General features: G+C 37.8%; 1 protein-coding gene across 1 annotated transcript; it reads right to left on the reverse strand.

The window, feature by feature from the left end:
• Positions 1-70857: 70857 nt before the first annotated feature.
• Positions 70858-228384, reverse strand: LOC149206853 (uncharacterized). The gene is made up of 8 exons (XM_089395604.1): positions 228188-228384; positions 227907-228083; positions 185263-185405; positions 166499-166572; positions 165870-166384; positions 108945-109022; positions 108646-108708; positions 70858-71313 (listed from the first exon to the last, which is right to left on the reverse strand). Exons 2-8 carry the CDS (start codon positions 227949-227951, stop codon positions 71260-71262), a joined length of 972 nt encoding a protein of 323 aa, XP_089251730.1. The 5' UTR covers positions 227952-228083; positions 228188-228384; the 3' UTR covers positions 70858-71259.
• Positions 228385-288358: the final 59974 nt, after the last annotated feature.

Below are 288358 nucleotides of genomic sequence, written 5' to 3' on the forward strand. Positions count from 1 at the left end.
GACCTAGCCACTTGGCCCCATGGCAGAGACAAACTCGGACCTTGGAGAGTTCTCTTTCAAAGACATGGTTATAGTTCAGCCTCCAGACCAAGAATCTTTCTTCACAAATTTGGCCTCCAACTCCACCTTCCATCCCCCTGGAGGAAACTTTGAAAACAGAGAAACCGGCCACACCCAGCAGAAGGAACAACCTCAGATAAACAGAGAAACAAAGAAATGGAAAAATAAAGAAACACTCTTAACAAATGGAACGACCTCAGCTAACGCCTCTTCCATAAACACAAACACAATAAGGAATCGGGAGCAATAGCAAGAAAGGCAAACAAAAACAAAGAATAATTGCAACCCCATATCCAAGCAAATCCTAGAACTGGAAATCTAGGACTCGGGAGTTGCGGTCTACAGAGAATACAAGCAAGAACATGAAGTAATATGTAAATTTATGGGCATCTGGCTCACTGAAAAAACCTTAAACTAGTGGATACAAAGCAAATGGACACCCAATGGGGGAGATAAGACTTCGGCTGGGTTCCAAAGGATTCTTCACAGTAATGTTTGACCTCCTAGAAGATAGAGACAAAAAATTTGGAGGTCCTTATTTCTTCAACTCAGCAGGCCTATACATGAGATTCTGGAAGGGCAATTTCACACCAGAAAAGGAGGACTTCACAAGAGTTCTAGTCTCAGTGCGCCTCTATTCCCTACCAACTGATTACTGGGCTCCTTCGGTTTTAAAGGGCATATGAGACCAGCTGGGGGAGTATATTAAAATGTCTGAAGGAACTAGAAATGGACATTACATCTCCTATGCCAGAATATGTGTGTACATATATGTCTCTAGAGCCCTTCTAGACGCAATCAAATTAATTTTCAAGGATGAAGTTTGGTTACAAAACATAGACTATGAACACATCCCCTTTAGGTGCAGGAAGTGCCATGAGCACCGTCACCTCTTAAGAGATTTTCCTCTAAACAAAGCCCCTCAAATCTCTGACCATGTAAAAAAAAAAGATAACGAAGGATACATCCGAGTCAACTCTAGGAACAAGAACAACAGGAAAAAGACTATCCCCAAAAAGCATCAGCATAATGAGGCAAGTCAAAACCCTTTCGATGCCTTGAACATCACACAAGAACAATCGGATCCAAACTATCCGACAGGAGATGAAGCAGGAGAAGAGGAGCATATTCAAGCAGATAACGAACTAGACGACAGGGATGCAGATAATAGTAATAGAGAAAATGAGCACTCACAAGAGGACACTGAAATGGAACAAATCAAAAAATTAGGAAAAACCAGAGGAGAGCGCCATAGAAGAAGCATTGGAGGGGGTTGACCTTGCAACCATCGCAGAGGAATGGAAGTTAAATGGTATAAAGGCTATACCAGAACACCAACTACAAAAAATTGAAGGATCTTACCTCCTTCAAGAAGATCTAAAACTCAAGGCACTCCACCCCTCACAGGAAAGCAACGTATCAAAAGGCATGTTAGCAAACATTCTAGTAGGAGGACTCAACCTCAAAGGTCCAAGTCAAAAAAGAGGCTGAAAGACCACCAGTCAGCTCCTCCAAGAACTGGGAGCCAAGCTCATCAATGAAGGAAAGGTAAAATCTCTGGCCCTAAACCCCTCTCCTTACTTATGAATTGCATTTCTTGGAATATAAGAGGACTAAACAGTCCTGGGAAGAAATGCATCCTGAAAAACATAATCATGTCTAACAATCTTGATATCCTCCTAATTCAAGAAACCAAACTTGAGTCGGTTCACCCTTCTCTTCCTTCAAAACACCTGCTTCAAGCCTTACAGCTTCTTAGCCAATTCAACTATAGGTTCTGCGGGAGGGATCATGACATTATGGAAAAACTCGAAGTTCAACCTCATCTCCTCTTTGGCAACTCATCATTCCATTACCATTGTCCTGAGAATCATTGGTACCAAGGATAGTATCTGCATAATCAATGTCTATGCCCCCCACAAGTTCATTGATCTAATAAATATGATTCAATGCATCTCCAACCTGCTTGACCCCATACATCTCCCTTTCAAAATCATACCAGGTGATTTCAACAAGATTACTAATCTGGCAGAGAAAAGGGGAGGCATACGAAAGCTAGATAAGGACTCAAAGGCTTTCCTTTCAACCATAGAAAGGATCAACCTCATCGACATCCCCACCGGCAATGGAATTTTCAATTGGAACAACTGAAGAGGGTGGGAATGACAAAATGCCTCTCGGCTAGACGGTTTCCTCCTATTGGAAGAAACTTATCTAACCTCTTGGGAAATGGAGGCTCATATCCTCCTACAAGCAATTTCATATCACTGGCCTATCTATCTAAACATATAAATATCCATTGGTCCTAAAAACAAGCCTTTTAGATTCGAGGCCTTCTGGTTGGATCACCCAGACTTCCTGGACAGAATGAAGCAATGGTGGACCAACCCTCCCACCAGATCCAACAACAAAATGTACACCTTCCAACAAAAACTAAAATATCTCAAAGAGGAGATAGAAAAGGCGGAAGAGAGAATCATTCAGAAACTACAACAAAGTTGGGAGGAAAGGGCTATCCAGGAAGAGAATTTATGGCAACAAAAATCCAGAATCAACTGGCTAAAATGTGGGGAAAAGAACACTACGTTTTTCCACAAATCTATGATACAACACAGAAGGAACAACAAAATTTTGGCTTTGAAGAATCGAGAGGGGCATCTCATTCACTCTCTAGAGGAGATGGAAGCAGAGCTCACTCATTACTTCAACTCTCTTCTCAAGGAGCCAAGGAATGACCAGGATCAGGATATCAAAAAAATCACTAAACACATTCCCAATATCCTTACAAAAGAGAATAATAAAATTCTCTTAATAAAAGTCTCCCTCCAGGAAGTGGAGGATGTTGTCACGGGTATGCCCAACGGTAAATCCCCTAGTCCAAACAGTTTTACCATAGAACTCTACAAATCATGTTGGCCTATCCTTAAAAATGAGGTCCATGCCCTTGTTGAAGAATCCCGCATTCAAAAGTCTGTCCTAAAATCCCTCAACTCCACGTTCCTCACTCTGATTCCTAAGGGAAACTCAGTTGACTCCCCGGACAAGTTTCAGCCCATTTCCCTCTACAATGTCATTTATAAAATTGTCTCCAAAGTCCTATCTAATCGTCTGAAATATATCTTGCCTATCCTTATCTCTCATCATCAATCAAGATACATGGAAGGCAGGCAAATTATGGATAGCATCATCCTCTCTCACGAACTTATCCACTCTCTCAACGCACAAAAGAAACCAGGCATGATGATTCAATTAGACATGTCTAAAGCCTTCGACAAGATAAGTTGGGAGTATATGAGACAAGTTCTGGCTACTTTTGGGTTCCACAAAGAGAGTATCAAATTTATCATGGCAATGGTGTCTGTTGTGTTCTTCTCCATTCTCTTGAATGGCTCCCCCACACCACCCTTCCATCCCTCCAGAGGAATTCGGCAGGGGGACCCAATCTCTTCTTTTCTCTTTGGCATCGTGGTTGAAGGTCGTAGCCGCTCTATATATGTTGCCTTGCAAGCCAACAAGTTATTTGGTCTCCATCCTCATGCCTCTTCTCCTCCCTCCACGCACCAACAATTCGTGGATGACACCCTACTCATGGGGCTCCCGACTATCAGAGAAGCTTCCTCTTTCAAGACCATTATGTCTGAATTTTCTGTTGCCTCTAGCACCTCCATCAATCCTGAGAAATCTAAGTTGTTCTTCTTTAACACCCCTCTGCCTATCCACAGGAACATTTCTAGACTCCTTGACTTCCCCATCAGCTCTCTCCCCTCCAATTATCTAGGGGTCCCCTTGATAGACAGGCCACTAGCTCAGGCTACTTGGGAAGCTCTGATCAACAAACTAGAGAAAAGGTTAGCCAATTGGACCTTTAGATCACTCAATCTGGCTGGCCATCTTGTCCTTGTGAAATATGTCTTACAGGCGATCCCGCTCTACCTTTACTCGACTCTGGCAGCCCCAAAAGTGATCTCCAACAAGATCAGAAACATGCAAAGGAACTTCTTGTGGAGAGGCACAGAGAAAAAGTAGAAATGGGCTCTTGTTGCCTGGGAAAAAATATGTAGGCCTAAAAAATATGGTGGCCTTGGTCTTAGGGATATTGACCTCCTAGGGAAGGCTCTGGGATCAAAAACTCTATGGAGATGGATTGCAAACCCCAACTCCCCTTGGGGAACCCTATGGAAGGCTAAGTACACTCCTACCCTCTTGCAGGAGCAAATCATAAGGCTTAACGATATCATCAAAGGTTCGGTTATCTGGAACCAAGCATGGGAGAATAAGGTTATTATCCAAAAACATAGTTTTTGGGAGATTGGAAATGGAGACAAGGCACTCTTCTGGGAAGATGCCTGGCAACAAAGGTCTGAACTTGATCAAGATCAATATCAACAAATCAAGACCGAAATGAAAAACAGAGGCAGAACCAGAGTCTGCCATTATTGGAAACCAAGCGCAGTTGGGGACAACTGGAGAGAATGGTTGGATCAAGAGGACTGGGCTCCCCACATCAATCTTCAGGTTTGGTCTATTCTCTCAACTGAACTTCAAAAAAGACAAATCCTTCATGACACCTCAGAGGACAAAATCCGATGGGGAAAAAACACTATTGGTCATTTCAATTTAAAAGAAGCATACAGATATATTGCAAAGCATGATCAAATTCAACTAGACCCTAAATGGAGATCTATCTGGGACAGAAAACATTGGCCAAAAATTTCTATTTTCCTATGGCTTGTCCTGCATAGGAAGATTCTAACTTGGGATAATCTAAGGAAAAAAGTATTTATTGGTCCCTCCAGATGCCAACTCTGTCAGCAAGAGGAAGAAACTTTAAACCATCTACTAAACGAATGTCTCTACGCATCCAAACTTTTGGATTGGGTTTTCTTGGTCTTCAACAGTTTAGATCGGGATCCCTCATCTATACTTCTCACCATCTCGAACTAGAGAACTTCCTTCTCCTCCAATCCTTTGGTTAATCGAGCATGGAACATAATCCCAGGTTTGGTCTGCTGGGCTGTATGGAAGGAATGCAACGCTAAAATTTTCTGAGGCATCTCAACTCTGGAGGAAATCACATTATCTAAGATCAAGAGCGTTATTCGGGAGATTGTGGCTTCATCCCCCTTTCAGATTACCAATGGATGTAACAGTAACTCCAATGAGAGAATTTTGTCTATGCTAGACCCCTCCATACTAGCATCCCTGTTGTCCCTTCTTCATCCAGGGTTGATAAACAAAAGGACACTTGGAGGCCGCCGTAGCTATGAACCACTAAGCTTAACTACAATGGAGTGGCTAAAGGTAACCTAGGCCTGGTTGGTTTTGGAGGTGTCTTCAGGAACGCAAAAGGTGAAATTTGATGGGTCTATGAGGGTAACATCGGTTTAGCTACTAACAACATCACTGAACTACATGCTCTGGAACATGGCATCTCCATCGCGAAGAGACTAGAGCTCATCCGTCTAATCGTTGAAGGGGACTCCACTCTGGCCACTCAGATCTGTAAAAAGCTCCAACAGGGTATTGAGGTGGCCAAAGTCTCGGATAACTGGCACCTAAACAAAATTATGCAGAGAATCAAACACAAAATAGACAGCATGGAAGGTCTACACTTCCAGGCCATCAAAAGAAATGACAACAAGCTTGCAGACAAGTTAGCCAATTAAGGGACGGGACCCTTCAGCTAAACTCCAGGTCATGACATGATTTATACAATAGCGATCTCTGTCAGCACTGCGCAGCCATTAATGACAAGTACAACCAAACTACCAAACAATAATTGTTCGTGTACCCTGTGTCACAACATGGATGATTCTAAGCATTGGGAGAAGGATGGTTCTGTGGCGCACACGCCTAGACCCGTCCTCGGATCAATACATGTGCTGGACATTCCTACCACAACCCCTCTCTTCCACGAGGTCGCCTCCATTAAATCCCATTAGCTCTATAAGGCTCCTTCTCCACCTCCTTACCCCTGTACTTTGCACGCTTCCCCTTCCATCCCATCCCCTCTGCTCCATGCCCCCCAAGGTCCTCCTGCCTCTATTTATTTCCCCCTCACGCCTCTCCTTCCCGTCATTCCCTCTGCTCTCTGCCCGCACCCACCCGCCCCCCCCCCGCGGGTATTTCCTTTGTTCTCTAGTTGTTCTGGCTCTCCTGTCCCTTTATCTACCTCATGGCCTCAAAACACTGCTCCAGCCCGACCTCCAGTCAGGGGTGCGGGCATGGTAGAGTTCCCTCCCGTTGGAAATCTCTGGGTCCACCCCCCTCTACTCACGCTTAGACCTCAGCGAGGCGTGCAGCTCTGGACTTCGCGGTAGCAGTCAACCCGAAAACCCAAGAGTGTATCGCCAAACTTGAAGCTCAAGCCAATTTTCTTCACAGAGTAGTATCTTCGAAGGATATAGATGCAAACTTCGCATGGATCCCTAACCAGATTTCACCAGAGTGTGAGAGAACCTTTATGAATGCACCATTGAAACATGGTGGCATATAAAACTATTATGGGTCTCGCCATGCAGGAGCAGGAGGATCATTCTAAGGCACTCGAAACCAAAATAGATAGTCTCATAGAAACTTTTGTGATCTATGTTGAGGCGGTCCACCATTGACACTTCATTACAAGGGACTCTCCGCAGTACATCATCATCAGGAAGAAATCCACAAAAAAATTCCACTTGGCTACTGAAGGGTCACCAAGCATTAAGAAATAAATCATTGGAGCCTCCTCAAGCCATCTGAACGCTACTGCATCGCAGGAGGGGAGTACTCATGAAACTCCCATCAACTTAGATGACGACCCCATCACCACCAATCCATAATGAATTATGTTATTTATCTTTTGTCTCTTCTCCCTCGCGATTGTCTAACTGCAGTAGACCTCGTAGTCTTGGAAATAAAGAACCTCAGCTTTGTCTATTTAGAAGTGATTAAGTCTTTACTTCTTCTTTTTGAGTCTGTTGTAAAAACGGTTCCTGAGTGGTTCCTAGAAATTCACCATTGTAACTACCTTAGTATTCAGAACCCAATTTTGGCAAAGTCGCATTGTAGAGGGAGAAAATCAAAATCTAGAACAAATAGTTTAGTTGGTCTCTATGTCGGACTCTCTCACCCACACAACCCGACACATGTAATTACTCTCTTTTTTCAGTAATATATTCTATATTATTCACACAAAAAAACTTACCAGCTCCACACCCTTTACCTTAGTGCTTCATGATGATCCAAAATAGTAATATATTGAGCAAATTCCAGAAGAAGTAAAATATTTTTTTAAGCTACTTTCTAGAAACAAGTCGATGTCTGCGTGATAATAGGATGATATTTTTCTAAAAACTTACTTCATCCAATCCTCCACAAAGTCATAGTACTTTTTGTGAATGCCTAGTGGATAATACATTTGTGACATGAACAAATTTGTAATGTATTCATTATGTATTTCCCTCTCATAGTTATCTAGAATCATACCAGAGTAAGTCATATGACAAGTTATATCCCTCTGAAATTCATGCACATAACAACATGAAGTTAAATCATTGATAGAGTCAGACACATCATTAGGATAACCAAGTATATTTTCAAAATTAAAAGGACCAAATCGTGAAGATACCCAAAACGGGAATGAAAAAGCTATTGAAACAATATAAAAATAAACTAGGAGTCGTCAGGTGAAAATATTAAAACAAATATATTGTAAAATAAACCAAATGTGTGTTCTTATGTCCCTAATCACAACCAAGTCACATATTTAACCATTTATCATTTACCAGGAAATGAAATCTTCACACTTCAATTCCCGAAAATGGCACCAAAATAATGTTGGTTCTCGAATTGTTCCGGTGATAAAGAACAATTTAAGAAAATATTCATTGAGGATAAAAATCCTCTCACTTTAGGATGGATACTAGCCCTCTCCACCCATAGGGGTATTCCATGTATTCAATATAAATAGATTTTCTATAGTAGCAAATACATGTAGTCAGAATAGAGATAATGAAAGGTGAAGATTTAATAACAGAGGGGAGACCATAAAACATTGAAAATAAGGTTGGAGAATCAAGAACTACCATCATAAGTGCCTTTATTTCTACCACACAGATACTCACAAGTTAGTGAATGAAATAAATAAGAAGAAAACACATTATAACACATTAGATACTAAGTAATAACATGTATTTTCCTTAGCAATCTAATAAGAGGAGAACACATAGTAATACTCTAAACACTAGGTAATAACATTTATTAGCCTCAATATTTAATAAAAGGAAAACATACTACCAAGTAATAGCCTTGTATTTTCCTTAATACCTAATAAGAGGAAAACAAATAGAAACAATCCAAATATTAATTAACAGTGTGCATTGACCTTAGTACCCAATAAAAGGAAAACACATTAAGTCACGTGAGCAAACCTATGGCATGCATGAAAACCATAAATAGACCATGAAACATAATGGTTTACAATAAATGCAGATCTTTATAACATGGATTATTTAAGAAACAAAATATTTATGGTTAATCAGTGATATTATATACCATTTCTCATATAAAAATTCCAAAATAAATCGTTTCTCAAAACCCTAAATCATCATATTATTATGATATTCAATATTTAAAAACTACAATCTTCAAGAAACATGAGTGATAGTATATATCAAACTCGTAAAAAGTTTAGAGAGGTAAATTCTTAAAACATAATTTATGAAAGGGTGAAAGCATGGAGTTGGGTTACACTTTTTGGCGAAAGAGGGAGTGTTTGGGTGGAAAAATCAATGGCTCGATCGAGCTCCTTGGGCGCTAAAAAGGTAGCTCGATCGAGGGTTAAAAACTAACCCTTGATCGAGCTAGAACACTTGATTGAGTTATAGTGCTCGATTGAGCTTTAAGGCTTGATCAAGCCTTTTTTCTTATATATACCGCTCTCACGGTTTAAGTGCACCATTTGCACAAACCGTGGGAGCTTGATCAAGCAATGGAGCGTTAAATCAATCTTCCCAACCACCCCGCCAACATCGCATAGGCTCAAATGAAGGTAGGTACTCTATCCTTGGTCTTTCTTATTTAATTTTTCTTGCAAAATGTAACAAAAAAAACCATGTTCAAAAACCATGAAAACTAATTAATAAAAAAAAAATAGTCATACAAAAACTATGAAAACCACAAAAAAACCCTTGAAAATTTTTTAGAAAATCACAAAACCAACCAAAAAAAACACTCCTCAAAACAACTTAGAAAACCATAAAAAAAACCTTCAAAACAACCTAAAAAGCACTTTGAAACCCAAAAAAAAAAAAAAAACTATAATTTAAGTTTTAAATTTGTTTCTTACTTGCAATGTTTTGTGTATTAAATGCATATTTTCTTATTTTGAATGGTAATTTAAACGATTTTTTTCTAATTATTTTAAGTTTTAAAATTTTTCTTTAGGAATTTTGTGAAATAATTTTTCATTTTTTTTTAATTTTTTGCTATTTAAAATGCATTTTAAATTTCTAACAAATTTGACCAAAAATATACCCCAAAAAACTCCAAAACATAAAACTATAACCAATAAATAAGTAAATTAGGAACTTGAGATTGACATGATGAATATGGTTGCTCATAGTGAACCTCTATTTATAAAATAAGAAATTTTACTTTATTTTATTATTTTAAATTATATTTTTAATAATAAATATAGTACGATTATAGTTTTAAAAATAAAATATTAATCTTTAAAGTTAAAAAAGAAAATTTTGTTATTAAATATATATAACTAAAATCTATATAACATCGTGTCACCAAATATATATAATTATAATATTTTATATAACATATATATAACTATATAACATAACATGTAATAATATATTTAACTATAACATCACATAGCTATATATTATAATTGTATATAAAAAATATATAACTATTTAACATAACACATAATTATAGTATATTACAAAAAAAAAAAAAAAAAAAAATATATATATATATATATATATATATATATCATGTTACAACATAATCATAACTATAGTTCATAACATAGAACTTTATAATTATTTAACATGTATGACATAAAATTATTTAGCATAATACACGCACATATATAATATAACATAACTATAATTATTTCATAACTATATAATTATGTAAATATAATTATATATTTAACTAGATTATAAAGTTATAACATATCAAATAGCTAGATATATTATACTCGTATATATATTATTTATAACATAACATATATATATATAGCATAACATGTAATATAACTATAACTACAACTCATATATATATATATATATATATATATATATAACATTACATAGCTATATATTATAGTTCTATATATATAGTTATAGTATTTATAACATAACATAGTTCTATAACTATTTAACATAACATGAAATTATATAATATAACACATATATATAATATAACATGTAATTATAACTTGATAGTTCATAACATAAAATTTATATAACTAAATATATAATTTAACTAGTATACTATAACATTATATAATTATATATTATAGTCTTATATATATATATATATATATATATAGCATGAAATAATTCTATAACTATTTATCATAATATAAAGCTATTTGACATAACACACACACATATATATATAGTGTAACATGTACATTGTGCATAACTATAACATTTAACATAGCATAATTAGTTAAAACATTATATATATATATATATATATATATATATATATATTCATTTTTCAACAATGCATCATTGATAGATACATTAAATCCATCATGAAAAGTGTATTTGGTCTAGTAAATAAAAGTATTTAGACTCAAGTTTCTAATTCGTACCATATTGTTTCATTATGTAGTGTGTTGTACAAGAAACATTTTCTTCATGTGCTTGGACCTAGTACATATCAATATCAAAGTCAAACATTAAGAATGTAAAGTCTATTGTAGTATTTGGTTGGCATGAAATTTTATTAGTTTTGTAAATAGGTTTATTTCAATTTTTTACATATATATTTACATATTTATGTGCTACGAATAAAATTCGTTATTTAGAAACAAGAAAAAGTGTGAGGGTAAATTTGATCACTTCTTTTGACAGTGTTTACATGGAACTCAGTGTACTTTGGTTGATAAATTATCAAAAAATGGACTCTAAAGTTTAGGACTTCAAGCTAGATTATTTTGCTTGAGTTTAAAAATGGTTTTTTTGTCAACTTTTTTTTCTCGGATTAGTCTATAGGTATTATATGTAATATGTTGAGGCATCATATATACACACCCCAACTTCAGGCCATCGTAGAGTGAGAGGTTTTGTTATACGTGGTTGGGCTCGTGATAGATCACATAGCCCACTGAGATTTCTTGTTCCCATTGTAGAGATCGTCTCTAACGCCAGTCGGAGTATCAGAGGCAATGTTTATGTCTCTGTTGATGACCATGCTACATCCAGTGGACCTTCTTCACCCATTTCAGGTACACCTCCTGCATTTTTAAATCGTCTTTAAACTTTATGTGTTTATGCCTTGAAATTGTCTTTAATTTTTAAATTGTCTTCAACTAATGTGTTTGAATTGAATGTATATGTTATTACGCTTCCAGATTGTTAATTATAGATATATGTTAAATTATGCTTATGATTTACAAGTCCTGAGCAAGATGGAGTTGAGGATCAGAGTGCAGCATCAATCCCTTCGTGGGATGATGCTACAATTCATATCACATTAGAGGATGTTACAACCCATCATGCACAGATCACAGCAGAGATAAAGAATATCCTTGCCAATTCATCGACTTGTCTTGCATTTTATTTGATGTTGGATAGCATGACTAGGTTGATCAAGACATACCAGAGGTCGGGCCCACATAGCCACATATTACAGTTCATACATAAGGTTAGGAGGCATGATGTTAGAGGCCTAAATTCTTAGGAGGTGGTGAAAGAGGCCACCAAGGACATTGATTTTTGGGGGGAGTTGTTCAACATCCCTCTGAATCTCCCTCTTAAACATAAAGGTCTGATCCCACTGAAATTTTTAGCAATGTTCATGCAACCCCTTTCATGTATGATAGATTCATTGGAGCTTGGGGGAAGTTCCCCAACCATGACTAGGTTTCCATTTATTTTGCCAAACATTTATATGCAAAGTTTGTGTTACATATGAGGTCAGACTACATTGATATCAGATCTCATTTTTATGGTACCGGCATGGGACATACCTATGAGGGTGAGGGGGCTCATAAGGATCTTGGGCATGTACCACCACCTCTGATATTCTTGCCACTACTGTCTCAGAGTTTGGTATTACTTGGAGAGTTATAGGAGTTATCGCAGCTCGGTGGACTGAGATGTGGGAGACTATTGCAGACAACATGCAGTCATCATTGGATAATGTGCATGTTGCATTACATGGAGAGATTAGGAGACCACCACCATTGCCTCGTGACCCACTAGTTCCCTTATATGATGATGAATTTCTTGTGAGTTTGCCCTTTGATGAGCTTTTGACACATACATGTATATATCGTGATGCCATTTTTTGAGACTTGGAGGGTGCATGGCCCGCGTGACACAAACCAAGTACATATATATACGAAACTTTTAACTCTCAATGTCAAATTATGCATAACTATTTATATTAAAATTTCTAGTTCGCATTAGATTGCATAATTTCTATTAATAAATTCATGATAACATGTAGACACATCCCAACTACATGGATGAGCTTACGAGGTCATCTAAGGGGGCAGTTGATCAGCCAAGGCATCCTTGACCAAAGCACATTTCCATGGATTCTCCTCCACCTCCACCTCCACATTATATGTTCACTAATGTGGAGGAGAGAGTGTGTACAACCACATGGAAAAATATTTGAGGTAAACATATTTATTCCTAATATTTCAACGTTTTCTTTTTTGAAGTTGCATAAATATGTTAATTAATTTGTAAACTAATTATAGTTTGTCATTTCCATTGTGTACACATGACCATATGCAGTGATGCAGGAGCATCCAAGTGAAGACGCGACAGCTGGGAAATGTTTTTATTCTATTTTATTTTGCTAGACAAAGAGGAAAACATTTTGAGTTTCTGTTTCATTTTAGTTTCATTTTGTTTCATTTAAAATGAAGGCTGACTCAGCCATTGTTAGTTTTTAAAGTAGGCAAACAGATCAAGATAGGATTAGTTAGGAACTTGTTTCAAGAAATTGTTAAGCAACTGAAAGTAACTGAGGAACAGTTACTCAACTATAAAGAAACTGCTAATAATGTATTGAAAAGAAAAAATCAGAGAGGATGGAAGGGCTGCCATCCAAAGAGGAGAGAGAGCCCAGAAGTTGTAATTCACAATTATTTGAATTTCTACAATATCAAACAATTCAAAATATGTCATTAAGGAAGTAGATTATTTTTTATTATATTCCCTGTGCATAGAAGTTTCAGGTATCATAACAAAAGCAAGATAGTGAAACCATTTATTCAAAATATTTGGATAAGCATCGACAAGCATTTGTAGCGGGAAGCATTTCAAAACTGAAACCTAACAGAGGTGCACCAGCACATAGATTTCTTTTCTCAACAAAACAAAACCCAGGTACTATTATATTCCACATTTAAAAGCATTTCATGTACATTGTGTTTTCATTTTTCATTCAACAAAATTCATTGTACAAATTCTATAACTTGGAAATCATGGAGGGTTCCAAACCCACGCAAACCAACAAAACTACAGTCCACGGGATAGGCCCAAATCAAGCAGCGAGGGCATGAACACCTCGGAGACCACATACAGACACAAAGTAACCGAAACCCCAAGGGCATAACCGAAGACAGACAAGAGTAAGCGACAGAGCAAGTATTGACAGAACAAGAAACAAAGCAATCAAGAAACCACTACAACCACGAAAAGACCCTACCCGGGTTTTTCCCTAAGCCCGCGAATAGTCCCAGGTCGAAGCTGTGGAGCAGCGTTCCCCTGGAAGGGCCTACACACCATCACAAAGCAGGGCAGTGGTCAATTTGAGCCACGAAAACCAAAAACAACAATGAATAGCCAACAAGAAGAGGAACGAGGGTTTTTACTTGGAGGAGGATCGATTTCATGACGGAGGACGAGAGCCAAGACCCGCAACAGAGGGTTTCCACTAGCAAAAGAGCCATGGACGTGTTCTGCCTACTCACCAAGGAGCCAGAGCGTTAGAACCTCAAAAACAAGGGGTGAAATTGAAATTGGAAGGAGAAGCTTACCTGCGAGCGAGTTTGCTGAACCGTTCCATGTAGCAACTAGATAGGAACCTGAATTTGCAGAGCCGAACCATCACCAAACCCAACATCAACATACAAATCACCACAAATAGAGTAGAGATGAGCTTGAAGCAAATAACAGAGACAAAAATACACTTGCGAGAGGAAGAAGAATTGAAACCCTTCAAAAAACAGAGCAATGAGTCACTACAGAGAACAAGCAGAGGCACAGTATCGACAGACCACAGAGAACGAGTAGAGGCACAACACCAGCAAACCACAGAGAACCAGTAAAGCACAACAAACCACCATACGGGACAAACAATTCACGATACTTACCAACCATTGCAAGAACTAGGCAAAGGCACAGAGCACCCACAGAGCCAAACCACAGCAAAAGAAAAATGAGTTCCAAACACCCTAGCTGAAAGTGATAATCCAAGGTTGCAAGCCCGAGGCTAGCATAGAGCAGAGGACAACATACAATAAAACCCATTAAAGTCGCATACCAAAAACCTTTCCACCAAACTTAACTCGGAACCGAAAGAATTAAACGGTCACAGCCACGTGTCCCTCCTCGGGATCGCCACCAATTTTTGGTATCAAAGCAAATTGTTCCTTTCTCTCAGTAAAGATGGAGGTAGGAAGAAGGGGTCGAGGAAGAGCCATCAAAAGAGTAGCAGATGAAGGGTTACGAGAAGAAATTAGGAATTTAACTGCACGTTTGGCAGTAGTGGAAGCAGGAAGGCGTAGAGATCCGAAAGGTGGGGATGACAGTGAGGAGGAAAACATAGCCACGACGGATGGGTCAGATGACGAAGGACCAGAAATTAAGCTATTGAGGTCAATTTTTTTGGCTAGCAACAAGCCAATACCAGAGCTCTCTAATTATGATGGTAGTTCGTCCACATAGGCATTGTTAGACTGGATAAGTGAACTAGATAAATATTTTGAGTATGAAGAAATCAGCGAGGACAAGAGGATCAGGTTTGCTGTCACCAAATTGAAGGGACATGCAGCACTATGGTGGGACAATGTACAGGCAGAAAGGAGGAGATTAAATAAACCATTGATTAAAAAATGGGACAGGATGGTTGCTAGAATGAAGAGCAAGTTTCTGCCTAAAGATTATCAAATTGCCTTTTATAGACAAGTACAGAACCTGAAGCAGAGAATGATGACCGTGAAGGAGTATACTGAAGAATTTTATAAAGTTAACCTGAGAGCTGGTTATGTCGATGATAGCCCTGAGAAAACAGTGAGGTTTGTAAATGGTCTACGGATGGAGATCCTAGACGAAATTAGTATTCTTTCCCCTAAGACCATATAGGAAGCTTATCGGAGTGCTTTGAAGGCGGAGGAAAATATTGCTAGGAAACAAAATGCCAGAAGAGGACGTGGTTCTAGTAGAGGTCGGGGACAGACCTTTGCCAGAGGTAGGACTGCCAACAGCAATGAAGATGGCAGTAGTTCGACTACTTCGGGAAAGAGTGAAAGGGAAGGTAACACCAGAGAAGGAAGGTCATACCAGCGAGGAAGAGGTAATGGCAGAGGCAGAGGAAATTCTTATCAGTGTTACAAGTGTCACAAGTGGGGACAGGTCCTTTGAATGTTCTGAAAATGAACAAACTAGGCAGAGGGGGGCATATGTCACTCAGCCCGATGAAGCGGAGGCACCACCGTAGGAGGTGGAAAATATGCCAGAAACCAGGGAAGCCTTGGTGTTGAACAAGGTATTATTAAAACCAGCTAAGGAAGTAGTTAATCAGAGACAGAGGAAAGCATTGTTCTGGACTGTGTGCAAGTTGCATGGGAAATGTTGCAAATTAATTATAGACAGTGGAAGTACCGATAATCTAGTAGCTACTGAAATGGTGGGAAAATTGGGTTTGAAGAAGTTGAAGCACCCATCTCCATATAGGATGTCTTGGCTACAGAAAGGTCACCAACTGTTGGTCGATGAGTAGTGTGACGTAGAGTTTCCTATTGGCAAGTACAAGGACAAGGTGATTTGTGATATCATGCCTATGGACGTGTGCCATATTCTGTTGGACAGACCATGGCAGCATGATAGGAAGGTCGTCCATGACAGGGCAACAAATTGTTACAGGTTTGTTAAAGATGGGATAAAGCATACCCTAGTGCCCATGAAGGAAGAGGATGTTGTAGAAACCAGTGGGACAAAAGAACTAGTGTTAGGCGGAAAAGAGTTTTTGTGACGGATGGAGGATGATCAGGTGAAGTATGCAGTTGTGCGAAGGCCAAAACCAGTATTCATCCATACTGAAGTCACTGACTTACCTAAAGAGATACAGGACATGCTGCAAGAGTTTAGTGATATTGTGGTAGACAATCTACGGACAAATTACCACCGAAGTGGAGCATTAGTCACCATATTGATTTTATTCCAGGAGCCAGTTTGCCAAACAAGGCTGCCTACCGGATGAGTCCAAAGGATAATGAAGAAATCTGAAAGTAGGTGCAGGAGTTGTTGGATAAAGGACTAATTCAGGAGAGTTTAAGCCCTTGTGCAGTTCCGACTGTTTTAACTCCTAAGAAAGGAGGTGAGTGGTGAATGTGCATGGATTCTCGGGCCATTAACAAGATTACTATCAGGTATAGGTTCCCTTTACCTCGAATGGATGATATGATGGATTGTTTGAGTGGAGCAGCGTATTTTTCAAAGATAGACCTGAAAAGCAGCTACCACCAAATCAGAATTCGAGAATGTGACGAGTGGAAGACAGCTTTCAAGACTAATGAAGGCTTGTACGAATGGCTGGTTATGCCATTTGGATTGAGCAATGCCCCCAGCACGTTCATGCGGTTGATGAACGAGATGTTGAAGGAATTCATTGGAAAATTTGTGATCGTATATCTGGATGATATACTTATATTGAGCAAGGCGGAGGAAGAGCATTTTCGACACATGAGGTATGTATTGGAAAAATTGCAGCAGAATAAATTACTGATAAATTTGAAGAAATGTTCTTTTTTCAAGAAAGAGTTAATTTATTTGGGATTTTTGATTTCCAAGAATGAAATAAAAATGGATATGGGAAAGGTTGCAGCCATAGTTAGCTGGACGTCTCCCAAAAGTTTGTTTGAGGTACGAAGTTTTCACGGGTTGGCAAGTTTTTATCGGAAATTTATTAAAAATTTCAGTGGGATTTGTGCACCCATGGTGGACACCATTAAGAAGGAAAATCAGCCTTTCCATTAGACAGAAATGGTAGCGAAGAGTTTTCAGCTGCTCAAAAGGGAAATTACTGAAAATCTGATTTTGAGATTACCAGACTTTAACAAACTTTTTCAAGTTCGTTGTGATGCCAGTGGAACAGCATTGGTGTAGTACTTAGCCAAGAGGACAAGCCAATAGCATATTTCAATGAGAAACTAAATGAAAGTAGGCAGAAGTACACGTCTTATGACAAGGAATTTTATGCAGTGGTTCAAGCGCTAAAGCATTGGAGACATTATCTGTTGGCCAATGAATTTGTCTTATTTTCAGACAACTCTGCGTTGCAGTACATTATGCAATAGCATAAGTTGAACCATAAACATGTGAAGTGGGTGGAGTACCTACAAAGTTTTACATTTGTGTTGAAACACATCAGCGGTCAAGCCAACAAAGTGGCAGATGCATTAAGCATGAGGAATTTGATCCTACAAGAAAGTACGATACAAGTATTAGGATTCGAACATCTTAAGGACTTGTATCAGGCAGATGCAGATTTTAAGGAAGCTTATGAAGCTTGCCAAAATCCATTGTTGAGAGATAACAGTTCATGGTTGGCCTATAATATGCAGGAAAGGTTGTTGTTCAAAGGAGGGCAGTTATGTATTCCAGAATGTTCTATGAGAGAGAACTTAATCCAGGAAAAGCATAATGGAGGTTTAGTCGGGCATTTTGGCATAGACAAGACCTTGGATCAGTTGAGCCATTTTTACTATTGGCCGAAGATGCGTAGAGATATACAAAGGTTCGTGACTAGATGCAAAGTGTGTCAGATTGCAAAGGGACACAGCCAGAACATAGGGTTGTATACGCCCTTACCTATTCCGAATAGACCATGGGACTCAGTCAGTTTAGAATTTGTCTTAGGTCTGCCAAAGACACAACGGGGATTCGATTCCATCAAGGTTGTGGTGGATCATTTCACCAAAATGGAACATTTCATTCCATGCAGGAAAACCAGTGACACCACACATGTAGCACATTTGTTCTTTATCGAGATAGTCAGATTACATGGCTAGTCTATTGTTTCGGACTGAGACGTTAAGTTTACAGGACATTTTTGGCGAACCTTATGGAAAAAATTAGACACCAAACTAAACTTCAGCTCAGCTTATCATCCGTAGACCGATGGTCAAACCAAAGTGGTGAACCAAAGTCTAGGAAATTTATTGAGGAGTTTGGTTGGAGAAAATTCTCGACAATGGGATTGTGTGCTTGCACAAGCAAAATTTGCTTATAACGATTCACCCAACCGAAGCACAGGCAGTAGTCCTTTCTAGATCCTATACGGAATGCACCCACGTGGAGTACATGAGTTACGGGATTTGGGATAGTTGGAGCGTAGGAGTGTTGATGGTGAAGATTTCGCAAAGGCAATCAGCGATCTTCATGAATAGGTGAAATTAAAATTACAAGACAACAGCCAAAGATACAAGCAAAAGGAAGATTTGAAAAGGCGAGAGGTACAATTCAACGTAGGAGACCTGGTATTAGCACACCTATGCAAGGAGAGGTTTCCTAAAGGTGAATACAACAAGTTGAAATGGAAAAAAATTGGGCCTTGCAGGATTCTTCGGAAGTTTTCTGCGAATGCTTATGAATTGCAGTTACCCCCAGGTATTGGAATTTCACCCATTTTCAATGTGGCAGATCTGTACCCCTACATTGCGGCAGATGAGGAAGACAGTTCGGAAAGACGAACACGGGACACCCAAAAAGAGAATGATTCATGGATTAAACAAATGCCCCCAGCAAAGCCTCTAGAGATCGAACAGATCCTAGATACCCAGGTGGCCAAATGGACTCGAAGGAAGGAATATTTGCAGTACCTAGTCAAGTGGAAGGGTCATCCTATTGAAAATAGTTCTTGGTTAGATGCTGGCCAGATCCAAAGCGCCGAGTACTCTATTGAAGAGCTCATGGATAGGAGCCATGAGTTTAATTTACCCCGGGAGCCTGATGCAGGAGCATTCGAGTGAAGAGGCAACAGCTGGGAAATGTTTTTATTCTAATTTATTTTGCTGGATAGAGAGGAAAACATTTTGAGTTTCTGTTTCATTTTAGTTTCATTTAAAATTAAGGCTGACTCAGCCATTGTTAGTTTTTAAATTAGGCAAACAGATCAAGATAGGATTAGTTAGGAACTTGTTTGAAGAAACTATTAAGCAACTGAAAAGTAACTGAGGAACAGTTCCTCAACTGTAAAGAAACTGCTAATAATGTATTGAAAAGAAAAAATCAGAGAGGATGGAAGGGCTGCCATCCAGAGAGGATAGAGAGCCTAGAAGTTGTAATTCACGATTATTTGAATTTCTATAATAGAAAACAATTCAAAATCTGTGATTAAGGAAGTAGATTATTTTTTATTATATTCCCTATGCATAGAAGTTTCAAGCATCATAACGAAAGCAAGACAGTGAAACCATTTATTCAAAAGATCTGAATAAGCATCGACAAGCATTTGTAACAGGAAGCATTTCAAAACCGAAACCGAACAGAGGTACACCATCACATAGATCTCTTTTCTCAACAAAACAAAACCCAGGTACTATTATATTCCACATTTAAAATCATTTCCTGTACATTGTATTTTCATTTTTCATTCCAAAAAATTCACTGTACAAATTCTATAACCTAGAAATTCCAAACCCACGCAAACCAACAAAATTACAGTCCACAGGCTAGGCCCAAATCAAATAGCGAGGGCATGAAAACCTCAGAGACCACATACAGACACAAAGTAACTGAAACCCCAAGGGCATAACCGAATATAGACAAGAGTAAGCGACAGAGCAAGTATCGACAGAACAAGAAACAAAGCAAGAAAGAAACCGCTACAGCCACGGAAAGACCCTGCCCGGGTTTTTCCCTAAGCCAGCAAACAGTCCCTAGGTCGAAGTTGTGGAGTAGCGTTCCCTTGGAAGCGCTTACACACCACCACAGAGCAAGGCAGTGGTCAGTTTGAGCCACAAAAACCAAAAACAACAGTGAATAGCCAACTGGAAGAGGAACGAGGGTTTTTACCTAGAGGAGGATCGATTTCGTGACGGAGGATGAGAGTCGAGACCCGCAACAGAGGGTTTCCACCAGCAGAAGAGCCATGGACGTGTTCTACCTACTCACCAAGGAGCCAGAGCGTTAGAACCTCAAAAACAAAGGGTGAAATTGAAATTGGAAGGAGAAGCTTACCTGCGAGCAAGTTTGTCAAACCGTTCCGTGCAGCAGCTAGATAGGAACCTGAATTTGCAGAGCCAAACCGTCACCAAAACCAAAATCAACATACAAATCACCACAAACAGAGCAGAGACGAGCTTGAAGCAAATAACAGAGACAAATAGACTTGCGAGAGGAAGAAGACCTGAAACCCTCCAAAAACCAGAATAGTGAGTCGCTACGGAGAAGGAGTAGAGGCACAACATCGACAGACCACAGAGAACGAGCAGAGGCACAACACCAAAAAACCACAGGGAACCAGAAAAGCACAACAAACCACCATACATGACAAACAATGCATGATACTTACCAACCATCGCAAGAACCAGGCGAAGGCACAGAGCCAAACCACAGCAAAAGAGAAATGAGTTCCAAACACCCTCAGCGAAAGTGATAATCCAAGGTTGCAAGCCCGAGGCCAGCACAGATCAGAGGATGGCATACAATAAAACCCATTAAAGTCGCATACCAAAAAACCTACCACCAAACTTAACTCGGAACCGAAAGAATTAAATGGTCACAGCCACGTGTCCCTCCTCGGGATCGCCACCATGCAGAGTGTTGTTGATGCCACTATTTTGTGGAGACATGGGTGGGATGCTAGGTTTAGAGGCACTAATTATGCATGGCCATCAATTCAGGCCCCAATCATCGAGCCATAAGCAGGGGATCACCAAACCTAGATTCATGATCATACCCCCATCCTATAGGACTTGCATTTGCACTCGACTGAGGTTAGTAGATTCATGTATATATGTAATTAAAAATGTGGTTCAAAATGATTTATTTCCATATTGTTTATTTTGTACAAATAATGATCTAATTAGCTTGAATTTGAATGTATTATATTGCAGTACCATCTTATGGACACTTACCTTGCGTGACATAACTCACATAGGAGTTTTGGTGGTACTTAGAGTGTCATAGTTTGTATATTTTCGGGCTCATTTTATATGGCATATTCACATGTGTGATACAGACTTTGTATATTTTCACACTTGGACAATTTATGGATGTACATCATGGACATTATTTTAGTTTATGGGTGCTTATTATTTCATTTTATGGATGTTCATGTGATATTTGTAATTTGCATAGAATTTCATATGGATATTTTATTGATACATATATTCACTATTTCAGTTTATAGATTTGTATTAATATTATTTATGGATGCTCATTAATTTTTTAAGTTTAAATGGATCTATTAAAATTATTTCACTAATTTAATAATTTTTCTATATACTATAACTTTTATTAGTAAAATATATGTTCAATTTTGATTTCCAGATTCATAGACTAAGAAAATAAGTACAATCTTAGCTATGATGCAAGTCACTTTGATATTAAAAGTGAACTAAAATATATCATGTATCAATTTAATATTGAACATGGAAATAATTTGTTTTGACCCACCCATATACCATTGCATGGACAACTTGTTTAAGTATTTCAATCAATTTCTTATCTCAAGGTTCAATTACAAAACAAAAATATGATTGAAATAAGTTTTATTCAATTTTAATATTAAAATATGTCATGTAAACAACAAATAGGTTTTATTCAACATTATTTATTTTGAGATTATCTACAAGAGCTTAGTCATAACATGATATAAGTCAATCATATTGAAATTTAATATAAAGGTCAAACAACAATATATGGCAACATTTCTATAATTTTATATAATGGTATCAACTTTCCTAAATTTACAAGTAGTTATCCAAGTATTTCAATCAATTCCTTATGATGGAAATTTAAGTTTTATTCAATTTTTAAAAACTCAAATATGATGGGAATTTCTCTTCTTCCCTCTCTCCCCCTTCCATCTATATCTCTATCTCCCTCTGTCTCTCCTTCTTCATATCTATATATCACCCAGCAAACATACACATTATTTCTCCATATATATCTATATCTTCCCCCCTCTCCCTCTTCCTCTCTTTCTTTCTTCCCCTTCTCTCCCTTTGTCTCCCCTTCTATCTCTGTTCCCCTTCTCTCCCTCTGTCTCCCCTTCTATCTCTCTTCCCTCCTAATATCCTCTCTCTCTCTCTCTCCACCTCCCTTGTCACTCCCTCTCTCTCTCTCCACCTCCCTTGTCACTCCCTCTCTCTCTCTCCACCTCCCTTGTCACTCTCTCTCTCTCTCCATATCCCTTTCCACTCCCTCTCTCTCTCTCTCCACCTTTCTCTCTATATATGTCTTTCTTCTTACCTCTCTCTCTCTCCCCCTCCAACTCCATCTCTCTCTCTCTCCCTCCTTCTCAAGTCCTCTCTTTCTTCATTTCTCTCCCACCTCCCTCTCTGTCTCCCCCACGTCTCTCTCTAGCTTTGTCCTACAACTTTGTTCACTATCTCCCTCCCTCTCTCATTCTCTCTCCCCCTTCTCTTCATCTAGAGTCCTTATTTGTCTTTCTATTTCAACCCCAAACTTGCATGCTCTCTCTTGAACTTCTTCCTTCCCTATCTTTTCCTCCAACTCCATCTCTTGGGTTCCATCTCTTTCTTGAAGACTCTCTGCTCCTCTCCCTCTCTCCATCTTTGTGTCTCACTCTCTCTCTCTCTTACCCTTCTCTCCCACTCTCTCACTTTATATTTCAAAAAAATTAAAATACTTTGACAATTATATATATATATATATATATATATATATATATATATATATATATGATGTCGTACAACAATTAATTTTATATATATATACATATTTAAAATGCAAGATTTCAAATGTGCGTTGTGCATTCACCTGGAGAAAATGATAATTTTCTATGGAAATATTATCTAAAATTTTCCAAAATATTAATGTTCCAGCTACCTCCATCAAAATTAGGTTAAATAAAATTAGTAACATATATATTGAGTCAGCGTGTATGACCATTTTTGTGTTAATGAATCTTTTGTTGATGTCTTCCAATTGAAACTGTTTAGGTTTTATTTCTTTAAAGGTAGCTTTAGGTTATTATTACTTCAAGTTTTTAAAAAATTTATATATTTTAGTATGTTAGATATATATATAAAAATTAGGTTAAATAAAATTAGTAACATATATATTGAGTCAGCTTGTATGACCATTTTTGTGTTAATGAATCTTGCATTGATGCCTATGGGGTATATCAACCACATTTATTAATATGATTGTGCTAGTATATATTATAATATAAGAAATTTTATATTATATTAATCCAAAATTAATAAATTGAATATTAACATTAAAATATATTAATATTAATTTTTTTTATACTAATATCATTTTATCATTTAATTTAACATAATAGAAATAATATTCTTTTAATATTAATATTAAATTTAATAAGGTTTTTACATGAAATTATAACAAAAATTCTAATAAGATTTGGAATTTTAAAATGAGGTAAAAGTTTAATTTTAGATTATTAAAAAAAAGTATAGAGGCTTGATCGATCATAATAGCTCAATCAAGCTATGTAGCTCGAGCCATAACACTCTGTTAACGACGTAAATGGCTCGATAGAGGGTTTATGAAACCCTCGATTGAGCTATTTAAATTTCAAATTTAGGTGCTCGATGGAGCGCTTTAAGCTAATAGCTCAATCAAGTTGTAGCTCAAGCCATAACGCTCGATTGAGCTTTTATTTATATAGTTGAAAAAAAAGTTACAGCCTGTGTTTGCAAAATGCAATTGATGAAAAATATATTTTTGCATAAAAAAATAAAATTTTATTATGAAAAACTTATCTTTTTGTGTGTAGATTATATATATATATATATATATATATATATATAGATATTAAAAATTACACATTTTAGACTAAGTTATGCTACGTGAACACACACATACCTCTTAAGATGTGTGAAAAATTGCAAGGACAAGCATTTTATTTAATGGAAATTTGACATATTATACGGCGCTAAATATTTTTGCAAAAAATATCATTAGGACAAAAACAAAATTCTCCATAATTTGTCTTTCTACTCTGAATCAAAATTCATAGTGCTTATATGAATTTTGAGGGCTTCAATTCGATAAAAGCGGAAAAACTTGAAATTTCATCGCCACATTTGACCCAAAAGTGTAACCCATCTTCATGTTTTCACCTTAAACAATGTACAAGGTAGTTACTGAGTAAAAAGTAATGAAGCTCATGTCAACGTTAAAATTGCTCATGATTGTAACTCATTATTACAAAAAACTACAATTGTATAGAAGAAAAGAAAATTTGGAATACATAAGAAGCGTTTATAATAACAAAGCAAGATGAATAGAGTTTGTATGGTGGAGATAACATTCTAGGTTGATCTCAATATACTCCATTAAAGTTTGGCTCCACAACGTTTCCTCAGCATGATCTCTATTATTTTGCATAAAACCTTCCCTTACTCCAATCGTTCATAGCCTTTTTATCTTCACGAGAGTTGGTTTTTGAATTCGTTTTTATAACTTCTTGTAATTGAAACCTTAATATTAATATTAATAACATTGATAATTTCTCCTTAAATCCACATAGTTTAATAAAATACATAATCTCTTTATTAAATTGTTTCACTTTCATGCATCATAAATAGAAAATAAAAAATAGTTTTTATAAAAATCACATAATCATTTATAAATAAAATTGCAATAAATATATATTCTTACCTGGTTAATCTCTCCCCAGAGTGTAACTATTTATGTACCTTACATATGATTTTTACTTGTTAATTTACATTGAGAAAATATTTTCAAATAAACTTGTACGTAATAAACCTAAACTATGAAATACACTCACATGTCAGTAAATTTCATTTCTCTAATTTCTTACCATCACTCTTAATGTGACTCAACTAAACTTATTAATAAATAGTTTAAAATGAGATCGAGAGAAAAATTTGTGCATCATTCTAATATAATTTGTATTGTTTTACGTGCATTTAATAAGATTTTAATTAAGCTATATAAAAGTCTAATTTAAAATATTTTCGAGGTCACTGTTGAGATATTTAAGTAAGGAAATATGGAGCTAAATTTAATAATTTCAAAATTAAAGAAATTGTTTTTATGCATGAGACTGAGTAGTTGTGTGTACCTAGAAGAATATGTGCAAATAGTTTGAATTAAATTGTTGTCATTTCACACAAACTTACAATTACATGTAAGAAAAGTGTTTTCTAAAGAACCTTTAAACTTTGGTCTTTAATATTATGAATATAAGTAAAACCTATAACTGATGGTACATTTTTTTATAATATTTTATAAATGTCAATTAATTTCAAATAAATGACTTTTGAAATTAATATTTGGATATGAAATTTTCATCATATTAATACTTTATTTTGACCTGATACAATTTGAGAATTTATTTGCCTTCTATTAAACTAAGTATGAACATAAGATTGGTTAGTAAGAAATGATATGATTTTTATTGTGACTTACTTGGATAGGATTATGTTGTTATGATTTAACATATGTAATACATGTATTACTTAAAGAATATGTGTTAACATAATCATCTTTTACTTAGCCTTATTATAATGCATCTTTTTATACATTCCTCGTTTTGTGGACAATTTTCCCCCTTTTCCTAGAAGCTAACTATAGTTATAATTATGATTGTTAACAATGTTTACTTATATGTATTATTATGATATCTAGTTAGTCGTGTTAATCATTTGATCATAAGCATATATGTGTATATGTTTATCTTTGATGAATAGTATTGAAACAGTTAAATAATAATAATAATACACACTTAAACACATTCCTATAGCATCGCTTATATCATTAATGTTATTCTTAATGGTTGAAGTTTTGTTTTAATTTATTTCACTGATTCGCCTTTTTGTGTGACTAGGGGTCAATTATAAGGAGTTGAATATGAGTTTAGGAGGTGGGGAAAGACTAGTGAAAACACGATAAAGGTTTATGCAAGATAGAATCCACAAAGATAGCCCAGTTTTCGAAGAGAGTCGAATTGGGCTACAACAACGAACATCATCATTCTCAATAACTCTCAATTGTAATTTTCACTTGTTCACAACAATACAATTCCTCATCCAAATACTATTGGAACGAACATAGTATCTCACCATCACATATGCATTTTCGGTATCCACGTCAAGCTCTCACTACACTTTATCCTTCATTGCATTATCTTCCATAAATTTTCCAATGGTACCCCAAAGCTTAAATGTATTATAAGGGACTCTTAATTGGAAAAATGTTGGCAACTTATTTTCATCCTTCACATTACCTTCCATAAATGTTTCCCTAGTATCTTGGCACCCTACCCCTAACTCTATTGTTAGGTTCTCTTAATAATCTTAAAAAATAACTCTTTAATGTATTTTATTGTCCCCATTACATATTAGTGTATAATGTAAGTTTAACGCTTACAACTTGGCATATAGCTCAACTGAAGGGTTCTATTTTGTGTATAAAATACTTTTTACTTCCACTCAATTCCATTACTTTGACTTATTTGTATGTCTTAAATCATTGTCCAAAGACCCTAGGGTACAAATTTGAATCACAAAACTAAAAATAAATCCCTTGAGGGATTGATATCAAATACTTAAAATGGTAATAGAGCACCAAAGAAGTTATGCTTTGCTCTAATTTTGTGTTAAAGCAAGATCCTACATTATAAGTATTAGTTGCATTCAATTAGAATACTACATGAGAGAACATTTTATTGAGAAGATTAGGGTATTCCGAACGAAAATACATAATCAAACCTTAAACAAGCTCCACATTATATATATGCAAACATAATTGGGAAAAAAATATCTTAAAAAAATTAATAAAAAGAAAAGGCAACAAAAGACCTATGTGTCCAACTTAAGAAATGACACCAATATTGTCTATTAAGTTCCCAAAAGAACTCTATTTATTAACCCTCTTCTCTTCATAAATCATTCCACCAAACCAAAAGCTTCCTTTTACTATTGTAAATCACTAAATGCCATCCATCAACTCTTGCAAACACTAAATTCCATCACCCCTAGGAATAGGAAGTTTTATTGACTTTTTCATGATATCACAAAAATGTTAACCCATTATACACAAAGGCCCATAATAGTGAATTATATGTAGAAATAATGAGATATTCCAACCTGCCAAATTTGAATAAAGTTGAAAGTGTAAAATCATTAATGTAAACTAAAACTAGGTTAACCTATTTGGAATCAATGGATTCCCTATATTTGGTTTTAATAACCCTTTCAAATACAAGGTATTTCTTCTAAAATGTAACATAGGATGTTCAAGTAAAGCTTGTTCAAATCACTAACACAAATTATTTTCTCAAAAAACACTCCAAAAAATTCTATGTAAATTTCGTTCATATAACCAATATAAGATGTTTGCTCAAATAATATCCACTTGTTATTTGATGATAAATTTCTACTTCAATTCTAACACCTCAGAGAAGTTAACGCAATTATTTTCTTACCTCGTCCTAGATTTACTTATTTGAATCATTTTAGCATCTTCATTCCCTTGTCATAGAGGTATGTTAGTTATAATAATATAGATAAACAATATGGACTGCATTAAACTAGCCAATTCCAACAATGTTACTTTAGAGAACTTCAAATTTATTCACATCATTTTTCAAAATGCATATATTCAACTCATTTTTAAGGCATATGTTTCCCTTCCAGTATAGGTAGTCAAGCCCCTTTTAGCTCCCTATCCTAATCCAAGGCCATTACCTTGCCTGACATTTACTTCCATTTTGAGAGTGAGTAAAATCTATTACAATTCTTTGTCCATAAACACTAAAAGTGACTAAAAATTATGGCATTACCTATTTGATAAAAGCATATTATGTAAAGACAATACATATTTAACAAAACTTTTATAGAATTCAAGATTGTCCAATAAATGAACGAATTGAAACCTCAAGTGTGATGTTGTTGAAGATTTAGGTGTTTAAAAAATAACCTAATTAATGTTAAGAATGTCTCTACATCACATGTAATTTATATTTATATCACCAATACATTATAGTTCATGTTGAAACATTTCTATAAATGCATGTCTACCTAATAAGCATGATGTTAGGTTTATGAAGGTGGCTTAGTTGAAGTCTTTGTTAGAACCTCTATTCATATAAAATATCCTAAACTATTGACAAGTATTTGAAAATAATACAAAACCTAAATCATGTGTTTTGCAAAATACATTACAACTATGTTTGTTGTAGTTCTTTTCTCTAGTTGACTGACTTTGATATTACCTTAACCCTAGCATATCCTTATGGCACATACATTATTCTTTGAGGACCTAAGGTTGAAGATCCGTTCATTTTAATTTTATTATTAGTGTATGTGATAATAATTATGATGTACCAGTTTGATGTTATTTTCGTTATGATGATGATGGTTGTGATAAACCTTTTTAATGACCATGTGTAATCATGTTGACAAAATTATTATATGTTGTCCTATTTACATATTCTAAGGACTAACTTCTTGCTTACAGTTAGCAATAATTGTTGATGATTATGTCATAATGATAATTCAACATGTGTAATTATGTCAATGATTAACATTATGAGAAAATATTACTAATGATTATTGAGTGTGGTAGGAGTCCACCCAAATGAAACTACATGTGATGATTCAACGACCTCTAGTTTGATTAATTGCATACTATTGAAACTAGAATTTAGAGTTTTAACAGATATTCGGTTATGGTTAATAATGTCGTGATAGTGGTTGTAGCCACAAGTTAGTTGTTTAGCCGAAAAACTCATACATGGGTGATGGGGTTGTATAAGGCAGATGGAACTTCATAGGAACGATGGGGCAATGTCCCTGATTCCACTTGCTAGCACTCCTGTCATTACTTGATCTGGAAGGTGTTGGGATACCTTCGCCTTGAAACTCACGATGACGTGAGGGCAGACCCTAGATTAAGTCACTTATGAGGATTTACTGGGGGGTGCACATCAAGACGAATTCCTTGATTCTCAGAACCATTAGTCTCACCATAAATGGAAACATAAGAGATTGCAATGGTCTTTGTCATCGTGCCCAGCTTTCCCCTCGTATTCATGAATGCCTGAAGGGAAAGTAGCGTGGCACCCTTGGAACTTCAAAATTTTTTTGGAGGGCACAACCAACTTGGAACCCTTGGCATTAGGAAGAAAAGTTGAAACATAATCAAGGGTTGATGATCATGAAATGATTAGAACTAATTCACATAATGTAGTAAGTTGATTTTGGAATTAGAATAATTAAATTGGAAGAAAACCTTAGGAAAAGGGAGAATAAGTAAAAGTATAAAAACAAAACAAACTAAATAATCATGCTCTCCTTGCATTTGGAAAACCTTATATATATAATGTATAATTAAATAACTTCTAAATATATAAGTTGTTCTAATAAAAACTGGGAAAGGGGACTTACAGTTAAATTAGAAACATTAATCCAATGATAATTTACACTCATTAAGAAAAGAGAGTTGCGCATGAAAATAAAGAATATTAATATAAAATTTAAAAAAATGGATTTCATGAGAGAACATCCATGTGGCAAGAACATAACACAAAGATATCCAACCAAGACTTCAACATGAAAAAAATTAGGAGTAGTTGGGGAGAAAAATATGAGACATAATACCACACCTTGGACAAGGCCAATCATTGGGGCCAAAAAATCCAGGAGGACCATTACTCCTCATCCCTTCTTTGAATCATTGCTACCTCGTCCCCTACCTTAGCCACCACCACCACCAGAGCTACCAGCTAGTCATGTTGTCCCACATTGGTTACAAACTCTGAAATGCGAAGTTTGCTTTGGAACAAGAAAAATGTAATAGTTTCCAAAGCAAAGCGATAAAGGCATGCTTAAGTGATGGACAATTAGAGCAATTTGATCTAATGGTTCCAACTACTATAAATGCTTCTGAGAAAACCAATGTTAGAGGTATTCATCTATTACGAATGTAGGTATTAAAAGTTAACCTCACTATATCCTGATGGTTTTCTTTGACTCTTTGGGTTGAACTGGAGAAAATTCATTTGCATGTACTCTACCTTTGCTTGCAAATCTGCCTCAAGATCAAGCATTCTAGTGACCTGATGTGTAGGTTCATCAATGATAACACTTATAGCAGATTCATTGTCTTGATAACGACTACCATAGACTCGGGTTCGTCTTGTTCTAGCTTTCATTTTGTAGCTACACATGGATTTTCCTATTGGTGTGTGTAAATTTCTCTATGAAAACCCTTTAGAATTCCACTATTTTACATAAGGTCCTTTCTGTGATCATGTTGTCTTGTCAATTTATGAACCATGTCGTCTTTTTGATTTAATAACAAAGTTGACTTGTCAATTTCACATTATATGGATGCAAACATGAACATAACACCAATCTCCACTCTAGACTGAACCAAAAATCACCTATGAATTCCCTTGTGATTATTGGTAATTCCCAATAATATCAACATCTAGCTTCTTCCTTGAGACGTGTCGAGACGCTTTCCTTTTCTTCTATAGACCCGCCATAATTTTATTCTCAAATCCTTCTTTTGGATAAGTTCCCTATTCCATAAAGCTGAAAGAGCCTCTTATTCCTTTCAACTCTTCATTGCTAAATCATGGTGAGCATTCTCCCACTGACCCCCACATGGAATCGATGTATTTTCTAGATATCAGTGGATCCATGAACCACCCTATTCTGAAGTCAGACACTCTCTAGGTAGCCCTTTGATTAGGCAAAGATTCTATAAATGGCATGATCCAATGCATTAGAAGTGATGTGTTTATGGGACCCTTTTGCTTCCCTTGGTATTTAGTCTTAAAAAAAATACACCAACACTATGTGCAAGAAGCATATTTTATGAGCTAAAATGTAAGGCTCTGTTGCATAATTCCCTACGGTATAGTTTCCAAAAGTGAGTCAATTCGAGCCTCCCAGTACCCTTTTTTTTGTGGCTATACCTCCTATTCTCGAGTGTCCAGATTCAGCATTCCAATATGCATTAGCAATAGGATTTGTAGTATCATTAGCGAGGCTTAAAAATATTTCTTCTTAGTTGTATGTGGAATTCGGTGGCCGAATGTGTCTTTGGAAATGGCAGTTGAGTACTTCACTTTCAAGTCCTAACTCTTTAAAATCACTTTTTAAATATATATTATATAGTTTGTAGCATCTTATATTAGTTGGCATAAAACTGTAAACACTTAGGAGAAAGTGGGAGATATAAAGGTGAATATAATAGTAAGAAAGATATTGGAGATGAATGTTACACTTACTGTGAGTTGCTTTACCATTAGTAATACACTCTCTATTATTACTTTTTAAATCGTATTATTATATATTATGTTGAGGAGAATTATAAGATTAACATCTAATAAGTAATAGTAGGATGATAAACAAGTCATAATTCTTACACCATAAACTAATATATTGAAATGTTATATATAGATATTGTTGATGTTTTGTATTCGATTGGACATTCGTATCTAATAATATTTTTTCACTTGTTTTTTATAATTAAATTAATTCATATTATATATAGTGTTAATATTGTAAATGTTAATCAATCGAGTGGTGTTAATTTATGAAATTCGTTAATATGGTATTATGTACACTACTAGTTCATTCCATTGTCAAGTATTTAAGAATGTTGTTTCAAACTTATCTGAGTAAGATTATAACATGTTACATGAGTAGAAGAATTGAGGATGTTATAAACATACAACTAAAGTAAATAAGAATCTTTCTAAGAGAGGGACGTACCTAAGAATTTAAACTAATATTTTACTATTATTGGAACTTAATTAATTGTACTAACCTTCCAACGAGGAATTATATTAACAAAACAATTTAATACTATATATGATAGTGCAAAAAACACTACTTTTAATTCATCTTCAACATGAAAGGTGTATGATCACCCTTACTCATGTGAGGGCCTTGTAAACCTTGAATGGGATTAAATATAGAGAAATTATTTATTTTAGATACCTTAATAATATTTTCATTAGAACCATCATCATCTTCCATATTGTAATTTATTTTCATGGACTAATGAAAATTGGTGATTGATTGTGACAGATACCATGGTTAGAAGAGGCACAAGGAGTAGGGATGCTAGAGGGCATAGCATGGTGAAACTGTAACAACCAATTCCTATCACCCCGCCCAGTGATGGAGAACACAATGTAGCGCAGGAACAGAGTCCTACTGGAGAATTTTTTCACTTAATGAGATCATTTTAGCACATGTCAGAGGGATTAATAAACCATTTGAAATGAGAACAAAGAGGACTTTTCGCATCAAATGAAGGGTCCCAAAATATAAGAACGGGTGATATGCATTAGGAAGGTAAATTTTCCAGAGTTTTGAGGGTCCAATGATGGACAAGCCACAAAGGCATGGTTGAAGAACATGGTCATGTGCTTCACCTTGAGGGACCACACCTCAAAGTTGAAGGCCAAGGTGGGTGTATTCCAATTAAAATCAAGTACAATGCATTGGTGGAAAACCTTATTACTTTGGGTGGGGATGGATATCTCGGAGTTAATTTGGGATCTATATGAAGAAAATTTTAAAGAACACTACATGTCATAGGAGTTCATTAAAAAAAGTTGAATGAATTTAATGCAAGCAGGACAATTGATTAGTTCTTGAGTATGATGCTTGTTTCATGGAACTGCTTCACTATGCCCCTCACTTAAATACGTAGACCCTCAAAGTAAATAAATTTGTATATGGATTAAATTTTAACATTCGAGCTAAGGTTAGAATCTTGATGGCTCATACCTTGCATGAGGTAATTAATCATGCCATCATTACTAAAGAAGAGATCTTGAATAGTGGACTAAGTTGGCCAGGGTCAAGAGTGTCTAGTGGAAATAGTTTGGATCACAAGAATTTCAATAACAGGATGATGCATAGCCATCAAAACCAGTGAGAAGGAAAACAAAGAACACCATATTGATATCTATCTTAGTAGCCACAAACTATATCTCAGAAAAATTATCAACCGTCACAGTATCGTCCTACGTAGCAGCATTGTACTGTGCCAAAATAACATCTATCACACCAGTCTGGATCTTACTAACAGGTTTCCAAACCAACCCCTAGTTTAGTTGGTAGTAGGAGCCAAGCTCCTAAAATGGCGTGTAAGACTTGCGGAGGTCCACACTATAAAAGAAATATCCCTTAGAATATAGGTAATTCCAACACATCTCATACACCAATGATAGTGGAGGATCTAGAGAAGGCTCATCACATCCATGCAGCAGTGAACAATCACCAGGTTTAGCACCATTCCATTATTCTTAAGACATTGGATAATATTGATGGCATGAGTTTTGTTATTTTGATAGATCGGAGCTACTGAGTTTTTTATTTCTCTAAAAGCATTGTCAAAAATTAAACATAAAGCAATTTCACAACATGATTTTAAACATGCGTAGTATCAAAAGAAATGTAGGAAAGTTGGTAAAGGATTGTGAGGTGGATTTAGGAGTATGTAAGATTAAGGTATCCTTGTATTCTATAATCCTAGGATCCTATGATGCAGTCATAAGAATATATTGGTTGCAACAACATGAGACGGTTCTAGACTGCAAGGACAAGATATTACATTTCATTGACGATGAAGGGTAGAGGAAATCCTTGATGGGAAGAACTAAGGGGTGTCCCTAAGTTTCATCTCATCGATGCAATTGGTGAAATGCAGAGAAAGGAGATGTCAATTATTTATGGTTGCAACACTAAATGATAAAAGAAACTCTAAAAATATGGATAAGGATCCAATTCTTGTTGAATTTAGGGATGTATCTCTTGAAGAATGGTTTGGGATACCCTAAAAAAGGAATATTGATTTCACCATCAACCTTAAACCAGGCACAGACCTATTGCAAAGGCATCATATCATATGTCAACTCTAGAATTAAAGGATTTTCAAATTCAGTTAAAGGAATTATTGGACTTGAAGTTCATACGACCTAGTATATCTCCATGGGCATCCCTTTAATTTTTGTTATAAAGAAAGACGGGTCTTAGCAATTGTACATTGGTTATTGTCAGCTAAACAAGGTGATGATCAAAATAAATATCCTATGCCAAGGATAGATGACTTCTTCGATTGAACGAGGGGAGCCAATGTGTTTTTAAAGATAGATCTGAGATTAGGATATCACTAGTTAAGAATCAAGGAAGAATATATCCCAAACAAAACCTTTAAGAAAAGATTTGGGAATTTTAAATTTGTAGTACTACCCTATGGACTAACAAATGTCTCGGGTTTTTTTATGAGTTTTATGAATAGAATATTCCAAGAATGTTTAGATAATTGTGTACAAGTCTTTATCGATGACATAATAATCTACTCAAGGACCTCATAGGAGCATGACGAACACTTGAGAGTAGTTTTAAAGTGTCTCGGAGAGAATTAGCAATATGAAAAGCATTTAAAGAGTTCCTTTTACTAATTCAAGATCCACTATATTGGACACGTTATCTCTGGGGAGTGTATTGTAGTAGACTTAGCGAAGATCGAGGTTGTTAGGGTCCAACCCTAACCCCCTTATTTATGTAATAGGGTTGAGTCATAGTTATAGTTAGTTCAAGGGTCAATAAAGCCCATATTAATAATTGTAAGTGGTTGACCCGCATTCAAAGAAAGGGACCACAGTTAGTTGCAAACAGGCCATGGTATTAGGTAGATGGTATTAAGAGAACCATGGTACTGACACATGGTATTGCATGTATGAATCCTGTATAAAGGATAGAGACTCCCCATTGAGGAGCGTAGTGTCTTATTTTGTAATCAATCTCTGCTCTATTGGAGGTTTCCCCCTGGAAGAGGCAAGTGAACATTGCTTTCATCTCTGAATAATAAAATACATGTTGTTATTTCTCATTTGCTCTGTGTTTTGGGTTGTGTTTTTTCGTACATTTGGTATTCTAGCATAGTCTCACAGGTCAAGAGCATAACAAGTGGTATCAGAGCGCTTTCCAGGGCTAGTGGTATCTCCATTTTTAGCAGAAATGTTTTTTTGGCTAGAGATGTGTTCCGACGTCTTTAAACCACGGGATTTGTCATTGAGCGCATAAACCTGCGGATTTGGGGAGGCATGCACACAGGAAATACAAGAGGTGGTCATGCTTGTTGGACTCCCTTGTAACCCTTATGGGTACCCCTTCGAGTAGTAGCGCATTAGGCAGAACCGCGCACGGACTGTCTTCCACGTACCCTCTGGGTATATCGGAAGCCCCCTAGGCTCACCTAAAACCTCGTTGTAGATAAACCATCGGCCGTCTTTCTGCCACAGTACACTGAGAACAACACTCGGGGATATTACTCGCGCATATGATAGGGTAGTTGGCTAGAACGTCTAAGGGTATGGTTGATCCTCCTTAGTTAGTGCCCTAAAAGATTGGGCTGAGTACTACTGTTGGACCCTTATGTATATTGCGATCTGTAGCACCTGACACTCCTTGAGACCATAGTTCCCTTGTCTCTTTGAAGATCACCTATTATCTTCTTTGCCAGATCAAATCTAGCAGTTGGGGTTCTGTTGTCGCTGCAATAATCAGATCCACCAATTCAGGGTCTACCGCCATAGTACCATTCAGATCTAGCAGCTGGGGTTCTGTCACCACCGCAGTCCAACTCACATTCAGCAGTTGAGGGTTTCGCAGACAGATCTGACCATTTGTGAAGGGAGGCTTATGGATCCTATACCCTAGGGTGATTCTCGCAGGACATTGGGCAAGATTAACTTTTATGGAAATTGGCCACTGCAATATTGATAAGCAGGGAGTAAAACTCCTTTCAGAGTTAAAAAAATAAATAAAATAAAATAAAAAATTAAGGCCCTCACGGGGCGCTTATAAGAGACTCAGTCCATAAGAATCAGGACAACGAGATGAGCGAGGTGGTACCATTCTCTTGTTAGCTTCAATTTTCGGGTGGTCCCAAATTTTTTCGAAGTGACAACAAGTGACCCGGATCTGTGTATGGTAGAAACCAGAGCTCAAGCCATGGCCACTAAGAAGATCGAGACCATTGAAAAACAGTTGGATACTTTAACAGAGCATATTCAGAAATTAACAGACACAGTCACAAGGGACAAGTTGGCGTTACAATCGGAGGCATATGGTTTTAATGAAGACCTTAAAGGAGAATCTAGCCATCATCTTCACTTCCATGGAAATCACCAACATTCCCACCCTCGACCACCCAAGTTGGACATGTACAAATTTGATGGCTCTAATCCGGCAATATGGGTAGCACAAATGGACCAATATTTCTCTCTACATAACATCGTAGATGATGAAACTAAACTACGTGTGGGAGGCCTTTACTTGGACCAAGAAAGATGGCAATGGTGGTAGTGGCATCAGAAATGCTATCCAAGGAAAATTACTTGGCAGGCATTCGTAAAATCCATTTGTGACCGCTTTGACCGCAAATCTAATTTTTTGGGTCATCTTACTAAGCTCAGATAGACAGGCACAGTAAATGACTATATTACAACCTTTGAGACATTGGCCTTCTACACAGCAGGTTTAGGATATGAATTCTACTTGGAATGTTTTATAAGTGATCTCAAAGAAGCCATCCAAGACCACGTCCGAATGCACCACCCATCCACATGGATGGAAGCTTGCACAAAGGCTATCGAAGTGGAACGTGCTTTAGCTGCCCAGTCGCCTCGTCCAAATTTCATAGCCAAGGGACACCCCACCCAGGTTCAGGGCACTACCCAAACACTTAAGGCTCAAAAGGTGTCCCCCACAGAAATGGTTGAAAGAAGAAAGCAAGGATTGTGTTACTACTATGATGACAAATACTCCCCGAGGCATAAATGCAAGGAACCCAAATTCTTTCAAATTGATGCTACTGATCACAGTTCATCTGAGGAAGCCCCACCCTTTGAGGGACTAGAGGAGGAAGATGAGGACAACTAGCAGGACAATGAGCTCCCAGCTATGCCAGAAGAACCAAATATCTCGCTCCATGCTTTGGCAGGCATTTCTTCTCCCCAAACTCTCAAAATCAGAGGTTTTATTAAACATCGCCCTATAGTAGTATTGATTGATAGTGGCAGCACGCATAACTTTATCCATCAGAGAGTCGCCGAAGTTTTTCATTGTTTTTTCAGAGCAGTCTCTAATTTCCAGGTCCAGATTGTTGATGGGGGGACAATGAAATGTGAAGGCGGTTGTGAAAATATCAAACTTCATATGGGAGATTACCACCTAAAGACCCACATGTTTTCCATCAACATGGGGGGTTGTGACATTGTCTTGGGTGCTGAATGGCTCCACACACTAGGCCCAATCACAATGGATTTCTAGGAGTTATATATGAGCTTTAAGCAGAATGACCACATGCATACCCTTCGCGGACTCCAGGCAGGTACTCGTACTCCTTCTATCATCAACTCGCATCGAATGGAAAAGTTGTTGAAAAAGGGCCATCATGGAGTTATCACCTAATTTAATTCCATCCAGGCCATCGAGCCCACTACTCTTCATATTCATCCTAAGATGCAACAGGTCTTAAACATCCACCCGCGTGTCTTTGACAAACCTAACGAGCTTCCACCCTTTAGAGGGGAACATGATCATAGCATCATTTTGGTCCTAGGGGCACAAGCACTGAATGTGCGCCCATATAGATACCCTTTCGCCCAAAAGAATGAAATTGAAAAAATCATCAAGGAACTCCTGGAAGTCGGTGTCATTCATCCCAACACCAGTCCTTATTCATCACCTATGGTCATGGTGCTCAAGAAAGATGGGGAATGGCACATGTTTCTAGACTTCAGGGCCCTCAACAAGCTCACGTTCAAAGATAAATTCCCTATCCTGATTGTTGATGATTTGCTGGATGAACTAAATGGTGCTCAATTCTTTACTAAGCTAGATCTTCACTCGGGCTATCACCAAATACACATGAAAGAAGTAGACATTCCCAAGACTGCTTTCCGAACTCATGAAGGCCATTATGAATTCTTGGTCATGCCATTTGGTCTCTGTAATGCCTCATCCACTTTTTAGAGCCTCGTGAATCACATGGTCAAACCATATCTCAAAAAATTTGTCCTCGTTTTCTTTGATGACATTCTCATCTACAGCCTCACCTGGGAAAAACATCTTCAGCATGTAGACCTGCTCTTGCAACTACTCCGGAAGCATAAATTATTTGTCAAATTGTCCAAGTGCTCTTTTGGCATGGAAGAAATCGAGTATTTGGGCCATATTGTGGGGCGTGAAGGTGTCAGAGTGGATCCCAAAAAGATCTAGGAAATGCAGGATTGGCCCCACCCAAAGACCTTGAAGAGTTTGAGAGGATTCTTGGGTCTCACCGGCTACTACCACAAATTTTTCCACAATTATGGTCGCAATGCTAGACCCCTCACTCACCTTCTCAAGAAAAATTCATTCCTCTGGACTGATGAAGCACAAAAGACGTTTATGGCTCTTAAAAAATCCATGTGTTCCACTCCCGTATTGGCACTACTCGACTTCACCAAATCTTTTGTGATTGAATGTGATGCTTTAGGTACGAGTATTGGGGTTGTCTTAATGTAGGAAGGTCGACCCTTGGCTTTCACTAGCCAACAACTAAGTGGGAAACATCTGGGACAATCTACCTATGAGAAGGAGATGATGGCCATATTACATGCAGTGGATACTTGGCAGCCATACTTATTATGGAGGCATTTCCAAATCTGCACAGACCATCAAAGCCTTAAATATTTTTGGAGCAATGGCTATCCTCGCCAAAGTAAAATAAATGGCTAGCCAAAATGTTGGGATATGATTATGAGATAATTTACAAGAAAAGGCATGAAAATGTAGTAGCGGATGCTTTATCATGCAAATTTGAGGAGGACAACACCCTGCTAGCAATCTCTTCCCATTCCAGATTGGATTGAAGAAGCCCACAAGGAATGTTTTCACATCCTTCTCTCTCCCAACTCATTAATAACTTGCGAGCAGATCTTAATTCCACTGTGGGATACTCTTGGAAGGATGAGATTCTTCACTACAAGGATAGAGTAGTGATATCACTGACATCCACCTTCAAAACGTGCATTTTGGCAGAGTTGCACTCATCTCCCACTGCAGGCCATGCAGGCTTTCAAAAGACTTATGCTCGCACTCGTCATTCCTTCTTTTGGACAAGCATGAAAACCGAAATTCTTACTTTTGTAGCTGAATGTGATGTGTGTCAATGCCACAAAGGAGAAACAGTCAAGTCCCCAGGCACTTTACAACCATTTCTCATCCCTGCCTCAATCTGAACGGTTGTTTCTATGGATTTAATTATTGTTATTCCAAAGTTAGGCAACAAGTCAGTCATCATGGTGGTTGTGGACATACTTTATAAGTATGCTCATTTTTGCGCCCTACCCCGCCCATTTACCCCCACTTTGGTGGCTCAATCTTTCATGGACCAGATCTTCAAACTGCATGGCATGCCCACTTCCATTGTGTTTGATCATGACCCGATCTTCACCAGTAACTTTTGGCAAGAAATTTTCAAGCTACAAGGCACCCAACTCCAACTAAGTACTTCCTATCATCCCCAAATTGATGTTCAAACTGAAGCAGTCAACAAATGTTTGGAGACCTACCTCAGGTGCTTCACTTCATAAAAGAAACATCAATGGGTACAGTGGTTACCTCTAGCTGAATTGTGGTATAATACTAACTATCATGCCACCACCAAGATGACTCCATATGAAGTAGTTTATGGTCAACTCCCCCCTTCACCTACTTCTTGTATCCCTGGATCCTCTAAGGTGCAAGCAGTGGATCAACTCTTACAGAACCATGAAACCATGCTAGCCCGTCTCAAAGATAATCTCCATCAAGCTCAGAATTGCATGAGGCAACAAGCAGACCAACATCATTCAGAGCGCACATTTCAAGAAGGGGATCAGGTATTCTTGAGGATGCAACCATACAAGCAAACATCACTCAAAGACAAGGGTCGTCAGAAATTATCTCCAAAATTCTATGGACCTTATCAAATAGTTTAGCGCATTGGAGAAGTAGCCTACAAGCTAGCCTTGCCACCCATTGAAAAAATCCATCCCCTCTTCCATGTATCATGCCTCAAGAAAGTGGTGGGGAACAATTGCAAAATTTAAACCAATCTACCTAAATTGGATGAAGAAGGTTCAATCTGGCTCCAACCTGAACAGGTCCTCGACACGTGAGAACGACATCGGCACGGATGCACGATCAAGGAAGTCCTCATCAAGTGGAACGACACCTCTCCAGAAATGCGACCTGGGAACCAACCACTATTCTTTAGCAGTTTCCGTAACTGTAGCCTTGAGGACAAGGTTGTTTTTATGGGGGAGGGCATGTTAGGGTCCAACCCTGACCCCCTTATTTATGTAATAGGGTCGAGTCATAGTTATAGTTAGTTAAAGAGTCAATAAAGCCCATATTAATAATTGTAAGTGGTTGACCCGCATACAAAGAAAGGGACCACAATTAGTTGCAAACAGGCCATGGTATTAGGTAGATGGTATTAAGAGAACCATGGTACTGACTCATGGTATTGCATGTATGAATCCTATGTAAAGGATAGAGACTCCCCATTGAGGAGCGTCATGTCTTATTTTGTAATCAAGCTCTGCTCTATTGGAGGTTGCCCCCTTGAAGAGGAAAATGAACATTGCTTTCATCTCTAAATAATAAAATACATGTTGTTATTTCTTATTTGTTTTGTGTTATGGGTTGTGATTTTGTCATATATTTGGTTTTATGGCATCTTCTCGCAGGTCAAGAGCATAACAGAGCTCATCATGGAGTGGCCAACACTAACCAATAGTCATGAAATATATATTTCATGGTCAGGGCTAGATATTATCATACATTTGTCGAGGTGTTTTAAAAGATATCAACCCCCATCACCAAACTCCAAAGAAAGAATAAGAAAAAAAATTGGATTAAAAAATGTGAAGAAGCATTCCAGAGGTTAAAAGCATTATTAACAACTGCATCAATCCTAAAGGTACCATATATGAAGCAAAAAAAATTGGTCTGCACCAACGAATCCAAGGAAGGACATAATTGCGTATTGATGCATGAGGGAAGAGTAATAGTGTATGCTTCAAGAAAGATTAGAACCCATGAGGAGAACTACGCAACACATGACTTAGAAATGGAAGTTATTGTATATGCCCTAAAGATTTGGAGACACTAGTTACTAAGAAGGAAGTATGAAATGAAGACTGATCATTATGGACTGCAACACATATTCACCCAAAGATCATTTAAACGCTAGCTAAAGAAGGTGGCTAGAGTTAATAAGTGAATACAATTGTGATATTACTTACATAAAGGGAACAATAAATAGAGTGGAAGATGCTTTAAGTAGGAGGCCTCAAATATTTTAAGTGATCTCCTTAAAGACAAATCTAAGGAAGAAGTTGTTGAATTTATAAATTGAGGATATCTAGTATAAGGAGGTTAGCAAGAGTTTAAGGGAAGAAGAAATTATGATCGCAAAATATGAGAGATAATATCTAGATAGTGATGGACTACCATGATTTCATGGAAGGATATATGTTCCATCAATTGAAAACATATACAATTGATATTTGAGTGAACCACATCGAAAATTACACATGGCACAACTCGGTGTTAATAATATGGATGCAGACTTGGAACCATTATTCTTCTGGAAGGGGATGAAGAAGGATATTTTAAATTTTGTAGCAAGATGTTTAGTGTGTCAATGAGTAAAAGTTGAGTATAGACATCCAATAGAGTTATTGCAACCCCATGATATACCAGAGTATAAATGGGAAGTTATATCAAAGGATTTCATCGTGGGACTACTGATGACTTCAAGGAGAAATGATGTTATATTTGTAGCAGTAGAAACATTGATAAAAAGTGTTCATTTTATACCAGATAAGACTACATATAAGGCTCATGGGATATCTAGAGTTTTCATTGATGAGATTGTGAGATTACATGGAGTGCTAAGGAAGATTATATCAAATAGGGGAGTCGTGTTTACAAGAAGATTTTGGACTAGTTTCCAAGAATCCTTCGGAACCGAGTGAAACTTCAGCATTGCTTATCACCTCAAGATGGATTTCCAAATAGAGAGGACTAATAAAATCCTCGAGGACATGCTATGAGTGTATGTGATGGACCAACAAAAGAGATGAGAATATTTTTTACCATTGGTGGAATTTTCTTACAATAATAGTTATCATAGTTCCATCAAGATCCCGTCATTCAAGTTCCTTTATGGAAGGCCTTGTAGAATGTCATCCCATTAGGATTGACTAGAGGACCAAGTATTAATAGGACTGAAAGTAGTACAAGAGATAGAAGAACAAATCACCATTATTAATGGGAGGTTAAAGAAAGCACAAGATTAGAAAATGAGTTATGTTGATGCTCATCAGACTAATCAAAGTTATGAAGTGGGAAATATGGTGTTTTTTAGAGTAAGGACCCAAAAGAGCTCCATAAAGTTTGGGAAGGGAGTGAAATTCTCCACGATTTGTGGGACCATTAGAGATCATAGAGAAGAATAGAATATAGGGTTGTTTTACTTACATAATTAGCATGTATGCATGATGTATTTCATGTGTCTGTATTATGTAATTAGATTCCAAATCATTCGCATGCTATTAGATTGATTTGTTTGCATGTCTCAAACGAGGGCACATTGATAGCCAAGCTAATTCACATATTGGACCAGAAAACTCTATAGCTTAAGTGGTAATTTGTGGACCAAGTGAAGGTATAGTGAGTGTTGAGAAGTGTAGAAAGAAAGTCTCAATTTGCCTTTTCCATGGTCAAATTGAGAAAATTTGAATTTCCACATCAACGGACAACTTGGAGGCAGTTAACTGAGATGACATGCCTCTTGTCACTCAGTGAGCTCAGTAAATTCAAGTTAGAGGTCTTGGAGTTCAATTAAGAATTTATGATTGCTAATTTGTAGCAATCAAAATCAGTTATTTTTAGTTGCATTCAGTTAAACTAGTTCCAACTATTGATAGAACTAGTTGTGTTGAAAAATGCAGCAAGAAATTCTCAATTTGATTTTGCCTTGATTAATTTGAGAAAAATTGAATTTACACATCAACAGATAACTTGGACGTAGTTAACTTTTGTGACATCGCTTGTGTCACCCAATTTACTCAGTAAAATTGAGTTAGAGGGCTTGGAGTTCAGTTAAGCATGTGTGATTGTTAATTTGTAGCAATCAGGGTTAGTTATTTCAACTTGTTTTCAGTTAAACTAGTTCTAACTATTGGAAAAACTAGTGGAAGGTCAGTTGTGAAATATCTCCATATGCACATCGTGATGGGCAATGACAGAAGATACAGCGCGACCAGTATTGGTACAGTCACCTTTCAGAGGGAGTCGAGCTCCCCTTTCAGACTCAAGGATGTCCTGTGGGCCTAAAGAAAAATCTCATCTTTGTTGCAGTTTTGGAAGACCGTGGTTACGATGTGATCTTCAGCAAAGCGAAATCATTCCTGAGACACATAGCCACGGGACAGGTGAAACAGATTGGGGTTCATGTGAAGAACCTATATAAGCTAGATGTGGAAGATTGTGATACATTAAGCACTAAGGTGGAGAAAGTATATAGTCATGATGTCAATGAACTTTGGCACATAAGACTTGGCCATTTGCATCACGGTGCCTTGAAGATTATGCAGAAAATAACCACTAGCCTCCATAAAGGAGCATGCATGCAAATGATGTACCTTGAGCAAGGAAGTACACAAAATCCACATTATTGGGGAATAAGTCTTGGAAAGGATCCACTCTAATGTCTGTGGACCTTTCTCGACAACCTCCACTTCCAGGCACAAATATTTTGTCATTTTTATTGATGATTTCTCAAGGAAGTGTTGGATCTTCTTCATGTGGAAGATAGATAATACATTATCCAAGTTCGTAGAATTCAAGGCATGGCATGATAAAGAAACTCGGATGAAGGTGAAGACTCTAAGGAACGATAATGGAGGTGATTATGTTTCGAATGAATTCAAAAAAAATTGTGCGAAAGAAGGAATTTGAAGAGCGCTGACAACACCCCACAACCCACAGCATAATGGGGTGGTTGAGAGAAAGAACCATAGCATTGTGGGAGCTACCAGGGCTATGTTGCATGACCAAGGCCTACCTCTTCATTTGTGGGTTGAGCCATGTAACACAGCAATCTACTTGCGGAACTGGAGTCCTCATCAAATTCTTGGTGTGATTACACTGGAAGAGGCCTTCTCGAGGAGAAAGACATATGTGTCACACTGCAAGATTTTTGGAGCCTCCGTTTACTGCCATGTCTCCAAAGAATCAAGGAAGAAGCTTGAGCCAATAGCAGAGTTGGTGTATTTTTGAATTACACAGAAACTCCACACAACTACCATGTGTACTTTCAATCCCTCAGAATGTCATTTGTGTGAAGGGATGTAAAGATTGATGACGAGAAAGCCATGCAACATTCTCTTCAGAGGGAGCTCTAGAGCCCACCAGAAGAGGAGATTTTAGCTCCAAAGGAGGAGCCTTAAGAAGTTGTAGAGCAGCCACAAGTTGAGGAGCGAAGAGTGGAGACATTCACTCAAGTAGAACCATCTAGAGAAGGTAGAAAAAGAACCAGGGAAGCTGATAGACTTTTACAAGATGTGAGGGAGAATGTGGGAGCTCCTTCAAATTTGCACAGGAAAAGGAGTTCACCTAAGAGGTACACTTGCTACTGTTGTGAAGGAAAATCCTCTTTGTGGACAGAGACAATCCCTCTAGCCCAATGAGTGGGTCTGGAAAAAAAACGAAACAATCTACAAGGCACTTTCCTAGACTACAATCAAAATTAAAGAAGAGGAAGGAGACCTACCTCATTCTGATGCTATGATGTATTCCTTTGCTGAAGATCTTGAGTGCTTGCTCCCTCGGGCTCAATCCTCACCACTCATGGCATTTGAATACCTACACAAGAGACCAAGAACAAAACAAAGCATAAAAGTGCAACCAGCATAATTCAAATGTAATCCACTTAACAAATCAAGGAGTCTTAAGATAAATGAAGCATCAACACAAACATTTATGGAAAGTGAACCAGCAATTGTATATATTAAGAAACTGAAAAGGGAAGCATACAACCTATGGCTTGATGTTGAGGCCTTCCTTTGGGTGGATGTCCAAGTCCAAGCAAAGACTCTTCAAGTACTCCTCCAAGCTATAAATGGGTAGCATGTAAGCATAATCTTATCATAGGGATGCAGCGATCAATGACTAAGCATTTGGGAATGGAAGGGGGTGAATTTATAGGAAGGGAGAGGGATTTAGGGATCCACAAAAGATGGAGTAAGGTCCACATCTCAAGGGGAAAACCCATGATGATCAAGAGGCCCAAATGAGAGAGCTCGACCATATCAACAATAACCAATATCCAACTCATTGTTCCCGAAGGTTCTAGTGAGCGAAGCTTCTCCTCCAGTTTGGGAAAACCTGCCAGAAGGAGACCAAAGTGAGTTTTCCTATGAACACCCGTGTTGACAGCACAAGTGTCTAACTGAGAAACTTGTCATCAGCATGGGCAGGCAGTGGAGAAAAATGTGTTGATGCCAGAAATTAGGTTTTAAGGCAACTTTCTCCAAAATGATTTTAGGGTAGCTTTCCTTTGATTCTTCAGGGAGGTTTTGGTATGTATATCATGATGGATATTCTGCACAGTAGTCAATGTTTTGGCACTCCGGGATATGGCACAGGAAGTGAACAGGAGACATGACAAAATATTGTGTAATAGATGCCCCCTAAAGCATGAAGGCAAAATAGGGAGTGATGGCTGAGGTGCTTTACAAGTCAGTGCAAGGATGAGAAAAACACGTCAAGAGACCTGAAAATCAATGATATACATATACATATCTGACATCTATGATGATCACGCCTAACAATATAGGAATAGGCATCTAATGATACATGAATTTGCGGTATGGATGCAACCATCCGAATAAGAGGAATCGTGTGTAAGGATCCTCGGTATGGCCGCAGCCATCCGAATAAGAAGGATCATGAATATAGACCCACGGTATGGTCACAATCATTTGAATAAGAAGGATCATAAATATGGACCCACGGTATGGTCGCATGCATTCGTCTAGCAGAAACATGTATACAATCATGAATGACTCATAACTCCACGCAACCTAGATTCTATCAGACAAAATCCAGGGTTTTGTGTTCCAACTCGACCATATCAATGTACGAATTCTAACATGTGAATAGATGTGTCGAAGTCGAACATGATAGAAAACCACCTGATTATCGGTCAATGATGTAAACCGTTAACAAGCACGAGAGAAACCACCAATAATGACAATGGCTCTCAAGGTACAATCAACACAATCCATGAATGTGAATAATGGAACTGAAGTCGAACACCCATGAAGTCATTCGATCAAAGGTCAATGATGTAAACCTATCGTTGAATGCGAAGAACTTTCCATTGAGGCATGCAAGCTCTAAGGTATTAGAAGGGACTTTCTAGATCATCTTCCCATATAATGAGCTAAAGTCGACAAGAAGTGATTCGTTGAAGGAGGGCCATAATGAATCCCACATCATCAACACGAAACAAAGGATGTAGTGGAGTAAATAAGTAAGATTTAGGACTGTAGCAGAAAATTAGATAGTGTGTAGGCGGTAAAAAACTGTTGCTAGGACTTCTCTTGAACATATCAGAGACACGACTCCAAAGTTCGACAGCATTGGACTCAACATAGGATCAGAAGTCAAGATGATGGAATGGTAAGGATGAGAGGAAAAATGGATTTCCCAAACCGAAGAAGCCAAGTAACGAAGTGAGGATATCCCAAACCCGACACGAATAATAGATCAGTGTCATGTTCAAGAGCAATATGTTGCCTTGACAAGATACAAAAGATGAACACTTTCACTTCCCCCCCCCCGTCTCTGGCGAGTACCCCATATATTTTTTATCACAAGCTTGAAGGGGATAGCATATCTTTCCATATAATTTCACCCTTTCAATGAATCCATCCTAGTAAGTTTTATGAGCCCTAGTAAGGAGGAACTCGGTCTCGTCATAGTGACAAGTCATGCGTCGTTTAATTTTTATGAGTCTGATGGAGGGGAAACTCAAAATCTTTTTCATGTTTAGAGAGTTTGAAAAAGAAGCGGAAAAGAAAACTCCAAAGGTCCCTTTTCATAAATCATCTCTTGAACCCGAAAAGGTAGAAAACAATATCCAAGGGAAGCTCCTAGCCATGTTCGACTAAGGTGGTCCTTTTTTGTGTAGTAGTTTATCTCGGTCCGGAAAAAGGGTTAAGCTTATATTGAGTAGGCGTCATTTCATTTACTTTTACAAGTTCAAAACGAAAAGTACTCAACAATCTTTTCATTTTTCCAGAGTCAGAAAAGAGCTTAAAGATGACTCCTCCTGGAGGAACGAGTGGTATAAAAGAATAGAAACTAGTTGCGGTCACGATGGAACTGCTCAAAACATGTAAGGGTTAAGAGGATGGATAATAAGACCACTCATTATAAATTTTCCTCAGGGAAGGGTAAAACAACCAAGTGAAAGTGTATGATCATTCAAAGAGATGGTGACGATGGAATGAAAAAACCAAGGCTCATCTAGTAAAAATTGGTTGATAAAAATGGCAATCACGAGAGGTAAAGTGTGAATGGTTTCATTTTTATACAAGCTTGAAACATGATAAACTATGCTTGAGTATACTTGAAGATGATTTTATATTTTCACAAGCTTGAAACATGGGAAAAAACTATGCTTGGATTTGGTTCCATTTTTACACAAGCTTGAAAAAAAGATAAACTATGCTTGACATAAGTTTGCATGCCCCCAGCATAATAGCTACTTTTCATTCACCTAAGTAGACTACTGGTTACTAACAGGGGGATGGAAAGAAGGTTTACTTACGAGATCAAGTGAAAGACTCGACTGAGATTTTACGAGATTTGATCCTTTTTCCTGATAAGGAAACTCAACGTTCATTTTTTTCTTTTTCTTTATTTACAAGGAAGACCGTAAAACGTAAAACCAAAATAATTCACTCAGAACACCTTTTAAGAGATTAAGTGGAACAATCAAAGGCTCGAATTGGAAGGGGATTTGCTTCATTTTTTAATGAGCTTGACACAAGAAAATAACCATGCTCATGATACCTTGTTTCATTTTTTAATGAGCTTGACACAAGTAAAAGAACTCATCTCGTGGAGACCTACTTCATTTTTTAACGAGGTTGACATAGTAAAAGAACTATCCTCATGGCCCTTGTTTCATTTCTAACAAGTTTGACACAATACAAGGGACTCTACTCCAAATACCTTGATCATATACGAAAAGATGGCATGGCTTCCAAGAGGTTCTCATTAGATGGGAGAACACCACTCTGGAAGGGATACATGTCCAGGGATCCAAATGAAAAATCGGGCTACAATACCCCCAGTGCATGATGTACTAAATCACTCGCTAGATCATTAGTAGATATGGGCATGGAATAGGTGACCACGTAATTAACCTGTAGCGGGGGTGATATCGATTGCACATAAGAACCATTTAGAGATGATGGTTGATTGGGGGTTGATTCAGGAAAAATGAATGTAAGTTGATCAATGAACACAATGCTTCCTTCATGTAGGAAACACGTCACTCGGAAGAGGGAAGAAACAAGTGCTCCCATGACATAAACATAGTCATGGCCAAGGAGTAGATTAAAATCTAAAGGGCCTTGGACAACCATCACATCTATATAGACAACCTTTCCTCCCAAAGTAATAGGTAACTTAGGAAGGATCCCTAATGGTTGACTGGTTCCTCTATTAAAAGCTAACAGATTCTGGGTGACAAGGACAAGCTGAGGAGAACCTAAAGTTTGCCAAGAAGTTGAGGACAGAATGCTAACAAATGCACCCTCATCCATGACTATACTACGTACGGCCATATTGTAAGCATGTACTGTAATCTGAAAAGGCACATAAGACAAAAGAAGATATCTTACCAGTCAACTCCAGTCAAAAGAAGTGACTAAACTACTCAGAGGGGGTGTCGTAGGAACGTGAGAGCTGCCCTCTTGCGCTATGGGAACAGGAGAATTTCTCTCATGCACCTCGAGAACGGGATGATTTCCCTCCAGTTCATTCTGTTAGCGCTTGAGATTTCACCCTAGGCTGAGGAAGGTAAACCTTCAAGGCAACATCAAACCATTTCACCTCGTAGCTAGCCCTACGAGGTATGAGAAGGCTCTCTCGGGTCAGATTCGGTAGATCTTTCAATATGATAAGCTGACCAATTAAGAATAAAGATTTTAGGCTAGTAAATTGATAAGGGGGTTGATTTAATGATTTTTGGGGTTTTTGGTGGCAATTGGAGGGAGTGCAATTCAGGGTGCGGGGATTGAGCACAGTTTTTGCAGGGGGATCTTTGGGGCAAGGTAGGAACTTGTGCTGATGCCTTTGGCTTGGATGAGTGATCAGGGAAGAAAGAGAGGAGGTTAAAGAGGGCAAACAAGGACTTTGAATCCTCTTTAAACAGTGGAAAACATAGATATTGAACAGAATTAAAAGCTGAGCATGGCATGCATGAATTCAAACTTTATCACTTCATCTTGTTCAATTAGCAGCAAAGAAAGAGAGATGTAACACATAAACAAACTTACAGTAACAATTAGAAGACACACCATCAACACAATGATCCACAAGAATCCACAATGAAGTCTGCAAAACCCTGGCTTTCCTTTCCTTAAATTGCAGAAATAGATGTACAATACACAATAATGTTTCTCCCACAAGAGTCCAACCATGAAAATGAGAAGGAGAGAGCATAATATAGACCATCTAGACCATCTAACTCCTTTCCCCACCTCTAGGGGTCGAGCTCAGCTTCCTAGGAGCAGTTTGAACTAATTCTAAACTAAGAACTAGAAAATAGGCAGCCAAACAACTTGCCTCTATTACTTAGCTAACTCATCCATGCATTAATTTTTCACTTTTTACATCATGGAAGCTTCTAGAAGGGTAAAGAGAGATAAAATCTATCAAATTGCCATGAAAATATTACATTTATCCATCATCTACAAGTAAAAATGGTCAACCATAGTCAAAACAGTGTTTTTTGACAAAAAAGGTCAATTCTGGCAAAGCTGGCTCGAATGGTCGCGCCCCCTGTTCAAATGGTCGCGCCCCTTTGCAGCTACTTTTGAGTGGGTTCCACTGATCCAAATCAGGTGCAAGATGGCTCATTGGAAAGCTTGGTCTGTCTACTTTCCATCCCAAGTGGAATTTCTGAATTTGGAGTTGTTTTTCCCCCTCAAAAACCATTTCTCCCAAGGTCACTTTCTGCAACTCAAAAAGTGGGCAGAAAGTCATTTTTTTTTATGTATTTTGAGCTTTTGGAGGCTCAAATCTCAAAATCAGGCTTCTCCCAAGTATTGGTAATTTTTCTCTTTGCATGCCCTTTCCAAAAATGCCAAGTTTTCAAAATTCCGAGCAATCCTCCAGAATGGTCTCACCCGGGGTGAGACCATTCCACGGCCAAAACCTGTAAATTGCACAAAAAATTCACAAATGACAAAATTTTCTCCAAATTTCTTGAAATTTGGGCTGGGAGTCCCCAATCAAGTACCATGCTCATTCAAAGAGGCTTTGGCCAAAATTTGGAGTGGATCGGGCGTTTTCCTTCGTTTTTGTGTTTTGGCCAACCGTCCTTGGAGCACCTTCGTTCTCGCCGGTATTTTTGACATTTCTCTCAAACCATGACACCTGTGTAAAAAGTGAAAGAGGTTTTTCTTCCTTGGCATGTTGTGGACAAAAACCTCTCTCAGTTTTGCAAAATTCATCTTTTATTGCTCTGAAACATCATTTGAGTGCAACTTGTCCCGATGTGTGAAACAAGGGATTTTGTCGAAATGGAGCGAAATGAAGGGGATAGAGGGCCTCTAAATTCTTGAGGAAATTTTTGGGAGTGGGGAGGGATGTTAGGAAGCAGGAGAAAGTGGAATCTCAGAGATTGAGTGAGGAGAAGGGGTCGAAAAGGACAAAACACAGGCCAAACCTAGAAAATTGCCAGCTTGTAGCTAGAAACTAGGGTTTGTGCAAAAATGAGGAATTTGGCGGATCTAAGGGATGGGAAGTGTTTGATAAGGTACTTTAAGGATAGGGGAAGGTGTATGAACATCTGGAAACAAGTTTTGCCGGTGATTTGACCATCCAAGAGAAATTGCCTTCAAAACCCTAGGAGAGGGAAATGACCTTGCCTGGGCGCAACATGAAGCATGAACAAGGTGTAAAATGACTCATTAGACACTGACATGATAATGACCACCCTACGAATGATGATAGGCTCAGCTGAATGATGACATGGACTGACATTTGGGCAAACCCTAGACCTAATGCCTAGTGACCAAATTTTGCTTGAAGACTCACTGAAATGACAAAATTTGACCTTGACACTTCAAAATCACTTTGTAAGAGCACATTTGATCACTGTAGGAAGGCTGGAAAGACTGACACTAACATTGGCTCCAATGGGGATGGTAGCTCCTTGGAGGTGCCAAGAACCTCAGACCTCTGGGAGAGCAGACCAGTGCTTGCAACCATTGGGCGATGGAGTCATTATTTCGGCACACAACACAAGACTTTGACTCATTTATTGACTGAAACTTGATTCAAACCGACACAATTATGAAACCAACATGACTGAAAACTGACTCACAAATGACTCATGACTGATAAAACAAGACTTTACAAAGCTTTTTGAAGGGCAGCAGTCCATCAAGATTTGAAATCATGATGACAACCACCTTGTTTCTTACAAGACAATATACATCAAACTATATCAAAATGCCAATGCAACCAATCAAGCAGATGCCTTCTTGATTGATTCTTCTGATCAGATCTCATGATCAACAATACAAACCTATCCCTGGGCATCCAAAAACATAGCTGACCGTGATCTCCTTCATCACTGAACACTGCAATAAACACTATCACTGCTGGCTGCAACAAACTAGCTATTGGATCGTGAAAAACATAAAGATTTGCCACTGCCACCTCCTGCTGAAAGATCAAGGTGTCCTTTGTTTCAAATTCTGATCTGCCTTCATCATGTGCTTCAGTAAAAGTATGCTCATGGGCTTCAAAAAATTCTGAACAAGTAGGTGAGCAAATCTCCTCTTGAAATAACATTTCAACACATGAGACATATGAAGAATCTGAAATGGAATCCTATATGATATGATCTTCGGTAGTCAGACAATATGGTGGGTGATCTTCATATGATATGACAGTCGGATTATCATTATCTGTTTGCTGATCTACAAGACAATCATCTTCTTCAACAGAGGAAGAAGTTTCCCCAACACTTTTCTGACTATGTATGCATTGCAAATCTGCTGTAGCTTGGGATGTAACAAGACCTTTCAAAAGCTGATCTATCTCCTCTTCAGACAAAGGAGACAATGCCTTTTGGTTTCTTTTGCTTAAACAATAATTATCTTCATATGACAAGGCATTCAAACTATCATTTATTACTGAGTTATTGAAAGGAGATTCGTCACTTACTTGCACAAAGATCTCACCTTGCTGTTCATGAACATCTGAATCCAAAACTCTGTCTATGATCTCACCAGTAGAGATCTCTTTGATGGGTTGCATGCTGCTGTCTTCTTCTGTGGGTAAATCTGAAACAAGCTCTTCTCTTTCATCAATTACAGCCATATGACCATCTTCAACCTGCTGATCTTGACAAGTATCCTCTAAGATTTCGGTGTGTTGCTGAAATGGATTCTCATACAAAGCCTCCATGATCTCAACATCCATAAAATTATCATCTTCATAATATTTTTCAAGGCTTTCAATAAAACTATAGGCATGCTTGCAACAGTCTTGAACTAAATTCAATGATGGATAAGAGTCCTTATATCTTTCAATGAACATAGCATGAAAATCCTTTAAACAGTAAATACAAGCAGGCGGCAAACTTTCATACCATGATTGGGCTTTACCCTCCAGAGTGGCCAGGAATATCTTCATCAAGCAATCTTCAGGAAAATCCACCTTCAACTTGCGAATATGCATGTGAAATCTAACTAGATGTAAAGCAGCATCCTTCTTACCATCATCATTAAATATAGGCAAATTCTTTGACCAATCTACCTTCGGAATTTTATTTGGAAAACCGGGGATATGATCTCGGCTCAAGGGAGCATATCTTCTTGCAATCCGATCCATCTTGATAATCTCAAAGCTACTGATCTCTCTGCAGTGAAGTCACCATGAAGCATTGATCTCTGGATTTTTCAGTGAAGGAGTCGCCAAGTGAATGATTTCAGCCTTGTCAGTGTCTGATCGTTGTCCACTATCAACAATCAGATCTGAACTCGATACATGTACTGGGGTGAAATGAAAATGAAGTGTTGTATTCACAAGCTCACGGAGATTGACTGAAGCAGCGTTTATCTACTAACGCTGATGTAAAACAAGAGCGTTTTCGAAGGCTTCTGGCGTATCTTCAGGCTCCGTCTAAGACTTATGAAACACACACATCAACACACAAACAAGTTTGTTCTTCCCCAGTATGGTCGCCACTATGTTAGCGCTTGAGATTTCACCCTAGGCTGAGGAAGGTAAACCTTCAAGGCAACATCAAACCATTTCACCTCGTAGCTAGCCCTACGAGGTATGAGAAGGCTCTCTCGGGTCAGATTCGGTAGATCTTTCAATATGATAAGCTGACCAATTAAGAATAAAGATTTTAGGCTAGTAAATTGATAAGGGGGTTGATTTAATGATTTTTGGGGTTTTTGGTGGCAATTGAAGGGAGTGCAATTCAGGGTGCGGGGATTGAGCACAGTTTTTGCAGGGGGATCTTTGGGGCAAGGTAGGAACTTGTGTTGATGCCTTTGGCTTGGATGAGTGATCAGGGAAGAAAGAGAGGAGGTTAAAGAGGGAAAACAAGGACTTTGAATCCTCTTTAAACAGTGGAAAACATAGATATTGAACAGAATTAAAAGCTGAGCATGGCATGCATGAATTCAAACTTTATCACTTCATATTGTTCAATTAGCAGCAAAGAAAGAGAGATGTAACACATAAACAAACTTACAGTAACAATTAGAAGACACACCATCAACACAATGATCCACAAGAATCCACAATGAAGTCTGCAAAACCCTGGCTTTCCTTTCCTTAAATTGCAGAAATAGATGTACAATACACAATAATGTTTCTCCCACAAGAGTCCAACCATGAAAATGAGAAGGAGAGAGCATAATATAGACCATCTAGACCATCTAACTCCTTTCCCCACCTCTAGGGGTCGAGCTCAGCTTCCTAGGAGCAGTTTGAACTAATTCTAAACTAAGAACTAGAAAATAGGCAGCCAAACAACTTGCCTCTATTACTTAGCTAACTCATCCATGCATTAATTTTTCACTTTTTACATCATGGAAGCTTCTAGAAGGGTAAAGAGAGATAAAATCTATCAAATTGCCATGAAAATATTACATTTATCCATCATCTACAAGTAAAAATGGTCAACCATAGTCAAAACAGTGTTTTTTGACAAAAAAGGTCAATTCTGGCAAAGCTGGCTCGAATGGTCGCGCCCCCTGTTCAAATGGTCGCGCCCCTTTGCAGCTACTTTTGAGTGGGTTCCACTGATCCAAATCAGGTGCAAGATGGCTCATTGGAAAGCTTGGTCTGTCTACTTTCCATCCCAAGTGGAATTTCTAAATTTGGAGTTGTTTTGCCCCCTCAAAAACCATTTCTCCCAAGGTCACTTTCTGCAACTCAAAAAGTGGGCAGAAAGTCTTTTTTTTTTATGTATTTTGAGCTTTTGGAGGCTCAAATCTCAAAATCAGGCTTCTCCCAAGTATTGGTAATTTTTCTCTTTGCATTCCCTTTCCAAAAATGCCAAGTTTTCAAAATTCCGAGCAATCCTCCAGAATGGTCTCACCCGGGGTGAGACCATTCCACGGCCAAAACCTGTAAATTGCACAAAAAATTCACAAATGACAAAATTTTCTCCAAATTTCTTGAAATTTGGGCTGGGAGTCCCCAATCAAGTACCATGCTCAGTCAAAGAGGCTTTGGCCAAAATTTGGAGTGGATCGGGCGTTTTCCTTCGTTTTTGTGTTTTGGCCAACCGTCCTTGGAGCACCTTCGTTCTCGCCGGTATTTTTGACATTTCTCTCAAACCATGACACCTGTGTAAAAAGTGAAAGAGGTTTTTCTTCCTTGGCATGTTGTGGACAAAAACCTCTCTCAGTTTTGCAAAATTCATCTTTTATTGCTCTGAAACATCATTTGAGTGCAACTTGTCCCGATGTGTGAAACAAGGGATTTTGTCGAAATGGAGCGAAATGAAGGGGATAGAGGGCTTCTAAATTCTTGGGGAAATTTTTGGGAGTGGGGAGGGATGTTAGGAAGCAGGGGAAAGTGGAATCTCAGAGATTGAGTGAGGAGAAGGGGTCGAAAAGGACAAAACACAGGCCAAACCTAGAAAATTGCCAGCTTGTAGCTAGAAACTAGGGTTTGTGCAAAAATGAGGAATTTGGCGGATATAAGGGATGGGAAGTGTTTGATAAGGTACTTTAAGGATAGGGGAAGGTGTATGAACATCTGGAAACAAGTTTTGCCGGTGATTTGACCATCCAAGAGAAATTGTCTTCAAAACCCTAGGAGAGGGAAATGACCTTGCCTGGGCACAACATGAAGCATGAACAAGGTGTAAAATGACTCATTAGACACTGACATGATAATGACCACCCTACGAATGATGATAGGCTCAGCTGAATGATGACATGGACTGACATTTGGGCAAACCCTAGACCTAATGCCTAGTGACCAAATTTTGCTTGAAGACTCACTGAAATGACAAAATTTGACCTTGACACTTCAAAATCACTTTGTAAGAGCACATTTGATCACTGTAGGAAGGCTGGAAAGACTGACACTAACACATTCGAAACTAAAGAAACAAGAAGAACATGGGTGGTATGAGGTTCACTCTCTACATGAAATGTATGGTTAACTGAAGGTGGAGTCAGGTCTACCATTTTCTCAACCAATGGTTGGTCAAGAACGGACTCACGAGACTCACTTTTAGAAACAGCGGGGTTGACCAAATATGACTTTTGATCAATCATTGCATCAACCAGTGAAGGATCAGGGGAAGGGTTTTGATAGCCAACCGGAAGACGAGTCTGAGGAGTTGTAAGGTTTTCCAAGTCTTTGGAAGCTTCATCCATAAGAGGACAAATGTGAATGGGATGATTACCTTCATAGAACTTACAGGGAAATTTGACTTTTCCATTTTTCCCATGGACCTTATTATTACTAGTTGAAGGTTTATCACCAGCATGATCACTAGAGGCTGATGACAAAGGTTGATGTGAACCTGTGGATCATACTTCTAAGACTTTGGTAATACCAGGACAATTTCTAAGAAGGTGGTCACCCTTACATAACATGTAAGGGAATTTTACTTTTTAGGGTTGATTGGAAGATTTTTCTACATCAGTTGCATCTGTAGCAATGGCTGCTTGGTTGCCCCCTTGGTTATTTTGCTTCTTCTTCTTCATCCTCATCTTCTTCTTCTTAGCTTCCTGGTTACTAGAATCTAGACTTTCACCAGGCGAAGAGGAAGAACGGGGTGAAGAAATAGGTGAATAAGGTGAGGGGTCAACTTTAGGATCAAAATGAGGTTGATGTTGTTCAAGTCGAGGAGAACTCGGTTGAAAAGCAGTTTGGACACTCGAAATCACCAAGGTCGAAAATAACCAAACTAGCGGACCAATGGTCTATCTACTAAGGGACAATGTTGCCATATAGGGAGCACTAGTATTTCCAAAAGAAGGAAAAGTACTAGGATTCCCGTCATAGGGGTTTCCTTAACTGGTAGACTAAGGAAATGTTGCCTTCAGTATCAACCTAAGATCTACTAAGGAGTATTTCCACAAGAAGGATGTTGTTCCACGGTCAATTAATTAATTTTAGAAATTAACAAAACAAAATAAAAGAGGGGTAAGCTAGGCAAGAGGGCTTACCAAATATCCATGAACCGCAATATACACCTTAGCCAAAACCAAGGACTTAGCGTACGGCAGCTAATCTCCCAAAATGTTGTGTTCGGCGTATCATGACTACAAGGCAGTTGACTCAATTACCTATGGCTAAAGGATAGCAACCTAGTAGGGTCTCCCAATATATACGCAATGGTACGGGGAGCACACGTCTGTGTTAGCGTTGTCTAATGCATAACCGTTCGGTGAGAGTGTTCTCATATATTTACCATATTAGAGTTCCTTCGATATACCATAGAGTACTGGATAACCTCTGATATACTTCCGTATTGGAACGAGATTTCAACCTCGGGATAAAATGCAGGCAATTAACGACAACTGTTAGGTTTATAGACGCTGGAACACGTCTCTAGCCTAGACCTCTAAATGTTTGCATTAAGTTCCAAATGCTCCTTAGGTTAATTGAGGTTAATTTTAAGTTTATCTTCAATTATGTTTCATTTCTGGGCTCAAAACGATGTCACATGAATCCCTAAGATGAAACTGTATGAGGAAAGGAAACTTTTCACTTCGATGAATGTTATACTAGCAAGGGAGGAGAGTTCAATCAACCAATGCAGCAAACAAGAGAATGCATCAAAGAACATGTCTCCACTAACTTTCACTTCCGTCTTCCAAACGCAATGCCAAAAGTAAAAATGATTTCCACTTTTCACTATCCTAAATGCAACTTTTTTGAAAGCAAAATGATATTACTTTACAAAGATGCACTTATATGAATTATGCTTTCTTTTCATTTTGAATTATTTGATGCACCTAATACAGTTTTTAGCTTTCATGAAAATAGGTGTTGCATGAAGTCTAATGATCAACCTTGGGAATTGCGCAATCAATTTGAGCAATTTCCTAAATAATATGGACCTCGTTTCTCAAGGAATTACGCAAGGAAATAGGGTCTCAGGCAGAGGCAGAAATTAACTAAGTCTAGGTCAGAGCTTCTAAGTGAACAGAGAGATAGGTTATTCACCTTCAAGTTGTGCTCAGTTGAGCAAAGAAATTGTAATACATCTATATTCATCGGATTAATGCAAGTAGACATAGGGGTTTTTAGCAGATTTCTTTCCCCTGGAAAAATATTGTGTGCGTCTGTGTCATTTCTCATTGCATGTTTGTGACTGATGTTCTAAATTGTGAATTCAATTGTAGAGAGTAATAGAGTATGTTAGTGTCTTGTGATTTTGATTAAACCTTCATGAATAGTTGCAAATCTACACCATAATTTCTACAAGTTGGAGGTTAGTTGTGCAGTGGGACAGAAGTCTAACTCAGTGATCATTCAGTTAATTGATCAATCAGCCTAAAATAGCTAGTGCATGCAAGGAATTTGAGTTCCTCAACTGTGGTGGAGATTCCAAGGTAGCGTAACAAGCAGTTGTGGACTAATTTGAGTGTAAAGGTGTTGCATGCAGTTAGATGATCAATCCTTGGGAATTGCACAATAAATTGGAGGAAAATTCCTAAAAAATAGGGGTTAATTCCTCAGGATTTGCGCAAGGAAACAGGGGCTCAAGCTGAGGCAGAAATTGACTAAGTTTGGATCTGAGCTTCTCATTGAGCAGAGAGATAAGTTATTCACTTGCAGGTTGTGCTCAAAGCAAGCAAGCAATTGTAATACATTATATATTCATCTCATTAATGCAAAGAGGCTTGAGGCCTTTTTCCCAGTTGGGTTCCCCTAGAAAAATATTGTTCATGTGTGGTTTTTCTTATTGCATGTTTGTGAATGTTGTTCTAAATTGTGAATTAAATTCCACATATCAGTAGCGTAGAATTGTCTCTTGATTTTAGACCAAACTTCTTGACAGTTGAAATGCTATCACCAGAATTTTATCACCATTTTCCTTTCATGTTTGCGGGATTTCGAGACGAATTCTATAGTTAAGAGAGGGCGTATGTAGTGCCCTACTCTAGTTGACTGAATTTGATGTTGCCTCAACCCTAATATAAACTTATAGCACATAAATTATTCTTTGAGGACCTCAAGTCAAAGATCTGTTTATTTTACATTTATAATTAGTGGATGTGATAACAATCGTGATGTACCAATTTGATGATGTTTTATTTATGATGATGATGGTTGTGATGAACTTGTTTAATGAATGTGTAATTATGTTGATGAATTCAGTATATGTTGTCTTATTTACATATTCTAAAGGCTAGCTTCTTGCTTACAATTAATAATTTTGTTGGTGATTATTTCATAATGATAATTCAGCATGTGCAATTATATCAATAACTAATATTATGAGAAAATATTACTAATGATTATTGAGTATGCCACAAAACCACCCAGATGCACCTGCATATGAGGAGTCAACAATATATGGTTCGATCGATTACATACTATTGACACTAGAATCTAGAGTTTGAACTGATATTCGATTATGGTTCTTAATGTCGTGATAGTGGTTGTAGGCACAAGCCACTTTCTTAGTCTAACAGCTCACACATGAGCGATGGGGTTTTAAATGACTCATGGAACTTCATGGGAGGGGTGGGAGAGCATCTATGATTCTACCCAGTAGAACTCCCATCGTGACTAAGGTTGGAAGGTGTTAGTATACCTTCGCCTTGAAGCTTACGATGTCGTGAAGGCAAATCCCATATTGGGTCACCTGCGAGGATTTACTAAGGGATGTGCATCAAGGTGGATTCCTTGATACACAACTCCATTAGTCTCACCATAGAGGGTGATACAAGAAATGACAATGGTCTATATCGTCACACCTAGACTTCCCCTCGTAGTCACAGGCACCTGAAGGGCAAGGAGTGTGACACCCTTGGAACTTCAAAAATAATTTCTTGAAGGGCACAACTGACTTAGCACCCTTGACATCAGGAAAAAAAATTGGAAGATAATTAAGAATTGATGATAATATAATGATGAACATTAATTCACATAATGTAGTGATGGATTTTGGAATTAAAATAATTAAATCAAAATAAAACCTTGAAAAAATGGAGAATAGGTAAAAGTACAATAAGTTAATCAAATAAGTAACCATGTCCTCCTCACTTTTGGAATCTTAAATATATAATGTATATTTAAATAACTCTTAAATATATAAATTGTTCTAATAACAAAGGGGAAAGGGGACTTAGAAACAAATTAGAAACATTAATATGATGATAATTTACTCTCATTAAGAAAAGAGAGTTGTGCATAAAATTATAGAATAATAATATAAAATTTGATAAATTAAATTTCATAAGAGAACCTCCATATGGCAAGAGCATAGCACAAAGTTCTCTACCAAGACTTCAACTTGAAAAAAATTAGAGATTAGTTAGAGAACAAAATATATGTTGACTTTAATGAACACAAAATAGGGAGTATAAATTGGGATCAAGGGACAACTAGGAAAAAAATAGGGAAACATGTACAAGTAAAGGGAAAATAACAGTTTTAATAAGGAATCAAGTAAAAAAAATAAATAGTCCTAGTGAGAGATTGACACATGGATAGATGAATAATCAAATTATTGAATTAATGAAAAAGAATTATTTTGCATGAAGTGGCAAGTGCCATTTCTGGAACCTTCTATAAAAGAATAAGCAAGTTATAAGATAAGGAACTCTCTTTACCCTAGTGTTGGATGACTATCCTAATACTATTAAGTATTTAGAGTGACTATTGAATTCTATAGTGAGTTTGGTGGAAATGAAAGCTCTTGGAGTGGGAAACTATTGAGTTGGAGTGCTCTCCTACACTTGTGTTGGAGTGCTAGTGTTTTCTTCTTTCGTACAACCCAATTGCAACTTGGGGCCTGCAAGGAAGAAGAGTACCCAATGAATAGGTTGGGAGGCTAACTGGTGACTTGACAACTTTCAATAGGGATGTTGAAATTTCCACACATGCATGAGGACTACATCAAGGGAGGGAAAGAAATCAAAGGATCCGAGATCGAGGTCCATTCCCTTTGTGCATAGTATCATTGGTTTTAGAAAAAATTCTCCTATATTATTTTGATTGATTGTAATAAAAAAATGATGTATGATTGTGAATTCAATTACTATGGATATATGTATCTTGAACCATTTGTATATTTCTTTATGATTGTTTGTCATTATTCAAGGATGATTTAATTTAAAAAGAAAATCTCTCACTGATTATTATGTGGTAATGACTTGGAATGCATTAGTTATTAGTGTTAATAAAAAAAAAGTGCATGACATCATGTGTGAATAATGTGTGTTATTTATCATGTGCTTTAATCTCTTTTGGGCTAAAAATAATAATAATAGTAATAATAACAAAAATTTTGTACCTAGGATAGGTTCCTACCTTGCAGTGAATAGTTGCAAGGCTTGAAAAAAGTCAATTGCCTAAAAAAATAATTGGCAAATTATTGATACATTCTGTATTCCCTCTATTGTTGAAATACACATATAATGCAAACAAATCTCAATATTGAATGATAATTTTGTTTCCACAAAGATTAAAGAAAGCTCGTACGAGCTCAACAGGGAGGAAAATTTTGAAGATCCATACTTATCGTAAAGTGTGTAAACCTTGATAAAATTTACTAATTCTTAAAATGACTACCATAAAACAATTTACTATATTTTTCTAAAAATATTTAAAATTTTAAAATACATTTTTGTAAAATTATTAAAATTTTAAGCATTTTATATAGTTTTTGGAATTTTTTGGCAAATTTTACAAGTAAACAATGTCCTATAAAATTTGGATTAAAATATAAATAAAATTTGACATTTTTCTTTTTTTTTCATTTTATTTTTTTTTTAGTATGAAAAATTAACCCAAGGGAGAAATTTGGCCCTTAAAATTTTTCAATGAAACAAAGTCAATGGACCTTTACATTTCATATTTAGATGGCCAATCTACTTTCATCTACACCACTATTTGTTCAAGGGTCAACTTTTCTATACTATCAATAAAAAAATGCATCACATCATTCATAAAATAGATTACTTAACATAAGAGGAACTAATTTACCATGGCATGTGTACATATATCTATTAAATGTTTCATGACTATATTTCTACTTGCAGGACGAAAACGTTGGATGCAACTTAATGACCATCCTTTTAATAGAAGTTAATAGTTTTGCATGAAGATACCAATAAAATACCTCATAAACTCATTGTTAACTTCCTACCATCCTTGGGTATTAGGAGCAAGGACAACTTCCTAGTTGTAATTCTCTTTTTATTATCTCAAACTTTTTTATTTTTCTAGATCTAGAATGTCTACCAACTTATGATTTATGTATTTTGTTAGTTTGTTTTTTCTTTGGAATGCAATTTGTCCAACACACAAGCCCATAAGTAGAGATAAGATTGGCAATACCTTGTCATCCCCGATCAACAATTGGCTCACTAGGAGCTCAATCAACAATTGAACTGCAAAGAGCAACCACGTCAGAAGACAGAATTAAATCTAGTTGCAGAGGATATGAAAAAAATCTAGTTGCAGAGGACATGAAACTCACTATTGTTAACTTTACAAACCAGTTGTAGTCCCATTAACCATTAGTTTATCAACTTTTTATATGTATTAATATTCCATGCTTATCAACAATTTAAAAGGTTAATTGATTAGTTTTGAAAAGCTAATGTTGGACACCTAATCCTCAATGGGTTAGTGTAGAAGCCACCTAATCCTCAATGGGTTAGTGTAGAAGCCACCTAGACAAAAAGAATCCAAGAGACCTTGAGATGTGGAACCCAATGGTCAAACTATGTACTATAAATGTATATCTCTTGTTAATAAAAAATGTACTCTCATGTTTTATCCTTCAAATTCTCTTGCTTCCCATGTGTGTTTAATATGGTATCAGAGCAGGCATATTTCTGCCCTGCATAATTACTTTGAGTCATTTGTTTTATGGATTTTATGTGCAGGGCAATTCTGCCATCACTTATGCATTTCATGAATATTTACTCAGCTAAATTCTAGCTGCAACCTCTGTTATTTCTCCAGCCCTATTTTTAGGATTCCTAAAATTAGTTGTAACTCCTTGTATCAGTGTTTTTGCCATAATTATTGTCTGCGCCATATTCCCTCCTTTCCTTTCTGCGCTCTCTGTGCTCTCCGCCATAACCATTGTTTGCCATTTTCTGATATTGTTTGTGCCATTGTCTGCCATATTCCCTCCTAACAGTTGGTGCCGCTGGCCCCTGGCGGTTTCCACAAGGACGCTCTACGTGTATCGTCTAGTATGAAGTGCATGAAGTGTAGGAACTCGTTTGAGGGGTTGCGAAATGAGATATCGGGGATTTCGCAATACATGACATACTTGGTTTGTGGAAGCGCCAAGCTTTTGAGGGACTTTCCCAGCACTTCCACATTATTATCATCACCCCCAGCATTCTCCTCGGCAGTAGCAACCTGCAACAGAGAAATAACCCTAATAACAAAGAACTCAGAATGTTGTTATTTAGATGTGAAAAGTAAAGTTTCTTTTTGTGAAGAAATTACATCTTTGGCCTGTTCATTGGAGAAAATGTCGCCCTCTCTGTTTTGGGTCATCGTTGTCAGTTGATGAACTTCCTCTCACCGCTGCTCAAGACAAGGCATGTGCAAAAACAACTGAATCTCTTCTGTGCAACAGGTATGAAACATCTATAGAGGTTCCTTGGATTGAATACGCTTGGAGCATTGTGGTATCTTGAACGTTGATATATATCACGCTGCTCCCTCCATGTATATATACACTGCTCCATAACGTTGTCCATGTATATATACGTTGCTCCATATATGTATACGCTGCTCCATAACGTTGTCCTGGTATATATCACGCTGCTCCATATATATATATATATATATATATATACACTGCTCCATAACGTTGTCCTGATATATATCACGCTGCTCCATATATATATACGCTGCTCCATAACGTTGTCCTGGTATATATCACGCTTCTCCTGGTATATATAACATTTCTTTCACATGACATTGCAAAGATGGAATATGCCTATGGCACGCTGTGCAAGTGGAGAATATATGTTGATTTTAGTTCCTATGGCGTGCATCTGCAACTTGGACGACATCTACAATAGATAAGCTCAACCGTGTTCTATAACAAAGAGAATCACACAAATTTGGGTCCTCTTGGAAAACAGAGCATTCTCATGGGAAATGCGCATAGTTAGTTGCTAAAACAGCCCTAGATTGATCTATAATTTTTTAAAATACCAAATGCAGTTTCATTGACACTCTATGCACATTTGAAAATTAGTTTTTAATCTGTTTTGAGGGAATCTCTCACAAAGGGACCGTAGATCTCATAGCTTTGTATTAACTAAGTGTTGTCTTGGAAAAAGGAGGTGAACCCACATACAAAAGTCGACTGTAGATTAGACCTGAATCAATATTTTCCATCTCTCCACTGGACAAAAGGGAAATTTCTGCAGATTGTTTCATCTGTTGCACTATTGTGTAGGAGGAGGCTCTCTATAGAATTATTGAAACTTTAGGTTTTGTAAGAAGGTGGTTGTGCATTATTGTTAGCCATTTGTCGAAGGAGAAAAGGTTTCAAGGACTGATATACATGTATATGTACAATGGGCTTATAGTAATTGATTTTATTTTCAGTAAAAGTATTGTCGAAGTCGAGATGTCCATCAAAATAAAGGACTCTTTCTCTGGCGATCTGTAATCCCACAATTGCAGTTGTTCCACATGCTATCATCAATGGTTACAAGAATGTATTAGCAGTCGCCATTTAACTTGACTATTCTTTTCCATTGGCCGAGAAAGTGAAGGAGTATTTGAAGGATCCAAGCAAGTTTGCAGTTGTTGCTGCCCCAGTTTGGCATTGTATTTAAAACTCATTATAGTTCTACATATATATGCATTGATTCCTTGATTCGACTGCTGCATAAGAGTTTGGTGGGCTGTATAAAGGCAATGATTGTTTTGTGGAAAAAAATTTAGTCGGTTGTATTGTCAGAACATAGTGTTGGTCATGAGTAGACTCTTATTTTTATATGGATTGTAATTGGTGCTTGCTAGTTGCACACTGATCATTTGCTGCACATTTATAAAGGATATTGTTGTGTACTGTGAGTGGGTATTACTTTTCTGCGTTGAGTAGTAATTGTGATCAATTTTTAAGGTGTAATTCTGACATTGAAGAAAAATGACCAGAATCAATGAAGTATTAAAGTTCCTCAAAACTCTGATATTGTCTACTAATCATGATACATTAAAAGTCAGCAAAGTTTCTCTCACAGACATTCAGCTCTGTCTACAAAATGCACAAGAGAAAATTGATTTTTTGCAGCTCGAATCTCAGCTATAGCAAGAAGAATTAAAACAAAGGAATCATTTTGAACATGTTTCTGTTAAGAACACTGAGACTGCAACCCATCAAAAGCAAGTCAATAATCTTACTGTTGGTTTAGATTTAGTACCCAATAAAGCAGTAGTTGTACATGCAGATGTAGAAGTTCAGCTTGCACTTCCCAAGCCCATCATTAGACCTTGGGAAGAGCTTGTCCATAACAAGCACAGAACTAGTCTTGGATATGACAAGGACTTGTCCTTTCATATTCCAGACTACTCCAAACCAATCCAATTTCAAAGTGTTGGATTCATTCATGACAGTTCACCTCCAGCTGTTCCAAATTCTACTCCTTTTCCACAGCAACAACAGAAGATTGTGAAATGCCAACATTGTGACCGAGTTGGCCATCTGAAAGATCATTGTTTTGATCTTCATCCATGTAAGCACTACCATAAAACCACCCATTCTTCACACAGATACTTCAGAAACAAACGTCCTGCAAGAACAAAGATTCATCTTGGATGGATTGATTCTTGGCAATGGGCATCAACAGCCAAGAAGATATTTCAATCACATGTCAGAACTTGTTTCAGAGTATTGAACAGTGTTGCAGTTGAGTTTTCTCCATCATCTCACCTTGTATCTGACAGGGAGGGAAATGATGGTCATCTACAAGCTTCAAAGCCGCATCAAGCGAGCCTGAGCCACAACTTGCCACACCAATTTCAGAGTTGTAGCCAGAAACAAAGATGCCCCTAAACATGCCTTCACTTGGTAATCTAGGACACTTCCCCTAGCAGAAGACATCAGCTTCCTGTCGGTTTTGGAAGAATTCCAGAATAGAGTTGAGGACACTTCTTCTAGCAGAAGACTTCATCTTCTTGCCAGATTTGGAAGAGTTCTAGGAATTGCATTAAGCATTCCAGAGTTGTTGGTCATCCTTAAACCATCACAAGTTGAGACTTGCCTTTTTAGGTTGAAGTTCTCCCTTTTATGCGGGTGAGACCTCCCTTTCATGGTTGAAGGTTTCCCTCTTCAAAACAATAGGATCACTTCCTCTAGCAGAAGACTTCAGCTTCTTGCCAGTTTTGGAAGAGTTCCGGGAACTGCACTAAGCGTTGCAGTGTTGTTGGTCATCCTTAAACCACCGCCCTTTATACCAACATTTCAGAGAGCACATTCAGCCTAGTGCTGCCATGCATTTTTGCACATTTTGTATTATAACTCTCTTCTTGAACTCTTACATAACCCTTCGGATTAAGGGGGGGAATGTTGGACACCTCATCCTCAATGGGTTAGTGTGGAAGCCGAATAGACAAAAGGAGTTCAAGAGACCTTGGGATGTGGAACCCAACGGTCAAGCTATGTACTATAAATGTATATCTCTTGTTAATAAAAAATGTACTCTCATGTTTTATCCTTCAGATTCTCTTGCTGCCCATGTGTGTTTAATAGCTAAATTGTGGAAGCCACCTTGATGTTTAAATAAAGCGAGGTCAAGCCTAATTGATGAGAAATGCTCCATAGTTCACCAAGTTTTGAGAATGAAATAACAAGCATGATTGTGTAGAGAAACTTCATTGGAGCTAATGACATTAGAATTGGATACCACCTTAGGAAGTCATAAACATTGAGTGCAAATCTCAAAAAGTAGTACTTTATGATGAACAATTAACTTTACTAATTTAACAAATGCAATAATCTTAAGTGGACTAATCAAACTTATAAAAGATTGGCCATAATAAATAATTCTAATGAAAAACGAGTAATCCCATATGATTAAACTAATAAATAGTTTACAATATCAATCTGATTTAAATCATAATAAATGACTATTATTAAATAATGATACAATGAAATCATTAAACAATCAAGGTACAAACAAAAAAAGAAAAACAAACAAACTGTTATAGACCAACTAAAGGAATAAACAAAAACACCTTTGTAAACCAACTACAAAAAATATATTTTTATTAACAATTACATTTTCAATACTAAAAACTAACCAAACATTATAAATCATAAATTGTTTCATTAACTATCTATTTTTATTATGCATCCAATCATAAAAACAGTTTATTAAACACCTAATGATTGGCTTTTATGGACATTGATATTTCATTTCAATATTCCATTCACATTGTCCATGGGTGGTAGCATAAGTAGTGAAAAACATGTTGGCAAGCCCTTGTGTATCCAAGTGATCGGAAGTTCAATCCCCAAACATATCTCACCAGCTTAACTTTATATATATATATATATAGACACACACATGAGTACATTGTAAACCAATTTACTAAAAAAATAAAAACAAAAAACAAAAAATAAAAAACCAATTTAACAAAAATTATTATACATTAGATATGAAAACAAATTAAACATTATAAATCAATTATCACTCCATTAGCTATTTCTTTCCATAAGACATCCAACCATTGGCTTTTCAAACATTAATAAATCATTTCATCCACGTCTCCATTTATGATCTTCATTAAGTCTCTCACATTCAATAATAAACAGGATTACACAGTACATTGATAGATATACATGCATAGATCTGTGGGACAATGAGTTATCTGTTTGGAGCTGTACATTTAGAAATATATCAGTGTTCCATTCTCTTGGAAAACACAACAAACTTTTATAAACTAATTGATGGAATAAAAACAAACTTTGTAACCTAATTACAAGAAATATTGTATCATTGACATTTACATCTTCAATACTAAAACCAAACAAAACATTATAAATCAATAATGGTTCCATTAACAAAAACATTTCAATAAGCGTCCAACCATTAGTTTTTATGGGCATTGATATTTCATCAGTGTTCTATCCACACCATAATATTTCTTTTCATTATTTCATTTACTATCCACACCATAATATTTCTTTTCATTATTTCATTCACATCTCTTCGAGAGTACATTGTAAACCAATTAATAAAAGCAAAACAAAATTTGTAAACCAATTTAACAAAAATATTCTGTCATTCTAAGTTACATCTTCAATACTAAAAACAAACCAAACATTATAAACTAACAATTGCTCCATTAACAAAAGAATTCCAATAAACATGCAACCATTAGTTTTTACTAATGAGCATTGATATTTCATTAGTATTCCATCGGCACCATCATATCTCTTTTCAATATTTCATTCGCATCTTTTCAACTATTAGTTTTTATGAGCAATGATATTTCATTAGTGTTCCATCGGCACCATAATATTTCTTTTCAATATTTCATTCACATCTTTTCAAAAATACAGTGTAAACCAATTAATAAAAAACAAAACAAACTTTGTAAACCAATTTAACGAGAATAATTATTTCATCGAGTGTTACACCTTCCCTATAAAAACAAATTAAACATTACAGGCCAATTATCGCTCAACAAATTAACCATTATAAACCAATTATCGATCCATGAGCTATCTCGTTTCATGAGAATTCCAATCATTGGCTTTTGTGAACATTAATATTTCATTTCAGTGTTTCATTCACATTTTTGAAGGTTTCATTCACGACTTCATCTATGATTCTTCATTAAAGTCTCCCACATTCAATAACAAACAAAATTACACATATTACGGTGATAGATGTATGCTTATAGATGCAATACGACGAAATACACGTAAATGGCAATACCTGCAAACTCGGACGAAACTAAATCCACAGAGAAAAATATAACAAATAAGGCAAACTAAACGTGCAAATATTTCTTTAACTTACCATCGTAGATAAGATTAGTAATCCCTTCACCTGTGATGAAAAGTATACTGGAAGATGCTTCAATAAACACGTAAGCACAGCTCCTAAATCAAAATGTACAGATTATTAATTAAGCTAAGAATGCGAAAAGTGCAGCAATAAATGCAGTATACGGTGACATATATACGACAATAAGCTGTGTTTGGAGCTGGATTAATGCTCATGTGTTTATTAGAACATCTTCCAATGTGTATATATGTGTGTGTGAAGGGATTACTGATCTCATCCGTGATGGCGAGTGAGTCTTTCCATGTTTTGTTTGGCTTATTCATTATATTATATCCCACTGTACACTGCATTTATTGCCGCACTGCTCCTATCTAATGTTTGCCCACTCAAGCTGCCTTAAAACGAGGGCAATTAAGTTAGAAAGAATGGGTATTTAACAACTGGAACTCCGAAGTGCTGCCAGAAATCCCACAACTATTTGTCTTCCATTTGTCTACTTCATTGAGTTTGAAGCAAAGAGCGCTAATCAATGTCTGATGTACTGGTTTCATCAAAAGTTTCAATCTTGCCGCCAAAAACTATTTGAAATTTTTGCTCACATACATTTGCAAATACAATCCTTTTGATCAGTATCGATGATGCTTGTTGCCCTCTTAATATCAAACGACCATAGCAATTATCAGCACGCCAGCGAGCACAAAGGCCCTGTTAAATGATTAAAGCACAGCATATTTTAGGAGTGATACATAAGCACATCTACTTCCAAGGCTACATAAAGTGCGCTAGGAAGCACTCCAACATTTGCACACTATAAACTTTGTGAGCAATCCACCATGCCTGTATGATATTTATTATTAACCTATTAAATGTTGAAGAGATTTCATGCTCGGCGATGAAAGCTTTTCAGTTTCTTTGTTCTGCAAACAGAGTTCCCTTATTATAATTTTCCAGATTACAAAAACTATGGCAGAAAACCGATCTAAGAGCCCGATTTTTGCATCTAGAATATACAATAAGCAGTGATGCATCTAGGTAGATACCCAAAAAGCATGAAATGCTTTGTCAATCGGGCCACATAAATCATATACAATGTATCATTGGCATTCTCTGATGTATTGCAAAACAGCTACAATGTCAAGCTCCTTTCAGAAAGGATACTTTTAATTTTTCTCATTTTCTCACGATTAGTTTACATATGATTAGGTTGACCTCGTCAGATCTACTAAAAATGATAACGGCCTGTATGTAAAGACATCTCATTTCTACAATGTCAATCGGTATATCATCAGACTTTGCCAAGCAAATGTGTGCCTGCAAACAGAATTAAAGCTAGAAGGCTGCAATAGCATGACATAATTTTGTGAGGAGCATAAAAGTTTACATATGACGATCACTGTGATCTCAATATTAACCCAAATCCAGGCCACAACGAGCCCACGGTAGCACAAAGCATACATAAGCAGCCCAAATACACAACTGCTGCTATCCACGCCTAGAATTTGACAGCAGCGCAAGGAGAATCTTCTTTCTAGGGCCCTGAACACAGCAAAGTATAAAAGATATCAAATATGGAGAAACTGAAATCATAGTATCACCGCCAAAGAAATGAGAATCTTCTTTCTAGGCCCCTGAACATAGCAGAGTATAAAAGATATAAAATATGGAGAAACTGAAATCATAGTATCACCGCCAAAGAAATGAAATTGGACGCCTCAATCTATTTCATTGATAACAATTCCACATGTAACATGCAAAACGGAACTAAAAGAAATGTCACTCAAGCATTCCAATGATTTCTGCAGGTCTGTGATAAAAGTTACAGAAATACAAGAGAAGAAATACAAATAGCAAACTGGAACTTCAACTGAAAGTATAAAATGAAGAGAAACTCCAGAAGAACAATGTAACGAATGAGAAAATTTTGACAAATAAATCAAGCATTGAAGGGAAAGATCCACTAAACTGACAATTGGGAAGGACACGACAAAAGGTATGATAAAAATTGGCCGGCAATTTGGTTGGCACAATGCTCACTATTGCCAATTTGTACCCAGCTAAATATATATATATATATATATACATATATATACATATATATATATATCAAGACGTATTTATGGGAGACATTTTGTTGATATTTCCTAAACGGTATTGCATGTTGCATACAATAATTGACACGCTTGTCATAAAATTACTACTTTACAAGAATCCATAATTTTTGTTGTATGATACTTGGAGACATGTCTTCACTATTTTGGGATGTCTCCTTCTGTCACCATCTACCAAGGGAGATGTAGACGGGTAAGCAACCTTTCAATTTAAACTCGAGAATGCTCTCAACTTTGGAGAAACTGCAAGCAGGCTTGCTTGAGATGGACAACAAGAAACCCCAGGTACTTGATGGCATCTCATGTAAATTTTATAAGCCCATCTAGTATTTTATGGGCCCAGACATGTTGGAAGTCTGTATGACAGTCATGTTGGTGCTCAATAACTCTTATAAAATGTTTCATATAGAATTTCGGCCAAAGCCTTGGCCATTCAAGTTCATTTCCTTTTCTCGCAGATAATACAACTAGAATAAACGGTTTTTAATTAAGGCATATTTTAGATAACATAATAGTCATTTGAGAAGGGATGGAATGGACCACGGGCATCGGGCCAACACAGTATGTTTATTGTGTTGGCTTTAAGAAACCCTATGACCATGTCAAATGACATCTCAAATTTTTGCCAAAGCCTTCACCATTCAAGTTCATTTCCTTTTCCCGCAGATAATCCAACTAGAACAAACTGGTGTTTAATTCAAGGAATATTTTAGATAACATAATAGACGTTTGGGAAGAGATGGAATGTGCCAGGGGCATTAGCCAAGAATGTATGTTTCTTAAGTCTACATTAGAAAACTTGTAATTATGCCAAATGGCATTTTATTCTAGCTTTGTTGCAGTCTTTGGGCTTTGGCTTCTTTTTGTCTAGCGAAAGAAAGCCTTTGGAATTAAATCTGAAAAGGTGGAGTTTTTGTTGGAATCAGTATAGGGCCCCTTTTAACATTTTCAAATATAACATGTAAACATTAAACAGTTAACAACACAATTCAACAATGCACAACATCAAAGACAGTCCACAAGAGATTTTTAGGTGGAAACCCTTACGGGAAAAAAAACCACCGAATGCTTTTAATATAAGTCTTAAATATTACATTAACATGAAGCTCCAACTTCCAAGATTCTCTAGCAACAACTGTAAGGAGGCTCCAACTCCCTAATTTATCAACTCCAATTGAAATCATGCTCTAACACCCTAATTTACCAAAGGAGGCTCAAGCTCCTAGTTTTATCACTCCAACTAAAAGGATGCTCCGAAACCTTGCATAGGTACCAACCTGCCCTAGCACTACCCTGCCACCCTAAAGTGTTCTCAAGCTCCAACCTAAAGGAGACTCCAGTCTTTGCCTTGCACCACCCTGCCGCCATGAAGATAAGATAACTGAATAAAATAAATTCCACTGAACATGTTGCTTAGCCACTTGCATTAAATTACTGCATTACATAACTACTGCTTTAACCACACCACTGCAATGCCCTTGCTTCTCTCATAATATTGTCCTGGTAATACTATTGTCAACACAACACATTATTACTATTGTCAACCAACACACATTGACATTGAACTACCTTTGCAATAATCACTTACTGGTATGTTGTTGACTTCACGTATTTGAAACACCAGCAATAAGCTCATGGATCTTCAAAGCATACCTAAGTGGTTTTGGTCATCAATCATTAGCAAAGACACTATCATACACATCTTGTTGCATCTGTCTCTGAGCCACGACCACTCGACTTCTTCCTAATTTCAATTTGGATCCAAAATAACTATATAGAACCATGTATTGAATTAAACATTCTACAATTTGATTATTTCCAAGCACCATCCAAATGACTTGCCAGATTCTGGCACTAGCCACCTACAATTGCTAAACATGCAACACAATGGCTATATGGTCGAAGAATAAAAGTGAACTGACCTATTATCCACGTAGGAATCGAAGTTGTAACCATAGGCATACATGCAAATGCATGACCAATTGCTCTATTCATTATCCCTTTTCACATGGTGCTTATAAACTATTTTTGCATGGTTGAACTGACTTTATAGGGAGGCTCGGGGCCCAATCCATGATCAATCAATACACAATATCTTAATCGTATCCATGTAACCGTATACCCACATCAACAATCTTTGACATGTCTAAATGTTGAGTATGCCAATGAATTGAAGCACCACCAGAATCACACCATTAAACTGGTGATATATGCAAAAAAGGAACGCACCCACCATACATTCTATTTGAATTGCAGAGCAACGGCTTGATTTTCAAGTGTAATAGTGTGATCTCTAGACTTTTGCCAGATCTAGATCAAACCAAAATCAAAATATTCACGAAATAGGCTTCCTCCTTCACATCTTTAATTACATGGTCGACCTGTGTGTTTATAATGACCAATCTATCAAACCATTCAATCTGTAAAAATCGATTTCAACAAGAATCGAACCCTTTACTATAGATGCCAGACAAGACCACCAAAGTTCTGTTACAAATGACGATCTCCAATAGTTGTTTGACCCCTGTTGCATTTGCCAGCAACGTCGACAAAACTAATCAACAAAATTCAATCCAAGAATACAAATCGCATCAATCATCGAACCATATTTTTCTACCTAGAAAGCCAAGGAATTGTTTGTCAAACTTCGGTCCTCATTTATGAAATAATTTCGGAATTTGGACTTGTATGATTACGCTTCTCTAGAAATCAAACTTCGTTGATGTATTAATTTGCTATGCAGTCAGGGGTTATACTTCCACCAATTCACAATCCGATAACAAACCAGAACTGTAACAATTGAATTGTTATGTAGCCCGAATGACGCTCTTAGACATCCAGTATACCTATGCATCAGAAACTAGTTTATACCACAAACATCCTTCTGGAAATCATTTTTTTAATGCCAAGAACAATCACAAAATCTTTGCACTGCCTTAGAAGAGAGACTCATAATCTCTGCATGCCTCAAATGGTAGATGATAGATTATAATCTATGCGCTGCCTCAAATGATTTTAGATTCGTTTACATGAAATAAAAATGATGTTCAGTCGATGCAATTTGAGGGCATATGTACGCCCCTTGTATACTAGAGTGAGGGGGTCCATAACTCATTTTCAATATTAAACATTCCCCTTTAATAATAAGCATTCCCCTTTTTATGCCCAATTTGGTCAACAAAATGAAATTGTCGGGACCATAATATTTCCAATTTAATTTAAAGACAAATTTGGACCAAAAGAATCATTTAAAATTGGGCACCATGACCAAACTTTGGGGCTCCAACTTTGATAAGACATATCTCCTCAACCGTGAGGAGTTACTTGACGTGCGACCTACCATTGGAATCAACACAAGGAGGAAAATCAAATGATGATGACCATGAGAGCAAAAGCATTGATCTTCCCAATCATTTTCCTCATCAAATACAGGGCTTCTTCTAGCTGTTGTTTGGGTTGACATCAATGACAACGAAATTCCAACAATCTCCCCCTTTGGCATTGATGGCAACACACTTGCTCCCCCTAAAATTGTTGCTCCGCCTTGACTCCATGCTTTTGATCTTCTTCTCTTGATTTCTCTCCCCCACCCCCTAATGAAATATCATCCTCTGTCTTTCTCCCCTCGACTTCTAGGGCTTCTTGTCCATTGGTACTTTCAATAATGCAACTCACTGACGTATATTAAAAGCGTTCAAGTTAAGACATGTTTTCTTTTCTTCGTTGCTTCAAAGAGGATGCGCTCTTACAACTAATTATGACATCAATGACAGCGTTCAACCATCTACCCTTGGCTGATCTTCTCCCTATCATGCTTGTTTAACAAGTTTCATCTGTCAATAAGTGTTACTGAACTTTACCTTTCACAATAATGACAATGAGTCCTGCTACCTGTTGTGATCAAGCCACTGAGAATCTGCCTTTCCCAAACAAATTGCCCGAATATAGAACTTCAAATTTGTAATTGTTGCTACTTAGACTCCCCTTCTTCAATATTCACAGGACTGGGAGTCTCCAAGCTAGATCGCTCAGTACGATCTATGAACCTGCTCTACAGCAGGATCATTCCAAACCCTGACATCTTCCTTTGTACCTATAGATTTATCATGGTCTTGTGACTTCAAAAATCCTAAGAGCATGATTGCTAAGATTTCTTCATTCACATGTTCTTGTTTTTGTTTTCTTCTCAAAACCTTCTTGTACCTCATATCGTAGTTTTCCTTCATGGAAGATTCCATCATGTATCTACAATCACAAGCTATATGTCCATAGTTATGGCATTTGAAGCATTCTATATGATCCCTGAAAGATGAAGCAACTGGCATATATTTTTTGTTAATGAAGCCATTTGGATATCTATCTTGTGATTCTGTGAACTTGCTTCTAAGGTTTTGATAATGATCTTGATAATCATCCCTGACATAAGCTTTGCAATCCCTAGCCTTATGCCCAAAGTTAGTACATGAAAAACAATAACCAGTAAACATATTGGGGTACCTAAATGAAATGGCTTTCCTTGATGTTGTTGATCTTCTTAAGACATTCTTCCTTAGAGGAGGCTTAGTCCTTTGTTGTTCCTTTTCCTTGATAACCTTAGCATAACTTCTTGGAGCAACATTTTCAATCTTCTTATGTCTTTCACCTTGCCTTTGAAAGATTTTGCTTTCAGGCTTCTCTTCAAGCTTGCTTTGTAGAGGCTTGGAACTTGTGCCTTCATTGCATGGATCTTCACTTGCTTCTTTTGGCTTCATCTTCAAGCGAGTAATTTCTTGATCATTCTCATTAATGACATGTTTCTTCCTTTCGACATCTTGCAATTGCTCCTTCTGCCATTCCTTGAGTCTGTTTATTTCATCTAGCGTTGCATCAAGTTCCTTTTGCTTTTGGCTAACTTCTGTCTCATACTTTTGACCAAATTCCTTTAATTGGCTTGTCAAGTTTTTCTCTTTATTTTTTGCTTCCTGCACTTGAAGTCTTAGGAGAGCAACTTTTTCTTCGAGTATACGATTTTCCTTCTCTGTTTTTCTAAGATCACTTGAGGCACTGATCAATTCTCTTTCCATGTCCACTATTGCTTCTTCTTCATCTACTTTATTTGAATCACTCTAAGTCACTGTGATAGGCGAACTTCATTAACGAAGTTCGAAATTCGCCGAACTTCATCCCATGATGAATTTGTTCCATTAAGTTCGGCAAAAAACTCGTCTGGATTTTGGCACTAAATTTTCAAATTGCAGTGTTACTTTCAGCCTCCAGGTTCTGATCCTCAGTAAATATAAGTGTTAAGTGTTCCTAACAGCATTAAAGGAGGGTTCAACCTAGGATATCAAATTTTATTAACAATAAATATCGGAGTGGATGACAATATTGAATTTTATTTTATATATACATTTACATTTTCAAGTTTTTAGTATGTCGAATTTTATCGCCAAAATTTTAACTGTTGAACTTTATTCAAATTTAAAAGTGGTCGAACTCGAACACGAACAAGAACCCAATGACTATGGAATCACTATCATCATCATCATCATCATCTTCATCTTGACCTGCATGCTTCTTTAGATAGAGATTTTGAAGCTTCTCCCAAAGATGTTTACCAGATGAGCGTTGACCTACATTGAATTTCACATAATCTGGCAAGCCACTTAAAATGACACTCATGGCAATTGAATTGTACCTTCTTGATTTATCGGCAAATGTAATTCCAAAAACAATAGAATGGCATACATCATATCCAAGAGCTTCCAAATACACTTCCATTATACCTTTCGAAAATTTAGTGCATGAATCATCAGAGGAATTGGACCAACATGTTTCTCTTCATCAGCAGTAATAGGTCCTAAAATTGGTGCAATACTGAAGAATTCCTTTCATCATTTGGATGTGTGCTTCCATGACTTTACCATCTCTAATCTCCTGAGTGCTCCCTTCGAGCTGTTAGGCCACAACTTGTTGAAAAATCCAAAGTGTGGCAGTTAAACGATTTCTCTTATTATGACATTATCTTATGATGTTTTTCACTATTATTATTTGTTCTTTTGAATTATCTTTTCTTATCATCAAGACTAATGCCAAGCAACAAATAGAAGAGAACACCAGATAATGGCACACTACCAGGGAAAAACCCCACTCTAGGGGAAAACCCGATCGAATTCTTCCTTCAATAGATTCAAGATGAGACGACCAAGACCCTTACAAACTAGACTAGAGACTCCCTCCATCAGTTCAACCTTGTGAGTAGCATTGCATTCTTCACTGTGATAACATAGTCCAGTAGTAGGCTTCATACTTTAGTTATGTATGAGTAGTAGTCATTTGATAACTTGGTCACATAACAAGGTTATGTCTATGTTCAACACTGTAACCAACACTGTAATATATGCTTCAGTCCAGCAATGATCAACACTATAATATACTCTTGTCCTCGGTCCTGTGATGACTGCCCTAAACTCAGATCTCAGTTCTGTAATGATCTGAGTTTTCCTTACTGCAATATACCAAGATTTCATCACTGAGATAGCATCGAACTCCATCATTGCAATCCACACCTAACTATTATAGTACCGAACTTCTATGGTATCACCGAATAGCATCTAATTGTAATAGCACATGACTGCAATAGCATTGAACTTCTATGATATCACTGAACCTGCAATCCACACCTACTTCAGAGATATCACGAATTCCTCTCTACATTTGAACGCAAATTCTCTATCTTGTCTCCACCGAAAAACTTCTCTGAAATCCGCATTTGCATCACAGAAAGATATGCCGAAATTGTCTCTAAAATTCTTGTCCGAACTTGTATTTGAGCGAAGAGCTTAGGCTTGTATATATAGTGGTTTCTTCTTGAAATACTCCGGCATGACATTCATGAACAGTTGTGTCTTCATTTAAGGTTGGACCGCCATGAGTTCTCCTGCACATAGTTGACTTGTTGATGATCTATTTGAAGCCGACAGAAGGAGACTTGATGGAGGAGTCTTTGACCAAACAATAAATTGATTTTGACTCAAATAAACAATCCTAAAGCCTACAATTGATGCTTGACCTATGACAATTGACCCAAGCATGAAACCCATGCTTTAACAAGTCAATTCAATAATAAGAATTATTTTTTCTTTTCTTTTGACAAATATATTACATTTTGACTTCAAGTACAATGAAGATTGAACCTAGTTACATTCTTAAAGATCTATCCAAGGTCTCTTAACAGTTTAGGCACCGGAATGCCATGGACTAGATTCCTGACCAAGGCAATCTATCCGAGTGGGACTAAGATGGACATAAAGCTTTCACCCTCTCTTGGTACCATCAAGCTTACTTACTAACCATCAACTCAAGGATCTAGGCATGTATCAAAGGTAAAAGCTATATGACCAACACCACCCTCCCAACTTCGGGACCTAGACATCAACACAAAGTGTCGACCAGATGTCCTCCCAAGCAATGCTTCACTCACAAAGCCTTAACACTCCTTGATCCAACAGATCAAGGACAACAAATCTCTCCCAATCAAACTGATTGGTAACTAGTGTGCTATCAAAACTTCGAGAGATTTACCTGTACAAACACAACCCAATCATTAGTACACTTTCAAATGTACATAATCAAATACAAGCCTTCGGGGTCTCCCAAACAACTAGATGTTGTTTCTCAAATTATCATAGTAGGATTATTAATCGAATCTTTGACAGAAGATTCCTCTATCATACACTTTCCTTTCCTACTTCTCATGCAGCAACATATCCTTCAAAATGCATTCTCCAATCAAAACTATGATATACCCTCCCTCTCAACTAGGGAGATTTATTCTATCCAGGCTCCCTCTTAATCTCAGGGAGAGCTGTTCTGTATGGGCTCCCTCTTAACCCAGGGAGATCAGCTTTTTCTTGTTGAAGAATCTTTCATGGCTTCCATCCTTCTTATCAAAGTCATTCATATATCATGCTTATCACATCAACTTTACTTACGATCATCTTCATTATCTTGAAGATGATGTACATGCACAACTTAGATAGCAAGTACAACCAAAACTATAGAAGCATGAAGTTAGCCATATCAAAATCTTATAATAATGGAAGCATTAGACTTTACAAACATAATCAGCAAGAGACTATATTTCAACTTCTTGCCCAAGTTTAGTTAAACGTTAAATCACATCAACAGCTCAAAATATTAAACTCATCTAGGGTTTCAATATTCTTTCAACGATATGACAAGTTCTTTCATATAGAAAACCCTAGAAACAATTCAAACAAGTAATGTGTCTAACAACTATCAGAATTCATATGTTAGACTCCTCACTAGGATTTCATACATATCCTAGATTTCATACATGAGCTTCAACAATCAAAACCGATCACAGCTTAATCAACAACATAACTAGCTTCTACTAGGGTTTGATGTACACCCTAGATTTCTCATTTACACAATCTCAACAATCACTATATAGATTCATAGATTTCAGATTGTCATATCACACATACTAGAGAATTTAACTACTACTAGGGTTTCACTGCAAAACCCTATATTTCCCAAACATCATCATCCTAGAATATCAAACTCATACAAGGGCTTAGATTAAACCCTAAGACTTATGACCAACAATAATTAGGTCAACACACATAACTACGAATTCATTATCATGCATAAGCATATCATATGTCAGAGAACATTCATTAGACATATATTGATCTAGACCAAGCTAGAGATTCAACCAATGGACACATACCTAGGGTTTCATTCTTAGGACCTTACATAACAAGGGTTTTGCTTATAGACCCAACAAAACCCTAAATATATAGGGTTCCATAACATAGCAAAACAAACCCTACTATACCAAAAAATCCAAAGGTTTGGAATCTTAGACAGCATTATCCAACCCTAACAAGTTAGGGTTATTATGATCATACCAAAACCCCAAACATGACATCATCAAAAAAACCTTCAAAAAACATTTCCCAATAATCCTAAGCAGGCTACGGTTTTCATACATCATCATTAGCATACCCTTAAGTTAGGGTTTTCCAGAGAACTTATCTAGGGTTCTAAAAGAGAAATCAAGGATGTAAGGAATCACCCTTAAACAAGAATCTTTATGATTCAAATCAGCTAGACATAATGATGTTAGTAATGTAACATAAATTTCAAAAATAGGATGAACGTACCTTTAAGAGAATTTTATAAGGTGTGTAGGCTAAGACATCCCTGGAGATGTTCCTTAACAAACCTTGTAAGGATTCCTTGAAGTGTTTTCCTTGTATTCAGCCATGATCTTTTATACTTGTAATACATACTTTCAAGCAAAATATGTGATATCAAGAACATGATTTAATTTCTTGAGTTAGATATTTTCTATGTAACCATGTTGGATGGAATCCTATGATATCGAAGATAAAGTTATTCACTCTTTCAATCAACATTAGGACTTTTGCTTGAAATCCTAGACTACTTGTAAACCCTAGAAGATAAGGATTAAGATTTTAATATGAGATTTTAGCATGTTATCTAGGGAGTACAATCTTTATCCTAGACTAGCTATAAACAAGGATTATATGAACCATGTAAGATTAGATACTTTCAAAATTTAAAAGCTTGTGTACATACGTACCTTGAGTTTAGAGATGTCACAAGTGCATTTTATTAAATTGGTACATTGGATTCGGACTATCAATTCAGATCCTCAAGGCTTGAATCTCGATAGGACAGACTTTAGATTCCTTTCATAGTCTTCAAATGTTTTAGATCTTGGATTAAACTCATAATAGAGCTCAAAATTTTAGACCAGACTTTATATATGTAATTTGGACTTCAAATTGTTCTTTGTAGCAAGTCCTTAATTGTTCCTCAATGTTTCGTTCTTCAGTCAGTCCTTGCTTCTTTGCTCTACCAGTGATATGATGCTCTTGACATATTTTAATATCATACTATAGTTCTTGAGGAAGCCTTCTTTCATTACTGTTTGTGATTGACCTATAGATGCCCGAACTCTTCTTTGTACGTTTGAACTTGTCCAGTCCTCATTCTGAAGATTATCTAAACTGTTTTCACTGTGGCATATTGGAACCCATCATTGAGACATCTGAACCTTCTCCTTCTTCAAGGTGTCTTTAATATGGTGAATAAAGACTGAACCAGCTCAATGTAATCTTAGTTCTATTAGCTCAGAAATGTCCATTTTGATTTTGATCTAACTGAGATGTTCTTCAAGACAAATGCAAACAGAGCCTTTCACTAAGAATACTTCAAAGATGTATAAGTGGTCTTAAAACTGCCTTTGACCTAGACCATATATAATATTAATAAAAAGAGGAAATTAAAAGAAAAATTGAAAAACAAATATATATAAAAAAAGGAGAAAGAATATATAATATACTAAATCAAATAAATTAAAAAAACAGAAAAACTATATAACAAAAATTTATATATATAAAATTTGCATAATAAAAAAAAGTGTCAAAACCACCTGCCACTTTCCATCAACACAGCCTTCTACCGCACACACACAAAGCCCCTGCATATGCCATCATCATGTTTGGTTGTTGTCAAGCCGCACACTCCCCTCAATTGTACATCCATCCGCCACCAATTACAGTGCAGTTGTTGATCATACAACCGCCTACATCATGCGTATGACCACTGCTATGTGGCAAACAAGGATTGTAATAGAAAACGAAAAGTCCAAACACATCGAAAAATTATGGGTTTGACAGACTACATCCAGTTTGCTTGCATAGGATTTGACTTCCACAGTCGTTCATTGGTTGTGGTATCGTTGAGTCGACGAGTCCCTGTAAAATAATCGCAAACAGGAGCCATATGAATGCCCTTTTGTTTCGATATGTTAAATCAACTAGTGAGCTACATCATTATATCCAATGTTCCACGGGGACGCGACCCCCAGGGTTGGGTGCACGCAGCCCTCGCACCCAGGACAGGGAGTCTACTGGGGGTGTGTTTCCCCATGCACCCTTTTTGGGGATTCATGGGAAGACGCAAGGGGGTGCGTTTCCCCACGCACCCTTTTTGGGGAGTCATGGGAAGACGCAAGGGGGTGTGTTCCCCTGGTGTGGGGGACGAGACTTCCCAAAAGGGGTGCATCTGGGCACCCCCCTCAAAACTTCAGTGTCTAGTATATAGTATATGGTAATATACTAGTATGTTTTGCTTTCAATTTAGATTCTAGAATGATGAATGATGAATTTAATTTTTAAATCAATGTAGATTGTAGAATGATGAATAATGAATGATATGTATCAATGTATTTGAATATTTCATTATTGAATCTCATGGTATGGATGAATAATGAGCACATCATATGAATGATGTATGTATCAAAATGAATGATGAGGATGGATCGATGTATCTCATTATTTAATTCAATTATGAATTTAAATTTTAAGTCTGAATCAAATTTCAATTTTCCATGTATTGGTATACATATTACTATTAGTCTATTTAATATTTATGCTTTCATTATTGAACAATGAATATGAACTTGAATATATATATATATATATATATATATATATATACCATAACACCCCCCTGCACCCCTGAAATTTCCCTAAAATTTGAGGGTACTCCCACACGTCCCCCTGTATGTCTCCCCGCACCAAAGTCTTGGTGGAACATTGGTTAAATCCACAAGTCATGTCCATTCAAGGAGTTTAATAAAAGATAAACTCACCTAAAAGGCAATCAATAAAAAAAAAAAGAAAATTAATATATACGTATATAGATATATTTAAAAGGAGAAAAAAAAAGTTTTAATGAAAAAAAGTAGATATATATATATATATATATATATTAAAAAAGTAAAAATAAACAAAATAAAAAGAGAGATTAAATATAAAAAGTATCTTTTGAAAATAAAACAATACCTATATCAAAAAGCATAAAGCTTAATATTACGAGTGTTGACAAGAAGACAAAATGGAGTCAATCATTGAAGAGAAAAGAATGCAGTCTATAACAGAAGAGAGGAAGATTTTCAGGAACTTCATTGAACTATGCTTCAACACTATTTAGAATTAAGGGACTCTTGCAAGAAAAGGTATCACTATTTCTATCACTCCGGCCGAAGGTAAAATTTGTAAGCCCGGAATTTTCTAACCAGTTGGTGATTCCCAAATCAAATATAATCAAAAAACTACACCTAATGGAACAAAAAACAATATGACATGAACCACTTACAATTAAACATTGGGTATTATACCTTTATATCACAATTCTTTGTTCAATCCCTGTGGAGCGATCGAGGTGACATAATTTTGGGTTCACCCTGGTAGGAATCACTACGGTTGTTCATTTTAAAAACAAAGAAAAAGTTTCTAAAATTTTCATACAAGAAGAAATAAAATAACGCTACAAGACATTACATAGAACCCAGATTCGGTAACACTAGAAGACATAAAAGATATCTCAAAAGTAGTCCTTCAAGAAAGTCAAAAGTCAATGCGAAATCTGTAGAAGGAAGTTCACAAGATTATTGCAAACTAAAATGAAGAAGTTTCTCGCCTCAAGGACCATAGTAAAAAATTAATCACTCAAATTAAGACACTTAAAAGTGATAAGAAATCATTGATAAACAAATTAGAAGAACTTATCACGAAAGAAGTATCGAAGTCTTCAAACGTAATAGTCCAAGTTGAAGAAAAAGAAATGAATATCGATCCAATCAATATCACTACTCAAGAAGATGACAAACTAGTTGAAGTAAAAACATATTCATATGTTGCAATTCAAACAATGAAAATTCCAAGTAAAGATTTTGTAACCAACTCAACAACATCAGAACTTGAAGTAAATCAGGAAATTACCACACGCATGATAAAGGAAACTCAAATCACAAGAACCGCTTATTGACATCCAAATCACAAGAGCAAACATCTCAATCATTTGTGTATCTATATCACTTAGAATAGAAACAACAATCTTATCATTCGAAGAAAATTGATGTCTACACAATCCAGTGTTTATGATAACAAATTATCCTAGATATAAAATAATTGCAATCTTCTCACAAAAGATTAATTTAGGATGGTCAAATCTCCTCTCAGATCGATAGTTTTGTTTCTAACATAGAGGATCCTATCATCTTGTATCATCAAACATGACAACTCGAAACAGATGATACATCTTATATCAGCAATAAGCATTGAGGGTAAATTTCTTTTGAAAAGGAAGGCAATGTTACGAATATAATATATCTAATAATAATAATAATAATAATAATTAATAATTAGTTATTGAAGAGGCATGTCTTAAAGACACGACCATTCATGAAAGGGCACCAACCTAGATATATAAGCAAGCCATCATTTATAACATCAATATCATGTTCTCATTCATACATTATATATATATATATTTGTATCTGCAAGGGACATCTTCATATTCCAAGTGTTATGGAGTAATTAACTTGCAAAGTTGCAAGTACAAACTTTGTTCTTTACCTCCATTCTAAGGGAAACATCCCCATGGAACATTGTTCTTAACTACCTGTTGTAGCGGCTACAACCACCCTCCAAAATTTTGGCCTACACCCAAATTCGGAGCCTCCCTTGAGAGTTTCACTTGATGGTTGCATACACTCGAGTTCACTCCGTGACCTCGTGTGAGCCTTTGCACCCACCTTGTTTGTTCATTCCACCCAAGCTTTTGCATGTTGATGTCAACATCTTGCTTGCGACCATGTTCTGGTCATGCTCAAGGTCTTCGCTTCATGTGTACATGTTATGTTCGCTATGAAATCCTATGTCGCACTCACACACAGAGTCCCATTGATTATTGCGCAAGCGTCGTCACAGTCGAACAATGATCAATCACGAGGGTCGCACTTGTCGCTTACACCGTCGGTCAGTCATGTTGAACACGTGTGTCTAGGTGGTTTGAATCATCTCGCCGTCAAGCCATCAGGTGTGTGTTGTAAGATCACATTTGCATCTCTCACTTGTTCACACACTTAGTCATTTTGCTGAAGTTTTAACGACCAAACTTCCCTCTGACAGCCGGACCATCACCCCACCATCGACTCAATCGACTGTCACCCAGAACAGCACAAAAGCACCAAGCAAGTCTTTTCAAGTTGCGCTCGTTGCAAGCAATTCACTCAACCTTCATGTTGGCCACCCGGAGAGTCGGACCCGGCAGCCACCCCGAGACTGACTCCCCTAAAAATTGCGCAGAGGCTACTTACCTTGCTCGTTCTGTTGATTGAAGAAATTGTGCAGACAAGTCGGAGAGACACCTAGTGCATGTCCCTGTCTCCCTCAGAAAATTGTGCAGTTTTCCCAGTCAGTACTCCCAACAATCGATTGGATGCTCATCCAAAAATTACGCAGTTTTCATGAGCAGGCCTTCTGCTGCCCAGCAGTCCGCTCAGTTCAGAAATTGCGCAGAGATGATCAACAGGCCGACCTCCCAGCCTCAATGCAGTTTCCCTCGCCAGCAGCAGACTGCCAGTTTCCTCCAGGAATTGCGCAGTTTCTACTACCAATCTCCAGCAGCTGACTGCCTATTCCCCTTGGGAATTGCGCAATTTCTGTTGCAGTAACCCAACAGCCAACTGCCAGTTCCCTCCAGGAATTGCGCAATTTTGGCTGCCAGGCTCCTGGCCAGTTCCTCCAAAAACTTGCGCAAGTTCTGCCTGCTAATCCTCCATGTAGCCCGGCCTGTTCCTCTAGAAAATTGCCCAGATTTTGTTGTCAACCCTTGTTGCCCGCTCGTTCCGGAAAATGTACAAATTATGTCTGCCCTTGCCTTCCTACAGCGTGGATTGTCCCTCCCAAAATTTGCGCTATTTTGCCTTCCAGCCGAGCCAGACATCGCGAACAATTACTGTCGACTTGGATTACCCATCTTCATCACCTAGTGACTCTTGCGCAATTTTCATCAACAGTGCCCGGAGCCATCATCCTGCCTCACAACCTTGCTACCTCTCCCGGTCACCTACATCTGAAATGATCATGTGTTATGATAGACTGGGAGGTTTTTGGATTTGATGTCGTCTTGTCATGAGTGACTGCAAGTACAAGTACACCAACAAACATGGCGCGATGACGAATGGGATGAACGAAGGGAGCACATGCTGAAGGACAGGTTCACCAACAGGCGAACAAACAATGCATGTGAAGAAATGTGCTCGTGAACGGATGATCATGCAAAGATGTGTTCGCAGATGGACGAGCAAACATGCAAGATGTGCTCACAGACAGACGAATGGACAAACATGCACCTTTCACGAACAGATGAGTCTGTCAATCCTTTCAGCATACAAACAAGGAGCAACGTGCCAAAGCAACATCAAGCGAACCAACGACCATCGAAGACTCTGCGCACTTTGCCATGCGGGGGTGAAGCGATCACCCAGCAGCACTACAGCTCGACATCCACGAATGTACCAGCACTGTCATGTCGAGTCATGTCATGAGTCATGTTGTCCACATCTCCACTATGGGCCATGTTGTCAAATCAATGTAATGTAACGTGGAAGTCCAAGAGACCCACTTGTTGTACAAAGAGTCATGTAAAGTCGAAAAGTCATGGAAGTCAAACAGTCATGAGGGTAGTCGAACAGCCACAAGGGTCAGTTTCACCCTTGGCTATAAATACCCCCTCATTTGTACATGAAAGGACTTTTCACCTCAACTCCTCCCACATAGCCAAGAGAGTCTGTAATCTTTTCTTTGAGGAGTAAATAGTGGCTCCAACGCCCCGCACACAGGTTAGTGATGTATGGTGTAACGATGTGTCTTGGAACTTTCGCTTAATTCAGAATCTTGCTAACAAGCCAGCACGTTTTCTCACATGTATTGTAACTGTTGTAACACTAATCTTGAACACTTGTAATGCATGTTGCTTTAACCTGTGTTAAACACTTGAACTTATTTCACTTGTTGTAATACATAATCTGTTAATGAAAATGTGTTGTATATGCTGTTAATGTTGTCTCGCCCGTGGTGGCTACCCCCTCGAACAGCAGACAAACCTTTCACATAAAACTTGTTGTAACAACCGTTACACTCGTGCGGACTCATCCATTGAGTGTTGTACGTGTTATCTTACCTTGTGTGTTGTGATTGCCGCATCCGTGTGGATTGCTCCTCCGAAAGTTATGCATGTCGTGTTGTGTTGTGCGTTCCTAGCCAAGTTAGGACTTCATCCCAACCAACTTGGGACTCACTCCCACCCTCTCCCTCTACAGTGAAAGAACCATTGACACAAGTACACTAGCAATCACCAGGCATGCGAACATCACTTCTCGAAGACAAAGCAGACCACTCTCCTGTGCTGACAAGCAAGAGTTGAGGCAAATCCTTAAAACAATGGCAACCGAGCTATCATACCGAATGGGACTCCCAAACCAAACAGTGTGAGGTCAAGTTGGGACTTCATACTGGGGTGATCCCCTAAATGTTGGCAAGTCCAGCACCGTCAACATTTATGGCACTATAAGGAGGGCAGCTAGTTGTATATGGCTGAACATCCTCTCACACTCATTCATCAACCATCTGGTCAAGGCAGTAACTCGCACTCCCTCTCACCTACACGCGACTCTGCAGTTGGTTACTCCTCACCTCCCAGGATTGAACACGAGATTCTGTATCAACACCTTTGCTACGTTCGTCTTATCACTCGCCAGTTTGCGAAAGCAGTCGCACTGATCCCGGGCATACAGCGTCTTCCATACACATCAAGGAAGCCAAAAGCCACTCCCACAGGAGTTGTTGTGTCATCGGTGGAAGAAGCAATCCTTGCCACACTTGAAGATCTGGCAAGGCGAACAAGACACTCTTGTGATCTTGGGATCAAACACTGGTACAGTAGGCAGAGGGGAAGACAGCAGAGGAGGCAGAGGCAGAGACGAACCAACGGACTCAGAGCCAGAACCATCGAATTCTAAAAGAGAAGAGGAGGACAAAGAAGAAGAAGAAATGGCTGACCCAAATCTTGAATGGATGACTCAAGGACCATTGGCTCTCCCAGCTGTTCTGCACAAGATGTTGAAGCGAGCGGAGAGAATGAACATCAAGTTCAACCCTGACAGCACAGTGAAGGCAGAAGATCACTTGGACAACTTCTACCTATAGTTGTAGACCCTTGAGGTACAATATGACGACGTAGCATGTAGATTGTTCCCATGTACCTTGGACGGTTGCGCAACTGCATGGTATCACAGCCTTCCACCAAACTCTATACAAAACTGGGGTGCATTCAAACGCATGTTCCTTGAAAAGTTTGCTGATGACAAGACCCCAGCCATGCTACTCAAAGAATTGGGAAGCCTCAAGATGGAGGGAAAAGAGAAAGTGAAAGATTTCAATCAAAGGTTTACACGCATATTGAACAAGTTCGCAGCAGACACTAAACCTCATGACTCCATCACTGTTGACTACTACACGTCCGCACTGCCAACCAGCATTGTGTAGTTCGTCAAGCGAGTTGTGAAACCAACACTCTTAGAAAACTGTGAAGAGGCTATTGTTGTTGAGAAAGACCTATGCTCAATTGGAGTCATCAAGGATGACGAATCAGCAAAGGACTCCAAGGATGCGAGCAGGAAGTCCCAAGCAATGGCGAGCAAGGGTAGAGACAAGGAAGCAACTGATATTGAGACCCTCACTCGCCTTGTCAAGAACTTGACTACAGAAGTGTCCAAACTCAAACAAAGGAAAATGGACACATTTGCAAACAGCCATCCGCCCAGACAGAGACAGGCAAGCAGCAACCAGTTTGCTTCAAAAATTGTGCAGAAACCTTTGTTCCAGCTGGAACAGTGTGCAAATCTTAAGTTTTGTTCTTTCCATGAAGAACATCACCCCGAGAAATCTTGTTCGAAGTGGAAGCAAGTCACAAGCGCTTTCTGCAGTCATACACTCGATGCGGAAAGCAATATGCAGGAGCAGCCGAAAGACACTGATGATGACAAAGAGGTTGCACCTGATGAGCCATCAAGCTCTAGGAATGTGGTGAACGCGTATCAGTGCTCGCAAACAATGTCAAAGACAAATACCGAGAAGCAACCCTAAAAGCAAACTGACCGTTACAATCTTAGGAGTAAAGGGGCTCCCCCCACACTTGGGGAAATGCAAGAGAAGGTGAGACTGTTGATGAGGAAGGTCGACCCACCGGCCGCCCCAAAGCAGAAAACACAAAACAAGTCCAAGAAGACAATGGTGAACAAGGGTGCATCCATGAGCAGCAAGCTGCAAAACACTCCGTCGGATAACACAAACATTTGTTCTACCCCAGACACCTTGGTAAGCCTACCACCTCCGGACTACAACATTGTTGATGAAATGAAGAAAACTCAAGCAAACATCAGTCTGTTCGAGTTAACTGAGATTCAGAGTCAGCAAGATATCCTGTTGTGCGCATTGGGACAGACAGCAACAGAAAGTGCAGCCTCTACCAACAAGGGAGCAAGCACACCTCCCGGATCACTTTCCACTGCGCTCAATACACTCCGGATGGAAGAAGCTAACTCAAGTTGCCCTCCATTCCTGCTATCTTTTGAAATTTTCAATTGAAATGTTCACAACTGCATGATTGATTCCGGCGCGGCAGCCAACGTCATGCCGCTCTCCATTGCAAAAAATACCAATGCACAATGGAGCAAGACATCCACGTGAATCATCCAACTTGATAGAACATCGGTACCAACCATTGGTGAACTACGAGACGTGATCATCCGACCATCTCATGACGGTCGAGTCCACCAATACTACTACTTAGCAGAGACTAGTCCAGCAAGCTAGACGGATATTTTGCTACAGACTGGTCTCACATGTGGCTTCCGTACAAGGGCAAGTGCAACCAAATCCGAGTGTTATCCGAGAGGTACATGAAGCATAATGTCACTCCCCTTAATGGCGAGAATGAACCGTTGGCCTTCGCAGATCTCATGTTTGGCAACTGCCTCCTTGAAACAGCATTAGGGTGTTATCCTGCACACCACCAGGGATGTAGTTGGGACTCCTTCCTTGCCCAACTGATGGTAATGAAACTTGTATAGTACATTGTACCAGTAGTAGCAGTAGTAGCAGTAGTACTAGCACATCAAATGGTCCATGTACAAACAAGTTGTGGACCATGTATTTTGACGGATCAAAGACACAGGACGACTCAGGAGTTGGGTGTGTCTTGATCGACCCTTACAACAGGAAGCATCTGGTTTCAAGTCGCTTGGAGTTCAAGTGCACAAACAATGTTGTTGAGTATGAAGCACTCGTGTTAGGCTTGCAGAAAGCCATCAGCCTCAACGTGGTTGCACTCAAAGTGGTAGGTGATTCAGAGATAGTGGTACGGTAGGTACGTAACACCATTCACTGTTTATCACCGCATCTCAAAAGTTACCAGCAAGAGGTATGGCGACTAATCTCAAACTTCCAAGCATTTAATATCATTGTTGTACCACGTAGCGTAATGCAGCTTTGAGAATGTCACCGATTAGGGATAGATTTACTATTGAAATTTTGTACAAACCTTCTATCCCAGACAACATAACTAACTTACGCGTGTTTAATGATGATCAACAGATAGCATTTCATGGCCAATGTCGACGTCTTCAAAGATGCAGTGATAGACAATGACGAGCACAAGCACTCTCTGCAAGCTGAAGATGGTAACAAGAAAGGCCACTTTATCACAAAGGGTGTGGCAACATTGGAAAAGCTTTATGACTTGCAAGAACGTTTTCAGGGGCCAAGGAATAGCAAGACCCACAATTCCACCATGAGGCACGAACTAATTAACTTGGGAATAGAACAAGATCTGAAGTTTGTCAATCTTGGTACATGTTGTACACAGCAAGAGCGGTAGGCCTTTATCCGCTTGTTCAAACAATACCAAGATGTGTTCGCATGGACATATGATGATCTGAAAACTTATGACATGCAAATCATCCAACACATCATCCCGATCAAATAAGGGGTCAAGCAATATCAACAGAAGTTGAGGAAAGTACATCCATCGCTTGAACCCCTCATATAGAAAGAGCTTACTAAGCTATTGGATGCACGGATCATCTACAAAGTTCTTCATTCCACATGGGTCTCAAATCTTGTTCTTGTACGTAAGAAGTTCAGGAATGTCGATTTCCGAAACATAAACCGCGCCTCAAACAAAGACAACTACCCCATGCTGTCTATGGACCATATTTTGCAAACAATGTTTGGGGCACAGATGTTTTCCCTTCTTGACAGTTTCTCAGGATACAGTCAGGTTCTGGTAGCAGAACCTGACAGACTCAAAACCACTTTCAGTACCAAATGGGGTACGTTCGCTCACAGATGTATGCCATTTGGGCTGGTAAACGCAGGCGCAACATTTCAGCGCACCATGGACATCGCTTTTTGCAGACTCATCAGACAGAGCGTAGTGGTATACCTCGATGATGTGATTGTGTTCTCAATAAGACAAGAGCACCACATACGCCATTTGAAGAAAAAATTTGAGCGATGCTGGAGATACAGGATTTCCTTGAATCCCGAAAAGAGCGTATTCGCAGTGTTGGGGAACCTCCTCAGACACATTGTTTCCAAAAGCGAGATCAAGGTGGATCAAGACCGGGTCCAGACTATCACACAAATCCCTTACCCAGCTAACAAGAAAGCCATGCAGTGCTTCTTGGGCAAGATAAACTTCCTTCGAAAGTTCATCTCGGATTATGCGCAAATATTTAAGCCCATGCAGTCTTCAGCTGGGGTAAGAGGGAAAAATATGCAGTTCGCCCGCATCAAGCAAGCCATTGCGAAAGCGTCTACACTCTACAACCCAGACTTCAAGAAGGATTTCCTGTTATACACCTTCGCCTTCGACAATTCACTAGCTGCAGTACTCACTCAGAAGGATGACATGAACGATGAATGCCCAATCTCCTTCATGAGCGCAAGCATGCAGGGACCAAAACTCAACTACCCAGTCGTTGACAAGCAAGCTTATGCAGTTTACAAGGCGGTGAAACACTTCAAGCCCTACTTGTTGAAGAACCACTGCATAGTCTTCGTCCCTCACCCAGCAATCTGCACATTGCTTGTACAACAAGAATTGGGTGAACGACGTGCGAACTGGATGACAGGCTTGCAAGAATATGATCTTGAATTCAAGCCAGTTCACACGATCAAAGGACATGGGCTCTGCAGACTTGTAGCTAAAGCAGTACATGCTCCGAAGAGCGAAGAAGAGCCCGTCGACTGGTAGCAGAAGATTGAGATGTATGATATAAGGCGAGCAACACCCACTGAAGACGGAACCTCTTGGTACGCAAATGTGCGCTAGTACCTTGAGCACGGTAGCATACCCTCTCACTTTTCCATTAGACAAAAGAGGGCATTGCACCTAAAATCCTTAGCATATCAGTCGATGCACTGAGTGCTTTACAAAAAGCACAATAATGGAGTTTTTCTCAGTGCCTGGAGGCACATGAATCAGAGAAGATACTTCAAGATCTGCAAGACAGACCCGTCAGAGGTCACTTTGCGGGAAACACCATTGCGCACAAAGTTATGCGAGCCGATTTCTACTCGCCCACATTATTCAAGGATGCACATGCTTATGCCCGCAAGTGCCCGGTCTGTCAGCAATGCACCGGCAAAACACGAAGATCAGCAACCCCACTGCACCCCGTTGCAATGACCGAACCATTCCAACAGTGGGGCCTGGACATCATTGGGGAAATTTTCCCTCATTCGTCAAAGCGACCCGCTACATCCTAACAGCAACTAACTACTTGACGCGGTGGACAAAAGCAGTTCTGCTCAAACAAGTGAATGACCAGGAGGTCATCAGCATCCTCCAATAGAACATCATCTCACACTTCGGCGTTCCAATATCACTTGTTTTTTATACTGCAACTTATTTTTCATCTTTGAAACTCTATGACTTTGCATTACAAAACGGTATTGTGTTAAAGCATTTATTTAACTATTACCCGCAAGGAAACGGTCTAACAGAATCCACGAATAAAAACCTCAACTGTATAATAAAGAAGACCGCTTTCTCTAAGCAGTGTAACTGGCATGCTGCCCTGACAAATGCATTATGGGTTGACCGTGTGACACCCAAGCCTTCTCTAAATAACTCACCGTACTTCCTGGTTTATGGTAAAGAAGCCATCCTTCCACTAAATATCTACTTCCCTGCACTTCATCTTTCCCAAGAATCCCAAGGCAAGCCTTGCCAGCTAGTTCAGTGTAGGATGGATGCTCTCCATAAGCTTCAGGAAGAAAGGATCAAAGCAAAAGAAAAATTCACACTCCACCAGAACCGTATCAAGAGATGGTCTGATAAGAAGTCTACAGGGAAAGCTAACTTCGGTGTTGGTGACTTAGTTCTGAAATGGGATAAGCCCCATGAAGACAAAAGCAAACATACAAAGTTCCAGTCTCTGTGGATTGGTCTGTATACAATCCACGAGAACCTTGGCCCACACACGTATCGTCTGCAATCACTTGATGGGAGGATTGACAACCTTCTTGTCAATGGCCAAGATCTCAAACATTACTTTCAGTGGGCTGGGCCGCGCCCGTCCCATGTACATAGTCTGCTTGCTGCTTGTTGTTTTTCGTCTTGTTTGCTTTGCTTATTATCTTTGTTTTCACCTTGTTTGTGTAACGACGAAAAGTCGTATACGCAACGTAACTATTAAAATACTTCGTAGACAAATACATCCATTATAGGACAATAAATGTAAATTGTATATTATATAAAAAAATTGATGTAGGATGAGTACAAATGACAATGAGCGTCATGTATATATAGCTAGGTAAGTACCCTTTCATGAACAAGCATGTCTCTAAGACATGCCTTTTCATTATTAACTAACCAACCATCAGTTAATTTACTTATTATTTATTATTATATTTATATTATTATGATTATTATTTATTATCTATTTTTATTTATTTTTACATAATTTATGTTCGTAACAATGCCTTCTGCTTCAAAAAGCTTTGTCCTCAAAGCTTGTTTAAGAAAGGCTTGATCTCTTTTCTGCTACAAATATCCTCTGTTTGATATCGTTTTCTGCTACGAATGCCTTCTTGTCTCGGAACAATCATCTTTGTTGATACAAGTTGATATGAGCCTTGGAGTGATATATAAAATTGTCTTACTGAGAATGGATCAGACCATCCTAGATTAACCTTCTGTGGAATCTTCTGATTACTAGAATTTTGTAACAAATTGTTATCAATAGACTGAATTGAGCTCACTTTAGTATTCTTTGTAACATAAGTTTGTTGTTTATGTTCTGAGTGATGCATATTTGTAGATTGATTAAGGTGTCTACTCTTGTGATTCGGATGTAGATAAGGAGTTTTTCTTGTTTGAACTTCCTTTAATGTTTTTATGATAGTTTCTTGATTGCCACCAGGCATTGTTGTTGTTGACTTAACTACTGAATCTTTATTTGGGGTGTCCTCTGTTTGAAAAACAACATCTGAGTACGTTTTTACTTCAATAAAGTTTGAATTTGCCTAAACTACGATATTAGTGGTTTTGATCTTTGTTTCTGCAGTTTGGACTGCTACATTTGGAGATTTTGATCCTTCCTTTGCGACAAGTTCTTTGAACCTATTCGTTAATGACTTATCGTCCTTAAGTTTTTTACTCTGTTTGAGCAAATTTTGATTATGATTTTTGAGACATAAGCATTCCTCAGTCTCTGAGTCAACTTTATTCTGGCCTTCACGCTTCTCGTCTTTTAAACACTTGATTTGTTCTACTAATGTTTGGTTAAGGCTCTTTAAACGTAATTTTTCTTCTTCTTGTTCTAATAAACGCTCCTTGAGTTCCTTCTTTGATGCTTTAGCTTTCTTGACTTGTTCGAAAAGCGTTTCTTGGTGATCTCTTAGGCACGAAATTTCTTTGTCTCTGCTGCAGATGACTTCTTCAAGGTCTTTTTGCTTCTTTGATATAGTTTTTTCGTTATCTTGAAACATCAGACCTGAGATTTTCTTAAGGTCTTCTAATGAAGATTTTATTGATTTTGATTTACTTGTTATGTCTCGAAACATGACCATCTTCCCTTTATAAGGGAACGTCAAAACTTATTTCTTTATGTTTAACATGAATGTACCCAAATCCTTAAACCAGGGTTGACTGAGTATGATGTTAGTGTTTCTATCCATCCTTACAAACATGAAATTGAGATATGTAGTCATAATGACCTATTGTCACTTGTAGATCACTAACTTTATACTCGTTTTGGTCAAAACTATTTTTCTTTACACCAATGCTTAGCTCTGAAATTAATAGTTGATTTGCCAAGTTGACGTTGATATAATTTTTATCACTACTTGGCTTGATGGCGACATTAACTTCTCTTCCTAGGATATTTCCTTTTAATGTAATTACTCTATGATCTACAACTGAAATACCATTATAGGAAAACCTTTCTTCCTTCATCATTTTAGAATTGAACTCCATCAGTTTTTTTCCAATGATTGATCCCATTTGTTTTGTTGTGATTACTTAAGGTATTATATTTAAAGTTCCTTTGGACTTTGTACTTCAAGGCTCCTTTAGAAGTGCCTTTTTAATATATATATATAATTCTTCAGAACTCTTTTAATCCAATTTCCTATTATCCTTAATATTTCAAAATTGTTTTGTATTCTTTTTATATAATTCTACTTACGCTTTTTTTTTTAAAGAATATTTAAATATTGTATCAATCGGCTTCTTTTAAATATCTAATTGTCTTTTAAATTTCATATAACTCTTTAAAATTTAATTCAATTTCACTTTAACATAAACTCTAAACTCTTCACTTATATTTTTTCCTTATGAAACCTTTTATAATAATACCCGCTTTGTACTTTGTACTTATATATGACGTGAACTTTTCTTTAAATACCCCTTTATAATGTAATACTTCTCTTTATATATATTTTATTTATAATATTTTTTCTTTTTCTTTTTGAAAAGTTACAACCATAGTGAAACGTGGCTATTCACCTTTGGCATACATTCTAAAATATATGTGCACTTGTATACTTTTTGATGCAGGAGCATCTAGGCCTAGCCAGCAATGTGATGGTGTGGTCACATGTTGTGGCTAATAGGAGTTTGGAGGAAGAATTGATTATTTAAATCTATTAATTGCAAAGTATGTAAATAGCTAATTGTTGCATAATTCTGAACAGAATTGGGAATAAAATGGCAAGTGATCCTCCCTGCATGGAGATCAAGCCAAGTAGTTTAGTTTGTTCAGATTATGATAGGATTTGATTTCTTAAAATATAGTGAATTCCTTCATTTGTAGAAGGAAACTGTTAGATAGAACATATATGTAATTTCCTTTCTTTTCTGGAGGGGGACTCGAGACAAAGAGAGAACTCGAGGGAATTGTAAGCCTACGAGCATCGTAGGAGGAAAACGCCACTAATTAGAAGTATCAGGCCAAAGAGGAATGTTTTCAGAGAGGAGAGTGAGCAAAGAGCGAGAGAAAGGAATGAATGTAATTCAGGCCATCAAGGGCCGAGAACCGAACTCTGTTTTATTTTGAGATTCTCTTAATAATGGAAACAGTGGTGTGCAAGCGGAGGAACTATGTATTATGGTGATCGACCATCGACCACTATAAGGATCGATGGTGATCCATTGTTTAATGGAATGATCGTTATATATATATATATATATATATATATATGTCGTGTTTAAACCAGAGTATGGCGGAAACTGTGTTTTAACACAGAATCCATTAAAAACAAGCGAAATCAAGTTAAGGAGGAGATAGACGAAGAGCACACAGGATTTGTTGGATCTTATAAATCAACGGTCCAGATTCTATCGCATAGAGCAGAACTGTAGATATCGCATCGGCAAAGTTCATGCACAAGGGGCGGACCTTAGGCCTTTGACAATCGCGATCTGCGATAGTCGATATATCACATCAGCGGAAGTGTGATATCGGATTCGGGCCTTAAACCATTGCGATTGTCGATAGCGATGGATCTGAGCAATCGGCGATCGGAGTAATCGGCATTTCGGAGATCGGAGCCGCGGAAAGGGATGAAGCCAAGAGACGGACCCGACAATAATTGTAAATGTGGGTTTAATGAATTTGAAGTCCGGCCTTGAGGCTTCCAGTCGGGTTTCTCTTTGTATTCCCGTGTACTTATATATTTCCGATGTTATGTGTCTGCGATCATTGCGATAGTGATATCGCAATAAACCAAAGGCGGAGGGGTGATGAGCAGACCCGAGATATATATGATGTCATAATTATAATTTTTGAGATCCGAATAAAGCGTTTCGGCAGGGTTTTTCGTTTGTTTCTGTGTATTGTGATATAATGGTATGGTCCTGGGTTTTTAAAGGTAAAGGACAAAATAACTCTTCCGATAAGCATATGTGGTTCCGGCTTAAAGCAAAAGCATATGAGAATGCTTCCAATAGTACGGAATTGTGGTTATAGCCCAAGGTAATAAAAGTTTTATAAGGGTCAAATAGTCTCGATAAGGCGTGAGGGTGTAGCAGCCATATGGTTGCATCACTTTTGACTCGGTTAATGTTCTCCACATAAAAAGTAAAACTTACCATTCACATAAAGAGATTTTATATTCTTTTTGTTTTTCTTTTACTTTTAAAATACCACGGGCAATTACCATTGGTTTCTAAAACCACGGGCTTGTAAACCATTTAATGAAGAATCAAAATAATATTATCTACTCTTCACGTAAAAAGTATAACTTACCATTCACGTAAAGAGATTTTGTATTCCTTTTTGTTTTTCTTTTAATTTTAAAATACCATGGGCAATTACCACGGGTTTATGTTCACTTATATACTTTTGACTCAGTTAATGTTCTCCACGTAAAAAGTAAAACTTACCATTCACATAAAGAGATTTTGTATTCTTTTTGTTTTTCTTTTACTTTTAAAATACCACGCGCAATTACCATTGGTTTTTTTTTGTTTTTCTTTTACTTTTAAAATACCATGGGCAATTACCACGGGTTTATGTTCACTTATATACTTTTGACTCAGTTAATGTTCTCCACGTAAAAAGTAAAACTTACCATTCCCATAAAGAGATTTTGTATTCTTTTTTTTTTTTCTTTTACTTTCAAAATACCACGGGCAATTACCATTGGTTTCTAATTGTTTTTCTTTTACTTTTAAAATACCATGGGCAATTACCATGAGTTTATGTTCACTTATATACTTTTGACTCGGTTAATGTTCTCCACATAAAAAGTAAAACTTACCATTCAATAAAGAGATTTTGTATTCTTTTTGTTTTTCTTTTACTTTTAAAATACCACAGGCAATTACCATTGGTTTCTAAAACCACGGGCTTGTAACCACTTAATGAAGAATCAAAATAATATCATCTACTCTTCAGGTAAAAAGTATAACTTACCATCCCGTAAAGAGATTTTGTATTCCTTTTGTTTTTCTTTTACTTTTAAAATACCATGGGCAATTACCACGGGCTTCTCCATGTAAAAAGAAAAACTTACCATTCACATAAAGAGATTTTGTAAACCACTTAATGAAGAATCTACTCTTCCTTCTCTTACGTATAGTTTTAAATATATTTGGAAAATTCCCTCCTATCTTTATTATGCACTTTTTATCAATAATGTAGAACCCTTTCCATTTATTTATTTTTTTACTTTTTTTTGTAATCTTTATATATACTTATTTTATTTTTTTCCTTTTTTTTTTTAAATTGATTTTTTTTCTTTATTTCTTTTTAATCTTTGTTTTTTGACTTTTTATTCTCTCCATATATATATATATATATATATTTTATTATTATTATTATTATTGAATGGCCAAATGCTTGATAGCGAAATGGAGAAACTCCAAACTCCAAAGTCTTGTAGCGAAAGGCTTCAACGAAAACGATGTTGATAAATTTCACGGTCAAAGACCTAGATCAGAGAACACGAATCGAAAATGGTATGCCAAAAGTCGTTACTCTGATACCAATGTAACGATTTTTCAGAGAACACGAATCGAAAATGGTATGCCAAAATTCTTTACTCTGATACCAATGTAACGACAAAAAATCGTATACGCAACGTAAATATTAAAATACTTCATAGAGAAATACATCCATTATAGGACAGTAAATGTAAACTGTATATTATATAAAAAATTGATGTAGGATGAGTACAAATGACAATGAGGGTCTTGTATATATAGTCACCTAAGTACCCTTTCACGAACAAGCATCTCTCTAAGAAATGCCTTTTCATTATTAACAAACTAACCATTAGTTAATTTACTTATTATGTATTATTATATTTATATTATTATGATTATTATTTATTATCTATTTTTATTTATTTTTACATAATTTATGTTCATAACATTTTGCTATGCTTACTAGCAAGCTTACTATTTTTGTTTACGTTTGTTTTATTTGCTTGGTATATTACTATTTTTGTTTCAGGAAATAAGTGCTACCAACTACTACGTTCTGGCGTTTGAATAGAGTATGTGGTTGAAATTTGAAGAGACTTGTGACACTACAGCACTTGGCCAGTGTTGTGTCCGTCTTCTCTGTGCTTGGTTATAACCTTCAGCCGATTAAGTCTTAACGGAAAATACAAACCGTCTACAAGGGACGTTTTGGTCCAACCATGAACCTGTGTCCACACTGGGAATCCCCATGCCTATATTCAGCCTTCTGCTCTGTGTGTTCAAGCTCATCCAACTAGTAGAAACGGAAAAGGGGAAAATCTAAACAAACAAACCTATGTCAAAGGTCTTACATGCTTCTCTGAAAGAACAACCTCTTCTACTCTCAATAAGTCGGGATCCCTCTTCCGCTCCAAAAAATAAATAAGTGCCTATGCACAGTCCTCTTGAAAAATACAAAGAGGTGAAGCATGCAACTCCACCGGGGCACTGCTCAGGCTCGCTAGTAGTGGAGCAATGTGTGTGTTCCTACGTGACTCCGTCAGGACACTGTCCAGGCTTGCTGGCAGCGAAGCAACACCAAAGATGAAAACTTATACTCTGAAAATCTTCAACTCGCGAGCTAAATTACCCTTCCCAGATTCGAAACACTGTGACCAAGCTGAAATGTTGATTGTGTTTGACTGAGTTGGCAAAAGGTGAACCACGTATGTCCATGGGGTAAGTGGGGAAGCCAAAGTAACCTGCACAGCGTTTCAATACTCCCCGAAAGACCAAGGCCCTGTGCTATCAATGAACCAAAACAGAGAAGCTGGAGTTCTACCAGTGTGTCACCAAGTGTTGTAGCGGCTACAACCACCCTCCAAAATTTTTGCCTGCACCCAAATTCGGAGCCTCCCTTGAGAGCTTCACTTGATGGTTTCGGGTTCACTCTGTGAGCTCGTGTGAGCCTTCGCACCCACCTTGCTTGTTCATTCCACCCAAGCTTTTGCATGTTGATGTCAATGTCTTGCTTGCGACCATGTTTTGGTCATGCTCAAGATCTTCGCTTCGTGTGTACATGTTATGTTCGCTATGAAATCATCTATCGCACTCACACACGGAGTCCCATTCACTGTTGCGCAACCGTCGTCACGGTCGATCAACGATCAATCATGAGTTTCGCACTTGTCACTTACACCGTCGATCAATCACATTGAACATGTGTGTCTAGGTGGTTTGAGTCGTCTCGTCGTCAAGCCATGAGGGTGTGTGTTGTAAGATCACATTTGCATCTCTCACTCGTTCACGCACAGTCTTTTTGTTGAAATTCTGACGACCAAACTCCCCTCTGACAGCTGGACCATCACCCTGCCTTCGACTCGCTTGACTATCACCCAGAACAACGCAGAAGCACCAAGCAAGTCTTTTCAAGTTGCACTCCTCGCAAGCAATTCACTCAACCTTCATGCTGGCCACCCGGAGAGTCGGACCCGACAACCACCCCAGGATTGACTCCCCTCAAAAATTGCGCAGAGGCTACTGACCTTGCCCGTTCTGCTGACTGAAGAAATTGCACAGACAAGCCGGACAAACACCCAGTGCCCGTCCCTGTCTCCCTCAGAAAATTGCGTAGTTTTCCCAGTCAGTCCTCCCGACAGTCGACCGGCTGCTCATCCAGAAAATTGCGCAGTTTTCATGAGCAGGCCTTTTGTTGCCCAGCAGTCCACTCAGCTCAAAAATTGCACAGAGATGATCAACAGGTCGGCCTCCCAACCTCAGTGTAGTTTCCCTCGCCAGCGGCAGACTGCTAGTTCCCTCCAGGAATTGTGCAGTTTCTGCTGCCAAGCTCCCAGCACCTTACTTCATGTTCCCCTTAGGAATTGCACAGTTTTGGCTGCCAATAACCCAGCAGCCAGCTAGTAGTTCCCTCTAGGAATTGTGCAGTTTTGGCTGCCAGGCTTCGGGCCAATTACTCCAGAAAATTGCGCAAATTTTGTTGTCAAGCCCCTGCTACCTGCTCGTTCCGGAAAATGCGCAGATTTTGTCTGCCTTGCCTTCTTGCATCCTGGATTGTCCCTGCAAAACTTTGCGCAGTTTTGCCTTCCAGCCAAGCCAGACCTCGCGGATAGTCATTGTCGACTTGGATTGCCCATCTTCATCACCTAGTGACTCTTGCGCAGTTTTCATCAGCAGTGCCCGGAGCCATCATCCTGCCTCACAACCTTGCTACCTCTCCCGGTCACCTACATCTGAAATGATCATGTGTTATGGTAGACTAGGAGGTTTTTGAATTTGATGTCGTCTCGTCGTGAGTGACTGCAGGTACAGGTACACCAACAAACATGGCGCGACAACGAATGGGATGAATGAAGGGAGCACATGTAGAAGGACAGGTTCACCAACGGGCGAACGAAAGATGCATGTGAAGAAATGTGCTCGCGAACGGATGATCATGCAAAGATGTGTTCGTGGATAGATGCATGAGCAAACATGCAAGATGTGCTCACGGATGGACGAACGAACGAACAGACGAACATGCACCTTTCGCGAACAGATGAGCCTGTCAAGCCTTCCAACATACAAACAAAGAGCAATGCGCCAAAGCAACATCAAGCGAACCAACGACCATCGAAGACTCCGCGCACTTTGCCATGCAGAGGTGACACTATGACACACCATGAAGACATCTATCACCCAGCAGCACAAATGTACCAACACTGTCATGTCAAGTCATGTCATGAGTCATGTTGTCCACATCTCCACTGTGGGCCATGTTGTCAAATCAATGTAATGTAACGTGGAAGTCCAAGAGACCCACTTGTTGTACAAAAAGTCATGTAAAGTCAGAAGTCATGGAAGTCAAACAGCCATGAGGGTAGTCGAACAGCCACAAGGGTCAGTTTCACCCTTGGCTATAAATACCCCCTCATTTGTACATGCAAGGGACTTTTCACCTCAACTCCTCCCACATAGCCAAGAGAGTCTGTAATCTTTTCTTTGAGGAGTAAGTAGTGGTTCCAACACCCCGCGCAAGGGGTTAGTGATGTATGGTGTAACGATGTGCCTCGGAACTTTTGCTTAATTCAGAACCCTGCTAACAGGCCAACACGTTTTCTCACATGTATTGTAACTATTGTTACACTAATCTTGAACACTTGTAATGCATGTTACTTTAGCCCGTGTTGAACACTTGAACTTATTTCACTTGTAACACATAATCTGTTAATGAAAATGTGTTGTATATGTTGTTAACGTTGTCTCGCCCATGCTGGCTACCCCCCCCCCGTACAGCAGACAAACCTTTCACATAAAACTTCTTGTAACAACCGTTACACTCGTGCGGACTCATCCGCTGAGTGTTGTACGTGTTATCTTACCTTGTGTGTTGTCACTGTCACATCCGTGTCGACTGCTCCTCCGAAAGTTGTGCACGTCCTGTTGTGTTCTGCGTTCCTAGCCGAGTTAGGACTTCATCCCAACCAACTTGGGACTCTCTCCAACCCTCTCCCTCTACAGTGAAAGAACCATTGACACAAGTACACTAGCAATCACCAGGCACACGCACATCACCCCTCGAAGACAAAGCAGACCACTCTCCTGTGCTAACACGCAAAAGTTGAGGCAAATCCTTAAAACAATGGCAGTTGGGCCATCATATCGGATGGGACTCCCACACCAAACAGTGTAAGGTCTAGTTGGGACTTTATACTGCGGTGATCCCCTGAATGTTGGCGGGTCCAGCACCGTCAACACTACCCTACCTACGACAAGGAACTACATGCACTGGTGCAAGCGGTAAAGAAATGCAAGCACTATCTAATGGTAAAGGAGACAGTAATCCACATAGATCACCAGCCACTACAGTACCTACAAGCCTAGAGTAAGCTACAGCAGACTAGGCATTACAAGTGGATGGGGTTTCTACAGCAGTTTCATGTAGGGATCAAGTATAAGAAGGGAAGCACAGGCAAGATGGCCAACAATCACATGGAACTTTCATGCACATGGAGCCATTCAACCATGATGCATACAAAAAAGCATATTCAGAGGATGAGGACTTCAAGGAGGTGTTTTAGCAGTTGTAGATCCAGTGTCATGTGCACGATGGTGATAGCACAGTTGACTACCACCTCCATGATGGGTTACTCTATAGGCTGAATAAATTATGTCTTTCGAAAGGTGAGCGATTGTAACTGATTAGACAGGCTCACACCTCCAAGGTTGTAAGGTGCTTTGGTATAGGCAAAACAGTGGCCAACTTGCAAAATTATGTGTATTGGCCCAAGATGCAAGAACATGTAGCTATCTTCATAAAAGGATGCACGCTTTGTTGTACCAGCAAGCCTTGTAACAGGAAACATGGTCTATATCATCCCTTACCTGTACCTTTTGTGGAAGATTTACCAACAACCAAGGATGTACACAATTACTTCTTCTTGGTAGTTGACAAGCTCTGCAAGATTTGTGTTATGATGCCCTAAAACAAAGACCAACAACAACAAGAGGTAGCAAACTTGTTCTTTGGAAAGATATGGGTGCACTTTAGGATACCAAGGAGCATCGTTTCAAACAAGGACACAAGATTTCTCAGTGCATTTTGGACTACATTGTGGGAGAAGATGGACACAAAGTTGAAGAGGTCTACAACATTCCATCCACAAACAGATGGGCAGGCAAAAGTAGTCAACGGGACTTTGGTGCAACTTTTGAGGGGTTTCAATGAGAAGCATCCGAAGACTTGGGATGAGAATCTAGTATATATACAAAACTCTTATAATAGAGCAGCCCACACTTATATTGGTAAGTACCCATTCAAATCGTGTTTTATATTTGCCACCTTCACCTTTGGATATTGCATATGGGCAGCAAGGAGTAAGCGAGGACATTATAGGGATGCCTTGAGGACTAAAAACTAGTTGAGAAGATCAGGGAGATCCATATACAAGTACATGAGACACGGGAGAAGAAACAGGAAAAATATAAAGGCTAGGCATGATCAGCATGGAACAGAAAAGGCATGAGCCACTATAAAGTGTGACCAAGCCAAACAAACCAAATGTGGGCTACATGACGTTAGGTCAAGCCATTGTAAAGTCTGAGCGAGCCATACAAACCAAATGCGGGCTACAGGACATGAGGTCGAGCCACTATAAAGTGTGAGTAATGTCACTGCATATAGAACAATACCACTGAGAATTACGACGCCACTGTGAACAGTGAGCCATTACAGAATCACGATATTCCTAAATTATTGAGCCATGGGAAATGTACTGGAACAAAGATCGAAACACAAGAAATGCAAGCCTCAATCAATAGAGAAAATATGTGTGAGCCACAGTAACATGGACGTGAGCCACATTTTAACAAGTATGAGCCACTTTATACCGATCTTCCACAGAGACTACCTTACGAACCTCTCACGGAGATTGTCATACGAATCTGAGACAATGCTATATGGATACGATCCATAAAAGGGAAGTGCGCCTTAATTTACGAGGAAAACAACAAATACATACCACCATAACCTTACGCGAGCCACTTCATAAATTAGACAACATACCATTGAAAATAAAGGAAACACAAAACAAAGAATATGAGCCACAGATATTTGCCATGTCATACGAACCGTAGAGGCATACAGCTTTCATTAATCAAATGACAGATATTTATAGCAGTATTGCCATTCGAAAAGGTGTCTCTTGGAGGCAAGCCGACCTAACCCTAAGCCATCAATTTGTGAATCCGACTTGAAGCAAATTGATAATAATAATTTCCTTGATTCAAATTTTCTTTCCCATCATTGATTTATGTCACATTGAATAATGGAGAGAGAAATGCTAGGTACAATTAATAACAATTTCCTTTTATCAAATTGAATTCTTCCTTTGGGGCATAATGGGTTTCTTCTTGGGGCAGTAGGGTTTTCCTTTGGGGAAATTCATCCCAAAGCTACCCAAATTTCAACACATCAGTGTAGGCAACATCTCCCAGGGTCGGTACTATTAGAAAGGCTCTTAGGGTGGGCATTGTTGTTCTTGACTCTGAGGACCATAGCAGTTGTTTCTTCTTTTACTTACAGTCTATTCCCACAATACTTTCAGATTATATTTATTGTCAATTCCCTATAATAAGTAGGGGTTTTCTTCTTTTATTCTAGCTCTAGGTTTTCTCTTCTTTTTACCTTTTGTGGTCTTGGGACAAAACTTTTGAGCTTCCTCTATTGCGTATTTTGGTGAAATGTACTTTCCAGTCCCATTAACATATTTTGGTCTTCAGTGGGCACTATATCCTTTCGTTTCATTTCATACTCTCAAACACCCATTTATAGCACATGGCAACAGAAAACAGGGATGAAGATTCAAATGAACAAAGAGAAGGTCTAAGGCCCTGCCACAATAAAATCTGCCTTTGTATTGACACTTTGATTATCTCACAGAGATTGATAGTTTATTAGCATTTTTATACAATAATGACACAGGTCAATGTAACCCAGTAGTTAATCTTATCTTAAATGATTCTGCTTCCAGGCTTAGCTGGGGCATCATATAATTTTCTGTAATTTTAATACAAATTTCTTTTTTCTTCAAGAGAAAACTAAAAAAAACCGCAAGTAATGATAACTTTCAGCATGTTTTGTCCTTTTTTGAGAGATAGGTATAGCCTACACATGTTTAATTGTCCATTTTATGGCTCTAGTAATGTATATTTACGTGATATGGTGATTTTCATATTGCTATCATTAACTATAGATGAATGGCACCTTAGAAAGGTTTCTTAATTCCTTAATGCATTGTTCTGACGCTGAGTATATGGCTGCTGGCCAGGCTAGCTGTGAGGGCCATTTGGCTTTGCAAGTTGTTGTATGGCCTATTTGATCAGGAGTTGAGACCGACAGTTATTCACTGTGATAATCAGAGTTGCATTAAACTCACGGAGAATCCAGTGTCTCATGATAGGTCAAAACACATTGACATCAAATATCATTTCACCAAGGACTATGTTTAGAAGGGGGCAGTGAAGCTGGACTATATATCAACAGATGAGCAGGTGGCCGATGTTCTCACGAAGTCCTTGCCAAGAGACAAGCATGTCCATTTCAAGGACAAGATGGGTGTGGTGAGAAACACTTTCCTCGGTACGAGGGAGTGTTGATTTTTAAAGTACCCTGGACAAGTGGTTTCCCATGGATTAGTCTCTACCTAAGGAAAAATGTCCAAAATAATACTTTTCGTAAGAGTGAATTTATAAAGTGAAAGTGACTTTACAAGTGGTAAAGTCGATGTTAAATTATAAAGTGAAAAGTGATTTTAAACATAAAATACAATGTGGGAACTTTATTTAATAGGTGAGTTAAAAAATAAAAAGTGAGATTTAAATGCACATTTATTCTCATCCCTTGATCTAAATGAATCTGGGCCATTAGATCTTAGGGTTGCCCAAAAGTCATTTAGGGAAACAAAAGGGAGAAAAGAAACGAGACATTGCACTCATTCTTCATGAACAGATTGGAAGGAGGAGGCCGAGAGCTGAAGAAAAATTCTGGAGGAAAAATTTGTTGCAGCACGCTAAAAAAGTGATTTTTGGGCAAAGTTGGGCACAGAAATCGAGGCATAGAAGACAGCAGAAGGTATAGTATGAACAGCATTGAATGTTGTGAACTGCACGCCATTCCAGAGAAGCTTTTGAGAAAAAAATAGTCTGTACAGCCGTATAGAAATCCATACAGTCCTTACGGAATTCATACTATACAGTCCATATCTGTACAGTACATATTTTCAGCTTCAAGTGGGCATGGAAATTGAGGCAAAGTGGGCATGGTTTTCAAGGAGTTTTGGGCTAAAGAGATAAGTTGTATTTTTCCGTCTTGTTTTGTCTGCAAATGTATTTTTCTTGAACTTGAAAGATAAATAAATTTGAAGAGTTCTCTAACAGGTTTTCTCCGGATAAGATTGAGGGGTTTTGCCTAGGTCTAAGTTGACCAAAAATCTGTGTATTTTTATGTGTATTGCTGGTCTGTTTATGTCCATATTTATTTTCAGCATGTGTGGACAGTCTCATGTGTTTTAATCTGAAAATTTCATTTCCAGAATTCTATATGTTGAATGTCTGTCTATGGGACAAGGCATTTAACTGAATGGGAGTGATAAGGTGAAATTAAAACCGGGTTGGGATTGTAGAAAACTTTTTACTCATCAAATTTCAACATTCTTGCTATGCCAAACACTAGAAACAGTTAGATGATACTATTTGCCACTTCCAAAGGTTCGAGTTAAATTGCTATATCACGGGAACTTCAAACAATTATCTCAAATACAATCGACAAAATTACATGTGTTAATAACAATTTTTACTCTAGTCCATTCATTTCCTTGAGGGATAAATTTGACTGTACCATAGGTATTCCCAATTCCTTGAGATCATCATCACGCATGTGCCTCAAAATAGTCATGTCAACCTGTATCCATATGGAAATAAAAAAGTTAGATTTGCAACTCATATTCCACCTTACACAAAATTATCGTGGACTTAACAACTCTTTTTAATCTACTCTCCTATGACTATGAAAAATAACATCATTTTTCTGTAACTTCCTGGGAAGCAAGCAAAGACAATCAACATCTGATCCAAAGCACAGTAAAATAGCAATGCGATTAGTATCAAAATAGAGTTTGAGTTACAAAAACACATTACTTCTTCTGCTTGAAAAATTATCATATATTTGCTGAGACCCAATGATTGCAATAGACTTGCCACTGTCAATTCCTCACCCTACAAAACATAAGTCTGATCAAGATATTGATGATAGCATACGAATGGAAATAGTAACAAATAAACAGGTGTTTTCCAGGAATGCAAGCTCTAGAAAATACATCAGAAAATCCATCTGTCAAGTGAATGAAATCCAAGAAAAATCAACATATATGTTTCTATTTCCATAAATGTATCAATCAAAGGAGTAAATGAGAAATCCCTGATAGTTCTGAATTACTTACCAAGCATTACCATTTACAGAAAATTCAACAAATGCGATCTATATATTTACATAAAATACTGATAGATTAACCAAAAGAATGGCTGTACTCAACAGTTAATGAAAATCAATATGCTTTGAAATTTTAAGGTAAAATATTGACTTATATTGTATATGAAGCTTAAATTTGTTACACCACAGAAACAGCAAACCAATATTCAGCAATATTCACCTTCAGTTTAGCACCAGGAAGCAACTCTATATTCAGCAATATTCCATTGCTAATAGAGTAGCAACAACAGTTTGTAGTGCAGTAGCAATTGGCAGTGGCAGTGGCAGTGGCAGTGCTAGCGCAGCACAGATGCAACACTTGAGAGGGAGTTATAGTATGGATGCAGTGTTGACAGTGGCAGTGTCAGCAGCAATATAGTTGCAGCAGCAGCGCAATAGTCAGTGGACAACATGTCAGACATCAGTAGCGCAGAAGACGATGCTTCAGAGTCAGAGCAGTATGTAGCAACGTATATTGCTAGAGCACATTCCTTGCTAAGAGGGAGTGTTAATTTGGGGTAGCATCGGATGTGCTCTAGGCCTCCAATTTTGCAGGGAGGCTTGGGTACATGTATTCCAAAGAACCTAGAAAGCGTTTTGGGAAATTCTGCCCAAAGACAATTTTATTAAAATAATTAATATTTTTTAATGGGGCCCCAAGTCTAAACTTAGGGAATTAAAAATATTAATGGGTATTAATCTAATTGTGGGTGTAACTTCTAGAAGAAGACGAGGATCAAGATAAAATGATCTTAGCCATTGATTAGCTTTTAATCTGGGTCGTTGAATGTCAATGAGAAGATTATTTAAGGGAGCTTGAAGGTCATTTGAAAACACACCGAGAGATCAAGAGATCAAATTTCTGAAGTGAGAAGTTCTCAGGAGGAAAATTTGATCGAGGAGATTTCTTGCAGAGTGGCAGTATGTACCTCTGTTCCTTCAAGTTCACAAACTGTTTACCTCTTCTCTATGATAAATGCCTGAGATACATTACCCATATGGAGATCCCACGTGCCACGTCAACACCTTAATCACAATCAACGATTTACCATCGTTACATTTCTTCAAGACTTGCAATATGCAACGGATGTGATATTCCAATAAGTTATGTCATAGTGGTGCAGTCGGGTCCACCATAATATCGCAATCGCAGTTTTTACTATGACATCCATTTATGAATTGCGATATGAAAGTTCTGACACAGCGGATGCGATATTACAATAGGGCGTGTTATAATGGAGCAATCGGGTCCGTAATAATATCGCGATCGGAGGTTTTAACGTGACAAGGCTTTAAACACTTGCGGTATGGCAGATGCGATATTTCTTTAAGATGTATTATAATGGTGCAGCGGGTCCACAATGTTATCTCAATCGACGGTTTGCGGGACTTCGACTGCCACATGGATTAAAACCGGCCTTAACCCCCACAGTTGACCGTGATCTAAGGGTTGACTATGAGATCGACGACTAGGATTGAGTGCGGGACTTCAGCCACGATCAAGGAAGTCTGTACTTTCCTACCCCCGCTCTTCTGATATGTTAACTCCTCTAATACTCTGCAATACTCCTCCGATATGTTAACTCCTCTAATATTTCTCTGGTATTTCATGCGATATTACGGTTAACTCCTCCGTTAACACTGTTTATGCACCTCCGTCGATGTGTTCCTCTTTGCTTCTTTACTCCTCTATTATCGTTGTTCAATTGCTGTTCAAATTGTTTATGCACCTCCGTCGATGTGTTCCTATTTGCTTCTTTACTCCTTTGTTATCATTGTTCAATTGATGTTCAATTGCTGATCAATAGAAGTCAATTGACCTCCTGCATCAATTGTTGTTCAATAGTTGTTCAATCGACCTCCTGCGTCATTTGTTGTTCAATTGATGTTCAATCGACCTCCTACATCATTTGTTGTTCAATTGTTGTTCAATCGACCTCCTGCGTTATTTTTTGTTCAATTTTTGTTCAATCGACCTCCCGCGTCATTATCATATCAAACTTTCATCACTATGAGCATTATGATCAATGGGCAATCATTGTATCAAAGAATTTGCCATCACAAACACTGCTATATTGACACCAATGACAACCTAGAATAACAATCTCCCCCTTTGTCATTGATGGCAATATTCTTCTTCTCTCCCCCTTTGACATCAATGGCAAAGGAGTGTGCAAGGACTCCCCCTGTCATGCAACGTCTTTATGAATCAACTTAATGTGATGCTAAAGAAATAACCCCCATCTTTTGACGAAGATGTTCAAATGCTTCTCGAGGAAGACGTTTTGTGAAAATATCAGTTATCTGCTCCTTAGTATAGATATCTTCCAAGATGATGTTTTGTTCAACTACTTGTTCACGAAGGAAATGATACTTGATTGGTATATGTTTGGTCTTTGAGTGCATCACTGGATTTTTGTTGAGGCTGATAGCACTTGTGTTATCACAATAGATGGTGATTGGTTGATTTGTACCTATGTTGACATCTTTCAGAGCTTCCTTCATCCATAATATTTGAGTACAACAATCTGCGACAGCTATATACTCGGCTTCAGCTGTAGATAGTGATATGGATGTTTGTTTTTTGTTGAGCCAAGATACTAGACAATCTCCCAGGAAGAATGCATTTCCACTAGTACTTTTCCGATCATCGACACTTCCGGCCCAATCAGCATCGGTGTATGCAGTCACAGTAAGAGTTGAGCTCTTAGGGTACCAAAGACCGAAATCAGGAGTTCCTTTCAAGTATCTGAGAATTCTTTTTACAGCCAACAAATGGGATTGTTTAGGAGCTGATTGAAATCTTCCCACCATTCCTACTGCTTGCATAATGTCGGGTCTCGTAGCAGTTAAGTATAGAAGGGCTCCAATTATTGACCTGTAATGAGTTGCATCTACCGGAGGAGAGTCATCATCTTTGCTTAATTTGCAATCTGTGGTCATAGGTGTGCTCATGGGTGCACAGTCTTCCATTCCATATCTTTTAAGCATGTCTTTAAGATATTTGGCTTGAGATATGAACATGCTTGTCGTGGTTTGAGATACTTGTAGTCCAAGAAAGTAAGATAACTCTCCTATCATCGACATCTCGAACTCTTTTGACATATTTTGAGCAAACTCATGGCTCATCTCATCATTATTACTAGCAAAAATCAGATCATCAACATAGACAAGTGTGACTAGTAACTTATCCTCATTCGTCTTTATGTGGAGATTACTTCCTGCCACCCCTTTCTTCAAGCCTTGTTGTTGTAGATAGTGATCCAATCTTGTGTACCAAGCTCTAGGAGCTTGTTTCAACCCATATAATGCCTTTTTCAACTTACAAACAAAGTGTTTTCCTTCTACTAGATTAAACCCTTCTGGTTGCTCCATGTAGACTTCTTCCTTGAGTTCCCCATTCAGAAATGCTGATTTTACGTCCATTTGATAGATTTTAAATCCTTTTGAGCAAGAAAATCACAAGAACATCCTTATAGCTTCCACATGAGCTACTAGTGCAAAAGTTTCTTCAAAGTCAATTCCTTCAATTTCTGAAAAAACTTTACAAACAAGCCTTGCATTATTTTTGATGATTTGTCCATCTTCATTCATTTTGTTTTTGAACACCCACTTGGTTCCAATTATATTTTTATCCTTTGGACGAGGTACTAGCTCCGATGTCTCATTCTTCTCGATTTGAGACATTTCTTCTTCCATGGCTTTTACCCAATGAGGATCCTTGCTTGAGTAAATGTTTCTAGTTCTATCATGGATAGAAGAGCAACATCATTTTTCTTTGGTGTACTTGTCATCCTTCTTCAGGTTTGCATCCCTTCATCTATATTGCCAATAATCTGCTCTTCTGGGTGATGTTTTTGGAGAAACTTCATCTTTGAAGGGGTTTGAGATGGTTCTTTTTCCTTGTGTTTTTCTTGATATTTTTCCTCTTTTTCAAGTTCTTCTTCAATGAGAGGATCAACTTCATGATCTTCAATTTCTTTTTCTGGAAGGTCTTCATCAATCTTCACATCAATGCTTTCCACTATTTTCCGTAGTCGATTATTGTAGCACTTGTAGGCTTTGCTCCTTGTAGAATATCCAAGGAATATCCCTTCGTCAACCCGAGAATCAAATTTTCCTGGTGAGCCATCATTGATTTTTATGAAGCACTTGCTTCCAAAAATCTTGAAGTATTTTACTGAAGCAGGTCTTCCTTTCCATAATTCATAAGGAGTCTTCTCATTATTTGGTCTTAGTTGAGTTCGATTCAAGGTATAAACAGTTGTCCCGACTGCTTCTCTCCAGAATTTTGGCTGCAAGTCAGCTACTATTAACATTGTTCTTGCCATTTCTTGAACTGTTCGGTTTCTTCTTTCAACTACCCCATTTTGCTTGGGTGTTCTGGCAACAGAGAGTTCTCTTTCGATTCCATGTACTTTACAGAAATCATCTTTTGATGTGAATTCTCCCCCTCTATCCATTCTAAGACATTTAATCTTAGAATCATTTTCATTTTCTTTCTCCTTGGAGTGTCGGAGTTCTAGTTGGTCCACATAAATCAGCATGGATGATCTCCAAAGGTTTTGATGTAGAGAACTCCTTGGTCTTGTGGTTGGTTCTAGTTTGTTTTCCATGTTGACATGCACCACATACTCCTTGATTTGGCTTGAATAACTTTGGGATGTCTCGTACTGCATTAATCTTGCTGATATTGATCAAGTTATCGAAACTTGTGTGTCCAAGTCACTTGTGCCACAGCCAACTTTCATCTATTTGACTTAAGTAACATTTATCTTCTTGAATTTTGTTCAGAATGTAGATGTTATCTGATGTTCTAAGTTCTAACTCCTTTCGCCACAAGTTCCCCTGAGGAAGAGTTTCTTATTTCACAATTTTTAGTGCTAAAGACAACATTATGTTCTTGGTCACAGATTTGGCTAACACTCAAGAGATTGTGTTTGAGCCAGTTTACTAGCAAAGCATTTTGAGCCTTTCCTTTTCCATTAATAAGGGTAACAGTTCATTTTCCAGCAATTTTGGCAAATCCACTTCCAAAGGATACATTTCCTTCCTTTTTGTTCAATGAGATAAACTTTCTTTTGTCCCCTGTCATATGTTTGGAGCACCCACTATCCACAAACCAATGATTTTCATCACTGTGAGCACATAGAGCTAGGCCACATTTATCCATGTTGGGATTCCCATTTTTTGCTTTTCTTCTTTTGAGGGGGCAATTTTGTTCATTATGTCCATTATCATTACATAATGAGCAAATTGGATCAAATTTGGCCAAGGGATCAAAAGAGTTGTAGGTCTTGATTTGTCCTTGCCCTATGAGGCCATATGGTTTGTTTGTTTGATCCTTCAATTTTGGTGTTTCATTCTTACGGGCCATGCAATGTTTAGCTTGATGACCAAAATTTTTACAATAAAAACAATCCCCAAAAAAGATAGTTTTGTACCTGTTGTAATAGCCATGATTTGAATCAACATTCTTCCTTGGAGTTACTCTCTCTTCATTCTTTGGATTTGAGATGGGCCTTTGATGAAATAATCTTTCTTCTTTTGGGTTGCTGGAAAGTATGTCGGCATAGCTTTTCGCACTATTCTTAGTACTTGATGATTCTCCTTTAAAACCTATCCCAGATTTATCATGTTGAGGTTTTTGATTATTTAGGATAGAGTCAAGTATTTGAGAGCTTTCCTTGACTTGCTCCAATTCCTTCCTCAGAGATACTATTTCGGCTTCACGTTCTTCACAAATTTCTTCTTTTTCTTTTAGCTTATTTTTCAAGAGGTCTTCCCTTCTTTTTGTTTCCTCGTTTTCTACCTTGAGAGAGATGATTTTATTTCGTAATTTCTTATTTTCTTCAATGGAACTTATTAACAATTCATCTACATTTCCTTCTAGACCTGAATCATCATCATTTGTGAGTACCATGAATAATACTTCTTGGCTTCCAGCATGGTTATTTTCTTCATCTGATTCTTCATTACCTCCTTTGTGGTGAGGGAACTGATTAGTTGATTTCTTTTTTATGACTACAAATTCACCTTCATCAAACTCATCTTGCTTAAAGAATAAATTCTTCTTATTGAACCCTTTCTTTTTGTATACCATCCTTTTAGAATTTTCCTCACCATCACTATCATGCTTATGAGGACATTTTGCAGCATAATGACCTATTCTTCCACACTTGAAACAAATAAGAGGGTACTTACCTTTTAGCTTAGATCCGTTCTTTAGTTTTCGAACAAATTGCACCAATTCGGATTCAACATCAGAGTCATCACTACTGGTATTCCATTCTTTCCCCTTTTCTGATTTTGAGGCCTTGAATGCTGCATCTTTGGAACTTGGGATTCCTTTTCTCATCTCATAAGCAATGAGGATTCCATGAAGTCCATCCATCTTGAGAATATCTAGGTCCTTCATTTCTTCTATAGCACCTACTTTGGAGTCAACTCTGTTTAGGAGAGATCTTAAGACCTTTTGAACAATAGTGCTTTCATCAATGTTTTCTTCAAATCCTTTAAAAGAGTTGACCACTTCAGCTACTCGGAGAAAGTATGATGCAATATCTTCTTCATCATCCATTTTCAGACTTTCAAATTGCCCTCTATGAGTTTGAAGCTTTGCCTTCTTAAATTTGGAGTCCCCATCGTATAAGCTAAATAGCTTATCCCATACTTCTTTGGCCAAGTCACAATTCATGACTTTTGTAAATTCAGAATCAGTGATTCCACTAGTGATGGAATTTGAGGCTTTTGTATTTGCAATGTAAGCTTTCCTTTCGTCTTGATCTGTTGGAAGAGTGGAAGGAGCTGTGTATTCATTTAAAACCGAATGCCAAACTTCAGGTCCAAAGGACATTAAGTAGTAGGACATTCTTTTTTTCCAAAAACCAAAATTTGTGCCATCAAACAAAGGAGGTCTTCCTCACAATTCTTGATTTCTCATTGTGACTAAGAATCCTTCTTCTAGCTGTTAGGCTGATATGAAGAACTTGGCTCTAATACCAATTGTCGGAAATACTGAGAGGGGGGGCAAATCAGTGTTCCTTTTCAATTGTTATTTTTATCTGTTAAATCATTTATATTTAGAACACAAAATGAACAACAGGAATAAATGTTTTTATTAATATAATCTTTAGAATAAATCAAGTACAATGTATATAGGGCTTCAACCAGTTGCCAAGCACCAACTTGGACTTTTTGTGAGGCTCCAACCTCCAGGGCACCAACCCTGTCTTGTCAAGGCACCAACCTTGGATTTAGGAGCACCAACTCCAAGGACACCAATCCTTCTATTGTATATTGTCTAGATATGTTTGGTAGTTATTCTCTGCTCCCAACCCTGCTGGACCTACGACTTACTTCTGTCCTCCTGCTCACCTCTCTCTCTCTCGATCTTCGGCTTCTTTTGTACCTTCATCGTCTGCCAGACCTTTGGTTTCTCGACCTTTCGACTTCTTCTTTTGTTCGCTTGACCTTCCGGCTTCCTCTGTTCCTTCAAGTTCACGAACTGTTACCTCTTCTCTATGATAGATGCCTGAGATACGTTACCCATATGGAGATCCCACGTGCCACATCATCACCTTAATCGCAATCGGCGGTTTACCATCGTTACATTTTTTCAAGACTTGTGATATGCGATGGATGCGACATTCCAATTAATTATGTCATAGTGGTGCAATCGGGTCCACCATAATATCCCAATCACAGTTTTTACTGTGACATCCATTTATGAATTGCGATATGATAGTTCTGACATAAGGCACACTTGGAGACATAATGCTTTGCTGAAGCCCTCATGGAATAAACTTGAAGATCTTTGTTTTGGTTAATACGAAGAGCAGTGGTGGCACCTTCTAAGAAGACAGGATTGTCATTGATGAAGTGATTTGGAGAAGGCATTGTTGAAGATAGACAAGGCTCGTTGAAAAAGATATTGGGAGTCGTGAACAATCATCAAACTTATCCTTACGAATTGAAGCTGAGGGTTGGAGCCCTAGAAGTTGGAGCCTCATAGAGACAAGGTTGGCGCCTTGGAAGATAGTGTTGGAGCCCTAGAGGATAGGAGTCCTCAAGAGACCAGGTTGGAGCCGATATCAGAGATAGGGTTCGTGCTCAAACTAACAAGGTTGGAGCCTTGGGAAGTCCAAGTCGGTGTTTGGCATAATACAGGTTGGAGCCTGGGAGATTGAAGATTGGTGTCTTCATCTAGGGTTGGAGCCCTACACAAATATTGTACTTGATTTATTGAGATTAATAAAAGTATTTATTCTTATTGTTCATTTTGTGTTCTAATTATAAGTGATCTAACTGGTAAAGATAACAATTGAAAATAAATATTGATTCCCCCCCCCCAGTGTTTTCAACACTACTTCTGATCACCACTAATTGGTACCCTCGTGTTATGTGATAATAGCTAGAGTAGTCGACCAGCAAAGAGTTTTTTGAACAATTGTTGACTAATATAAGTTTAATATAAGTTTAAAACAGAAGGGAGGAAAAGGTTAACATAAACTATAAAAAGGGAGTATCATTAAAGTGAAAAAAAGGGTTATATTTTGAAAACAATTAAAAGTTATAAGTTTAATTCAAGGGTTTTTAAAGAGGTATATATATACATAGAGAGAGAGAGAAGTTCCTTAAAAGAAAAAAGGGGAAATTAATATATAAAAAAAAAAAAAACAAATTAAGAAGCGGATATTTGAAGAGAACTATAAAGGTAGCAAAAAGAGAATATATTCGTATATTCTCAAAAAACTCATATAAGAAGAAAAGGAAGAAGTCAAGATGAGTTCCACACAATAATCATTATTTTGGACTAGATGCCCATTTTGTAAAACAGAAATTGGGTATCAGTGGATTCAAAAAAATTGCAATTTATGTTGTCTAACATGTAGGAAATTATTTAGTACAGAAAAAACATCAAGATAATGAACAGATGCAAATGAAAAGATTAAAGAAAGAACTCGCAGAACTACAACAAAAGAACAAAGCATCGGAAAAGAAATATAAAGATCTCAAACATCGGTTTATGAAGAATCAACATGAAGTAATGAAGAAATTTAGCGTCTAAGGGACCATAATAAAAAATTACTTGAGAATGTCAAGAAGTCCAAAGATATAAGAAAAAAATTAGAAGAAGAAAATGAATGTCTCGAGAAGAAATTCAACAGGAATCTATCAGAAAAGGAAGAAGAAAATTTGCACTTAAAAGCCCTTAATCAAATGTTATCAGAACAAATCAAAATTATAAAAGATAAAGAGAAGGATACTAAGAACAAAGTCAACAATTCAAAAAACAACGAACCCTTACGTGTAAGGAATCATAACCAAAACCTCCTTACGCAAATAAAGAAGCTTAAAAGTGACAAGAAGTCACTAAATGACAAGTTAGAACAACTTACTCAAGAAGTATTGAAGTCTCCTGTTGTAACAGTCTAAGTAGAAGACAAAATAACAAATATTGATCAAGTCAATATCACAACTCAAGAATATGAGAGACCAATAGAAGTTAAAACATATTCAAATGTTGCAGTTCAAACAATTGAAATTCCAGCGATGATTCACCGTGACGAACCCGTTGTAATTCCTGCCACCGCTGCACGTCGACATCGTAGTCGTCCATCCCCACAACAAGCTGGTAATAGTCGTTTACCCAACCACAGCTCGAGTAGCCTGCAACCATCGTTGTCCAGTTGGAAACTTCTTTGCCGCCTTTGTGTCGTTGTTTGAACCCAGTTGCCCCGGATTTATCTATTGTGACCAAAATCGATGCTTGCTCTCCGGCATAGGCCGATCCACGGTCGCAATCAACCAATCTCCCCGCGTCATTCACTCTGTTGTCTGATTCTGGTTTTTTTCTTGTCGACCGCATCCCCTTTTTTCCATCTTCTACACTGATAAACATTGCGTCCTTCACCCCCTATGGCATTGCCATCCATTCGTCTCGTTGTTCTCGCCACCTACCACACAATATCCCATAGCCTTTTACGCAAGTCGTTACATTGTGCACATTTTTTACCTAAGTCGAGCCATCATATGACCCAACACATACATACAATCCACACCACTGTCTATTCAAATCCATTCCATTTTGTCGTTGGTATCAGGAAGGTTATATTAAGGAAGTGGATATTAATACAAACTAAAAGAGTGATTATATATGTGTTTTATCAAAATAAGGGGCGTTGATATACAAAGAAAAAAGGTTTCACATCATTTACAAAGAGAAATTACTAAGGGAGATATTATCAATCACTTACCTTATCCTACACAAGTTAATATAAGGTTTACTTGACTCATTTTTATTATAAAAATAAAAAAAGGACCCTATTAAGTATAATGAGTATTAAGTATAAAAAGTATATTTGGAAATCTACAAAAAAAGGGGAAAATTAAATTAAAAGGAAATTATTTATCCGCGATGGGGGTGTACTTCACGAAGGCCACTTGGCAGTTGAATCGCCACAGGAGCCCATCCGGCCTCCACGTGCGCCTTTACCTCACCATGACAAACCGGACCAGAGCTAAATGCCTGTGAGTGGAAACCATGCTTGCATGCTTAGTCAATAAATACAGGACCTACAGCGGTAGCTCATTTAGTTTGTTGTTTCGGGAGATGAATTTGGGTTGCGCAAAAAATAATGGAGTTGAGTCCCAAGATGCCTCCTCGGGGTCAAGACCTTGGGTCAGAAGAGAGGCAGTCGCTTGGGGTTGGTGTGATACTGAGGTCCAAGATTGTCCATGGGACCCTGGAACGTGAATCGTTGGGGTGCCTTTTCGCCTTCCCGCTTGTAATTCCAACTCAAGGGATGAAAAGTTGTTTCCATATACTTCTATTTTTGCTCTCAGAATTGGGCTACCCAGCGGACTTATAATTGGGCTCGCCTTGGTTTACGGGTCTCCTTCTAGTCTATGTCACACGGTTCGAGTTCGAATTCGAGTTTGACAACGATTAAGTTCGATTCGAATTCGAATTTTCCGACCAGGTTCGAATGAGGTTCGGCATTAGGTTCGACTATACATATTTTTCAATATATATATATATGACAAAATAATAGAAAATTCAAAATCGATCCATAAACACATGAATACAAATGCTTATTAGTAAGCATACATGAATAATGTAATCATTCTAACATCTAGTTAAATGTAAACATACACAATAGTAGTTTGCAAAAAGAAATGACATAATTTTCAGTCTTAAAAATTTAAATGAATGTCAAATACTAGCAATTTTTTAAAAAATCACATAACCAAAACATGATCAAAATTTAAACATACACATCATTGTAGGACATCTTCAAATTTCAAAATTTTAAATATCATCAAAGTCATAATATCATCAAAGTCATCAACACATGGAATTCCATCATTTGGCTCATCTAGTGAGTCATCATCAATGCTAATATAATAAGGAAGTCATAAAGACCATTGCCAAATAGTTATAATCCATAAAATGGGAAGAATGGGAAGAAAATGAAATAAACCTTACAATATGCCCTAAGCCATAAAATAAGGTCATAAAACATAGACAAAGTCCACATGAGGAATTTTAGCATGTCGAATTTCACATAGACAACCAGCCAGTTCAAGGGAGAATTTCACTCAATGTTTTACGAAACGGCCGAACCGAAACGGAAACGGCCGTTTCAATCCGTTTCAATGCCCAGTTTATTGACCCGGCCCATGACCCGGTTCGGCTGACCGAGTCAGCTATGACTCGGCCGAGTCAGCCAATGACTCGGCCGAGTCATAGCTGACTCGGTCAACCCGGCCGGGTCCCGTATTGACTCGGCCGAGTCATAGAAAGGACGGCTGGGCAGCGTTTTTAATAAAAAAAAATCAATTTTTTGCTGATTTTTGGTAAAGTTAGTTAGGGTTTGTGGATTCTAAAGGGTTATTGTGATTTGTTTAATGCTTTTGGGGTCCATTTCCCCCTCCCAAACTCTATTTAAGACAGCCAAATGCTCTCATTTCACTCACAGCAGTCTTATGCATTTGAGTGAGAGTCTTCTTTGAGAGTTAGTGAGCAGTTCTTGAGCTTGTTTTGGAGCAACAGTGAGGAGTCTTGGAGGAGCATTGTAGCTGGAATGAGGAGCTTCTTGGGCAGCCATTTGGAGCAGCATTGAGGAGCTGATTTTTGGAGCAAGCTTGAGGAGGCAGTTTGTGCCTGGAGGTTTTTTTTTCCACCCTTACAAATCTGTTTTTGCTTAGTAAATTTTAGTTGCATATCAAGAAAGCTTAGAGAGTGTTTTTTGTCAAATAAATGAACATTGAATCAATTTTTTTTTTTTTTTTCATTTTCAGATTGTTTTCCTAGTCAAAAAATGGCACCTAGAGCAAAAGATCCTGCATGGGCATATGTTGAAATGGTTGATAATCAGATGTGTTGCAAGTTTTGCCATAGGAAAATTAAGGAAGGTCCTGGGGGGATTAATAGGCTGAAACAACACTTGGCAGGGATTAAAGGCAATATTACTGCATGTCAATCTGATCAAATTGGGGAGATTAGAAAGAATTTGTTGGAAAGCTTTGAAAAATTTAAAGAAGAAAAGACTAGGCAAAAAGAGATACAGGCTGAAATTGGGAGGAAGAGGGAGATACAAAGAATGATGGCTGCCAACCCCCACTATGAGTTTGAGGGTTCTTCCTCTATCCCTCAAACTGATGCATCAAACCCTTTCCGTTATGTTCCTCCCTCTTTTGCTTCTGTTCAAGATAAGGGAAAGGGTAGAATGAAGGGTGATGGGACTATCAAAAGTTTTTTCACTCACTCAGGCTCCTCTCCATCAGATGCACATGGTCCTGAAGTTAGTATTAGTAAAGGTCTTGCTCAGCCCACTTTAGATGACCATTGGAAGAAAGAATTGAGGGAGACTGCTTGTGACTACATAGCTAGATGGTGGTATGATGCTGATATCCCCTTTAATGCTGCTCGTTCACCATATTATGAGCCTATGTTTGAGGCCATACATGCTGCTGGAAAAGGCTTCAAAGGCCCTACTATGCAAGAGCTAAGGGGGTTTCGTTTGCAGAAAGAAATTCAATCAATTAATGAGTATTTGCAAGATTTCAAGGAATCATGGGCAAGAACAGGGTGTACCATCATGTCAGATGGATGGACTGATCAAAGAAACCGTACCATCATAAACTTTCTTGCCTTCTGCCCACAGGGAACCATGTTTTTAAAATCAGTTGATGCATCTGATAAGGTAAAAGATGGCCACTTGTTGTTTCAGCTATTGGATGAGGTTATTGAGGGTGTGGGGGTGGCTAATGTTGTTCAAATCATCACAGACAATGCCTCTAACTATGTTCTTGCTGGTAGACTGTTAGAGGAAAAACACAAGACCATCTTTTGGACCCCATGCGCTGCACATTGCATAGACCTCATGCTTGAGGATATTGGAAAATTAGATTGGGTCAGAAACACTGTAGATAATGCCAAAAGCATAACAAAATTTATCTACAATCATACACTGGTTTTGAGTCTCATGAGGAAACACACTGGAGGCAAGGATATCATTAGGCCTGCCATCACTAGATTTGCTACACATTTTTTGACATTGCAATCTATGCTTTCCCAACATAGAAACTTGCAAAAGATGTTTTCCAGTGATGAATGGAATCAAAGCAGTTGGTCTAACAAACCAGAAGGCAGAGAATTGAAAAGGAAAGTCCATGATGAAACTTTTTGGAGAAAGGCAGCAGAGATTGTGAAGCTTGCTGAGCCACTAGTTAAGGTGTTGCGGTTGGTGGATGGGGAAAGGTTGGCTATGGGCTTCATTTATGAGGCTATGGATCAAGCAAAGGAGCAAATAAAGACAGCATACAAGGATAGAGTGGCAAAGTATGGGCCCATTTGGGCAATCATTGATGAAAGATGGAACAATCAACTCCATCGCCCTATACATGCAGCTGGGTATTTTTTGAACCCACGGTATCATTATAAAGCTAAGGAGTCGGGAGCTTTGAGGGGGGAGGTCAGAGATGGACTGGTTGATTGCATTGAGCGCATGGTCCCATCGGAGTCTGATCAGCTGCTGATACATCAGCAGGTCACATCCTTCAGCAATGCAACAGGTACCTTTGGGAAGAACCTAGCAAAGATTGCAAGAGAAGCAGATGAGCCAGGTAAACAAAAATTTCAATTTTCAATTTCTTAATGGTTTTACTTTTTTTATTAAAGTTTGTTAAATCATTTATAATTTGAAAGTTAGATATAATTTGTAATTTTGTTGAGCTTCAGCCTTCATCTAACTCATAATTCATTACACTCCTATGTTTTTTGCAGCACAATGGTGGGAGGCCTTTGGTGGCCAGTGCCCTGAATTGCAAAGGTTTGCAATTCGTATTTTGAGTCAAACTTGCAGTGCATCTGGGTGTGAGCGCAATTGGTCTGTCTTTGAGAGGATTCACACAAAGAAGAGAAACCGTTTGGAGCAAAAACGGTTGAATGATCTAGTTTTTGTCCAATACAACCTTCGGCTCAGACGGAACCAATTGCTGAACAAAAGACCTGATTCAGATCCCATTGTGTTGGAAGACATTGATCCAACATCAGATTGGGTAGTGGAGAGTCATCTACCAGAGTTTGATCCTGATGAGGATCTTGATGAAATTGATGTTGGAGATCCACTGCAGCGTGTTCAGTTGAATGCAGATCCCAATCCACCAGCCTCAGTCTCACAGCCAGCTAGTAGGACTCCAGTTGTAGGTGCTTCCTCTGCTCAGCCACGACAGAAGCGCAGCCGCATTTGTACTCTATCTCAGCTTGCATCTGCTGCACAGCCTAGTGGTACTGGCACCACTTCTACAGTTGCAGTTGGAGACGATGATGATGAGGAGGAGCCATGGGGCCCCTTGTCTGACTCTGATGATGATGATCCAGAGATTGGTCGAGATGATCTTGGCTCCTCTGGCACTAGCTACTAGCCTCCTTGGTTATTTGTATTTTGTTTTGACTCTTGAGTCTTTGATCATGTATGACAGACTACAGTTGACTATGTATTTACTATTGCCATTGGGTACACCGTACCATTTTGATATAATGGATTGGTTCATGAGCCTACTTTGATCATATGTTGTCTTCCATGTATATTATAATGTTGTGTGTTTGGAAACTTGAATGAAAATCTTTAAAATTATGTTTAAAATATTTAAAATTATGTTTTTTTATAAAAAAAATAAATATTTAATGTATTTTTTACAACGACCGAGTCATTGAAATCGAGTCGGCCGAGTCATTACCGAGTCCGAGTCCGAGTCCGAGTCGATCCTCGACCGAGTCCGAGTCCGAGTCCGAGTTGTAAAACATTGATTTCACTACACACCTCTTTCATACTCGCACTAGAGAACTCCTATTAAAAGAATATTTTTCTCTCTTTTAATGCGCACAATAAAAGTATATATTCAAATCTTTTATTTATTAAAAAGATTGTAATTGTACATACCAACTCCATATAAAGCATGAAAAAAATTATACATTTGTTATATCATATCAATATTCAAAAACTCTTATTAAAAATATAATTTTTCTCATTCTTTATATATAACAAAATCAGTCATCTCCTCTATAGTAAAATGATATAAAATAGATTGAATAAAAATCAATGTTTAATAATTTATATATTATCAGTAAAAAATTGTATTTGTAATACCGACTTAGCTTATTCCTAATGATTTGTATTATATGCAACATTATTATGAAACAAAAAAAAAACATGCATCCATCTTTCTCTAGGATCGGATGTTTCCATCTCATTTTTCCAAAATCCATGGACAATTAAAATAACATATATTCAATTGAACCATAGAAAATTCAGTGATTTACATTATTAGTGCTTTCCATGATACATTGTCTTTTTGGTATAATTCCAGTACATATTAAAACGTCATGGAAAATGTCATCTACATTCTTGTCTTATCTTTTTTTCCAGATGAAAAAGCTGTATAGTGTTATATTACGACTGAAAAACAGTTCCAGATTGTACATTCTTGTCTTATCTTTAGCGACTCTTCAAACCGACATGGCGTACCACATTTCTCAAAATTTTCTGGAGGGTGAGCCGCATCACTATATTTCCAGATATTTTGGAAAGATGAACTGAGTAATTACATTTATTGAATTTTCAGGAAGGCGAACTACATTACCTGCACTAAATTTAGCAAATTTTTTTCTAAAACCGTCGAAATTCAAAAAACTCGTTTAAGTTTGCGATTAGGTTCGTTGAGGTTCGATGGAGGTCGATGAGGTTCGAGTTCGACTTGAGGTTCGACTTTCAGGTTCGCCGAACCTGAACGAACTTCAAAAAAATTTTACAGGTTCGCCGAATTTCGAACCTGAAGCTTCAGGTTCGCCGAACCCTGTGACATAGCTTCTAGTCCATGATTTTTACTACAATTGGAGGGTGGGGGTTGTCCTGGGATGCAACACACTTCTCTGGGGGCCTGAAGGCTGGCCTCAACAGAAGGTGAAAAGTCGGTGTGTGGGATCTATGACGCCCAGGGGCAAGTGCCTTTTCATTTGCCACTCTAGGGGGTGGAGGAAGGCACCCTGGGACTGATTCTACACAGACTTTATATGTGTTTTCATGCATGGTATTGGGTTGTTGTTTTACACTCCTCAAAGGTTTCTTTTCTGCAGGTTTGGCTATTGTGTTTCTTACAGGTTTTGTGAATTGATATCTCATGCCTTCCCTCTCCTTTGGCAGTTTCATCTCGTCTATCTCAGTGTACCTTGTCAAAGGGGATGAGCCTGTCCTGGGGGAGGGAACCACATTCGTGTCGGGAAGCTTGAATCGGGCATCAATTCACCCTCGGACACTTCTGATAGCCAAGAGATAGAAGAGGTTGTTGCCATCTCTCCAACTCGCTCCCCAGGCCATGTGGTAGCCCCTGCCACACTAGAGTCCATTGTTGAACAACTGTGAAATGTCTAGTTGAACATGGATATTCTCTGAGAACATTGATATGATGACTGCAATGAGCTGGTGGTGTACATCAACGACATCTAGTACAACTAGAACGAAATACTGGAACAATTGGACAGCCTTTGACACCAACATCGCCACACCAATGAACACCTCCGTAGCCTAGAAGCGAGGGTGGAGCACATTGATTTTCATATGCATGAACATGTCGGCTATTTCACAGCTCCTCCTGTAATACCGCCCACCCCCCCCCTTAATATGTTGCCCTCACTTTTGGTTAACTTTATGTTTTCTTTAAACATGGTAAGGCTAATTAATGTCCCGATCTCAACAAGTCTGGTCGAAATGAGAGAAAGGGGCCTATTAAGATGAATTTTGTACTCGATGTTTTTCTGAAAAATCTAATGAAAGTGCTTTGATTGAAAAAAAAAAGGAAGTTCTTTAAAAAAATTATATATAAAAGGGTTATCTTTCAAAACCCTAATCTCATCTCGAAAAAGGCAATATGGAGTCAAAAACGAATTATAATCAGCAAATGAAAGAAGGAAAGATGAGTCTTATAGCCTAATCAACATTTTGGACTAAATGCCCATTTGTCTAAACAAAATTGGATATACATATATCCAAAAAAATTACAAATTAACTTGTCCAGCGTGTGGAGGATTATTTAGTACCAAAGAACATCAAGGTAATACACGGACACAAACAAAAATATTAGAGAAAGAATTTGCAGAACTTGAACAAAAAAACAATGCATCAGAAAAGAAATATAAAGATCTCGAAGATATGTTTTACAATAAGTCAAAAGAAAAGGACGAGGAAATTTTGTGCCTAAGGAACCATAATCAAAAATTACTTGAACAGATCAAGAAATCCAAGGTTAAGAATCAAAAATTAAAGCAAGAAAATGATAGTTCTAAGAAGAAATTCAACGAGAATCTATCGCAGAAGGAAGAAGAAAAATTGTTTTTAAAAGACCTGAATCAAAGGTTATTGGAACAAATCAAAAATATAATATAAAAAAAGAATACTAAGGACAAAGTCAACGACTCAGAAAATGACGAGTTTTTACGTCCAAGGAATCATAACCAAAACCTCCTTACGCAAATAAAGAAGATTAAAAGTGACAAGAAGTCACTAAATGACAAATTAGAACAACTTCAATAAGAAGTATTGAAGTCTCCAGTCGTTTCAGTCCAAGTTTATGATAAATGAATAAATACCGATCGAGTCAATATCACAACTCAAGAAGAAGAGGAACCTATAGAAGTTAATACCAATTCAGATATTGCAGTTCAAACAATGGAAATTCCAAGTGATGATTCAGTAACCAACTCAACAACAACAGTACTTGAAGTAAATCGAGAAATCACCACAAACAGATTAGGGCAACATCAAACTGCAAGAGATCCATATTGACATCTAAATCACAAGAGAAGACGACTAAGTCAGTCTACATATTTGAACCATTCAAAACGGAAGCAACAGATTTATGTTCCAAGGAATACTGAAGTTTGCAGAATCCAATCCTATGGTAACAATTCACTACAAATTTCCAGTCATCGGAAGATTCCACAGAAGTTTAATTTAGGATGGTTTGATCCCTTCTCAGTGTGACAGTTTTGCTTATCACTTAAAGGATCATATCGTCTTGTATCAACGATGATGAAAGTTATGAGACAAGAAGATATTTGAAACAAGAAAAGAGATCAAGCCCTTTCATCAGTAAGCTTTGAGGACAAAGTTTTTTTAAGGAGGCAATGTTATGAATATAATTCATATAAAAATGATAAATGTAAATATAAATATAATAATAATTAATTAACTAATAGTTAGTTAGTTAGTAATGAAGAGGCATGTCTTAGAGACATGACCATTTATGAAAGGGCACCTGCCTAGGTATCTAAGCAAGCATTCATTGTAATCATTACACACATATTTTATACATTCAACAATTCTTATATACAATTACTATTTGTCCCACACTTAATACTTACATATTTCAACTCTTTTGAATTATTTTGCTGCATATACGAACTGTGTTCGTTACATTCGTATCAGAATATTCCTCTGAGTATACGAACTTTGTTCATTATAGTACCCTCAAATCCACTACTAAAGAAGTCTCCAAGCTACATTGTGGGATTATCTCCAAAAACCCAATCCTTCCAACCCTTGCCCCTTTGAACTCTTCCCACTCCTAAGTTTCCGCAGGTTCTGCCTAGAAAACCCCAGGCATTGCCAAAAATAAGTGAATTCTGCCCACGGGCATGGTCCAACTCCAGCCCAATAAAATGTCACCAAAACTCTAGCTCCAACATAGTAAATCCACCTTCAATTTCCCAGCTCACCCAAATCGCTATAACTGGACCAGATTTTGTTACTCGAAATGCCTCTGCACCCTGGTAGTATGCACCACTGGAAATTATGTTGCAAATATGACTTTATGGAAGCCCTGGAGTGGACTCTTCAAATTCCCAACTAGGGAGACACTCATAGTTCTTTGAAACCAAGGTGGAATTTCGCTTGAAATTCTTGTGCTGAACAACACTTCATCCCTTACACTGAACAACTCCAAGAGAAGTCGAATTCTAAAATGTAATGATCAAAAGATGATCGGAAATGCCTCTGATTTGCCTTTTATACTTATATCCATGTGTATTGCCTTGGTGGCCCCCAATTTCGACTAATTTGCACTCCTTCCCTCAAGGGGTGCATATTGCCTCCCTTTATTGAGCATGGGACCCATTCACCCACTTTTCTCAAGTCAAAAATACTAAAAATTGCCTCCAATGCCAACAATGCAAAATGTACTATACTTAGCAAAATTTATGGAATTGGGAATATCACACATTCAGAGTCTTCTAGATTGCTCTGATAGCATGTTAAATTTATAATACCAACCGAATTTATTTTCTCACGACAACTGAATTTATCCCTACTAATTCATTTATTTACCCAAATAATTGTTGAATCACCAAAAAATAAAATGGCAGGTACTTTTAACTTCTAGAATTAAATATATACAATAGAAATAAACCAAAGATATCAATCAGAGATTGCAAAACAAAAATCACCCACAACAATTCTTCGTCATTTCATTACCTGGAAAATCTAGGTTTTTGGACCCACATAGATACAAGGAAAAATACAAAACCCCAAAACCTATAACACGACCCCCCCCCCCGAATGAATTCGGCCCAAGGTAACTCAGCGTAAAGGAAATTAAACTCCAAATGAAATCACCCTGAAGAACATGACCCAGCCACTTTGCTAGCAACTCGACCTTCGCCCCCCCTGAGTGCCACAGATGCGCACTAGGGAAAACACGACCCTCTAGCAACTCAGCCTCCTCTAGATAATTCAATCTCCCTCCAGCGACTTTGCCCCACAATCTCCTCCTACTCAACCCTCCTAGATTCACACAAACCCACTCGCACTTCTCAAACCCACTCGCACTTCTCCTTCTCTGCGAACTGGTCCACTGAGCCAATCTCACTTACAGAAAATAGATCGCTATCCGTCACGACTCGCTCACACAACATGTGCTCTTTGTGTACCTTCACCTCCTTGCTAGACTTCCTTTATAATCTTCATTGAGTCCAAATCCGCAACCCCAATCCCCCTTTTGGAACTATCTTGGATATCAACGGTTGAGATTATTTCTAAGTCACTTAAACAATTAAATTATCCATCCTTAGAAAATAACTCAATAGTCCACAATAATTAATTTACTTTGATTATTGTACTTTTCCTAAGTTAGACTTAGCAAAGGAGACATAAATCACTATAAGAGGCAAATAATGTCTTCACATTCTAAGACACCAAGCATATGTAGAAAACATTATGAAGCTATCACTCACATCAACAATAGAGGGAAGCGGTAGCATTGGGTTTTAGATGGACTCAAGAGGCATCATGGAGGTGAATCAAATGTTGTTTGTATCAGGTTTGAAGAAGAATCTCCTATTAGTTTCAGACATGGAAGATAGAGGACTTGAGGCTAGCTTCATGGAAGGTGAGGTGGCTGTTGGGCCAAAAGGCACTAATCCCAGTAAGAGGCAAGTAATTGGAAGAAGGGACTGTTGAAGAATCTAGGGCAAAGTAGTAGTGAGATTCTTCATTACTTGATAACAATTTGTGTAGTCTTTTTACTTTTTCTAATTTGTGTAGTCTTTTTACTTTTTCTTGTTAGCTTATTCTTCTTCTTCTTCTTCTTCTTCTTCTTATTAGTGCATATGTGTGTACTTCATCAAACTGCTTCTAAAACATAAAACAAGAACACAAGATGTTGGCTCTCTGCCAGGGCCAAAACCTCTCTACACTTGAGAGGAAAACCCTTTAGTGAATTTCTCTTATTGAAGCTTCTTTTGATCAATGCCAAACCCTAGACCCTAACAATGAGATCCTCCAAGCACAAGTCAAGTCTCCACTCCTTTCTGCAACATATACCTCGGCACTTCGTCCTCCTCCTTCTAACACTTCTTTCTTCTTTTAACTTGCAAGTAAACCTTGTTGCACTTGCTCTAGAGAACAAACCTTTGATGAGAACCCTTCCAAATGATGATTCCTTCACCTTCTTAACCAAATGAGCTTCTTCTTCAAAGTGTAGGTACAGACTGGATGTGATTGTCCAGCAGCCCTAAATTCTCATACATGTGACTGTTTATTTGTTGTTGTAGCCTCTTTCCTTCCTCGCTTGAGTGCCCTTCCTCTTCGCTTGAGGGTCTTTCTTCTACGCTAGAGTAGTAGGCCTTGTAGGCCTAGTTTTAGCCCCAACCGAAGGTAGATAAGTGATTGTGATTTACTGTTGTCCTAACTGCAGGGACAGCTCTCAGATTTCTGCACGTGTGACTATAGCAGCCCTTGGAACAGCGTTCAAGACTTCGATGGTGTACCCTTTCTCTTTGTTGTTTTTGGAGACCTTACTTCGTCTTACTTGCTTTCTCCTTCGCTGATTTCAGAGCTCTTGTTTTACGTTGTATGAGTGGACAACCTCTATAAATAGAGGTTTGTCCCTCCTCTTTAGGTCGACTTAACTGTCTCTTAGGCCAACTTGTCTAGCTGCTTGTAGGCCGACTTGTAGAGTGGACTTCGGATGGTTCTTTTGTGGAGTTATGAGCTTGAAGGAGCTTCTTGATGGTGCCATTGCAAGGAGGAGACTTGTGACTTTGCTTGGAGGTGTTCTCTTGACCATAATACATATACATACAAGGTATAACCTGCCCCTTAATGTCTTCAACGTATTCTTTTGACTATTTGACTCACCTATAGTACTTTAAGTAGTGCTAGACCTATTTCAATGAGCAAGAAACTCATTGACATATATTATAAAAATAATATTTCTTTTCTTGATTAAATACAAATATCAAAAGTACATTTATGAAGACCGATCCTAGTTACATTTCCTTCAACAGGGACAATAATCTCTATTTGTTGAGAAGACAATCAATGAAGGTTCTCGTACATGACGGTGACAACCACAACGAGCTTTAGCACGGGAAGATGAGACATATACACTACAAGGCTCCTCCTATGTCACAGAGAATGGTTACAGGTTTTTCAAACATCAGGGTGAAGCAAGAGGGAGTGTGCAAGGGGTGTGCACATGCAAGCAGGCCAAGGTTGCATTTCCTCACAACAAGACCAGGTCCAACGGTGTTTTGGACTTGGTGCATTCAAACATTTGTGGTCCTATGTCAGTGGAATCAATCATAGGGCCATTCCACCTGGCAACATTCACAGATGATTTTTCCAAAAAGACTTGGATCTACTTCCTGAAGACCAAGGGTGAGGTCTTCGATCGATTTCAGGGATTTAAAGCTCTTATGAAGAACCAAACCGAGAAGAAGATTAAGGTGTTGAGGTCGAACAATGGAGGCGAGTATACCTCCAATCAATTCCAAGATTTTTGCAGGGCAACGGGGATCAAGAAGGAGCTCACAATACCTTATAGCCCTTAGCAGAATCGGGTTGCCGAGAAGAAACATAGGACCATAATGGAGGCGGTGAGGGCAATGATTTCTGACCAGGAATAGCCTATGTTTTTGTGGGCAAAGGTCCGCAATACAGTTGTATATCTACAAAATAATAGTCCTCACAAATTGTTGGAGAATATGACTCTTAAGAGATGTTCAAAAAAGTGAAGCCAAAGGTAAGTCATCTACATATCTTTTGGTAGTCCAGTTTATGTTCACACTCTTATGGAGAAAAGGACTAAGTTGGAGCCCTTGTTAGAAAGGGGCATATTTGTGGGCGACAATGAGATCTCAAAGGCCTACCGAGTTATCATGATTCATTAGTCAAGATCATTAGTCGAGATGTCATATTTGATGATGGCATGACCTTTAGGATGTCTCATGATACGAAACCGACAAGGGTAGAGGACCACCAACAAGAGGTTCTTAAGGTTGAGCATCGACTAACAACACCAACAGTCGAGACATAGCATCTAGGTATGGAGGACAAGTGAGATGTTCCTTCAAGCTCTACCAAGAGCATGTCAGGATGGGCCGAGCAGAACTTGAGGGATGCTGAGGAACATGTTGACACTCCTAGCAGCACCTTCAGACAAAGTCGACCACTGACGAGATTTTCCAATTATATTGCCTTGTTGAGCAACATCAATGAGTCCAAGCCTTCTACTTTTGAGGAGGTTGCAAATGTGCAGGCCTGGAGGGATGCCATGGTGGAGGAGTATAGCTCCATCATAAGGAATAACGTTTGGAACATAGTGGTAAGGCCAGAGGGAAAACTAGTGGTCACTTCTTGAAAAATATATAAGATCAAACATACAGTCTACAGTAGTGTAAAGAAGCATAAAGTGAGGTTCATGTCAAGAGGGTTCTCCCAGCAAAAGTGAGTGGACTACAATGAGACATTCGCACTTGTCACCAAATATACATCCAATAGACCAATCATGTCCATTGATTCAGAGATGAGGTGGAGGATACATCAAATGAATGTGAAGATTGCCTTCCTCAATGGAGTGATTGAGGTGCATAGGAGAGAGTCTCATGTGTGCAGGTTCAAGAAGGTCATTTATGTGTTGAACCAGTGTCCAAGCGCATGGTATGCCAAGACCGATGGATATCTTCCTAGTTTGGGTTTCACCAAGAGTGAAGTGGACTCTAACTTTGATCCAAAGTTATGAAGGGAATGAAAAGACATATGCATTTGTCATTTTTATTAATAAATGGGAAGTGTTGAAACTGTATAAATGCAGCATGAAAACAAACTAGCTCGACCAGTGTACATAGCTTATCTCTGAGAAAAGATGTGACGGCTATGCACCTTTGTCGGACTGTCTTACAATGAGGCTCTGAAGCATTTTTATCATAAAGAAGCAATGAGAAAACCCTAAACATCTAAAACCTATTGAAAAATTCGGTAGCTATGGTCGGTATTTTCATTGGCAATTAATGGAGAAAATTGATATTTTTAACTTTGACAAAGTCGTCCTAAAGTAGATCAAGCTGGCCCCACATATGTGAAAAGTCACCTCTCATGACACATATAAATAGAGGCTTGTTGAAGCTCAGTTGGCATCTCATCTCAACAACAAATTAAATCTGAAATAGCAAGAAGGAGTTCAGACGTGCGAAGGAGTCAAAGGAGGCTTTTTTATCTACGTTGACCAACGTATATTCTTTGTTTGATTTTCGATGACCTGGGCTAGTTTGCATCTGGTTTGACCAAAATTTTGACTGTTGGAAGAGGTCGAAGATTGCAAAGATATGTTGACTTTATTTGGCTAAGGTTTCATCCTTTTGGCTAGTTGACTTGGGTTGGTTGCATGCTTTGACTGAGGCTTTGATCGAAGGTTTGACTAGTTTGTTGACTAGATTTTCAAAGGCAATTTCAGGTCTGAATTTTGACCCCTCTATTCAACTACCTCAAGTCGAAATTCAGCGCCTCTGTGCAAAATTTAAATTTGACCAACATTGACCAGATTCTCTCTCCTTTGACAAGTTTGAATTGGATATTATTGAGGTCATATTTTGGAATCTTGTTGAAATATTTTGATGAACTATTGATGAACAGAAATTCTCTTTCATAAGGAAAGATTGGTTGAGTTTTCCCCTTATGGGTTTTCCTCTGGTTGTGAGCCTAATTTTTGGTGTCTCTTGTTTACTGTTCACGATGATCTATACTGCTCTATTGTAGAAAGTGAATGGTTGAAGTTTTTCATGTGTAACTGCTTAATGGTTGGAATGCTATAAGAAGTCAAAGTGTATCATTGTAATTAGTTATCAATTTTGAAAAACTTTACTAGTCTTGAACGCACTAGAGAGATTTGGTGAAGGGAAAGAGTTGTGAGATCACCTTGAAGAAGCATTGGGAGCATCTAGAAGAGTTTGTGTTTCTTCATCCTTTGATTCTAGTTGGTCATCTTCACTATTTTCACCATGAATTCCTTCATGAAAGCAAAAAACAAGCTTGAAGGAGCTACCAATTATAGGGGATGAAAGGCTAGGATTGACCTAGTACTTGCCAGGAACAAGGTTTTGGGAATTCTTACAAGAAAAGTTACTGAACCAACTGGCCAAGTAGGGAAAGACAAATTTCAGGAAGATGACATCTTAGCAAGAAGTGTCATTATAGAGTTTGTTAGGGATCATTTAATTCCCCATATTGTTGATCATCACACTTCCAAGGGATGATTTCATCATTGGATTGTGTACTATCAACAACATCAATCAATCTATAAGCGTGAGAGGTGAACTTCGCAATATCAAATGACAAAGAATGATATAGTGGCATCTTATTTTGTAACGATATCTCAAATAAGAGATTAGCTCAAGGCCATTGATGAAAAAGTATCTAACAAAGAATTAGTAGTTGTGGCTTTGGGTGGTTTTCTTAGATCTTGGGATCCTTTTGCAGTAAGCATTAGTGCAAGAAAAAATGCACCTTCATTTGATAAGTCGTGGTTGTCTGCACTCAAGAAGAGTTAAGACTCCATTCAAGAGACCTGATTGAAGATCCAAATGAAGAAGTTTTTCCAACTCATTCTAAGATTTAGAATAGAAGACCAAATTTTGGAAAACTTCAAAGGAGTTATGGTTTAAGAACTAATTCAAGACATGCCCCAAGATCTACTCCAAATGGGGAACCTACATGTTGAGTTATGGTATGTTCTATGCTTATAACAGTTTACTTCTTTTTCTTATTATATTCCACAGATTAGCAATCACATGTACATAAATTAAAGTGCAAATAGAACATTAAACGATTGACAGAAAACAAGCCAAGACAAGAGACACAAGATGTGGCAGCTAGCCAGGGACAAACCCCACAATGTGTGGGGAAACCCTTTGATCAAATCTTCTTTTATCTTCAATAATTCAGCAGAGAGAAATAGTACAATAAATCCGATTTATATCAGTAGTAGCAAACCCTAGATCAGCAGCATCAGCATTAGCGGCTTCATCGTCAAACTAGGGCAGACGATATCTCACAAACCGACCATCGAATCGGCTTGATTCCACCACCAAAAGTTGCGGCTTCCAGAGCAGGTTCGGATGAACCTACAGCGCAGTTCAGATGAGGAGATCTTCTGGTCCACACAGGTCAAACTTCACTTCTGCAGTTGCAGCTTCAGTTCAGCAGCTTCCTTCAAACTAGGGCAGTCGATATCTTGCAAACCATCTGTCGAACTGACTTGATTCCACCACCAAAAGTTGCAGCTTTCAGAGGAGGTTCAGATGAACCTACAATGCAGTTCAGATGAGGAGATCTTCTGGTCCATGCAGGTCAAACTTTACTTCTGCAATTACAGCTTCAGTTTCAGCAGCTTCCTTCAAACTAGGGTAGTCGATATCTTGCAAACCGTCCGTCGGATTGACTTGATTCCACCACCAAAAGTTGTGGCTTTAGGAGGAGATTTAGATGAACCTATAGCGCAGTTCAGATGAGGAGATCTTCTAGTCCACGCAGGTCAAACTTTACTTCTGCAGTTGCAGTTTCAGTTTCAGCAGCTTCTGGCTTGACATGTGTGAGAGAGAGACCCTTTTTTTTGCGCAGTAGAGAGAGAGAGATGTGATGAGATAAGTGACTCCAAATGAGGAAAAGTCCTCCTGTATTTATACACAACGTTGGTATTTGAATAGATGTGACTGTTGGGCTTCTGAGCCTACAAGAGTTGTAGGTCGCCTTGATAATAATTCCATAATCAAAAAAATTTCATATCTCCATGAATACTTATCGGAATCGGATGATCTTTATATCAATCCTACACCTCTCGACGAGAGGAATCTAATAAAAGTATTATCAGCCATGAATAAGATAACCGACATGAAATTTTGCCCTAGTTGCCAATCTTAACACTCACTCTCAACTAGGGAGAACTTCATCTACAATCTGTCTATCGGTCGTTACTATTCATCCATCAAATGCACTGCCATGTATAGCCTAACCCTTGCCCTGCTTTGCTCTATTCTCCCTGTTCTGCTTTGTCTTGTTCTGCCCTGTACCGATCTGTACGGCTTTGCTCTGTTAAGCGTTGCTCTACTTTGTTCTATTCTGCTTTGCTTTTGTCCGAATTATGAAGAAGAAGAAATGATCGAGGATGTATCACACTGACTCAAAGTCAGTCTCAGAGTATGTACCACTGGTCCCAGACCAGTCTCAATCAACCCGAAGTTAGTGTCATAGTGAGTACAACTCCACTAGTCCCAGACCAGTATCATCCTCCACTGACTCAAAGTCAGTCTCAGAATGCGTACCACTGGTCCCAGACCAGTCTCAACCGACCCGAAGTCAGCGTCATAGTAAGTACCACTCCTACCACTGGTCCCAGACCAGCATCGCAGTCTCAGAGAGTGTACCACTGGTCCCAGACCAATCTCAACCGACCCGAAGTCAGCGTCATAGTATGTACCACTCTCACTGGTCCCAGACCAGTACTGCACTGACACGAAGTCAGTCTCAGAGTATGTACCACTGGTCCCAGACCAGTCTCAACCAACCCGAAGTCAGTGTCATAGTATGGTACAACTCCTACCACTGGTCCCAGATCAATGGAGGTCATCCTAGCATAGGGAGTACGGTAGATACAACGATGCATCCATCGGTACTACTATGGTCCCTAACTTCATTTCACTGCTCATTGATCAGATGAGAGGTACTTCCCATGAGTCCCAGACTACATGGGTAGGATGCCTCGACAGGAGAACTAATCAATTCTGTCCTCACAGGAGAACACATCAATCTTGCTACAATCGCCATGGAGAACACATCAATCCAAGCCTCATAGGAGAACACATCAATCCTGCTACAATCACCATGGAGAACACATCAATCCAGGCCTCACAGGAGAACACATCATCCTGCTACATAGGAGAGCAAATCATCCTGTTCCACAAGAGAGCGAATCATCTTGTCCCACAAGAGAGCGAATCATCTTGTTCCAGTGCGCACCACCAGGAGAGGGTGAGTCACCCCGTGGTCGTATGTTGCTCCAGTAAGAACCGCAAGCCCTTAGAGCTCCCAGAGCTCAATGTATGCAACATGCAGGACCCTTGTACAAGGGTTTGTTGACGACTCCAAGTCGTTTGGGAAAATCACAGATTAGATCTTTCCTCGGGGCTTTGACAAGGTGTATCGACCCGTACATCATCTTAATACGATGAAGCCTCCTTACTCATCGACTTACCATACCCTAGATGATGTCTATCTGCTGGAGCAATCGATGAATATGGGATTCCTCAATAATCGAATCCCACCTCTGGTTGTCACATAGGATCACGGTGGTATCCAATGTAAATCCAAACAGCTCACTGAAGAGCTTTCGCAACCAGACTACCTCACAGGAGGCCATGCTAGCAACGATATACTCTGCTTCGGCGGTGCTCAAAGCCACTGACTTCTGCTTCTTGCTCATCCAGGATATTGAAGCAGATCCCAAGGTGAAATAACACCCGGAAGTGCTCTTACGATCCACCACATTGCCTGCCCAATCAACATCAGTATATCCAAGTAGTCTCACATCTCCGATAGTGTATCTTAACCCATTAGTAATTATGCCACGAAAATATCTCAGAAGATTCTTGGCATCAATCTAGTGAGGCTCAACCAAATATGAGCTCAAAATGCTAAATGCAAAACATATGTTCAAATGGAGGTTCACCAAGAACATCAACGCGAATGAGTTTTTGAAACTCAAAGGCATTTCCCAAATCTGGTCCGACATCACTACCATATAACTTCTGAAAGTTAAGATCTGAGGTAGTCACAGGCTTGTAGTCCACCATACCAAATCTTTTCAGAATCTTCACCACATATTTTCCTTGAGATAGGAAAATTTCCCTTGACTTCTGCCATACTTCAAGTCCTTGGTTCTTCATTTCAAATTCAGAAGCCAACTCCCTCTTGCACCTGTTAGAAAGAGGTCATCCACGTACAACACCAGTCTGAGAGGCTTGTCATCTCCAACCTTAAGGTAAAGGTTAGGATCGGCTTCACTCCTACTGAATCCCAACTTCATCAAGTAGCTATCGATCCTCTCATACCATGCTCGGGGTGCTTGCTTCAGCCCATAAAGAGCCTTCTTCAACCTGCATACATGAGATTTTCAATCATAAATCTCAAATCCTTCAGGTTGCTCCACATAGACCTCTTCTTTGATCGAACCATGCAAGAACGTGGTCTATCCATTTGATGTAGGTTCCATCCTTGTGAGGCCACAAGGGCTATGATCAAGCGGATGGTTGTATATCTGGCAACAGGTGCAGATATCATAGTCCATACCTTCCTTCTGGGAGAAACCACGAACAACAAAACGAGCCTTATACTTTTCCACACTTCCATCTCCTGCATGCTTTATCTTGTAAAGCCATTTTGAAGTAACAATTGTCTTGTCCGGGGTCTGGGAACTACTTCCCAGACATCATTCTCCATAATAGACTCATATTCTATGGTCATAGCATCCTTCCATACTTGATGCTTGACGACATCTAAGAATGATGAAGGCTCATTTTGTATGATCGTGCTCATGATGGTCAGGTATCCCTGATACCTGTTAGGTTTCTTACTTTGACGGAAGGTTCCTTGGGGTGCAGCATGTCCTTCAGCATCATCAAGTATCCCCCTAAGCCATGAAGGCCTCTTCCTAGAAGAGGAAGGCTCAGGTGGATAAATAGGATCCATGGGTTCCTCCAAATCAGGCATTGTTACATCATCTACCCATAGAGACAGCTTCCACAATCGTATAGTTCTTCCTTTCCGCCACACCATTCTGCTCAAGAGTATGTGGTGTAGTAGTCTCCCTCTTAATGCCAGCCTCAGATATGCCTGAGTGAACCAACTGTAATATATCGAAGGTCTTGCTTTGGCTTGAGGGGAATGGTCCCCTTTTGAGCTTTCCTTCGACACATCCTGGACATACACCTTCTTTCTCTACTCGGAATTCAGGCATCCCTGTCACCATTTGTCTTAAACTAAGTATAGCTTTATAATGAAGGGGGGCAAACCTCCGATGCCAAAGTACGGACTGAAGAGATGTGTCATAAGCCATGAAACCTAGCGGACTTCCATCGACCTAATATAATGAATCAACACTAAACCCAAGAGTAAAGGCATCTCTAATATTATTTTTCCATATACGTACCTTGCCATCGCTGAAGGTTACCTTGTAGCCTTTGTCTTACATTGTCGAGATGGACACCAGGTTCCTTTTGAGGTCAGGTGCATTTAATACATCCTGGAATTTCTATCCTTCTTAAACGGTTGTCCTCTTCCTTGATTCCCAGCTCTCCTCTTACCTTTGCTATTGAATTTCTCATTCCTTTGATTTCCATCAAAGGAATTTTCATCATCGTCCCAGTGTGAGTCCTTCCTATCAGGGCACTCCCTTGCATAGTGACCTACTTTATCGCAGATGTAACATCGTCCTTTTCTTCCATCCTTAGGTCCAGCCTTTCCTTTTGATTTAGTCCCAGAATTATTTCCTTTCTTAGCATGAGAAGAAAAGGCAGCAGGACAACCTTTATGCATGGGCATTTCTTGCTCTTCTACCCTTGTTTCTTCTTGAATGCATCTAGCCATTAATTCCTTGAAACCAAGAATTATATTATTGTTTAGAAGAGTAGTCCTAAACATGTACCATTCAGATGGTAATCCTCCAAGAGTCGTGAGTGCCATTTCTTTGTCAGTAATAGTCTCCCCAATAGATAGGAGATCGTTCTTGATCTCGGTGATTCTTAAGAAGTATGCTTGCATACTCTCATCTTTACCCTTCTTGATTTCCCTCAGCTTATTTCTAAGAAACAAAACTTTATTTGCATCATTAACTTTAAATAAAATCACCAGTCTATCGTAGATTTCCTTGGAGGTGTTTAGGTCAGAGATGTAGACCACCAAGTGCTTGTCAATAGAGTCCCGGATGATCTTCTGTTTTGATTTCTCCGGTTTTCCATTTGTTTCATGCAGCAACGAATGCATTTGATGGAGGCTCAACAATATTGCCTCTTACATGGTCCAGCACTCCTTGATCTTCTAGGGTTAGATCGATAGACATCTTCCATCCGTGATAGTCAGCTTTCTCACGAAGCTTGCCTTCGGCAGAGTGTTGAGGACCCCATAGTTATTTTAGGATAGCCTCACCAATCTTCTCTTCGGTGATTGCTCTTGCTCTTGCTTGGGTTTGTCTTCACCTCAGCTCTGATACCATGTTGAGTTATGGTATGTTCTATGCTTATAACAGTTTACTTCTTTTTCTTATTGTATTCCACAGATTAGCAATCACATGTACATAAAGTAAAGTGCAGATAGAACATTAAACGATCGACAGAAAACAAGCCAAGACAAGAAACACAAGATGTGGCGACTAGCCAGGGACAAACCCCACAATGTGTGGGGAAACCCTTTGATCAAATCTTCTTTTATCTTCAATAATTCAGCAGAGAGAAATAGTACAATAAATCTGATTTATATCAGTAGTAGCAAACCCTAGATCAGAAACATCAGCATTAGCGGCTTCATCGTCAAACTAGGGCAGACGATATATCACAAACCGACCGTCGGATCGGCTTGATTCCACCACCAAAAGTTGTGGCTTCCAGAGCAGGTTCAGATGAACCTACAGCGCAGTTTAGATAAGGAGATCTTCTGGTTCACGCAGGTCAAACTTCACTTCTGCAGTTGCAGCTTCAGTTTCAGCAGCTTCCTTCAAACTAGGGCAGTCGATATCTTGCAAACCATCCGTCAGATTGACTTGAATCCACCACCAAAAGTTGCGGCTTTCAAAGGAGGTTCAGATGAACCTACAATGCAGTTCAAATGAGGATATCTTCTGGTCCACGCAGGTCAAACTTTACTTCTGCAGTTACAGCTTCAGCTTCAGCAGCTTCCTTTAAACTAGGGCAGTCGATATCTTGCAAACCGTCCATCGAATTGACTTGATTCCACCACCAAAAGTTGTGGCTTTCAGAGGAGATTCAGATGAACCTATAGCACAGTTCAGATGAGGAGATCTTCTAGTCCACGCAGGTCAAACTTTACTTCTGTAGTTGCAGTTTCAGTTTGAGCAGCTTCCGGCTTCACATGTGTGAGAGAGAGACCCTTTTTTTTGCACAATAGAGAGAGAGAGATGTGATGAGATGAGTGAGTCCAAATGAGGAAAAGTCCTCCTGTATTTATACACAACGTTGGTGTTTGAATAGATGTGACCATTGGGCTTCTGAACCTACATGAGTTGTAGGTCGGCTTGATAATAATTCCATAATCAAAATAAATTCATATCTCCATGAATACTTATCGGAATCGAATGATCTTTATATCAATCCTACACCTTTCGACGAGAGGAATCTAATAAAAATATTATTGGCCATGAATAAGATGACCCACATGAAGTTTTGCCCTAGTTGCCAATTTTAACACTACATCACATATAGGACCTCCTCCTCCCTCTCAAGATAGAAGAGATAAAAGCAATAGAAGAGATCTAAACAATATTCAATGTTTTCTTTGTCAAGCATATGGTCACTATCAAGATCATTGTTCTCAAGGAAATCAAAGGATGACTATCAAAGGAATGGAGATCGAAAGAGAGAAGGGAAACAACATGCCTTTGTTGCTGACCTTGATGAATCCTCTCATAAGAGGAGGCCTAGAAAGAATGACTCAGATGATGAATACTCATTTTATTCTTCTTTATGATGAAATATGGTTGGTGGACAATGGTGCCTCTAGGCACATGACTAGAAAATGTGACCATCTCTCTGAATTCGTTGAAAAGAAGATTGCTCAAAGGGTTGAACTTGGAGATAATGGCTTATACAAAGTCAAAGGAATTGGGTCATCTTCCTTCCAACTGGATTCAAGAGGTAATGTATCCATTAGCAATATTTTATATGTTCCTGGTTTGCAGAAGAATTTCTTGTCTCTCTCACCTCTTGAAGACAAAAGATATAGAATTGCTTTGGTTGATGGACAAGTTCTAGTATGGAAGAAGGATGCTTCTTTTGAATCTGCCAAGATCATTGGTGTGTGAATCGAAAGCCTATATCGTTCTTTGGACATTCAATTCAAGCTTTGCTACGTAACACCACTGGTCTCTCTAAGCTATAGCACAGAACATACACTCATATTCACTATAAAGCATTGACTATAAGGAAATATTTTGTTGAAGTTGTTGAGAAATGCTACAATAGAGGTAATTTCTCTTAGACTTGATAACTACGTGTGATGTTATTTTATTTTTATTGATTATTAGCTTCTTCTTCTCTTATTATTTTGTTGTTCTTATCATAAAATAGCTACCAAAACATGAAGATCAATAGTACACAAGGACACAAGATGTAGCCTACTAGCCAGGACCAAAACCTCTCCCGTTGAGAGGAAAAGCCACAAAAATCTCTTCTCTTCTTACAAATTCTTCAAATGACGAATTCCAAGACCTCTAGACCAAGACCAAGTCAAACCTTCTAGAGGATGTGCTGCTTCTTACCAAGTCAAATCTCTTCCAATTTTAGAACTTCAACCCCCAGCTTCAGATTTTCATCCCTCACTACAAGTATGAAATTTTTAGGCCATGCAACCACTGCAACTTTCGCACATGTGGGAGAATCTAGGGCTTCTAAGGCTTCCTCCTTCCTTCACTTGGACTACTTCTTCTTCTAGGATTTGTAGGTGACCAAATTGACTTATCTTCTTACAACTTTGACATTTTCTTTGCAACTTGAAAACTTCAGCCTTGATGTTGCACAAACCTTAGCTTTCCTTCACACGTGTGAGAGAGAGTGTGCAAAAACCCAAAAAATCATCTTCCTTCTTCCTTCTAGTCCTTTGCTTGCTTTCTTCTTCTTGTCCTTCATTTTATTGGATGAGTGAATAAGTGAGAAATGGTCTCTTATTTATAGCCCTTCCAAGAGTTTGAATTGCCCTAATTAGGTCAACCTCTCCATTGCCAAGCCGACTTGGTCTTGGAGGGGTATTTTGACACTTTTTAGTAAAAAATAATTCTTTTGACATGTTACAAGACGCCCAATGGGGTCTTTTACATATGACAATGACTCTTTGACTTCTTGACTCAATGACAAAACCTAGAAGCACTCAATGGATGCTTTTACCTAAAATAAATTGACCTTGAGCATGAAACCCATGCTACAAAAAATAATAATAGTAATTTTCTTTTCATTTTACAATATACAGGAATCAAAAGTACAAATGAAGACAGAACCTAGTTACATATTTCAACACTCCCTCTTAACTAGGGAGGTATTCATAATGGTACAAGGGCATTCTCATACTAAAGAGATCTCATAAGAAGGGTCGGATTGGTAAGCCATCTCATACACTATCTTTTCAGATTTTTCATTGCATTTCATCATACCAACCAACATTGTCATATAGCAAGATCAGAGCACAATGTTGGGGAGACAATGACTTATAGACACCATCATCATTGTCTCTCAAGGCACATATCCCATCCGAATGTTCACAAGGTATGTCATTTTCGGACCATTCCTATCTTCGATTAACACATACTCAAGGAATTTCTTCTTCGACTACTCTTACCTATTGGATGCCCTACCTCATCCTCAAAGAGTATCGGAAATCAAATGCTTACCCAATCCTCCATTCTTTCTTCACAATGTGAAGACAAGAATGATGTGTCTATCTCTCCCTCTCAACTAGGGAGGAGATATCAACCAATGCAAGCTTGTTTCTCAAATACAAAAGCTTCTTATTAGGAAGAGATTTCGTCAAAATATCAGCTACCTACTCATCGTTGGAGATATAATGTAGTTGCACCACCCCAACTTGGACCAATTTTTGCATGTAATGATACTTGTTGTCGGTGTTGTCACAATGTATAACTATAGGGTCCATCGGTTCTTCAAATAAATCGGATAACAGCTTCCTTAACCAGACAACTTCTCTACTAACTTCGCATGATGCAATGCATTCAGCTTTTGCACTACTTAACGCAACCAATTCCTACTTTCAACTCATCCATGAGTTCATAGAGGATCCCAAACTAAAACATCCTCTGGTAGTGCTTCTTCCAATTGACTCACTACCTCCCCAATCTGAATCAATATATCCCATAAGTTGGATAGAATTCTTTCCATCATACTTCAAGCAGTAATGTATTGTCCCTCTCAGATATCTCAATATACGCTTGGCTGTTATCCAGTGGTCATGTCTAGGCACCATTTGACACTAACTGAGAATATTCACTACAAAACAAATATTTGGACATGTATTCACAAGATACATCAGAGAGCCAACCAATTGTCTATAACTTGGATCCATAGGGCTTAATTCCGAACTTCCTAGCCTCTTCAATTTTGTGACCATGGGGGTTGTAATCGGTTTGCTATCCATCATGCCAAACCTTTGTAGTGTCTTGATTACATACTTTGCTTGACTTAGATATACTTCGCCAGGTTTTTGTCAAACTTCCAACCTAAAGTAATAGTGCATGAGCCCTAGATCCTTCATATCGAATTATGCTGCCAATTGTTTCTTGCATTCTTGTATACGCATTTCCACACCTGTTATGAGAAGGTCATCCACATGTAGAAGAATGATCATTGGTTCACCCTTCACTACTTTGGTATAGAGATTTGGATCTGCAAAACTCTTTTAAAAACCCATTCTTTGTAGATATGTATCCATCCTTGCACACCAAGCCCTTAGGGCTTGTTTGAGGCAATAAAGTGCCTTCTTTAACCTGCAAACATGAGTTTCTCTATTGTGTACTTCAAATCCCAAGGGTTGTTCAATATATAATTCATCAATGGTGCCATTCAGGAAAGTTATCTTCACATCCATTTGATGGATGTTCCATCCCATAGTTGCTACCAAGGAGACCAAGGATCTTATAGTTATGTATCTTGTTGTACGTGCAAATGTTTCTTCATAATCGATGACTTCTTGTTGAGAGAAACCCCTAGCCAAAAGCCTTGCTTTGTACTTCTCAATGCTTCCATCTACTGCATGCTTAATCTTCAAGAGCCATTTGGAAGTTCTCACTAATTAGTCATTCGGCCTCTGAACGATTTCCCAAACTCCACTTTTCATTATAGATTGCTAATTTTCTTTCATGGCATCTTTTCATTCTTGATGTTTGACAGCTTCTTCAAAAGAGGATAGTTTTGCTTCCATCAATTTTGTTATATAGGCTGCATACGATGAATATATTTTAGGCTTTACATTCCCTAAATGTTCCTTTAGCTGCAACATGTCCTTCTGCTTCTTGAAGAGTTGACGTTAACCAAACGGGTCTCTTACGAGTTTCAGGAATTATGACTCGTTGCACAAGTTCACTGAGACCTTCTTCATGATTAGACATGGTATCTTCATCTTCCCTTGGGCATGTTTCAAATATAAGTAGTTCTTCATCATCAAAATCAATTGGACAAATTTAGACTTCTTGTACGCAATGTTTTCATCAAAAATGACATCTCTACTTCAATTTGGTGACCTCTCTTGATGTAGATCCTATATGCCTTTGACAAGGTACTATAGCCAACAAATATACCCTTCTTGCTTATAGGATCAAATTTCATGCTTTTATCTTTTGGAATGTGAATGTAGATAGGGAAGCCAAATATTTGAAGATGATCTACACTAGGTTTTCTTCTGGTGAACGCCTCTTCAAGAGTCATCTTGTCAAGCATCTTATGAGGACTTCGATTTTAAATATACACTGTTATTTGGGATGCTTCACCCCACAAAAATTGAGCTAAGTCTTGATCATGTAGCATTTCCCTAATGCATTCTTCAATTGTACGATTCTTTCTTTTTGCTACTCCATTCCATTCTGGATTATATGGAACTATTAGCTCCCTCTTAGTTCCAGCCTCCCTACAGAAAGCTATGAGTTCTTTAGATGTGTATACCCCTCCATCGTCAGATCTTAGCACTTTTATCTTCCTTTTTGTAAGATTCTCCACTTCTGCTTTGAATTCTTGAAATTTGTCAAATACTTCATCCTTGGACTTAAGTAAATAAATCCAAGTCTTCCTTGAGTAGTCATCAATGAAAGTCACGTAGTATAGAGAGCCTCAAAGAGATTTTGTAGCCATAGGACCACAAACATCAAAGTGAATGAGATCCAAGATTTCCATAGATCTTGAAGCACTACTTCCAAATGGTTTGTTAACATTTTTACTTAATGCACATCCCTTGCAAATTCCTTCATGCTCTTCCTTTAGCTCATAGATGCCATTTACCATAGTGTTTAAGGATTGTAACATTTTGTGATGAAGGTGACCAAACAAGGTGAACTAGGGCTTGAGAGAGAGGTGTAAGTAATTTGTAGAGCTTTCCCTCACGAATCCCAGTGATTTTTGCATTATTGATGCTAGAACCCTTACTCCATACCATAACCTTTCCATCTACAAAAGCAATTATATCCCCCTTATCTTCTAAACAAGAAATAGAAAGTAATTTTTTCTTCAAATATAGGACATTTAGTATGCGGTTGAGATGTATGATTCCTCCATCTTCCCGTTGAAATGCGGTTGATCCAATTCCTTTGATTGCATAGTTCTTCTTATCTCCAAGCTTGACTAAATGAGAGGATATTTGTTTTGATAAAGTCTTGAGTTGTCCATGTTCGCTAGTCATATTTCTAGAAGCTCCATTGTCAATTACCCATATGTTGTCATCTTCAAAACTACCTGTAAGTGTTGAGAATAATCCTTTGCTCTTTGTAGTGAAGGTCTTAGTCATGTAATTTTGGATAGATAATAAGAGATCCCAAAATGGTTTGATGCCTTGCTTGAGATAGGATGTCATCTTGGAGCACTGCTTCTTCAAGGATGTAGTGATCTTCAACATGTCCTTTATCAACCTTAGCCCCAGTACCATGTTGAGATCGCAATAGGGCTACAATAGAGGTGATTTCTCTTAGACTTGATCATTGTTTGTGAAGTTCTTTTACTTTTATTTATTATTAGCTTCTTATTCTCTTATTATGTTGTTGTTCTTATCATCAAACAGCTACCCAAACATGAAGATCAATAGTACACAAGGGCACAAGATGTAGCCTGCTAGCCAGGGCCAAACCTCTCCCTTTGAGAGGAAAACCCACAAAAATCTCCTCTTCTTATAGATTCTTCAAATGACGAATTCCAAGACCTCTAGACCAAGACCAAGACCCTTCCAAAACCAAGTCAAACCTTCCAGAGGACGAGTTGCTTCTTACCAAGTCAAACCAAGTCAAATCTCTTCCAATTGCAGAACTTCAACACACAGCTTTAGATTTTCGGCCCTCACTACAAGTCTGAAATTTTTGGCCCCTGCAACACCTGCAACTTTCTCACGTGGGAGAACTTAGGGCTTTTAAGGCTTCCTCCTTCCTTCGCTTGGGCTGCTTCTTCATCTAAGACTTGTAGAAGACCAAATTCACTTATCTTCTTCCAACCTTGACCTTTTCATTGCAACTTGAAAACTCTAGCCTTGACACTGCAAAAACCTTAGCTTTCCTTTGCACATGTGAGAGAGAGAAAGTGAAAAAACCAAAAGATTTGTCTTCCTTCTTCCTTCTAGTCCTTCGCCTGCTTTCTTCTTCTTTTCCTTTGCTTGATTGATGAGTGCATACGTGAGTGAGTAAATGAGGTCAAATGGTCTCTTATTTATAGCCCTTCCAAGAGCTTGAATTGCCCTCATTAAGTTGACTTCTCCACTACCAGACCGACTTGGTCTTGGAAGGGTATTTTGACAGTTTTGACTCAAAAATAATTCTTGACATGTTACAAGATGCCCAATGGGGTCTTTTACATATGACAATGACTCTTTGACTTCTTGACTCAATGACAAAACCTAGAAGCACTCAATGGGTGCTTTGACCTAAAATAAATTGAGCTTGAGCATGAAACCCATGCTACAAAAAAGAAAAATAAATTTTTCTTTTCATTTTAAAAATACAAGAATCAAGAGTACATATGAAGATCGAACCTAGTTACATATTTCAACAAAAGTGTGTTTGAAATCAAGGTTGATCATGATGGAGTTTTGAAGGGATGTGCCCTTGGGAAAGATGTGTAAGTAAGATGTACTAGCAGTGATAGTAGATCCAAAGGAATCTTGGATCTTGTGCACTCTGATGTTTGTGGGCCTATGTCTGATAAGACCTTGGGTGGAAACTTGTATTGTGTATGTTTCATTGATGATTATTCTCGCAAAACATGGATTTATCTCTTAAAGACCAGGGATCAAAGTATTTGAAAAGTTCTGTGAATTCAAAGCACAAGTTGAAATTGCTACAAGAAAAAAGAATCAAAACTTTAAGGCCTAATAATGGTGGAGAATATGTATCCAAGGAATTGATTGATTTCCACAGGGCTGCTAGAAGTAAGAGGGAGTTGATAGTTCCCTACTATCCTCAACAAAATGGAACTATCGAAAGGCAGAACATGACTACTATGGAAGTTGCCAAGGCCATGCTTCATGATCAAGAATTGTCTATGTTTCTTTTGGGGGAAGTTGCAGGAACAGTTGTTTATGATCAAAATTGATACCCACATCGAATATTGAACTTCAAGACTCCTGAAGAAGTCTTCATTGCTGAGAGACCAAATGTTGAGCATTTAAGAATTTTTGGTCGTTTTGTTTATGTTCATGTGCCAAAGGAGAAAAGGACAAAAGTGGAAGATTCCAGGAAGAAAGGAATTTTTGTTGGCTACACTGAGAATTCAAAGGCTTTCAAGGTCTATGTACAAGGACAACGTTGTATTAAAACTTGTAGGGATATTATCTTTGATTAAGATTCTAGTTTCTAGAAATCGAAGGGTTCACACTTGGACTCTGATGATGAGATACAAGTGGCTCCGAAGAATGTGGAATCAAAGTATAAAGAAGTTGAACCGTTAGATCAAGATCCTCATGAAGAACCTGATGATCATGAAATTGTTGAATCTCCAAGAGCCACTATACCTAAGACTCAAAAAAACCTGCCTGGATTGAAAGAACATTTAAGGAAGTTGAAGGACATGTTGCACCTCATGGGACCTTTAGGGAAACCAAGAAGCCGAAGAAGTAATTTGGTTACGCAACCATGATGTGCAAGATCATTGAGTCTGAGCCATCCACATATGAAGAAGCAACTGAGGAACAAGTTTGGAAAGATGTTATGACTGAAGAATACTAATCTATACTGAAGAACAATGTTTCGGAAATTGTGCCAAGACCTGAAGGAAAGTCCATTGTGTCTTCAAAATCGATCTACAAAATTAAGCATGTTGTTGATGGAAGTGTTTGAGGAGTGCAAGGCTAGATTTGTGGCTCGTGGATTCTCCCACAAAGAGGGAGAGGACTATGAAAACGTATTTGCTCATGTTGCCAAGTACGCTTCTACTAAATCTATCATTTCTCTTGCTTCTATTACAAGTTGGAAATTACATCAAACAAATGTCAAGACTTTTTCTGAATGGGGTTATTGAAGAGGAAATTTATATTGAGGAACCTCAACGTTTTGAGTTCCATGCTAGAGAAACACATAACTGAAAATTGAAGAAAGCCATGAATGTGCTGAAGCAGGCCCCTTGTGCATGGTACTCCCATATTGATGGTTATTTGTTAAGTTTTGGCTTTAACAAGAGCGATGTTGATCTAAACTTGTATTACAAAGTTGTTGAAAGCGAGCCCTTGATGTTGTTGTTGTATGTAGATGATTTGTTTCTCACAGAGGCTGAAGTACTAATTGTCCAGTGTAAAAGGGAGTTGGTTTCTGAATTTGAAATGAAGGATCTTGGTCTTATGCATTACTATTTGGGATTGGAAATTTGGAAAAATCGTGATGGAATCATTGTTCTTCAAGGCAAATACATTATTTCAATCCTTTACAGATTTGATATGATGGACTGTAAGTCCATCAACGCTACTATGCTGACGAATTTGAAGAAGATCCAGGACTGTGATTCTAATTTGATTGACCCCTCTATGTATCACAAGTTGATTGGCTCGTTAAGCTATCTTGTGAACACTAGACCTAATAGTTGTTATGTTGTGAACACGTTGAGTAAATTCATAGTTGAGCCTCGATATGTGCATTGGGTTCCAGCGAAACATATTCTGAGTTGAAAAGTGTAACTAGGTCCAATCTTCATAATGACATGTAATTGTGATTTTTATAAATGATGAAAAATAAAATCATTATTGGCTTGCTTCATGGGTTTCATGAGCAAGGGATTTTATTTTTAGATGGCTCCCATTGTGGGCCTTTAGGATTTGTCAAAAGAATTAATGTCATGTATTAAGAGCCCTTTCTCGGGGATACTACAAATGTATATGAATCTATAGAAATGTCTAGAAGCCCTCCAAAGACAAGCACAAGTTCTCATCTTCAAGTCGGCCTCAAGATACAATGGAAACTCATGTCGGCTAACCTTAACTGACACACCTCTTGGAGATCACAGGTCAGCTTATTTATATGGATCAACAACTATAAATAGGCGTGTAGAGTATTTGCATTGGAGCAAAAAAGTTCAGACATCTCTCTGAGTTTTTTGGATGCCAATGACAAAGAACAGTTCAGATAACCCTCTGAGATTCGGTGGATAGTTGCAGTGAAGAATTCAGATATCTCCACAGCCAAGGGAATTCGGATCCCTCTGATATTCGAGTAACCAAGCACAATGACATGTTCGGATACCTTTGCAATCTGACAGGGGATTACAGTGATGCGTTCTGATCCCAGTAAAGTACAGTTCAGTGTCATGTAAGAGAAACATAGTTTCAGACAAGGGTATAGAAGTTACAGTTCAGTGAAGAAGCCACAAATTTGGTACTATAATGGAAACCGTTGTTCAATGTCATGAAGGAGTTGCAATTCAGTAACACATTAGAGTGATTCAGTGGAACCTCAATTTAAGGTCTTTGTGATACCTTAAAGGAAGGTTATCAGTGCTATCTCAAGAGAAATAGGTCGATGCTATCATAGAAGTAAGATGACAACAAGGTGGTCTCACAGAAAGGAGATCTCGATATGAAGACAGTGAGAAGATCTCAGTGGTGACAAATGTCTCAATGATAAGAAGGTTGAAGTTGAAGAGGATTCAAGAAGAAAGGTGACTGTCAAGATAACTTGTGTCTTAGTCTTGGAGTGGCTAATAGGTCAAGGGTCTTGGTCTTGGTATTCGTCAATTCGAATCTCTATAAGAAGAATTTGTGTGGGTTTTCCTCTCAAAGAATGAGAGGTTTTGGCCCTAGCTAATAGCCTACATTCTATGTCTCTTGTCTATTTATGTTCATGCATTGGTCACTGTTTGATGAAGAACAACACTAATAATCTAAGATGAAGAAGATCCTAATCTAAAGAATTAAATAGCATTCACTAGCAGTTATTAATTGAAGAGAAATCACCTAATTCATGATGCCCAAGATTTCTCAACATGGTTTCAGAGCTAAGGTGTCAAAGTCAAGAAAAGAGCATGCAATCAAAGAGACACTCAAGGATCGAGTTTCAAGAAAGGCATCAAATATAGTCGAAGGATATCAAAGCGAACATCAAGATCTACATCGAAGTATCAAACCTGAGATTGATGAAGAAGTCTACACCAGCAAAAGTTTTTGATCCTCTAAGCCATCATTAAAAGACCACAAAGACCCTCATCATTTCTAGGAATAAAATCACATCATCTTGGAGAAAAGTCGAAACCCTAGAAGCATTTCTGATCTGCACTCATTCACCATTGAAGAAATCGAAGTATCTTGAAGGCTAGAAGGCATTGTCATTATCTTCAAAAGCTATAAGGCAAGCCCCCTCTCATTGAAGCAAGGATCCCCTCCTCATCCTTGAAGAAAATTATCCAACAAGCATCAAGTCATCTTCACCGATCATCAACAAAGAAATCAAGTTGAAGATTTCATCTTCACTTAACAAGTATCTTTATTCTATAATCTAAATATGGTAAAATGACTTTGTTTTGCAAGGAGATCTATAAGTTGTTTGGGTCATCAAACTTCCTTGCATGGAAAAAGGAGGATATACGTAGTCCTCGAAGAGAGTGAAGTCATTGATCATATCAATAGAAAAGTCTCCTTTGAATACATGGAAAGGGATCAAAGGGCTCAAGGGATCCTTATGAAATCAGTCAAAGGTCCCCACATATAGCAAAACTGGAGACATCAAAGAGATATATATGATAAACTGGTAGAACTATTCTCTAAAGATGCGATAAAGAAGGTCATATCACTTAGATTTTATCTACACAAAATTGAAGGTATCAAAGGATAAAAGGTTATCTTCATAAGATCTCAATTGCAAGATCTGGGAGAGATAATCTTCATTGTTCTAAATCCACTAACTGATGAACAAGGTAACAAATGTCTATGAGGATAAGAAGGCTATTCCATTCAATGACTTGCGGTTTCTATGCAAGATAGAAAAAAACAGGTTAAGGGCAAAAGGTATTCAGACATTTGTAGAAAAGAGAGAAGAACCAAGGTTACTTGGGAGCGGAAGTGAAAACAGGGAGCAGAAGCGACATTTTCAGAAGCTCCTGGTTTGGGAGCATTTTTTATATAATATATTTTTTATATTTTGATGCATATGTGTCAACAAAAACATGTAGAATGATGAATTAGATATAACAAAAAAACAAACAAAAACATAGATTGAACCATATAACAACAATCATCTAGAAGTTATAATCTTCATCAACCACATCCACAAGTTAGTAACATACAACAAATTGAGTCTCATGAATCATGATTCATCAATCTTAAAGTTTCAACCTTTCAAAATTCAATATATAACTTTTATCATAATTGATCACCAAAGTTGAACTTGTAAGCTAAGTGCAACCATTACAACAAAGAATATCTAACATGAAATGAAATGAAACAGCATTCAACTTTCACGAAGCATCATATTCATAATTCATTACCAATAAGTTATAATTGCCAACTTCAAACTTCAAACTTAAATTTTCATATATTGTTTACAAAAAATATCATAATAAATATGAAAGAGTCGACAGTTATGAAAACTACTAGAAACTAGAAAAGACAAGTAAATCTATCATCTACAGCTTCCTCTTGCCGCCACGAATAATGTCTTAATTTCTGAGCAGGTCGTGGTGGTCTTCTAGGAGTCTCCTCCCGCACAGTCCCATGAACAGAACCAGAAGGCAAATGCCCTCCACGTGTGGATATACATGGAGGTGGCGACAGAAAAGGAACAAGACTTGGAACTCGAGCATTGATAATGGATGGTGGGGGTGGCATGGTTGTTGCTTCATCTTCATCACTCATAAGTTCTACTTCCAATTCTTCAAGATGTATAGTGCCATCCTCCAAATTATCATCCTCTAGGTGGTTGTCGCAAATTTTGTGTGTTGGATCCTCATAAGCCCGATCACAGTAATGACGAATGTTCCACCAAGGTTCTGAGACGAGGGGGCGAGGGGGCGCGGGAGCGGCCTACGCAAAAGCTCCCCACCATTTTTTAGGAAACGTGGGGGAGCGTCAGGGTCTTAAAAACTTATAAATATGAAATATAATTTATTAATTGAGTCCACTATGACAATTTGGTTTGAATTGAAAGAGTCAAAACATAATGATAAAAAAGAAATGAAAAAAAAAAATCCTTTGCTCCTAAAGTTAAAACTGTTTCTATAATCTATTCAGTCAACTAATAGTCTAGACTCTAATACCTTCTGCGTTTAGGAAAGAAAAGGATATAATTTAAAATTTTAAACCTATGCTCAATTGTTCTGTAGTCTGCACATAAATGATAAATCTCTCAGCTCTGTCAACGTGCCCTGAATTAGTTACAAACTTTGCTTCAGATCTCTGAAGATGCCACTATTTTGCTCTAAAAGGGAGACCGAGAATCATGACAAGGTCTATTGATAGCAAGTGAATTCAGATGTATAGAAGACCTTGACCATTACAAACTTCCTCTTGCACAGTTTGTATTGAAGATCAGATCCTAAAGATGTAAGTGATATGCCCAAAATAATAAAATATCCAGACCTTCAATCTCCTTTAAGGCTTTAAAATTAAAACTAGTAACATAATGATTGGCTGGTAAGTTACATCCCATTGAAATCTTGGTTTATAGAGCTATGTTTTTAATACGAATGCATTTCATCAATGAAATTGAATAGCTTCCGACAAAAGGCCGTCATATGAAAAGTTTTAACTTAAATATATGCCCTTGGTACTAGTTTAGATAGGTTCTAAATAACAATATCGCGTAAGGATCTACAGGAGTCTAGAGATTATACAAACAAGCCAGCAAGTATACACAGGTCCCCATCTTTTGTATTGTTAAAACTTTAAGTTACTATAGCGAAGTTCTAGAGCGAGAGAATTTATTTTTCATGGATTCCACAATAGTACTTGCAAAGGGTCATTACAATATATACACATTGAGAAGCTGCATTCAACTCACACTCTTCAGCACAGTCAAGTTTGGTTGACACTGCTCTGAGACAGACGCTGTGATGATTGCCCAAACTTCATTCACATGCCCAATGATTCGGAAAGGGCTGTTGTACTGTGCAATGATAAAACCTGCAGAATATATTTAAAATCGAGACAAGGCCGTCATATGAAAACCAGTGTGGCCGTAGACAAGGCCGTCATATGAAAACCTGCAGAATATATTTAAAATTTTAAATTTATAAGTGAAACATGGAAACCTGGTTTCTTTCAAGAAAGTTGCATTCATACTGAAATTAAAATATTTTGACACAAGGTTAGTTGGCGTGACTTCTATGTTTCGGATCTCATTGCAAGAGTAAAATTAAAAGGTCAAAGTAGAGGTGCTCCACGGAACCATGTGACTCACGGAAGAACTGATGGCTGGAAGAAAATATCAAAACATGGAACCTCCATCTGTAGATTAGTTACGATAGCATTGTCGCTTAAAAAAAACAGCCGTCGAGAAACACCAAAGGAAAATGCCCCCTCAAGAAAGGGAAACGTCCCCCTGAGTTTCCTCATTTTTGGGAGCGTGGGGAAACGTCCCCTACTCGTCCCCAAGTCCTCGGAGCGTGTGGGAGCGAGGAAACTAGACCCCTAGGGGGGGGCGAGTCCCAGTGGAACACTGGTAATGACTCAACAACCTCAAGTTTTAGTACACATAAACCAAGTTTTCTGCCCGGTTTTCATTGAGTCTATTTCTTCTCACATTATGTATGAAGTTGTAGGTGCTCCAACACCTCTCTACATAAGAAGTATTTACAACCTGTGAGAGAACTTTTTTTGCCAATTTTGGCAAAAGTCCCATGCCGCCATATGCTTCCCACCATGTGAGAGCATCAAATTTGTTTCCATCTTCCATTGCATGCAAAGAACCAAACAAACCAGTGCAACTGAGGTATCTGCCTAATTCAAGACACAGATTAGCACACTCCTCCCTGTCAGGTACCAACTTGTCTAATGCTTCCATATATCCTGTAGATAGCTCTGGATCTGTATGGGGTTTCACCCTAACCCCACCCTCAAGTGTAGGTAGGCCCAACCAAGATGGAGAGTAGTATTTTGACACAAGGATATATGCCAAGGCATGTAGTGGAACATTAAGTTTGTTCCACCGTGTACATACACAATTGTGAATCAGTGTACACAAATTGGGATCATCTTTCTTAACAATATATTTTATTTGCCCCAACATGGTATCCATCTGCTCATACACCTCCCCAATCACTGGTTTATCTGTATCTACAAAACAAATCATGTGATAAATGGGCTTGGTGAATTCCAATACTTGCCTCACATGTGCCCAAAACTAACCATCAAGAGCGGTCTCCTCCACCTGTTCAAAACCTTGCTTGTCAACTGCATTTGTAGCCCTTTCCTTTAATACTTGCCAATGTGGACTTGATACCATGCTAGCCAATGACTCTCTTACCTTCAAAAGGCACTTGAAGGTGAGGTAATAGCTAGCAAATCTAGTCTTCACAATCTTCAACAGCACCAATCTTGAGTCACTGCGGAAAAGCTCATGGGTATTGCTATGATTTGTAATAAATTTTCTCATTTGTTTGCCTCTCTTGTACAAATCACCAATCCATTTGTATTGTTGGTTTTGGTCTTAATAATATCATGCATCAAAAGGTTCATTGTGTGAACCAAACACCCAGACCAAAATATCTTGGGGTATTTATCCTCAATAATTGCTCTCGCTACCTTACACTTAGCAGCTTTATCAGTGATGACTTGGATGACATTGTATGTCCCAATACGTTCAATTGTTTCAAGTAATGGTTCTACAATGTTGATGCCGGCCTTCAACTTGTCTGAGTAATCATACGCTGAAAGAAAGATGACACCATTAACAGACACAACAAGAAAACTTATCAATGGCTTGCCTTTTACATTTGTCCATCCATCAAACACAATGGACACCCCATGCTCAGTCCAAGAAATTGTCGTTCTACTCAAAGAATGTGATATTTTTGCTTTTTCATGATCAAGTCCAATGATTCTAGCCTTGTCATACCCAAGGCTCTTGTATCCTTTAGGTGCATCATTTATGGCAGAAACCATTTCATGCCAATAAGGTGAGCGAAGAACATTGAATGGTATCCCACATGCATAGAGAAACCGGTAAACTTTTGAATCCACATCATTCCTACACCCTTCATCAAGGAAATTTGATATGGTTCTACACCTTAAAGAGATGTTTGGTGAGCCTGTGCCTCCATATCCACTGCCATGGGAGGGATGTTGAAGGAGTTATTTGTGCATGTTGATGTGATTGTGAGCTTGTTTCAAAGAAGCCCTTTGATTTTTTAGATTTGTATTGGGCTTCCTCCTCTTCCCTTATGTATTTGGCTCTATCTGTTGCTAACACACTTGTACAAGTTTTGATTCCCATTGCTTTATCTTCATCCCATGCCCTTTTCCCACAGAGGTGCCTTCTGGCACGAATGTATGAACTTGTGTAAGTTTTGTTGCAATGGGGACAATCAAATTTAGTGCTTCCACCCCCTTTCCCTACTTTGGGCCGAAAAACATATATCCACAATGGGGTTTGGTCTTGTTTAGTTTTTTGGGTTGAATCATGTTCACTCTCTTCCTCCTCACCAAGGTACTCCTCTCTGAGGTTTTCATCAAATCCAATATAACCCACTTCTTCATCCTCTTCTTCATGCTCAAACCTCCTCCTTCTACTCTCCAACACCATAATAACCAAAAAAGAAACCGAGAAGAAGAAAATGCCAAACCATATAACCATGATGTTTGAAATTTGAAGTTTTGAATCTGCAAAAAAATGGAGGAATGGGAATGGGAAATAGAGAAAAAATTTATTTATTTATTTAGCAATGAACATATATATAAAAAAATAAAAACAAAAATAAAATAAAATAAATGCTAGATTAGAGTGTAGATCCTACCTCTTTGGCCTTCAATCCCAAGCTCCAATCTCCCCTTGCAAGCTCCTCAAGCTCCTCTCTCACCAAGCTCATCTCTCCAAGCTTCAAACTCTCTCTTGCTCCAAGTCCAAACTCTCTTGCTCAAGCTCTCACTCTCAATGGATGAAGTGAATAATGGGAGGGGAGAAGGTCTATTTATTCCCCCCCCCGCAAAAGGAGGTTGTCCTCATAAGGTACCAATATGAGAGGTCTATCATCCACAACCTTAAAGCAAAGGTTTGGATCGGCTTCACTCCTAGTGAATCTCAGCTTCATCAGATAGCTATCAATCCTCTCATACCAAGCCCGAGGTGCTTGTTTCAAGCTATAGAGAGCTTTCTTCAACCTACATACATGAGATTCCCGATCATGAATCTCAAACCAATGTTGTGAAAATCGCGATCGGGATTAAATCGGCGCGGGGAACAAATCGGAAAAAATCGGAAAAATTGGGAAAAAATCGGAAAAAATAGGGAAAAAAATCATTTGGTACAAAAATATTCATTTTTTTTCATTTTTTTCAATTTTTTTAATATCTAAACCATCTACAACATAAAATAAATACATTGACACATAAATATGATAAAAAAAACTAATATATAAGATGTTTAATATCATTTCTAACGCTAAAATCACACATAACATTGAATCATGTCCTGAATAGTAAGTCCTGACTCCTCAGTCCCAACTCAGCCTCAAAATATCAACAAAAAATATGATAATGTATCTCATCATGTCATAATGTCATATACAATAAAATGAAAGTCTAATCCTATTGATTTCCTCTGCCCCTCTTGCGAGAAAATGCCACAACTTTCCCTTTCCCTCTAGATGTAAATGCTGGTGCCTGTGCTGGTGGAGATGGCAGTAGAGTCTGATGTGCTCTAGAAGCTGAAGAACTAAAGTAGGAGCTATAGGAGGTAGACCACATCCTCTACTCGTGGCAGGGGTAGCCCAGGCAGGTGGTGTCACCTGGAAACATTACAATCTCCCAATCCTGAAATCCTGAAAAACTGATAAGTCTACTAGATTTTAAATGAAATCTAAAATTCTACTTTCTCCATATGAAATCCAATGAGGCTGAAACCACTCTCAAACATCCTGAGTGATTTCATGGTAATGTTAAAAATTTAAGTAAAAGGATGAAAATGAAGATTAAGGAGAATGTCACTTTTACTTTAAGAATTTAACATTACCATAAATAGAATATCCATACTAGGGCCTAGACTTGATCAATAAGCTGCCCCACTCAAAAATTATTTGTTTCTTTCAAAAAAAATTGCATGAAAAAACCCAAAAAAAACGTTATAGAACTATGCTATCGCGACCCCCGGCGATTTTTTAAGTTTTTATCGCGATTTTTTCGTTTTTATCGCGATCTTTTCATAGAATCGCGATTTTTTCAGTAAAAATCGGCAAAAAAAAATACCGGCGATTTTTTCATATAAAAATTGCAATTTGATCGACAGAAGCAAAAAATCGCGATTTTTTCATTTAATCGCGATTTTCACAACACTATCTCAAACTCCTCGGGTTGTTCCACGTCTGTGGTCTTGTTATTACATGAGGGGAATGGTCCCCTTGTAAGTTTTCCTTCGGTACATCTCGGACATGTACCTCCATGCTCTTCTTTGAATTCAGGCATCCCTGTCACCATCCGACTCACATCGGGTAGGGCCTTACAATGAAGATGGGCAAACCTCCGGTGCCATAGAAGAGATGTGTCACATGACATGGTCCCCAATGGACTTCCTGCAACTTGATACAAATTGCCAACCCTGAACCCATGAGTAAAAGCATCTTGAAAATTCCTTTTTCAAACATGTACCTTTCCATCGATGAATGCCACCTTGAAACCTTTGACTTCCATTGCCAAAATGGACACCAGGTTCTTCTTGAGATCAGGTACATAAATAACTTTTTGTAAATGAATTGTGCTACCCTCATTCAATTGAAGGGTAGCATTCCTTTCACCCTTTCCGGGATAGGTGGCATCCTCTCCAAGAATAATCTCCAAGATTGTTTCCTTCTCTATCACATTAGAGAGTGCTTCCTTGTATCCAGTGAAGTGCCTCGAGGCACCACTATCAATAAGCCAATTTCCCAACGAGTCTGGAGAGGGCCGGCATAAGATAATACTCGAAAGCAACATTTGATTCTCCATACTTGGAGTTCCTTGCTTTTCTTGAAGAGTCGGCCATTTCCTTGATGACCTTCATTCTTTTTTCTTTTGCCATTGTACGTGTCATTCCTCCAATCATTGAAGATCCCCCTGGAATGATTGTTATCATCATCAAGTGATGTGTCCCTTCTATTCGGACACTCCTTCGCATCATGGCCAAATTTATTGCAGGCAAGGCATCTACCTTTCCTTCCACCCTTAGATCTGGACTTCCCATTGAAGTGACCTTTAGGTAGGCCACCAGATGTTTCCGCTGCACCACTCTGATAGTCTTCTTTGCTTCAACTTTACTCTTGGTGAATTTGAAGAGGGAAGAGGAACCCATTGAGCCTTTTGTCCTTTCCAACTGTCTTCAGTGATTGCTCTTTCACTCTTGCTTGGGCTTTGTCTTAACCTCCCTATGATACCATGTTAAGTTTAGGTATGTTCTATGCTTAGAGCAAATTTACTTCAATTTTCCATATTAGCTCAATATCAATTCCAAATTAGCAATCACATTTAGCATGATAGTAAAATGGAGATAGAACATAAACATAAATCTCATAAAACAAGCCAAGACAAGAGGACACAAGATGTGGCGCCGACTAGGGACAAACCCCAATGTGGGGAAACCCTTGATCAATTCTTTTTATGTTCTTCAATAGTTCAGCAGAGAGAGAGATAGTACATATACATCAGAAGTCAACATTTTGACTTGTCAAAATAAGAGCAGAGATCTTATCTAGGAAGATGACACATGAGGTAGCAGATTTGAACGCAGGTGATTCCATCACCATGTTGTACCCATCATTGTGATGCACCCATCACTGCGATGCACTTCATTACACTATGTTGCACTCATCACACTGCATCCATCATCACAGTTTTGCACCCATCATGTTGCACTTCATCATCACTATGCTGCACCATTCATGCTACACTATGTTGCACCATTCATGTTGCACTTCATCATCACTATGCTACACCAATCATGCTGCACACTGCAATACTATCATGGAACAGCGTTCGCTGCTTGCTATGGCTTGCAGCCTAGCAAAGCAGCTAGCTGTAACTTGTAAATATGATATAGAAAAGGCACCTTACTATACCTCATCCGAGATATCAAACCTCTGAAAAGGACATCCTAAGTTGTCCTCTATAATACGGATCTCAGCTCCATCCATGACTACATTAGTCACCGAGATCTTACACCCAAGACTATAGCTATGCCAAGACTGTACTACTTCTTGTTATAGGTCTTAAGGCTTTCTACTCCATCCATTTGATTGTGAGACAAGACAGCACCTACAGGTATGTTGCCTATACATATGTCCAGATAGGGAACTGCTCCTTGTCATGCAAGGTTAACTTGTCATTGAGGCCAAGGTTGACTATAAGAAGTCAGATCCATTCGAGAATGTATCCAGACCTGTTCCACACATCCGAGTTTGTGACTACTTCTAGGGCATCTTGTTACTTAAAGCCTCTCCTATGACTGCGATAAGCCTTCTTATCAATGTGATGAGCATCCTCTATTAGGACAGCGTTCATACAGCTCTTTCCTTGACAGCGAAGAGCCCTCATTATTATCTTCGACTAGGGTAAATTCTCTCATTAGGACTGCGTTTAACTGTGTGAGAAGAAGACTACAACTAGGGCTCCTTTTGTAGCATCCATTGCCAGCGTATATAGGCTTCTGCTTGCTACGTAGAAAGGTCTCCTTTAGGACAGCGTAGGAGCCTTTCTTAGACTCCTCTATCACTGTGTTAAGGGTTGTCCTCCATGACAGTGTTAAGGTTACTTCATTCACTGTGTTTGGACTTTTACATTAGGGCAACGTAGAGCCTAGGGCACTCCCTTTAGGGCAGCGTATACTCTTGGTGACTTCTCCTTCCACCAAAACCCAAACGAGTGGAGAGGAAGAAATCACAAGAGATGATCGACTAAATGACTTGAAGGCCACATCTATTTATAGTAAAACGTTGAGGATAGATGGGGGCAATTTGGTTGCTGGTTGACCATGACGAATTGTCACATAACACAAATAAATCCATATCTCCATGAATACATGTCGGAATCGGATGATATTTAGATCAATCCTACAACTCACGACGAGAGGAATCCAAGAAAAATATCCGCTGCCATAAATAAGACTACCCACATAGAGTTTGGCCCTAGTTGCCAATTTTAACAATCTCACCATCCTAAATCAATCTTTTGTGGAATCTTGTGTTTGCTAGGAACTTGTGATGAATTATTATAACAAGACTAGATTGTGCAAACTTCAGTATTTTTTGGAACATAAGTTTGTTGTTTCTGTTTTGAGTGATACAAATACGTAGCTTGATTGAGTTGTCTACTCATGTGATTCGGATGTCGATAAGGAATTTTTTTGGTTTGACTTTCCTTTATCAAGTTTGTAGCAACTTGCATATTTACTTCAAGTACTGAGGTTGTTGAGTTGGGTACAGAAGCTTCACTTGGAATTTCCATCGTTTGAATTGCAACTTCTAAGTACGTCTTCACTTCAACTGGTTTATCCTCTTCTTGAGTTATAATATTCATTGGAGAAGACTCGCGCGGCTGCTGCTAGGGTTACTCGGCTCTGAGCTGTTGTTCGTGCCTGCGGCGGCAGGGCCTGCCTCGGGTGAGGCTTTCAGACCGCCCATCCACCTTACCTTGGTGCTCCATCCCGTCGTGCGGCAAGGTTGCTTCGTCGGCTGGGGTTTGCTGTTCATTGGATCCGGTTGCCGGGGGTGCGGTTTCCGGCCTCTGTTTCCTTTCTAACCGGCGGCCCTCTTCCCTTGCGGCGAGCTTTCCTCTGCGAGGATTTGATATAATATCTTCGTCTGCCGTCCCTGTTTTGGAGTGCCTGCTCAGCTACTTCATAGACAGAGCTCCGCCGCCTTGTGCTCTGCTTGGGGAGGCTGCGGAGTGCGACCGACCTCTTCTGGTTTCCGGCGGTTATCGGCTCTACTCCGGCTCTGTTTTGGTGATCCGTCCCAGTTTGTTCTGAGCCGTGGTGAGGAGGCGGGGGCTTCGTTTGGCCTCGTGGGGGCGAGGTGGCTGCCCTAGCCGCCTCTGCCCCCAGACCCGAAACGCCTCTGCTCTGGTTGAGCCCTGATGGGTTCCCTTGCTGAGGTGTGGTTTTCTTTTTTTGGTTCTTTGCTGGCTTACCTCGGCAGTCATTGGGTGCGTTGAGGGATCTGTGGTGTGGAGTCTATCTCTGCACCGATTCGTGCCGTCTCTTCAATGGCTGTTTCTGGTGGGTTTTTTCTTATGGTTTCTTTGGATTTTTGGGCGGTACCTTCCTCAGTCACAGATGGAGAGTTGAGGGGGTGGGGGGTGTGGCTACCTTGGCTGCTCCTTTCTATTTCGTGCCTCTTCTTGGCGGCTTTTCGATCTACTGCGCTCTCCACAGGAGCCATTGTATTTAGCTGTTTATTTTAGCTTCGTTGGGCAGGGGTATACTCCTGTATTGCCTTTCGAAGGAGCTATCGTATTTACTGTTTTTATTTTCTGTTTTTATTAGCTTGTATGGGTAGGGTTTCACTCCTGTTGGGGTTTACATACCCTCTTTCTGGTTGCCCTGTCTGAGGGCCTATCTGCATACTTCCCTGAAGTATTGGTTTTTGTAAGTGGTATACCCACACTACAGCATATGCTACTGCATCTACAACATGTAATTTTCTGCAATTCTGAATTAATGAAAATTACGCGCTCGCTTTCTTCGGAAAAAAATATTCATTGGATTGGTATTTGTTCCTCCTTCTTCAAACTGGATTGTTACCTCTAAAGACTCCGATGCTTCTTTTTGAATAAATTGTTCTAACTTGTCTTGTAGAGACTTCTTATCATTCTTAAGCTTCTTTATGTGTATAAGTAGGTTTTGATTATGATTCTTTAGACGTGAAAGTTATTTGTTTTCTGAGTTATTGACTTTACTCTTAGTGTCTTTATCTTTCAAACTTTTGATTTGTTCTAATAACCTTTGATTCAAGTCTTTTAAGCACAAATTTTCTTCTTCTTTCTTTGATAGATTCTCGTTCAATTTCTTCTCGAGACATTTTTTTTCTTGTTCTAATTTTTTCTTTGTAGTTATTGACTTATTGACCTTTTCAAATAATTTTTTACTATGATCTCTTAGACGACAAATGCCTTTGTTACTTCATGTTGATTCTTCGTAAAATTTGATTTTCGAGATCCTTACATTTCTTTTCCGATGCCACAGAAAATTTATTGAACAATTAATCGTTATAGGTTGATGGGTGTATGGAAGCCTGAAGCAAAATAGTCGTTGGCAACAACTGTGTACATCGGCTGCGTAGATAGTGATGTTGTTAGCGGCAGATGGTATCGTAGATAATGCACATCAGCATTCAAGGTGGCGACTTTAGGCTAGTGACGGCAGTCGCAATAAACGGATACGGTGGCAGGGACATACAGTTGTGGCGATGTGTGCAATAGCAGGGTGGCTATGGTGATGGCTGGTCAGCACCCATGAAGATATGCAACCATGAAGATAAACCAGGCACCAAGACTATCCACCACATTTACCACTTCTCATGCAATGCTATTAGTATCATAACGCTTGGGGGCTAGAACTATTGTACATGAACCAATGTGTAGCATCCAATGTAACATAATGATGATGTAGCAGGTTTATTGAGAAGTAATATCAAGAAGCCTAGAAGGTGATCCACAAATCATCAATCTGCTCATCAAAAATGTATCATCTCCAAGCAAAAGAGGTGGTGTATTGCTCAAGACCATCAGCATTCCTATATGTTATCCTGAAAAAACTGTAATATGATAAAAATCACAAGTTTACCTCTCATAAAAAATGAGAGGTAACACTCTTCACTGGATGCATTCAAGAGTTCAATAAAGCAATCCGTCTTAATCTCTGTCACATTGGTGTAAAGGTGACACATTGGTTGTCCCGAGCTCTATGTATTTGTTATTTTTACTGCTGCTTTTGAAATAGATTTTGCTTATCTTCAGTCTATGACACCCAAAATTGGTATGTGTGAGACTTTGAAAACACAAAATCTAATAGTACACAAACATTGAAATCACAGAGATTTTGGGGAAGAGAATAGGATTTTGTATTAAGATTCAGAAAATAAATGTATCTTGACACTTGAGGCATTTATTTATGGGGTGGCCTCTCATATAACTACAGAATTTTGGGCAATGGCCTCCCATATAACTACAGAATTTTTGGCAGTGGCCTCTCATAAAAGACTAACAATATAAATATCAATTATGTAGGGCCACTAACATAAAATGTCAACCTGACTAACCTGCAATGTCAATATGAGTTAACATGCAATATTAACAACACTTCCTCAAATTTATATGATCATAGAATGGAATTAAATTTCTCACTTAATGATAGAACTGTATGAGAGAAGATCAAGTTTGAAGGCTTTCATCTGCACACACTGCAATGCAAATAAACAGATGACCTAAACAAGGTTAATGAACATAGCTTTCTGCAATACTAGAGTCAATGATTTCTTTTAGTCTGAACATCAAACCAAGATTATGATCTACTTCTGAAAACCGAAAAATAAAAAATAAAAAATAGTGAATTTTATAGGATCCAAATCATTTCATACAGTGTTGTCTTTTATGTTAAATAATCACTAATAATGGAGTTTGGCAAGTTACCAGGTATGCGTTTTTATTTGCTGTACTGCCTGGAGCATGAGGCCTTACAACTGAGTGTTTAGTTTCAACTGGCCTGGCAGATGAGTTGACCTTTATTGGCAATGTAGCACGATCTGATGCATCTAAGGACCTTGTCGTTGATGTATAACGGGATGCATCTGTGGGTCTCGCTGTTGAAGTATAACGGGATGCATCCATACTCCTTGGTGACGATGTACGACGGGATACATTCATCGACCTTGGCACTGACATTCGCCGAGATGCATCAATATTCCTTGATGGTGATGTGCGTTGTGATGCATTTCTCCCCCTTGATGACAACATATGCTCTGATCTATTAACTGATGACAGACGTCGTGATATAGTTGTGGTGGTTGATTGTGATCTTGCTCTGCTTGAAAGCCTTTCACGTAGATCCCTCAATCCACTCTGCCGCCAATTTCCACTTTGGAAACCTCTAGATGGCTTCTTACGTAGAAGCTTCATACGGAGATCTTGCACATCAACCTTCCCATCTTTAAAACTCGATTAAGGCACAACCAAAATTACACTATCAATAAAATGTGGACATAATTAACAAAATACAAAAAAGAACTAATTGTTATTTTCAATAAAAAGAATAAGGATACTTGAAAACTGTAGTGCATTGCCATCCTTGTTATTGTCATGAGGATATTTCCAACTCCGTTGGTCACGGCGTTGACTGCAAATGAGTTGCACAAGGTCTGAGTTATTTATAGATCAATCTTGCATGTATTCAAAAACAGATAGGCTGTTCACAAATTCATTCAAACAGGAACAAAATAAGACACAAGAAAAGTGTAAATACATCCAAATTTGCACAGTATTTTAAGAACATTAAAATGCATCTATACTAACTGAAGCAACTGTTTCCTTTAAAAATAGTCACCAGCATTGTCACCTGCCATACGTTCATTTTAGCAAGCCACAGCAAATCCACAAAGGAACAGGTAGGAGCAAAGAGATTTACCCAATAATGAGTAAGCAAACACAAATGAGATCCTTTTTCCCAAGGCAATAATTTCACCCCACCATCCCACACTTAAGCAAGGAGTAGGAGTGCTGGTACCATGCCAGCCCTCACAGAGGTCTTCCCCTTCTTAACCTGAATTTCTGAATGGGAGGCAGATCAACTGCCGGCTGCATAAACTGCTGGTAACCCCAAAAGACCCGATAAGATTTGATCCCAAGACCCCTGTGGACTTAAAACAACAGCGTCTACTAATCAAACTAGGCCTTCAAACTATAAAATGGGAATCAGGGTTTTATAGATGATAAACACAAATATAAGCTCAAGCCAGCCTCGCACACTTAAGTAAAGAATACGGTTGTTGGGAGAGTTGTTTTTGTGGATGGCACATGCTTGTTTGGTCCAAGGGCTCTAGTATAGATGATGCTAGAGTTATTGGGATTCATGAGGAAACACTGTATAGACTTGTGAGTCAACCAACTCAAGCACTAGTACATGACAAGATCAATCCAAGTGAGCTATGGCATATAAGGTATGGACATCTCCAATATATAGCATTGCCTGAGTTGAGTCAAATAGTAACAGGGGTTCCTGAACTGCAAATAAAGAATGATGGTGTATGCAAAGGTTGTGCTCTTGGAAAGAACATTAAGAAACCATTTCCAAACGATGACAATAAATCCAAAGAAACTTTGGATTTAATTCATTCTAATGTGTGTGGTCCGATTCCTGTGAAATCACTTGGTGGCTCATTGTACTATGTGACATTTATTGATGACATCTCCCGTAAGACATGGATATATCTACTGAAGACTAAAGATGAGGCCTTTGACAAGTTCCAGGAATTCAAAGCTGAAGCAGAGAAGTTGACAGGCAGGAAGATCAAGATATTATGATCTAACAATGGAGGAGAATGCACCTCAACGGTGCTTGTTGCTTTATGCAAGCAGGCTGGGATTAAGAGGGAGCTAATTGTCCCCTATAATCCACAACAAAATGGTGTAGTAGAACAAAAGAACAAGTGCATTGAAGAGTCTGTCAAAGCCATGATGCATGATTTCGACTTGTCATTGTTCTTATGGAGTGAGGCATCACGGACAGCTGTGTACATTCAAAATAGAAGTCCTCATGAAGTTCTGGAAGGTACGACTCCTGAAGAAACATTCTCTAAAAGGAAGCTAGAGGTTGGGCAAATGAGAATCTTTGGTTGTCTTGTATATATTCATGTTCCTAAGAATAAGAGAAACAAGCTTGAGCCTTCAGGAAAGACAGGCATATTTGTTGGTTACAATGAATCATCGAAGACCCACAAAATATACATTCCAGAACAGTGACAGATTGAGGTTAGCAGAGATGTCACCTTCGATGAGCAAGTGGCATATTGGAAGTCTAACAAAGTCTAGATGGATTCCTAAGATGAAGTGAAGCATGAGTCCTCAAGGGAGGATCACTCGAGTTCTACAGAATGTATTGGAATGCAAGAAGGGCTTCGAGATCAAGTGGAAACAGTCATAGTCCCCGAGATCAGAAAGAGAATGTTGAAGAATGTAACTAGTTTCGGTCTTCATAATTGTCATTTGACTCTTGACTTGATGTAATTCTTATGTATGTATTAAGAGAAGAAAGAAAATGTAAAAGAAAAATTATTTATGAAGCATGGGTTTCATGCTTATGTCATTTGTTCAATAGGTCAAGCATCCATTGAATGCTCTTAGGGTTTTAATATGTCAAGAGTTGTTTTCATTATGTAAAAGACACTCTTGGGCACTTATATCAAAGAAAGAAATATTATTTTGTAATTGGAAGTGTCTAGAGGACTTCAAAAGACCAAGTCGGCCAGCTTGGCTAAGTCAAGCTAAATGACTGGGGCCTCTTGGAAGGATATAAAAAGGAGGATCTTCGACCTCATTAGATACAATATACGCATACATCTCTCTTGGATTAGATCTACGACCAGGAAAGGTGAGTGAAATTCTAAGAGCCTAGATGAGCCTAGCGAGGGATGGAAGAAAGCCTAGAAGGAAGCGAAAGTCTGATTTTTTCCATCTGCAACTCACATGTGCGAGGAGCCTAAGGTTTTTGGGCTAGCTTTAGGTCCAAAATTACAAGATGATGTAGCAACATGTCTTAGAGGTCAAAAGGGCTAGAAGAGTCGCATTCATGGAAGATCCTCATGGTTTTTGGTTGGTTGACTTGGTCTTGGTGGGAGCCTTGGGTCTACGGCTTGGTCTTGGAAGTCTCCTTTGAAGTTGATTCTATAAGAAGAGAAGTTTTTTTTGGGTTTTCCCCTTGGAGGGGTTTTGCCCTAGTTTGGATCCTATAGTTTGTGTTCATTGTATATGGTTGTGATCTTCTTGTTTTGGCATTTATTTGACGATAAGAACATAAGCATAATAAACGAAAAAAAAGAATATAAATCACAAATAACTTTGATGAATGTAAAGTGAATTAAATGTTGCCATAATCTAAATTTTCAACATGGTATCAGAGCTCAGGGTAAGAAGCATGGCAACTAAGAAGATCATTGTTGTTTGAAAAAGTGGGATTGTTTGTAATCTCCTTAAAGATCGTATACTTGATCAAAGTGTAGCGTCTCATGCAAAGAAGTTTGAGAAAGACGTCTACTTTCTGCAGGGAAGTATGGCAACTGAATCACCTAAAAAGCGCAGTCAAAAAGGTTACAAGACCGAAGCCTTAAGACTAGGCCATAGAAGGATAGTTGTTTGCAAATTAGAAAGGAGGCATATTCCTGTGGTAGAGCGAAGGTCTAGAGGAAGAATATGGTGTGTAATTTAGGCTGAGTTTCAGAAAGAAAATGAAGACACTAAGGTAGATCCGAGAGTAGAAGACTTGGGTTTCTTCTATAAAATCTCTATGGTAAGGCCACAATCCTATACCAAGAAGGCCAAAGACTTGGAGTAACCGAGAAGTTTTTTTTTCATTAGTCTGAAGCCTTGAATATTTTTAGAGGTATCTATAGAGACCAAAACACTCATTACTTCATCCCTTTCTAAGATCCTAGAGACCTAAATTAGGTCAAAATTTTGTACTAAAAGTTTGAGGCTAAGAGGTACTGTAAAGAAACCTAATCAAAGCTAAGAGTTTTGTGCATGGTCTAGAATCAGTGTTTTAGAAGGTATGTGTGATCACTAAATATTATATGTTTATTAAAAGGCTCTGTTGTCACCCGAATTGTACAGGCACCTGCGACAACTGCTCAAGGTGGGGGTTGTCAATTTGATCCCCGCCCACTCCGTTCTAGTTGTCTCCCAACAACAAGCTATGGGGGGTAGTCCCTATGAGATGAAGTGAAGGAAGACAAGTTGGGGACCAACTTGCCTGGGAGACACGGATGAGTGGCCTAGAAACTTGGTTAAATTAGAGCAAGATTTATTAATTAGATTAGATTTTCAAGTAATGCGACCAGTGCCTTAATGGAGTCACAATTCTTGCTTATTATAAATTGAAACCAAGTAGCCGAATAGACACCCGCTACTTAAATGCTTAACTAACCTATAAGAAATGCAAGTCCTAAAATCTATGCAAGTGCAAAGATCTTGGTTAGTTTTAGTCTTTAAATTATATGCGTAGTCTAAGTATGACCTTCCCTTAACTATTTTGAAGTTGAGGTCCAAGGTAGGTTGTGGGAAGGAAGCCAACAGGAAGCAGGTTAGGACCTGATTAACAATACCTTCTGTTAGGCTCCTATCGCCCGATGCCTCCGGTGCTGCAAAGACTATGGCTCTAACGACTGCAACGTCACAGTGTTAAACACCGAAGAGTTGTTGTTAGGTCCCTATAATACTAGTGTATTTCCTTATTATTATTGTCATTGTACCCCTTGTTATTGTTGTGCCCATGTTGTCCCCATATTAATATTATTGTGCCCTATAGAAGCCCACTATTGTTATTGTTGTGCCCTTACATTATTATTATGTTGGCTCTAATTATATTGTGACCCCTTAGACTCCTATATATAGAAAGGAGGTCTTGTCATTTGTATCACCCAAGAATTGTTAATTTATGTAATGTAAAGGAGGTTGCCCCCTCGAAGAGCCTACGTTTTAAGTCGTTGATCTATCTCTTTCTTCTATTTTTTGCATTGGTTGCATAACAATTGGTATCATAGCTTTGGATTCTATGGTTTCGTTGCTTCAAACAGGCCATAGTGGAATTTTCGCTATAACTTTTTTTCTACGAAACTTCAAAAGCTGAAATAAAAACCCATTTGAGACGAAATCGTGATGAACCGCGTGACTAAATTTCAGACCTTGTCTTGCTAAATTTCGGAGATATGAACTGAAGAGGTTATGGTTTTTGCATGCTTGCGAATTGGATCTCAATCAGGTCACCTTGGGAAAATTGTCATAACTTTCTCTCTGTGCATTTGATTCAAATTTCGTAAAAATTGACAGAAAGCAGACGAACTGTAGTTTGTTGGGTATCATTTTCAAAACCTAAGGTCGAAACAATGACACGTGGCACATCGTACAAGTTCGCTCTACTGAACCAGTCTATAATTAGGTCATTGCGAGAGATTGGGCATAACTCTTTCTTCGGGAATCCAATTGCGATCAGACTTGCGGGGTTGGAAAGAAGACTCAAAGGGATATCACAGGCCGAAAATTCAGAGCTTGGAGATCCGAAATTACAGAGTTACAGGCATTTCAAGATCGACCTCATACAAAGCAGAAAATTTAGAGAACAAAAGAAAAAACAAAAAACTAAAGAAGAATGAAAAAAATAAAGAAAAAAAATAAAACAAAACAAAAAGGTGTTTAGTTTTTTTTTTAATTTGCATAAGCCTTGTTTGAGAAAGTAGTTTGAAGTGATTCAAAGGGCACTGTGACGCATAATTTTTATCCATTGATGACCCGAAGAAAGAAAATGGAAACACCTAGTAAGCAACATAAAATCTCTACTATGACACATGAAGAAGAGAAAGAAATGCAACATTGTATATCAAAATTAAGAGACCATGTGCAACAAATTTCGCTCTCACAAAAGGTAATTGAAGTTAAGATGGATGGTTTAAAGAATGGAATGGAAGCTGAGATGGATGGCATGAAAGCTAATATGGATGGTATAAAAGCAAAACTTAAAGGAAACATGGAAGATTTAAAAATAGATTTGAAAAAGTTGCTACAAGAAATGCTTACTAATGGCGAAAGGGTAGTAAAGGAAACTCGTGATAAGAACAAAAGAAATTTTAGTCATGATTTCATAGACTCTAACATTGGATTGAAGACCCACCATGTTCCAAAGATCGATATGAGGAAGTCTGATGGCAAAGATCCCGTAACATGGATGCTATAGATGGAGCAATATTTCGATCTCCATGATAGCACATTATGAGGATACAAAAAGCAACACATTTTTTTAGCTGACTGATAAATCTCAAACAAAAGGGTTCAATGGTGAAGCACATTGAAGACTTCCAAAAATTGAATATAAAGGTAAAAGATATTCCAAAGGAACATAGGATTGATGTGTTCATAGGGACTTTAAAGAATAACATCCAACATGAGGTTCGCCTTTGGGAACTTGATTCATTGGAGAAGGCCTTCAGGTTGGCAAGAAAAATTGAAAGCAAAATTATGGCAACAAGGAAGCCTACCACTCACAACTATAAAAATGGAAGTGTTGTTGCCCCTAGCCTTCCACAACCTACAAGGTTGACACCACAACAATTGGATGAAAAAAGAGCAAAAGGGTTGTGTTATAGTTGTGATAGCAAATACACTAAAGGTCATAAGTGTGCTGAGAAGAAATTATTTTACATAAATTGTGACGAGGGGGAAGAAAATAAACAAGAAACATCAAAAAAAGAGGATACACACCAAGAACAAACCCTAGAGAAAAAATAAATAAATCCGACCATATCATGTGATGCATTGGCCGGAATTACCACTCCTCAAACTATCAAGATAAAATGACAAATCAAGAAAAAAAGTAATAGTGTTGATTGATTCGAGCAGTACCCATAATTTTATTCATTGTAAGATAGCCAAGGAATTGAATTGCTTCCTATATCCAGCACCAGAGTGTCAAGTGATGGTTGCAAATGGAGAAACCATACATTGCTCTAGAAAGTGCCATAATATCAAGCTATCCATGGGAGAATATGTGTTGAATAGTCCAATGCTTTCCATTCCAATGGGTGGTGTTGATGTTGTACTAGGAGCCAATGGCTACAATCTTTGAATATAATAACTTTTAATTTTCAAGAACTTTTCTTGAAATTTGTTTTGGAAGGAAATGAAGTTGAATTAAGGGGTATCACAGGGAAACCGGGAAAGATAATCAGCTCTAACGACATGACAAAGCTTCTAAAGAAAGAACAACGAGGCGTAATTGCACAATTATGTTCGCTAGAGGTTTCCACATTGGAATCATCTATTTCTCCAAATCTCCAAAATTTTTTGGACAATCATTCCAAGGTATTTGAGACTCCCAAAGGCCTCCCACCTATTCGTGATCATGATCATATTATTCATTTGATTCCACGAAGTGTTCCTCCAAACATCAGGCCTTACAAATATCCCTATGCCCAAAAGAGTGAAATTGAACATATGGTTGCAGAAATGCTAGAGGCTGGTACAATTCAACTTAGTCAAAGTTCTTTCTCTGCTCCAATAGTATTGGTGCACAAGAAGGATGGATCATGGCGCATGTGCCCGGATTATAGGGAGCTCAACAAACTCACTATTAAAGATAAATTCCCCATTCCTGTCATTGATGAATTATTGGATGAATTACATGGAGCAATTGATTTCACCAAGTTAGACCTTCGTTCAGGATATCATCAGATCAGAATGAAGACTGAAGGCATTCTGAAAACAACATTTAGAACTTATGAGGGTCATTATGAATTTTTGGTCATGCCTTTTGGCTTTACCAATGCACCTTCTACATTTCAAGGTTTGATAAATTCCATTTTCAAACCCACCCTTAGAAAATTTGTGTTAGTATTTTTTGATGATATACTAATATATAGCAAGTCTTGGAAGGATCATGTTCAACATGTTGGCAGAGTGCTCAAACTATTGGAAGAGAAACGATTATAAGCAAAAAGCTCCAAATGTTTCTTTGGAGTACAATAGGTGGTATATTTAGGTCATATTGTATCTCATGAAGGTGTTAAGGTAGACCCTAGCAAATTTAAAGCCAATAAGGAATGGAAAATCCCCACATCCATAAAGCATCTACGAGGATTTCTCGAGTTGAAAGGGTATTATCGCAAGTTTGTTAAGAATTATGGGAGAATAGCGGCACCTCTAACAACATTATTGAAGAAAGATGCATTTTCTTGGACTCCAGAAGCAACGAAGGCCTTTGAACATCTTAAAGAGGCAATGTGTCAAGCACCGATCTTAGCTACGCCAGTCTTCACAAAAACCTTTATTGTGGAATGTGATGCCTCAAGAAATGGAATTGGTGTTGTTTTAATGCAAGAAGAAAGACCCATTACTTTCAAAAGTCATCCAATCAAAGGAAAATATTTACACAAAGCTATTTATGAGAAGGAAATGTTGGCAATATTACATGTACTTAAGAAATGGCGACCTTACCTAATGGGAAGACACTTCAAGGTAAAAATAGATCATTATAGTCTTAAATATTTTTTAGAACAAAGACTCTCTTCAGAAGAGCAGCAAAAATGGGTCACAAAGATGTTGGGTTATGACTTTGAAATCATCTACAAAAAGGGAAGCAAAATGTTGTTGTTGATGCACTCTCAAGAAAGGATGAGGATGTGGAAGCATTGCTTTGTGCCATTTTTATTATCCAACCAGATTGGATAAATGAAGCAAGGGATGAATGGAAGAATGACGAATAAGTGTGGCACTCATTCAAAAGTTGCAGCCAGATCCCTGTACATCTAATACATTTAGCTGGAAAAATGATTCGTTATGGTACAAAGATCGTTTATACCTTTGTAAGAATTCTCAACTCAAACAAAAGATTCTTAGGGAATTGCACACATCTCCCTTAGGAGGCATTCAAGATTTTTTAAAACTTACCATAGGGTTAAGAAGGAATTTTATTGGGATGGCCTTACATCTGATATTCAAAAGTTTGTGGCAGAATGTTTGGTTCGCCAACAAAATAAAATTGAGACAATTAAGTCCCCAGGTCTATTACAACCTTTTATCCATTCCAAGTCAACGTTGGGTGGAGGTTTCAATGGATTTTATCACAGGTTTACCCAATTCCGAAGGAAAGAGTGTCATCATGGTGGTAATTGATAGACTTACCAAGTATGCACATTTTTGTGCATTATCTCATCCATTTAAAGCCAGTACAATTGCTACTGCATTTATGGAAACAATTCAAAAGCTACATGGAAACCCAAAGATTATTGTAAGTGACAGAGATCCTATTTTCACTAGAAATTTTTGGACAAAATTATTTTCTTATCTGGGTACTCAGTTAGCTCATAGCTCATCTTATCATCCTCAATTTGATAGGCGAACTAAGATAGTGAACAAATGTTTGGAAGGATATCTCTGTTGCTTTGTATCTAATAAGCAGACACAATGGGTCAAATGGTTGCCTCTTGCTGAAGGGTGGTATAACACTTCCTTCCATACTGCAGCAAAAATGACCCCATTTATGGCACTTTATGGATATCATCCACCGTCCATCACATCATATTTAAGATAAAATTCTAAGGTTCAAGCAGTGGAAGGTCACATCGAACATCAACAAAAATTTCTCCAACGCTTAAAGGATAACCTCACTTTCGCGCAGAATAGAATGAAACAACACGCAGATCAACATCACAGCGAAAGAAGTTTTGATGTAGGTGATTGGGTATTTCTACGGCTACAACCATACAAACAAATGTCCCTCAAGCAAGCTAAGAAGGATAATAAATTATCACCAAAGTATTATGGTCCATACAAGGTGTTGCAAAAGAAACGATTGGTACTATGCCACACAAATTGGAACTTCCTGCATCTTCCCGAGTGCACCCAGTTTTCCATGTTTCATGCTTAAAGAAGGGTATAGGTGACAAGCTCCTAGTTCAAACAATATTGCCAGAGCTTGAGAAGGAAGGAAGAATCATATTGGAACCTGAAGCAGCCACAAAAACATGAACTCGACAGCTGCAAAATCGATCAATTTCAGAGTATCTCATCAAATGGAAGAACTTACCCGCTGAAGATTCTACATGGGAGGATGAGAATTTTATACAAAAGCATCCAGAACTACTCAAGCGTTGAGAACAACACTTTTTTGAAGGAGAGGGGCATGTTAGATCCCTATAATACTAGTGTATTCCCTTATTATTATTGTCATTGTACCCCTTATTGTTATTGTTGTGCCCATGTTGTCCCCATATTGTTACTATTGTGCCCCATAGAAGCCCACTATTGTTATTGTTGTGCCCGTACATTATTATTATGTCGGCTCTGATTATATTGTGACCCTTTAGACTCCTATATATAGAAAGGAGGTCTTGTCATTTGTATCATCCAAGAATTGTTCATTTGTGTAATGTAAAGGAGGTTGCCCCCTCGAAGAAGCTACGTTTTAAGTCGTTGATCTATCTCTTTCTTCTATTTTCTGAGTTGGTTGCATAACAGTTGTCAAGGCCACTCAAACTAGATGAGAAGGGTTCCCCTATATTTCTATCAACTTAGCTTATGCTAGGAGGTAAATTATTAATGCAAGCTAGATCTACGTTGGAGCGAAATTTATCTCGAGTTAATATTGTTTAAGTTACTTAAGTACTTAGTGAGAATCAACTTATTACAAGAGTACTTGACAATATTGAGATGACAATCTTAAACAAGATAGATGTCAACATATACAAGTGCAAAATTCAACTATAGGTCAATCCACAAGATGCTTAAGATACTATGTCAATTTAAACTTAGATGCCCAAGTTAACTCTATCCATCAACAAGATTAACTTCAGATTTTGTTAATGTTATGACAGCAGTAATGAAACCACTTCAAATCATGAAATTTGCCCAACACCTGAAACATAACATTTTATGATGACTAGCAAATGAAAATTAACTCGTTAAGTCCACTTTATGATGATGTATTCAGTGATATTTCAGATCTGATTTATTAATTACAGCAGTAAATAACCACAGATCAGCGAGCTAATGATGCCAAGAATAAATGAGCAATAGCCCAAAAATAACAAAAATGCATTGACTTGAAAATTTTAACTTTTAGGGCTTTTAGAGAGTATGACTCAGCAAATTTCAGAACTAATATGTTTATTACAGCAGTAAACAGATAACATATCAGCCAACTAGCAATGCCTAAGATAATGCCCAAAATGTCTAAAAATGGCAAAAATTCACTAAAAACTGAAAACTTCAAAATTTTGATCCTAATTAAGAATGTGCTTCAAAATATTTCAGATCTGGAATTTTTAGTTATGCAGAAAATTCCAGCCAACAGAAAATCAGATCTAAGCCAAATCCAAGATGCCCAAGAGGCCAAAATTCATGAAAATCAAGATTTAACAATTTTGATCATTAGTATGTGATTTTAGGGCTTAATTCTTACTGATTTAATTGTTGTAATAGAACAGAGATAAAACTAAGGTTTAAAATTCAAACCGTAAGCCCAAGGCCTTGAAGATCCCTTGGTCAAAATTTGTTGAAACTTTGGGATCAAGTTGCCACTTAAAAAATAGAATTTTTGAGCCTCAAATCTTGCAAAACCACCGAGTATTCAGTGCACTAACGTTGACAGTTTTACCCACAGACAGATGCTAGGCCGTTCTCTGCGGATCCGGATCTGTCTTCAATCCAAGGATCTAGCCACTGGGCCTAACGGATCCTCTAACATAGCTTTGGAGGCTAAAGCTAGCAAGTTCAGGCATTATTCATCCATCTTTGGGGGAGATCACCTATCTTTGGTGGTTTTAATCCATATTATGCATTGTACATGTGGCTTGACGACATTATTTATTATTATTTTAGGATAGCTAGTTATTATTTTGTTTTTCTTGGGATAGACCTAAGAAACTATTGAAATATATAACTAGGTTCGGTGTTCATAAATATTACATGCACTCTTAATTCTTGTATATTGTAAAAAAGAAAGAAAACTTATTAATGTTATTTTTTGTAGCATTAGTTTCATTCTCAAGGTCATTTTATTTAGAGGTCAAGCACCCACTGAGGGCTTCTAGGGTTTTTCATAGAGTTAAGAAGTCAATAGAGTCATTGTCATATGAAGAAGACACCATTGGGCATATTGTAACATGTCAAAAGAATTGTTTTTGTATTTAAAGTGTCAAAATACCCCTCCAAGCCCACGTCGGCTTGGCAGCTAAGAAGTCGACCTCATTAGGGCATGCCGTCCTCTTTGGAAGCCTATATATAGAAGAGAACTCAACCTCCTATGGACACTCACCCACTCCTCATCATCCAAGCAAAGAAGAGGCAAAAGAAAATGCAAGCGAAGAAGGATAGAAGGATGAAGGACGAAGTTTGTGGGTTATTTCTCTCTCTCACACACACGTTCGAAGATAAGGCTAGGGTTTTGCAACTATAGGATCGAAGTTGTCAAGTTGCAAAAAGAAGGTCGAAGAAAGGACTTTTAGGTCACTTTCTAGTCCTAGAAAGAGAATCAACTCAAGTGAAGGAGAAAGGAAGCCTTGGAAGCCATAATTTCCCTCACGTGTGGAAGCAGCAAATGTTGCAAGGGTCAAAAATTTCAAACCTGAAGTGGAGGCCAAAATCCTGTAACTGGGGATCGAAATTGTGCGGCGGGAAGAGATTTCAATGGGTTTGACTTGGATAGAAGAAGCACATCATCAAGAAGGTCTGGCTTGGTCTCGAAAGGGTATTGGTCTTGGTCTAGAAGTCATAGAATTCGTCATTTGAAGAATCTATAAGAAGAGAAGAGATTTGTGAGTTTTTCTCTCAAGAAGAGAGGTTTTGGCTCTGGGTTGCAACCTACATCTTGTGTTCTTGTGTACTATTGATCTTCATGTTTTTGGTAGTTGTTTGATGATAAGAACAACATAATAATAAGTGAAGAAGCTAATAATCAAGAAAAAAGTAGAAATACATCACAAACAGTTATCAAGTATGAGAGAAATCATCCTAATGATAGCCCTACTGATTTCTCAACATGGTATCAAAGCTAAGGTTGACAAAGGGCGTGATGAAGATCACTACATCTTTGAAAAAGTCATTGACGAAGTTTTCTATAATGGCAAGTCATCTCAAGCAAGGCATCAAAGCATTTTGGAATCTCCTATTATCTATCAAGAATCATATGACCAAGACCTCTACTACAAAGGAGAAAGGGTTACTCTCAGCACTTACATGTACGTTTGAAGATGAAAATGTATGGAAACATACATCTCAACAACATTTTATTCATACAAGGTTTGCAAAAGAATTTACTTTCTATTTCATGTCTAGAAGATAAGGGAGATAGAGTCATTTTTATTTATGGAAAGGTTATGGTATGGGATAAAGGCTCTAGCATCAACAATTTAAAAATCATTAGGATTCGAGAAGGAAGACTCCACTGGTTACTTACACCTCTCTCTCAAGCCTTGGTTCACATTGAAGTCAACCCATGTGAGCTTTGGCATAGAAGGTTTGGACACATTCACTACAACATCTTACCAACCCTAAACACAATGGTGAATGGCATCCCTAAACTTAAGGAAGATCAAGAAGGAGTTTGCAAAGGATGTGCATTAGGTAAAAATGTTAAGAAACCATTTGGAAGCAATGCTTCAAGATCAAAAGAAATCTTGGATCTCATTCACTCTTATCTCTGTGGTCATGTGTCTACAAAGTCTCTTGGAGATCATCTATACTATGTAACTTTCATTGATAACTGCTCTAGGAAAACTTAGATCTATTTGCTAAAGCCCAAAGATGAAGTATTCAAAAAATTTCAAGAATTCAAAGCGAAAGTAGAAAATCTTACAAAAAGAAGGAGAAAAATCTTAAGATCTGACAATGGAGGAGAATACACATGAAAGGAGATCACAGCTTTCTATAAAGAGGCTAGAATTAAGAGGGAGTTGATAGTTCCATATAATCCAAAGCAAAATGGAGTAGCAGAACGAAAGAATCGCTCAATTGAAAAAAGAATTAGAGTTATGTTACACAATCAAGACTTACCTCAATTTATGAGGGGTAAAGCATCCAAAACAGTTGTCTACATTCAAAATCGAAGTCCTCATAGATCATTTGTCAACATGACTCTTGAAAAAGCATTCACTGGGAAGAAACCATGTGTAAACCATCTCTGAATATTTGGTTGTCCTGTCTACATTCACATTCCAAAAGATAAATGAAAGAAGTTGGATCCTACAAGCATGAAAGGCATATTTATAGGCTATAGTAACACTTCAAAGGCATATAGTATCTACATAAAGGAAGGGAACTGAATTGAGGTAGGCCGAGATGTGATCTTTGAAGAAAGTGTTGCATATAAGAAATCTAAATATCTCCTGATTGATTTTGATGATGAAGAACTACTGATATTTGAAAAATGTTCTAGGGAGGAAGAGGATTCCAATCATGAAGAAGAAGGTGCCCGTGAACCTATGCAACAAGTCATCATTCTTGAAAATAAAAAGAGACCTAATTGGTTGAAGTCTACTCTCCAAGATGCAAAAGGACATGCAGCAGCTAAGGGTACATTTAGGGAAAGTAAGAAGCCTAAATGATAATTAGGGTATGCAGCCTATATGCAAAAGTTGATTGAAGTAGAATCGTCCACCTTTGAAGAAGTTGTCAATCATCAAGAATGGAAAGATGCCATAAATGAAGAATATCAATCAATAATGAAGAATGGAGTTTGGGAAATCGTTCCTAAGCCGAAAGACAAATCTGTGGTGACTTCCAAGTGGCTCTACTAGATTAAACATGCAGCAGATGGAAGTATTGATAAATATAAAGCAAGGTTTGTGGCTAGGGGTTTCTTCCAACAACAAGGCATCAATTATGAAGAGACATTTGCACCTACAGCTAGATACACAACTATATGATCATTGGTCTTTTCGGCAACGTCGATGGGATGGAACATCCATCAAATGGATGTCAAGATAGCATTCCTGAATGGTAATATTGATGAAGAAGTCTATATAGAACAATAGTTGGGATTTGAAGCGAACAATAGAGAGACTCACGTCTACAGGTTGAAGAAGGCACTTTATGGCCTTAAGCAAGCTCTAAGGGCTTGGTATGCAAGGATGGACACATCTCTGCAAAGATTGGGCTTCTCAAAGAGTTTTGTTGATCTGAATCTCTATATCAAAGTAGTGAAGGATGAACCCGTAATCATTCTTCTATATGTGGATGATCTTCTCATAACAGGTGTGTAAGGTCGTATTCAAGAGTGCAAGAACCAATTTGCAGCAAAATTCAATATGAAGGATCTACGGCTCATGCACTATTACTTGGGGTTGGTAGTTTGGCAAGAACCTCGTGAGATATATATAGGTCAAGGAAAATATGTGATTAAGATGTTGCAGATGTTTGGCATGATGGATTGAAAACCTATGACAACCCCCATGATCACAAATTTAAAGAGGCTAGGAAGTTTTGATTCAATCCTTATGAATCCTACAAGGTATAGACAATTGGTTGGCTCTCTGATGTATCTTGTGAACACTCGACCATACATTTGTTTTACTATGAATATTCTCAGTCAGTTCTAGATAGAGCCTAAATATGACCATTGGATAGCATCCAAGCATATATTGAGATACCTGCGAGGAACAATCCATTACTGCTTGAAGTATGATAGAAAGAATGATGTCCAATTGATTGGATATACAAGCTCTGATTGGGGAGGCAATGAGACAGATGGAAAAAGCACTACTGGAGGATGTTTTAGTTTGGGATCCTCTATGATATCATGGATGAGTAGAAAGTAAGAGTCAATTTCTTTGAGTAGTGTTGAAGTTGAATACATTGCAGCATGTGAAGTTAGTAGAGAAGTTGTCTAGTTGAGGAAGTTATTGCCTGACCTATTTTAAGGACTGATGGACCCTATAGTTATGCATTGTGATAACACCAGTTGCATAAGGTTGTCTAAAGACCCAGTGTTCCATGGAGAGACAAAGAACATAAATAAAAAATATCATTACATACGAAAGTTGGTGCAAGATGGAGTGTTGCAGCTACAGAATATCTCCACCAATGAGCAAGTAGCTGACATTTTGACAAAATCTCTTCCTAATAAGAAACTTGTGTATTTGAGAGACAAGCTTGGATTGGTTGATATCTCCTCCCAAGTTGAGAGGGAGAGATAGACACATCGTTCTTGTCTTCACTTTGTGGAAAAGAATGGAGGATTGGGTAAGCATTTGGTTTCCGATACTCTTTGAAGATGAGATAGGGCATCCAATAGGAAAGAGTAGTCAAAGAGGAAATTCCTTGAGGATGTGGTATTCCAAGAGAGGAATTGTCCTAAAAGGACATACCTTGTAAAAACACGGGTGGGGTATGTGCCTTGAGAGACAATGATGATGATGTCTATCAATCATTGTCTCGCCAGCATTGTGCTCTGAAATGTACACTTGATTCTTGTATATTGTAAAAAGAAAAGAAAAAATATTATTTTTATTTTTGTAGCATGGGTTTCATGCTCAAGGTCATTTTATTTCGAGGTCAAGCACCCATTGAGTGCTTCTAGGGTTTTCCATAGAGATGAGAAGTCAATAGATTCATTTTCATATGAAGAAGACCCCATTGGGCATATTGTAACATGTCAAAAGAATTATTTTGGTATTTAAAGTGTCAAAATACCCCTCTAAGACCAAGTTGGTCTGCTAGCTAATAAGTTGGCCACATTAGGGTATGTCGTCCTCCTTGGAAGCCTATATATAAGAGAGAACTTGACCTCCTATGGACACTCACTCACTCCTCATCATCCAAGCGAAGAATAGGCAGAAGAAAGGCGAGCAAAGAAGGATAAAAAGACGAAGATTGTGGGTTAATTCTCTCTCTCTCACGTGCGAAGATAAGGCTACGATTTTGCAAATACAAAGACGAAGTTATCAAGTTGCAAAAAGAAGGTCGAAGAAAGGACTTTTAGGTCACCTTCTAGCCCTAGAAAGAGAAGCAACCCAAGCAAAGGAGCAAGGAAGCCTTGGAAGCACTAATTTCCCTCACACGTGTGGAAGCAGCGATTGCTGCAAGGGTTGAACAATTCAGACATGCAGTGAAGGCCAAAATTCTGTAGCTGCAGGTCGAAATTGTGCAGCTGGAAGAGATTTCACTGGGTTTGACTTGGATAGAAGAAGCACATTTTCAAGAAGGTTTGGGTTGGTCTTGGAAGGGTATTGGTCTTGGTCTAGAGGTATCGGAATTCATCATTTGAAGAATCTATAAGAAAAGAGATTTGTGGGTTTTCCTCTCAAGAGGAGAGGTTTTGACCCTAGCTTGCACCCTAAATCGTGTGTTCTTATGTACTATTGATCTTCATGTTTTTAGTAGTTGTTTGATGATAAGAACATGTTAATTTTAGTTAGCAATGGTATGTTCTACGCTTAGCACAATTACTTCAATGTCCTTTAAGCAGCCCAATGACAATTGCCAAATTAGTTTCCAATAGCAACCACATTGACAGTAACTGTAGATAGAACATAAATAATAAAATGTAGAAGACAAGCCAAAATAAAAGGACACCAACTTTGGCGGATGCCAGGGAAAAACCCCAAGATGAAAAAAACCCTTTGATCAATTCTTCTTATTATTATATCAAATGTTCAGCACAGAGAGAGAGTACAAAAGTCAAAATTGACTTGCCAAATCACAGTCAAAACAACCCTATCAAACCTGAGATTTTCTGCAGTAGTCAACAGCCCTAACCAGAAAGTCAAAGCTGGTCAAATCAGCAGCAAACAGTCCTCTTTGGAGCTCAGTCAAAGGCAGTCAAACTCGGCCTTATGAAGTGGTCAAATTCAGCCCAAAACAGTCACAAAATCAGTGGTCAAACTTGGCCAAACTCTGCAGTCAACTCTGTGGTCAGGTCTGGCAGTGAAGTGTCTTCCTAGGAGATGGTATGCACAGGAACGGACTGTAGTTGAGGGTTCCTTGCATCACATGAACATCCAGGTGTGTTGGCAATGGGCATCTTTTTCTTTGGGCTTACTTATGAAAGGCATATCCTATGTTAACGTTATATTTACCACAGCTTAACAGATAGTCTGGTTCATCTGGAGTCAATGGTCCCTCACAAAGTCTTAGAGCTACTATATTCTAAGAATCTATTTCCTATCTTCAAGTACTTTGAGAGCTACTGGCCACCCATAGTTTTACAATTGCTTATTTGTGAGTGTAACTATGTTGATTGAGCCGAGAGGCTCATTCGATAGCCCAGTGTGAAGATGATGTGTAAGTACATCTGCCTCTCTTAAAATAAAAATAAAATATTCTCTAAATAGAAAAACAATGTCTGCTATAAAAAAATTAAAAATATATATATATATATATATATATGTATATATGCGCTCTGCATATTTAATTAGTTGTCCATATGACCTAATATAATTTCATGTAAAGTAATTAGAAGTAAAATAAAATATGTGAGTAAGATGTTTAAACCTTATGCTTTTCAAACATATTTTAACATGTGATATCAACTTCATATAAAAAATGTTAAGAGAATATATTTTAATGTTGTATAAAATAAAATATTCAATGTGAATTATGAATAAAATATTTTAATATGAATTAATATTGACGTATACTTTAAAATATATTAATAATAAAAAACAAGTTAATGTGCGCTGATAAAATGGCTCAATGCTAAAATTCGATCCCTCTCAGCTCATGTTAGATCCATACATAAGATGTATCTATGCTGGTGGTATCATAATGTCCTGTACAATTTGGTCACAACTTATTGTGTAGATTGCTTGACGCTCATGCTGAATTTCAGTGGTTGCAAGGGATGCTCAGAGGAGACTCAAGAGTCCCAAGTTCTCTTAGAACTACATATAAGATGACAAAAAATACATGTTGGTGCCTTTTCAAAATTCAGGCTCCGGAGGAAGAGATCCCCATGTTAATGGAGAGAAGACAAGAAATTTTCCACTACAATAAACGGATCCTTGAATCTAAAAATGGGCTGTATATACTGTGTTCTAGAATGAGGACTATGTTATTCATCATATAGTAGCAGTGAAATTATCTAAACCCATGGATCTTTGCTAATAGATGCAACACCGTAAGCATTTCAATTTTGGAACCACTGGAGGAAAATCAACGTGACCAACATTTAAGACTATAAAACTTGAACTCTAAATACATGCTATCATTCTAAATTTCAACCTCAAACGTTACATTATAATCTCTTATATAATATACAAGATACAGAACGTCAGCAGAAAATATGCCACAACAGCTAGATACTCCAACACAAAATTAGTGTAGCTCTAACCGTTTCAGATTGTTCTGGTGATCATAACTTGATGTATTGTCTACACTGCTGCCTAGGCGTTCTCTTACAGGCCTTTTCCTACCCGTCAGTGGTATTTGATCTGAATGCCTTTCATCTGGTACAGATGCTGGTCTCTGCACAACCTGCACACTCAATTGCATCACATGAAGGCAGCTATAAATCAATGTATTCAACTTGCAAATTTTATGTATCAAAAAGAAAAGGAAAAAGAAAGGAATTTTTGCCAGCTATATATCAGTACTACTATATGCATTTATGCACCATTACAGGCATCTATACTAGTATTAACAAAATTCATGTCATGCCAAGGGCAGAGCTACTCTATATGAATAATTTACGTGTCAAGGACAGAGCTACTCCATATAAGTTATTTATGTACCGCAATGGATAAGAATTAGGAACAGTAGCACTAATTAATAGTTAAAGCCTGCCAAAGATGGGGCATACACCATGAACCCATCAATATGCGTAAAGTGCCAATACTAGAATGCATTTAAAGGAATGGATTTTAATTCTGTTGGAATAATTGGAGAAAATGAAAAAAATAAAAAAACTTTTGAGCAATTAGTTTCCAGTAATTTTAATATCCCTTGTGTTATCAAGGGATAAAAGGACAATCCTTGAGCAAATACATTGACTTTTATACATCTCCTCTTTTATCCAAACAGTTCCCATCACGACTTCACGTATCTTTTGTTTCAGAAAGAAGATATATCAATTCACACTATCGTTTCCTTTCAAAAATCGGAAATGGTTTATTTTCCAAAGACAATTTGTTTGTCATTCAGTTGGAATGGTTAAAGGAAATCTATAATGTATCTCACAAACTAATCATATCATGATTGTGTACTGAAATTAATACACATAAATGTTTGACTTACAAGTTACAAACAGTACCCATCACGACTTCACATGTCTCTTGTTTCAGAGTGAAGATATATCAATTTACACAATTGTTTGTCATTTTATCCACAGAAAATATTGTTCCCTTCAGCATCCATTCCTTTCAAAAATCAGAAATGGTTTACTTTCCGAAGACAATTTTTTGGTCATTCAGTTGGACTGGTTAAAGGAAATCTCTAATGTATCTCACAAACTTATCATATCATAATTGTGTGCAGAGATTAATATACACAAAGCATATTTTGCATAAATGTTTGACCGATAATCAATACCCATTCCATTGAGTCATAAAATTGTTATCGTCCCTCGCAACTTAGAAACCACTGGATTGGAAAATTGACAACAATGATCAACCGAGGATCAAGGACATGCCTCATGGATGTGTACACAGATGCCCCATGAATTCAGGGGTCATCAGGGACCCCAACTCAAATATTAAATATTTTAAAATACCTAAATAACAAAATATTAAAATAAAGAATATCATCCATGATCCAAAGGGCAATTAGACAATTTGGAAACTGTTACTCAAAAATGAGAATCATTGTATTTCTCGTTATAAAACCACCAATGTCCAAATCAAAGGAAAATAGAAAGATGCATAATAATGTTTCAGGCTTTCAGCCATCATCATTAAATAGTAAGTGTCAAAACTGTCATAACTAAATATAACAAAAGAAGGCATGGAACAAGGCTAAAGCCACCAGTCATGCTCAATCAATCTCTACTTGGCCCTCTGCAGATATCTATGTGCTGCGGCAAACTATCAATATCATCTACAATATAAGATAAGATAAAATAATTATATCAATGTGCAACAGATGACAACAACATAGGCCAGTGGGACTGCTAAGTACAATGATTTCAATACAAAGCAGGAGTACTAAGAAATCTCCTTTAGAAAGAACAAGAAGTAAAGTAAAAAGATGAAGTCTATGTGAAAACATGAGAAAACCCTCGGATCCAAGTGCAGTCAGCCACCATGATAGGGAGATGTGTAGAGGGAAAGGATCTAGGGACTGGATCATGATCCACTAGGTCTACCACTCCTAACATCTGAGGCCAAATGAAGAAAACTCAAGATACGATGATGCCCTGAAGAAAAGCTAGGGGAAGGTCTGGACCCTTTCCTGCACTGCTACCTCACCACTATAACTCGTTGCTAATGTCTAGGTGATATGATCTGCCCACTAGTAAGGAATCCAATCTGACGACATCTCTGAGTCTTTGGGGAGGGGGGATGGTCCATTTAGTAGGCACTAATCTAGAGCTACAAGCAATGTTGTCATCAACCTGTCCCTTAGTGCCCCTAGCTAATGGGAGCATCATAAAGGACGAGGCAATCCATTGAACATGATCCAGTCTAGAAGGTAGCTAGAGAGTGTAGGTAAGAAGTCTAAGGACCTCCTATATGTAAAAGCATTAGGCATATCTAGTCTGAAAACTAGAAAAAACTAGATAGGGTCAAGATATCCCCTGAACGGGCAATGAAATATCCCATGAATCTCATAATAAATGGGGCACAAAATATGAAGTGCTCCTTGAAAACTCAAAGATAACATAGCTGGCAGATCCTATTTAAATGGTCTATCTGTTGGTCCATCTCAATCCTTAATCAATGAGATTTAATTCTAAACTTTCCCAAGGGAATCTGAAGGGCATGCATCCAATGGCAAAGCATGTAAAGGGAACAAACAATGAGTCCACCCCTCATCACCATGAAGTGCTCAACTTAGAAGGCAATCTTTGAACGTAACCCACCCTGAGGGTTTGTTGTTGAAGAAAAGATACTAAAGAGGTGTTTCCTAATGCATTTGCCTTTTTGCCTAGGAAAACACTTTATAACGCCTTTTTAGCAAGTGACTTTATGTGTTATATTAAAGTCATGTTATAAGTCACTTTATGAGGTACTATGTACTATGTACTTTCTAATATTAAAGTCACTTTATTTTTAAGTTGACTTTATGTGGATAAAAAGTACAAGGTACAAAAACAACCAAAGGATTTTAAGTTCCAGCCCTCATAGGAAATTTCCCATAATACCAACATGGTAAACCTCCCAAGGAGAACCATAACTAAACAGAATGCATGCACTGTGCAAATTGAAAGACTATGATGGAATATACCAACATAGATTAGCAAATTACATCGCAACCTAGTGCCCTATATCTCTAATGAATCATTCACACACAAACACATGCACACACACAACAATTTTGCATATTCATAGACGATGATAGAACATTTACCTTTTAATCAAAATTTGGTCTAAGAAATTGGCCATGTAAGAGCAATTTTCATCCAACCATAGGTATGCAATGCAAATGCCACCTCTAGTAAGGCCACCAGATTAAAGGAACCAAACTATAGGGTTTTATCTCTCTCAACCAAACCCATATGCTCTCATGCTCAGCAAATCTGCCCACTACAAAGCATCATCGGCATCTCATCTAGCCATCAAACAGCCAAGGAAAATTTTTCCACTACCCCACACTATACTAAACACAAGGAACAACTTCCCTTCTCTGCTCAATGTCCCTCAAGGATACTCTTCCCTTGCAATGTGCTTCAATGTAGACAACAAGAGCCCAATCTACCATCTACAATCTAATATTTGCTTACAAGATTAATACTTGGCTCTCAAACACCGACAAAGCAGCACATGCACAGTGGCTAATGGATTCCTAACTCCATAGCCTTTATGCTCACCTACGACCATCTGTATTTTGTCCCAAATATGTGATTTCCACTTCATAGTGCTGATTTGATCAATTTCCAAACTAGTTAATGGTTAGCAATAGAAAACCAAGCATAAGCATTCTAAAGTATGAATGTGAGAGTGATGGAATGAATGCTAGAGTGAATAGCAACGAGACAATTGGGGGAAATCAAGGTTGACATTACTTCTAGCAAGAGAAACGTAGAACTATTATACTTGCCATGATGATTGCACTCAACCCATGCACATGCAAAAACTTCCCCACCAGCCTCGTACATGAATTCAATGATTGTTTTAGGGAGAGAGAGATTCTAGCATTAATATGCACATAGTTGGGGTTCATTGGGGAAAACCTACCACATGATCCAAAGAAATATATTTGCATAATACATGCTTATATATTTCCTAGTCGGGCCTTGGTCTTGAGCTCTACACTAGGAATGCATACTAGCATATTTACATCATTTACAAGGGTGTCATTCATTTAAGCTTAGATGGCTTTACTCGTGTCATTTTAAATTTGTGTCTACAATTCATGCATAATCTGGTCCAATACATCCTAGTTGTCAAAACCGAGATATTCCATGTTTCTTGTGGTTGGACTAATGATTGAACATGGTGACATTTGAGTAATTGTTTGACAACTTCATATCAATGTATTTCTTTGGTTGTCCAATTGTACAATCCTCATCACTCTTCTTGACTGATTGACCACAATAAAAACCTTTGGAACCTATTGGGGCTTTTGGAGGGATGTATCTTCTGATGTATGTCTTCTCTCCAAAGTCTCTCATTCGGATTAAGGAGGGATATTGACCACAATACTATAACTTCATTTGTGCAATCTTAATTTTTTATTGTGATCAAATTCATATTTACTGGGTATCCATAAACCCAATCACTTATGTATATTGATCAAGGCCAACCTATATTCAAGCTAAGTATCTGTAAACCTACTCTTAGATGTATGAGTGAGCTATCTTCAAGCTAGGCATCCATAAACCCACTCTCAACCTAAGTCACATGACAATGGAACATAAGATATAGAGGATGTGGATACAAATATTCAACAAGACATGTTAACCCCCAAAATGCAATAGAAAAGACACTTTTTATATATAAATGACAAAATATAGATATGTATAAATTATTAAACATAAATCAAATCAAATTTAAAATATAAAAATTAAATATTGACATAAAGATCGAAAATTTTTTTAGAACATCTTCAAAATAATAACACAACTAGTTACTACATCAATGATGATCAAACACACACTGGAATATTCAATACACAAAAAAAAATTAGAGATTTATAAATTAAAACCAAAAACTACAGTTTTCTAATTGAGTCATTACATGTCTTCAAAATCAAAATGTATCACATGGATCCTCAATCACTAATACTCTATGTTGGAGAGATAAGAAGGTAGATACTAGAACCGTAGATGGAAGAAACTCATAACTCATTAGTCATACTCCAAGTCAAAATCAGCAATATCACCACCACTACCATTGCTCTCTTCTCCATCCTCCTTCACCTCTTCCTCTATGTCGAATCTAAGGCCTACATTTATTGGTGTGGAAGTTGACCCCTCAAGAGAATCACCATCACCAAAAGTGATTGGCTATAACACTAGTTCATTAAGATCCAACTTGGCCAATGCCAACTTAACAACATTTTCCAAACCCATATCATTGGGAAATACATCAAACATATTTGTCTTTCCCTCCAACAAATCATCCCTCATCCTATGAATAAAACAAACGTTGGAGTGCACATTTATCATTGTCTTTGCTTTGGACTACACAATCTTGCTAGGTATGTAAATTCCCATATGTGCTCCAATTCCTTTAAAAACAAAATGAGGAAGTAACTTGAGAGAGGAGCCTCATGGCTAACTGCAGTAGAATAGTGCATATTGCCCCATGGGTTCCCCACCAAGCATAGGGCTTCTTAAACCCCCTATCTCTGAGCACATCATTGTAGAAATCTTGGAATTTTGACTTTGATGCAATTTTGAAATTTCACCTCATAGCAAAGGTTTCCCAAATTCAAACCCTGTCAATATTCAACCATAGGGCCGATCTAAAATATAAATTATAGCAGCAAATAATGGACAATATTTCAATTCACTTCAACCGCAATTCACTAGGAAATTCAAGAGCAAGGATACGAAATGTATGACAATGACCTTCAACCCTTGGGGCACACTTTCCAAGCATAAAATCAAATCTAGAATCACTACAATTAATGAAAATTTACAACAGTAAATCTGTCATGTTATCCTCAAAATTTTAATGTTAAATTAGTTTAACAATTTCAACCTTCACTTATGTCAAGTCAACATGACAAACTAGTGCTAGAAATTACCAAACCAAGAAGATAATGAAGGCTAAAAATCAAATCTGCAATTGACACAATTTTGGACAGTTGGAAACTTCATATATATCTAAAGACTAGGTACACATACATATTATAGCCCCATCCCAAGCCCGATATATCCTCTAGCTCTCCAATAACCTAGCTAGGGAAACCATGAAAAACACTAACTCCACCAAAATTCTTCTGCAAACTAGTATCACACTAACAAGACTCCTTGGCTCCAATCAAGACGTTTCCTCTCTCCTCTTCAACAAGTACCACGAAGGGTTTACACACAAAACCCTAATCTTTGTCTCGTCTCTAAGGGATGAAACCTAGTATCAAGATGCTCCCAATGCTCCCAAAAGCCCTAGTGCCTCCAATATAAGATAGATAATGTACAAAGAAAAAAACCCCAAGAGGGAGATATCAAAACTCTTCTCACTACATCCTTCCTGGGATTTCCTCATGAAACCATAGTGTTCCATCTTTAAACAAAAGATGAACAACAAGAAGTGGGTGAAAGAAAGGACTCTCCTTTATATATATGAGGTAAGGGAGGCCAAAATGCACGAGTTAGCCTAAACCCTTACAAGCAACCTACTACAAACATGCAAGCTGACACATGTGAAGCACTATACTCCAACGGTACACATGTCAAGCCTCGAGGTGATGTCATGCATAAACAAGGCGCCAAAGTGATGTTGCTACACAAGATGTGTCCATGCTCCACTAAAAGCCCACATGGACTCCATCGCTCCTCCTAAGCCATGTGCTCCTTTAAGTCCACTCCACCTAGATAACCACTGTCACAACCTAAGCATCGCCAAGTCAACTCCAAGCCTCCATGTAAGCATCCAAGCAACCCAATGCCATTTAGGGCTTAATGCCCAAATCTAGAATGTCAACACTCCTCCAATGCAAGGCATCCTCCAACCAAGTAACATACTATCAAATGATCTCCAACACTCGAGAGCAGAAACACATAAGCATCCAATTAAGTTCTAACAAATCAAGAGCAAGCCACTTCCACATGTGCACATCCATCACAAGACCAACCAAGGACTCATCCATACACCACGTACCTCATATCACATGGTTTGAAACTCAAAAGGTTAAGTGCCCTCCCCAAGTAACTAGCGCTCCTCCTCCTAGGTAGGTACCTCTCCTAGTTGAGCAACCAACTCCCCTATTGTGTGCACCTAATGGGTTAGTCAACAAGCTAACTATGGTCTTAAACTACTAAGCAAGGGCATCATACGAACACTCTAACCAAGGTTAAGCATCTTGAACTAAGCCATCCATGTGTCCAATGTCCACGAAGCATCACCATGGGGCTAGGAGACATGGCATTCTCTTAGCATGGTGAAAATACTTTTAAAGTAACCTCAAAAAATAACAATCATAACCTCTAACTCTCCCAACATCGATGGGAAATTATAGCAAGCCCTCCTTGACCTCATTAAGGGAAAACTCTAAAAACCCTCCAACAAAGCATTGGTGTGCAACAAATTAGACACAACTAGGGCACATGTTGGACATGCACTTAACATTTATCATTGTCAAACATGTCTCAATCTAACACATTTCCTAGTGTGTCACATGCCTGACACGTGAGATATAAACATGCATGCCTAGAGGGTGCATCATGTTTCCTAGCTCTTGGCTATATTCAAGTTAGGTATATACATAAACCTGCTCTTAACATTTGGGAATTGTATTTGAATTGAATATCTATAACATTATAAACCCATTTTTCTTCTTATTTTGGCTATGTTATCACAAAATCCAGCACTTCAGTGAAAAGTCTTCACATGGTGTTAAGACTAGTGTAACATGGAAACGTTACCATTGTCACTTAGGCAACAACTTCCCTCTTTTAATGAAGGATGGATCCCACAAAAGGGAAGCTTCCTTAGTAGCCTCTAGGGTTCCAAAGATGAGAAAAACCAAGTCTAAGGACACCTATCTAGCTGCTCAAATTACCACCAACAAGATGTGATATTCAAGTTAAGGGCAAAGTGTTTAATTGATGCAACTTCCAGATCTAAATGGACGATGATATAGATCAATTTAGAAGGCTTCGCAAGTTAACAATTATCAAAAGAAGATCTCAAACACTCAAAAGAAGAAAATGCTATTGGCTGTTGTAAAACTCGCATAAAAGATGATGTATTGCAGCAATAGAACAAGTAATAACAGCAGCAATAAAATAAGCCTTATGCAAGTGATTAGAAAATGAAACTGGGAGTAAATAATCAATTAAACTTGGGTTTAATTGACTAGCTAAAACTGAAAATTAAAATGCATATAACAGCCCCAGGAAACAAGATATCTAGCCCTAGAAGAGCTGTCAAATAAATAAGAAATGTAAAATATGATGATAAAATCAATTCTAAGCCAATTAAATGCACAATTACCCTAGACATCTAGCATAACTATGGAAAAAATCATGAAAAGCTGTTACAAACATTAAATTAACCATAAAACAATAAAATAAAAGTTAACTCCCGATTTTATGACTGACTTATCAGAAGAAGACTAGTGCCTACTTATTCTTTGTAACATATGGGGTCAACTAGGGACTCCTTAGGGAGAAGGTAAGTGAATCAAGGATGATATCTAGGGCTGTCCACTACAGACTCTATAAGACCCATCTAGTATCTTACAAAATCGAAGAAATTCAAGGGAAGACTCCCCACTAGAAATCTTCCTTGGGTTTTAAAGAATGGATTTATCCAAGAAAAACCAAGAGAATGCACCTTTCCACTAGAAAAGTACAATTACACTTAATAATCATTCATAAAAAAATCCAACAAGATTTATAGAAAGCACTTATTCAAGAAATCATTTACATCCATAAACCTTCACCATGAAAATCCATAAAAATTGTTGAGAAACCAAGTACTAGAAGAAAATTATTGATTTCTATTTACTTGATAATTACTTGTGAATGTTTGTTGGCTTCTTATTACTTATATTATTGTCTTCATCAAGTAATTATACAAATGTGCAAAACATGAAGATGACAAGAAGACAAAGAACACAAGAAGTTAGGCTCCAAGCCAAGGCAAAACCCCACAAGGGGGAAAACCCAAACAATCATTCTCTTATAGAATCAGATCAAAATGAGATATTCAAGACCCAAGACCAAGACCAAGACCAAGACTGTCACAAAGAACCCAAGTCAGCCCTCCTCCAAGTCACCTCCAAAAAGTCAAAATCAACGCTAGTCAAACCCTTCTGAAATCTGGTCAAATAACAGAAACTTTCAAACCTGCAGTGGAGGTTGAAATTCAGTCCTGTAGTAGCCTCATAAAACCGTAGAAATTTCACACATGTGAACAGAATTAGGCAGAAAACACAATTTTTCTCTCCTTTGACTTCCTTCTCTCTCCTTTGATTTTGGCTGATTTTTCTTCTTCTTGCACAGAAATCAATGTGATGAGTTGAGTGATGAATGAAGTTGAGTTGACTTGTATTTGTAGCTGTCCAGGAGGGTCGAACGGCTGCCACACAGGCCAACTTGTCCAAGGAGGACTGACTTGGTCTTGTTTTGACTATTTGACTCAAAATACAAATTTCTTTTTCTTTTCTTTCAAAAAGTCCAAATGGGACTTGACCTCAAATACATTTATTTTGACTCAAAAAATTATCCTTGAATCTTTTGACTCTATAAGCATGAAGAACATGCTTTGACCAAAAAATAAAAGAATAATAATATAATAATGCATATAATAAATATGTCAATGATAAAAATTACATTTTATTACATTATGAAAACCGACACTAGTTACATTTTTCAATGCTCCTTCTTAACTAGGGAGGTATTCATAATGACACAACAGGATACTCTCAAGTTGAAATATTCGTATAAGAAAAGATTTGGATTGATTAGCATCAATGATCATTTACATCATCATAGCCAACATTGTCAAAATAGCAAGGCCTTGACTAACAAGCTCTATCTCTCCACTTGATCAGAGCACAATGCTAGGAGGCATAAATTTGGACATCACCGCCACCCGGGTGTTCCTAAGGTATTACCTCACAGGCTATGTCACAAGGTTCATCGAACTTTATCCTTAGAGGTTTGAATTTTGGCAAACCTTAAAAAAAATTGAGGTTCGGCGAACCTCATAGCCATTGACTAAGTCCATAGATCAAAACTCATAACTTCATGTCACAACTCAATCTTGTAATTTATCCTTGCAGTTTCCAAGTTTGTGATAGCATTTTTTATGTTTATTGATGTTGATTTCTTACTATTTTATCCTATAATTCATTATAAATTAATATATTTGTATATATATAGACGAATCTAATGGCGAACCTCATCAAAATATTCGAACTCAAACCAAACTTAATAATTGTCGAACCCGAACTCGAACCCAAAACATGTGACATTGCTCACAAGACCATTTCCTAATCTAAGGAAAAGTACATCCTCCGAACCATTCTTTACCAAGTCCATGTATCCAACTTAGGATGTTAATCCTAGTCAATCACAATACATGACTCAAGAATGTACGTCCCTAATGCTTATCCAATCTACCATTCTCCATAATAGTGCCTTTACTAGGCTTACGGTTGTTAGTCCTAGCTACAGTGCATGAGATATGGAGAATATGGTGTCCACTCTCACTCCCTCTCAACCAGGGAGGAGTTCCTCACTCTCCCTTAAACAAGGAGAAATAACCACAAGCCAGGAACTTGTCAAAATAACCATCCTTTTTCATAGAAAAAAAAATCATCAATGCATCAACTATCTGCTTCATCAATGGAGACATATTGTTGCTTCACGACCTCATCTTGCATCATGTCACGAATCATAAATTTTTCAACCTTCCTGGTTTTCTGTCAATCTACACGTAGCCTTGATCAATATTAGAATTGAATCTATCATGTCATCAAGTAGTTCATTTTGCTTCATAATTGATTGTACCAACTGCTACATCTTCTTCTTGTATAGTGCTCAGGAATTTGCTAGGTATCCTTCTAGGAATCCATACCATATCTCAATCATCCATAGTATCTCTTCTTATTAGTATTGCCAAAATAATTGATGTTACCACAAATTCCAAGTTATAAGATCCTTCACTTACTTCTGCTTCCTACTCCCTTTGAAGTCAGTATCATTACTTGTGGTTCATGAATCCTTCTTTCTCAAGATTCCTTTTAAACATATGACTTCCTCGAAGTTTTGGAGTATGTCTTCTAGCTGAGGAAATTGTCTTTACTTTATCCATTTTCCTCTCACTGGGAGAACCTTTAAACTGTACTTACTTACCGCAATCATATCCTTCCAAGAGATTTATTGAATAAGTAGTAATGACCAAACATAGTATCTTTCGACTTTTTGCCCAACTATCTAGAAGTAATGTATCTAACCAACATGTAAATTGTCTTGTTTCCAACTTCCTCTGAAGATGATATCCATATGTCCATTTTGAATTTGATTTGATTCCTGATTGCAAGATCTTCTATGATCATGAGACTCCTTATACATAATAGGAGTAACCTCTTTTATTTTAAGTGAGAGAAACCTTCTAATAGAAACTTCCTTTTTGAAACTAGCTTCCATGTTGCTCTTTCAATTGACTGTCTTCAATGCATACTATTAAATTGCCTTTAATTCTTATCTACACCTCTGTTTGAGAAACAGTCGGTTCGAAACTGACTCGGCCGAGTTGGTCCGAGTCATACCCCCACCGGGTCGACTCGGCCTTCAAACCGGAACGGTCGGCCGGGTTATTACCAAGCCGACTGAGTTGTCTAACAACTTCGCCAGCTTGGTGATAGCGGCCTGAAAAAGGCAGAACAAAGCAGTTTTTTTTTTGTAATTTGTTTTTTAGGGACCCAAACCCATTTCTAATCTGCCTTTAGGTTCTTTAGGGTCCATTCCCCTCTCCTAAACCCTATAAAACCCACCCAACCCCTCTCATTTCCTCACAACCATCTCATTGCATTTGAGTGAGAGTTTGTGAGGAGTTGTGGAGTTTGTTTTTGGAGCAGCAGTGAGGAGTCTTGGGCAAGCATTGTAGCAGGAGTGAGGAGCTTCTTGGGCAGCCATTGGAGCAGCATTGAGGAGTTGGTTTGTTGGAGCAACCTTGAGGAGGCAGTTTGTGCCTAGAGGTATTTTTTTTCACTTGTAAAAATCTGTTTTTGCTTATTTATTTTTTTGTGCAAATCTGGAAATTGAAAAGAGTGTTTTTTGTGAAAGAAATGAACATTGAAGCAATGCTATTTTTTTTGTTTTCATTTTCAGATTTTTTCCTTTGATTTCCAAGTGAAAAAATGGCACCTAGAGTGAAAGATGTTGCTTGGGCATATGTTGAAATGGTTGATAGTCAAATGCATTGCAAATTTTGCCATAGAAAAATTAAGGAAGGTCCTGGGGGCATTAATAGGCTGAAACAACACTTGGCAGGGATTAGAGGCCAAATTACTCCATGTGAATCACCAGAAATTGGGGAGATTAGGAAGGATTTGTTAGCCAACTTTGAGAAGTTTAAAGAAGAAAAGGCTAGGCAAAAAGAATTAGAGGCTGAAATTGGGAGGAGCATACAAAAAATGTTGGCTACCAACCCCCATTTTGATTTTGAGGGTTCTTCCTCTATCCCTTGTACTGATGCATCTAACCCCTTCCGATATGTTCCTTCCTCTTTGGAGTCTATTCAAGAAAAGGGTAATGGTAAAATGAAAAAAAGGGTGATATGAATATCAAAAGTTATTCACTGTCACACCCTCCTCTCCATCAAATGCACATGGTCCTCAAGCTAGTAGAACTTTACAGCCCACTTTAGATGACCATTGGAAGAAAGAATTGAGGGAGACTGCTTGTGATTACATATGTAGATGGTGGTATGACGTTGATATCCCCTTCAATGCTTCTCGTTCACCATATTATGAGCCTATGTTTGATGCCATACATGCTGCTGGAAAAGGCTTCAAAGGCCCTAATACGCATGAGATAAGGGGTATCGTTTGCAGAAAGAAATTGCCTCCATTAATGAGTATTTGAAAGATTTCAAGGACTCATGGGCAAGAACAAGATGTACCATCATGTCCAATGGATGGACTGATCCAAGGAACCGTACCATCATAAACTTTCTTATCTTCTACCCACAGGGAACCATGTTTCTAAAATCAGTTGATGCATCTGATAAGGTAAAAGATGGACAATTGTTGTTTCAACTATTGGATGAGGTTGCTGAGGAGGTGGGGGTGGCTAATGGTGTTCAAGTCATCACAGATAATGCCTCTAACTATGTTCTTGCTAGTAAACTGTTAGAGGAAAAACACAGAACCATCTTTTGGACCCCATGTGCTACACATTGCATAGACCACATGCTTGAGGATATTGGCAAATTAGATTGGGTCAAAAACATTGTAGATCATGCCAAAAGTATAACAAAATTTATCTACAACCATTCATGGATTTTGAGCCTTATGAGGAGACACAAAGGGGGGCAGGGATATTATTAGCCCTGCCATCACTAGATTTGCTCCTCATTTTTTGACATTGCAATCTATGCTTTCACAACATAGAAACTTGCAAAAGATATTTTCCAGTGAAGAATGGAATCAAAAAGAGCGGTCTCACAAACAAGATGGCAGAGAATTGAAAAAGAAAGTTAATGAAGAAATATTTTTGAGAAAGACGGCGGAGATTGTGAGGGTTGTTGAGCCACTAGTTAAGGTGTTGCGGTTGGTGGATGGAAAGATTAGCTATGGGCTCCATTTATGAGGCTATGGATCAAGCAAAGGAGCAAATAAAGAGGGCATACAAGGATAAAGTGGCTAAGTATGGGCCCATTTGGGCAATCATTGATGAAAGATGGAACAATCAACTCCATCGCCCTATACATGTAGCTGGGTATTTTTTGAACCCATGTTATCATTATAAAGCTCTGGCAGCAGGAGCTTTGAAGGGGGAGGTTAGAGATGGATTGATTCACTGCATTGATCGCATGATCCCGTTGGAGTGCGATCAGTTGGAGATACACCGACAGGTCACAACCTTTAGTAAAGCCACAGGTACCTTTGGGAAGAACCTAACAAAGATTGCAAGGGAAGCAGATGAGCCAGGTAAACAAAAATTTCAATTTTCAAATTCTTAATACTTGTTTTGTTAAATCATTTATAATTTGAAAGTTGGATATAATTTGTAATTTTCTTGAGCTAACTCATTACACTCCTTTGCTTTTTGCAGCACAATGGTGGGAGGCTTTTGGTAGCCATTGTCCTCAATTGCAAAAGTTTGCAATTCGTATTTTGAGTCAAACTTGCAGTGCTACTAGGTGTGAGTGCAATTGGTTTGTCTTTGAGAGGATTCACACGAAGAAGGGAACCCGTTTGGATCAAAAATGGTTAAATGATCTACTCTATGTCCAATACAACCTCTCGCTCAGACACAACCAATTGGTTAACAAAAGACCTGATTCAGATCCCATTGTGTTGGAAAACATTGATCCAACATCAGATTGGGTAGTGGAGAGTCGTCTAGCAGAGTTTGATTCTGATGAGGATCTTCATTTCGATTTACAGGTGGAGGCATCACTCGAACATAATGTTCAGTTGAATGCAAATCCTGATCCACTTGTACCAGCCTCAAGGCCAGCCCCAAGTCCTCCAGTTGCAGGTGCTTCCTCTACTCAGCCACGACAGAAGCGCATATCTTGTCTATCTCAGCTTGCAACTGCTGCACAACCTGCTAGTGCTACCACTTCTACAATTGCAGTTGGAGATGATGATGAGGAGGAGCCATGGGCTGGCCTATCTGAATATGATCCAAAGGTTGAGCCAAATGATCTTGGCTCCTCTAGCAATAGCCAGTAGTACTGGTCAAGGTTTACTTTTGTTGTAGAGGCCATTTCTAGCCTCCTTGGTTATGTGTTTTTGTTTTGATCTCTATATCGTCATCATGTATGTATTGGACAGTGCACTGGGTGCCATTTTGATATAATGGATATATTCATGAGCCTACTTTGATCATATGTTGTCTTCTATCTATATTCTAATGCTGTGTGTTTGGAAACATGAATAAAAATCTTTAAAATTATGTTTTTTTATAGAAAAAATAAATATTTAATGTATTTTTTGCAACGACCGAGTCATTGAAATCGAGCCGGTCGAGTCAACACCGAGTCGAGTCGGAGTTTTAAAACATTGATCTACACTAGCACTTGAAACAAATATCATGCTAGAGAAATTCTTATAACGTTGCATAATGACCTTGTCTTTGCTATGTTTTGCTTCTATTGTCAGCTTGTAGTCCTTGCTTGTTAAATGATATGATGCTTGCTTCTAGATCTTCATGATGAATTCATCTTAACTGTCACTGTGACTGTGGAAAATTGTGCAAGCAACTTTTGATGACTTCTATCTCTTCAAAACTATATGCTCCTCCTTAAACTAGACCTTCATGACTTCAAATTTGTGAATCCCAAAAATCTTTTATCCCTCAAATGTAACTGCAACTGCTACTCTAATTGTCATCTTCTAATAAGAAATGAAAAACAAACTTGCTTGCAAACCTTTTACTAGCCAAATTTTTTAATAGTAGAGATCCTTATTGTCTCCAGTCTTGAGTTTCTTTTCAGCGTCTTCATGTTCTGCTATATGTGCCTCATCTCTTTCCTTCCTTCCTTGGAGTTCAAATTATTAAGACAATCTCTTTTTATGTGTCCATATTCATGGCAACCAAAACATTTAACCTTGGATGTATCGTTGTTTCCATGAGACTTGTTGTATTTGTGATGAGATCCAAATATTCTAAATTTCTAAAACTTCTTCGTTTTAGCAGCAAATGCTTGAGCGTTTTCATTATGAGGTTTGGTATCATCTTTTTCCTTTAACCATGTTTCTTCTAGAATACATAGCCCAAAGTTCTTCAAAAGACGGAGTATATTTTCTTGCATAGAGTCCACTTGCAAAACCATTCCAAGTTGGAGGTAGAGCATTGAGTACGAAAGTGATCAATTCAAAATCAGATATGATTTCTCCAAGTCCTTGAAGTTGATCCTTTATTTTTTATATTTTCACAAAATATCAAGCCACATCTTCGACTTTTGACATTCTTGTTACATAGTGTTAATTCCTTAGAGATATTTTCTAACTGGTAGTATTGACAAAATATAGTTTGACCAATTTATAATAAACATCTTTGGATGTGGACAAATCTAAAACAAAAGAGATAAGGTGATCTTTGATAGACTCAAAGAGAATTCTTTGAGTTCTGATTTCTCCTTTGTTGTACTTGGCCATTTCTTGAGCATCATTTTTGTCTAGTACTAGAACAATGCCTTCAAAAAATTGCATGACTTCATTTTCTTTGAACTAGATCAATTTTCTTCTTCCACACCTTGTAATTGGATGCTCCATCAAGTTTGTTGCTTTCCTTACAAATAGATGTCATTTGGCTAGGAGGATTAGACATAGAGTATAGTAGAGTACTTGTTAAAAAAGGAGAAGTTGTTGTAAGCGTGTCTTCAAAAATGTTGATGAGAGGGCAAGAGTGTTGATGAGTGAGCGAGAATTTGATGATTTTTCCAAAATCCTTCAAAAATGTCCTTGAGAGAGAGATGGTTGTTAAGAGGATGTCTTCAAAATGATCTTCAAGCCTTTCTTTGGAGAGATGATTGTTGCAATAGTGTCTTCAAATATGCCAACAAGTAGTGATCTTCAAGTTGCTTTCCTTTCACCTTAGCTCTACTACCATGTTGAGAAAACAAGTGCTAGAAGAAAATTATTGATTTCTCTTAACTTGATAATTACTTGTGAATGTTTGTTGGCTTCTTATTACTTAAATTATCTTCTTCATCAACTAATTATACAAATGTACAAAACATGAAGATGACAAGAAGACAAAAAACACAAGAAGTTAGGCTCCAAGCTAGGGCAAAAACCCCATAAGGGGGAAAACCCAAACAATCCTTCTCTTATAAGATCATAAAATAATGTCTTTATCTATAACAAACCCTAGAGATAAGGCAACAATATAGTAAAATCCATGATACAAAAGAAGATAGACCTCAAGACCCCCAATGATGACTCAGAAAGGAATAATAACGCTCAAAATATCAAGTTGTCCATCATAAATATGTGCTAGAGGCCACACGTGTCATACAAATGCTCTCCAAAGGTGGAAAAGTCACTCCAATTCATATGTAAGGGCTCCATAGGTGAAACATTGCCTATAAAAGTTGCAATGTTTCATCATCAACGATCATATCATCCCTCAAAGGTATGACATCATCATCAAAGGTGCCTAACAATCATGGAGAAGTGCCATATCCATCAAGGTGCAATGTCTCAACATAACAAGGCCATATCACCTCCAATGTGGGCTAGGGCATATCAACAAGGTACCACGTCATCACAAGGTCCACCATCCTCAAATAAATATACAACATCCTTAATCAAGTTTGAAAACGACATCAACATCCTCTAGAGGACTACATATATGCAAGCATCACCATCAAGAAGCAACTCCAGGCATCCAAGTGTGACCATCCAATGCATATATGAGAGTCGATGCAACATAAAAGTGAGTCATGTCCAATGTAAAAGCCATTAGGTAGATCACATTAGGTATCTTCTTAAAATTTCACACAACCTTATGACTTTATTCAATCTCACAAGTTTTGGTAAGGGAAGATTATCATAAAAACGTATTGTGTGTCAATTCGCAAGAAGACTATTTCCCAAGAAACCCATCAAAGTGTAAGTGTAAATGATAATGGTACAATTTGGTGTTTACTTCATGGGAATGGTGTCATTGACATGCAAGGTTACATAAAATATTTCGTGAGCACCTTTGAAGAAGAAGCGTGCACTTATGCATTGAGTTACCCTTTTCTCGACACTATGTCTTACTACCCCTTTTCTTGCCCTTTTTTATATTCTTTTATTTTTCTTCACAAGCCCCACTTTTCTTATATATGCATTTCATTGCATAAGGGTCAGGATAGTCAACTGAGTCCTCCTTTCATTATGCATTTCATTACAAAGGACTTGGGGCAATGTCCTCATAATGAGGGGGTAGGGCTCAAGATTTCTTTGGCTTTTGATTTATCAATAACCCTATCATTTTTTCTTTTGCATTTTGAAATTCATTTCATATTATTTCTATCTTTCTTTCATTTTTATACAATTGCATCAATCTCGGGCATCCAAGCCCCTTCTTCTCATGGGATTATGAAGCACAAACCTTTTTGGGATACATGTAACATCCAACCTAAAAGAAAGGACAATTAAAAGGGAACAAATGAAGTATGTTAAATTTGGAAAAGGCATGGGCACAATACCCTTATCAAGGCCCCTAGTGGTGCCGCTTTCCACAGGAGTGGCGACACTTGACTAGGAAATTGATAACAACCACCAAGGTGAAACAAGGTAAGAGCATAACTTCCAAGCATCATGATTCATTATCTAATTCAACCCATGATTCCTAGGTTTATGCTAAATACATTGAATGTAAATGCTTAGTATGAAGCAATGGTCAAATGTACCTCATGTTTGTCGGGCTACCATAGTTATCAATGAGTTAGTTGAGCATTATATAAGAACCAATTGTAGTTATTGTCAGTGGAGAATGTTGAATGGCATAGATGGGACCATTGTTTTTGGTGTGGATCATCAAAGAAAAATCTCCTCTAGCTACCTCTAGAAGTGAGGGGGTAACAGGCTACAACTAATCTTATAAAGAGTTGGGTATCTATAACCCCACTCTCTGGTGTGTTCGAGTTGGGTATCCAAAAACCCACTCTCTTGTGTATCCAAGTTGACTATCTATATCCCACTTGCATATTAACTATTGGTGACGCTTCTCCTCAAGTTGGGTATCCATAAACCCACTCTCAAGTGTATTCAAGTTGGCTATCCATAAACCTACCCTTCATATTTTGGACACAACCAACCTCTAGATTTGGGTATCCATAAAGCCACTCTCACTTGTATTTCATCATTTCTCCCTGTAGCCCTTTGTTCATATTAAGAAGTGGTGTTGAGAATGGTGTAATCATCACATTTAGCTATGGCTAACTCTTATCATGTCAATAATGCAATTAGTTGGGCATTAATGTCTTTATTTATTGCATTCCTAGGTTAGGGTTAAGACCAACCTTGTCAACTTTAATATGTAGGCTCAATAACCCTCTTGGAGATTATGCCCTACATATGTAGGGTTGTTACCCTCTTGGGGATGGCACCCTAGTTCTTAAGCGTGTATAAATACACTCAAGCATCATTTGTAATATATGATCTTCTTAAATATTTGCATTAATATGAAGCGTTTTGAGCCTACAAGCACCTTATACATGGTGTTTTTCCCTATTTTTTATTGTGTTCTCTATTAAAGGGTCAATGCAATTGGACTAAAACAAGTCAGCCTATGCAATACTACTAAACCCTCCAACAAATTAAGTACAATTATCCACTACTGCTTTCTTTAAATAATTTCTACACGATGAGTCCTTAAATAGGTCCTTATTTCAACTAAATGCATAAGAGAAGATGTATTTACAAAAACTAACAAAAATTGAAGTAAAATTATAATCTTAATTCTTAAACGTAAAGTAAATGAAAGATAATCCCTACTTGTCCACTATGCCCCAGTGTAACTGTGACTTTGGTCCAACACATGAATTCTTTGACCACTACATTCATGCTTATCTTCTAAGAAAATTTCAAACCCTACACTATCAAAAAACTCTAAAGAACCCTATAATGAATTGATAGTTTCCAAGTTTATATCAAAATCTTTTAGAACTCTTTAGGAACCGAACAAAGAAAAAATTCATGTGATTTCAAGGTGTGATGAACCAATCCAATTCAAATCATGGATATCCAAAATATTTGGAAAATAATAAAGAAATCCATAAAGACAATAAATAATATATATATATATATAAGTGTATGAGATTGAATATGAATTGGATAGGATGACAGAATACAACGAAGGGCCCTGATAAGCCCGAGGGTTAGCTCAATTGGTCGAGTTCCCATCGTCCAAGCACTTCGCTATTGAAAGGTCACGGGGTCAATTATCCTCAACTCTCTTAGGGTTAGGCTTCATTAATGAGCAGGTGGGAACAATGTTTCCGCGGACGTAACAGTTATCGCTCTCCAAAGTTCACGAACCACATCAAAAAGAAAAACAATGAGGGCCCTGTTATAAATACTTAGGCAGGGTGCCTTTTCACTAAGAGACATGTCCTTTTGACAAGACACGTTTTTTTATTATAATGACTTTTCACTGTTTAATATATTTATGGTTATAGCATTGCCTTCCCCTTTAGAAATGTTTTATCCTCAAAGCATGTATATGGAAAGGGTTTACATCTTTGCTCTAGCTTGTAACTTCTTTGCATGGTCCTCATTTCTTGATGTTGTTATCGCTGACAATATGATATAGTACGAACTTATAAGTGTTGAGTGTTAATTTTCCATTGTTCTATGTTGTTACAATCACTTGTGACTTTAGCCCAATTCTTTTCTTCAAATAACAATCAATTTAATCTTCCAGTAACACATAGCAATTGCAGATAGAACAGTGAATGCAATGAACAATAGAAGACAATCAAAAGCAATAGGAAACACAAGATTTTGGTCACAGGCCAGGGAAAAACCCACAATGGGGAAAGCCCCTTCAAATTATTCTTATTAGATTGTCACAAAATGTTCAACAAAGAGATTACAATGATCCAATTCATCAACCAAGAGTCAAAGGTCAACAACTTTGACTTTCCAATATACCAATATCCAAAATCCAATAGATGAGCCCAAAAAAGTGAACTCTGGTCAAACTATCAAATCTAATCAAAGTCAACTGCAGTCAAAGATGCCCTAACCGGTCCTAATCAAACTCCTCAAAACAACTTGGTCAAAGGTCAAAATAATCGGCCTCTTTTGTTGGTCAAAATGAAGTCAAAACAATCCCAAACAACTCGATTAAACTTGGTAAATGGAGAGAGAAAATATGCAGTCAAAGTCTGCGGTCAACTATAGTCAACCTCCCCAAAGATCCTCGATCTTTGTGCCAAAGAATGCGGCCTCCAAGAAAAAATCCAAATCAGAAGTCAACCCAAGTCAAAGTGTGTTGAAACTCAAAAAAATCAACGTTGGTCAAACGATGGTCAAGAACAGATTTCAGCCCTCCTGAAATTCTCTATTCTACTCGCACGTATGAAAAGAAGACCTGCAATTTCAAATTGTACGAACCTCCAAAAAGTAGAGAAGATGTGTGAGATGTGTGTCAAAATGAAGTTGACTTGTCTTGTATTTATATGCTTCCTTGGGGACCCAATTTGTCCTTTAGATCGACCTGAACTTTTGTGCAAATGTGGATTTTCACATTAAAAATATATTTTTTCTTGACCAAATTAAATTCTTCCAATTGAAGAATGTAACTAGTGTCGGTCTTCATAATTGTATTTGATGAAAAGAAAAGAAAAAGATTTTTTCTTGTAAAAGAAATTGACTTATTAAAGCATGGGTTTTATGCTTAGGTCAATCATTTTTAGGTCAAAGCCTCCATTGAAGGCTTCTAGGTTTTATCATGAGTCAATAAAGTCATTTTGATTTTTATTAGACCCTTCTTGGGCTTTTGTAATATGTAAAAAGAATTATTTTTGAGTCATAAGAGTCATTTGTCACCTCCACACCAAGTCGGCCCTATCCTCATGAAGTCAGTCTAGATTAGGGCTATTCAACCCAGTAGAAAGGCTATATATAGAGGCAGCTCGACTCATTTGAAGCACACACTCAACAAGTTTGATCTACAAGAGAAAGAGGCAAAAAAGAAGAGTGAAGTTGCAAGAGAAGGAAGGAAGAAGTTGGGAAGACTAAAATCGAGTTCTTGGGCATCTCTCTCTCACACGTGCGAAGTTTTTGCGCTGAAGATGGGGCCAAAATTTCTAAATCAATTGCAGGTTCAAAATTATGAAGTTGGGGGCTGAAATTCTAAATTGAAGTTGCATCTGAGAAGCTGACACTTGGAGACTTTGGCAAGGATCATCTACTAGAAGGAAGGGTTGACTTGGTGATTGGAGGAGGTCTTTGTCTAGGTCTAAAGAGTCTTGGATTATCTCATCTTGATTTGAATATACTAATGGAAGAGTTGGACTAGGTTTTCCCCTAAGTACGGGTTTTGCCTTGGCTAAGTGCCTACATCTTGTGTCCCTTGTTGTGATCTTCATTGTTTGGCATTTGTCTTGATGAATGGAACATAATAAATTGACAAAAGAACTAATAAGAAGAAAAGAGCAATCACGAGAAAATGTCAAAATCTAAGAGAAATCTACCTAAAGATACTAATCCATATTATGCACTAGATTTCTCAACACTTCCAAGGGCAAAGAGGGTCTTTTATGGATGAGGAAGGTTGTCCAAAGGAGGAAATTTGTCCCTGAGCTGCCAAATTAACACTCCCTCTCAACTAGGGAGAAATTTTCAACTGCATCATGAATCTCATCTCAAATGTCTCATCATCATCAAGTCAAATGTCGTCTCTACTCATTTGTTGAACACTCTTGAATCTAAAAGAAGAAGAATTTGACATCATAGGGGAGCTCAAGCTACCACCCTCTATCCAAGGACAATAGGCAAGATATGACTTACCGTGAGGTAAGGATCGCAGTTATCCAATTGCCTGTTGATGTTCCCAACATGACCCTCAAGAGTCAGTGGTAGAACACCTGCATCGACTACCTTGGGAGGAGATATACACTTACCATGAGTGGTAAGGATCAAACACAACCCAAGGCCCTTGGGGGACATACACACTTACCATGAAAGGTAAGGATCAGACACGCCCAAGTCTCCTCACTCATTCACTAGATGGGTGATAATCCCGACAAGCCCAGCTTGTGGGTAGGATGCATTTTGGGGTATACTCGGTAGGGGGAGATACACACTTACCATGAGGTAAGGATCAAACACAACCGCACAATGACAATAGGGGAGATACACACTTACCGAGAGGTAAGGATCAAATACACCTATTATCCACGAGTTTCGTCAACCTCAGAAGCTCTTCGGCTCAATTCCTCACCCTAGAAGCGTAGAAGCTCAGACAGGGGGAAGAGCATAGCTCAATGTTCTCGATCAGCGGGAACCCTTACTCAGGAGGGTCACATCCATCAGTCCAAGCTGCTCTTTGAAGACCAAGAACTTCCCTTTTGGCAAAGCCCTGGTGAGTATGTATGTTATCTGCCCATTAGTCAAAATATGATGGAGTCTCACAGATCCTCTCTACACCATGTCTCGTATGTAGTGATAATTGATCTCAATATGCTTGGAATTGTCATGAAACACAACATTCTCTACTAATCGAATCCCACTCTTGTTATCACAATATATCACAGTCGTATCTAGGACCTACTCATACAGCTCTCCAAAGAGCTTCCTCAACCAAACTACCTCGTAGCTAGCTCAAAGCTATGGACTTTTGCTTCCTGCTCATCTAAGATATCATGGAAGAACCCAAACTAAAGCAGCACCCTGATGTGCTTTTCCTGTCAATAACATTTTTGGCCCAGTCAGCATCAGTGTATCCATGTAGCCTCACATCTCCAACAGTATATCTCAGACCAAGATTGATCGTCCCATGCAAATATTTCAGCACGTGTTTGGCAACAACCCGGTGTGCATGAAAGGGCTCGGTGATGAATTAACTCAGTGTTGACTGTAAAACATATGTCTAGACGGGTATTCACAATGAACATCAATGCCCCAATCAACTGACGGTACTCATAGGGATTCGCCGAGTCAAGTCCAGTAACATCTCCACAAAACTTCTTGAAATTCATCTCCATTGGTGTGGCCAAGGACTTGCATTCTACCATTCCAAATATTTCCAACAACTTCACGACATATTTTCTTTGTGAAAGGAAAATTTCACTGGCCTTTTGCCACACTTCTAATCCAAAGAAGTAATGCATCAAAACAAGATCCTTCATTTCAAACTCAGAGGCCAGTTCCCCCTTACACTCGAGCATCAGAAGTTCACTACCTATCAAGAATAAATCGTCTACATATAAAACCAAAATCAAAGGCATACCTTGGACCACTTTGAAGTAGAGGTTCAGGTCAGCACTGCTTCTTGTGAATACAAGCTTCACCAAGTAAACTGTCAATGCAGGCATACCAAGCTCTAGGGGCTTGCTTTAAACCATATAATGCCTTCTTCAACTGCAAACATGAGTCTTCCTGTCCTTCACCTTAAATCCCTGAGGTTGTTCAACATATACTTCTTCCTGCAGTGTGCCATGAAGAAATGCAATCTTCACATCCATCTGGTGAAGAGTCCATCCTTGACTAGCAGCAAGTGCAACAATCAATCTAATGGTGGTGTAGCGGGCATCAGGTGCAAAGATGTCATCATAATCTTCTCCCTCTTTCTAGGAGAAACCTCTAGCCACAAACCTTGCTTTATACTTCTCAATGCTTCCATCAACTCAATGCTTGATCTTGCATAACCACTTCAAAGATACGACAAACTTTCCTTTAAGTCTTAGTACAACATCCCATACATCATTCTTCATAATCGATTCACTCTTCGGCCATGGCATTCTTCCAAACTTGCTCTTTCATTGCTTCTTCAGAAGTGGGAGGTTCAGCCTGTATGATGGAGCTCATAACTACAACGTACCCCTGGTATCGGCATGGCTTCTTGCTTTCTCTAAAGGTACCTCTGGAAAACGGTATGCTTTTCAACATCCTATAATGTATCACAGAGCCAAAGTGGTCTCTTCCTAAGACAGGGATCACTTGGAGGAGCATCCAAGGTGTTCATAGGCTCCATGGGATCGTCAACAATATCTTTCTCAAATTTTGGCAGATAAGGACTTTCTAGTAGGTCCATGTCGTCATCATTCTTCTCAACGGGAGGAGGTAGAGGAAGGGCCCTTGCTTTTCCAAGGGCAACATCTTCATCAAATGTCACATCCCTACTAAACTCGGTTTTCCTTCGACCAGGCACATATATTCTAAATGCTTTATAATTGTCACAATACCCAACAAACGTACCTTTCTTTCTGGTGGCTTCCAGCTTGTTCCTCTTGTCCTTTGGAACATGAAAATACACGAGACAGAGATGACCAATATCGGGCTTCACACCTGTAAACACTTCTTCAGGAGTTTTGTTATCTAGATCTTGATGAGGAACCCTGTTTTAAACATAGCCCATTGTATTTGTAACTTTTCCCCAAAGGAACTTCAGCAGCTTTTGATCATCCTCGGGCAGCTTCCATGATAGACTTGTTCTTTCTTTTAGCCACACCATTTTGCTTGGGATTGTATGGTAAAATAGTCTCTTTCTTGATTCCAACTTACTTACAAAAATCAACAAACTCGTTTGAGCCTTGAGGTATACTCTCCACCATCGTCAAACATGAAAACTTTAATTTTCTTCCCTGTTTGATTTTCTATTAGCGCCTTGAAGTCCTTGAACATATCAAATGCCTCATCTTTATTCTTCAAATAGAATATCCATGATTTCCTGGAGAAGTCATCAATAAAGATTATGTAGTAGAGATAGCCACCAAGAGAGTGCACTGGCATGGGTCCACATAGGTCAAAATGGATGAGTTGTAGAATATCATTAGTCTTGTTTTTGTTGGAGGGGAATGGTCCTCTTGTCTTCTTTCCACTAGCACATCCTGGACATACTCCATCATGACTAGCTTGAACATCAAGCATCCCAGAAACCAACTTTCTTACTTTAGGCAGGGCTTCATAATGTAGATGTGCCAACCTTCGATGCCATAGCTCACTTTGATGATTGATATTGTGGACCATAGCTCGCAGTGGTCTTCCATTGACTCTATAGAGTCCTTCAATTCTAGATCCCAAGGTGAAAGCATCTCTCATGCGAGATTCCACAAATCATGTGCGGACTTTTCCTCTTATGAAGGCTACTCTCATGCCTTTGTCTTCCAAGGCAAGTTTACACACCAAGTTTTTCTTTAGTCCCGGAACATACATAACATCATGAAGAAAAACGGATTCCCCAAAGTCCAAATGAAATTTGACAGAACCAAAGCCCCTTATAGGATGAGTGGAGTTGTCTCCAAGAATGATCTTTAGATTTGTCTCCCTCTCAACTAGATTTGAGAGGACTTCCTTGTACCCAGAGAAATATCTAGAAGCCCCACTATCTACTAACCAACTATCACATGAATCTGGAGGAGAGGAACTAGAAAGGGCAAAAATAAGAATATATTCAAATTGTGAAGCAGTAGCATTGTTTTCATACCTTGAGTTCCTTGATCTCTTTTGCGGACGATAGCTTTCTTAACGATCATCAGGGGCATCTCTCCTTCTTCTATCATCGCCTCTTCTTTTATCATCTTCTCTTCTTCTATCACTGAACATGTTGTTGTTGAAGCCATGGTTGGATCTTGGAGCATCTCTCTTTCTTGTACAATCTTGAGCATAATGGCCATGCCTATGGAAGTTGAAACATTCAACTTGAGGTCATTATTTCCTATACCTTCTATTGGAGTCCTTGAATTCACGAGAAGACTTTCTTGGATTAGATGGTCACCCTCTACCTTTCCTCTTCTTGTCTTAAGCAGCAAATGTAGAGAATTCTACTCTTCATGCTTTTGAATCCTCCCTCTAGGAATCATCCTGGTCTCTTCTTGAGTGCATTTACCAACGAGCTCATCAAATGTCATGTTGAAGAATGTAACTAGTATCTGTCTTCAAAATTGTATTTGAGTCATAAATAATGTATGTGTCAAAAAAAAGAAAAGAAAAATTATTTATAAGCTTGGGTTTCATGCTTTGTTTATTTTATCTTTAGGTCAAAGCCTCCATTGAAGGCTTCTAGGGTTTGCATCACAAATCACTGTCCATGTCATCTTGTCCTAGACCCTTACTGGGCTCATTATGTCAAAGAAGAAAATTATTTTTATGTTAAAAGAGTCATTTATTACTCCTCCACCAAGTTGGCCTATCCTCTAGTCAAGTCGGCCTCATTGAAGGAATTCGACATCACAAAATGACTATAAATAAAAGAGCATTCGACATATTTGAAGCACCATTGGAAGACAAGTTCGATTTGCAGTTAAAAGAGAAGAAAAAGGATGCGAAGAAGCCTAGAAGTGAAGGTGAAAACATAGCGAAGGATAAGGAGACATTTGTCTAGCAAAAGAAGCTGAAAATTCTCTCTTGTTCACCCACACGTGCGAGATTTTGAAGCTACAAGAAGGCCGAAATTGCAAGTGATGCAGGAGGGTCGAAAATCTGATATAAGAGGGCTGAAATCTGATCTTGATGCAGTTTGACTTGAGTTGACTTTTGGAGTTTGGCTAATCATCTTGGGAGGTTGACTTGGTGGATTGGAGGAGGTCTTTGTCTTGGTCAAAAGGTCTTGGTTGTCTCATTTGATTTGGTTCTAAAAGAAGAGGAGAATTTTTGGGTTTTCCCCAAAAAGAGGGGCTTTGCCCTGGCTAAGAGCCTACATCTTACGTCCTTGATCTTCATGTTTATGTTTTGGTAGTTGCTTGATGATAAGAAGATAAAAGAAGACATAAAAGAACTAAAAGAAGATAACTAAATATCACAAGTAATTATCAAGATAAGAAAATCTTTCTGCCTTTATGATTTTCCAAAATGGTATCAAAGCTAAGGTGAAGTAGAAGAAGAAAAAGGCAACTTGAAGATCACTTGGTAAGGGTTTAAGAAAGGATTTAAGGAGAAAGAAGAAGAAGTTTTGGACTCTTGAAATGTTGAATGAAGTCTTGAAAGACTGCAGATCTGGGCTAGAAGGATGAAGAAAGTATAGGTGCCAAGAAAAGACTCTTTAGGCATCATTTGTCATCATTTCAAGGAATTCAAAAAGCAAATATAAAATCAAAGATCCTGTGAAGAATATCTTGAAGGCAGCACTAAAGGAAGTATAACTTGGGAAGCAGACACTTTCAAGAAAGGGTAAGTAAGGCTACTACAAAGTACATATAACATAACATGCCCAATTGTGAAGTTTTTAGGTCTATATCAAAATATGCATTAGGGTTTTGCTACACAAGTCTAGGATTTGTAGTCTTATATTTAAATATTTTTTAATATCTAGGATTATAAACCCTACATGGATATTAAATTAGAAATTCATATTCGAAAACCCTAACCCTACTTTATTTTGTTCCCTCATAGAAACCCTAACCTTTGGTCTCTAGGGTTTGTAGGTAGTATAGGGAAAAATAGAAATCCCTAGTGAGGGTAGAATTGGATTTGTGACTCAAAACCTAGAGTTGATGTTTTGAAAGGTAACATCATGAAACTTAGGGTTTGGATCTGGAAACCCTAGGAATTTTTCCTCTATAAAGATTCCATAGATTAATGAACTAGTCTTCATGCTTTCGTACTTGTATATTTTGCTTGGTGGTACTTGTCAATAAATGTTGTGGGTACTAATAAGTAAGATATGATGATCTTATGAAGATTATGATGAATAAAGACTTGGTAATCAAGTTAGATGAGATCCTTGGGCACTCAACTCATATGGAGATGGATCATGAAGATACTATTGTCACAAGTTGGGACACTATAAGAACCAATGTTCTGAAAATCCGAAGAGAAAGAAGAGAGAAGGAGACCAAGCTACAATTGCAGTTGATGAAGCTCCACCAAAGAAGACCAAAACTGAGGACTCTGAAGTCAAAAACTTATTCTATTAAGTCTTTAGGGATATTATCCCTTGTACATCCTTTGCTTATAGTATAGGTTTGTAAAGTTTCTCTTATGTTTAACTCTAGGATCAATCTTTCTTTTCGATTTCGACGGTTTATAGATATAAGATGTTTTGTTAGAAATTTCTTGAGTTGTGTTGATAAGTTGAAGAAATCCCTCACAAAGCTAGATTGATGCAAGATCAAGAGGGTGATTCCACCTTTTCACAAAAAGATAAGTATTCCTTATTTCTTTCATTATTTTGTTGACTCCCTCTATACATATTTAAATTGATTTTGATGCTTGATTATAATCCTTTCCTTATGTTTTCTTTGAAAGAAGGATTGCAGGTATATTCTAAAGAAGGAAGGATTGTGGCTAGATTCAAAGGGAGTCTTCAAAGGGAGATTTATAAGAAGCTTTGTTGCAGAGGGAGTTCTTCAATAGGAAAACCCTACAAGGTTTGTAAAAGGAGCAACTCAAGGTATGTTTAAAATTACAAAATTTGTTGCAAATACTCCTCATATAAGAAGGTACAATCATTTTGTCTTGCTTTATATTACTAACTCTCTCATGTCTAGGGTTTTGCTATAGAATCATGAAGATTCTTATTTGTTAGGGTGATTGATCAACTTTTGTCGTACTCTCTATCTTATGTTCACTTTGGTAAACCCTAACCTTTAGAGTTCACTATAAAAACCCTAGTTTTTTTATGTTTAGGAATTTATGATCAAACCCTACCCTTTTATGGATTGTTGTTGATGTTCAGGATATATGATGAAACCCTATATTGTTAGTCAATGTAAGGTCCTAGGAATGAAGACCTGAATGTATATGCTTTTGTTTGAGTGAAACCCTAGCATTGTTGAGTTGTATATTTAACATTAAAGTTTTGATGTTTGTGTCTAGGGTTTACAACAAAACCCTAGTAGAAATTTATATAAGCTTCTAGAGCATGATAATGAAACCCTAGATGTAATAATGCATTCGCTATGAGTGAAATCCTAACTTGATTTAGTTGATATCTAAGGCTTTAATCTTAATGATGTAATCTAGGGTTTGTAACAAAAACCCTAGCAAAAATTGTCGTGAAAGTCTAGGGCATGAAAAATGTAACCCTTGTTGATGGTAAACCTAACTACGTTTAGGTTATGGATATCTAAAGTTTGATTTCTTAACCCTAAATGCTCCCATTGTAATGACGTACTAACCATATATTAATAAAGTTAACTTCATGCTCTTGTATATATATGTTTGTGCTTGGTTGTACTTGTTATTGAAGATTTGCAGGTACATAATCTCCAAGATGTTGAAGATGCCTACATACTTCATACTTGATGATGATGATGATGATGTTGAGCATGATGGAAAGAGGGAGTTGTAAGAATCTTGATGGCATTGAAGTGTACATTGTTGATTAATAGATGACCTTGTTGCCATGTGAGGATAAAAGGAATGATGTTCTAGAAGGTTGAAGTTCTCCGATGATATGATGATAGAGCCTGTGTAGTTGAGTTGTTGATGGATTTGTCCCCTAGTAGAGAATAAGCTTGGATAAAGAAAATGTATAACTCCCCAATTAAGAGAGAGGGCATATTGTCACAGCTATAGTAAAAACTTTGAAGAAAGAGTAAGATTGGAGAAAAGGCTAAAGCACTACAAATAGTTATTCGTTATTGATGAAGTTGAGAACAAAAATTGGATGACTTTGGAAAGTGTTGAGGTTGAGTTTGGTGTTGCTAGAGAACTTGAAGAAGGAAGCTTCCATCTAGATGTGTTTGGATATTGTGATGACCTAAGCAGCATCAGAATGGTTGACGACCCCAAAGTTTTGTGCTAGCATTCAAGAACATATACATTGGAAGATTGATATTGGTTGGTGTCGTGAAGCTAGAATACGTGCCAATAGATGAACAAGTAGTTGATATGTTGACAAAATCTCTTCCCAACAAGAAGTTAGTTTATTTTAGGAGCATGCTCGAACTAGTGGATATATCTCTAATTTGGTTAAGAGGGAGAGAGATGAAGTACCATTAAATTGTCAGTATGATGGTACTTGGGAGAACAACGTGAGCTGCTTTATATTGAGATCTCAATTGATGTCTAGATACCAGAGTGAGGGTATCGTGTGGATCTCCGATTTAATGTTGATACCTGGATTCCTATAAGGGTTGGTGTCGGGGCATGGTGGCCTAGATGGTACCTATATCATGTTGGATGGATACCAGGGTTGTAGCCTGATGGTACCTATGGTGGCAATTGCCTAGATGACACCTTAGTCCCTAATGGGAGGATACCTTGGCAGATAGGGTCTCCCTAGCGTTGCGTATGTTGTTCTACTCTTCTTAAGAACATTTCAAATTGACGTAAACCTTGTATCGGTTGAACAATTATGAATACCTCCCTAGTTAAGAGAGAGTGTTGAAGAATGTAACTAGTATCAGGCTTCATAATTGTATTTGAGTCATGATATAATATATGTGCCAAAATAAATAAAATGAAAAATTATTTATAAGCATAGGTTTCATGTTTTGTTTATTTTCTTTCTCGGTCAAAGCGTCCATTGAAGGATTCTAGGATTTGTGTCACAAATCATTGCCCATGTCATCTTGTCCTAGACCCTTATTGGACTCATTATGTCAAAGAAGAAAATTATCTTTATGTAAAAAGAGTAATTTGTCACTCCTCCACCAAGTTGGCCTATCCCCCAGTCAAGTCGGCCTCATTGAAGGAATTCGACCTCACAGAAGGACTATAAATAGAAGAGCATTCGACCTATTTAAAGCACCATTGGAAGACAAGTTCGATTTGCAGCTAAAAGAGAAGAAAAAAGATGTGAATAAGCCTAGAAGTGAAGGAGAAAACATAGCGAAGTAGGAGACATTTGTCTAGAAAAAGAAGCCAAAAATTCTATCTTTTTCACCCACACGTGCAAGCTTTTGAAGTTGCAGGAGGACCGAAATTGCAGGTAATGCAGGAGAGCCAAAAATCTTATGCAAGAGGGCCGAAATCTAATCTTGAAGCAATATTGATACAGTTTGACTTGAGTTGACTTTTAAAGGTTGGCTAATCATCTTGGAAGGTTGACTTGGTGGATTGGAGGTCTTGGTCAAAAGGTCTTAGTTGTCTCATTTGATTAGGTTCTAAAATAAGAGAAGATAATTTTTTAGTTTTTCCCTAGCTGAGAGATTACATCCTATGTCCTTGATCTTCATGTTTATGTTTTGGTAGTTGCTTGATGATAAGAAGATAAAAGAAGACTTAAAATAACTAAATATCACAAGTAATTATCAAGAGAAAAAAATTTCTCTACCTTTATGATTTTCCAACATGTCGAGAGTATATTATTGTTGCTTATAGTAGTAATGAAGGTTTCCCAAAAAGGAGGAAGATCTTGAAGAGTGACCATTACCAACTCTCTATCAGATATATGCTCATCAACGGTTTGCAATTGATCCCTTAATTGGAATACCCTCATGACATAGGATTGCATAGATTCACCCTTGTTCATCTTCAATTCCTTGAGTTTATTCTTCAAGGAGAGGACATGATTCAAGTTATCGACTTCATACATCCCAACCAACTTATCATAGATTTCCTTAGACTTCTTCAGTTTTCCAACATAAACAAGCAATTGATCTTGCAATCAATAAGAATTTTCTTAGCTTTGATCTCAGCTTTCTTATAATTGGACTTAGTAGCAACATGTGTATTCTCTGGAGGCTCAGGGACTTTTCCTTCCACATATTCTAGGACATCATTTTCATCCAATATCACTTCCAACCTGTTCTTCCAAGCAACAAAGTTAGATGAATTACCCAACTTCTCATTATCCTTGAAGAAAGAGGTAGGCATTTTGACCAAGTCAAATTGACTCCTTTAGCTTCTTCTAAAGATGATTGCTCTTGTCTCTTGTCTCCTTGGGCTTGTCTTCACCTTGGCTCTGATACCATGTTAATTTTCCACTATTCTATGTTGTTACAATCACTTTACCTCAATTCTTTTCTTCAATTAGCAATCACTGTCAAATCAATTTAATTCCAGTAACAAATCGCAATTGTAGATAGAACAGTAAATGCAATGAACAATAGAAGACAATCAAGAGCAATAAGAGACACAAGATTTGGTCAAAGACTAGGAAAAAAACCCCACAAGGGGGGAAACCCTTTCAAATTCTTCTTCTTATTAGATTGTCATAAAATGTTCAGCAAAGAGGTTACAATGATTCATTGTTCAATTCATCAACCAAGAGTAAAAGGTCAACAACTTTGACTTTCTAATATACCAATATCCAAAATCCAAGAGATGAGCCCAAAAGTCAAATTTGGTCAAACTATCAAATCTGATCAAAGTCAACAATAGTCAAAGATGCCCTACCCAGTCCTGAAGTCAATGGTCAAACTCCTCGAAAAGAGTTCGGTCAAAGGTCAAAATATTTGGCCTCTTTTGCTGGTCAAAATAGTCCCAAACAACTCGGTCAAACTTGGTCAATAGAGAGAGAAAAATTGCACTCAAAGTCTACAGTCAATTGTAGTCAACTTGCCCAGAGATCCTCGATCTTTGTGCCAAAGAATGCAGCCTCCAAGAACATATCCAAACCAGAAGTCAAACAAAGTCAAAGTGTGCCCAAACTCATAAAAATCAACATTGGTCAAAGGTTGGTTAAGCACAAATTTCGGCCCTCTTAAAATTCTCTCTCTCTCTCCTACTCGCACGTGTGAAAAGAAAACCTGCAATTTCAGATTGTACGAACCTCCAAAAAAAAGAAGAAGATGTGTGAGATGTGTGTCCAAATGAGGTTGACTTGTCCTGTATTTATATGCTTCCTTGGAGACCCAATTTGTCCTGTAGGCCGACCTGAACTTGTGTGCACATGTGGGTTTTCACATTAAAAATATATTTTTTCTTGACCAAATTAAATTCTTCCAAGGGCAAAGAGGGTCTTCTCTAGATGAGGAAGGTTGTCCAAAGGAGGGAATCTATCCCTGAGATGCCAAACTAACATTGAAAAGAATTGTTGAACTATAAAAAGATCTGACCATCCTAATTCAATCCTTTGTAGAATGTTTCGCTTATATGATACCCAAGATTAATTGTTGTCATGGGACTTAATTATACCAATATAAACATTGTTCAAAAGATAGGTTAATTGTTTTTGGCCTAAATAATGTTGATACACTAACTAGTTAAAATACCTACTCTTGTGTTTGGGATCTCAATCAGGTGTCTTTGTAGTGTGACTTTCCCTTATTGTGCTTGTAGTGTTTTCATGGTTTACCTTCGATATTATTTATTTTTCATGTGTTGGTATTGCCTTCTTGATCAGTGAATTTTTATTAGTAATTTCAGTACACTTGGAATTTCCATCATGTATTCTCTAACGTCCAAGTATGCATTTACTTCAACAAGGTTGGCATCTTCTTGAATCGCGATATTAACTAGATTTGTATTTGTTCCTATCTCCTCAACTTGGATTTTTTTCACCTAAAGACTTTGATGCTTCCTTCATGATAAAGTGTTCTAACTTGTCTTACAGTGACCTCTTTTCATTTTCAAGCTTCTTAATTTGCATAAGTAGGTTTTGATTGTTATTCTTCAAAATGAAGAACTTTCTTATTTGTTGATTTTATTTTTAGTGCATGGATTCTAATGTCTCTTATCTTTTAACTTCCTCATTTGTTCAACCAACCTTTAGTTAAGGTTTCTTAAACAAGAGTTTTATTCATCTTTCTCTGACGTGTCCTCCTTAAATTCTTTCTCGAGATCTTCCCTCTCTTGTTCTAATATTTTATTATACCACTTCATAACTTTTTTCTTCTTTACTTGTGTAGGTAAATTTTGACTATGGTCTTTTGAATAAGAAATTTCCTGCTTATTTTCCATTGCTTCCTTGTAAAACATATCCTCAAGGTCTTTCTATTTCTGTTGCGATACCTTGTTTTGCTTAAGTTTGACTATTTTGTCTTCTAATTTTTAAATATGTGAGTTCTCATGATCTTCCAACTACAATTTTTGGGAACATTGGTTTGTGGCATCATGTAGGAACAATGTTTTGTGTTCAGCTTGCATGTTCGACTTCATTTCCTTCAATTCTTGAGCCTCCGCTGCAATTTGATTTAATGCTTCACATATATCTACTCTCATTATTTGTATTTGTGTGTGACTTTGATATTGTTGATGTTTGTAGCCGCGGACAGGTATTTTTGCATTGGCTAGGTGTCAAACATGCTGGAATCATCCAAAACATCATTAGGAAACTTGTTGAATTTAGTGAGTCTGCCTTTTATGATTTTCCCTCACTTAGAAAAAACACATTAATTAGGTTAATTAATTAATGTTGACTATTGAGCTAGGAAACCTAAGAAAATGTAATTTTCATTACGCCAGTGAACTTGTTTTAATCTCTACCATTGATCTCAAGTGGGTTACGATTTAGTCCTAGCCATCCCTCACTTTGGAGATTAGGGTTAGGGATTTAGTTCAATGAGAAATTATAAAAGAAAACCTAAGGAGAGGTGAAAGGCAACAATTGGCAGAGATTTGAAAGAGTGATTTTTTCAAGGACTGAAGATAAAAAGAAATGTGCAACAGTGAAAAGAAAAATTACCGAGAAAGAGATTGAGTGGAGCCTATTTCAGCAAGGAGGCCATACCAATTTCTAAGCACAAGTTTTAGAGGCCACACAGAGAGGGCAACAACTCACACGTGTCGTGCAGGTAGAGCAGTTGGGCACACATGTCATGCGAGGATTGCTTCAACAGGTCGCACATGTGGAGGAAAGGCTTCAATTGGGTCGTACAACGCTTATGTCGTGTAAATCAGAGTTTTTGGGGGCAGATTTCCCAGGTTTATGTGTTGTAATAATTTCGTTAATTTTCTCTATGGACCAATTTCCCAATAACCAAGTCTCATTGTTCAAATAATTAGAAGTGAAGAACAGTTGGAGGACAATTTTATGCGTGATTGATTTCCTATAGTTTGCTTCTGTTGTTTAAATTCTAAGTTGAAAATTCTAGTGTATTTCATATTCAGTAATCGCAGAAATATTTTCTAGCTTATTAAAAATAGAAAGAATTAAAATCAGATTTTGGAATTTAACAATTAACAGATATTAGATTAGAGTAAGAGTTCTGTACCACTTTCTGCATTCAACATTTTGATTTCTAAACAATCCTCAACAATTATAACACTACTTCACACAAAACGGGCATTTCACAAAAAAGGAAGAACTCTTCATCGAATCCATTTTAAACACTCTTTTATCATAATACTAAGAAATATATCCTTATTTTCCACCTTTAAAAAAAGTAATTTTACATTCACTTAATCACTTCTTCTTTTTTGAACACCTTAATACTTAACCTAGAACTCTAAGTGCTTTAATTCCACACATAAATGAACTATTTTGCCTTGAATTTTGTTTATTTAAGCACTCAATGACGTTGGTAAATGTATAATAACTTCTTCCTCGGAATTTATATTTTGAACCCAAAGTATATTTTATATAATACTTTGATTTTGTATTGTTTTTTCCTCCTCGGAATTTATATTTTGAACCCTAAGTATGTTTTATATAATACTTTGATTTTGTTTTATTTTTCGTGGGTTAAGATGAATGTGCATCTTACAATGGGTGTGACACCTCATGATATTCCAAGGATGCATCCTTACAACCTAACAACCCTTTTGATATTCCTTATGACATGGTGGCTGTGACTTGACAGGCATGGTTCATGGCCACTATAAATTTGATAACTTTTGTTCAATGCCTCGTTAATTAGTAGGGACTCCAATCGGCTCAATTAATAGCAAAAATTTATGCAACAAATTAGAATGCAGATTGCATGACAATTATGGTGTAGATCCTAGTGACAATGCATCGAAAAATAATGTTGAATGCACAGACAAGATAAGGACGATAGTTGGATTTCTAGTAAGGATATGGAGGAAACAATATAGGATTAAACTGTAGAATTTCCTGCAAATTCTCTACAAATCTACCTCTGAGATCTATGTAGAAAATCTGACTGTAGATTAAATCGATAATCCAATATATCAAACTTGCGGAAGCTTAAAGATCGAGCTGAATCAGAGCTGAACACATAACCATAAGAAGAAGAATCAATACACATGAAACACAAAAAATACTCAAGGGAAAGCCTCAGCTAAAAACCCCACTATCTGTATTATCATACAAGGTGGAAATATCTCAAAATTACACAAAGCCTTAGCTCCCACAGCTAACCAGCTCTCAGTACAATCCTCCTGGATGCTCACAGGCAAACAAGGCTTCTCACAAACCTTCTCCTCTGCCCTCCAAGCCTCCTATTTCCTTGCGCAGTTTCTCTGGGTGATCCTCCTGTTACCAAGTGTAACACTGATCTCACACCCTGTAAAACTGCGCAATCCTCAAGGAACCTTATTCCTTCTGCATGGATGAGTTTCCTTTATAGGAAAACTCATGCAACTGATAGTAACATGTCCTTGACATTTAACTCAACTGGGTCTTTCTCTGAATAGACATGCATGAGTTTCTGATGAGAGAATCTTCAATTATCTGGAGTACACTAGTTGGATGCATGCATGCATTAACTGACTGAACTCACGATTAGTTCCTCAAACAGTTTGGAACTAATTTAACTGGACTGAAATCAGTAAACTGAGCTAACTAATTACAACTCAAATACAACTCAATCTTATCTCCTTAATTAAGGGATAATCTCCTTAATTTAAGGGATAATTGTTGCATGACTTCAGAAAGACTTCTAACTTGAATTTCTCCAACTAATTAATCCATAATGAATTAATTAATTAACTCCAAGTAGCTTGTGAGACTAAATTCACAATTTTAATTCAAGGACAAACTAAAATTGGAATATATTGGATTCTATTTTTATCATTTCTTGTTGCTATTTTCAACATGAGCCACATTTATTTCCCATAGTGGCAAGTGTAATCTATGAATTAGAACGATTACCCAAACAAGTTGAGATCTGTCGACTTCGTCCTTTAGTGTTACCTTCTATGCTAATGCCAGACAGTAACTAAAACTCTATACCACCAAATCCTTTAGTTTTGCAACGAAATGATCTTATTCAACAAAATTTTCAAGCTTTAACTAGCCAAGGGCAGATTTGTGGTCAAGGACCTGAAGAAATCAAAGAAACTCTAAAAGTTTATACGGCCAAAGGTAGGATTATAATATTCCTGATAAGAGTGTGGCCAAAGGCCAAGAATAGACTTGCTCTGATGCCAAATGCGACGAACCAATCCAGTTCAAATTACGGATACCCAAAATATTTAGAACAGAATAAAGAAATCCATGAGGACAATAAATAATATATATAAATGTTTGAGATTGAATATGAATTGGATAGGATGATAGCATAAAATGAGAGAAGCATTATAAATACCTGGGCGAGCATACCTTTTCATTGAGTGACATGTCCTTTGACACATTTTTTTCTTTTTTTTCCTTTTCTAAGTTAGGCGAGTGGGACTACCCACGGTTTTTAACCAATGACCTTCACATCAAGAAGTGCCTAAACAATACACCCGATCACTATCTATTCAAATTTCAAAGCCTGTGGACAATAAGACACATCTTTCCATTGTAATATATTTTCACTATTTAATTTATTTATTTATATTTACTTTTATATATTATGTTTATTACACAATGAAATTTCAAATACGGAACGATTTTCACAATGATTCAAGGTGAATTTTTATTGTGAATAGTTGTAGCTTTGTTTTAGTTTTCTCAAGGTAAAATTTGTGACAATTGACCAATAAGATGGGCTAAATGGTCAAAAACTACCATTAGAAACTACGGTGCATCAATTCGAAAAATAGGGTCTTTATTATCAACAAGTTGTTAAGTAGACAAATTGGTAAGGTGTCAAAGTTCAAAAGTTTAAAAGATTGTGAGTTAAGAATTCGTTATGAGGATTGTTTCTTGTAAAGACTTGTTCTGAAATTGAATAAGGTCTAAATATTTTGTTTGTAATACTCACATTGTATTTATTATTGACAAGTAGAGGGAGACAATGAACTACCCTGACTATGTAATCAATTTCTACTTGGTTCTTTACTGCTCCTTACGACTTGCAACACTTTGTTCAGTGACCTATTGCAACACTTTGTTCGGTGACCTATTGCAACAATTGCTTCCCTAATGCATTTGTGACACTTGGAGAAGAGATTGTTTGATGATTTTTTATGATACTTATGGATCTTCTTTACTTTGCACTTTGTGATTATTATTTTTTTGAATGTTGGTCATTTTTGCTTGATCACTTTGACAATCTACACATAATTGTCATCTTTCACTTGGGATTTTTAATCAAAATGGCTACTATAGGAGGGGTTGTTTATATCTCCTCAAAACTTTAACTAATGTATTGTAGGGAACAACCATCTAAATTAACACAATTTATCTTGGCAATATGGTTACTCGCATGAGTGTGTTGCAAATTGCACATGAAGGTTGATCTTCCTAAGACTCAAAATCAATTGTTAAGTGACGAATTGCACAAGAATCAAAGTATTTGACACGATGCAAAATAGGTACATTTGAAGATTCATTTTCGGGTTTTGAGATGGAAAAAAACTGAAGTGATAAAAGAAAATGTTGCTAATTGTTTAATTGGAGTGGTGAAGTGTTGACAACTCAACACAATTGTATAATAACAAACTGACAAAATCAAATGTTGCGAAGAAATCAACACAAAAAAAATTGTCGTGAACATGGTTTTAGGTTGACCTCTCATTTATCCTCAATTACTCTAAGGCAATCAAATTTTTTAAAGGAGGCTTCTTTGAGGATGAGTTGAAGAAAAAGTTTGATGAGGATAAGTGTTGACAAGTTGGAATAGAAAAATAAAGAGTTGATGTTTTGACCTTCATCCATGTCTGCACTATGGAAGACAAGCCGCTCTTCTAACAATTAACATAAGATGAAAGTTTCTTGAAAACCTCCATACATTTTTGTTGGATGGGTATATTGTAATGGTGACTAATGTTGATTTTTTGTAGGTCTTCTAAACTAATAATTACTTCTTATGATTTCTTAATTTAATCTCTTACATTCACATTCATCATAAAATAATTACACAAAAGACATCAATAGTAGAAACAAATCATGGGGAGACAACCAAACAAGAATACAAGACTTTTACCTTGGGAAAGCCAAAATGGGGGAAAAACCCAGCAGCCTTTTCCTTAGAGAAATTATTCATGTCAACAGAGATACATCTAAACATAAAGTCAAACTAACAGCCCTAACCACCCCTGGTCAAACTGCCCACAAGACAAATCAATCTGTTGCTTATCAACTCCAGCCTTCTTCTTCAAGAAAGATTCGATTTTTCTCCTTAGATAAACTCAAAAACTCTACCATAGATTCATCCTTTATTCACCTCAGATATATCTTCTTTGTTTGGCTCAAATTTGACTTCTTCTCTGCCTCAAACTTGACTTATTTGCTTGCCTCGGATAGAACCCTTTGTTGGCCTCAGACAGACCTCTTCGCTAGCCTCAAATATAGCTCTTCATTGGCCTCAGATATACCTCTTCACTGACCTCAGATAGACCTCTTCGCTGGCCTCAGATTTGTCCTATTTTCTTGCCTCAGAAAAACTAAGTTACTTGCTCCTAGAGGAGGATGAAATGGTGTATGTAGAGTGTCTTGAGAGGCTAAACGGGTGCCCCTAGAAGCTGGGCCCACTTGTCTTGTGAGGCCCAACCAGGTCATCTTTGGAGCCAAAATTCACAATTTTTCTCTTTTCGAACCAACATGAAGAACATGTCATATATTTTATCTTTTGCCAATAGCATGAAGAACATGCTTTATATTTCTCATTACAAATACATCAAGGGCTAAAATAATAATTATGAAGACCGACCATAGCTATAAAATTCAACAACTAAAAGCTAGACTATTGAAGCAATTGTGTAAACAAGTTCAATCATGTGTATTGTTAGTTTGACAAGGGATATTGTTATTGCAAATGGTTGGCAATGTTTTCATGCCTTCTCAAGGGAGATGGATTCATTTTGTATATACCTTGTTGATTTGTAAGTGAGAATGATTGAGGTCCATAAAACATATGCTTTTTGTCTTACGATGTTTTTTGCATAGGCCTTGTTGATTTGCAATTGGGTATGACTATGGCCCATATGTTGTTTGTCTTTTAATTGAAGATCAAGTTATTTGTTGCTCTACTCAGATAATTATTGACTAGCCCCTTCATCTTCATGGTAGAGTACGTCGCTAACTAGTTCTATGACATTTCTTACCTCTCATCCTGACAAGGAGAGAAGATAATTGGTCATGTTTTCAATGCAAGTTTTTTGCTTGTGGCACATTTGAAGTCTTTTAGACTTCTGTGGTGCATCTGGAGTCTTGTCGACTTGGTTAATTGGATGACTTGATTTCTTGGATCACATAACTTTATGGTATTTTTAAGATTGTTCATAACTTGGGAGTTTAAATTGTTGATTGTTCGTCACCTGGGAGTTTAGAATTGTTGATTGTTCGTCGCTTGGGAGTTGATGATTGTTTTTGGCGATTGTTCACCATTTGACATTTTTGTTGTAATTTGCAACTTGGTTGATTTGTTCAAGATCTGCACAATGCAGTGCACGATTGGTTAGTTGGTCAAGATTTATTGATAAGGGTTTCTTCCCCACACATATGATTTGGGATTTCTTTTGTGCAAATAGTTCTTATCTGATCAAATTATCAATGGTTTGGCAAGGGATTTTGAAATTTTTTGGATTGTGGGTTCATGTTTTGGATTTTACAAATTTTTGGTTACAGGATTTTGGGATGCTCATCAGCACAACTATCCTGTCTTATCAAGATATCAGCATTTTTGTGTCAATAACATGGTTTGAGAGAACTTTTGAGAGTGGATTTTGTGATTTTCTTTTGCTTGTTTGAGCTGGCTTAAAATTGTTAAGCTTTCTAGAAAGTTATGAGATGTGTCAAATTTTTGCAACTAATTTACCTCTCTACTTCCAAGATAGGGATGTACGAGGCTTTTAAACCTAATTCACTTCTCTTAGAACCTCTAGAATTTACAGGTTTACTGTGCTTTGACCTTTTCCAAACACTTTTACCGTGCTTTGACCTTTTCCAAACACTTTACTGTGCTATGACCTTTTCCAAACACTTTTACTGTGCTTTGATCTTTTCCTGCCAGTTAGTACAGAAGTCTGACTCTATGTTGCAAGGGTCTGATTTTGCATCACAAAACGATGATTTTGCATATACGAAGTCTAATTGGGTGTTGAGCTGTGTTTTAAAGGAACATATGATGTTAAATAAGGCTGATTTCCGCACTCAAAAACTGTAAATTTAGAAAACAATATAAAGTATATTCCAAAACTGTTACAGAGTTTGATAATTGCATGGCAGTTACAACAGATGACTAATTTTGTGTTGCAAGGATATCATTTCGCATTACGGGAGGTTGCTTTTGAACTATAGGGTGTTTGGAGTTATAGGTTCTCTCTGAATGAAATTACAAATGCGATAAATAGATACTACTAGCGTCTACATAATTTTACTTTGAAACTATTGCTTTTGTTTCAGAAACAATTCCCTGGGGTTTCCTAGGGTAGGCTACCTAAAGTTCCCGATAACTTTGTACACTTGCTGTACCAATCTCTGGAAGCGCGTTTCCAATTTTAGATACATCGGGAATGTTTGTTTCCCTACAAACCACGTTTCCCGGCAACTAGTCTGAAACAAGCCATCCTGTGCCAAATTAACTAGAGGAACCCACCAGTGCTTTCTTCAGATAGTTTCTGGACCCTAACAAATCCCTAAATAGGGCATTATTTCAGCTAAATGCAGAAAAGTACATATGTTGTACAGAAAACGACAAAATCGAAGTGAAATTAAAATCCCGCTACTTAAATTTAAAGTAAAAGAAGGATAAGCCCTACCTGTCCACTGCGCCCCAGAGTAATTGTGACTCTGGGCCGAGACATCAATTCTTCGAAAGCTGCACTCCTGATTATCTTGTAAAAAAAAAATCAAACCCTTCAACTGTTAAAAAAGCTCTTCAGAATGCTGTAATGAACTCTGCGTGTGCCTTCCAACGCCTGGAACTCTCAAACACCCTGCCAAAGCAAAAACTCATCCGATTTCAATAAACTTGAATACGCGATGACTATGCCTGCAACTCAAAATGGATTTTTACGACTTTTAATGTAAATTGCGGTACCCGTTTCAAGGCGGTCTCCAGGCCGATTCCGTGGTAAATGACAAAATGGTAGCAACAGCAGTCGGAAAGTGCCTTCGGAAGCCACGGTGCATCTATCGAGGGGAGCCCTGTAGACAACAAAGGCCGCGTGCTCTCTGTGCTGAACCCGATCAACCGAAATAACAAAGAAACAAAGTAAGAAGAAGCCAGGGAAATGGATGGGAAAGAGTTTTGCTTTAACGGCACATGACAGAAACCGGAAGAAAAACGTCAATTGACGGGAAGAATGCCTTATAGATTAATAAATTCATAGTGGTGACTCCAGTACGGCAAAGTATGAATGAAGTCCCACGTATAATAACAAACATTTTAAGTGCTTCGAATTGAACCCGTGACCTGTGCTGTATTAGGTTTCAAAATTGTCGTCGAATTATATTAAATTTGAGTATAAAAGCATCTGATAATGTAATTGGCTATTTTCATTTTAATTTAATTTAAATTGTTTAAAATGTTTTTTCAGAAGAAATCATATTAAAGATTTTGGTAGCTTGGGTCACTTTCCGAACCAATAAGTGTCATTCATCTTCAGGACAGAAATCTTCAATCTGATTTCTTCTGAAAAGACATTTTATACATTATGATATAGATCATAGAAAGTTGAATTCGCATATCAATTTAAATTTTCATTAATTATAATAATTAATATAATATATAATTGTGATTTTAAATTATATATAAGTGTTTTGGTCCATTTGATTTATATAATTGTGTTAGTTGATTAAATATATATATATATTATATATATAATCTTTTATATAATAATAAAAAATGTAAACTATACATTGCATGTGTGAACATGATATAATATTGTGTTTTATTATCTCTGTCACAAGAGTGATAACCCATTAGATTTTTAGTCAAATTTATATTATTTTGGGCTTTGACGTAAAAAAATCACATTTCTTATAATGAAAACATTACACATTAAAATATATTATTTTTTAAAATATTTCAAAATTATTTTTATAGATTTTATTAGTTGTCATCTTATTTTGTAATCATAGCTAAAGTATAGGGGTTACATCATAAGTACAGAGGTTACATCACTTTGTAGGTTGGACATTTATGGCTTTTGTAGGGCACAAGTCACATCCTCCAGCTAAATCGAAGCAGAGCCAACAAATATGTTATTAATACTAACCTCTCGCATCTCGTCAGATACATCTTTTTATATAAGAGTTGGGGCATCTCCATTACTCTCATAGCCACAGCTCATTCATACAGATGTCATAACAAGGTATTGCAAGCCCTACACATATTTGCAAGCCTCACATATTTGAAATGTATATCACGAGATTAAAAAAAAAAAAAAAAACTCACTACATCCCATGCATTACGAGATTATATACACATAGGATCAAAGCCCATACATTATATACACAAGATTACGACAACAACAACTAAAAAAAAAAATCAATACATTCGAGTCTTTGTCTTTTTTAGCAAATTCTATGTCTTTTCTCGTCTTTTCAGCGTTATCGCATCTTGACTTAAGGAAGGTCATGGCCATCGAATAACACGTCATTTATTAGCTAATGTCAATTTAAGCTCGTAGTTGAGATATTTTACAAGAAATAGCTAAACGATGGGAGATCATGGCCATTGAATTACACATTATTTCTTAGCTAATGTCAATTTAAACGATGAAATTATTACACCTAGTTTTTTTAGAATGGAAGGGGCTAGTTCTCTTTAGAAGCATTATGGGCCCTCTTTTTTTACATATATATTACATATGCGTGTCAGATCACTAACAGCCGTCACATCGAAACTTTAATCGCCATCATCTCCATGGATCAACATACGTTGCAGTAGCAGCTCCGCAGGAATCGAAACCGGCCAAGGGGCGTGCAAACCAACCCACCCAACCACCACATCATGCACCCTAGTTATTAGTTATATTCCTTGAGAAATCTATTTTGTTTAACATTTTATCTACCGGAGATTAAGTTTAATTAATATGCAGTGTATTATATCAATTTATTGGTATAATATGATTGTCATGGTTGAGTAAGATTGCACTTATAAGAATTTACGATGGTTGTGTACATCTTGAAGAAGATTACACAATGAATCCAATTGTTTCTACTTAAGTTTGATGAGTAAATGAGTTTGATTTGTAGTTACCACTACCTACTTTTTAACGATAAATTCTAGGACTCCAATTCAAAATATTTCCTTAATGTAAGAGTTGCCATAAGAATAAGCTACTTATGAGTTTCCATGCATTTATTTATGATATATATAGTACACATTTTATATGTGCACTTTTTTCAAATATGTTTTTTTATTTATATATAATTTATTATTTTATATTTGAGTTAATTATAATTATATATATAGTTTTATTGGTTCAAGTATATTTATTTATTTATATATTTTATTAATTTATATTTGACTTTATTAAAATATATTATATTAATAAAAATATAATGGTGGACGAGAATAAGTGTGCATTAATTCATATTTCAACAAATAAAATTAGCAACAAAGTTGTTCATACTCGAAAACAATGCATGCTTATAATTAACAAAATACCTCAATTTAATAATCAATAAAATCCCCCGGATGCGGGTGTTAGTTAGGATGGGACAGGAGTGTGTCGCAGGCCACATGCCGACCATATGCCATCACGTGGCAGACGTCGGAGGCAAGGCTGGCACAGGCGTTGCAAGCAGCTGGTATAAGTCTATGCAGCAGAGCATAGTAAATGCCCTGCACGGCTATTCGGCTCAAGTGGAGGTTGCAGTTATGGCGGGCGCGCTCCAAGGTGAGGTAGCTGAGGCTATAAACCATGTCGCTGCGTCAGGTCAGGGAATGTTGCTGGTTCTTCCTTCTGGCAGGTCTCTGCAATCCCAGATGCCCTGCCTCTCCGTCTCCGCCGGGATCTCCTCGCTGTCTGTTTGGGTTATTCCGCAGTCTGTTCATCGAGCTGTCTGTTTGGATTATTTTGTGGTCTGTTTGAATTTCCTCTACTCGACCCCTGTAAGGATGGTGAGACCTCGACAGCGTCTGCTTAGCCGTCGAGGCACTTCCAGAGGAGGAACCTCTTGCAGTCACGATGCAGATAATTCTGTCTACTGTTATCATTGCCATAACATACGCTCCACTGGAGCTAATCCCTTTCATTCTAGCCAATTCATGGACATTGGTGCATTGAGCTCGGCTTCCTTGCCTGCCTTCGACTCTACTATTTTCAACTTTAGCAGTTCCATGAACAACCCCCAGATTAGTGCGCACGTTTCGGTCCTGTTCATTGAAAATTCCCAGGAAGACAATGACTCCCTGGATGAACATGGGCAGGGGAAAGCTGACAGCAAGGTGCAAGAAGCAAAGGATCCTGAAACTGGCCCAGAGAAAGAAGTAAAGGATCCTGCCTCAGACCTGGAAAATGTCTCGAAAAGCAGGCTGGATCAGAGGGCGAGGACCAGCGAAGCAGAAGACACTGCCCCCACTGCTGCTGAAAGGGAGGCTTACGGTTGGTGCCGGGTAGAGGAGGTGCAAATGGACGAATAGCGATGCCCAAGCTTAAGGTTCACATGGCTCTTCTGTCTGGTCTTCTGGTCTCTAATGTTGTCTGTATTAGCTTAGTTTTGGCATCAGTGCTTTGTGTTTGTGTCCTAGAAACTTCGTTAATGGGCTAATTAATGTTAGTCTCCCCTGCGTGGGATAATTCAGATTTCTGGTCGGCGCCCCTGCGTGGGATAATTCAGATTTCTGGTCGGCGCCCCTGCGTGGGCTAGCTCTTTTGGATGGTTTAGCTTCTCTGTTTGGCGCCCCTGCGTGGGCTAGCTTTTTGATTGGCCTCAACTGCTCCTGGATGATATTCCCAGAGCCTGGTTCTCTCTGTTTTGTCATGATGTAAATTTTGTCTTCTGTACATAATATATTAGCATAGTTTTTACCGAAAAAAAAAAAAATAAAAAAAATCCAAATTCACCGGATTCTAAACCTTAATATTAACTTGAATTCAATATTTTGACTTTAATTTAGCAATATTTAGACTAAGCGATAGGGAATAGCTACTAAGATACATGTATATTTGCATAGGTAATTCTAGTAAAATAAAAAAATGATAATTACCAATAAAAATTGTAAAGTCTTTCAATATCTTGATTTTTGAGAGACTTTTTTCGGTGATAATCACATCAAAATTCATTTGTCGACGTGTTTCGAACAAACCAGTGCGGTTAATCGTCAAGACAAGATGAAGAACCAGATCGTGGCATCCGATTAAATAGAGAGAATCAGATGAAAAGACAGATTATTCCAATGACTAGAATGTAATGGTTACTTTTGACTGGACCAAAAATTAAGAGGAATTTATTTTCTTCTTCTATTTTTAATTTAAAAATATAAACCAATATATATATTATTTATATATATATATATAATATTGGAATAATGATTAAAAAAAATACCTAATTGGAAATATGATGGTCTTGGATTCTTTTTTAGGAGCAATTATATGAGGACTTGCATTAAAAAATTTATTTAATATAAATAATGTTGATTTCAATAATGTTTTTATTTCATAGATAAATTAAATTAATAAGTATTCCAAATTCAAATGGTTGATTATAAAAATAAAATTAGAATAAATTAAGTTAAAAATAAAAGGGAATAAACCAAAGGGTCAAAATTAACTAACAAATAATTAAGAGAATAAATGAGGAGAGAATTAAAGATTAACCCCAAGGGGGAGAAATCAAAGGCGACAAAAAAAAAAGAGAAAATTGAAATTTAAAAATTCAGGGTTCAAGGGGATAAAAATAAAAATAAAAGAATAAAAAATGATACCACCAAATGAATCAAGAGATGGAACAAAAGAGCTAAGAGGAAAGGGTCGGGATCCAACAACTATTAATTTTCCAGCCATCATCCCTGTTTAGATTACTTGGCCTCCTTTCAATTTCTATGACCTCCCTAAACTTACGGTGATGAAATTGATCAATCCTGGCAATGACTCGAGCCTCTTCAATGCATATGTGATGCTTTGTCTTTTCCACATGTTCTGCCAAAGCTGAAGAGCGGGTCCTCCCATGCTTGATGTCAGTTGCATGCTCATGAATCCTCTGATTTATTGAGTGGCCAGTTTCACCAATGTAAGGGGTTCCACAAGAACATGGGATAACATAAACACATTTCATATCCTTGGGGTCCACTGGGTCTTTAACAGATTTTAAGGAGCTTCGAATGGTGTTAAAGTTTGATGGCGGGCTCGAGATCGAGGTTACTTCTCTCTTTTATCACTAGCTTGTAGAGAGTAGTCTATATACGAAGCTTTGTGCCTTGTAAAGAGTCTTGAGTCTTTCTACTTACTTGCTCTATACTTGCTCTTGATTCATTTATACTTGTATCTTATTGGTACTTGTATTGATTAGCCAACAAAGATAGATTGATTATGCACCATGAAATCATAAACCATAGCATCCCTCTCTTGTATGACCCTGGATAAGGAGGTTTATCTTGTTGTCTATAAGCGGTTCACGTTGGCCTTTGTATCGTTGAAAGGTAAGGTATTTGGGAACATTAACACCATTCGAAGCTCCTTAAAATATGTTAAAGACCCAGTGGACCCTAAGGATATGAAAGGTGTTTGTGTTATCCCATGTTATTGTGGAACCCCTTACATTGGTGAAACTGGCTGCTCAACGAATCAGAGGATTCATAAGCACGCAACCGACATCAAGCATGGGAGGACCTGCTCTTCAGCTTTGGCAGAACATGTGGAAAAGCCAAAACATCATATATGCATTGAAGAGGCCCAAGCCATTACCAAGATTGATCAATTTCATCACTGTAAGTTTAGGGAGGCCATAGAAATTAAAAGGAGGCCAAGTAATCTAAACAAGGATGATGGCTATAAAATTAGCAGTTGTTGGATCATGACCCTTTCCTTTTAGCTCTTTTGTTCCATTTCTTGATTCATTTGGTGGTATCATTTTCTTTTCTTCTTTTTTTTTTAAAATTCTTTTTTTTTTTTCAATTTTTTTTTATTTTTATCCCCTTGAACCCTGAATTTTTAAATTTCAATTTTCTCCTTTTTTGTCGCCTTTGATTTCTCCCCCTTGGGTTAATCATTAATTCCCTCCTCATTTATTCCTTTAATTATTTGTTAGTTAATTTTTATTTTCATTTTGTAAACTTGGTAGGACTACACCTTCATCCTGTCCAACATATTACCTTGATCAGGGCAGGGAATTGAACCAGTGACTTCACATCAAGGAGTGTCTTAATAGAGCACCGGATCATCGTTTACCCAAGATCCCGTTGACATTTGTTATTTGACCCTTTGGTTTATTCCCTTTTATTTTTAACTTAATTTATTCTAATTTTATTTTTATAGTCAACCATTTGAATATGGGAATACTTATTAATTTAATTAATCTAAGAAATAAAAAATATTATTGAAATCACCATTATTTATGTTAAATAAAATTTGTAATACAATTCCTCGTATAATTGGTCATTAAAAAAAATCCATGGCCCTCATATTTCAAATAAGGTAAAAAAATTATCATTATTCCTATATATATATATATATAATAATTTTGTTATTGGATTATATTTTAAAATTAAAATAGAAAAAGAAAATAAATTCCTCTTAATTTTTGGTCTAGTCAAAAGTAATCGTTGCATTCGAGTTGTTGGAATGATTTGTCTTTCCATCTAATTCTCTCTATTTAACCCGATGCCACGGTCTGATTCTTCATCTTGTCCTGACGATGAACGACACTGTTTGGTTCGAAAGACGTCAACAAATGAATTTTGATGTGATTATCATCGAAAAAATCTCTCACAAATAAACATATGAATCACAAAAGCCTAAATTCGATCTTTCAATATCTATTATTATTTTTACGTTCAAATATTAAATTTATATTATGTTTTATTTAACGATAAATAAAATTTGCACCATAATTTTTGTTTTTTTCTTAATCCATAAGTTTAAAATTCATGTTTTTATATTCAAACATTAAATTTATGTTATGTTTTACTTAGCTATAAAGAAGTCATTGATTTAAAATTATTCATATTTTTACATTCAAGCATTAAATTCATATTTTTTTTAAGTCATAGGATTAAAATTCATGGGTTAAAGGTTAATAAAAATAAATAAATAAATCGTTAACCAATTAAAAATAAAATAAAATAAATAAAAACTTAATAAACATATTTGAAAATGATAAAAAATGTTTGATAGTGACTACGATTGTGAGTCCTATAGTTGTAGTTTTTGAAAATGATAAAAAAAACTAGAGACACACTCTGCTTGTTTTTCGCTCTACAAACCAGAATTAGAATTTTGGTTCCTTCTGGTTGCTTTGAAATCCAACCTATTCATGTTTCGGGCTACCAATCATAACTAAATTAATGTATCGCCACTTCCTTGTCATTCGAAAGTTCGTACTATAGAGTTCGTGGGAGGCGAGTAATACTACTGTACTGATTTATCTTATTCCCCATTTTTTTTAAGTTAATTTTTTTTATAAATTTTAAAATCTATTAACATAATTATTATATTATAATAAAAAATAATATAAAATTAATTTACAATTAATAAATAACTTAAAATAATTTATATAACTTACTCTATATTCTAAATCAACAATTTTAACATATACATATATACCTATTAAATTTTACGCAAAGCACAAAGTCACGCAATATTTCTACTTTGAAATAAGAAATTCACTCTTTTAATTTTTAACATATAGGTGTAACTTGCAAATATTGTGACCCGACCAAGAGCAAGGAGAGTTGGGATATGTAATTCAAAACAATTCGGATGTTGTCTAATTTCATCTACCATGAATTCAGTTTTCAGCAAATACAATATAAGTGTGTGTATCTCATTGTCAGGCATGAGCTCTAAAGACACATTACAACTACATTATTCGTTCAATATATAGTAATGGTGATTAGATAATTTCACTATTTTTTACCAAGTGACATGGACAAGCTACTATGTAGCACTTGTCTACAAATATATTTGATATAGTCCATACACCACATATCATATAATTCAAAATCACAAATTATTAAACAAATGCAATTCAAATTTAGATAATGTGCTCTCTTTCATGTCAATGAAGAATCTTATCACAATAAGCAATTATTTCAATGATAAGGATATTCCTCATACGGGATGACAAGCATAAGAAATGTGTTTGTGGGGGGCGGGGAGGGAGGACAGATCCATCATCGTTACCCTCCTTAATCAAGGGCGGAGGTGTGGTCGTCCCACCCTCCACTTGATTATCCCTTCAATCCCATGATATGCAATGCCATGACGTACATTGCATTGCATTCATTATTGCAAGTTGGCAAGTGGGAGAAGTTTCCCGTAGGAAACATGGAGATAACTAAGGCAAGTGTGAACAAGGCCATTCCAGTCGTGATTAGTTTCATTCGCCTGCTTTATGCTCACTCTGACCATGTAACTAATTTCCATTGTCAAATTGTTTTTTCCATAATCCATAAGGGGACAAGACCAGGTCCTCTTGACCTCGCCTCCCCCGATGAGCCCATCCTTTGGTTCTCTACCATTATCCTGAATGAATATTAGGCTTGCATGCACAAGGTGAAAAGACATTATCTGCTTAGTTTTGGTTTGTACTTGAAGGGAGCTACACCTACACCTTCTGGAGTAGGGGAGATGAGTGCAGTCCATGTTCCAACAAGTGCCTATCCCTCAAAAGCATTTTTAACTAGGAATTTTGGTTTCTTATCCTTAATTGAACTACTTTATATAGTGATTTTGAATGTTAGTTTGTTTTTACGGTTTGGTGGCCCCAGTATGGTCTTGTATGTATAGTATGTTCTCTGTGGTCTTACTTACATGGCTCATATTTTAAGTGTTGGACCCTTATTTTTGTTGATGTGAGTTTGTTTCTCTTATTTTTTTGCCACCCCCTGACTCACACTCCCCTCTATACCATGACCCCCCCCCCCCCTTGTGCATCCTTGTTGTTGTTTCCCTTCCCCTTTTCCTAGGTTATTAACTCTCTTCATCTTCGTTGTTACTTAACATGGCATGTTCTTCACTACCCCATGAAGCTCTACCTAGTGCACTCAACAACCCCCAAGAATCTGCATGCCTCCTTCTCTGCACCAGTATGCCTTGGCAGCAGGCTCAGAGTCATCGAGGCTCCTCTAACAAGGTATAAGGGAGAGTTTGGGCTCCCCTTCACGCCCACAATGCAACTAAGAACTATCAAGCACAAACTCCTACTGAAATTCAATATGAAATTGAGAATGCAGTAGTGGAAGTACATGCAGACATAGATGAATTATTGGATGCAAAGGTACTAGATTCAGTGGTAAAATGTGTCCCCAGTCTGAGGCACACTCGGGAATACCAAAACCAATACTTTGCACTATTGAACTATTTTAGGACATCAAGTACTTGCTTAACAAAGTGCTCTTAGAGAACAATGAATCCAAAGGACAAATTTTGATGTATTTAGACGAGCTATAGTTTGAGCATCGAGACCTTGGCCTCAAGCACCAAGATATGGCCATAATAATTGCTCAGATAGAGGTTATTATGAAGCGTGGGAAGGGTGCTACCTCACCAAGTTTGTAATGTTATAACTAGAGAAATACAGTGAAATATTAAAACATGAACTAGCTAAAGCAAGAAACAAGGCATGAAAAATTGAAACCTACACATGCAAATTAAATATTAAACTCCATTGTGCATAATTAAGAGAGTTGAGCCATTTTATTGGATCTTCAAGGGAAATTTGGTTACAAATAGAGTTGGAAATAGTGCACCTCGGTTTGCTACAACAAGCATGCAATACCCAGGTGACAATGTGTGAATCTCCCTTATGGAAATGGCAAATATGGTTGTGCGTTCTACTCTTGAATTTTTACAACTAATGTTGGAGGAAATCTATGATTTGGGGCTTCAAAACTCCTCCAAAAATCCTATAAAATTAGGGTTGATCTCCTCAAAGCCAAACCAACAAAACCCATAAATATTTTGGGCTTATTTTAACCTCTCAAAATTACCCAAAATTAGTGTGAATTTTCCTCTAACTGGCTCTGCGTCCCACCGAGTGAATTGCTACTAGTTTGTCCTTGATTCCTCCCTCCAATGGCTAGAAAATCCCTACAATTTCTCTCTATAATTTGAGAGTGAAATCCCTACTCCAAATCAACACAATTCTGACTCTACTCCAAAATTAGTGTGAATTTTCCTCTAACTGGCTCTGCGTCCCACTGAGTGAATTGCTACTAGTTTTTCCTTAATTCCTCCCTCCAATGGCTAGAAAATCCCTACAATTTATCTCTAGAATTTTAGAGTGAAATTCCTGCTCCAAATCAACACAATTCTGACTCTAATTTTGTGCCACGAATTCTGCGCAAAAATACCCTTGCGTAAGCCCTAGGAAAGATGAATTTGGCTCTCATAGCCCTACAACTCTCCAAAATAACTCGCCCCCCCTAAATTAAAATACCTACAAATTCTCTAAGTGGAGCTCTCCAGGAAAGACCCTCGTCCCACCTCCACGAATTTGCCTTTGCGTCCACCTAGGAAAACTCGCACTAGTTGTAGCTAGCGCTGGAATGGCTCACAATAGCCAAAATTTCGTCTCACTAGCCTTAGCATAATACTCGGATTTCACCGAAAGAGAGTTGGGATTTTCCCCTTGGAAATCCCTGTGATAAACAATACCAATTAACTTGGCTAAATAGCTCAAGCAAACTCTCACTGTAAATTGCACAATCAAAGAACCCCAAAAACGAGTTTGCTTCTCCTATTTATACTTGTTGCCCCCTTCTATCCCTTATGGGTCCTCTAATTCGAACTCCCTCCTTGCCTCCTTCCTCATGTGGTTTGAATTCCTCCATGAAGTTATATTTTCTCTTTGGGGTGGCCCCCACAACACACCAACTGTTTAATATTTCATTTCTTCTAAGTTGGTCACCATTTTCCTCCCCAAAATTAATTTATGCCTCAAACTCTTTCTCCTGAGTCAAAATATTTAATAATTATAAAAATTGCAAAATTGGGAATTCACCTTAGCATAATTTATTTGTTGGGGACCTAACAAAGACCCCCTGTGAAGGCCATTGAAATGTCTACCTCATCCTAAATTGCTTTCATGGCGTGTAATCGCACTAGTTTAATATCCCATTCTCAAGATAATATGTTTACTATGTTTAGTTTTATTGATCTCCACTTTATTGTTTCTATACAACTAGCATGTATTTGTCATCAGTCTTAAAAATGCTAGCATGTTCATACATAGCTGGGGCAACCAATGTTGCTTATCAATTTTTGGTCCAAATCTTTACTCTATGTCGCTAGTTTGTTTCTCTAGTGGCAAACAGTGGAGATAAGAGGGACATCCATGTAAATCTCTTTGATATCTAATCAAAGTTGCAAAATTTACTATATAAAAAAAGTGCCAAAAATATAAATATTGGTGCCTTTGCAAAATGGATAACCATTGTGGCCTCCTTAGGTTGTAGCTATGAATAATAATAAAAATGATGAAATATTAACATGTAGATTATTATCAAGAATGTAAACTCACATATTGTTCCATGCACACTTATGTTCACGTTTAGTATTTGATTGCGCAAAGAATACTAACGAGGTAAATGAATATGTGTATTCTTATAATGCATTAATATGACACATGTTAGGCTTTCTCGATTCTATTCAAACTGAACATATAATTTGTATATCCATGCTAACAAAAGTTAAACCAACACTCGCATGTATGTGTGTGTTGAAGAATTGGTACTATGTAAGCTATTGTTGTAACATCAAATGTTTCACCCAATTTTTTTTTGAAATTTTGCAATTTTGGAGTTGGTTCTAGTTCTTGGAAATAACCTAAAATGTCTTATTGAAAGTTAAATGTCATCTTGAAAATTTGGGATGGAAATTTTTAGCCTCGACTACTCATCACATAGACTGGTGGTGGGCCGCCACCATAAGACTAATCGAAAGATGATAAAGGATGAAATTCTGGCCAAAGTTAGATTTGCTGAAGATTTTGGATAGTTGGGCATCTAGAAATTGTGTGTGCATGCAAGAACTAACAAAAAATGGATGTTTGGAATATCCAAGCATTCAAAAATTATAGTGAATGTTTTCTTATGAAAAACTGGATGTTGGAGGCCCAAAGGGGCAAAACCCACATCAACGAAACCCAACATTGGAGGAACCTTAATGTCATGGTTACGGGGTTATGAAATTTAGAAAAAATTTAAATGGAAACCTTTTGAAAAACTTGAATTTGGATGCCAACTAAACAGATTACATGGAGTCTACATGGAAGAGCTCCATGCCATGTAGGTGGATGGATGATGGTGATGTGTCTTTATGACTCAAAGGAGTGATGTGGCTTGTTGTTTTAGAATGAAGGACATGTTTGAATGACATGGGATGCTAACGTCTCACACTAAAGTGGTATGAATATAGGTTTGGCTACTGTGGCATGATGACATGGTGTGTTGATGTGGCAATCACTATGGCAGACATGGCATGGAATCTAATTTTTTGTAAAACTAACCCTCTTTTTTATTTTTCCATATATGGATGGACCAAGAATATTTGATTTTTGGATGAATCCAAAAAATTAAAAAAATTAAAATCCTAGATCCAAATATGAACTAGCAAGCCATAATGTCCAATTCATGGATGTGGCAAATTGTGGTTATGACACGTGGTTAATATAGAGATTGACATGGCACAAATGAAAAATCTTCAAAGGGCCATAACTTTATGTCCCAAACTCATAATATAATGAAATGTACATCAATGGAAAAATCACAATGAGTAGAAGATGATGGTGGCCTCATAAAGGAGGTTTGAGATGGTTAAGAGAAGAGAAAATTTAGATATGATACCTATATAATGTAACCTTAAGGGTTGGGCATTTACACCCTGTAGCCTCAAAGAGGCTTAGAAGGGATTGGGTGTGTGACAGAGTGACCTATGGGAAAAGGGTTGCCACACATCTACCACATGTTAATGGTACATATATTAATATGGATCTAAGACCAATAAATCTTTTGAAAGCCATAACTTTGTGTTCAAAGCTTAGAATTTATATTGTTGGAAAGCTCTTAATGAGTTTTTTTTGTTCAAAGGTGTGAACATCATAATTCACGGTCAATCCAACTAGCAAAAAGATTTAAGAATAGCATTATTAAGATTATAGGAGATTGCCTGGTGGTAATGAATGGACTAAGCACAAGGTTGAATTTGAATATTTTACCTTTGGTTTCATATGATGCCTTAATTAACTAAAGAATTTTTTTGTAACCCTATGTTATTAATAAAATAGGGATGCAACTCAAGTCAAATTTTGGCAATCGCATATAATTAAGGTTTTTCTTTTCCATTAGACTGAGTTTCATGTTGTTTTTCATGGTGCGTGATTTTGAGAAGCTTTATTTAGGGACTAGGGGATTTATTCTCCTCTCTTGACATCATCAAACCCTAAGAACCATTCATAGTTCTCAATACCTAGATTCATAATTCCCATATCCATCTAGTAGGATAAAGGTACCCTGTAGGGGTCTTGAGTAGTGGTTTGAGAACATATTCATGCTATTTTAGTTTAATAAATTGTGTTCAAGGTTTGAGGCCTTTGTTCCCTCCCTTAACCATGGTGAGTAGCCTAACATTATTGTTTCCCTGCCATAACCATGGTCAAATTCTTTGTAGAAATTATTGTGTAGATCTGAAGTTGCTCATGAAGTTTAATAAAACACAAGACTCAAATCTACTCTACTATTATGCAGAATTCAATTCACGATCGAGAACACAAATCATAAACATGAAAGAAGGATTATCACACATGCACAAAGATTTATCTAGGGGGAAATAACTGCTCAATACCCCTTCCTATCTGTATTGTATTAGTCAAAGAATAGAGATGAATACATATGATTGCTCAAGCCTGAGCACAACCTACAAGTGTATAGTCTATCTCTCTGCCTAATTGACTGACTCTGGCCAACACTTAGTCAATTTTTTAGTTCTCCAGGCTCTTATTTCCTTGCATTGTTCCTTGAGTAAATTAGCCCCTAATATTTAGGAAATTCCCTCAGTTTGATTGGACAATTCCTCTAGGTTCTTCCTTTGTCTGCATGCACCACCTGTACACATTGGAATAGTCTACAACTGATATTACACTGCCTTGGAATCTCCATCTCAACTCAGTAATTCAAATTCTCTACATGAATAAATTATTTTGGGTTGATTGATTAGTTAATTGGTTTGGTCACTGAGTGTTGTTGAAGTTACACTTCCACAACTTGACCTTCCACTAGTTCCTCCAACAGTTAGAGATAGTAACTGATCATAACTAATTTAATTGAAATAGATTGCTACAAATTAGCAATCAATCATACTTGTTATAGGCCATTTTGTCACATCTGGTAAATATTCCCATTAACAGAATCAATCAACATCATTTTACTCCTTGTCATCACCCTTGCATGAAGCCTTAAGGACGATTCCCCTAATTCCTGAATTTCTGCCTTTAACTGCTTAATTTCAGTTATTTTAAGGCCCAATGCACCCTGTTGCCTTAGAATATTTCGTTCACCAGCAAGTTGCCCCTTCTTGGGGGTGCGTTGATTCTAGAAATTCGGGAAAAATAAAAACAATCCCAAAGCTTCCTCTTCCAGAAGCTTCCAGAGGTTGTTATAACCATTTATCTTGGATGAAAGTCTCGAATTCTATCCTATACTAACTTGGAGATTTCACCCCTTATCCCTTGAGCTCATCCTCCCATCAAGAATGGATCTCAAGCCCAGATTGGTAAATGGATAAGAATTCCTAAACTACCATCCTCTCCTATATATTTACTTCCCTCCACAAGCTAAGGATTAGATTTTGGAGATCGATTCTACCCTCATGTTGTTATTGTGAGAGTCATTAGTCCATGCATTACAGTGACATAGAGGTACACTTTGTGACAAGGAAGGACCAGTCAACTTGGAGGAGCTCTTCTACAAGATCAACTCTATATTTGGTTGTAACTTTCTCTATTTTTTATTTTTTTTTACAAGATCGGGTATTGATTGTATTGCCAAAAAGTGAAGAGGAGCAAGTTCTTGTTACATTCGATGGAGATTGGTATCAAACTGTAGAGTAAAAATGGGAATGCAGTCCCTATTTCTGTGCTTGAATTCCAAAATTCTACTGATTCATATATCTATTTTGGCATATTGCCTTACATATTGGCCTAATAGAAAGATAAATTTCAAAACATAAAGCTTGGTGTCTATTGTATTGTTGGAGATGATCAGTAGTGATTTACTGGTTGTTCCTGATAGGAGTGCTGCTTCTTGCCTTGGTGTACTGAGTTTTCTCCCTCCCGGCTCAGAGTGGAGGATTTAATGTATGCCACCACTTCTTCTAGATGCACACATTTATTTTTTAGTGTGATCAACTCCACTTTCTGGCTTTCCATGGTCTTCTTTTGGTAAAAAATTCCATTTCATTTATGATTTTAGATCTTGTAGTGCATCTTGAAACCTGCTGATCATAAACTTGTTAGCCTTGCAAGTGGCACAACCATCGTTTCTTGTTGCTTTCTCAATTGGATTGAAGTCCATCTTTGTCAGCGCCTTCTCTGTGCTTTTGAAGTGCTTGCTGTGTTTATTGTGGATGTTGTTCCTGTGATTCTTTCTGCCTATATTGTTCACTCTGCTAGCTTTGTAATGTTCTGATCTGTTGATTTTCGAATTTAGATGGATTGTTTGTTTTGAGGTGGGTTAGTCTTCCTTTGAATCTTCCTTATGAATAGTAACAAAGAATTCTAAGTGGGATTCAGGGGGGAGTTGAGGTGAGAGAGACTTGGTGGTGCACGAGCAGGGGAATAGGAGGAGTGATGGGACAACTTGGAACAAGAAATAACAGGGAGCTTCTTGATGCAGACGGGAAATGGAGGGGAGAGGTCAGGATTAAGTGGGGGAGTGCGAAGGAGGTAGGTAGAGGATGAGCGCTTGTTCATGTCCTTTGCACACAAAGGGATGAGTCGAGTGAAAGTGCTAATGAGAGGAGTCTTAGAGCGAAGACTACAAGGGTAGGGAGTGTTGGATGAAGGACTCAGAGAGAGGATCAAGTGAGGAGAGAGCATAGAAGGGATTTCAAGAGAACTGAGAGCAAAATGAAACAGAGAGATTTATGTATTTCCTTTGGCAATGCTACAGTGAAGAGGGATGTGGGAGTGCTCACGTTTTATTGAAGGAGATCTGCAGTGATGGTTGTCAAGGATAATGCAATTCACATCATCGATCCTATGCATAAGATCATGATCCGCCTTGGTCTTCGGACTAGAATCATATGCCAATACTCTCCAGATTTTTTGTTGAGAAGCCCGTGATTTCCTTTTGAGATTTACTGCTGAGATATCTCTCAAATGATTTGCTAATGTCCTTTTGCTGATATTTTGGTAGTTTCCATTCTTTTTTTTAATGAGAGTATTTTTCCTCATTGAGAGTAGATTGTTCTAAGGAATTGAATTATAATATATATCCTCATTTTCCCTGATGTTTCCTTCACTTTTTTCGATTGCCTTGTTTACATAATTGTCTGCTATTTTATTGTGTTCTCTCAGAATATGCTTGAAAGTAACATTTCCTGCATTGACCAGATTGGCTCTTATCCATTTGTATATTCTATTCATGGCTGAATTGGTGGGGTTTTTGTTCCTGGCCATTACCTCTATGATGATTGTTGAGTCTCCCATTATTATTGGGACTTGAATGGCTCTCTTTTTAATTATCCTTGATCCCAGTAACAAGTTGTACGCTTCCGCTTTATTGTTTGTTGTTTCTCCCAGTCCCCATTCATAGGAGACTATCACTTTCCCCCCTGGGTTGGTTATAATACCTCCCGCTCCTGCTTTCCCAGGGTTGTTTTTGGATGCCCCATCAAAGGAGAGGTTGTATCTTTTTTTATTTTCTTTCCAGTTTATGAATTCTCCTTCATTTAGTCGATTTTTCCAATTTTGTGTTGTAGGTATTTTCATAAGACTTTTTTCCCCTTGTTTTTTATTGTCACTTATTTGATCCAGTCTCTTTCTTCTTGTTGTAAGGTATTGTAATCCGTTTTTGTAGTCCCTTTCGTGTTTAGTATTTCAGATGTTAGTCCCCACGTTTTTTATAAGATTTTCCCTATTCTTGGGGTCTGATCTTTGAAAATACTCTTGTTCCTTGTGAGCCATATTTGCCAGCGCAATACTGCTGGTAGGCTTTTCCAGAATCTGTTAATTGTTGCCTTTTTCTTTGTTGAGTAGGGATATTCCTTTTCCCATGCTCGAAAGAAATCCAAGAAAGAGTTGGAAAAATTTAAATTGGTTTCCAAAGGGCTTGAGAGTTGTTTCCAGCATTCTTTTGCTATCATGCAATCCAAAAAGAGGTGATGTATGGTCTCTTCTTCCTTCAGACACATAGAACACCTGGAAGGACCAAAGAAACCTTTTATTTTTAGGCTTTGAGTAGTTAGAATTCTTCCTTTTAAAATGTCCATATGAAATTTTTTATTTTAGGAAGGCTTTCAATCTTCCATGCTGACTTCTAAGGGTCCCAATCCTATTGGTTCTGTTGATCTTAGAGAATTTTGTATCCTGTCTTGACAGTGTAGCATCCTTCACTTGGATCCCAAGCAAAGGCATCTTCTTCCTCAATGCTTGTGGGAGTTGCTCCTTTGAGATGCTTCCTTAGACTGTTCCACTGACTTTTCAGATTTGGGGGAATTCTTGTGGTGTGCCATTCTTGCCAATTTCGTTGTTCCCATTTGGAGATTGAATGTAAAGTTTTCAGTCCTCTTTCATTCATCCAAATTTGGATGTCTTGAAGTCCTGATTAGAGGTATAGGGCTTCCTTCCCCATAATTTTGTCCTCCCATATTGAGATTGTTTTCCCATTGCCTGGAATTTTGGAAATATGATTTCTAATTAGAGGAGTTATCTTCTTCACAAGCTTCCACACTTGTGTACACAGCCGTATGGGAATATTTTTAGTCAGAAGCTTTGTTCTTGATTGGTTCATGTATTTTATGGCTAGAGTTTTTTTCCACCGGCTCTCCTTGCATGTTATCATTCTCCATATGATTTTCACTCCTAATGTAGCATTCATTAGGCCAGGTAGTCTTATGGATAAGCCTCCTTGTTCATATGGTAGTGTGACTTGCTCCCACTTAACCAGACTGAACTTTTTGTTCTCTTGTTTCCCTCCCTGCCATAGGAAGCCTCTTATTACTAGTTCCATTTGCTTATGAGCACTTGCCAGTGCCAGAATTATAGTATACTAATAGATTGGGAGTGCTGAGAGTAAGGCCTTAATCAAGATTACCCTGCCTGCCATGTTGAGCCACATCATCCCCAATTTTTGGATTTTATCTTTCATTTTTTCCACCTGCTTGGTCCATAGTTCTGCTTTCAGATTCTCTTTTGAGATGGGAAGTCCTAGATAGAAGAAGTGGGTCCATCTTTCTTGAATGGGGATCTCAAGAATTTGTGAGATCCTTTGCATGATTCTGGGAGGGGCGTTCCAACCATAAATTCTGCACTTTGATTTATTTAAGAGCCCCCCGGAGGCCTGTAAAAAATCTTCCGGGACCTTTTTAAATTTTCTAGGAATTATACTTGAAGTGCCTCCCAACAAGAGAGAGTCATCCGCAAAAAGAGAATGATTAATGCTTTTAACAACTCTTGCAATTTTTAAGACTGTGATGTTTCTTTCTCTCTTTTGTTTTTCTAGGGCTCTGCTTAGCGTTTATGCCATTATTATATAAAGGAAAGGGGAGAGAGGGCACCCTTGTCTCAAACCTCTCGTGCTGTGGAAGAATTCACTTGGCCTTCTGTTTATAAGAGGTGTTATCCAAGGGTCTGAGATGCTGGCCTGGATAACCTCTATTATATCTTTGGAGAAACCGAATTTTTTTAGTGCAGCCATTAGATATGGCAGGCTGACCCTGTCAAAGGCATTAGCCATATGTAATTTTACGATGATTCCTTTCTCTTTCCTTTGCATGCTTGAGTGGATGGCTTCTTGAACGACAATTACATTGTTAATAATCTGCCTGTTGGGAACAAAGCCTCCTTGATTTTTAGATATTATATCCGAGAGCACTTTCTTGATTCTGTTAGCTATAATTTTTGTTACAATATTGTATGAGGAGTTGCAAAGGGAGATAGGTTGGAATCTATTGAAAGTGGAGGGATTGGATTCCTTTGGGATTAATGCCAGATATGAAGATTTTGTATTGCCTCCCATTTTTTTTTTTAGAAAACATTTCTTACCATTCTTATGAAATCCTTTTTTATGGTTTTCCAATGTTGCCTGTAAAAGGCTATTGTAAATCCATCTGGCCTTGGAGCCTTGTATGGGTGGAGGCTCCAAATTGCTGCCGCTATTTCCTCTTCTGAAATTTCTTTATTCATTTATGCATTCTATTCTTCCCTTGTTTTTTTTTTGAGTGTGTTGGAGGAAGTTCTCAATAATCGGTTGTTACTTCGTTGGCTCTTAGGAGGTTTTTAAAATGGATGTGTGCTGCTTTTTTCATATCCTCTGCTCCCTTTATTTCTTTCCCATCCACTTGGATTTTATCTATCTCATTTTTTGCTCTTCTTATTTGCATAGTGTTGTGAAAAAAGGTTGTGTTTTTGTCCCCAACATTCAACCAAAGGCTTCTAGACTTCAGTCTCATCTCTTCCTCATATTTCCTATTCTCTCTATAAATTTCCCAAAAAAGCTCCTTTTCTTTTAGGTAGTCTTGTTTGTCCTCCTCTTTATTTTATTTTTCCTCTTGCATGCTATCCATTTTTATTTGCAGCTCTGTTTTCCTTCCTTTTTTTGTATTTCATTCTCTCTTGCCCAAGTTTTTAACTTAATTCTCAAATTTTTTAATTTTGTTTCCCACACATAATGAGGTGATCTTGTGATCTTTTGTGCCCATGCTTCTGAAATTAAATTTTTGAAGTCCTCGTTGTTGTCCCATATTGGGTTGTACTTAAATGGCAGAGTCCCTTGGTTATCCATTTTGCCCAAAATAATTTCTACTGGTTTGTGATCAGATGCTGTGTAGTGTAGTATTTTGGATCTTTTGGAATTATAGCTTGATGCAATATTTTCTTGGACTAGTATACGGTCCAACCTCTCCTTTATATTGTTCTTTCCCACTCTCTTATTACTCCATGTATATTTCCCATTGCTTGGCGGTATGTCAATTAACTTACTCTGTTCCGTTATTATTTCCAGGGCCTCCCTAGATGGGTCGACATGATAGGACCCTCCAAATTTCTCCTCAATATTTCGTACCAGGTTTAGATCCCCTCCCAGGATCACTTTCCTATTTTGGACTTCAGATATAGTTTCTTTTACTGTACTCCAACATTGCTCTTTTTCCCTGTAATGATTTGGGGCGTAAATGTTGATGAAACTGTATTTCTCCTTACTGTTTATTTCCTTGAGATCTGTTCTGACCCAATGCTGTTTTTTTTTTTTTTTCTTTTTTTTTGCCGGATTCTTAACCATTTTTTTTGGTCTCCTAAATCATGATATGTCTGGGGATTCTTTTGCTAGAATGTCTCTTGCTTCATTTACTTTGAAGGTTGTTCCCAGCCACGACAATTCCAGGAAACCACTATCATTACTTATTTGTTTGGTGGGATGCAGGACCTTTCCCTCTATGCTGATTTTTGTCATTGTTTCCAGAGCTTTTCCCAAAGAAAGAGTCCCTTGGTTGTTGCATGCCTAGAGCCATCTCCTTAGCTATTGCTTCATCTCTGAACTTCTTATTTGATTTCCTTCTTGCCTTTTTTTTTTTTATGTTCAAAGGTTTGAAGGGACTCCTTTGATTGATTTCTGGTTAGTATTTGATCCACTGATGGGGGTGGTGGAGAGTAGAGGTTTATAGGAAGAGAATACAAGATGGGGGAGCTTTGGGTGTGTGGAGGGGATCGAGGTAAGGGAGGAGCAGGAGGTTCTTACAGGGGTCCGAAGGGGTTTGAATTTATGAGAGTTGAAGGAATTTCTGCGTTGGAAGAGGGAGAGGAGGGTTTAGTGGAGATCTGGGGCTGCGATGAAGTAGGGAGGGGTTGTTTGCTGGATGTTTTCTTCCGTTTTACTTGTTTCCATTTGTTATCTGACTCTTCTACATTTTCATTTTCTTTCTTTTTTGAGCATCTATTTGCGAAATGACCATATTCATGATATACCTTGCACTTGAAGGGGATTTGTTCGTAATCTAGCTGCTGTATATGCATCCATTGGTCCACTTTAATCTATATTGCTTCCGGAAGGCCTTTCCCTAAGTCCACTTCTACACAGGTCCTGGTGCATGCATGCATGTTCTCCTTTGGTTCACATTTGTCTATGTATTTTCCTACTGCATTCCCAATGGATTTTACTGATTGATCTCCCCAACAGTGGAGAGGGAGGTGTGGCAGCCTGACCCACACTGGCACAACACTAGGTACATCCATTTATGGATCAAAGTTAGGAGTCCATCGATTTAGATACAGTCCTCACATATCCATGAAATATGGGCCATTCCTAAAGATTAAGTCTCGATCTTCTTTTGTTTCGAAATGGAAGGTATAATACCTTCTTCCACAAAACCTTATGGAAAATTTTCCTTGGATTGATGAGGTCCAGTTTCTTTCAACCCATTTCTGAACAGACTTGGGTGATGGCCATAGTCTAGTAAACTGCCCAACTAGACCGTGTTCTACAAGGGACAACGCTTCTCCATGAGGAAGGGCCAGAGGAAGGGAGATTTCAGGAATGTCATCCAATCTTTTGAAGAACTTAGTTATTTATGGCCTATTTTTTGGAGGTCCCATTGTAGAGATGAGAGTAGCAAACACATTTGCAGAATCTTCAGGTTCCTGATGGTGATATGGTGGAGGCTCTCCATCATCTGGGGAGTCCATTTTCTTCAGGGATGCAGTAGCAGGGGGCCGCTGGGAGGTGGCTACGTGTAGCGTGAGCCCAGCCTAAGTCACGTGATTCTCTCAGCAGTGCAACAGCAACAATTATGTAACTTTCTCTATTTCTATTAATAAAAAGAGTTCATTGTTTTCCTATATGTGATGTTATGATTTCATATATTTCAATGTCAAGTTGATCCATTGAATAAAGGGATTGGATGATACTACATAGATGTCGTAGATTGTTGGCTTGTGTTGTCTAATTGTGTATGTTCTAATTATAGCAATCAGAGTTAGGATTTGAGCATACAAGCCAAGAAAGGAACGAGGCTTACGACAGATTCCAGGTAGTCTTTATCCTGTTGTCCATTTACTTGAAGGAAAACATTAGTTTCTTTGCTTTATGTTGTTTTAGACTAGGTCATCAAGTATAGGGAAGACACTTATGTCCACAGTCGTAGATTCTGTATAACAAATTGGTGACCATACTAGGGATCGATGTATTCCATTGGTGGTTTTCTTGTCCTTAGTGTTTGTTTTGCCTCTTCTTCAGACCTTCATTGTCTTACTCAGTTAATAATAGACCTAGGAAGACCTTTCATTGAGTTTCAATTGCAATTTTTTGTGTTGATACGTACCATCCCATGATCAACGCTCCCTCTGGTCTAGTGACCGAGCGTTGCAATGCTTCTGAGCCTTCTGTGTGCCTGTGTTGCAGAGCAATGGTGCCCTTTCAATACTTGCGTTGGTCCCTGTTCATACACAAATTTGATTTTGTTTGATTTGCTCTCGGTCCAGCTTTGTTCTGGTTGCTCTTCCTTAAGTCCCTGAGTGTCTTGTGGTCTCTCAAAGGCCTCCATTTGGTTTGGTTTTAGTTTTGGTTTTGAGTGCATTTGATAAGGATTTATTTATATTTTCCTTTGTTCTTATCATTAGGTCATTAGAAAACTGATTTGTTAGATTATTGAGTGCTTAAATGAATTGGTGTTTCTAGTCATCGTTATGAAAAGTTTGCTTTTATCAGTGATTAGGCGTGCATCTTAGTTTTCTTTATATTTGAAAATTAAATGGAATTGAAAAGAAAAATCTCTTTTCATTGGCATATAGGGTTTTGTGTGTGCATCAATATTAGAACAGTTGCATCAAAAGGGAATTTCACTTAACATAATGTTTACTACATTTTGTATGTTTCATACTCTTTGTCTCTTCCCTGCTTGATATAGATTTTCATTGAAAGTGAAAGATTTGATTTGTTCATGCTAGATTGCATCTTTGGGAATTTAGGTGAAACTGCGGTGAGCCCCAAAACTGAAACTTAATTGAAGATAAACACTAGAATTCACTGAATCAACCTAAGGAGCATTTGTAACAATAACACAAACACTTAGAGGTATAGGCTAGAGATGTGTTCCGATTTCGTTAAACGTAGGAGTTGTCATTGTTTTCCAGCGTTGTATCCCGAGGGTGATATCCTATTCGACATATGTAAGTTTATAGTATCGGTCTCCATGTACCTTTGGGTATATTGGATGGTGCTCCACTCATGATAAGTATATGGGAATGCTCTCATCGAATGGTTACATGTTAGACAACACTACTATAGATTGCACTTCTACACACCGTTGAGTATATTTTGGAAGTCCACTATAGGTTTCTATCCTTGCCATAGGTAACCGAGTTGGCCACCTTGTATATAGTGATATACTAAACAAAACATTCGGGGATATTTCTTGCATGTGCGTTAAGTCCTTGGTTCTCCAAGGTGTATATTTCAATTCACGGTTGCTTGGTAAACCTTTATGCCTAGTTTACCCTTTGCTGATTTATTTTTGTGTTAATTGTTAAAATTTATTAATCCAACGTGGAAGAACAAACACCTATCCTCCGTCGTTCATGTAGTATGAAAAACAGTCCTCCTCTTCCACCAGAGGAAACTCTTGGTCGTCGTCAGAAGCATAAGAAAATGAAAACTACTGAATCAAGGACTTCGGGAACTACTGTTGGTTCTCCTCCTAAAATTGATCCACCAGAATCATCCTGCCCTTTGAACTCTAAGCTTGAGATTACATCTTCTTTTCCCGGTGAATCTGACACAATCGAAACAGAAGTACCTCAACCCTTATTGCCTAAGGTTACTGAGTCTAACATTATTGAATCAAATACCTTATTAACTGAGGTACCACAACCATCTTTACCTGTTACTTCAAGACCTTTTGCTTCTCTTCCTTTGTTTCAGACGTAGCTGCAAACTCTATATCTTAGACCTGACTGTGAACCCCTTCCACCTAGTCTTATGAGTATTGAAGAGATCTCACATGAAGAACCTCATCCCTCTTCTCTTGTTCATTTGAGAGGGATTCATATTTATCAAACTTATCCTCTTCCTCCTATTCATACTCCACATCAAACTCCTTTGTTGGATTCTTTTCCTTTCCGTTCACCCCTGAGTTTTTCACAACAATCATCTTTAAGATTGTTAACCATGACTGTGTCCGCTATGGTTTCCGAACCTACTACTTTGGATGAGACAACAACTGTTGCTTCTTCCTCCATGTTTGTGACATCACCAGAGACTCATTTGTATGGTGGCCCATCCATCCCACCTAGTTATCAATAATTTTATGGTACCTTCTCTGGTGCAAAATCCAATCCATGGACCTCTCCCATGACATCTATTTCTAGAATTTCGTCTGGCACTTCTCTAATGAACACTATACAGTCTACTCCTTCCCCTCCACCTACACCTATAGTCAAACAATAGGCGAATCCTTATGTTAGTGGACACCTTTAACAACCCAATTCTCCCTATATTGGGTACCCTTCACCTGGTGGGCAGTTGCCTCCATCATCCCCTCCTCCTTTGGCAGGGGGGAACCTATCATTGATATGCCACAGATCAGGGCTCTACCTTATTTGAATCCTCCTTATTTTGGTTTGACTAATAAATTTTGGCAACTTACTTTGCCAGTCCAACCTGGTTTAGTTGTGAGTACATCCATACATGCTCAATCTATACCATCTACGTCCCAAAATCCTACCTATCAATCTATGCCTTAGAAAGCTCAAATCAATGTGAGCCAACCTTTACAGGTTGACGTTATGACTCAATCTATTCCAACAATATTTGGCACCTCCCAGGTCTCGCACACTTAACCTCTATAAGGTACCTCACAGTCTCAACTGCTTGGACAAGGTATTCCTCAAATCCTAGTAGGACAGACTACATATGGTATGGCATAAACTCCACCGACCTGGCCTTATGTTGGAATGGTGTAAAATCCCATTGGACAACAATATCATCCTTTTCAAGTTATCCCTCAAGTTCCTTATCAAGGACAACAAATCCACACCCAACCACTCCAGCATTTGCAAGGTTATCCTGGATTTGGACAACAAGGAGATGTGTATGTCGGCTATCAAAATCCTCCTTGTCCTGATACCTAGGTTTCTCTTTATAAAAAGCCTCCTTATTATGGAACCTAGATTCCACTTTTCCAGGCTATTTTATCATATCCAGGGTATCCTCCTTCGGATTTTAATAGGCAGTTACCTTTTGTGGCAACTCTTAAACTGTCAGATTTAACTTGGCTCACGAATGATCCTATTGCTCACTGTCCTTGGTGGCCAATAATTCCTACCAAATTGCCTTATTATATACCAAAATTCAATGGGAATCATGGAGAAGACCCATCCACGCATGTCATGACTTATCATCTGTGGTATTCTTTGAACTCCCTAAATGATGATTCCATTCGAATACATCATTTCTAGCATACACTTATAGGTTCCGTAGCTAAATGGTATATTGATTTACCTAGAGTTTCATTCAACAATTTCAGTTCCTTAGCCACTACATTCCTAATGCATTTCTAGTTGCCCATACGATATGTGACTAGGACAAAACTTTTAACCAACTATAAACAAAATAATGCTACCCACATTTCTTATCATATTCATGAATGGCAATGTCGTCATTGATTGGTTAAAACTTATGTTCCTAATCAATTGTTTCCAGAATGGTTCATTAAATCTCTTTTGCCATCAATCTAATAGGTCACATGTGGGTTTATGCCATAACCTTCTATTAGGTCACATGTGGGTTTATGCCATGGCTGTTGTCATTTCAACTTATTTATGGATGATCGCCTTTCCCCATAAAGGTGGGACGTAGCCATCGATCAACTCACCTTCTTTTCCTCTAATTCTCAAGTTACAGGAAGTGTCCCTCTTGTAGGGGAAACTCTACACCCTTATCAACATGTCGAGGTTGGACTGCTTAAGGATTCCTCTCTCATGGGAACCTTTTCGCTTCCTGACAACTCTCCTTTGGTTGCCTATATCAATATGATATCATCTTCTATTATTCCAACTAATCCTTGGATTATGCCATATGAAACTAACATTGACAATTTTGGTAACCGAATGCTGCTAAGCCCTATCAAGCTTGATTACGAAGCCATTTATTCTGCTTGTGCAACTCATCCTGATCTTACCTCTTCAATCAATTGGATTGATCATTCATTGGATTATGGCATGTATTTTGATCTTTTCTCTCGCACATTCCCTACCAATGAGAGCATCATGGAGATCATGATGCAAAACGATGCGTCGTGGGAGGATCATCACCGTTGTTTCTCCTTACCAAATTTCATCGAGGATAATCTTAGTGACCTGTATCAGCTTATTATCGTTGGGTTTCCTACGAATTACATTTCAATTCACGAAGTCGATTCTGAAAAGAACTTGTCGAATATTGAAGAGATTATACCTCTTGATATCTCAATTAAACTGGGTATTGTTAAGAATCTACACATTGGTGCATCTTTCTCTCCAGATGAGATTAAGACCTATAAGGCCCTATTCTAGGAATTTTGAGATGTCCTTTCCTAGTCTTACGAAGAAATGCCAGGTGTTGATCCAAATATAATGGTGCATAAAATTAAATCTTATCCTAATGCTAAACCAGTCTGGTAGAACCTTCGTTTGATCCATCCCAAGAAGTTTGTCATGATTAAAGTTGAAGTTAAAAAACTTCTACGTGTTGGTTTCATCTACCTAGTTCCTTTGACTGATTGGGTGTCAAATATTGTTCCTATCATGAAGAAATAAGGAACAATATGTGTATGCATCGATTATCAAGATATAAATCGTGCTTATCCAAAGGATAATTACCCAACCTCGTTCATCGACCATATTTTTGATGGTTGTGCCAGTTGTGAGATATATTCATTTATGAATGTTTCTCCAGCTATAATCAAATCAATGTTCTCCCAGTAGATCAACCGAAGACTGCATTCATCTGTCCTTAGTGTACATTTGCATACCAGAAACTTCCTTTTGGTTTAAAGAATGTTGGTTCTACGTTTCAGAGGGCGATGGATTACACCTTCCACGACATCAAACATATCGTGCAACCTTATTTGGATGATCTACTTGATCATTCTAAACATTAGACTGATCACTCGATGCACCTTCAGACTATCTTTTTACAATGTAGACATTATAATATTCATCTCAATCCTCACAAATGTGTGTTTTGTGTTAGTTCTTGACTTATTGGTTTTTTCATTTCAAAACATGGAATTCATATCGATCCCTTGAAAGTTCAGGAAATCATCTATTTGCCTGCTCCTTCTTCCCTCGTTTAGCTTCAACGACTCCAGGGGAAGGCTAACTTTCTTTGGAGGTTTGTCCCTAATTACGCTGAGTTGACCAAAGGATTCACTCGCCTGCTTAAGAAATGGGTTCCCTTCCATTGGGACAATGACACTCAATAAGCGCTTGATGTCTTGAAGAATGTATTGATTTGCACATCTATATTATATATCCATGATTACCAACGTGATTATTTCTTGTATCTCGTTGCTGCAGTTACTACCATAACAATGGTATTGGTACAGGAAGACGATGTAGGGACTGAACATCTGATATATTATTTGAGTCAAAAACTTAATGATACTGAAATCAAGTACACACATGTGGAAAAGTTAGATTTGGTGGTTGTCCAAGCCGTCCAAAGCTTTTGCCATTATATATTTCTCCGTAAAACTATGGTTTTTTCATATTGCAACCCTATGACTTATTTTTTGTCACTTCAACTGTTGGGGGGAAATAATCCCAATGGATCATCATCTTGCAGTAGTTTTATTTGGAATGTATCAAGTCCAAATCCAAGAAATCCTTAGTTTTTTTTTAGCTTATTTGCGACCTTCACATTGCCGATTCTGAATCGACATTTGAAAATTCCATTCCGGATGAGGCGTTGTTTTTTATCTTGTCATTTGACCTATGGTCTGGAGACTTTTCGTCCTTATACCTCTCACTCCAAACAATGACGTATCTGATACCAATCCAAACATTACATCATCGTTGGTGACACCCTTTATCACCGTGGTATGGATATGATTTTCCGAAGGTGCCTCACGCATGAGGAGGTCGAGAAAGTCCTCAATGAATGCCACTTGAGGACATGTGGTGGTCATTTGTTTGGTTATAGCACCACACAAAAAAAATTGTGTGCTGGTTACTTTTGGCCTACCATATTTTGCGATTGCATTCTCGTTGTTCAAAAGTGTGATGCATGCCAGATTTACAATCATAAGACCCGTGCTCCCCCCGCTCCTTTGCATCTTGTTATTGCCGTAGGTCCTTTTGCAAAATGGGGTATCGATTTCATGACATGTAAGCCTCACTCGAGTGGGGGGGATGGCTATATCATCATAGCGGTTGATTACTTTGCATGATTTGGTGTTCCGCAAGTTATAGTTACGGACCATGGGAAACACTTTCACAATCACATGATGTCTGAACTAACTACCAAGTTAGGACTTTCTCATGAAAGTTCCACTCCCTACTACCTTCAAGCTAACGAGCAAGTTGAGGCTATTAATAAAGTCCTCAAAACAATGCTTCAACGTATGATAGGGGTTAATCGATCATACTGGAATTTGATTCTTTATGTTACCTTGTGGGCATACAAAACCCCTGTTAGGATTGTTACTAGATTTACACCATTCCAATTGGTTTACAGTTTGGAAGAAATCCTTTCGATTAAGTGTGAGATTTCATCACTAAAACTTGTTGTGGAACTTCTTCTTGCTACTTATGTAGAAGAGGAACGTCTCTTACATCTGACGTGCTTAGATGAGACTCGACAAGATGTCGCTATGGCTAATGAAGCCTATAAGAAACATGTTAAGGCACAATAAGACAAAAATGTCAAGCCTCATGTCTTCTTAGAAGGAGACATTGTGCTTCTATACGCCCAAGAATCTAATAAATTAGGACCAGGAAAGTTCCAACCCATGTGGGTAGGTCCATATATTGTCAAGTGTGTTCTTGCTAAAGGGGCCTATGAGCTAGTTGATTTTGATGGAATTCCACTGGCACAACCTAGAAATGGGTTGTACCTTAAGAAATATTATGCTTGATTTTTTGTGTAGTGCACTGTGTACATACTTTATATAGGTGTGTTGAGAGTGTTTGCAGTGTATCTCTTCAGAGTTTCCTACAGTTTCTGTTGATCCTGTTTATGTTTGGTTTGCAGATGTCGACATCCTTTGAACCATAGGTTGGTTATGCTGATGGTGCTAGTCGTAGTACTTAGAACCTATCTTCTGCAACATAGGTTATTTTTGCTCCAAACAGTGAGTTCATGAGTCTACGAGGGATTTGTATCGGTCGTTATACCAATAACATCGTTGAGTATAGCGCAGTGGTCTATATTTTGTTGCATGCTATTTCACATGGCATCCGTCATTTAGTCTTTAGACTTGACTCACAATTTGAAGCAATGCAATTGTCTAATGTTTATTTGGTTAGAAGTCCAACTATTCTTCGCATGTTCTTAAGGGTTCTCCTTCTAGAAAGACACTTTGATTTCATCCAATATCAACATATTACTAGAAATCTAAACACATGGATAGATACACTGGCTAATTATGTTTTAGATAGACATTTGCAACATATGTAAATAAATTTCAATACATATCACATCCATTGAAAGTAATAATAGGAACATAAGAAACATTGAAGATAGTTTTATATATGAAATTTTGGTTTTACAAAATGTGTGCCCAAGAAACATATGGCCACATGGCCTATCATATAAAAAACTACATGAAAATATCATTATAAACCTTCTAGTAGACTAATCATAATACTCATGATAACATTCCACTGCACGAGCTATCTTGCACAGTAGCCGACCAATACGGCTTGACGCTCCAATAGTGTGTTTCTGAAGTCGCATAGGAAGCTAGTGGATCATGGTTTCATCTACCCCATGCGTCAGCCTCTCCATGTGGTGCTCTACCTTTTCTATGATCTCGGTTACATTGAGATATTTTAGTACATCTTATCCTACTGCAACAACCTATGCTGGTGCTACTCCCTGCTGTGGGTCTCCCGCACGCTAGAGATATGAAGCACCTATAGGCCGAACAACCCCAATATCTGCATGAACAAATCAATAGTTAGTCTTAGGTACATTTAATTTTTTGTTGTTGTAAAACTTAAAATAAAAATAAAAATGGTTGAAATGTTGTACCAATAACACCTTACTGCTCATCCTCAGGAAGCACGAGCTTAGGGTCTCCATGAAATTCCATCCCTGCGTATGGATAATCATCTATCATAATGGCTTTTTTGTGCAATCCTCTGAGGAAGGTTGGTGAGAAACTGATCACCGACGAACCTGCATGTTGGGACATAAGATCTATCCACCTCCTCATCTGCAGAACTCTCTGATCAATGGGCTCGAGTGTGATATGTTGAGGCTGTAGCAATGGAATCTGTTCTAAAGCAAAGGAGATCAAGATCGAACCATAACCAAAAAAATTCAATCGTCCACCTCTGGCTTTACTCAGCTTCTCTTTCATGTTGACCAAAACTCCATCACTCCAGTTGAAAACGATTAACTCCATACATTCTAGGGCATACTACATGTATGACCTATTGACTACGTGAAGTGTAGATATGCCAACTAATCCATAAATAATGAATAGGATCGTTCTTAAGGGTAATAAGGTCACATATTTTATGTTGATTTTCTCGTCCCTAGTTGGTTGGGCTCAAGGTCTACAATGAGTGGCAATATAGTCCTTAACTCTCTCTCCGCCCCTTATCCAACCTAAGGAGTCAGGGGCACCTCTCATAGATAAACCAGTCAAAAAATATGTCCTCTACCTTTATCTTGTGCAGATGTGCTCGTAATCTTAATGCCTGAGCTTGAACATCCCATGAATGAATAAGATATTCTAGCAGCTCCATTTGTTGCCTCATAATAGGAAGGCAGAAGAATTTCAGTAACCCATAGTATTTAGTTCCTGGATGGTAGCATGTTCATTTTATGCATTCATATCTTGTTCTTCATGTTCTCTTTCCCTCCATATTAAGGCCATTTTATTCCAATGAAGTCCTAAAACATCACAAGGAGACTCATCAGGATTCATTCCGTTCAATGACAAATGTTTAAGGGAGCTAACATAAGGAACTAGAAAACTCCACCCACCGCACCCCCTCAAAGGGAGACAATGCGTTGAAATGTTGTCTCAAGTGCATTTTGATGAGAACCATCGCTCTTTTCGACTTTAGGAGGGTGCATTGATCCAGGGGTGAAATATTTGAGCCCTAGGACCCTCAAAAACCCAAAAAATATGCATGAAATCACAAAATGCCACCATGAAATGAAAGAGAAAGGTTTTATCTCTTACCTGGAAGTGACGACACTTGAAATGATCCACCAGATTGATCACAATCAGCTGTAGAAGATCGAGGGCACAAAGTACTCAGAACTCTAACATCAGAAGGTAAATGTGAAATGGTAAAAATGAATTGTCATTTTGATTACTTATGGTCATTTATTCCATTATTTTATTCATATTTAATGATTTGACCTAGTTGTAATTCAATTTTATCATGAAATAGGTATTTTTAATCCTTTGTTGGTGTTTTTAGTAGGTCAACGACTGTTTGACGAATTTTGTCATGTTTTTAACATATCATTTTGAAGGAAGAGCACACTTTTATCACTTTTTCAGGCTATGTAAACTCATGAAAAAGGAACCCCTTGGAGTCTTGTTTTAACTCTTTCCAGACTCCTAAAATATGAAAATATTGTCTAGCACTTGTCTTTTCAAACTCGTTAAATTAAATGAAAATACATCTAATCAATATAATTTTAACCCTTTTCCAGACTGAGATAGACTAACTACGAAAAAGGAATACCTTAGTCGAACATGACTAAGAGGTTCTCCTGAGTATTGTTTTCTGCTTTTTCGAACTCAAGAGACTATCTACGAAAAAGGAACATTTGGAGTTTTCTTTTTCGCCTATTTTTCAAACTCTCTAAACATGAAAAATAAGTCAGGTAAGAGATTTGTTGGACTCGTTAAAACATCAAACAATGATGGACTTGTCGATCACGACGAGATTGAAACACTCCTTCCCATGGTTCGTTAGATATACTTAGAGGGATTCATTCAAAGGATGAACTTACAAATGAATCATATGTTATCCTCCTTAAGACTGGTAAGAAATAAAGAGGTATTGACCAAAAATGGTTGGGGAAATTGGGAAAACAAGGTACTCCATTTGTTAATGGCAACGAGTCGCTCTTGAACATGACACTCTTCCACTTCATCTCTGTGGATATTGGTTTGGTAAATCTGCTTGTCTTTTGGTTCATCATACCTTTCCAAAGCCTCCATTTTCGATTTTGGGTCAATGCTTCCAACTCCATTAAGTGTCGCCGATGTGTTCAAGAGAAGTCATTCGGTCAATATTTACTAAAATACTCTTAAGCCTTCATTCCATGACTATCATTCGTGAACCAATTCCACATCAAAGTCTTTACGTCTTGAGTCATGATACCTGTTTCATGTCGTTGAAGGAGGATACATCAAGGCCCTGTTGAGAAATGGCAACAAGAAATTCCAATTTAATTTGTCCTCGAATTAAACTGTGAATTAAAATAGAATTCTTTTCTCATAACAATTTGAAAATAATTAATTAAGTTTAATTAACTTAATTAATTTAGGAAAATTCGAATTGGAAGTCTTTTAGAAGACATGTATATGTTCTCCCTAAATTATAGGAGTTAAGGATGAGTTATGAATGACTTGTAATTAGTTAACTCAATTTATTGAGTTAAGTCCAGTTAAATTAGTTCCAATCAATTTCAGGAACTAATAGTGAGTAAACAGTCAATTGGGACACTAGTGACCTAATTAGTGCTACTCTAGTTAACTGAAGATTCCACCATCAAAAACTCATGCACGTTGATTATAAGAAAGACACAATTGAGACTAGAGTGCAGGGACAATGTACTATTTGTTTTAGATTTTTTCTGAGTTGCACTGACAGTGCATGCAATCAGAAACTGATCCTTGAGGGATTGCGCTATTTTTAGAGGTTTTATTTCCCTTTAAATAAAAGCTATCCTTCGTAGGAATTACACATTGGAATAGAGACTTGTAGAGCTTGTGAAGTGGCTAAGCTTTGGCCTTAAGTTTTCTTATGAGTTTAAGATTAAATTTGTTGAGTGCTGGGATTGCTCTTGAGAGAACAAGCATTATAATTTCATCTTGATTTTCTGGATTTATACAAAACAGATAGTGGGGTTTTGAGCTGTGGATTTCCCCAAATATTTATTGTGGTATGTTCATTTGATTCTCTTCCTCTATTGATTATTGTTTGCTCTGCTCGATGATTATATGCTTCCATTATAAAGAGTAGAAGTATATTCTTGTCTCTTGTTTTAGTAGATTACATGAGCTTGTGAATCTACAGGTTTTTTCTACATGGTATCAGAGCAAGATTGTTTTTTGGGCCAAGAGTTTGAAGAAAATTTCTTAGAGTTTCTGTGAAAAAATTTCAGAAACAAATTGCAGATTTGGATTCCTTAGGAAAATATACCCAAATTCAAAAAAACAATTGGTCGAATCAGAGTACGGATGAGGGAGATATTGCCGATTTAAAATCAAATCTCCAGAGGAAATTTCAAAGTTTTGAGTTTCTGGGTTACAGGTGAAAGTCAAATTTGCATACATACTTCAGGATTGGTAGATGAAATTCCATGGGTTGAGGTTTGAGTGTGCCTTGGAAGGCAGCTCGAATTTTATAGCTTGGAGGGACAGGATGGAGGCTGTGCTAGAAGATAATGGCTTGAAGGAATTCATTGATCAAGAAGTCCCTAAGCCAGCAGCTACGGATGCACAGAACTTGTCTAAATGGAAGAAGTGTGTGGCGAAGGCAAGGTGGATAATGCTTGAGGGAGTTTGAGACCACATTTTCTTGAGTCTCAATGGCAAGGAAACTCCGCATGCTATGTGGAAAACATTGACGGACTTGTATCATAATAACAATGATTAAAGGAAGTTGGCACTAAAGGATAAACTTCATAAAATCAAGATGGAGAAAGGCGAGACGATTCTAAAGTACTTAACCAAGTTCACTCAATGTTGGGATGAACTTGGAAGTGTTGGAATCACAGTTTCCAAGGAGGATACGGCGAGCCTTTCTCTTCTTGGACTCCTAAAGAGTTGGCATAGTTATCAGGACTCTGTCAATGGTCGGGAGAAGCTGCAAGATTGGGAACGAATATGGTCGGATTTGATGTAGGATGAGATTAGGAGGAACACCAAGGATGGATCTTCATTAAAGACTGATGATGAAGAGAACGGTGCCTTAGCGATGAAGGCAAGGAAGGGGAAAGGTAAAATTCTCGTTCCAAATCAGATTCTTATCATGGAGGTAAGAAGAAGGACATGACGAAAGTTAAATGCTTTCATTGTCACAAAATGGGTCACTTTGCTACAAATTGTCCATTAAAGAAGTCCAAGGAGAAGTCCTCAAGAGGAGCGACAGGTGAGGCTTTGGCCTCCCAATTTGAATTGGACTTTTCCCTCCTTGCATGCTTGGTGTCATCAATGATGGGAAGTGTTTGGTACCTTGAAAGTGGAGCTTCATTCCACATGACTGGCAAAAAGGAGTTATTTAGTGACCTGGAGGAGAAGGATCTCCAAATGCATATCGAGATGGGTGATGATGGGAAGCATAGTGTTGCCAGTATTGGAACTATAACCTTTCTGAGGGAGCATGGGGCTCCTCTTACCTTGAAGAATGATATGCATGTACCGGTCTGACGAAGAACTTGGTATCCATTGCCATGCTTGAGGATAGAGGCTATGATCTGATCTTTTTGAAAGGAAAGGCGTTCCTTCGACACATAGCCACGGGTCAAGTAAAAAAGATAGGGATTCGAGTTTAGAATCTCTATAAGATAGAGGTAGAGGATTATGTTGCTTTGAGTTCAAAAGCGGAAAAGATGTTGAGTTGAGACGTCGACGAGTTGTGGCACAGGTGATTGGGCCACTTGCATCATGGGGCTTTGAAGATATTGTAGAAAATCTCTACCGGTCTTCCCAAAGGTACACTTGAGCAAGTTGATACATGCAAGGGTTGTACTTTGGAAAAATACACCAAGTCTTCCTTTGGAGACAGAGACAGTTGAGTAGAGTCTATTCTGGAGAGAGTCCATTCAGATGTGTGTGGACCATTCTCAAAGTATCCACCGCCAAACACATGTATTATGTTATATTTGTAGATGACTATTATCGTAAATGCCGGATATTTTTCATGCAGAGAAAGGATGATACATTCAGAAAGTTTTGTGAATTCAAAGCATTGGTCGAGAAAGAGTAAGGCAAGAAGGTTAAAGCTCTATGGAGTGATAACGGTGGAGAATATGTCTCCAATGAGTTTAAGAACTTTTGTGTAGCGAAAGGGATTAAACGAGAGTTGACGACACCTCATAACCCTCAACAGAATGGGGTTGTCAAGAGGAAGAACAGGAGCAAGGGCGATGTTGCATGATCAGGGCCTACCACTACACTTGTGAGCCGAAGCATGCAACATAATGGTTTATGTTTAGAACCGTAGTTCACATCGGATACTTGAGAGCAAAACACCAGAGGAATCTTATTCCGGTAAGAGGCCAGTTGTTGGTCACTTAAGGATTTTTGGGTCATCGCTTTACTGCCATGTGATCAAAGATGCACGGAAAAAGATTGAGCCAACAACAGAGTTGGGGATCTTTGTCGGGTACACTGATGCTCCCCACAACTATCGGGTGTACATGCAAACTAGTTGGATGACAGTGGTTCGTAGGGATGTCAAGTTTGATGAGTAGAAGGCCATGCGAGTATCCCTTGAGAGGGAGCTTGAGCTACATGCAAAGGAGGAACTTTTAGTTCCTAAGGTTGAGGAGCCTCAGATTGATGTGGAGTAGCCACATGCAGAGGTTCTGGGAATGGAGACATCCATTGAGATAGAGTCTTCTAGAGAGAGAAGAAAGCGCACTAGAGAGGCTGATAGATTGTTGGATGATGCACGGGAGAATGTGGGAGCACCCTCTTCTCAACACTGATAGAGGAGGTCACTAGAGAGGTACACTGGATACATGCACTTATGGGTGCATGTGTTGTGATAGAGCCATCTTCCTTTCAGGAAGCAGTGCAACAACTAGTTTGGGTTGATGCGATGGTGGAGGAGTATGACTCCATAGTTTGAAAAAGTGTTTGGGATGTGGTCCTGAGACTGGAGGACAAGTCAGTTGTGAGCTCCCGTTGGCTTTACAAGGTAAAGAAAGCTGCAGATGGTAGTGTGGAGAAGCATAAGGCCATATTTGTGGCCCGTGGCTTTTCACAGGTAGAGGGGATTGACTATGATGAGACCTTTGCTCATGTTGCAAGGTACTAATCTATCAGATCTATTTTGGCACTATTTGGACATATGGGTTGGAGGATCCATCAGAAGGATTTGAAGACTGCCTTCCTCAATGACATGATTAAGGAAGAGGTGTACATAGAGCAGCCCGAAGATTTTGAAACCTTGGACCGTGAGTCGCATGTGTGCCGACTCAAGAGAGTGTTCAATGGGCTAAAGCAAGCACCCCATGCTTGCTACACCAGGATAGATAGCTACTTCACTGGGTTGGGCTTCACAGAGAGTGAAGCAGACGCGAACCTGTATCACATAGTGATGGAAGGTAAGTTGTTGATCACTGTACTTTATGTAGATGATCTTATACAGACAGGTGATGAGAAGCTCATCAAATCTTGCAAGGAGGACCTTGCAAGAGAGTTTGAGATGAAGGACATGGGGCTCATGCATTACTTTCTTGGCATGGAGGTATGCCAGGGAGATGGGGAGTTGTTTGTTTCTCAAGGCGAGTATGCCAATGAGATACTCAGGAGATTCTGCATGGAGAACATTAAAGCCATGGAGACTCCTCTACCTGGTAACTGGAGGAAGGAGGATGCTACTTCACGAAAAGTAGTGGAAGCTATTGTTTACAGGCAACTTGTGGGTTCACTCATGTATTTGGTTAACATATGACCAGATATGTGTTATGTAGTTAACCAGCGTAGTCAAGCGATGGTTAGGCCTGCTAAGCTGTATTAGAAGGCAGAAAATCATGTATTGAGATACCTCATAGGCATTAATTAGTTTGGGTTGTGGTACAAAAGGACAAAGGGAGTGAAGCTTGAAGGCTTCACCAATGCAGATTGGGCGGGGAGTCCATCTGACAGGAAGAGACCATCAGGAGGGATCTTTAGTATTGGGTCAATTGTAGTTTATTGGTATAGTAGTAAATAGAGATCGGTTGCACTCAGTTTGGTAGAGGCAGGGTACATGGCTGCAAGTCAAGCAACATGTGAGGCTATTGGGATGAGGAAGATCTTGGTTGGTTTGTTTGGTCAGCAGATGGATCCAACAATGATTTATTGTGATAATCAGATTTGTATCAAACTCTCTGAAAATCTAGTTTTTCATGATCGGTCCAAGCATATAGATATCCGGTATCATCATCTCAAAGATTGTGTATTGAGGCAGATCATGTTGTTAGATTACATTCCCACGGAGGAGCAAGATGCTGACATCTTGACAAAGGCATTGCCAAGATGTAAATTCAAGTTTCATAGAGACAAGATCAGGGGTAGTGGATAATCCCTTTCTTGTTGAGAGGGAGTGTTGAGAAATGGCAACAAGAAATTCCAGTTTAATTTGTCCTTGAATTAAACTGTGAATTAAAATAAAATTATTTTCTCATAGCAATTTGAAAATAATTAATTAAATTTAATTAACTTAATTAATTTAGGAAAGTTTTAGATTTTTCTGAGTTGCACTAAAAGTGCATGAAATCAGGAACTGATCCTTGAGGGATTGCACTACTTTTAGAGGTTTTATTTCTCTTTAAATAAAAGCTACCCTTCATAGAAATTATACATTGGAACAGAGACTTGGAGAGCTTGTGAATTGGCTAAGATTTGGCCTTGAGATTGCTTATGAGTTGAGATTGAATTTGTTGAGTGCTGGGATTTTTCTTAAGAGAACAAGCATTGTAATTTCATCTTGATTTTCCGGATTAATACAAAACAGATAGTGGAGTTTTGAGCTGTGGCTTTCCCCGGATATTTATTGTGTTATGTGCCTTTGATTCTCTTCCTCTATTGATTATTGTTTGCTCGATGTTTATGGGCTTCCGCTGTAAAGAGTAGAAGTAGATTCTTGTCTCTTGTTTTAGTAGATTACATGAGCTTGTGAATCTACAGGTTTTTTCTACAGGCCCTCCTATGATGAGTCACTTCCTATCGACATCAACTCATTATCCAGGAAGTTGACTTAGAAACTCACCCTTTGGTACCTTGGTGCTTGCATACATCAATGGAAAGCTTCCTCGCTCTCGGCGACTAGGTTACATCACTGGCCTTCAACTGAAAAATTATGTGTGGTGTTCAACTTCGACTCATTCATTCACACTGTATGGATTGTACTGTTGTACCTTGAGGGCCATTAACGTCATCGGTGGTTTCTCTTGTGTCCGTTAGCAGATTACATCATTGGTCGGTAATCAGATGGTGTCTACCATGTACGACTCCAGCTCATTGATTCACATGGTTATACTCATACATTGGACAATCGTGTGAACAAGATAGAAGACATGAGATCTAGTTCCATCCATCCGGGCTACGATTTCAGGATTAATACAAAATCACAATGTATGATGGCTATGATCATATAAATAGTCATCCAATGATGGTTCCACCTTTTGTCATTATCGGACATGTCTTTTGATCATTGTACATGTAATGTTAGCTTATATGTTGGGCATGGGTATGCCTCCCCCAATAGATACATCATGATGTAAATGTATTGTAACAGATAATGATCTTGTCGGTTGTTCTTGATCCTAACTTGTCACAAGGTAAAGCACTTCAGTCATTAGATACCATTTATGACTTTGTGCTTAGGGGGCAATCTATTATAGGCCATTTTTTTCACATATGGTCATTAGGATTGTTAACTGGATCAACCAACACCCTTTTACTCCTTTTCATCACCCTTGCATGAAGTCCTAAGCATGAATCTCCCTAATCCCCGAATTTCTTCCTTTAACTGCTTCATTTAAGTGGTTTTAAGGCCCAACACACCTTGCTAGCTTAGGAGGCTGCATTCACCAACAGGTTGACCCTCTCTGGACTTGCGTTGATCACCAACAAGTTGTTGCTGGCTGGGGGTGTGTTGATTGTATAAAATTGGGAAAAATGAAAGAATCTTGAAGCTTCAATAGGTTGTTCTAACCATTTACCTTGGATGAAAGTCTCCAATCTTATCCTATCCTACCTTGGATATTTCACCCCTTATCCCTTGAGCTCATCCTTCCGTCAAGAGTGGATCTCAAGCATAGATTGATAAATGGATAAGAATTCCTAAACTACCATCCACAAGCTAAGGGTTGGATTTTGGAGATCGATTCTACCCTCATGTTGTTGTTGTGAGAGTCATTATTCCATGCATTAGCGTGGCATAGAGGTACACTTGTGACAAGGAAGGATAGTCAAATTGAAGGAGCTCTTCTACAAGATCAACTCTAAATTTCATTGTAACTCTCTCTATTTATATTAATACAAAGAGTTTATTGATTTCCTATATGTAATGTTATGATTTCATATATTCCAATGCCAGGTTAATCCATTGAATAAAGTGATTGGATGATAATACATAGATGTCGTAGATTTTTGGCTTGTGTTGTCTAATTGTGCATATTCCAATTTTAGTGATTGAAGCTAGGATTAGAGCATATAAGCCAAGAAATGAACAAGGCTTACGATAAATTCCAGGTAGGATTCATCCTATTGTCCATTTACTTTAAGGAAAACATTGGTTTCTTTGCTTTCTGTTGTTCTAGAGTAGGCCATCAAGTCTAGGGAAGATACTTTTGTCCTGAGTCATAGATTTCGTATAACAATACTAAACTGAAAATCAAGCTTCAATAACTTGAATTAACTAAGTTAACTGAGTGACAAGTGCCATGTCACCTCATTTAACTACCTCCAAGATTTATGCTGAAAAAGAAATTCGAATTTTCTCTAGTTTGACCAAGGCAAAGTCAAACTGATATTTTATTGTTGCATTTTCAATAGTCTTGGGATGAATTTATAGTGGGAAAAACGTATTAATGGTTCTCATAACTAACTCTTATGACAAAAACATCCTATAGAGTGATTATGTCATTGTGTCTAGATGTTGTTCATTGCACTAGAGCCTAAGAAGGTTTAATTAGAGTTTAAGGTCCTTTTCTCCCCTTTTGACCATGTTTAAGCCTTAAGACACATTTCAAGTGTAGAAAGCCTACTCATAGTGCCCATATCCCACTTAAAGGCTTTGAAGAAACCTTATAAAGCTTGAGAAGATTCAATAATATCCCAAGATGTTTGTTGTATTTTGTTAATAGTGGTCAAAGACCTAAAACTATCCCTAATGAAAGAAACTTCCCGATGGTATCCACATCCAACTCTAATGCTAAATAACATGTATATAATATTGGTGTTGTGGTTTGCAAGTGTTATTCATAATGATAAATCTTGGAAAACTATGTTTAGGGCTAGTGAGTCAAGTGTTCTCCACCCATATGCTAGTTTTTGTAGCATTAGATGCATTCTAGTCACAAAACTTGGTGGAGGGGCTAGACTACATGAGATCTCCATAACCCATAAATTGTTTCTAGAAATTCCACCTAGAGATGACTGAATTAGATTATTAGCCTATTTTTTAACGTTTCCTAAGTCTAAAATTAGCAAATTTGGTTAATCAATCAAAATTAATTAAGTCAAGGTGAGAGTTCTCTAGAAACTCACATGGATCAACTCCAGTATGATCTTGGCCCTTTGATTAAGTTTTAATCTTAGTCGTTGCTGCTCCAACAGAAGATTATAAGAAGAAGTTGATGGGCACTTGGAGAATACAGCTAAGACACTTGAGTAATTCGATTTCCAAAGAGCAGCAACAGATGCTGGAGAGACAAAGATCAAAACAGAGACAGTGAGGAGCAGGGACAATGATCTAGAGGAAGTTTTCCTAATCCGAAGAGGCAGCAACAAGTGACAAAAGTGATCCATGCAGAAGAAACACAAGTACTGCATAATAACTGAAGTAGAGCAGTTCGATTTAGTTGGGGAGGAAGTCGATTCAACTTCCAGAGTTTGGGAAAATATTTCAGAGGGTCGGAGAGTCTCTTCTAGTAGCAGAGGCATGCAAGACGACATACTTGGAGGTTGATCTAAGCCACATGTGTGAGAGGAAGCAAAAGGATTACACAGAGGACCTACATTGTGGTTTGGAAGACTAGTTTCTCAGGAGGAGCCAATGTCAAGATTGCTTGTGGAGTGAGATATTTAATCAATCTAATTAATTTTGTTAGATAATTGTTGTTTGGATTTCCAGTTGGGCATTCATAGATTGTAATAATATTTCACTGTTCATAATAATAAAACTCTCAGTTGTTGCACTAGTTTTCCTAGGTTGTGTTTTTTTTCTGGGGACATTTGTCCAAAAATAATTGTGTAAATTTTATGTGTGTGTGTGCTAAATTTTCTCAATTTCTAGCACTATTTTCTTCTGTAGTTTTATTTGTGAAGATTGTAATAGTGAATTTTTCATTATTTGTATGGGTGAACAAACTGTTAATTAATTTACTGTGAGAAGAATAATTTCTAGTTGCTGCAATAAAATTTCTTAGCAAAATTTTCTGAGCTCCAGAATAATTTTATAGTGTTGAATTTTTCACATGGTATCAGAGAGTGAGTGATCAGTCGAGAATCTCAGAAGCGAAGAAAAGAATTTTGTTGTTCATAAGGAGCAGAAGGCCGAAATTCTCAAAGGTTGTGCAGTGCCTAGAAAGGTAGTACGAATTGCTGGGGCAAAAGTCTGATTTTTCAGTGCAGGTTGGCAAAAAAATTCAATTTGCCCAAGATGGTGATTCCAGCAGTTAGAGGGAGCAACAACAACTTATATTTTCACAGAGTATATTTCTAGTTGGACAAAAAGGGTTTTGTAGTAGCAGAATTAGCGTTGAGTGGAAGAGAAATTACACACATAGAGGGAGATTTCTCTCAGAGGGTTTCTCGCCAAGAAATCTGATTTTTCTAGCTGCAGGTGGTAGTAGCAACTAGCAAAACTGTGCATTCTAGGAGGGAGTGCGAGTAGCAGAGCAACAAGTGAGCAAACAAAGAGGGAGTGTCTAGACCAGTTTGAGATATGGCCACAATTTGGCTTAGAGGTTAGGATAGGTTGGAGGGAGCCTCCAATTACATCATCTAGAAGGCTAGGATGTCCTTCCTTCTAGATGAATATGACCTGAAAGGCTATGTGGACAGTTTTGAAGTATTACCATAGGATGTAGATCAGTTGAAGGAGTATAAAAAGGAAATGAAAAAGGTGAATTGGATGATCTTCGATGGAGTCTGAGATCATATAGCCTCGCATATTTCTAGCAAGAATATTGTAAGGGAAATGTGGGTAGCTCTCTCCATACTATATCAGAGTTGTTCCCAACAACGGAAGATGTTTCTCCAGGATAGGATGAGAACCACCAGGATGTAGAAGGGTGAAGGCATAGATCCCTTTCTCACTTGGATTCAGGAAGTCTGTGATCAACTAGTAGCCATTGGGGAGGCACCCCAACCTATAGAGCTTGTACGATTGACACTAAGCAGTGTCTCAGAGGACTGGCAAGTGTTTTTCCAAAGCATATTGGGTAGAGATACTTTTCTCGGTTGGGAAAAATGTGGGCTGATTTGTTTTAAGAGGAGTTGAGGTGAACTAGAGTAAAGAGCACCATCAACGGTAGTGGCAGTAAGGATGTGAAGAGTGAGAAGGAAGAGGAGAATGTGGCCCTAACACCTAAGGGTCCCAACCAAAGACATGAGGAACAAAAGAAGAAGAAGAAGGACATGTCAAGGTCATGTGCTTTAGATGTGGTGATTTCGGTCACTACAACACACAATGTCCTCTCAGGAAGAAGGACAAGCAAGAGAAGCAAGACCAGTAGGTAGAATCTGCAGAAATATACAAGCTTTCCTCTAGGATAGAGGAGGAGTTTGCTATGTTCGCAAATATACCTCAATGAGTGAGGTGGGGTGATTTGATTTGTAGCCCCATAAAGCTATAGGTATGGGCAGGGTCCACTGAGGAGTCCACCTTGTGGATCATCACTTGAATATGGGATTCCATATTATTTAGTAACTCAATGGATCAGTGTGAGAGATGCAGTTACAATTCCAAAGTGACAGTTCTAGACTAGTAGCATTCAGGTGTCGAGGAGCGCAGTAGAGAGTGGCACAATGTAGAGTCAGCGATAGCGCAAATTCTTCAGTGACACAGCAAAGGCTAGTAGCAGTCAGGACTCAGGAGACAGATGTATCATATTGAACGTAATTGATTCAGTATTTTGGATGCTTCTCCGTTGCAATTGTTGCAGTTGCAACAATAATAGATGAGACTGATTTGTAGTGGAGATGTAAGGTTGGCAACAATATGGAAATGTCACCAACAACACCTATACAACATAAGACTTACGTAGTGGTTGGTGGGTAGCAATAACTAGACATCAACATGCCCAACAGGAGATGGTACAGAGACAGAGTGTTGCAGTAGGGTGTGCAACATTAGAACACAGTCCTTTCTAAGAGGGAGAGTTTTTTTTGTAGCATCGGGTGTGTTCTAGTCATGAAACTTGGTGGAGGGGCTAGAATAAATGAGATCTCCATAACCCATAAATTGTTTCTAGAAATTCCACCTAGATATGACTTAATTAGATTGTTAACCTATCTTTAAGTGTCTCCTAAGTCCAAACTTAGGAAAATTGGTTAATTAATCATATTAATTAAGTGAAGGTGAGATTTCTCTAGAAACTCACATGGATCGACTCTCATATGACCTTGTCCCTTGATTAAGTTTTAATCTTAGTCGTTTGTGCTCCAGCAGAAGATTATAAGAAGAAGTCGACAGGCACTTGGAGAATACACTTGAGACACTTGAGCAGTTTGATTTCCTTGGTAGATCGATTTCTACAGAGCAGCAACAGTTGCCAGAGAGCCAGAGATTGAAGCATAGGCAATGAGGGGTAGGGATAGTGATTCTGAGGAATTTTTTGAGATCTAGAGAGGTAGTAGCAAGTGACAAAAGTGATCCACAAAGAAGCAATGCAAGGACTGCACAGTAGCTGAAGCAAAGCAATTCGAATTAGTTGGGGAGGAAGTCGATTCAGCTTCCAAAGGTTAGGAAAATTTTTAAGAGGGTCGGAGAGTCACTTCCAACAGAAGAGGCAAGCAAGACGACTTGCTTGGAGGTTGATCTAAGCTACACGTGTGAAAGGAAGTGCAAGGACTACGCAGAGGTCCTACACTGGGGTTGGACGACTAGTGTTTCAGGAGGAGCCAGTGCTGAGATCACTTATGGAGTGAGAGAATATCTTCTCTATAATTAATTTTGTCAGAAACTTTATGTTTAGATTTCCAGTTGGGAATCCATAGATTGTAGTCATATTTCACTCCTACATAATAATAAAACCTTCAGTTGTTACATTGATTTTCCCAAGTTGGGTTTTTCCGTGGACATTTGTCCAAAACAATTGTGTAAATTTTATGTGTCAGTGTTCTAGATTTTCTCAGTTTTTAGCGTTATTTTCTTCTGCAGTTTTATTTGTGAAGTTTGTAGTAGTGAATTATTCGTTGTTTGTATGGCAAAAAAACTGCTAATTAATTTACGGGGAGAAGAATAATTTCCAGGTGCTGTAGTAAAATTTCATAGTGAAATGTTCTGATTTGTAGAATAATTTCATAGTGCCAAAATTTTCACACCATAATCATGTCACTTGAGCTCAAGAATGTTCATTTAGGGCAAAACTGCCTTATTTCCCCACTTGGAAATGTTTATGTCTTGTAAGCCATTTCCATCACTTACTCGAGCTACATCCCAATGGATGATAAAGAAGTTGAATCATGGTCTTCAAAATAATTCTTAGTGTGTGTTTGAGACGCATCCTTATTTCGTGCCTATGTTATTGTTTAATTATGACACTTGTATCCATTGAGTAGGCTAGAAAAACCATACAAGGATCCCGTGTGGTGGTCCAAGGATTTGTTCATGGTGCTACAACGTACATGGCTTCATGGTTTGTAGCTACTATTCACGATGCTTGAGCTTCAAAAACATTAACTAGGGAACAAGGTTGTTATTGTCCTACCCTAACCTAGATTAGACCTTGAGACCCATTATTGCTTCACAATTAACCTATTCATGGTTGACATGTCTCTCTTGAAGGCAAATGGCACCCTACAAGGTTATGCATGGTGGTTTGAGGAGACTTCACTGGCACTTAAACTAAATAAGAAATGTTTAGGGATAGATTATCTTGCTTCCCTTTCTTGAAAGTGCTAAAGGACTTGAGATGCATATGTGATACTCAATACCTCATAATGGAATTATTAGCATAGGAAAAATGTCCCATGCCAATAAGGGGGAGAATTTTTTGATGGCAAGTCCCAATTAAACCCACTCTTGTTTAGTATGGAAATTTTTATAGGTATGTGGACCTAGATGTGGGAAAAGTTTCCAACCCCACAAGGTATAGTCTTTAAGGCACAACGTTCAGAGTAGGGGCTATCACTTATTCCCTACTCACTCTATTTAAGCTATGTTCTAGGTAAGCTAAGGGGGGTAGTCCCTAAGAATAAAACTAAAGGAAAATTTGATGGAAATAACAAGTCTAGGAGACAAAGAGAAAGGCAGTTACCTCTCTAGATAACTTGATTTAAGATTGATTAGAAAGTAATATTATTATTGAGCAATTTGGATGATTGAAAATAGGTTAAATCAAATCGATATGACACTTAATGAGATAGAAAGCGAGAGAGAAATGCCTTAACAACAATGCTTCAATATAAATTACAATACTTGCAAGATAACAAATGATATTTCAAGTTTTTTTTTTTTCTAAGCAACATTACCTACTTTGTATTAATATTTACAGCGGAAAATTACATGCAGTATGTCTTGCTGCCCCATGGCAGCTGTAGCATAGTCCCCCAACCCATTACATTTCTGAGAAACCCACCTGAAGATACCTAGATTGCTCCCTAAAACCTCCAACAAAAAGACAAAAACCATCTCTGTAAAGCCCTCGCAGGGGCAGAGATTGTCACATAGAACCAGGGCTTGTGGAGATAGCCCAAGCCAAACAAAACTCCATTCCATAACGGAAGAGTGACCCAGAAACAACAGATGATTCATATGACCGAGAACGACCAACATATAACAGAAAAAAACAAACTAGAACGACTAAAGACAGCAGGAGAGAGAACCGACCACGATCCCACACGCGTCCAGTCTTCATGCATGAGAGCCATCTGGGCTTAGCCCTCTCTCTCGTCATCCCCGGGCTCGCCCTCCCCTGGTTTAGCTTTCCGAATCCACGCCCAGCCATGTCCTTCTGGTAGGCCGTCCATGAAAGCCGACAGTACAGGTTCGCTCTCCCGCAATTCCGCCTCCCTTGAGCTTGAGGCCTCCCCCACAGGCCTTTTGCCTTTATCCACGAGCCTACACTCTGCCTCCATAGCCTGAGGCAGATTTTCCTCTCGCTCCGGGTGGAGTCTCTCTTCAGTGACCGCGGGGTGCTCCATTGCAGGTGGCCGAGGCATGCCTTCTTCAAATTCGTCCAGTATTCTGGTAAACAACACTGAAATATGAGCATTGATGCCCAGATTTTCTCTGGGATTGCGCAGCGAGAAGATGACAGAGCCGAATGCTGGTAGAGTTTGCTCGCCATTGTTGGACCCTCCAGCTTCCACAACTTGACTCGCCTGCACCTGAGGTGCTCCTCCTCGTCGGTGGCAGTAAATACAACAACAATGGTGGTGTTGGTCAGCTGCAGGCCCGCGAGCGGATCTGGCTCTCCCTGAGCCTCTGCCCCGACGGCATGGCATTCTTTCACGCACCATGTTCCCAAATTCCACTTCCTCAGACGAAGCTTTCTCCCAATTCGGCTCACTATGACAGACAAAAGACTGTAGGCATGAACCAGGGAGGACCAGCAGTCGACCAGTCTCCCCCAATTCCACAAAGACTCCAGAACTCTCAGGACACAGAGCAAGAACACCATCGCTGTGGGCTTCGTCCGCTTCCAAATCAACATATTTAACGACCTCTGCATTCCGTCGGAATGTCCCCGCATTGAATGCGGCCATCCGCCTTCGCTGTGAAACCTGCGCCTTCATTAAGGCTCGAATGCTGCATTGCAGGTCGATGGGAGGTGGCGGCGAGGAGCCTTAATGCTCTCCGTCCGTCGCGTGTCCTGTCGACCGTGGCAAGTGGCCTTACCAGGTCATGCACGGTGGCACCCGCATCCGGGAAATGATATTTCAAGTTATAAGATAGGCAATGCTACAATGCAAGGTTAGTACAAGAGATCGAGAGATTATATGCAACTAGAAATATAGGTGACAAGATTAGAAATACAACTTGCAAGAAGATGAAACTTGTACTTCAAGTAGAAGATGCTTGATATAATATTCAAGAGACAATAAGCATGAAATTGACAAATACAAGGATGTAAACTAAAGCTTGTAAGTATGGAATTATCCCACAATTCCAATTACAATAACCAAATGAAATGCAAAATGACAATGTTAGATAAATGAATGCAAGACTAAACTATGTGTGATCCAAGAGTTTTGGTTGATTTTAATTTATTTGTCTAGACCGTTGGATAATGTAGTGGGACAATTATTGATTCAATTTCTCCTTAACCTTAATTTTTTTTTTTGTGAACTTTGTTTATCTTCTTATGTTTATTTATTAGATCTTCTCATCAAACAATCACTAAGAACAAAAACAATAAAGGCAATGGACACAATAATTAGGCTCCAAGCCAGGGCAAAATCCCCCCAAAGGGGAAAACCCATAAAATCTCTTATCTTCTTATATAATTGCTTCAAATGAGAAAACCAAGACCCAAACCTCCCCAAGAACTCCTCCTAGCACCAAGTCATCACTCTAAGAATCCCTTCCAATTATATCAAAATTAAACTAAGTCAATAGGATTCAAAACCTTCCAAAACTGCACCAAACTCATAATTTTAGCCCCTAGCAACAGTATTTCAGACCTGCAGTATGTTTGAAACTTCAGCCTCTGCAGAGGGTTTGTAACTTCAACCCTTAAAGTAACTCAAAATCTTCCCACATGTGAGAGAAATCTAGGACAAAACTTGACCCAATACTCAATTTTCATTTCTCCTTGCTTCAACTTCTTTTCTCCTTGCCTTTATTAACTTCTTGAATTTTTCACTTCATATCAAACTTATTGATTGTAGATTCAAATTGGTTTCCAAATGAGGTTGAGCAACTTCTATTTATACTCTTCTGTGGGGATCGAATAAACCTCTCTAGTCCAATTTGTGTCTGGCAGGGTTGACTTGTGTTAGGAGGCTTATTTTAATTTTCTTGTCTCAAAACAAATTATTTTTCATGGTACATCTTGCCCAAATGGGCCTTATATACATGACATTGACTCTCTTGAATCATGACAATAAATATTATGACATGGAAAACCCTAGAAGCATGAAGAACATGCTTTACCTAGAAGACCAGTCAAAAGAATAATGAAACCCATGTTTGAAAATAATATTTTTTCCTTCTTCTTTTGCCTTTTACATAAGATACATACTGACATGAGTACAGTGACAATTATGAAGGCCAAAACTAGTTACGTTTCCCAACACTCCCTCATAACTAGGGACGTATTCATAATTATATAACTTGGTACACAATCATTCTCAAATTGAAGAGTTCTTATAAGAAGAGTCAGATTGGTAAACCATCTTAAAGCATCAACATTATGATCAACATTGTCAACATAGTAAGGCCTTAACTTGAAAAAATATTTCTTATACAAGAGCATAATGTTGGGAGGCTTTACGTGAAAAACCAGACTACCTCTTCAAGCTACATAACCCATCCAGATGTTCACTAGGTATGTCCTTTTAGGACTATTCTTATCTTGGATTCCAAATCCTCAAAGAATATTGGTCCTCTTCGACCACTTTTGTCTTGATTACATGTCCAATCCTCAAAGAGTGTCGATCCATTTCCGATCTTGGATTTTTCTATCCTCAGGAAAATCATTGATGCTTATCCAATCCTCCATTTTCAATTCTCCCTCCATGAACTTCACTTATAATTACGGATGTTAGTCCTGGTCAAGTGAATGACACATTAATAAGAGAATACACATGATATGTTTATCATCACTCCCCCTCAACCAAAGTGGATATCCCCATTCCCATTTTCTTAGGGAATTGATCTTTTCTCCTTTTCATTCAAAGAGACTCCTTTACTCCCTCTCAAATATAGAGGAAATTCCTAACTTCCTTTTAATTGGGAAGTCATAACCACAAAATCTTTAGCTTGTCTTCATAAATGTATCATCTATTAGTTATTCATGGAGATAGTTGCATGGCTCCCTCCTTCATTTTGTATCTCATCATATTGAGCTTCTTCTTTCCTGGATATTATCTTGTGATAGGGTTTTGGCCATCAATCTTGCATATCATTATATTGAGCCTTATCAAACTTCAAGCTAGTCATACCCCTCTCTAAACATGAAAGTGATTTTCGTTGATGTAGGAACATGAACATCATGTTATCTTCTTACATTGATAGATTTTAATTCCGAGATGATTATATAAACATATTGAATTCACAATTCCTTAAGGATTACCAAAAACAATTACTCAATTCATATGTTTTTTTAGTCGAGTTTTTAACACCAATAATTGAACTTGCCTCAACCGTCCCTATGTAATCTACAACATTCTTTCAAGTAGAAAAACAATATGTCAACCAAATAATCAAAATATTATACTTACCTTAGCATGATGGTCCTTTCATCAAATCATCAGATTACTTGAGTTCTTTGAGATCAAAATTCTTTTGCATGATTCATCTTTATATGAATCTTACTTCATGTGTTCATTCTAATCAGAGTGCCCATGGAATGTGTTAGAAAATCAGAAATATCTTCTTATGTTGATAATTACTTGTGTTATTCTTGTATTCTTATTATCTTCTTTTCATCAAACAATTATCAAATAAAAAACATGAAGGTCAACATCACCAAATGTAGGCGCTCAATGAGGGCTAAAACCTCTCTCTAGGGGAAAACCCAATCAAACTCTTCCACTAATCAAATTGAGATAGACCAAGACCTTAGACCTGACCAAAATACCTTCCTCCTCCACCAAGTAAGCCTTCTAATATGATTCAACAAACTTGAGTAGTCTCTTCTTGTCCAGTAGCTACAACCTAGCAACAACCCAAAAATTCAGCCCCTAGCAACCAGAATTTCGGCCCTACTGTAGATCCAGAATTTCGGTCTCCCCAACAACTTCAAAATTTTTTCACGTGTGAGAGTAGAGAGAGAAAATTCAACTTCCTTTTGCTTGACAAAGCCTTCCTTCTCCTTCACTAGGGTTTTCTTCCTCTTCCTTAACTTTGCACCATTTTTCTGTCTCCAACTATTGCATATGAAACTTGTGATGTGATGTATTCCAAGTGAGTCGAGTTGCTAACCTTTTATAGTGGTTTTTACCTCTCAAATTAGGCCGACTTGTCCAGGTTGAGGATGAATTGGTGGAGGAGGCATAAATGACCTGTTTTACATAAAAATAAATTTCTTTCTTGATTGACAAAGCCCAAGAAGGGTTTTTTACATTATGACATGGACAAGGACACTTGATATAAACCTTAAAAGCCTACAATGGATGCTTTGACCTAAAAAAATTTGACGCAAGCATGAAACCCTTGCTTTAATAAGCTTAATTTGTTTTATAATAAAATTTATTTTTCTTTCTTTTGACAAATACATTACATCATGACTCAAATACAATTATTAAGATAGGCGCTAGTTACATTCTTCAAGACTCCCTCTTAACTAGGGAGGTATTCACAATCACATGCATACAAATGTACATGGAAGATCTCAAAGTGATATACTCTATGAACAGTTTACAACACACAGTGCTACAAATTAGATACCTGACCAGGGTACTCTAATCAAGTGGGACTAAGGTGTACTCAAGCTTTAGCCACTTTAGGTACCATAAAGGTTTAAGCTCTAACACCAACCCAAGGATCTAGGTGTGTCTCCAAGGTTATATCTCCATGACCAATGCCACCCTTCCTACTTCGGGATCTTGACATCAACACATAGGCCGACTAGATGTCCTCCCAAGAATCTTTTTTCCACAGAATGCTTCATCTCTCCTTATCAACTAAATCAAGTTCACCACTCCGAGTATGCTTCAAACATTCAATCTATTTACAGAGAGATCTTGCACAATCACAACCCCTATCAGTAATAAATTTTGAAATATATATACAAGTAATCACAAACCTTGGGGGTTCTCAGCCATTCATATGCTACTTATCTCATCATCAAGATATCTAAATATAACTTGTTAGAAGTTTTCTTCTTTCATTTATTTAATAGCACCAAATACAACCTCAATACTCCTCAAGCCTTTTCAACTTCATGAACTCGTGAACATCTATCTGTAGTACTTTCATTTTTCGGTTTCATTCTTTCTTCAAGGTATTAATTATGGATGTCATAAAATTCCCTCCCTCTTAATTGGGGAGATAAACCCTTTCTTCTAACCATGCTCCCTCTCAAATTTAAGGAGATCAACAACTTCCTTATTTTATAATATCAACTTCCTTCCTTCCTTCCTTTCTTAGATGTATATGATTATATCCTGATAGTTAGGTTCATAATCAAAATGAGACACATCTTTTTACATACTATATTTCAACCTCTTGTTAGGGTTTTTGTCATAAAACCTAGACTCTATCTTCGAGACATAAAGCCTTAGGTATCAATGATTCAATCAAATAACAATATAATCATATACATCTAAGGTTGTAACAATATGACTTTAGAGTTACTTGTTAGATTCTACTAGGGCTTGTTGAAAACCATAGATTTTATCATCAAGACTAAATCATATCAATAATCGAAAACAATATTACCATGCCCTAGAATGTCAATATTTCCTATTTGTTACAAACCCTAGATTTCACAAACTAAAACATTAAGTGAGCATAGTTACATATACATATCTAGGGTTTCATTTTCATGCACTACCATCTCATATCAATATTAATACATCGAAGTTAGGTATACAACTATTTTGATCAGGCTAGGGTTTCGATCAACAGGCAAATATAAACCTAGGGTTTCATTCCTAGGATCTTAATTTAGTTATTACAATATTTTTGTTCATAAACCCTAATTTATCAAACCCTAAAAATATAGAGTTTCACTATATAACCTAGACATTAACAACACAACCTAAAGGAATAGGGTTTTTACCATAACATTATCAAAACCCTAAACTTCAAAAGAATAGGATTTATAGACTTTATCCACAACCCCTAGGTAGATTAGGGTTTCATTATTTAATATTGACATAGCATTAGCAACAAGAGCATAGAGTTTTACAGTGAACCCTAAAGGTTCAGGTTTCACAAGAATGATCAAATGACAAGAGATAATATAACGAGTGCCTATTCAATCTAATGATTAATCACCTTAACATGAATCTTTATGATTCAAAACCATAGACATAATGATGTCAGTAATATAAAGAAAATTTCAAAAGAAGAATGATCATACCATTTTCATGAAGAGAACAAAATTTTTAGTCTAAGACATACCTTGAGTTGTTCTTTAACAAACCTTGCATGGCTTCAATTCTTGAAGTGATTCCTTTGCAATAAAACTTCTTTCATGATTCAAGTCTTTCATTTGAAGTCTCCTTCATAACCTTTATGTATTCTAAAGCTTTCCTAACTAGAGAAAATATAAAAGGTTTTTAGCATATAATACAAACAAATCTTGATATGAGGAGGAAACCAAACATAAAAGAGGAAACAAGGAACAAGATACTTATATTTTGGTAAAATGGTGGAGGCTCCCTCTCAATCTAGTCCTTTGAAGGATACCTATACTTTAAACAATAAAAAAATGTTCTGACAAGATATATTACACCTACAAATTCTAGAAATCAAAACATAAAGGAAAATATTACAAAACTTAGAATATAAGACTAAGAAGGATATGTAAGAGAGGACTTAATAGCATAAGTCTTTGACTTCCGATTCTTCAGCCTTGTTCTTCTTAGGTGGAGCTTTATCAATAAAATTTGCTTGTTCTCTATCTCTCTTTTTGTTTCTTGGTTCCTCGGGACATTGACTTTTGTAATGTCCCAATTTGTGACAATTGTAGCACTCAAGCTTTGATATATCAACCTTCTTCTTTGGTCCTTTGAACTTCTTGAATGTTCCCTTCTTCTTCTGACGAGAATAATAGGCATTAGACATGTTGTCTTCTTCATCCTCCTCCTTGTTGTTTACTAATGATATTCGAGCTTCTTCTTGACTGCATGCATTCCACATTTGCTCAAAAGTTGGAGTTTCCTTCCAACTGGTAATTTCTGATGAAAAATCACTCCAAGATTTTTGTAGGCCTAGAAGAGAAGCAATCACAAGTTATTTTTATAGTACAACTTCATCTATTGCTTGGAGTTCATCTCTTATTCTAGATATCCTTACAAAATATGATGACACGATACCATCTTTTGTCATCTTTATTGTCCTTCATTCTTGAGGCTAGTTATCTGACTAATGTTCTTGATGGTGAATAACTTGGAGAGAGCTTCATATAGTTTTTTAACAGAGTCTATGTTGCATATGTATGGGATTAGGTTTTCCTTTACTCCATTTACTATCAGATTCATGGCCAAGATTTTGATTTCTCTGAAGTTCTCTTTTCCTACATCATCTGTAGGTTTCGTGTATTTTCCTTGAACAAGATATAAAAGTTTATGTTTAGAGGAATAAGATTTATCCTCTTTTTCCATGCCATGTAATTGGAGGCTCCTTCTAGCTTGTTTTATGCCTTCATTGTAGTTGAAATATTCTTTATAGATAATAGGCTTCTCTTCCTATATAATCTTTTTCCTTAATGACCTTCCTTTGATCCCCTTTTCTTCTTGACCCTTCTTTCAATAGATCTTCAAGTTGCCTTTTCCTTACTTCTTCACCTTAGCTTTGATACCATGTTAGAAAATAAAAAAAGCAAAAATATTTTCTTATGTTGATAATTACTTGTGTTATCCTTGTATTTTTATTATCTTCTTTTATCTTATTTTCATAAAGAAATGATCGAATCAAGAACATGAAGATCAACGACACCAGATGTAAGCACTCAGTCAGGGTTAAAACCCCTCTCTAGGGGAAAACCAAGTCAAACTCTTCCCTTAATAAAATTGAGATAGACCAAGACCTTAGACTTGACCAAAATACCTTCCTCCTCCACCAAGTTAGCCTTCCAATATGATTCAACAAACTTGAGTATTCTCTTCTTGTCCAACAACTATATGTTGAAATATGTAACTAGGTTCGATCGTCATAATGACATATGTAATATGATTTTATGTATTTAATGAAAGAGAAAAATACATTTATTATTGTCATTCTTGAGGCATGGGTGTAATGCTTAAGAAAATTTAATTTTTAGGTCAAGCTCCCATTGAGAGCTTCTAGGGCTTGTCATTGAGTCTACGAGTCAAGATAGTCATTATCATGTATGAAAGACCCATTTGGGCATGTTACATATTGTAAAGAAAAATATATTAGAGTCAAAATACCCTCCAAGACCTTGTCATAGTGCAAAATCAAGTTAGCCTACACAAATGGACAAGTCGTCTTAAAGGGTGTAATTCGACCTAGTGGAAGGCCTATATATAAGAAAGGCTTCGACCTCACTTTGGATACTCACTTCACTCACACAAGTTCGATCACAAGAGAGAAAAAGGTATAAAGAAAAGAAGGACAAAGATTGAAGGAAGGGACAAGATTTCTGATTTGTTTTTGGGCTACTTCTCTCCGCACGTTCAAAAATATTAAGGCACATATTGCAACATAAGAGGATGAGTTACAAAATTTGAGTTAGGGAATCATCAAGGACACTTTGAAAGTTGAGTTCTCTAGGAGGGAGAATCCACCCAAGCGAAGAGGAAAGGAGGACGAATCTATCATTATTTTCCATATGTGCAAAGGCTAGGGTTTCTGCATAAGATTTTACCAGGAAATATTGAAGTTGCAAAAGAATCTGCTGGACAGGTTGAAGTTGTAGAAGAATATGATGGATAGGTCGAAGTTGTAGAAGAATTTGCTGGATAGGTCTAATTTGAAGGAGAATTTGTTGGAGGTCAAAATTGTAGGAGTTTCCGAGAAAGGAACCTCATCAAAGGATTTTATTTGGAGGGTTTTGGTAAAGGGTCATACGTCTTGGAATTCATCAATTAAATATTATATAAGAAGAAAATTTCTTGTGGGTTTTCCTCTCAGGTGGAAAGGTTTTTTCCTTGGCTGATCACCTACATCTTATATCTTATTGTCTCTTTGTTCTTTATGGTTTGGTAGATGTTTGATGAAAATAACATAATAATAATCAAGGCAAAGAAGAATCTAATCAAGATAATTAAAAGGACTTCACAAGAAGTTATCAAAGCAAGATAAATCACCTAACTTAGTTGCCCTAGATTTCTCAACATGGTATTAGAGCTAAGGTGACAAGACAAGGAAATGCAACTTAAAGAAGGTCACTCAAGGGCTGAAGCACTTGAAAATCATGAAGATAATCAATCATCAATAAGGACCATTCATCTCAAGGATCATCACATCTCAAACAAAGAATACCTCAAAACCCTAGCTCATCCAAAGAAAGGTTATACACTTGAAGCAATCTTAAAGAAAAGATCTACAAGACCCTACCTCCACTTAAAGAAGGACTACTCATTGAAGCATCTTGAAGTTTATACATCCAAGTGAAGCAAGAAGAGGCATTGTCATCATCATCAAGGAATCAAGGTGATCTTGATCCTAACTTAAACAGGAACACAACAACTTACAAATATAATCATAAACACATAGATGCAACAGAAAAACACTTCATTTCATATATTGAAAAATACTAAACTATGCTTACAAACAGAATGGAAATAATATAGCTCGGGCGATGGTAGCTTATCTTTGAGAAGAGATGTGGCGGCTACATGCCTCTAAACTGAGTTACAATGAGGCTCAAGGGCCTTTTTATTTTTTAACAATAAGGGAAAACCCTAAACAACCACAACCCTAACCCGAGGAGATGTAAAACCAAGAGTTTATGGACCCTGTTGGGCAGCCAACTTCCCGAGGTCGTAACTTCGTCATATTATCTCTGTTTGATGTGTATGATACCTCGTTGGAAAGATCTCTCCAAGGAATAAAACTATCGACGCGATTTCCATGGAAATCAATAGATTAATTTTGCTAAAAAAACGTCGTTTAGGGCCTCAGAACGGCTTCAGAAGTTCACAACCCGAAAAAAATACCAAAAAATAGTAAACTATGCTACAATTAAGGAAACATATGAAACTGACTAGAGGGTCTAGGTGGAATAGGCAGGTGGCCACCAAAATCCACTTGGATCATTCCTCCCCCCTTAGGAAGCAATGGTCCCAATTGCGTGTAGAACCTCCATGAGGTGAGGAAATTTCTATTGAACCTGGTCCCTGGTGACGAAATTTGCCTGCTTTGACAACTCGATATAGCTATTGCGGAGTGTTCTTGATCTGTGTGTGCATGATTTGATCAGTTGTGGCCTGTTCCATGTAGTCTGGGTTGAGCTCTATTGGTGTGAATTGTTCTGCAATATCAGATGTGTCCAACGTCGTTTAAGGCCTCAAAATGGCCCCGGAAGTTCAGGACCTAAAAAACTACTAGAAATAGTAAATTGTGCTACAATTAAGGAAACAGGTGAAACTGACTGGGGGGTCTAGGTGGAATACACAGGTGGCCACCAATATCCACCTGGATCAGATCTCCCTCTCTTTGAAGAATCACTTTTGAAGGAAGATATCTTCATCAAGAAGACATCTTCTATTATCAACATCATCATCAAAATAAAGAAGGAATCAGATTGAAGATATTGTCATCAGAAAGCATATTCACTTGAAAAGTAAGTACCTTTATATTTATGACTGAATATGCCATCAAAATGACTTCATTTTGCAAGGAAAGCAACAAATTGGCTTGGTCATCAAACTTTCTTGCATGGAAGAAGAGGACACATTTTATCCTCATATAAAATGAAGTCGTTGATCATGCTATTGTCTCAATCACTAAACCTCCAAAAGAAGATGCTCAAGCCCTAGCCAAGTTTATGAAAGGATAAATTAGCGCTCGAAGGATTCTTATAAACTAGTACTCCTTAAGTATTGTTGGAGAAGTGATATCGTTGAGAAACAAGCTATACAAAATGAAGACCTCAAAGGAAGATGTAATAACCTCATAGTTTATGAGGGTATCAGAAATAATAGACCAACTACAAGGGTTGGGAGAAATAATATCTGATAAAGAAATGAGCACCATAGTGCTCAATGCACTACCAGAGGAATGGGGAAAATTTACATCAAGCATCTATGGAAAGAAGGAAGCCGCCCAATTCAGTGAACTTTGGTCATTGCGTAAGATTGAAGAAACCAGGTTGAAGGTAAAAAGGGATGTAGGATCAAATGATAATGGTCAAGCATTTGTTTCCATAGCTAGGAGGAAAGGAAAGTTTGGAAGGTTTGGTTCTCGAAAAAGAAAAAGAAGGATATGTCTAAGATTCAATGATATGGATGTCGTGAATATGGGCACTACAAGAGAATTTTTCATAAACTCAAGAAGGATAACAATAAAAGAGGAAAGGAAGAAGCTCATATCACCAAAGAAGTGGAAGCACTTGAAAAGAAGAAATTATAAGTGAGAGATATCTACTGTGACTGAGATAACCTCCTTCACTAAGTTGTTTTTAGTTTTTTTTTTTGTAAAATATAAATATCATGGGAGGATACCTTATAAGCATGACTGGATGAATAATTTTAGGGGATGACATAGTAATAGCATATAATTGAAGAAAGAGCTCATGATATCATTCTTAGAAGCTTGAAAGATAGTTGAAATAGAAGTCTATTGCATTCATCATAAGAAGGAAGTAGCTCTTTGTAGCCTCATTGAAAGCATAAGTATTACTTACGGATATAATAAATTCATCTAGCATATAATTCATATTACATCATCAACAATAGGAAGGAGCATTTGTAGGATGAGGATAATCAGGATCCTCCATTAGAATCTTCATTAGAAGGTTCACCTCTCTTGGAAGAAGCAAGTGTCTCGCTAAGAATTCCACCTTGTATGGGATTCATTATTTGGAAGAATTATGGTATGGTGACAAAGGAGTGCAACATGTCAAGATGGGTGAAGTACTCTCAACCAAGGAAATGAAGTCTCTGAAGGAAGTTTAGATTACCAAAATAAGGAAAGAGGTATGTCTGTATGTCTTTGATTGAGTCATGTCCTCATATGATTACATGGGTAAATTCTCTACACCATAACCATGATCAAAGAAAAAGGAATCTCTTCCTTTGGAAATATGCATGAAGGCATGATTCACATATAAAAAAGTTGAAATCAACATAATATGTCCTCATATGGAATATGAGGTGGTTGACAAATATGAAGGAACTATGGATGGAAGTTCATGGGGAGCAATATGTGAAGAAAGAAATAAGAGATTGTGAAAGATGCAAAAATGGTCACATAGAAAGGGAAATCAACATTTGATGACTAGAAGAATCGGCCATGAAATCTTGATAGAGAAGGCATGAATGTAGAAATTCCCACTGTAGATCAACAGATTATGCAATATACTAAAACACAATACAAGATCTACTTCTACAACACTTTGCGAAAGCTTAATCAAATTGAGCAATATCAAGATAACACATATAACTGAGAATGAGAAATCAATCACACATAACATAGAAGAAATAACCTGGGGAAAGCCTCAGCCTAAAACCACAATCTCTGTATTATCATACAAGTGGAAATCTTGTTCAAGTTACAAAAAGAATCAGCTCACAAGCTATCCTGCTCTCTCTGCAATAAAACAATGCTGCTCATAGACAGTCAAAGGCTTCTCCAAACCTTCTCCTCTACCCTCCAAGCCTCCTATTTCCTTGTGAAGTTTTCCTTGGGGTCCAGTGCTACCACTTGTGTGAATTGGCCTCTTCACACACTCACTAACCTCTAATCTGACTGCGCAATCCTGAAGGAGATAAATCCTTCTGCATGGATGAGTTTCCTTTATAGGAAAAATTCATCCAATTGATAGTACATTGTCCCTCCTTTGATCTCAACTGGGTCTCGATCTGAACTGACATGCATGAGTTATTTATGAGAGAATATTCAGTTATCTAGAGAGCAGCAGTTACATGCATGCAAGCATTAACTAGCTGAACTCACAATTAATTCAACAAACTATTTGAATTAATCTAACTGGACTTGACTCAGTTAACTGAGCCAACTAATTACAACTCAATATTACAACTCATCCTTATCTCTTTAACTGATGGATAAATTCTTCAATCAACGGAGAAACTGTTGCATGTCCTCACATAGATTTCATGTTTGATTTTCTACAACTAATTAACTCAAGATGAATTAATTAATTATTTTACAAACAGTTGCTAAGACCAAATTCGAATTTTACTTCACAATTTTAGTTCAAGGACTAACTAAAATAGGAATCTATCCCGAACTGCTATTTATAGCAATACTATTTTTAAAACTTCTATTTTTCATTCCTTGTTGCTATGTCTAACACTGGTACCTAAACTGCTCTTTACATCAGTGCTATTTTTAGCATTTC

The sequence above is a fragment of the Pinus tabuliformis genome, chromosome 1_2 (assembly GCF_031772625.1).
Source record: "Pinus tabuliformis cultivar Carrire ecotype Pingquan chromosome 1_2, CPIR1, whole genome shotgun sequence".
Lineage (NCBI taxonomy): Eukaryota > Viridiplantae > Streptophyta > Pinopsida > Pinales > Pinaceae > Pinus > Pinus tabuliformis.

Excerpts from the sequence above, each read along its gene's own strand:
- LOC149206853 (XM_089395604.1), bottom strand. The coding sequence starts at position 227,951 with ATGTCTCGGCCCAGAGTCACAATTACTCTGGGGCGCAGTGGACAG. Across the intron at positions 166,385-166,498 it reads CAATGCACTACAGTTTTCAA|ATGGGAAGGTTGATGTGCAA; the intron begins GTATCCTTATTC and ends CGAGTTTTAAAG. Across the intron at positions 108,709-108,944 it reads TAATTTTTCAAGCAGAAGAA|GTTGACATGACTATTTTGAG; the intron begins GTAATGTGTTTT and ends ATATGGATACAG.